General features: G+C 36.1%; 1 long non-coding RNA gene across 1 annotated transcript; it reads left to right on the forward strand.

Moving 5' to 3' along the window:
• Nucleotides 1-1,721: 1,721 nt before the first annotated feature.
• LOC141397852 (uncharacterized) lies at nucleotides 1,722-173,799 on the forward strand. Its single transcript, XR_012411528.1, has 3 exons — nucleotides 1,722-2,141; nucleotides 40,802-40,864; nucleotides 173,619-173,799. It is a non-coding gene; the product is annotated as an uncharacterized lncRNA (long non-coding RNA).
• Nucleotides 173,800-288,358: the final 114,559 nt, after the last annotated feature.

A 288,358-nucleotide genomic window follows, 5' to 3' on the forward strand; every position in this document is an offset into this window, starting at 1 on the left:
TCTGCTTCCGCAAGTACCCATGCTTCGGAACCATACATTAGCACGGGCAGTATCAGTGTTTGGTAAAGTATTACTTCTGTTTAACGAGATGTGGCTTTATTCCTAAAGTGCCTACTCAGCCCCTCTTCTTCGTATTTCACAACTGATGTTGCTTGTTGTGTTTATGGCGGTGCCGAGGTAGAGGTCCTTTACTACCTCAATTACGCGTCGATACCATCAACTTGGTTTTATCGCTGTTTACTGCCAGCGCTCGTAGAATATATCTTTGGCCTGTCTTCGGATGGAGCATGAGCGCAAATAAAGCTGATGTTGAAGAATTTTGCTTTTAATCGGATTGGGGCAAGTCTTTCATTCACTGGGGTGGAGCTGGAGACCAGATGTTTTAATCTCCGACCAAATACAACTCCGCAACCAAACTCATGTTTTGTGTGATGGCAGCTATAATACAGTGCGTCACGTGAGGTGTTGTTGTGACGCCTTTCCCAATCCATCGTATTTCCTGTATGGCAGTAACGTCGACCTTGTATTTTTCAAGTACATCTGCCAATGCGTGGACTGCACCTATTCTGTAAAGAGTGCGAACATTCCAGGTGCAGATTCGCAAATCATGGTCCTTAAAAAGTTTGGGGAGTTCGTCAACTTTAGAGGGGTTTGCTTTTTTTTCTTTCGTTTTTTCATATTAGGCTGCTTTTTCTAGGGGAGGGTTACTAACCCGGCGACCAAAACCCAAGTGTTTAAGGTTCTTATGGGTGAACGCTCGGCACATGTTAGCTCACTACCTTTAACGGGTGTAAAATATAGCTCCCCAGGTGACACCAAGGGGAGGTCAGTGTCCACTTGAGATGAAAGAGGGACCAAGAAAAATCCTGGGCTTTGCCATGTTAAAGCCGGTCACGACCGTTCCGTGGTGAAAAAATGTAGTTTTTTTATCGAAAATAAATTCCTTGTATTATGTTTTAAAATGGAAAGTTAAGAAAGGTCAGTAACCGGTCTGCAAGGTGGTTCACAAGAAAACAAAGACAAAGTCAAAACACTTAAAATCAAAAGTTTGCAGGAGTTTGAAGAATCTGTAACATTGCTCTTTGAAGACATGCAATGTAACTTGATAACGGAACAAATAGGAGCAGCACACAAATAACATGCAGCAGATGCAGCAGACTTACATGTTAATGGAAGTTAGTTGTGCCCAAGAAAGTGTTCCAATGGATATCAGATGTGGGGAATAACATAAAATTCACGAGAAAGTGAGTTTAACAGTGCACATATCAAGCTAAAATAAGTCTGCATAATAACAACTAACATAAATAAGGTTATTTTGTTACTTTTCTCTTTTCAATGTGAATGGGAAGCACAATCACAAATAAGAGCCTAATTATAAGATGCATCTCTGCTAAAGTACAGAAATAACTTAATAACATAATAACAAACACGTATTGGAAGGATTATATTTTGTCTGCAAGGCAGAGAGAGAGAGAGAGAGAGAGAATCAAATATATGCTTTACATTTCCCCCAGTAATGTTATATCCTATTTGGAGTCCCATTGTTAATACTGCGCCAATACTTAACAAAATATTGGAAGCTCAGTTTTTGCAATGTTGTTAACATTGCTTTGACTTCAAAGGGTTTAGTTGACAACTTACGCTCGAGACGCAAAGTTGTTTCCGTATTTGCGATTGAAAGATGTGTTTCGTATGTTTCGTTTTCTGGATTAGTTTTACGTATTACAGCTTGTGACTTGATGTTAAACTGTAAGTTCATCAAGAAATCAGACATGATGTGATCGAAAATAATTTTAAATTTACAATGGCGATAAATAAATTAAAATGGGAAAATATTGAAACATTACATTCGGTGTTACTAATCTTCGATTAGAAAAAATATATTTAGGTGATGAATTATTTATAAAAAGTGCCCAAAAAAGCCAACACCAATAAAAGTGCCACTCGTTTTAAAAATTCTATTTATATTTTATCTGTAAGAGGTGAAAAAAGTGGTAACATGAGCGTGTGACACTTTCAAGTGTGTGACATTTTCGGAACATTGCACCAAACTCTGTTTGAACTCCAATGGAGCCAACAGTCTTCCGTTGCTGCTGTTGTCGCCGCTGTTTCGGATTTGCAGCTTCACAGTAGTAGGTCAGGTCAGTACGTCTTTTTTACCAAAATTTTTGTTTGTGCTTTTTCATCTTTAGCTTTAGGTTATTGTAGTCCAGCTAAATCAGGTAGCATTGTTTTGCAATTTTCCCTCCAATTCCACTCATATAACTGTCTTGTATTTTTATTATTGTTATTACTATTCGTTCATTCTCTCTCATACTCTCCAGTATAACAAAACATTTAATTGTGTTGTTTGAAGAAGCTGTCATAATACACAATTCAGTGTTGACAACTTCTGCAGTTTAAATAATTATAGCAAATGTGTGTTAAGGTTAGAAAGAAAAACAACCAACAAGTTAAAAGTAGTTAAGTTTGTACTTTTTATACCCTCCACCATAAAATATTTTTAACTAAAATGAAATAATTATTTCCGTTCCTGTCCACAACTTAAGGTGCAAAAGTTTTTCAACCGCGGATACTCCAAATGAATAAATTATCTAATCTAAAAATTAGGACTATATCAATTTGTGGATATTCTGGATTTGGATTGTTAACAACATCGGGAGCAGCGTTCTATTGAGGCTGTATAAAACGTTAACCTGTACCGTTATATCTCTGGAGTAATACTGAGTACCAAATTTCAGTTATTCCTATCGAATAATGTGGCTAAAACTTTCAAAATACCGAAAATTGGGAGTGATCTTTCTATGGGGGTATATAAAAACATGGAACTATATCGGAAATTTTCAGGGGGAAGTTTTATTCCACCAAATATTAAATTTCATTCGTTTCTATGGGATATTGATTTCACAAACTTAAAATACCAAAAATCGGGAAGTACGCTTTTATGGGGGTTATGGAGAAAAGGGCTTATACTGAAAATTCTCTTCTGCAATATTTTATACACCCATGGCAGTTTAAATATTAAATTTCAGTCATATCGGTGGTATATTGAGGACACAACTTTCAAAATACCGCAAAACGGAAGGTACGGTGGGGGTATTTGAGGACGCCGACCTATATCAAAAACTTAGTACCAAATATCAGCTATTTTGGTGGGGAACGAGCTACATATATGTAGAAAATCGGGAGGTACCGTTCTATGGGGGCTACATGAAGACATGGACCAATACCGACAAATTTCAGGTGGAAAGTTTTATACCCTGAACGAAGACTAAGTACTATCTTGCAGCCATTTCGGTGTTATAATGAGGCTAAAACCTTAAATATACCGACAATTGGGATATACCGTTCTATGGGGGTAACCCCAAAACGTGCACGTATACCAACAAATTTCTGAGGGAAATTTTTGTAGCCCAGAAAAAGACTAAATACCAATTTACAGCACTTCGGTGAAATAATGAGGCTACAAAATTCAAAACACCGATAATCAGGAGGTACCGTTCTATGACCTCTACCGACAAATTTCTGAGAGAAATTTTTGTAGCGCGGAAAAAGACTAAATACCAAATTTCAGCCACTTCAACCGATTCTGTGGTCAAATGGGACTAATACAATTAAAATATCTTAAAGTGACGCGTACTATATATGGGACGTTATATGGGGGCTATACCAAAACGTGGACCTTTATAAACAAACTTTGGTAGAAATGTTTTTAGCCTCTGGAGACCCAAAATACCAAAAGTCCTACGTACATATAATAGATTTTACCAAAATTTCATCCACCTACTTCAATCCGTTCGGACGCTAGAGTGATTTACACAGACGGACAGACGAACGGACATGGCTATATCGATGAAGAATCGCACGCTGATTAAGAATATATGTATATAGTTTGTGGGGTCTACAATGATTATTTCGAGTAGTTAAAAACGGAATGGCAAACTAAATATGGGGGGGGGGGGTGGTCGTGGTATAAAAAGTGGTGGGGGGTATAAAAAGTGTTCAATCAGGTGGTACCTTTATATGGGGCTACATCAAAGTGTGACAGCTGTTGCAGTGATGTCCTGCTTACGGTACCACACTTCACCTTTGCTGACGGTATCAGTAGCGGGACCTCCCCGATCATTTTCGAGACTTTGTGTACGATGCACTATGTCGCGAGTTCATATTATCTGTTGCCAAAAATAGAAGGAGTTGTTGTAGGTGCATCAATTATGATACACGTACCTATTATTGACTTACAATCTCCAGGACAAAAAACTGGGATTGTCGGTCCATGTTTTGATAAAGCCCCCATAGAACCGTACCTCCATATTTTCAGTATTTTGAAAGTTTTAGTCATAATGACCAACCGAAATTACTGAAATTTGGTGGTTAGTTTTCAGCAGAGGTATGAAATATTCCTACTGAGAATTTTGGGTGAAGGTCCACATTTTGATATAGCCCCCATAGAAAGGTACTGCCGATAATCGGTATTCTGAAGATTTTAGCCTCATTATTAAACCAAAATTACTAAAATTTGGTATTTAGTCAAAAAACTTTCAAGTAGAAATTTTGTCTGCATTGATCCACGCCTTCATATAGCTCCCATAAAAAATTAATATTGTTAAAAGTCTCTCATTTTAAAGCAAGATTATTATGTACTTAGTAAGCCCACAAAAATGTATGATGATCGGTTCATTCGTTTTCGCGCTATAGCCAACACCGCAAAGCGCTTTGTTAAAATAGGGGGTAACCCCTGAGTGAGGTGGTCGCTGAAAAAGAGAAATAACATGTTCTTCTGCAAACCTCTGCAGCTAGAACCTTTATACGTTTGAAGTACTCACTTTTCACAACTCAAACAAGAAATAATATCGATATACACTTTTATACAATTTTCCCCACTCCGCTAATTTTAAAATTTGGTTCAGAAAATCGATGTACTAAGTACCACCGACTTGGGTAGCTGTAAACACCATATGATCACAATTTACTTCCAAACAAAATCAAATCCATGTTTATTACATCCGAAGCAACTTAAATAATTTAGTTTAGAACGATAAATTACTTTAAATACTAAAATTATGGAGCATAATACAAGTTATTAATTTTATTAAAATAAGGACAAAAATACATATTTCCAACAATTATCGGATTTGAACCTTCCCATGGACAAAATTACTTGACAAATCAATACCATAATTCAAATGCATTCAAATTGAAATGTTTACTATAAATTCTCATCAATAAATTTGTATTCCGAAGTACTTAATTTTGACCAAGGTCGTGACCAAGGTCGTGATAGATGAGGTACTCAACATCCGGTTTATCCAGATGTTTTAGTATTAATTTGCGCACCTCTTTGGATAAGTCAGCGTAACGTTGTCAAACATGAGTGGTCATTGAGCCAGGTATCACCTGGCCGGTCCGTGCCATATATAGTCTCTACTTACTAGTAAATGCAAAATATGTCGTTTTACATTTTCTTTAATTATTCGTCTTACGTTGCTCCCAGTTTTTTACCGGGGCATTGGAAGTCTCTCCCAATGAAATTAAGATATTACATTCTAATAAGAAGCAAACACCTAACTACAACAATTTAAAAACAATAGCATATAAGTCCACTAGACAAATGAATTGATTTTAATACTCTTTAAAGGAATTTAAACATTTAGTATTTCTTTGATGAATCAGCAAAGAAACCATGGAAGGGATAAAGTGGTTGCACTTATATTGTCTTCATGAAAGAAGAAAGGGAATTAAGAATGAACTGCAAATAGCATTAGTAGTACTACAACCACAAACTACAATGCCGTTCACCACCACGAGACTACAAACAAATGCTGCAGTTGAAAACTCAAAGCCTAAAGCTTACACAGTCAAAGACCTTGTTCAGTTGGTGCTACATCCCTTTGTTGCATCCATTTCTATCTGTATGATCTGTATTTAACCGTTTGTCTGTCTGCCTATTTCTTTGTCCCGTTTCGAGAAAATTGCAAATATTTATTTCCAGTTGTATTTTCTTAATTTATCCTTAACTGCATTATTGTCTTTATATGGCCGAGAGAAAAAAAGTGCCAACAAAGCTAAATGAAAACACAACAACAACATTAACTACAGACTAGAACATCGAGTTGGGAATTCTGACAAAACATAGCAAGGACCTTGAAATTTGTTAAACAACACAGCTAGTCATTGCACATGGCTGGACATTTAAGGCTGGTTGGCGACAATGCAATGTGTAGAGCAGTGACCTGCAACCGGTTTCATTTTTTTGAGTTGCGATATGCACAAAAGAATGGGATACTAATACACACCGCTACTCCTTTTTTTGCGTTAGAATGTAATCAACACTCTGTTGAGAGTCCACAATGACTCATATTGATTCAATATTAAACGGAGTGTTAGGTAATCAATTTACTGTTTCGTCAAAACAATCGCTTCATGATTCTATTGTTCGTGTCGACTTCGTTTCGAGTATGTAGAAATATACAATTAGTGAGAACAGCATAATCAAAAGGAACAGAAAAAAATAAACATGTCAAATGCAAAGATGCTCAAAATATTCAGTGTGTTGATAGTGATAAGCCACCATTTCTATTGTTAAACCTCGGCAGAAGAAATAAAGAAAGGAGAAGAGTGGTTTGTTTATACTTTTTCGTATGGCCTGAGCATCGTTGATCAAATGTAATGACATTTATGTCCAATCCTGTACAATGCCGCAACAAAAAAACGAAACGTGTTCTCTCTTTGCCTAGCACAGCCTTTGCATAACAAAGGAACACATCTCTCCCATAATAAATTTTGACTATGTTGTTACTGTTGCGTTATTGTTGTTTACTGTTCTCTCATACTCTATCCAATGTAGCGGAACTACTCTCTATTCAATCGGTGTTTTTTTTTTACATTCACCCACCACTGATTAGTAGTTTTTAATGCATACATATTTGTGAACGATCTAAACGATTGTTTGAGCAAAACAAATGTAATCATTGGTAGTCATTGGAGTATGTTGATTTTTGCATATTCGATTATGCTAACGGAATTTTTAACTCTGTGAAATGAATGATTTGTTTATGAAATGATTTTATGCACTGCCTTGTTGCGGTGATTCTACACTGTAGAGATAGGGCCGTAGAACAGTGGTAAGAGGAAAGACATAACAAAGTATTTACTACCAACAGAACCGAGGGGTAAGGGTAGACTTGTTATTCACCAAATATGACCGAGAGCATATCACTTCGATATAATCCAAAATGTGCCTCATCTATGTAATGTCTTGAGAACAGAAATATGTTAGGACGAACTCTCGGTACTAGTAATATTTTGTTCAATCTTAGATCAAGATCGAAGATGGACCAAATCTGTCCACTCCCTCCGGGACCTCCCCCACAGGAATATAAAACAATCGCAAAATGGTGCTCACGACAGTTTTTCGCTTTGGTTCAAATTTGTTTTCCTCGTAATCAAGTTCGTAGATCAGATTATAATGTGGACTATATCTGCCCAATTCTAGTCGTATCTCGGACACACAATTTCAAAAAATGTTGTTAACCCAAAAGTACCACAAATCTTGTCGACACCAGCTAAAATAATTGATGAACAAAATAACGGTAAGGCCGGTTCTATGAACCGGCTTAAACAGAAATAAGTATGTAATTAAAAAAAATTAAGTAACAGTGTTTTATTTATAAATGCACTTAAAAATAGAAAATAATTTTGATGATGGAATCTCTCAAATAAAACGCTTGCATTTAAATTAAAACTTGTGATAATATTGAACGGCAAGCGTTTTATTTGAGAGATTCCATCATCAAAATTATTTTCTATTTTTAAGTGCATTTATAAATAAAACACTGTTACTTAATTTTTTAATTACATACTTATTTTCTAGTTTTTAGTGCATTTAAAAATAGAACACTGAAACTTATTAATTTTATAATTATTTTTAATTTTTTTGTAAATACATTTTTTTAAGATTTTCAATTTTTTGTATATACTTGAGATTATAAATGATATTGAATGATGGTGCCCATATTGCGGTACCACCCGATTTAAGTTGTTTTGAGGATTTTGTCTTCGAGTTCCCAGTTGTACAGAAACGTCCCCACCAAAATTGTGTACATGGGTCAGATTTTGAAATAAGTATTTATTTTTTGACCGTTTGTGTGCTTGTGTGTGTGGATGTGTGTAGTAGTGAACAAGTTAGACTGAATGTGGAAAAGGCAAGTTGAGAAGGGGAAGTTCGGAGAAGGTTGTTTGGAATTTCGGAGGTGGTGGAAGTTCCTAACATCCACCTTCATTACACCACCCCTTCGAACAACCTCCACCGATCTTCCGAACAACCTCATCCAATCTTCCGAAAAATCTCCTCCGGACAACCTCATCCGAACTTTCAAACAAACTCCTCAGAACTTCCGAACAACATTCACTTTAACTCCTAACAACTTACACCGAAAAACCACCGCCGAACTACCTCCTCCGAACTATCCCCTCTCAACATGCTCTTTCAATTTTCAACGGAACCCCATAACCAATTTAGGCCGAAAATGTAGATACAAACTTTAAAATGCCTGAAATTGGGTGGTACCATTTATAGGGGCTATATCAAAACCTGGACCTATGTCCACAATTTTTGGTGGAGAAGTTGGGAACTCGAAATCAAAGTTACAGCCATTTCGGCCCAAAAATTAAGACAAAAACACTTGAAATCGGTCGGAGCCGTAATATAGGGGCTATACCAACACCTGGACCTATGTCACAATTTTTGGTGGAGAAATTTCTGTACCACTGGAATCTCCAAATGGCAATTTACACGCAATTCGGTATAAAAATGAAGATAAAATCCATAAAACACTTGAAATCGGGCGGTACCGCTATATGGGGGCTATACCAAAACCTGGATCTATGTCCATAATTTTTAATGGGTACGTTTCTGTACCTAGTTGTCAAAAAGAAGCCAATACGGGCTTAAAATGACGATAAAATACCTTAAATCGAGTGGTACCGCTGGATGGGAGCTACAGAAAAAAATGGACAGATATTGATTTTGGTTTCATATTCATGTATTGTCATCCAAATCTGAAAAGTGTACAAAGTTTTAGTTCGATTGGTCAACTACAACTGTGTGAAAAATGAGTTACCAGATTTGAAAAGCAAATTAGATAAAAAACTGTAAAACAGTGTAAATATGGACCAATATTGGGTTTGATTTCATATTCATGTATTGTCATTCATATCTGAAAAGTGTGCAAAGTTTTAATTCGCTTGGTCAATTCCAACTGTCTTAAAAATGAGTTACCCGATTTGAAAAGCATGTAAAATTGAACACTGTACAACACTGTAAAAATGGACCAATATTGGTTTTGATTTCATATTCATGTATTGTCATCCAAATCTAAAAAGTTTGCAAAGTTTTAGTTCGATTGGTCAACTGCAACTGTGTGGGAAATGAGTTACCAGATTTGAAAAGCAAAATACCGGAAATCGGGTGGTACCGTTATATGGGAGCTATAGGAAAAAATGGACCCATATTGATTTTGGTTTCATATTCACGTATTGTCATCTAAATCTGAAAAGTGTGCAAAGTTTTACTTCGATTGGTCAACTGCAACCGCTTTAAAAATCAGTTACCAGATTTGAAAAGGGGGTTAAGTTAGACACCGTAAAAACACTGTAAGAATGGTCCAATATTGGTTTTGATTTCATATTCATGTATTGTCATCCAATTCTGAAATGTGTGCAAATTTTAAGTTCGATTGCTCAACTGCAACTGTGTGAAAAATTAGTTACCAGATTTGAAAAGCAAATTAGATAAAACACTGTAAAACAGTGTAAAAATGGACCAATATTGGTTTTGATCTAATATTCGTGTATTGTCTTCCAAATCTGAGAAGTGTGCAAAATTTTAGTTCGATTGGTCAACTGCAACCATGTTAAAAATGAGTTACCAGATTTGAACTAAACACACACCAAGGCAAGTTAAATAAAACACTGTAAAAACGACATTTATACATATTAATGTGTATATCCCGCAGATTAACTGATATGTTCGCCTAGCATTAAGACACTGTGGGAAGGCGATACCGGCTGGTGTTTGAAGAAAATGACCCAAGAGGCATTGCGCTGGCTGAGCATATATCGAGCCCTTCCCGCGAAAAAGATGTAAGCGACAAAAAGCAAATTTTAGAGGAGACGGTTTTTATTGAATAACTTTCGATCTAAACAAATTTTTTTATTAAATTTTGGTATAGTTCCGTTAATAAATCTTATTTACTAAAAAAATAAATAATTTGTGGAATAAGTTCAATATAACGGTAACTTGAGTCGCTTACATCATTTTCGCTATATGATATGTTAATGTGCAATTTTGATGTAAGCAACAATTCGATGTCAACTACAAATGTAAACAAAACAAAAAGGGCGCTTACATCAAAATTTTTTTTTTTGCTCTAATTTCGTAACGGCGCATGGCAGAGTTCTAAAAATTTGGGAGATGATGTGTTGGAATATTCTTTATCGATTTCAGTAAAAAAAAATCGAAAAAATGGCGCTTACATCTTTTTCGCGGGAAGGGCTCGATATATTACCTCAAATTTTTAATCGCAAATAAGGGTGCTGCCACCAGGATTCGATGGACAGCTATAGTTAGCCTGACACATCCTTCGTGTCACTAGTGTGACGAATGTTGTGACTGTTAATCCGAAATTTCCTTGGGCAGATCATCTCCCTAACCTCATCTCCATCAAGAGACAACCCGACATCATAACCTTTTCTTAACCAATTGACAAGTATTCAGAACATTTAATAACAGATGCTTTAGATAACTACCCAATCTCTCCGATTTTCAGGTAGCTAAGAGGAATTTCCGAGGCATTATCCCTGCTGCCATATTCCTGCTAATCGGATACCTGAAATAAGACCTAATTTCCTAAAAAAAGTGCTAAGTGCCACAACATTGGATCGGACGATTGTTATGTTTAATTTCGTGGTTCTGGCAGATCCGAAGATGTGCGCTGCTTATTTTAGCCCACTATTCTTTGAGCACCTCGACAACGACAGGTCGAAATAGATCGTTTTATGTGGTTTGCGATCTATTACATCATAGCTAACGATGGGTGATGCTGCAGAAGTTATATCAAACGCAAAATCAACCAAAGCGCTTACAATGGTAAGACCAAAACAGCTAGATAAAATAAATGTCAGGAACGGTGAATCATACAGGTCGATCTCACTTTGTTACAAGTAGCAAAAATACTCGAGGTGTTACTCCATCCCCTGCGGATGCAGGATCTCAACAAAACTGCGAGCCTTTTCCACACATTTTGATCGAGGTCTCAACCAGAGCAGGCCGTGCCGTAGAACTGTTACCGTCAGTCATGCTTAGATGACCGAATATTTCGAAAATACCACCCTGCGGCGTTGTTCAAACGTTTGGTCACCAACTAGACACGTGGTCGAAAAAAAAGAAGCTCAAACCCCGTAGAATAAATCAGGCATTTTCCCAAAGAAGGGTTGATATATCCGGGTGACGTAGGGGATGGAAGATACCAAGGAACGGTCCTGACCGGTTTTAACATGGCAAAGCCCAGGATTTATCTTGGTCCCTCTTTCATCTCAAGTGGACACTGACCTCCCCGTGGTGTCACCTGGGGAACTGCCTTTAACACCCGTTAAAGGTAGTGAGCTAACATGTGCCGCGCGTTCACCCATAAGAACGTTAAAAACTTGGGTTTGGGCGTCGGGTTAGTAACCCTCCCCTAGAAAAAAACAGCCTACTATGAAAAAACGAAAGAAAATAAAAACAAACCCCTCTAAAGTTGACGAACCCCGCAAACGTTTTAAGGACCATGATCTGCGAATCTGCACCTGGAATGTTCGCACTCTTTATAGAGAAGGTGCAGTCTTCGCATTGGCAGACGTACTTGGAAAGTACAAAGCCGATATTACTGCCATACAGGAAATACGATGGACTGGGAAAGATGTCACAACAACACCTAAAGGTGACGCACTGTATTATAGCTGCCATGACACAAAGCATGAGTTTGGTTGCGGTTTTGTAGTTGGTCGGAGGTTAAAACATCTGGTCTCCAGCTTCACCCCAGTGAATGAAAGACTTGCTACAATTCGATTTAAAGCAAAATTCTTCAACATCAGCTTTATCTGCGCTCATGCCCCAACCGAAGACAAGGACGAACAGACCAAAGATATATTCTACGAGAGCTTAGAAGAAACATATGACCGTTGTCCTGCCCATGACATTAAAATTGTTCTAGGCGATTTTAATGCCAAAATTGGAAAGGAGAATATCTTTGGACAAACAGTTGGGAAATTCAGTCTACATAGTGAAACATCAGACAATGGAATGAGGCTGATAGACTTCGCAGCGGCAAAAAACATGGTAGTTAGCAGTACCAGATTTAAGCATCTCGATATTCATAAGGGCACTTGGCTGTCTCCAGACCAAAGAACAATAAATCAAATTGATCACGTTGTGATAGATGGAAGACATTCATCGAGCGTGTTGGATGTACGATCGTTCCGAGGAGCAAACATAGATTCGGACCATTACCTCGTTGCAGCAAAGGTACGTACCCGTCTAAACGTTGCAAATAAAGCACGGACAGAAACAACACGAAAGTTGGACATCGCCAAGCTGCAAACACAACAGATAGCCACAGCATATTCCACTCAACTGACCCAATTGCTTAATGATAGCGCTTCTCGTCCCGATAACATATCAGCACAATGGCAAAATATTGCCCACTCCATGCAAACAGCCGCAAAATCAGTACTTGGATACCAGAGACCTCCACCAAAGAATCCGTGGTATGACCAGGAGTGCCGTGCTGCTACCGAAGAAAAAAATGCGGCATATAGGGCTACTTTACAATCAGTAGCAACGCGTAGCGCACGAGAGAGGTATCGGGAGAAAAGGAGAGAGGAGAAACGTCTTTTCCGCAGGAAAAAGAGAGAAATGGAAAAGAGGGAGTGTGAACAAATGGAGATGTACAGGAGACAGAACGAAGTCCGAAAATTCTACCAAAGAGTGAAGCATCAAACTGATGGCTTTGGTACAGGAATATCCTCCTGTAGAGATCAACAAGGTAATTTGGTAACTGATACAGATAGTGTGCTCAGGATATGGAAAGAACATTTTTCCAAACTGTTGGTATCCGATAGCAGTGAAGACGGCGAAGATACCACAGATCCAATCCCAGATGATGGTATTGAATGTATACCGCCCAGCCAAGATGAGGTAATGACAGCAATAAACCGGCTGAAGAATAATAAGGCGGCAGGAGCAGATGGCCTACCAGCCGAGCTGTTCAAAACCGGAGGCGACACGCTGATAAGGTGTATGCATCAGCTAGTTAGCACCATCTGGCAGGAAGAACGCGTACCCGACGATTGGAACGTGAGCATCCTATGTCCAGTCCACAAGAAGGGTGATAAGACTGTGTGCTCCAATTATAGGGGCATAAGTCTGCTCCCTATTGCATATAAGATAGTATCTGGCATATTGTGTGAGAGACTAAAGCCTATGGTCAATGAAATTATTGGACCTTATCAGTGCGGCTTTAGACCTGGCAAATCCACCATTGACCAGATATTTACCTTGAGACAAATCCTGGAAAAGACCCAAGAAATGCAGATCGACACCTTCCATCTTTTCGTCGATTATAAAGCAGCATTCGACAGCCCTATACGTTCAAAGGTGTTCCAAGCCATGTCTGATTTTGGTATTCCTGCAAAGCTCATTCGACTTTGTAGAATGACATTAACTGAGACGAGATCCTCAGTTAAAATTGGAAAGAACCTCTCCGAAGAGTTTACTACCAAAAGAGGTTTCAGACAAGGAGACGGCCTGTCGTGTGATCTATTTAACATCCTACTGGAAAAGGTCATACGAGACGCGAAGGTCAAAAGAAATGGAACAATATACACGAACAGCCACATGTTACTGGCTTATGCCGACGACATTGACATCATGGGTCGATCGGTAAAGGAAGTAACTGACACCTTTGCAAAAGTCGAAAGAGAATCTGCTAAAGTTGGTCTGGCAGTAAACGGCGTAAAAACCAAGTTGATGGTATCGACGCGTAATATGTCCATAAACACCGCACCATCTGTGAATGTTGGTACCTATAATTTTGAGGTAGTAAAGGACTTCGTCTACCTCGGCACCGCCATAAACACAACAAATAACATCAGTTGTGAAATACGAAGAAGAATAGTGTTGGCTAACAGATGCTACTTTGGGCTGAGTAAGCAGTTTAGGAATAAAGCCACCTCTCGTCAAACAAAAATAACACTGTACAAAACACTGATACTACCCGTGCTAATGTATGGTTCCGAAGCATGGGTACTTGCTCAAGCAGATAAGGCAGTGCTTTGTGTGTTTGAGAGAAAAATTCTACGAAAGATCTATGGGCCAATCTGTGTTGACGGCGAATATCGGCGTCGTATGAACATCGAGCTGTATCAACTATACAATGACATCAATATAGTTGAACGAATCGAGATACAACGATTGCGATGGCTAGGCCATGTTATAAGAATGAGTGATGATGAACCCGCTAAAAAGGCGTATAAATACGGGCCGCATGGAGGTTCTCGCAGATCTGGAAGGCCAAAGCTTCGTTGGAGCGAACAAGTGAAACGAGATATCACAAAGCTACACATCCCAGATTGGGAAAATACAGCAGCAAACAGAGAGGATTGGAGATTTTTTCTTAGTTCGGCTTATGGAACAAATGTTCTGTAAAAGGCCAGCTAAGTAAGTAAGTAAGTAAGTAGGGTTGATATATCCGGGACTGTTTATCCTCTACCTTTCAGCAAATTCACGACTTCCCGATACCATTGAAATAATGATGGGTTTTTATAACAATTTCCATGCATGGACTGTGAAGATTAAATTTATACTGCATATGCAGATGCAGTGGTCAAAAATTCCGACCACTAATTACCTCAAAGTCCTATCTCCAATATGATGGCAAGTAAGAACAAGGTCTTCAAGTCCTTAGCGTCAGCACTTGCGGAGTAGATAAAGAAACCGTGTTAACCACGAACAACGCAATAGGTCAGTCCTTGTTAATCAATGCGTCGTCATTATGGTTTATCAAGACAATGGAAGAACTTACAAACTTGCCAGAACTGCAACAGGGTGCCTCCTTATGTTTTCGGTGGACCTACCAGTACGTCAACACAACAATGTGTTCTAGATACAGTATATGCATGGATGCTATAGGCAAAACCGTCTAGAAGAACATTTAGTGGGATTCCGCCAAGCCCTGGTATATCGAAAAGACCTTTATGATCCACAGAGGGAGATCCGATATAAACTTCTGCAGCAACAGGCATATCAGGCAGGCAGAGTTGAGCGGTATTTGTACTGATACTGCCGCGGAGGCTTTAAGCGTCTATTGTGTGAATGCCGTCCTAAATTTTATTTCAGCTTTGATCCAAATACCATACTCTTTAAGTTTGATATTTGAAATTCTTTGCTTAAGCTTATTCCTTTACTTTATCCCTCCGTACTACTGTTTCCTTGCATTTTTTGATAATGAACAATACAACAGTTGTCCTATGTTGCGTTCATTCTAATGTATACAAACATACAGAGATTGTTTTGGGACTAGAAGTAATATACAAACAATAGTAAACACCATGATAAAGGATCTCGGACAAATATACATGGCCATTGTAAACACACCCCAGTGCATCGGCCTGTTAAAAAAGAAGAAGAAGAAAACACACACAAGACATACATACAAATTTCTACAAAATGCCGACACACATACGAAGCTCATGCTTGTTTTGCAGCTTCAAATGAACTCATTTCAAACAATATTTTATTTTTCCACTAGAATTCTCTCCTTTGTGTTTTTTGTCCAAGTTCAAATATTTGCATAAATGACAAATATGTGAGAAAAGGCCATAGCCGGAACGGGGCAGACTATGTGATACCCTACACCACAACCACTGTGCATAAGCTTTTTACTCGTAAACATTTTTTATTGAGATAATAAGGTTTTCACCCATGGTACAATAATTTGGAAGGTAGGTCAGGTGAAGAAATGAACCACGCCGGCGTGTCGTCTTGGAAGTTACTCCAGCGACACTTCTAGAAGATCGTTTCGGCGATAGTTCTTAGAATTACAAAAAAAAAAAAATTTATTTCTTTTCTAGTTATTTTTATTTTAATTTTTTTAGTTTTATTTTTATTTAATTTTTTTTTATTCATTTTTTACTTTTATTTTTCTTAACGTACGCTCTTTTATAGAAATTATTCATTGGAATTTCCGCCTACATTAATTTTGTCATTTTAAAAATGTGATGTTTAGTTGCCTGACTTGGGAAGCGAACCCGGACCTTCAGAGTGCAAAGCGAGTATGCCTACCACTGCACCACCGTCTCATGTAATCAACAGATAGAAAAAATGTCCATATTAATTCAAATGTTTTGAATCATTAAATAAATGTAAACAATCGCCTTGGAAGTCACTCAGAAGTCACTCTGAAGTGTCGGCATACGCGATAAAAGGTAATCACAATAAGGCTATAGAAATTGTTTGTGTAATTCACCGACAATCTTCCTTGGGGTGTCTCCGGAGTGACTTCCTAGGCGAGGGAGTGAGAAACTCACTTCCATATGCTGGCAGGGTTTTGTCATATTTTTCAAAACCATACAAATACATACACAATTTGTGTATACTGATTTGAAAGAATAAGCAAACCAATAGAAAAAATTGTAATCAGCTGTTTGCTATGCCCTACCTTGTAATGATTCTACCATGGTTTTCACCTATCTGGCTTTCATTTGGTATAAAATTGAATTGAACCAACATAATTAATATTTAATTTTATATTTAACTACTGCCGACAAAAATTTAGACATAGATCATGTTGGAATGTGGACTATATCGGTCCACTCCTTCGGATACCTCCCACACAAAATTTCAGAAAAGTTCAGTTTAAAACCTGCTCTCGAATCACTTTGAGGACAGCAAGTTTTCAAGTTTTTTAGAGGCATGTTCATACTTCCTGCAAAAAAAAAATTGCCTGAAAGCTTTAAAAGAACCTATACGGCCACCATATGTAGTGATTGGTGTGCGCGACAATATTCGAACTGGATACTGGGTTGTTTAAAAAAATATTTCTGCAAATCTTAGACAAAGTTCAAAATGGTACTTATCGGTCCACCTCTTCCAGTACCTCCCCGATTAAAGTGAAAACATATTCGCTAACATTGTACGCGCGTTATCTCATAAACGTAGGAACTGAATTGGTCCAAATTTTGGACCTTGTCCAGAATTAATATAAGGTGGAGAAAGGGTCATATCTGTCCACTCCTTATGGGGTTATGGCCACTTATTGAGCACGAAAAATTACATTTTTCATGCTTTTTTTACAAGAAATCTACCAAATTTTTCAAGAAGATTTTGTTTTCATTTGATAGATCACAACTTGGACTACAATAGGATTTTTTTTTGAAAAATATTTCACAGTTTTCTGACAAATGGCCGCCTACGAAACACCGTTTTTACTAAATCAGTATGCTGTGCCCGCTGTAGCTCGAAAACAAATAAACCGATCAGCATATGCTTGATAAGCCAAGCGGAATTCAAAAATATCAATTTAAAAAAAATTGTGAATGTCAAATTCAAAATTTCGATTTTAACTAAAAAATTGATAGATTTTCGGTTATACATCCGCCAAATTTTTGTTTTAAGTCTCTCGCTTAAGTACAAGCTTTTTATGTTTATAACAATCCCACAAAAACATATATAGACAGTGGTCACCGCATTCCAAAATGCCATTTTGAGAATAGCGCGTTTCAAACTTCAATGTTATATACAAATCACAAAGAATATTCTCTTTCTAATGCTCATATCTCAGCAATGGAAAGGAATGACTCCCAAAATAAGACCCACTTCCAAAATGGAATGTATCGGTCCATTCCTTCATGTATCTTGTCCGCAATCCATATTTTTGTCGTCAAGTCCAGTATTCTGAAAACGCCTTTACAAACATGTTCTGAAAACCTTCAGAATTTTCAAAAAAGGGTTTCAATTCACACAGTCTGAGGGTATATCATCATGGTGCGCCTTAACTAAATTTAAATGAAAGGTGCTTACAGCTGGGAAGTTTTTGCGGTTTCTTAAACTAAAATGTTCACAGATGAAAAAAAAAAAAAAAAAAATACCGGAGGGATTTTCAGTTGCCCATTCGTCAACACTACCCACCCTAGCACACGTTTGGCACCAAAGGCAAACATACATACATACGCACACCATACATCACTTTACTCTTTTTGGCAACGCATTCTAATTTCGCACCACCATTCATACTGCAGCCACTATGTAAACAGTGTTTTCTGGTGCATTTCTTGACAACTCGCGCCACAAGTGCTTCGCATTCACTTTGCAAACGCATATATATAAGATGTTCAGAATTTCACCATTGGTGTTGTCGAGAACCAGAGTTAGTACAAATGAAGTGATGATTGGCTTGACCGCAGTCGCAGTAACCTGTAAGTAACGAGTGTACTTGACCGGCTCTTTGCCAGCTCACCCGCTCAACGCCCGTACGCCGCTACACGCTTGCAACCAACTCAGCGTCTGGACTACACGCTCGCAGACAGCAGCTCGCATTCCGCCCGCCGGTCCGAATCAGCGACAACTCGTAGCCCGCTGCTCACCCAATTCACCGCTCCTTACCGTCAACGCTTGCGTCCAGCTACTCGCTCACCCGTCAACGCTCGTAGCCCGCTGCTTGCCCAATTCACCGCTCTTCCCCGCTTGCGGCCAGCTGCTCGCTCACCAGTCAACGCACGTAGCCCGCTGCTGGCCCGTAACCAATTCACCGCTCAGCACCGTCAACGCTTGTATCTAGCTACTCGCTCATAGCCATCTCGGTGCTCGCATCCAGCTCATCGCTCAGAAGCGCTCAACGCTCGTAGCCATCACCCTGCTCTCACCCGTATACCGATCTTTCACCAGATTTGTACAACTACGTATAAATTTAATCATATACCAAGCAAAATAAATTGGAAGTAGTGCAATGTGGACTAGTTCTGTCACGGCATGTTTTGATGTAGTTCAAACAGAGTCGTGAAAAAGGCACTCCAGTCCTCAAGTCACGAGAAGAAAATTTCCGAATGGAGTGCTGTTGGAGTACATGTCGAAAACTTAACTGGTGATGGGAAGACAACCGATTTTGCAGATGAAACAAAAACAGTTGAGCTTGGATTAAATTGAGAGCGGAGGAAACACGCATGTTTGCGATTGAATTCAATGGAGAATTTTCATAATTTGTGTTAATGTAATAAAGTTCTTAATATTTTTGTTTTACACAAATAATAAATGCATTTTTTTTTTTTTTGTTCTGGGGTATTTTGTAATGGCTTGCACAATTTCCGCAGAATGCCTGTATCAAAACACGTGCTTTGGACTGCCTCCTATTCTACCCCAAAGGGTTAGTTAAAATGTTATCCCAGAGGGTTAGTTTAAATGCAGTGCCAAACGGTCAGTTAAAATGCAGTGTAACCGAGTGCCTCTTTCAGTAGTCACGCTCTTGTAAAAATCGTGAGTGAAAATGCATAATTTGATGCACTTCCAGATCACTTGTACATATCATTTAACTGCCTCTTTGGAGGCAAACTTTTTGCTGGGTAGTTATCCGAATTACATCTAAATATCCAACCAAATCTGAAATTCCGCTAACGTACTATTCATTACATTAACACCCAAGAGTTAAATAAAGAATTGAATTTATAAAACTCATGTTATCACTTAACGAACAAAACCCTATTTTAATTTAAATATAGTTAAAGGGCGCCGTGTACTATTTTACTTGTTTTTTATACCCTACACCACTATGTGGGGAGGGTATTATAAGTTGGTTTTGGCCAAAAAGTTTGTAACGCATCGAAATAATGGTCGTAGACCCATACTTATATATACCAAAATGAATGTCTCGACGAGCTGAGTCGATCTGGCTATGTGTGTCCGTCCGTCAGTCCGTCCGTCCGTCCGTCTGTCCGTCTGTCCATCTAAACCTTGTAATCACGCTACAGGTCGCAATTTTGTTCGGATCGTCACGAAATTTTGGATGTTGATGGGGGTCCCGGAGGGGAAGAAGCCTATTAATTTTGGTGATGGTCGGATAATATTTAGGGGTCGGAAAGGGCAAAAAACTTAGGTGAATAAAAAGACAACGTTTTTTCCAAAGCGAATATCTCAGCTTCTATATGGGGTATACCAAAAGCATAACGTGACAATGAAAGTATAAAATATGACCTTTCTAATGATGTAAAGTAGGTGCTCGTAGGTAATCAAACAACGAAGATATCACAATAGTAGCAAATAAAACCCCAAATTTCATTTTTGCGATTTTAATTATATTGACGAATATCACAGCTTTGGTTGAAAATTTTCCAAAAGCAAAGCCCGACTATGAAAGTAGAAGATCCCGTCTTTACAATGATTCAAACTAGGTCGGCGTAGGTAACCACATGACGGAGATATCGCAATAGTCGGTAATACATCATTTATCCATTTTTTTGGAAATCACGCTACAGGTCGCAATTTTGATCGGATCGTTACGAAAATTTGAGGGTTAATGAGGGTCTCACAGATGAAGAAGCCTATTGATTTTGGTGATGGTCGGATAATATTTACGGGTCGGAATGGGCAAACACTTATTTGGAGAAAAGTCACCATTTTATTTCAAAGCCAATATCTCTGTTTCTTTAAGAGGTATATCAAAAGCAAAACCTGACAAGGAAAGTAAAAAATATCACCTTTACAACGATGTAGAGTAGGTTGTCGCAGGTGGTCAAATAGCAGAGATATGGCAATAGTCGATAATGCATCCCATTTTCCAATTTTTTTGTAATCACGCCACAGGTCGCAATTTTGATCGGATCGTCACGAAATTTTAGGGGTAAATGGGGGTCCCATAGAGGAAGAAGCCTACTGATTTTAATGATGGACGGATAATATTCAGGGGTCGGAATGGGCAAAAACTTATTTGGAGAAAAGGTCTACGTTTTATTTCAAAGCCAATATCTCTGTTTCTTTAAGAGGTATATCAAAAGCAAAACCTGGCAAGGAAAGTAGAAATTATCACTTTTACAACGATGTAAAGTAAGTTGTCGTAGCTGCTCAAACAACAGAGATATTACAATAGTCGGTAATGCATCCCATTTTCCGATTTGTTTGTAATCACGCTACAGGTCGCAATTTTGATCGGATCGTTTCGAATTTTTTGGGAGTTGATGCGGGTCCCACAGAGGAAGAAGCCTATTTAGTTTGGTCGGATAATACTCAGGAGTCGGAATAAGTGAAAAGCTTATAAGGAGAAAAGTCAACGTTTTTTCTTCTGCGAATATCTCCGCTTCTGGTTGGAGTATTCCAAAAGGAATACCCGTCAATGGAAGAAGAAAAGATCTCGTTTATATTGATGCAAAGTATGTTGGCGTAAGTGAGCACACAGATATTTTGCAAAATTCAGTAATAAACCCAATTTTTCCATTTTTTGTAATCACGCTACAGGTTGGAATTTTGATCGGATAGTGACGAAATTTTGGGGGTAGATGGCGGCCCCACAAAGGAAGAAGCCTATTGATTTTGGTGATAGTCGGATAATATTTAGGGGTAGGAATGGGGAAAAACTCATTTGGAGACAAATTCAAAGTTTTATTCTTTGTGAATATATCGGCTTCTAGTAGGGGCATTCCAACGGCAAAGCCTGTCAATGGAAGAAGAAAATATTACCATTACATTGGTGTTAAGCAGGTTGGCGAAGGTGGTCAAACAAGGGAGATACCACAATAGACGGTAATGCATCCAATTCTTCCATATTTTGCAATCAAGTTACAGGTCGTAATTTTGATCGGATGGCCATGAAATTTTGGTTGCTTATGGGGGTCCCAGAGAGAAAGAGGCATATTATGTTTGGTGGTAGTCGGATTATATTCCCTAAAAGAAATATTTAACAGTGAATAGCTTATGTAAAGGGGTAGTGGTGTAGGGTATCACATAGTCGGCCCCGTCCCGACTATAGCCTTTGCTCACTTGTTTTGTTTTGTTTTATTTTCAATTTTGGCCTAAACGTTCAGTAATACTTGTAGTTGAAGTTTTTGCATCATCCTAAGGCCAGTATCAATAAATGTCGCTTAACTTTATTGCTTTGTAGTGTTTACTGCTACAATCTATTTGTTGTTGTAGGTACTGCACATGATCATTGTATGCAGATATATTTTATATATAACAAAATTCTATTAGACCCACATGCTGATTCACTTCTTTTAGATGAACCGAACAAACAAGGAATTTCCCTAAACGAAATTACACGAGTGTTTGTGTTAAACTACACATGTACCATGTCATTTGATGAGTTTCTAGTTTAATTTCTTGTTTTTGTTAGTTCATGTAAACCAATAAACTTTAGCGTTTGTTTTTGTTCACATACCTAGTGGCACAATCTGCGGGTATAACATTCTAACAATCTAATGCAGTATTTGCCATACATGCGGGTAATTGTGTGTGTTTACGTACAATTAAAAACATGAAGTGTGTGCAGTGAATGCGCACACAGCAGACTGAAAAAGACATGACGGATGCCTGCAATTTCATTTTCTCTTACACAGTAACAATAACCACACATACATATTTGTGGCTTACTGTTGCATTGACCTTATTAGAAAGTTAACTAACTGTATTGTGTTATAACAACAACGACATCATTTTTGGCAACAAAATTAAATATTCTTCCATTTCAAAGTACTTTGCAAAAACTTACTTTTGTCACTTTGTTTGTGCAATATGCATTAATCTTTTACCGTTTTTATCTACATTTGTTTGTCGTCATGCTGGATATAAGGTCATTAGCTAATTTGGCACCATTACTGATTTCATGGTCGAAAGTCAACATTTTGGTTGTTCTGCTAAGAGGACATTTTAAAAGATTTCTAAAGAACACTGATTCTGCTCAAGAAGGAAAACATCGTAAAGTCATCCTAAGATATAATTCCACTTAAAGGTCCGCTAAATAACACCTTCATCGTTTAATATGTATGTCGTATAACTCTACGTATTAAAACCACGTAAACGTATTTTATAGATGCAGTGTAGTCCACTATAGGCCTTCTGTGGGTTGAAAACCTACTACAGGTCTCCGATACACAGAACCCTCTTTTTGGACATTTTCTTTAAGGCATTTTACGGGTCTTTTGGCCTACAACCTGGAGTACAGTATATATCGGCGGGATATATACTTTAAACAATTTTTACCTCGGCAGTTCCACACTTGACTGCTACACCTACAAATTCCATGTACGGGACATTAGAGCCAGGCTCAATTGTTACATCCTGAAAACTGATTACCACACCAGTCTTTTCAATAAATTATTTTTACAAAACTGCTGAACCTAGTTTCATGCAATTTTCAGAAAATGTTCAGGAATATCCCGTGCTCCAAATTGCTATATATTTGTAGACGAATTTCGGCGACCTATCGTTTTATAATCGCTATATTTGCTAAACTTATGAGTGCATCGGCTTGCAAATTAAGTTTCGTAACAACGGTGGCTGCGTCTCTGATCAACAAAAACGATATATTTAAAAATTTTCTTAAATGGTGAGGTTCAACGGTCCATCAAACTGAAACGTATAAGTCTCAATATGCAGTAGAACTCGACTTAACACCTTTTTAAATGGTTTTATTTAGCTCACCCCGTTTGTTTTATTATTTATTCTTGGGTCAAATTTAGTAATTCAAATTTCACCCTCTTCCTGTCAACCGATTAATCTGAAATTTTGTATACACTTTGGATTTTGGTGACAATACAATTATGTTTATTCATTATCATTGTAAATTCAATATGGCCGCCGCTACAAAATGGCGGATAACGTAGGTTTTATCAATCCCATCAATATGGGTATCAAATAAAAGGGCTTGACAAGAAGAATACAGTGCTCTATACAACCTCAATATTTAAGATGGGCGCAGCCACTAAATGGCGTATAATTAAGATTTAAATTTCGAAATGGAATCTGTAATTTAGGTATCTGATTAATCCAGCCTGAATCCACCACCCAAGTCAAGATTTTTTATCGTGTTGAGGACTGTGTGGCGTTAGGGTGGCTAAAAATGATACGTCGTTAGCGGTACACTACCCAAGTTAAGGTGAAAGGTTAAAACGCGCCGAGAACTGTATGGCATTAGGGTGGATAAAAATGATATGTCGTTAGCGTTTTCCCCTCAAGACTCAGGCGCATCTTGTTTTACATAGCCTTGCCCCTTTATTGGACCTCTGGGGGGTCGACCGTTTAAATGTCCATTACTCGTGGGAACAAAATGGTAAAAAAATATATAAAAAATACAAACACAAATAAAACAGAATTTGCAACACAACGTTAATGAAGGCTTCAAAAAGCGAAAGAAAAGTATAAAGCAAAACGTGCTAAAGAAAGTGAAGGTGATAGAAATAGTCGATTACAGAAACGACGGGAACAATTAGCGTCAAAAACACCTGAGCAATATGAGGCCAGGTTAAAAAAGCAACGTCAGCCAGGTTAACAAAACAACGGGAGCGATACACACAGATGTTTGTTGCCTTTAATACTATCATGGGCTTCTACAATACATAAAATGCACGCCAGCACTGTTGATCACGCAGTCGTATACTTAGGAGCGAGACTGTTTGAAGAAGATCAAGCCTACGTGGCTCTTAGTAGAGTAAGATCTTTGCAGGGACTACGTATAGAGGAGTTGGACTGCAATAAACTAACGGACACGAAACCTTGCAATAATGAAGCACTAAATGAATTAAACAGAATGCGAAATAAAAACTAAAAACTAGAAAATAAAAATAGGTAAAAAAACTTTTTAAGTTAAACGGTTTTATGTTAAACATATATTGCAATGTTTAAGATAAATGTACTAAAAACCAAAAAATAATAAAATAGATACAGTCGTGGGAATTATAAACATATGCATAGACTAGACTAAAATAAAACCGTGGGGCACGTGGGAATTATAAACATATGCATAGACTAGACTAAAATAAAACCGTGGGGCACGTCAATTGTCTACAATCGTTGATTAAAATGTTTGTTTTGTAATGTTACACTATAATTAGGCAGTTGTTCAACCGACAACGATGGACGTGTGATAAGTAGGGCTAGAATGTGGAAACAAGCTAACAAGCTCAATTATAAGCGAGTTTTAGGGTTTCATAGTGGTGAGCGAGTAGTACTTTGTCGATTAAAGACAAACTACGAGCAGTGAAACGATTCCTCGCCAGCCAGCAGTGTGAATGTCCAACGATAAACTAGTTGAAAAATCTCTTTAATTTACATGGAGTGTATAACTACTGGAATTTCCATGAGCAAGAAAATAGTAAGTAATTTCCTCACCGTCTGCGGGCCAACTGATTAACGATGAATTAAACGACTCTTCTATCGCACATTAAGTCAATAATTTGTAGACAATTGACGTGCCCCACTGTTTTATTTTAGTCTAGTCTATGCATATGTTTATAATTCCCACGACTGTATCTATTTTATTATTTTTTGGTTTTTAGTACATTTATCTTAAACATTGCAATATATGTTTAACATAAAACTGTTTAACTTAAAAAGTTTTTTTACCTATTTTTATTTTTAATTTTATAATTAGATCGCTTTAGGTTAAAAACAGGGGACATGGACAATAATAAATCCTAAACAGCATCAATGGGCGAAAAAATTCGACATAGTCCGTAAGAGAAAAGAAATGTTATAGTCAAAATCTGTTGATAAACTTAAAATTCTTTTCGATTTGACAATGGACCGAAGAAGTGAGGTAGAAAATACTTATTTTTGAATTGTCAAGCATAAAGTCCATAAAAGGTTGTCATCTAAACTCATTACGACGGGCAAGCAACGCGGACCTTATAAATATATTATAAATATATCTTATAAATATATTTGTTCACCCATATTGCCACTCCCAACAATCTTCTTAACTTGCCCCTGGCTTTTGTAACCATTCTAAAAAATTGAATGATATATGGCATATCTATGAAAACTTTTTACAATGGTCAGGAGTAATGCACCGATGCTTTTGAAAAATGTTTATTTTTTTCGCCTCTATTCGTTCGTCATCTCGTTGCTGCAGTAGTTGTGTTTTATGTTAAACTGACTACATATCCGATAGATATACCATTAATGGATTCTCAAAAAAAGTCACTGTCCTTCGTCCATCATATTGTCTATCCTACTGTATGTACAGCAGTTCTTTTTCTGTTAGTTTAGTTTCGACAAGTGACTTTAACCGAATGATGACTGACTCCACAATGAGTTTTACGTAGATATTTTAGTTCGTCAAAGCCAAATTCTTGTTTCCTTGGTAACATACAAGAGTAGATTTTTACATAGTTTCGCAAGCGATTACCTTTCTTCCATGTATATTTCTTGTAGTATTTTCAAACGGGAGAATATATTTTAAGTCGTTAAAAATGCATAGCCGGTTGACTAACCAACCATGTGAGCGACATTCTATTTGTTTTTTTTTCTATTCTAAGTTCGTTATTGTCCATAGCAGCTTTGAGGCAACACCTTGCCAACCAGCTATCCAGTCAAACAAACCATTGTGTCTTTATAAGTCCTTTAGCGTTTAGATTCCCTTGCGCACTTTTATGTCAATTTGGTATGTGTAGTTAGCCATTGTGTTCTAAGAATAGTTCTCTTCTTCTCACTTCACTTCAAATACACTTTTCAAATCTAAAAAACTGTCATTATTTCCTGTCGCTTTACTTTCTATCCTATGTTCAATGTTTATGTCCTGCTATCTCATATGTATTCACCTATTCCTATATTCATCTCGACATTCCAATGTTCTTTTGCATGCTGCAAACGACTAGATTTCAGTTTTGTTTTATGAGAGGATTTCCATTTCTAAAAGATGTATGTTCTTTGCGTTGGACTTATTTTTAAAATTCTACAGCTCTTATTTTTCTTGTTACACCTTTATTAGTTTCCTTCTATGGATATACAAATGTTCAAAGAACTTATAGTACGTTTATATACAACAGGATTTAACAAACCCTCTGGGTTTCAAATGTCAATTCCATTGCTTATATTTCAAATAAATCCTCATAAAGAAGGTTAACCCTGCAAAATGCTATAATATAAACATGGCCTTATATGGTTTAAGCATTCAATCTGATTTAGAGACAATAAAATGTATGTAGAAAATTGTTTAGAATGTAATGGGTACTTTACACGATATGTATTTTACATATGGGTTGTCACTTTGCGTACACATTTTGTATATAAAAAGTGACAACCCATATGTAAAATACATATCGTGTAAAGTACCCATAAGGAAAGACTAGAAGAGGATTCTAATGTATATTTACAGGAAAATGTCAATATTATTGGTGTCGTACAATCACATTTTTAGTGGTCTATAAGATTTTCTTCTTTAAAAAGAAGAAGAAGTGGAATATATATAAAACAAGTAAGAAAGTATCAGTCAGCTGTGCTGACGGGGATATACCAGTATATAAAATATATTGATTTTGTATCACGAGTTTGCTTTAAAATCTGTATGTACCGTAATGTGGGGCTAAACCAAATCATTGACATATACCAGAGGTACAGAATCAAAACCATGCGAGAGGAGATCTTAAACTTCACTTTGTCCGCATTTTTATGTGGAAGGTACCCAAAGGAGTGGATCAATACAATCCATATTCCAAACCTGCGAGAATTATCTTGCGGATTTGCATTTTGAATGGTGCCGTCAGGGTTTTTTGGAGCTTTTAGGCCAATATCTCAGGATGTATGGACTTGCGCAAGAAAAAAATTTTACCTTCGCAAGGACAACTTACTGAAAAGAAATCAAAACGATCCGAGAGAGGCTCTTAAACTTCACATTATCAGAATTTTGTGTGGAAGGTACCCGAAGGAGTGGACCGATACAATCTATATTACCTGATACATGACTGGGTGAAATAACACGATGTGCAAAGACTGCAACAATCAGAAACTCCATGCGAGAATTATTATGCGGGTTTGCCAAATTGGTTGGTGCCGTCAGTTTTTCATAGAGATTTTATGCCAATATCTCAGGAAATATGGACTTGCGCAAGAAAAAAATTTTACGGTCGTAAAAATTAAAACGATCCGTGAGGAGCTCTTAAACTTCACTTTATCCGATTTTTGTGTGGGAGGTACCCGAAGGAGTGGACCGATACAATCTATATTCCAACCTGATACATGACTGGATAAAATAACACGATGTGCAAAGCCTGCACCAATCAGAAACTCCCTGCGAGAATTATATTGCGGGTTTGCCAAATTGGTTGATGCCGTCAGGTTTTCATGGAGATTTTAGGCCAATATATCAGGAAATATGGACTTGCGCAAGAAATAAAATTTTACCGTCGTAAAGAAAGCCGCAAGCACAACTTACTGAAAAAAATCAAAGCAAATAAAAAAAAAATCAATATTCCAACCTGATATATGACTGGATAAAATAACACGAAGTGCAAAGCCTACACCAATCAGAAACTCCCTGCGAAAATTATCTTGCAGGTTTACCAAACTGGTTGGTGCCGTCAAGTTTTCATGGAAGTTTTAGGCCAATATCTCAGGAAGGATGGACTTGCGCAAGAAAAAATTGCACCGTCGTAAAGAGAGCCGCAAGGACAACTCACTGAAAAAAATTCAAAACGATCCGAGAGGAGCTCTTAAACTTCACTTTATCCACATTTGTGTGACACGTTACCAGAAGGAGTGGCCGATACAATCCATATTCCAACCTGATACATGACTGGATAAAATAATACGATGTGCAAAGTCTGTCCTAATCAGAAACTCCCTGCGAAAATTATCTTGCGAGTTTGCCAAATTGGTTGGTGCCGTAAGGTTTTCATGGAGGTTTTAGACCAATATCTCAGGAAGTATAAACATGCGCAAGAACAAAATTGTACCGTCGTAAAGAGAGCCGCAAGGACACCTTACTGAAAAAAAATTCAAAACTATCCGATGGGAGCTCCTAAACTTCAATTTATCAGCATTTTGTGTGGAAGGTACCCAAAGGGGTGGACCGATACAATCCATATTCCAACCTGATACATGACTGTATGAAATAATACCATGTGTAAAGTTTGGACTAAATCGATTGCTCCCTTCGAGAGTTATCGTTCACACCATTTTACAGAAAAATTTTGAACTTTTGTGGGGGAGGTACCCGAAGGAGTTGACCGATATGGCACATCTTCGAACTTAAACTATGTTTGGAAAAAATATTACGATACCCGAGAGTTATCGTGCGCACCAGCCAGACAGACAGACGGGCGGACATTGCTAAATCGACTCCAAATTGTCTGCAACGAATTTCGTCCAAACATACTTGGAGTCTTAAACCGTATTTTCATGAGGCACATATTTGATCGTATCAAAGTGTATATAACTTATCTTGCCTAAAGGGTATAAAAATAGGAAGTCGAATTCTTTGTTTGGCTTGCAGGACAAATATTTTGTAGCTTCTTCTTTATTGCATATTCGATATTCGAATGTTAGCGACCATATGCATTTCATGTATAATATTTTATATATCATTGACAAAATAAGAAAATAATTCTCTATTTCTTGCGACACTTATTAAATTTTCTGCATTTCGGAATTCTGTCCACTGTTGAATATTTTGGAGCCAGGACATCTCTTCCTCTGCTACGTTTTCCTTCTATACTGGCTTGTAGAATTGATTGTAGAATGCGGTATTTTGAGTTTCGCATTATATGCCCAAGATATGCGATTTTTCTCCTTTTTATATGATTGAGGAGAAAAATTTCATATCTTGGGCATATAATGCGAAACTCAAAATACCGCATTCTACAATCAATTCTACAAGCCAGTATATAAGGAAAACGTAGCAGAGGAAGACAAGAGATGTCCTGGCTCCAAAATATTCTGTTTAATCTGCGTAGAACCTCGTCATTTGACACGTGAGCTATCCATAGGATTTTAAGAATTCTCCGATATATCCACATTTCGAATGCTTCTAATCGCTTGAAGTCTACTGCTTTTAGGGTCCATACTTCCGTTGCGTATAACAGTACTGGCCATATGTAGGCTTTTATGAACCTTGTCTTTGTTGTGATGTTAATATCATGACTTGTCAAAACTTTTCTATATTTGTGAAAGGCGTCTCTTGCCGTTTCAATCCGGCATTTAATTTCTTTGGTGTTATCCCACTGATCATTTATTGAGAACCCGAGATATTTGAAGCTCGACACTCTCTCGAGTGGAGTGTTGTGAATTATTATATTCATGTTTTCATAATTGTTTTTCCTGCTTATTATCATATATTTAGTTTTCTTGATGTCTAATCTTAATACATATCTTTAGCTACACGCAATTAGTCTGGTGACAAGATTTTGTAAACCTGATAGGCTGTCTGCTATTAGTGTAGTATCGTCAGCGTATCTGATATTGTTTACATAAGCATTATTTATGAGGATTCCTTCTTTAGCATTATTTATTGCTTCTTTGAATATTTTTCCTATGTATAATTTTCAGAAAAGACGTGGCTCATCAATCTAATAAGTCGGTAGTCGTTGCATCTTTTGGGGTGAGATTTCTTTGGAATGGTTATAAATGTGGATTTCAGCCAATCCTCAGGGTATTTTCCGGTGTCATAAATATAGTTAAATAGTTTCGTTAACAGATCAATATTGTTATCATTTATCAATTTTAGTATTTCGGCAGGTATTTCATCAGGACCCGTGGCTTTTTATTCTCGGAGGGATTTTATTGCATCTACAACTTCGTTGTTTGTTATTGCCTCGCCTGTCATTTGCTGTGATATCCGGTAGTCATAATCAGATCTAGTAGGATCTTTGAATAAGTTTTGAATATATTCTTTCCAGATGTTTTTCTTCTCAGCGGTTTCAAAAACGGGTTCATTATTGTTATTGTAAATGACTGATGAATTATTATTTCTGTGTATGCCCGCTGCTTCTTTCATTTTCTTGTGTAACTGAAAGTCGTCGTGCAGTGTCATCAGTCGTTCAATTTCTTGGCATTGACTGTTAAGATGGTTGTTTTTGGCTATACGCACTTCCCTTTGAATTTCCTTGTTGATTTCCCAATACATCTCGTAGTTACTATTTTTGTATTTTCTACGCTCATCCATCAGTTGAAGTATCTCTTCAGTCATCCAGCTTTTACTTTTTGGTTTAGTGTAGTCTCCAAGCTTGTTACGTGCAATTGAATTGATTGTGGTCTTCACACTGTTCCATATATTTTCCACGTCATTCCTGTCGATAAGTGTTGACTTGAGAAGAAACGCCAGACCTTATTGTAGGATTTTCGAGTTTTCCGATGCCAATTTTGCTATTTCGTGCTTTTTTTTTTTTTTTGATTTACGTGCTCGTTTTATGTGGATTTTTGCCATCAGAAGATTGTGATCAGATGTTACATCTGCGCTAGGGTATGTTGTGACCTTTCTTACAGATGAGCAATGTCGCCTGTTTATAAGTATGAAATGTATTTGATTCCTTACCACATTGCCGACTCTATCTTGGGGGGATTTCCAATATAAAAACCTCTTGGCGGTAGGGTGAACAGGGTATTGGTAATTTTCATTTTAAATTCCTGGCAAAATTCGATGAGTCTGTCACCTCTTCCATTTCTGTCTCCTAGACCATATCTTCCTTTTACTCCTGCAACTATATCGCTTCCTACCTTTGCATTGAAATCGCCTTGGATTATGGTTATTTCGTGCGGTTTTGTTATTTTAATTAGTTCTTCGACTTCAGTGTAGAAGGTTTCAATCTCGTCATTACTTTTGTCTGCTGTAGGTGCATAGACATGAATTATAGTAACGATGACTGGATTTGCTGATATTTTTATTATCATAGTTCTGTCAGATTTTGGAATGAATCCGATGACACGTTTGGCTATATGTTCTTTCACTATAATGCCAACTTCATACCGGTGATTTCTTTCCGAGTTACCTGAAAAGTATATTTTGGCATTTTGAGATACAAAATCTCCAGAGTTTGGCCACCAAGTTTCACACACTCCCAGTATGTCCACATATAAGTCTGTCCATTTCAGCTATTGTATTGTTTAGTTTACCTGCTTCATATAAACTTGGGATATTCCATGTCCCAATATTAAGTGTCTTTTTGGTTTTTGCACCGTCGAGTTACCGGAGATTGAGGGCCGTGTGTTTTGTTCTGCATTCATTGTTATATGATTTTCAAGGGATAAAGTGATTTCCCCTTATCTTCTGATGGGTTTAAAGTTTACCGTCTTCGTTTCAGCTGCTCTTCTTAGAGTACAGACGCTGTTTGCAGCCGCCCACTGTGGAAACAGACACCGCTACCTGTTGGTCCGCGAGAGGTATTTGATTTCCCCCTTACCACCCATATCTGGGAAACATTCCCCTATCCACCACATGGGGACGCGTCCTCTAGGGGTTACAGGCTCCCCCGAGGAATTTTGTAAATAACTAAATCTTAATATTGTTTCAAAGTTATGAAGATACAAAAAACCTCATAAAGAAATAATATTAATTTTTTTTTTTAAGACAAAAAATTGAATTTTGTTATCTTACTTACATAATTATATGGCTTTTATACAAAACAGAACGTCTTGTTCCATAAGCCGAACTCAGAATAGATTTCCAAACGCCCCAATCTACTGCTTTACTTCTCTAATCTTGGATGCAACGCTTTGAGATCTCATCATTAAGTAAGCCTTTCTATGGCCCAGCCAACGCAATCGTTGTAGTGCGATACGTTTTGTAGGTCGATTGGTACAGCTCGCGGTTCATACGACGTCGGTTTTCATCAACGTCCTGTAGAGTGAAAGTTTGGTCTGACGATAAGTGTTTTTGTTTTTAAACTGTTTGTTTACTTAGACCAAAATAGCATCTGTTGGCCAATATTATTCTACTGGACATCTTGCGTGTTGATACCATAAACTTCGTTTTGCAGCCGTTGACTGCCAGACCCACTTCCGAAAACTCTTTTTAAAATTTTGCAAAGTTGGCTGTTACTGATCGAGTTGATCGACCTATTATGTCAACATCGTTTGCGTATGCCAGTAACATTATATCTTTGTTAAATATAGTGCTATTTTTATCTCTATCCGTATATACATTCGCTCCTCGTATGACCTTTTCCTATAGAATGTTAAATAGGTCACACGATCGGCTGTTACCTGGCTTGAAACCTGGATTTGTTTCAAAAGGTTCGTAGAGGTTATTTTCTATTTTAACTGCTGATCCCGTGTTAGCAGACTTATGCCTCTGTAATTTGTACACACCGTCTTGTCTTCTTTCTTGTGTACGAGACATAGAAGGCTAAGGTTCCAATCGTTGGGTATGCTTCATTCGGTATATAACTAATAAATACTCTTTATCAGCATTTCGCCACCGGTCTTGAATATTTCGGCGGGCAGCCCTTCATCTCCTGCTGCTTTATTGTTTTTCACAGAGAATAATTGCTGTCCGATCTTGCTTTGGATAGGTGGAAGACATTCAACGTCGTTGTTTACGATTGGTTCTGGTGTATCTTTATCGCCGCCCATATTCGATACTAAGAGCTTCATGAAATGCTCCTTCCAGATCCTCAGTACGCTATCTGTATCAGTTACCACATTTCCTTCATCATCTTTGTAGGAGAATGTGCCTGCACCATACTCTTTAGTCTGGTAAAATTTTCGGACTTTATTCTGACTCCTGAACATCTCGAGCTTCTCACGCTCACGTTTTTCTTAGTCTTTCTTGTTTTCTTTTGAAAATACGCTCCTCTACTCCTGATATTTTTCTATCGCGCTTAGTGTTGCTACTGAATGCAGGATTGCTCTGTATGCCGCGTTCTTTTCTTCCTGATCGTATCAAAGATTTTTAGGTGGTGGTTTTTGGTATCTCAGCACAGAGTTTGCGGCAGTTTGAAGTGAGTGGAACATTCTTTGCCACTGCGCTTCCACATTATCGGGACAAGGAGTGCCGTATTCCAGCATGTGGTTCAGTTAAGTGGAAAAAGCTTGTGCTATCTGTTGCTCACCACCATGTTTTTTACCGCAGCAAATTCGATCAGCCTCATTCCGTTGTCGGATGTTATCTAATGAAGGCTGAACTTACCCTCCCAATTTTATCTTTAAAATCTTCTAGAACAATCTTAATATCTGGCCAGGGCTGCGGTCATATGCTTTCTCTAGAAACTTGTAGAATATATCCATTGTCTGTTGATCTTTATCTTCAGTGAGGGCATGGGCGCAGATGAGACTGATGTTAAAAAACTTTGCTTTAATACGGATTGTGGCAATTCTCTCATCAACCGGAGTGAAGATTTTTAAGCTATAATAGAGTTCGTAATCGTGTGTAATTTTTACGTCCTCCCGGTTCCATCGCACTTATTGTAGGGCGATAATATCAGCTTTGTACTTACCAAGTACATCCGTATATGAAAGAGGGGCCAAGATAAATCCAGGGCTTTGAAATGATAAAGCCGATCAGGACCGTTCCTTGGTATCATTCATCCCTTACCTCATGTTTATCTCACTATGTACAAATTTAGCATTTATTAAATTGTTTATTTATAATAATGTTAAATTATTGGAGTGATAACTGAAAGCAATATTTTCTCTCTTATGCTATGACCTCAATTATATTTTTTGTAGATTCGAAATACCATAAATAGTTTATTAAGCCATATACGAGTATGTTTGTACATCTTTGTTAAGGCGTGAATGTTAATTGTTGCATTTTATGAATCTATTTTTATACGATTGCTATATGTAATTGTGGCTTTATTACTGCATTTAAGTATTCAACAAATCACAGTTGCACAGTAAATATTGAATATTTGTCACACCCTCCCCAGAGGATTTGTCATCGCTATTGCGGAAAATCAAATAAATGAAAGTGTTTATGTATGGATTTTGATTGCAGCCATATTAAATAAAACTTATCAGATAAATATAAAAATTTCATTTAGGTTGTCTTAATGCTTTCCAACAACATCAAAATTTTATTAAAGATAAAACAAATTGTAATAATGAATTGCAATATTTTATTTTATTATTTTAATTTCTTTTTATATATTATACATATTTTTGTTATGAAAATCTCCCTGTCTCTTACCCATCCCAATGAATTATACAACTCATTTAAACGTTTTCACTTAGCGTTCTTGTCATTATTCGTGGAAATTGAGAAAGGTTTATCAACACAACAGTTGTTGCAACACCCCTATTTATACTCACTCAGTGAATTGTGACAGTTTTCAATTGAAAACGTCGTCTTTATCGCAACAAAAGGCTTTTTAATATATCTTAAATAACACTTTTAAGTTAATTGGATTGAGGTGGATGGCAGAGCAGAGAATTTCGTCGTGAACGTGGACATCTCTTAAAAGCAATGAGTTGATGATAATAACCTATGCTACTTATTGCCAAACGACAATAAGAAGTGTTTAGGGGTGAGAGGTAGCTTATTTCGTTTCAGATGAGAATGAAAACAGAAAGGAATTTCATACATCAATATTGGATAATAGAAAGCAGCAAATGCTATTGACAGCATTGAAGAAATCCAATGTTGGTATAACAAAACATCGAGAATCTGTGTCAAATTATAATTTATATCTAATTTTGCATTGCTTTATAATGTTTTTATATTAAGTTGAAGAGTACAAAAGAGTTTAACATTACATATGGGTTTGTGATGTTTGCGCTATTCCACATATGTGTTGATTTATTCCATCTTTTCATCTGCCTTACACCATATCATGGAGTGTATGTTAAGCGTGTCATTTCGTTTGCAACTTCTCGAAATAATAATTTCAGAACCCTTAAAGTATATATGGGGATATCTGAGTGAAATCCGACACTTTTTCAAAATGAAGATTTTGATTTCCTTTAATTTTTTGCTGTGGCGATGCTGTGAAAAATTCGAATTCTGTAAAAACTATATGCAATAAAAATCTGAAAATATACTTAAATGTTTTATTCATGAGGAGCTTTATTGCTTTTGTTTTTATTGTACTCTCTTTTACGTTTATTTTTATAGTTCAGTGACGTTATTGTAGCTCTTTCAATTCTCTCATATTTTTCAACCATTCGCTCATAAATGTATGTGTTATATTTCTTTTAATGCGAGTTGTGTGTTTGTTGCACTGTCGAATTTTTGGTATTTTAGATGTTAGCAGGTCCTCCGTCTAGAAACATCAGCAACGAGGAAGGACTGAACATAAATACTTGAGAATTATGAGGCAGTCAGTAAGTTGCCTTCATATAGCCTCCCGATTTTCGCTATTTTGCACGTTGTTGCCTCGATATTCCTCCGAAATGGCTGAAATTTGGTATTTAGTCTCCATTAGGTTCACGCCATCATATAGCCCCCAGAGAATGGTAACTCCAGATTTTCGGTATTTTTAAGATTGTGGCCCCAACTACCCACCAAAATGTCTGAAATTCGGTATTTAGTCTTTCCAACTGAAATTCGTAGTCACAGGCACAAGTTTCGATATAGCCACCATGTGACGTCAATATCCCAGCGAAATGACTCACATTTGTTATTTAGATTTAGTTTTACCGAAATTGCTGATATTTGGTATTTAGTCTTCTTTATAAACGGAAGGAAACTAATTGTTCCATTTTGCTTCAATACAACTCTGGTCGTACTGAAGTGGCTATATTTGGTATTTTGGATTATGGTATATACCCAATATGAAGGAATCGGCAGGTAACGTAATAGGGTATTTCGGATTTAAGATGGGTAGAAAACGTTGAGACATCGACGAAACCTTTTTCACAAGAAAGTATTATTCCTTAGTTAGCATATTCTCCTTCAAATGGTAGAAAACTATTTTTTTCATCTTAATTCAATACAATTCATTATTACTTGTTATTATTTACATGTATGCATAAAATATCCCTAAATTAGAGGTACTTATAACCCTTTTATATATCGTTATTCATTGAATAAGTGGACGTATTAACCCATGAAGTGTAAAAAATTAGGTGTATTCGTTTACTCAATCATTTTTACAAATTTGTAAAAGTCCAGTAACTTCTTGTAAACGACTAAGGTCTAACAATTTATACGAATTTTTAGTAAACGAACACACATATTATCTCTTTTGACTTTATATGAAAGTGGAGCATTCATTAACATCTGATAGCCTACGGTAACTTTTCATTCAAACTGGTAGATGCTGCTAATCGATATTTCCCCGTTTTCATGGTCCTTTTTGACATTTACCCGGTTTTTGTTCAGAAAACTATGTTTTGTTTTTATGTATATTCGTTATTGGTCTTTGGTGCTTCTGAAATACTTACCATAAATAGCTCTTGTAATGACGAACACGTTAATAACAAATTTTATTTGAGGATAAATCGGTTTTAATATCAGAATATCCGGTTCAAAAATTTAGATAACCGGATCTATCCTCAAATAAAATTTGTTATTAACGTGTTCGTCATTACAAGAGCTATTTATGGTAAGTATTTCAGAAGCACCAAAGACCAATAACGAATATACATAAAAACAAAACATAGTTTTCTGAACAAAAACCGGGTAAATGTCAAAAAGGACCATGAAAACGGGGAAATATCGATTGGTCATCAATGAGAACCGTACCTAAAATCTTCTGAACAACATTTTTGTAGAATATTTGGATGCTGTAAAATCTCGTCTTGTGTTACTTTTACTACGGTTCAAAAAATAAAGGACGAAAAGGACATGAAAGGAATTGAGTTAGAGGGATAAAATATTCTACAAAAAGATTCACCATTTGATTTGACCGAAAAAATGTAATGTCAAAATGAAGCTACAATAACGCTTTAGAGAGATATGAAGCTATTTTCTCACAAATTAAGGGGCCAAAATTAAACCGTTAATCACGCGATATCTCGGAAACTTGACCTATGATGAATATTTCCTTTTGGGTTCTTAGTACACTCACCAAGGGCTTTCATCTCCAAAAGGAATTTTCCACCCACTGACTTTGAGTCCCATTTTGTAGCACAGTGTCATTTATCGATATTTTCCGAAAAATGTGCACCTTCTCGAGGCCATAACTACCTGAAGGAGCGTTCCAATGCTTTTGCGATGTACTAGAGAGTTCTTTATTATTGTCTTGGCTACAATTGTTGTCTTTGTGTTGGATCGAAAATCTCAGTGGTTTGGTTGTTATATGCCAAAATATCCAAAAATCCTTGAAAAATAACTTCAAGCCAAAATCCAGGGGCTCGATTTTCAACGTAGACATATGGTCTAGTTGACTTTTTTGCTCAGTACAATCCCAAGAATCAGAAACTCCAGGCGCCCGATAACACTTTTTTCCTTCCATACAAATCGCCCCGGCCTAGTATATACACTTTCATACGAGCAAAATGTGCCTCATCGGAATAATGGTTTTAGACCCCAAGTATGTTTGGTCGAAATCCGTTTCAGACAATTTCGAGTCGATTTAGTAATGTCAGTCTGTCTGTTTGGCTGGCTGGTGCGCACGATATCTCACGAACGGATCAACCAATTCGAACCAAATTTTGGGCATCGTAATATTTTGCCTAAACTTAGTTTATGTTCGGAGATGGGCCATATCGCACCACTCCCCCACAAAAGTTCGAAAAGGTTCGGAAAAATTGTGCGCACGATAACTCTTGAAGGGAGTAACAAATTTGGTCTATATTTTGCACATCATGAATATTTTACCAGACTTAGATGGCTTTCCAATATGGGCTCAATTGGCTCCCACACAAAATGTCGGAAAAGTTCAGTTTAGGACAGGGATCAGGGGCAAGTTCATACTTCCTGAGAAAATAGCCTAAAGGTACAAAAAACCGCTTTGACAGCGTGTGTATTGGTTGGAGCGCAAGATAACTCTCGAACGGATCTGCTGATGCGGTCCAAAATTTGGCATTCGTAATATTTTCGTAGTATTTTGTCCGAGGATGAGCCATATCGGTCCACTCCTTCAGGTACCTCCCCCACAAAAGTTCCAAACTGTTCGAAAAAATTGTGCGCACGATAACTCTTGAAGGGAGTGACCATTTGGTCCCTACTTTACACATCCTAATATATTTACCATATATAGATCAGGTTCGAATATGGACTATAGTTGTTCACTCCTTCGGGTACCTCTCATAAAAAATTCGGATATGTTCACTTTAAGACTTGCTCTCGAATGATTTTGATCTTTGTTGAAGATCTTTCAACCGAGAAGAAGTGTTAAAAAGTTGCTCTGCAAAATTTCAAAATAGCTCGTGTCTAACACACTGAAACACTTTTTGAACTGTTTTACAATAATTCTCAGAGTTTTTTCGATCAGTAAACATTATCATACATCGCATACATCGCAACCATTGTCAATAAACTAAGTGTAAACATTTCTTAGTACAAATAAACGTCATCGTATCATCCTTTAGTTCTTTACGTTGTGTTATCAAAATATTTCATCCTGCATCTTCTTTTTACCAGGTTGTTGAACCCCCTAAACATCTTTTATCACAATACACTAAACACCCTATTTTTTATCTTCGGCCCGAAAGGTCTAAAAAATCCTATGGCACCATATGTTGTGGATGGAGAGCACGATAACTCTCGAACTGATCAACCGATTTGATCCAAAATTTGGCCTTCTCATATTTTGCCCGAACTTAGTTTTAGTTTTAAGATTGGCAATACCGGTCCATAACCTCCGGTACTTCCACCCAATATTTAAAAAAATTTCACTAAAATGGTATGCTCGATGGCCAATTTGGTCTAAATTTTGGATCTCCTAATATTTTGTACAAATTTAGTTTAACTTCTAAAATGATCACATCGTTCCTCTCCATAGGGTACCTCTCCACAAAAATTCAAAATTTGTGTCTAAGTGCAGTTTGGGGTTTTTTTTCAAAGATCCTTTGGAAATGTATGCCGATGCTTTTCGTTGTGGCCCTGTTTACAGCGATATTATGTTTTCCTGGTTATACGAAAAGATATGACTCCCAAAATAAGATCCACTTCCATAAAAGTTTCCTTCAAGTACCTACTCTCCAACACTTTTGAACTTTAATCCTAATCTGCATTTTTGTCGGCAAGTTCAAATGTCCAAAAAGGGCCACAAAATTCTGAAAAAAACGATAAATACATTCCATCTGGCTGTAGATGAATGTTTCAATTCACATAGGCTGATGTATACATCTCTGTCGGCAAAGCCGACTGATACTTTTTTACTTGTTTATTTTAATTAATGCTCAGAGAATATTAATAGCAAAATACAGAAGAAATTATTTATCTCATTTTTATTTGTTGACAAATAAATAATATATCAAATGGTCGAATGTAGAAATGTTGGGTCCATTACGGATTTTACAACCTCTCAAATTCAAATGTTAATTTTATTCACAATTGTATGACCAATCACACCCTTCAGTTATTCCATGTAATTAGGTAGTAAAATCTTTTCTCCTCCTTAAGAATGGTAAGACCTTTTAGTTATTTCATTTATTTTCATAACTTGTTTGTCTTCCTTTCTTATTCTTCGTGTACTTTTTGCGTTTTGTATACTTAAACATCTTTAAAGTGTTTCACATTATGCGATTGTGTTAACTAGGCAAAAGACACGTAGGACAAAAACCGTCCAATGGTGAAAGGGTCATGGGTATAAATAAGATTGTCTTTTAACTCATAAAGTGCTCTCAAATAATTGTCCACTTTAAGTGTGCTTACAAATTTTGAAGATTTATTCAAGTGTTTATTTTTAATTAATTTTTATTTTTCATAATCATCTTCTAAATATTCTTCTTTTCTATTTACAGAAATACTTCCACAAATCTGAATTCATCTGGAACACTTAAAAATTACAAGCATTTTACAGAAAGGTAAGCAAAATATTCGTTTGTTGACACTTTTAAGCTGGTATCCTTTCTCTTAGAAAATACGGAAGTAAGATATGAAAACAAAATATTAATTTTGTGAAAGATATACAAAATAATTTTGTATGTCCTGTGGTTTCAGAAAATAACAACAAAGTTGACTGGTCAGATAAGTTCCTAATTGTCCATTTAAAACTGACTTCTTGTGTTAAACTTGAATTTTTAGCAAAGTGGACTCAGAACTCAGATTAATATTAATATCCATTCAAAACCTTTAAGTTCTGGTGGTGTACCAAAACTAGCAAGAGTTCTAACCGTTTTCATACCCATCTATAGTGTAGGCGACTGCTTCACTCGGAAACCATTAGTCTATTGCGCCCAACCTGGATGGATTTGAATAAGATAAATTGAGTATTGAGCCATGATAACTGCTTGTTTTAATAAAATAAAGGATAAAGGTGTCTACGTTTGATAGGAAGGTGAGAGTATCTATCTCATATCTGCCCAGTATTCGGTGTCTTCTTGTTTGTAGCAAGAGGCATCTACAATGTAGATGTTCGATAGTCTCTATCTCTTTTACATTTTCACATAACCCACTGCAATTAGTTCCACAGTCATCCCATTTGAAATTAGAGATCTAACTCTACAGTGGCCCGTAATAAGTTTCACAGTGGTTTTCATCCTTGACTTATATAGTGATGGAGGGGTGGCTTTATTACTTTCGATTTCTCAAGGTAGATCTTACGAATTTTTTCCGAATTAGTAGCACATTGGTAGATTAATCAACAAGTAGATCGATATACTTACACCCAACTTGAGCTAGTTTATCTGCTAATTCGTTTCCCATTATATTAATATGACATGGAACAAGATCTGGCAAACTTTCGATTGTCTTACTATCGCCTTGATTTTGCTGCTTTACTGATAGCAAGAGCCTCTCCATGAAAAACGCTACTTAAGTAAGTGTTCGATTAATAGACCTATATGTATATTTAGCTATATCGTACAAATAAGAGTTAAGGCAGAGTTACATTAGGCAAATATTTGCTCCAGCGACCGGCAGTGTGCGCTTACTGAGAGCAAGTGAGCATAAATTCAATGTATTATTAACACTCACTAGATCTCAGTAAACGCACAATGCCGGTCGCTGGAGCAAATATTTGCCTAATGTGACCTTACCTTTACCTTCACCCTAAGAGTCACTACTTAGACAAATTACCGATAATGAGTCAAACCTGAAACCTGGGCATATAATCGCTAAGGCTACTCCTTTCATATAATTTTAGCTGACTGCCAACTAAGTTTAAGACCATCACATGTCCGAAATGTGGAGCTCTGAACAATCTTAACTCTCGGAGCTCTAAAATTGTACTCGCAGCCTGAAACTGGATCAGGAGTGCTTCTGATTAAACCGGTAATCAGAGTGTTTGCACACTTAACAATTTGAATAGTAGCTCATTGAATAGTAAAGGAAAGCTAAAAACACTTAAGGGGTTACGTCCACTCGCAAATTAAAAAAAAAAAAAAACAAGTAAAAAAGTATCAGTTGGCTTTACCGACAGAGATATACCCTCAGCCTATGTGAATTGCAACTTTCATCTACGGACAGATCGAATGTATTTAGGGTCTTTTCAGAATTTTGTGAACATTTGAACTTACAGACAAAAATGTGCATTAGGATTAAAGTTCAAAAGTGTTGCGGAGGAAGTACTTCAAGGATGGACCGACATAGTCCATTATGAAAGTGGAGCTTATTTTGGGAGTCATACCTTTTCGATAGATATCGCACCCACTATTCATTTCAGTGGGTCATGGTATAACATTTGGGCTAGAATGCCAGGAAGCATGAACTTGTCCACGGAAAACATAATATCGCTATAAACAGGACCACAACACAACAAAAATGTTTGACTTTTGCAGGGGTGTTACCTTAAGGAGAGGACCAATAAAGGTTAAACTAAATTTGGACAAATATTAGAAGATCCAAAGTTTGGACAAAATTGGTTACCTCGTTCAAGAAAGTGTATCGTGCATACAATTTTAGAGGAACTTTTAAATTTTGGGGGGAAGTACAGGAAGTTGTGGCCCGGTATTGCCCATCTTGGAACTGAAACTAAGTTTGGAAAAAAATATGACGAAGTGCAAATTTCGGACCAAATCAGTTGAGCAGTTCGATTGCTATAGTGCGCTCCAGCCACTACACATGGTACAACTTTCAGGCTATTTTCTCAGGAAGTAAAGACTTACGCCTGATAAAACTTGTACCACCGTATAGGGGGTCAGTGAATGCAAGTTGCTTCAAAAAAATCAAAGTGATTCGAGTGCTGGTCTTAAAGTGAACTTATCTGACATTTTGTGTGGGAGGTACCCGAAGGGATGGACAAATATAGTCCATATTCGAACCTGATCTATACCTGGTAGATACATATATTAGGATGTGTAAAGAATGGACCAAATCACTCCCATCAAGAGTTTTCGTGCGCACAAATTTTTCGAACATTTTTGAACTTTTGTGAGGGAGGTATCTGAAGGAGTGGACCGATATGCCTTATCTTCGAGCTTAAACTAAGTTTGGACAAAATACTAAGAAGGCCAAATGTTGGACTGAATCGGCAGATCCGTTCAGGAGTTATCTTGCGCTCCAACCACAACACATGGTGTCACAGATGTTCTTTTGCACCTTTCAGGCTATTTACTCAGGAAGTATGGACTTGCGCCTGATGAAATTTGTACCGTCGTATGGGGGGCAGTGAATACAAGTTCTTACAATAAAAATCAGAGTGATTCGAGGGCTGGTCCTAAACTGAACTTTTCCCAAATTTTGTGTGGGGGTACCAGAAGGAGTGGCCGATTGAGTCCATATTGGAACCTCATCTAAACCTAGTAGAAATTTCAGCATGTGCAAAGTATGGACTAAATCTGTTACTCCCTTCAAGAGTTATCGTGCTCAAAAATTTTCCGAACATTTTCGAACTTTTGTGGGGGAGGTACCCGAAGGAGTTGGCCGATATGGCCCATCATCGAACTTAAACTAAGTTTAGGCAAAATATTACGATACCCAAAATTTGGTTCGAATCGGCTGATCCGTTCAAGGGTTGTCGTGCGCACCAGCCAGCCAGACTGACAGACAGACGGACGGACATTGGTAAATCGACTCCAAATTGTCTGAAACGGATTTCGTCCAAACATACTTGGGTTCTAAAACCATTATTTCGATGAGGCACTTTTGTTTTGATTTCTTTCTTGTAAAAAAAATCATGAAAAATTGCTTTTTGGTGCTCAATAAGTGGCCACCAGTCCTTAAGTTTTGGTGTGGCCTTAGTGAATGTATTGTTGCAGTGATATGTGCGTGCCAAATGTCACATGTCGCCTTGTAACTACCAAGTTGCACTTAAGGGAATAATTTAGAATTTAGAACATATAATACCAGGTACAGAGTTTAGACCTAATCGGTTACTTCGACAGTTATTATGTCCACCAGTCAGTCCGACATAATTATGGACATGGTCAAAAAAGCATTTAGTTCGCCCAAGTCCAAAGCCTGCACATTATCGACTTAATGTGCGATAGAAGAATCGTTTAATTCGTCGTTAGGCAGTTGGCCCGCAGACGGTGAGGAAATTACTTACTATTTTCTTACTCATGGAAATTCCAATAGTTATACACTCCATGTAAATAAAAGAGATGTTTCAACTAGTTTATCGTTGGACATTCACACTGCTGGCTGGCGAGGAATCGTTTCACTGCTCGTAGTTTGTTTTTAATCGACAAAGTACTACTCGTTCACCACTATGAAACCCTAAAACTCGCTTATAATCGAGCTTGTTTCCACATTCTAGCCCTACTTATCACACGTTCATCGTTGTCGGTTGAACAACTGCCTAATTATAGTGTAACATTACAAAACAAACATTTTAATCAACGATTGTAGACAATTGACGTGCCCCACGGTTTTATTTTAGTCTAGTCTATGCATATGTTTATAATTCCAACGACTGTATCTATTTTATTATTTTTTGGTTTTTAGTACATTTATCTTAAACATTGCAATGTATGTTTAACATAAAACCGTTTAACTTAAAAAGTTTTTTACCTATTTTTATTAGTACATTTATCTTAAACATTGCAATGTATGTTTAACATAAAACCGTTTAACTTAAAAAGTTTTTTACCTATTTTTATTTTCTAGTTTTTATTTCGCATTCTGTTTAAATTATTTAGTGCTTCATTATTGCAAGGTTTCTTGCCCGTTAGTTTATTGCAGTCCAACTCCTCTATACGTAGTCCCTGCAAAGATCTTACTCTACTAACAGCCACGTAGGCTTGATCTTCTTCAAACAGTTTCGCACCTAAGTATACGACTGCGTGATCCACAGTGCTGCCCTGAATTTTATGTATTGTAGAAGCCCATGATAGTATTAAAGGCAACACACATCTGTGTGTATCGCTCCCGTTGTTTTGTTAACCTGGCTTCATATTCTTCAGGCGTTTCTGACGCTATCATCTGTGTGTATCGCTCACGTTGCTTTGTTAACCTGGCTTCATATTCTTCAGGCGTTTCTGACGCCGTCATTTGTGTATATCGCTGACGTTGCTTTTTTAACCTGGCCTCATATTGCTCAGGTGTTTTTGACGCTAATTGTTCCCGTCGTTTCTGTAATCGACTATTTCTATGACCTTCACTTTCTTTAGCTCGTTTTGCTTTATACTTTTCTTTCGCTTTTTGAAGCCTTCGTTTACGTTGTGTTGCAGCTTCTGTTTTATTTGTGTTTGTATTTTTTATATTTTTTACCATTTTGTTCCCACGAGTAATGGACATTTATACGATCGACCCCCCCAAGAGGTCCAATAAAGGGGCAAGGCTATGTACAACAAGATGCGCCTGAGTCTTGAGGGGAAAACGCTAACGACATATCATTCACCCTAATGCCATACAGTTCTCGGCGCGTTTTAAACTTTCACCTTAACTTGGGTGGTGTACCGCTAACGACGTATCATTTCTTGCCACCCTAACGCCACACAGTCCTCAACACGATAAAAAATCTTGACTTGGGTGGTGGATTCAGGCTGGATTAATCAGATACCTAAATTACAGATTCAATTTCTAAATTTAAATCTTAATTATACGCCATTTAGTGGCTGCGCCCATCTTAAATATTGAGGTTGTATAGTGCACTGTATTCTTCTTGTCAAGCCCTTTTATTTGGTACCCATATTGGTGGGATTGATAAAAAAATTGTTATCAGCCATTTGGTAGCGGCGGCCATCTTAGATTTCAATTTTGCATAGTAAATTGTATTCTACTTGTTGAGACCTTTCCCTTGATACCCATGTTGATGGGATTGATAAAACCTAAGTTATCCGCCATTTTGCAGCGGCCGCCATCTTGGATTTCAATTTTTTATAATATATTGTATTCTGCTTGTTGAGCCCTTTCATTTGATACCCATATTGATGGGATTGATAAAACCTACGTTATCCGCCATTTTGTAGCCGCGGCCATCTTGAATTTATAATGATAATGAATAAACATAATTGTATTGTCACCAAAATCCAAAGTGTATACAAAATTTCAGATTAATCGGTTGACAGGAAGAGGGTGAAATTTGAATTACTAAATTTGACCCAAGAATAAATAATAAAACAAACAGGGTGAGCTAAATAAAACCATTTAAAAAAAGACTGATTTGAAGTTTTTAAATGTTTATTGGAGGTAGGAACTCCTTGACCACTGACTCCTTTTAATGTTCAAACTTAACTAAACTAAAAAGCAAAATGTTAAAAATTTATTTGCTAATTCTAATTTTTAACTGGTACGTAAGTATGTTAAATTACACTGTACAACTCAAAAAATAAATTACAGGTAAAATCGGTCAGATTATGAGAGAGACCGAAAAATAGAAGACAAGTGTATCGGCGTTTTGAATCTTTACGTCGGGAAGTACTCTAAATGCGTCGGGGAAGTTCCCCCTATTTGTACATTTTTGGAAATATTCGAGTTAGGATTCCTCGGAATCCCTGCGTTTTAGCCATATAGTGTCTTTGGCAATATTACTACCAACAATGCGAGTAATTTTTTAAATGGTTTTATTTAGCTCACCCCGTTTGTTATACCCTCAGCCTTTAGGCTAAGGAGGGTATATACACTTTGATACGATGAAAATGTGCCTCATCGAAATAATGGTTTTAGACCCCAAGTATGTTTGGACGAAATGTGTTTCAGACAATTTGGAGTCGATCTAGCCATGTCCGTCCGTCTGTCTGTCTGTCTGTCTGTCCTGCTGGCTGGAGCGCACGATAACTCTCGAACGGATGAACCGATTCGGTTCAAATTTTGGCTTTCATAATATTTTGCCCAAACTTAGTTTAAGTTCGAAGATGGGCTACATCGGTCCACTCCTTCCGGTACCTCCCCCACAAAAGTTCGAGAATGTTCGGAAAGTTTGTGCGCACGATAACTCTTGAAGGGAGTGACCGATTTGGTCCATACTTTGTATAGTGTAAACTTTCTACCAGAGTAATATGAGGTTCCAATATGGTATCAATAGGTCCACTCCTTCGGGTACCTCCCACACAAAATTTCGGAAAAATTCAGTTTAGGGCCATCTCTCGAATCGCTTTGATTTTTGTTTTAGCAACTTGTATTCACTGCCCTCCATACGACGGTACAAGTTTCATCAGGGGCAAGTCCATACTTCCTGAGAAAATAGCATGAAAGTTGCAAAAAACCCCTATGACACCGTGTAAGGTGGTTGGAGCGCACGATAACTCTCGAACGGATCTGCCGATTCGGTCCAAAATATGGTCTTAGTAATATTTTGTTCAAAGTGTGAAGATAAGCCATATCGGTCCACTCCATCAGGTACCTCCCCCACAAAAGTTCCAAAATGTTCGGAAAAATTGTTCGTACGGTAACTCTTGAAGGGAGTGGCCGAATTGGTCGATACTTTACACATCCTAATATATCTACCAGATATAGATCAGGTTCAAATATGGACTATATTTGTTCACTCTATCCGGTACCTCCCACACAAAATGTTAGATAAGTTCACTTTAAGACCTGATATCGAATCACTTTGATTTTTGTTGAAGCAACTTGCATTCGCTGCCTCAATTACGATGGTAAAAGTTTTTTTAGGGGCAAGTCCATACTTCTTGAGCAAACTGCCCGAAGAGTGTAAACACTAGGGTTATAACTTTTTGCACTTTTTTGCAAATATCAAAAATACCACCACATAGCCGTGTAGAGCATGGACAACTATTATGAAATACGGTGTCAATTTTTCTCTATTGCGAAAAACGTTTCCGCACCAAATGCATTGAAGTTCTTAAATGCATTTTTTAATTTTAGCTGTTATGACAACATATTTGCTTTTAATTAATTTTTTTATTTTTTTGTAATCTAATTTAAAATCATTACCAAAGCGTTCTGGACCAATTTGTTCTCAAATCGCGCCATTTCGGAGCATTTTAGGAATTTTTGACACTATTGCAATTTTTGTTTTTTCTTTATAAACTCGTGACTTTTATGTTTATATTTATTGTACCTATCGGACAAGAGAATATGGTGTCATTTGCAACAAATTCGCCAAAGTTACAGACAGTTTTTAATGACTTTGCCTAGGAAAATTGTATTTTTTTCTATGAATATTTATTCAAACAAAGCAAATTTAAAATTATAAGTAGAAATAATATCAAAAGGGGTTTAGTAATTACAGTCGGCGCGGAAACTTTTTTCACCGAATCGATCTTAGAAACGCGTTTTCATTATTAGGACAAATTTCCCTACGTGGCACTGGTGTTGTATTTTTGTAAAAAACATATACGATTCTCACAGGTAAAGTCAACAAAAACAGCCTGTAATTTTGCGACTTCGTTGCAAATGACCCCATATTCTTTTGTCCGGTAGGTACAAAAAATATAAACATAAAATTCACGAGTTTATAAAGAAAAAGCAAAAATTGCAATAGTCTCAAAAGTTCCTAATATGCTCCGAAATGGCGCGATTTGAGAACAAATTGGTCCAGAACGCTTTGATAATGATTTTTAATTAGATTACAAAAAAATAAAAATTTTAATTAAAAGCAAATATGTATGTTGTCATAACAGCTAAAATTAAAAAATGCATTTGGTGCGGAAACTTTTTTCGCAATAGAGAAAAATTGACGCCGCATTTCATAACAGTTTCCCATGCTCTACACGACCAAAATTTTTAAAACCCCCTAAATACATAAGTATTTTGGGAAAAAATTGTTTCAATATATAGGCTGAGGGTATATCTCTGTCGGCAAAGCCGACTGATAATTTTTTACTTGTTTTATTTATTATTTATTCTTCGGTCAAATTTAGTAATTCAAATTTCACCCTCTTCCTGTCAACCGATTAATCTGAAATTTTGTATACACTTTGGATTTTGGTGACAATACAATTATGTTTATTCATTATCATTATAAATTCAAGATGGCGGCCGCTACAAAATGGCGGATAACGTAGGTTTTATCAATCCCATCAATATGGGTATCAAATGAAAGTGCTCAACCAGTAAAATACAATGTGCTATATAAAATTTAAATCCAAGATGGCGGCCTCTACAAAATGGTGGATAACTTAGGTTTTATCAATCCCATCAACATGGGTATCAAATGAAAGGTCTCAACAAGCAGAATACAATATACTATAAAAATTGAAATCCAAGATGGCCGCCGCTACCAAATGGCTGATAACAATTTTTTATCAATCCCACCAATATGGGTATCAAATAAAAGGGCTTGAAAAGAAGAATACAGTGCACTATACAACCTCAATATTTAAGATGGGAGCAGCCACTAAATGGCGTATAATAAAGATTTAAATTTAGAAATTGAATCTGTAATTTAGGTATCTGATTAATCCAGCCTGAATCCACCACCCAAGTCAAGATTTTTTATCGTGTTGAGGACTGTGTGGCGTTAGGGTGGCTAAAAATGATACGTCGTTAGCGTTTTCCCCTCAAGACTCAGGCGCATCTTGTTGTACATAGCCTTGCCCCTTTATTGGGCCTCTGGGGGGGTCGACCGTTTAAATGTCCATTACTCGTGGGAACAAAATGGTAAAAAAATATAAAATATACAAACACAAATAAAGCAGAAACTGCAACACAACGTAAACGAAGGCTTCAAAAATCGAAAGAAAAGTATAAAGCAAAACGAGCTAAAGAAAGTGAAGGTGATAGAAATAGTAGATTACAGAAACGACGGGAACAATTAGCGTCAAAAACACCTGAACAATATGAGGCCAGGTTAAAAAAAGCAACGTCGGCGATATACACAAATGACGGCGTCAGAAACGCCCGAAGAATATGAAGCCAGGTTAACAAAGCAACGTGAGCGATACACACAGATGATAGCGTCAGAAACGCCTGAGGAATATGAAGCCAGGTTAAGAAAACAACGGGAGCGATACACACAGATGTGTGTTGCCTTTAATACTATCATGGGCTTCTACAATACATAAAATGCAGGCCAGCACTGTGGATCACGCAGTCGTATACTTAGGTGCGAAACTGTTTGAAGAAGGTCAAGCCTACGTGGCTCTTAGTAGAGTAAGATCTTTGCAGGGACTACGTATAGAGGAGTTGGACTGCAATAAACTAAAGGGAAGCACTAAATGAATTAAACAGAATGCGAAATAAAAACTAACAACTAGAAAATAAAAATAGGAAAAAAAAACTTTTTAAGTTAAACGGTTTTATGTTAAACATACATTGCAATGTTTAAGATAAATGTACTAAAAACCAAAAAATAATAAAATAGATACAGTCGTGGGAATTATAAACATATGCATAGACTAGACTAAAATAAAACCGTGGGGCACGTCAATTGTCTGCAATCGTTGATTAAAATGTTTGTTTTGTAATGTTACACTATAATTAGGCAGTTGTTCAACCGACAACGATGGACGTGTGATAAGTAGGGCTAGAATGTGGAAACAAGCTAGCAAGCTCGATTATAAGCGAGTTTTAGGGTTTCATAGTGGTGAGCGAGTAGTACTTTGTCGATTAAAGACAAACTACGAGCAGTGAAACGATTCCCCAGCCAGCTGTGTGAATGTCCAACGATAAACTAGTTGAAACATCTCTTTTATTTACATGGAGTGTATAACTATTGGAATTTCCATGAGCAAGAAAATAGTAAGTAATTTCCTCACCGTCTGCGGGCCAACTGCCTAACGACGAATTAAACGATTCTTCGATCGCACATTAAGTCGATAATTTGTAGACAATTGACGTGCCCCACGGTTTTATTTTAGTCTAGTCTATGCATATGTTTATAATTCCCACGACTGTATCTATTTTATTATTTTTTGGTTTTTAGTACATTTATCTTAAACATTGCAATGTATGTTTAACATAAAACCGTTTAACTTAAAAAGTTTTTTTTACCTATTTTTATTTTAGTTACAAAATTTAACCTTAAAGCTTGGTCCCTTTTTCGAAGCCCCCTTTAAAATGTAGTCGAATCGGATCCGAATATTCTGCAATAATGTTCGCCATAAAATTTTACTATAGCGACTAGAATACATCATAACTCCAAATCATACCTGAAGGCCCACAATCTGCAAATATCAAAAACACGTTTTACTTTTAATGTTGTACTTAATGTATGTTTATGCCATGTTGTCCCACAAAATATCATTCAAGATGGATAACGCCAAAAAAATATTATCCGTTAATTTTTACTATAAGTCACCGAAGAAACGAAATATCTGTTTACATTATATAACTCCGAAATGTTTATATAAATTTTGCCAACAAAACACAAACATATTTTTAATGAAATTTATTTCGTTCATTTTTGGAAGTGATGCATGAAAGTTACATAAAACTCAGTTAAGGAAAAATAGTACCAAAAGAAGAAAAATTCTACATAAAATTTTACTGCAAGTCTCAGAATAAACTATTTATCTAGGTATAATACTTTTTATGCAAATAACACTAGAAATTTATTTACATAAAACACGTAATTTTGCAAAGTCCAATTAAAGTTTTCAATATTTTCCAAATATATATTCACATCAAAAATATAGTAAAACGGTTTAAATCGAGTGCACAACATCTTCTGGGCGAATTCATAACGAAAACTATCGATAAAATGTATTTAATGTCCAAGGAATGATTCTCTTGTGCTGTTTAACATCTAATAGAAAAAAGAGAAGGGACAATGTACGATATTGTTGAACTAGCTTTAAACATTATATATCTGACCACTAACCACACTCTACATGCGATATAACAGCTATTTCAGTCTCAAAATGTAGCTTAAGATGTCAAAATACCCGAAATCGAGTGGTATCTTTCTAAGGGGGCTTTTACAAAACGTAGACCTATGTACATATTATGTCCATAAGTTTTGATAGAGATGTTTCTTGATTACTGGCTGCCCTAAAAGCCAAATTATAGCTAATTTGACCAGAAAATGTAACTGAAAACGTCAAAATACCTGAAATCAGGCGGTACCGTTATATGGACCAAATCGTGGACCTACATATGTCCATAATTTTCGTTGGAGAAGTTTAGTAACCTTTGGGAAACTCATATCAAAAAACTGGTTGTTCGGTAAAAATGTAGAAAAATCCTTAAAATACCGAAATTCTGGTAGAGCTCTTACACGAAGCTATACCAGAACATTGATCTATATTGAAAATATGCGGTGGAGAAGTTTTTGACCACTGGGAAAGTGAAATCTCAAATAACAGGCAGTTTGAAAAAAAAGGTAGCTAAAATCCTCAAAATACATAACGTCGGGAGGTACCGTTCTATGGCTGCTATTCTAAAACTTGGGCCTATACTGACGTTTTTGGAGGAGAAGTTTCGTGACTGCAGGAAACCTTAAATGTAAAACTATGGGTAGTTCAGTCAAACGTGTAGCTAGAACCCTCGAAATATATATGGGGTCTAAACCAAAACATTGACCTATATTGATAATTTTCAGGAAATATTTAATTAGCAGGGTTGGCGTGATGAGGACTTCTATTTTGTTTTTCAAAATAGTCAGGCTTAATCCCATAGTCGTTGTTTTAATATTTTATTAAAACAACTTTAATTTATTAGTGGACAAAATTGGCGATGTTTACCAAGGGGTAAGGCAGGGAAGACTATAGTTTCAGATCTCGCCACATATCTTCATCAGTTCCCTAGTTTCTTCTTTTTCAACAAGAAACTTTTTATACACAAGTGTTTCTTTGCACACGTATCTATTTGAGCGAGCAATTGACACTTGGGTATAAAAAGTTTCTTGTTGAAAAACATGAAAACTGATGAAGATCTGTGGCCAATTTTTTCCACTCATAAATTAATGTTGTTTTAATAAAATACTAAAACAACGACTATGGGATTAAGCCTGACTATTTTGAAAAACAAAATAGGAAATATTTAATGTCTAACTACAAATAATTCGATCAATAAGTGTTACAAGAATCCTCAAAATACCTAAAATCAGGTGGTATCGTTATATGGGGGCTATACAAAAACATGGACCTGTGTTGACAATTATCGGTGAAGAAGTTTTGTGGCCACTGGGAACCTCGAATTTTAAATTACAAGCAATTCGGTCAAGGAATGCAACTAAAATCCTCAAACTCCCTAAAATCCAGACATATTGTTATATGGGGGCTATACAAAAACTTGGACCGGACATGGCTAGATCGAATTAGAATTCTATCCTGATCACGAATACATATACTATATATGATCGCAAATTAGTGCTTTAATGTGATACGAATGGAAGAACAAACTTAATATATCCTCCATACTTTGGTGGAGGGTATAAAAATCAGATAATAAATTTTAACGTGCATTTGACCTCTGCGACGTGATATCAATCTTATAGGATAAATATTTCAACTCAGATAATTAAATTCAATACATGTCTGCGAGGCAAGGATCGTCGCTTCCACTAGACCCCTTCTGCATACTCCGAAAAAATGCAAAATCCTTATCATTCTACACATTTGTTCGGCGTTTGCCTTCTTGTCACACACACTTTAGCACAAATGTTTCAAAGGTGGCAAGTAAACACACATGTTCTGAAACCGACTTTTACGCTCGGAGAGGTTATTTAGTATTTTAAGTGTCGTTATAAATGATTCAAGTAAATATATAACTAGAAATTTCTTCGTTCATTTTAGAATAAATTTTTAGAATGAATAAAATAGAAATGTTTATTTTATGGGCTCTACCTTTTTCGTGAGAGACCAGTTTATATGACGTGTTTATTATTTATTAATAAAATAGAATTTTCTCTTTAGTGGGTTAAAATCTGCTATGGTGGTGTCGGTTTTGATATGGTATGTCCTGACGAATATTGCCATTCCTTATTTATTGAACAGATTTACACACATATATGTATAGAGTAAAATTATGTACATTTACAATCAACAACACAATGGTTTACACATTTATTTACAGCAACAATGTCTCTTACACATGTCTTTACTTTCTTCTCTGTCGTAAATTTCGATATTTGCATTTTCACGTAGAATATTATATGTATCAACCTTTGAGCATTTGCATAAGACCGGTACTAACACTCTTTCACCTAAGACAATCAGAACATCCTTTGTATTTGGATTACGCTTGAGTCTGAGAATTCACATATGAGGAAGCACACACGATATTACAACAAGAAATCCATATATGTATGTACTAGCAAAATGCCCGCTACTTCGTATGCGGAAAGGATATAAAAAAACAAATAAACAATATATAATATGGAAATGACAAACACTGAAAATTTGGTCGCACTAATACCAATTTTAATCAATATTTATTTTTATCTTAGTACTGTACGTACCCCTTAAGTTCGATTTTCAAAAAGATCAGCCGTATCTCACCCTTACACACTAACAGCGAGATCAACGTTGCACACCAATACACACCCTAACTCCAAAAAATAAAAATTCCAGCACTGTCCCTACACCCAAAAACAAATTGAGTACCATTAAGTAATTTTCGTATACTTATGGTACGTATTTCGACAACATATCTCAGCCATACACGGACATTAATACAAAATAATTACAGTAAATTCCATAATAATTACAGTAATTCCAAATCTCAAGATTCCAGCTGTATCCGTTCGTCCAATTCCAAATTGTACCAAACTTAGTATCATGTCGAACTCTTCGTACCCATAAGTAAGATTTTCCAAAACTACCTCAATCCTTCACTTCAGGATTCAAACTCTATCCGTTAAACCAAATTAAAATTGTACTAAATTTAGAACAATTTAGAATTTTCGTACCAATTTTCAAAACTTCCTCAACGCAACAGGGCTACAATAATCATACTTTCAAATTGCAGGATTCCACCGCTATCCGTTCACCTACATACAAATTGTACTAAATTTAGTACCATTTAGTGCTTTTCGTAACCATAAGTTTGCTTTTTCAAAACAACCTGAATCCTAATCTTCGACTGTAATCGTAATTCCAAATTTCAGGATTCCAGCTCTATTAATTCACCCGAATCCAAATTGTATCAAATTTAGTACCATTTCTTTCCCAAACAAAAATTTTAGGATTCCAGCTCTACCCGTTCACCCAAATCCATATTGTACCATATTTAGTACCATTTAGTACTTCTCGTACCCATACGTACGACTTTTCAAAATTTCTTCAATACTACACTCCAACAGTAATCTTAATTCCCAATTCCAACACTATCCGTTTACTAAAATTCAAATTGTACCAAATTTAGTGCTTTCTGTATCCATAAGTACGAATTTCCAAAACTACCTCAATTCTACCCTACGGCAGTAATCTTAGTCTCATACAAATCCAAATTGTACCAAATTTAGTACCATTTAGTACTTTTCGTACCCAAAGGTACGAATTTCCAAAACTATCTCAATCCTACACTCCTACAGTAATCTTAATTCAAAACTTTAGGATTCCAGCTCTATCCGTTCACCCAAATCCAAATTTAGTACTACTCGTAATCATAAATACGAACTTCCAAAACCATTTCCTTATTTCAACGCCATTTCCCAACCTTGATTCCCATACCAAATTTGAAGATTCTAGCTTTATCCATTAAAAATATGCAATTGGTACCAAATTTAGAAACTTTTAGTACTTTTCGTACACTTATAGGTCGAGTTTCTAAATACCCTTTGGTACATCTTCCTAACTCTCCATCAATGACCACTCGTTCAAAATTTCAGATTTCTAGCTCTTCGCGTTTGCCTGATACAACGGAATCCATATTTAGTACACTTTAGGACTTTTCGTACCTTTCTACGACGAATTTCCAAAAACCCCTTTACACAAAAACAAATTGTACAAAATTCTGTACAATTCGATTTTCCAAAACAACCTTAATCCTTCACTTCAACAGTAATCATAATTCCAAATAACAGGATTCCAGCGCTATCCGTGCACTCAAATCCAAGTTGTACCATTAGGTACATTTCGTACCCATAAGTACGAATTTCAAAAACTACTTCCATCTCAATCCTATACTCCAACAGCAGTCTGACCAAATTTTCAGGATTCCAGCTCTATCCGTTCCCTCAAATCCAAATTGTACCACAGGTAGTACCACTTAGTACTTTTCGTAGCCTTACTACCTCAGTCCTACACTCCAATAGTAATCCTAATTTCAAATTTCAGGACTCAAACACTATCCGTCACCCGAATCCAAATTCTACCTCTATAGCCTACCGCGAACGGGTTGCAAATTCTAACTCTTTCCGTTTACTAAAATTCATACTTTAAATTAAAATAAATAAAATTAAAATACTTAAAATTCAGGATTCCAGTTCTATCCGTTCACCCAAATCCAAATTGTAATAAATTTAGTACCATTTAGTACTTTTCGTACACATAAATACGAATTTCCAAAATTTCCCCAATCCTATGCTCCAACAGTAATCTCAATTTCAAATTTCAGGATTCCAGCTCTGTCCGTTCACTCGAATCCCTATTGTACCAAATTTAGTACTTTTCGAACACATAAGTACGAATTTCCAAAACCACCCTCATATCTCAGTCCTACACTTCACAGTAATCTTAATTCCAAATGTCAGGTTTCCAGCTCTATCCGTTCATTCAAATCCAAATTGTACTAAATTTAGTACCATTTAGTACTTTTCGTACCCATAAGTACGAACTCAATTCATTCAATTTCAAAACTACCTCAATTCTACACCCCACCAATAATCTCAATTCCAAATTTCGAGATTCCAACTATATCCGTTCACCCAAATCCCCATTGTCCCAAATTTAGTACCATTTAGTACTTTTCATTCACATAAGTAAGAATTTCCAAAACTTCCCCAGTCCTACACTCCAACAGTAATATCAATTCCAAATTTCAGGAATCCAGCTCTATCCGTTCACCCAAATCCAAATTGTACTAAATTTAGTACCATTTAGTACTTTTCGTACACTCAAGTTTCCAAAAACCCTTTGGTGCATCTTTCTTACTCTTCATCAGTGATCCTCAGTCCAAATTTGAGGAATCAAGCTCTATCCGTTCACCCAAATCGAAACTGTACCAAACTTAGTGCTATTTAGTATTTTTCGTACCCTATGTACGAATTTCCAAAACTTCCACAATACTAAACTCCCCCAGTAATCTCAGTTCCAAATTTGGAGATTCCAGCGCTATCCGTTCACCCAAATCCCCATTATACAAAATTTAGTTCCATTTAGTACTTTCCGTACACATAAGTACTAATTTCCAAAACAACCCTCATATCTCAATCCTACACTTCAACAGTAATATTAATTCCAAATTTCAGGTTTCCAGCTCTATCCGTTCATTCAAATCCAAATTGTACTAAATTTAGTACCATTTAGTATTTTCGTACCCATTAGTACGAATTTTCAAAACTACCTCAATCCTACACCCCACCAGTAATCTTAATTCAAAATTTCGAGATTCCAGCTATTATCCGTTCACCCAAATCCCCATTGTATCAAATTTAGTACCATTTAGTACTTTTCATACACATAAGTACGAATTTCCAAAAGTTTTTCAATCCTACACTCCAACAGTAATCTCAATTCCCAATATCAGGATTTCAGCTCTATCCGTTCACCCAAATCCCTATTGTACCAAATTTAGTACTATTTAGTACTTTTCGTACACTACAACAGTAACCTTAATTCCAAATTCCAGGTTTCCAGCTCTTTACGTTCATCCAAATCTAAATTGTACTAAATTTAGTATCATTTAGTACTTTTCGTACACATGATTGGTAATTTTCCAAACCATTTCCTTTTAGATGCACCACTTCCCAACCTTGATTTCCATACCAAATTCCTATATTCCTATATTCCTGGGGCCTATTATTGATTTCATTAATTATTTAGCGATTTCTTCAAATTACAGATTTTGAAATTGAAAATTGAATAGTAATGACTGTACATCTCCATATAAATAAAATTCTTAATTGCAAATAAATCGTGGTAATATGCACAATTTTATTGCACTTTCATTGATTTGTTATTTAGTTATTACCAAAAAGTGAGGTCCATACAGTTTTTAGTTGTTGTTATTTCTGGCCGATTTCTGAATTTATTACCCTAATGTTGTCTTCAAAAGCAACTCATTTATTTGTTCAACAAACCCAACATTATTTATTGAAAGAATTTTTGTTTTAATTTTAAATTGAAAATCAAAATTTTTACAAATGCATCCTTTGTAATCATTTTTTCTAACTGGATTTTAACGAATGAAAATCTTCTGTGCGACACCTGTTATGTGAAAACAAAATCAATATCGGTTTGTATTTTTCGCGTAATTAATGTTTGTACCATTATCACCAACTGCGACATCTGTTGCAATGGAAGATAACAAATGTCTTGTCTTTCTATTATTTAGTGGTTTACGATAAAAATAAGTGCGCCTAGAAGTAAACTACAAAATTTGAAATTATGTGTGATCGTTTACGGTATCATGAAGTTATAGCATTGTTAATTTCACACATGTCTTGCAGAGGGCCAACTAAATGAATAAGTACGTAATAGTAATGAAAAATAAGGATTTTTGTTGTTGTTATTTTTTGTGGTTCCAGGACGAATTTTCTAAAACCCGGCCTTATCTCGCACATTTGCATCAACAGTGACCCACTGGTAAAATTTCAAGCTCCTAGCTTTAGCCGTTTTGGCTGGGCGTTGATGATGAGTCAGTCAGTCAGTCAGTCAATCACTTATCACCAAGCTCATCTATCTATATATATATAAATGAGCTTGGTGATAAGTGATTGACTGACTGACTGACTGACTGACTGACTCATCATCAACGCCCAGCCAAAACGGCTAAAGCTAGGAGCTTGAAATTTTACCAGTGGGTCACTGTTGATGCAAATGTGCGAGATAAGGCCGGGTTTTAGAAAATTCGTCCTGGAACCACAAAAAATAACAACAACAAAAATCCTTATTTTTCATTACTATTACGTACTTATTCATTTAGTTGGCCCTCTGCAAGACATGTGTGAAATTAACAATGCTATAACTTCATGATACCGTAAACGATCACACATAATTTCAAATTTTGTAGTTTACTTCTAGGCGCACTTATTTTTATCGTAAACCACTAAATAATAGAAAGACAAGACATTTGTTATCTTCCATTGCAACAGATGTCGCAGTTGGTGATAATGGTACAAACATTAATTACGCGAAAAATACAAACCGATATTGATTTTGTTTTCACATAACAGGTGTCGCACAGAAGATTTTCATTCGTTAAAATCCAGTTAGAAAAAATGATTACAAAGGATGCATTTGTAAAAATTTTGATTTTCAATTTAAAATTAAAACAAAAATTCTTTCAATAAATAATGTTGGGTTTGTTGAACAAATAAATGAGTTGCTTTTGAAGACAACATTAGGGTAATAAATTCAGAAATCGGCCAGAAATAACAACAACTAAAAACTGTATGGACCTCACTTTTTGGTAATAACTAAATAACAAATCAATGAAAGTGCAATAAAATTGTGCATATTACCACGATTTATTTGCAATTAAGAATTTTATTTATATGGAGATGTACAGTCATTACTATTCAATTTTCAATTTCAAAATCTGTAATTTGAAGAAATCGCTAAATAATTAATGAAATCAATAATAGGCCCCAGGAATATAGGAATATAGGAATTTGGTATGGAAATCAAGGTTGGGAAGTGGTGCATCTAAAAGGAAATGGTTTGGAAAATTACCAATCATGTGTACGAAAAGTACTAAATGATACTAAATTTAGTACAATTTAGATTTGGATGAACGTAAAGAGCTGGAAACCTGGAATTTGGAATTAAGGTTACTGTTGTAGTGTACGAAAAGTACTAAATAGTACTAAATTTGGTACAATAGGGATTTGGGTGAACGGATAGAGCTGAAATCCTGATATTGGGAATTGAGATTACTGTTGGAGTGTAGGATTGAAAAACTTTTGGAAATTCGTACTTATGTGTATGAAAAGTACTAAATGGTACTAAATTTGATACAATGGGGATTTGGGTGAACGGATAATAGCTGGAATCTCGAAATTTTGAATTAAGATTACTGGTGGGGTGTAGGATTGAGGTAGTTTTGAAAATTCGTACTAATGGGTACGAAAATACTAAATGGTACTAAATTTAGTACAATTTGGATTTGAATGAACGGATAGAGCTGGAAACCTGAAATTTGGAATTAATATTACTGTTGAAGTGTATGATTGAGATATGAGGGTTGTTTTGGAAATTAGTACTTATGTGTACGGAAAGTACTAAATGGAACTAAATTTTGTATAATGGGGATTTGGGTGAACGGATAGCGCTGGAATCTCCAAATTTGGAACTGAGATTACTGGGGGAGTTTAGTATTGTGGAAGTTTTGGAAATTCGTACATAGGGTACGAAAAATACTAAATAGCACTAAGTTTGGTACAGTTTCGATTTGGGTGAACGGATAGAGCTTGATTCCTCAAATTTGGACTGAGGATCACTGATGAAGAGTAAGAAAGATGCACCAAAGGGTTTTTAGAAACTTGAGTGTACGAAAAGTACTAAATGGTACTAAATTTAGTACAATTTGGATTTGGGTGAACGGATAGAGCTGGATTCCTGAAATTTGGAATTGATATTACTGTTGGAGTGTAGGACTGGGGAAGTTTTGGAAATTCTTACTTATGTGAATGAAAAGTACTAAATGGTACTAAATTTGGGACAATGGGGATTTGGGTGAACGGATATAGTTGGAATCTCGAAATTTGGAATTGAGATTATTGGTGGGGTGTAGAATTGAGGTAGTTTTGAAATTGAATGAATTGAGTTCGTACTTATGGGTACGAAAAGTACTAAATGGTACTAAATTTAGTACAATTTGGATTTGAATGAACGGATAGAGCTGGAAACCTGACATTTGGAATTAAGATTACTGTGAAGTGTAGGACTGAGATATGAGGGTGGTTTTGGAAATTCGTACTTATGTGTTCGAAAAGTACTAAATTTGGTACAATAGGGATTCGAGTGAACGGACAGAGCTGGAATCCTGAAATTTGAAATTGAGATTACTGTTGGAGCATAGGATTGGGGAAATTTTGGAAATTCGTATTTATGTGTACGAAAAGTACTAAATGGTACTAAATTTATTACAATTTGGATTTGGGTGAACGGATAGAACTGGAATCCTGAATTTTAAGTATTTTAATTTTATTTATTTTAATTTAAAGTATGAATTTTAGTAAACGGAAAGAGTTAGAATTTGCAACCCGTTCGCGGTAGGCTATAGAGGTAGAATTTGGATTCGGGTGACGGATAGTGTTTGAGTCCTGAAATTTGAAATTAGGATTACTATTGGAGTGTAGGACTGAGGTAGTAAGGCTACGAAAAGTACTAAGTGGTACTACCTGTGGTACAATTTGGATTTGAGGGAACGGATAGAGCTGGAATCCTGGAATTTGGTCAGACTGCTGTTGGAGTATAGGATTGAGATGGAAGTAGTTTTTGAAATTCGTACTTATGGGTACGAAATGTACCTAATGGTACAACTTGGATTTGAGTGCACGGATAGCGCTGGAATCCTGTTATTTGGAATTATGATTACTGTTGAAGTGAAGGATTAAGGTTGTTTTGGAAAATCGAATTGTACAGAATTTTGTACAATTTGTTTTTGTGTAAAGGGGTTTTTGGAAATTCGTCGTAGAAAGGTACGAAAAGTCCTAAAGTGTACTAAATATGGATTCCGTTGTATCAGGCAAACGCGAAGAGCTAGAAATCTGAAATTTTGAACGAGTGGTCATTGATGGAGAGTTAGGAAGATGTACCAAAGGGTATTTAGAAACTCGACCTATAAGTGTACGAAAAGTACTAAAAGTTTCTAAATTTGGTACCAATTGCATATTTTTAATGGATAAAGCTAGAATCTTCAAATTTGGTATGGGAATCAAGGTTGGGAAATGGCGTTGAAATAAGGAAATGGTTTTGGAAGTTCGTATTTATGATTACGAGTAGTACTAAATTTGGATTTGGGTGAACGGATAGAGCTGGAATCCTAAAGTTTTGAATTAAGATTACTGTAGGAGTGTAGGATTGAGATAGTTTTGGAAATTCGTACCTTTGGGTACGAAAAGTACTAAATGGTACTAAATTTGGTACAATTTGGATTTGTATGAGACTAAGATTACTGCCGTAGGGTAGAATTGAGGTAGTTTTGGAAATTCGTACTTATGGATACAGAAAGCACTAAATTTGGTACAATTTGAATTTTAGTAAACGGATAGTGTTGGAATTGGGAATTAAGATTACTGTTGGAGTGTAGTATTGAAGAAATTTTGAAAAGTCGTACGTATGGGTACGAGAAGTACTAAATGGTACTAAATATGGTACAATATGGATTTGGGTGAACGGGTAGAGCTGGAATCCTAAAATTTTTGTTTGGGAAAGAAATGGTACTAAATTTGATACAATTTGGATTCGGGTGAATTAATAGAGCTGGAATCCTGAAATTTGGAATTACGATTACAGTCGAAGATTAGGATTCAGGTTGTTTTGAAAAAGCAAACTTATGGTTACGAAAAGCACTAAATGGTACTAAATTTAGTACAATTTGTATGTAGGTGAACGGATAGCGGTGGAATCCTGCAATTTGAAAGTATGATTATTGTAGCCCTGTTGCGTTGAGGAAGTTTTGAAAATTGGTACGAAAATTCTAAATTGTTCTAAATTTAGTACAATTTTAATTTGGTTTAACGGATAGAGTTTGAATCCTGAAGTGAAGGATTGAGGTAGTTTTGGAAAATCTTACTTATGGGTACGAAGAGTTCGACATGATACTAAGTTTGGTACAATTTGGAATTGGACGAACGGATACAGCTGGAATCTTGAGATTTGGAATTACTGTAATTATTATGGAATTTACTGTAATTATTTTGTATTAATGTCCGTGTATGGCTGAGATATGTTGTCGAAATACGTACCATAAGTATACGAAAATTACTTAATGGTACTCAATTTGTTTTTGGGTGTAGGGACAGTGCTGGAATTTTTATTTTTTGGAGTTAGGGTGTGTATTGGTGTGCAACGTTGATCTCGCTGTTAGTGTGTAAGGGTGAGATACGGCTGATCTTTTTGAAAATCGAACTTAAGGGGTACGTACAGTACTAAGATAAAAATAAATATTGATTAAAATTGGTATTAGTGCGACCAAATTTTCAGTGTTTGTCATTTCCATATTATATATTGTTTATTTGTTTTTTTATATCCTTTCCGCATACGAAGTAGCGGGCATTTTGCTAGTTTATATATATATAGATAGATGTATCCTATACACATATGATTAGTGTAAAGTGTGGCAAATAATTATTTTCACACAACCCTTGGAAGGATTTTAGTAGATGTGCAGCAGTATACGTTTCTACATTTTCATTACCATATTCTGCTTTGGGCAAATAATTCTAATAGGGAAATATGCTGCATGTTAAATCATAAATATCGTAATATAATAATATAATAATTTTTAATGCTTTAATTAATCAGGTAACGAAGGACTAGATGTAGCATCGTTAAGATTCGGCAGACTCTCCTTATATTACTAATATGTATGCCTTCTTGTAATTTGTCCTACAAAATGTTTATATCTTTAGAGGGGGGCAGATATAACGAACAGGGTTATAAATTTTACAACTTTACATTTTTACTTAAGATTATATAAAATCCTATTTATAAGATGATTCGATGAAAATATGTTCACGCACAAAGTTACTTGAAAATTCTTCAATATGAGCTTTTTTGACAAACTTTTGAAGTTACTATAAACAGATATATAACTGAAAATAAGCTTTGGAGCCCCAAGGCATAACCAAAATGGCATAACCTTTTGTTTCTAATTAAATTTATCATTACATATACATATATCATTTCATATCATATATAATTTAATTTCATATATCATACCAATTAAAAATGGTTTGTGCGGGACCTTTTTCAATATTTAACTGGAATAAAAAGTATTATAGTCAAAAATAAGCAATGGGCCATTCACTCGTGCAACAGGAAATAATATTTTAAATTTTTTTTTTCATTTCATATATTTTTTAAACAAATTTTTTTTTCATAAAACTTTTTTCAAAGTGGCTTTTTTAATAATAAATGGAATAAACGTTATTTTAGTCATTAATAGGCAAAAGTTCATTCATTCTTGCTACAGAAAATCATTTTTAAGAAAAAAGTCATAATCCTAATAACCAAGCTTGCTTTATCAATTTTATCACGTATTTGTTATGTCAATGTCACCATACCTAATAATAATTTAGGCTTCATTTAATTTTATATCAAAAATGCTGTCCCCACTTCTTCACTTCATCCTAAAAATAAAATTTTATTAACCAAATTTTCTGGAATACTGACATTTATGATCTTACTTTACTTTATTGCAGAATAACCACTGGGCTTTGACAATTAAAGCCTATCCGCAATTAACGCCTCTGTATGTACTCGGTCATATATTTAAAAACTACTCTTTCATTAGACAATTGGGTATTGACCAATTTCTGTTTTTATTGCTTCGCATGTAATAAAAATTCCCTTGTTTATTTATTAGTTTTTTGATTGTTTAACATAAGTTTGCTATTACATACAAACACCCACATAATGTTATATATTTACATAAAAGAGCAGTATGTACATTGTACATATGTTTGTGCCTAAATTCTAAATACATACATATTTACATCATACTGTGGCTGTGTTGATTAAACGCACACACTCCTTTATCAAATTGGAGCACATTTATTGTAATTATGTCGGCTTCATCGTCATCATTGTCTGTTAAAATTGTCCTAGTTCGAGTCCTAAATTGTATTGATTTAACATAATTTGTGTGTGGGAGCACAATGTGTGTATATGTACAAATTTATGTGTGTGTGATATTTGGCGATAATATGCTTCCAATTCGATCTATTATACCATAATTGCGTTAATTTGTTAATCGTAAATTATTCGAGTGTGAATGAGTTCAATCATTCGCATTCTATCGCCGATAGAAGAAAGATATGTGTTTGAGATGAGTGGAAGGGAGATGTGAGAAAGGATAAGGGTACTGTTTGCAAAAAAGACTAAAATGTGAAAGCAAATCATCCTTCTGGAATTAATGATAAATGATATTTGATTTTGGGGTAGTCAGATTGGATTTTGATTAAAATACCATGTAAAATGGAATGTTAATGGTATAGAAATCATTTTTTAGACGGACAATATTTAAAAATATGTAGAGAAATCTATCATTTTATATACTTTTAACTTTTAATGTGAAACTTATATTTTGAATGTTACAAATTGGTTTATTTTGCGTTTTAAAATCTACCCCACTGTAATAGAAAGCTTATAATAATGACCCATAATAGTATTTAAAATTAAACATTTATGCACAAATATATAAAATGATAGATTTCTCTACATATTTTTTAATATTGTCCGTCTAAAAAATGATTTCTATACCATTAACATTCCATTTTACATGGTATTTTAATCAAAATCCAATCTGACTACCCCAAAATGATCACTTTTAACTTTAAATTAACCGGGACCGCTAAAATCTTTTCCTAAAATCCCAACTTTAAAAAAATTAAACTTATAATAATGGGGGTATGTACCATTTATTTATATTCTATACAAAAGCATTAACATGAGAAGAGAAAGACCGTTTTCAAAATAGAGCAAGATATGCTCTTCCTATAGAATTGCAAGACTTTCTCTTGTAGAAAGTCAAGACCTCTTCCTATAGGAGATCTTGTTGTCTGCTTATAGATGACGAAGAGCTCTTCCTATGCAATCTAATACGAATTTAACTTTTAGATAAATCCAGTTGCGCGTCCAAAATAGAGGCAAAATTTAAAACCCGTATTTTTCAGTCTTCAAAATGTCAACATCCCTTAGAGGCTGATGTAGTGGATATATTAAAGAATCATGCAATAGGAACTTTATCTCTGAAGTGTATTTTTGTTTTCTTTTTCTTTATGCATTAAACTCTACATTGTGTTGAAAAGCCACTAATTAAAAATTAATATAAAAACTCGTTTCTGTAAAGCATTTCTCAGTTTTTACAGTTAATACGGTTAAAGCTTCCGCTCAAACAGACAAAATAGCCCAAAGGCTGTAATTCTGGGGTGACCAATTTAAATTGCCGGTGGTCACGGTAACCGAAAGAGTTACAAAAATTCGTCCAAACTTTGCACATCTTTCTAATAAGGTCCATATCGGGCAACACCTTCGGATACCTCCAGCACAAAAGTTCAAAACTTTGTTTAAGTAGTATATTTATTTTTAATGATATATTTTTTCGTGGATAAATCGATTCTTTCTGATAGAAAGCATCCTACTGTGACCAACTAATATGGCTGGATGGCACAATAATATAGAAAGGAATGACCTAAAATTGCATCCACTTCCAAGATGGTCCGTCCATTCCTTCTTTAAATACATAATTTTTTGAGAAGATTTCTGTTGTGTAGTCGGTATTCGATCTGTCCAAACATAAAAATTGTAATACATACAGGCTACTCTGTCGTCAAGGCTGATGATACATTTTTATTTCTTTATTTTCACATCCACCATTCACGCGGAGCGTATGGAAATAAAAATCTAATACTGAATAAATAATCATACGCACCGCTGTATGTTAATCTTACTACAACACGAATGAACATTTAAACCAAATCTCAGTAAGTAATTCGAAACTAAAATTATTATATTATGTATTATGAAAATATCTCCTTTCCATTGCAATTAATTTCACAAACAAAATAGACCTAATGAAAAAATGATCTCATGCAGAACTAACGCTTCTTCATTTCTAAAGAAATCTTCAAGTCTTGATGATTGACTACTGTTATCCCTGCTGACTGACAGATTACAGTTTTTTTACAATAAAATCTAAGTTTTGACGCAAGTTGCTGATGAGTATGCAGCCTACTTAACTCCCGCTTGGATATCCTTTCTCCAACTCACTACGGACTATTTTGTTTGTAATTTTTTATGTGACCTAAAAAAAGTTTCCCTTATTTTCCCATATTGTTGCAACTACGTCAGCGACAAATTAACTTTTATTCCATTGTCAGCAAGAAGAGGAGAAAGAACATTGTTGCATTGTAGGCAATTCATAAATGAAGGAAAACAAGTAAAAAAGTATCAATCAGATATACCCTCAGCCTGTGTATATTGAAACAATTTTTTTCCAAAAAACGCATGTATTTAGGGAGTTTTAAGAATTTTGGGCGTTTGAACTGACAAAAATGTTGATTAGGATTTAATATCAAAAGTTTTGCGGAGGAGATACTAAAAAGAAAGGATCTCCAGCCACTACATATGGTACCATAGGGGTTTTTTAGAACTTTAGGGATGTTTGCTCAAGAAGTATTAACTTGCCCCTGAAACAACTTTTACTATCGCAATTGAGGCAGCAATGCAAGTTGCTTCAACAAAAGTCAAAGTGATTCGAAAGCAGGTCTTAAAGTGAACATGTATCCGAAATTTTGAGTGGGAGGTACCGGATGGAGTGGACAAATATAGTCCATATTTGAACCTGATCTATATCTGGTAGATGTGTAAAGTATGGACCAATTCGGCCACTCTCTTCAAGAGTTATCGTACGCACAATTTTTCCGAACATTTTTGAACTTTTGTGGGGGAGGTACCTGAAGGAGTGGACCGATATGGCTTATCTTCGAACTTAAACTATGTTTGGACAAAATATTACTAAGGCCAAACTTTATACCGAATCGGCAGACCTTTTCGAGAGTTATTTTGCCCTCCAACCTCCTCACACGGTGTCATAGGGGTTTTTTGCAACTTTCAGGCTATTTTCTCAGGAAGTATGGACTTGCCCCTGATGAAACTTATACCGTCGTATGGAGGGCAGTGAATACAAGTTGCTAAAGCAAAAATCAAAGCGATTCGAGAGATGTTCCTAAACTGAACTTTTCCAAAATTTTGTGTGGGAGGTACCGGACGGAGTGGACCGATTGAGTCCATATTAAAAATTGATCTATGTCTGGTACACGCTCCACGATGGGCAAAGTATGGACCAAATCGGTTACACCCTTCAAGAGTTATCGTGCGTACAAATTTTCCGAACATTTTCGAACTTTTGTGGGGGAGGTACCGGAAGGAGTGGACCGATATAGCTCATCTTCGAACTTAAACTAAGTTTGGACAAAATATTACGAAAGCCAAAATTTGAACCGAATCGGTTCATCCCTTCGAGAGTTATCGTGCGCTCCAGCCAGCCAGACAGACAGACAGACAGACAGACGGACGGACATTGCTCAATCGACTCCAAATTGTCTGAAACACATTTCGTCCAAACATACTTGGGGTCTAAAACCATTATTTCGATGAGGCACATTTTGCCCGTATGAAAGTGTATATACCCTTCATAGCCTAAAGGCTGAGGGTATAATGAATCGACTGCTTGTGACAGTCTTCACTTAAGGACCTTTTTCTGTTATTGTTTGTCGTCTGTGTTTACTTGTCTGGGTTTATTCACTTTTCTCTAGACTTTGTTTTGCATTCACATAACAATTAAAATACTGTTTATGCGGAAATTATGTGTGTCTGTATTTGTGTTTAAAAACTTTTGTGCTTACTTTTAATATGTTACACATTACAAAATTTCTGTGTTCAACATCCAACTTAAATAACTGAAATTTGATATTTAGTCTTCGTTGGAGGTATAAAACTTTCCACATGAAATTTTTCGTTATAGCTCTAGGACTTAATATAGCCACAAAGGAACGGTACCTCCCGATTTTCGGTATTTTGAAGATTGTGGCCTCAATGTGCAAGTAAAGGCTTGAGATTTGGCATTTAGTCTTCGTTTTAGTCAACTTACCACCTGAAATTGGTCGGTGTAGGTCCACGTTTCCACATATCACCTAAAGAACGGTACCTTCCGATTTTCGGTATTTTAAAGTTTGTGGGACTAAGTCTTCGTTGCGGGTTTTATACTTTCCTCCAGAAATTTGTCGGTACTGGTCCAAATTTCTAGATTTCTAATATTCGTTGGCGATTTTAGTCAAATTTTTCTACCGAATTGGTTGTCAAAAGAATAAATTTTATCTGCATGCTGCAGTGCGTATGAGTGCTTATGCTGTATTGCATTTTTTGTTTCCATACGCTCCACATGAATGTGAGATGCGATAATAAAGAAATAACTAGAGGGAGTATTTTTCAACCAATGGGAGTCACAAATACCAAATGACATACAATCTTGCCGAAAATTTAGATAAAACAAGTAAGCAAAGGCTATAGTCGGACGGGCCGACCATGTGTTACCCACTAGAGTTGGGTAATCTAGTTCCTAGTTCCTCGTACTAGTTCCAAAGCGTATGAGTAACATTATGAAATATAACGTGTGATAGTAAGTATACGCAGTTTGTTCAAAGAAAAAATGTGGGCCATTGGAACTGCGAAGTGAACTAGATAGTTCCATATAGTTCCTTTGGCACAACTCTATTACCCACACCACAACCTCTAGTAATCAGCTATATTCAACCGCCTTGGGCGCTGAATTTTCGCGTTCGATTCCCAGGCCTGGCCACATCAAATTTTCAACGGTGGCAAAATACTCCTTAGTAATGTTGGCGATATTTCCTGAGTATTTCAACCATGAAAAACTTCTCTACAAGTGGCAACTTAGGACACGCCGTTCGGACTCGGCGATAAAAACTAGGTTACATATCAATAACTTAATATGAATCCATTTATATAAGAGAAGCCTCCCTTGTCCCTCCCTTCGACCATTATTTCAGGAAGAATGGACTTACCCCGGAAAAATTGTACCCTTGCAATAGAGACCGCAAAAAGAACTTCCTTCAAAAAATTCAAATAGATCCGATACGAGTCCTCACACTGCACTTTTTCCCAAATTTTGTGTGGGAGGTACTTGAAGGACGGGACCGATATAGTCCATATTCCAACCTGATACATGACTAGATGAAAGAATACGATGTGCCAAGTTTGGACCAATCAGAAAATCCCCTTGAGAGTTATCTTGCGGATTTGCAATTTTATTTAGGTTTCTTGTTTGTTTTTCAGGGTTTCTTGGAGCTTTTCGGCCATAATTTCAGGAAGTATGGAATTGCTATTGCAAGGACCGCAAGGACAGTCTGCTAAAAAAAATTTAAAACGATTCGAGAGGACTCTTAAATTTCACTTTTCCGAAGTTTGTGCGGAACGAAGGTGTGGATCGATATAGTCTTACCCGATTTATCAATCGATTGCTCACTTCGCCAGTTAACGTTGACACAATTTTTCGTAAAAAAAATTGAACTTTTGTGGGGGAGATGTGGACCTATAAATCCTATATTTGAACTTTAAGTATGGGCAAAATATTATAATAATTGTTCCACAAACATCCCATACGGGACAACGGAGACTTCTCTCATCTCCCTTGGGCAAAATATTACGAAGTATAAAATTTGGTTCGAATCGGTAGATCCGTTCGAGAGTTATCGTGCGCACCAACCAGCTAGACAGTAAGGCAGACAGATGAAAGGACTGGGCTAAATCAATTCCAAATTGCTTGAACGAATTTCGTCCAAGCATATTTGGACCTACAACCATTATTTCGATGAGACACATCTTTGGTATATTTTGTATGTATCCCCTTTACTGTAAATCCTGAGGTATAAAATAGGTGGCGAGCGGACCCATCCTGCAATATTTGTATAAAAAATCCAATTGGACAACTGAACTGAAAATTCCTCTGTCATGATAGAGACAATTTGTAACATGGGAGGAAATTGTGGTTCTCTACACAAAACCCATCATATATTAGACAGTAGGCCCGTTACTTAGCAGATACATAATTGCAATTTGCATTAGGGGAAAGTCAGTAGTTATTCTCCCATATGTAGGCTACTTTGCAGGTATATGCCCTCCAGGAATTAAAATATGGACCAACAATAAAATTTTATATTTTTCATACAAATGTAATAGTCTATGTCACCCGCTAAATAATATCAGATCATCATGCAAAATTATAGGCATTTTATTCTACATAAACTCTTACCTCGTGCAAAATTTCATGACTATTGAGCTATAATTGCGACCTCTAGCGTGTTTATGATTACACTTCAAACAAAAAACTGGATATATTAGGCTGTAACTCTGTTATCTGATCACGTCAAGAGATCGTTTTCCAAATATAACTCACCAGGGAGGAATGTGTCTTTCAGGAACAAAGATATAAGCTGTATATTAAAAATTTTCACAATTTTCACACAAACGTTGTAGTCCATTTAACCCTCTAAATTGCAAGCATCTTCTTTGTCATATACTCTTACCTTATTTAAAGTTTCGCGTTGATCGGACTATTATTGCGACCTACAGAGCCGCTACAAAATTGGATAAATAATATGTTTTGGTCTATTTCACCCGCTAACTATTTCACGATCATCACCAATAAAAATAGTGATCTATTCTGGACTGAACCCGACCTCCATACAAAATTTCGTGACGACCGGTCCATAATTGCGGCCTGGAGTTTGATTACAATTTATAATAGACAGACGGACGGACCGACGGACACACTTCTCAAAATCGCTTGGGGGGTCTCCGACGAAAATTTCGCGGTGGTACAGGAATTTTATATATAATAACCTTTCCATATAGTGGTGTAGGGTATTAACGTAAAATCGTAGGTGATATGTCCAAATTGTTAGTTAATATGTTTTTTTGAGCACTTAGTCCCCAAAATGTCAAATTGTAGTTATTTCGGTCGGAAAATGTAGCAAAGATCAGTCTGAAAGTGTAGCTAAACGTCAAATTACCTGAAATCGGGCGACACCGTTATATGGGGACTATACCAAAACATAAATTTTTATCCACAATTTTCGTAGATAAATTGTGTGACTAACACGAACTATAAATACCAAATTATAGCAGATTCGGTATGCAAATGTAAATAAAAACGTCAATTTGCCTGAAATCGATTACGTTATATCGGGGCAATACCAAAACTAGGACGTGTGTCCACAATTTTGGGTAGATAAGTTTCGTGGTCATTAGAACCCTAAATACCAAATTATTATAAGTTCACTCTAAATATTGGGCTAAAAACGCCAAAATACCCCAAATCGGGTGGTGTCGATATATGGTGGCTATACCAAAACGAGGACCGGTATAGCCCATCATTGAACCTGACCTGACTGCAGAAAAAGAAGCATTTTCTCAAAATTTCAGCGCCCTAGGTGGATAAACAACGAAAATATCGCAATAGTCGCTAATCCAACTCATTTTTTAATTGTAATGACGAATATCACAGTTTTGGTTGGGGACCTTCGAAAAGTAATGCATGACATTGAATGTAGAAAATCTCACCATTACATGGATGCCATGTAGGCTGACGTAGGTGGTCAAACAATAGTGATGTGGTAATAGTCGGCAATACATCACATTTTTCCATTTTTATCACGCTACAGGTCGCAATATTGATCGGATCGTCACGAAGATTGTGAGGTTGATGGGGGTCCAGAGGGGAAGAAGTCTATTGATTTTGATGGCGGTCGGATAATATTCAGGGTACGGAAAATAAAAGCTTTTATTCTTATGTGCTTATAGTATGGGTATTCCAATAGCAAAGTCCGCCAATGGAAGAAGAAAAGATCACCTTTATATTAATCCAAAGTAGGTTGACGTAGGTGGTCAAACATCGGAAATATCGCAAAAGTCGGTAATGCATAACATTTTTTCCATATTTATACCCTACACCACAATGCAGAAATGGTATTATAAGTTTGTTTTCCGAAAAATATCCGCCAAGTATTCGTCGTAGACCATGTGGTATACCAAAATTCATATCTTGACGAGATAAAGCGATTTTGAAATGTGTGTCCGTCCGTCCGTCCATTAAAAATTGTACGCACGCTACAGGCCGCAATTATGGACCAATCTTCACGACATTTTTTAAGGAGGTCAGGTTCAGACCACAATAGACACCCCTATAATTTTTGGCAATGGTCGTGAAATGTTTAGCTGTTATGGACCAAAAATAAATAAAAAATCAACGAAGGGATTTTACGATTTCACGATTTTGCTCGGAAACCGCAAGTCTTATTGAAATGGTGTTAGAGCAAATGTTGAAGCTGCGAACATTTTCTACAAGACTCACAGCTATAATATTTTCGTAGGTTTTACCATTTTCGAGATATAGAAGTTCAAATTAGGGCAATGCACTGACTGTATCAACTCCTTATAAAACAATGTCATGTCGGTGCGCCCTAACTAAATTGAAATTACAGATTCCGAAACAACAATGTCCATAGATGAGAAAAATCCAAAAACTTTTAGTTTTAGTGCAAACCCTATTGAAATGGGACTTAAAATATGTGGTAGAGAATTTTCACAGCTACAATATTTTCTTTAGTTCCATTTCGATATGACTAGCGGTTTCCAAGGAAAATCCTGAAAACCTTAAAAATGTGACCTTTGATCACGATTTATATCAAAATAGCTTCATCGATTTTTTTGATGTTTCTCATCTGGAATCTGCAAAAACTTCTCAGGTGTAAGCACCTTCCACTTAAGGTTAGTTAAGGCGCACCTTGCATGACATTTGTTTTGTAAAGAGGCGATCCAGTCAGTTCATTGTCCCAATTTCAACTTCTATATCTCAAAAATAGTAAAAGTTTGGAAAAAGTCATGAAGGTGAATCTTGTAGAGAATTTTCACAGCTATAATATTTGCTCTAATTCCATTACAATGGAAGTTGCGGTTTGCAAGCAAAATCGCGAATACCTAAAAAAAACTATAAATGTGAACTTCGATCGCGATTAATTTAAAAAAGCTCCGGCGATTTATTTGCTTTTTTATTCATTCTTCTCATCTTTGAGCAGTCAGTAGTGTCAGAATCCGAAAAAAAACTTACTAGGTGTAAGCACTTTTCATTTAAAGTTGGTTAAGGCGCACCGCGATTTATAAGTGTGTTTTCCTTTATAGTTTTGGTTTGTTTATAAAGAACTATGTTTACCTTAAATGCTACAAAATTTCGCAACCATAATAGAAAGGTATACAAATCGCAGAGGAATTTCATTTTTTTTTTAATTTTTGCAATATACGCGTACGGGGTTTTGAAGTTGTTATGCTGTTGTAATTAGAAGTAATGCAAAACCTCGAAATATTGACTTTAGCCTCTTTAACTTGTTTTACGTTTTGATTGAATTAAATACATTTCATTCGTTGTCTACAAATATAACAATTGCTTCGCTTATAGTTTGCATAACTTCTTATATTTTATTTGAGACAATGGACAATAAATAGCAGTTGCTAATTGTTTCATCGTGTGACGTTAAGAACTCACGAGATTTTTATAACGCAAAAGAAATCAGTGACGCAAATCGGAAGAAATTCTATTTTTTGTTTGTTAACGCAAATCGAGGTAACGCAAATCGAATAAGGATTAAGCCTTTACGTAGAGGAAGAGCTTAGTAATGTGGAGGGTATAAAAATGTCGGCCCACGCTGTACTTACTTGTTACAAATATAATTCTCGATATATCTATATGACACATTATTCATTTGCTTAGCATCACATGATTTATGGTCTTAAAAGAGGATTACTTGCTGGAGGCGTCTACTAACTATATACGGAATTTGAGGTTGTCTCCATGGAGAAAGTAAAACTTAGCCACTGTACTTAATATTTTACAATGACGAAGAGTGCTTTCATTAAGCAAGTGGGAAAGTTGTATGGAATATACTCCGGTTGTCTGTTTGCTTAATCTTGGTATCCCCCTATTTCATGAAAGCAAACAAAACTTCTTTTCTTTTTTATTTTATGACAGAAATACACATTTAGGTGTAATTAAAAACGGGTTTTTGTATGTTAGCAGTTGACTCCTTAGACACGTTTTGGTTGTGTATGAATGACATGATGCAGTTTTTAGGAATTTCATCCACTTTAGTTATTGCAATTACATAATGCATTCTGTTTAAGATAACGAAAAGCACATAGAAGTTTATATTGTAAAACTTATCAGTATGTAAAATTTACATATGTTTTTAAATTTGTCGTATAAAGATATGTTCTGTTTTAATATTATGTGACACATATGCTTGTTCGTTTTCCAGTTTAGTCATTGTCATGGCTACGATTGTGCAGTTTTCTATTTGTCCCAGACTGAATTTAATTCTGTTCAACAAGACAACATTTGTCTCTTCTTCCCTCACACGTACACCCACAAATATGCGTCAGTGAAAGACAACTATTGTTATTATCATTTCCGGTAGCTGTTGTTACTGCAACATACATTAATTAGCAATGTTTCTGTATTCATATTGTCGTACTACTTCATTCATAGGGAATGTGAATAAAAATATTACTCACATATTTGCTCATAACTTGGTCATAATATTTGCTTTGACTTTGTAGAAGGAAGATGGGCGAATGTTGGAAAACATACAAGAAGATAATTACTCATAAAATGACGACATTTCAGTTCCTGTCTAATGCCTTAGGTCAGAGACGAGCTTCTTTGCAAAGACAGTATATTGAGGGCGCCCACTGAGTTGTTTTTGCATTTGCTTTTTTCTCTCACCTACAGTGTAAGTGAATGAAAACAAACAATAAACATCATGTGTTTGTTGTTTTCTTCACTTAAACAAACACACATATTAAAACATTGATGGAAATTCTTGGGCGACACTGCCTTTGGTACAAGTAAATGACAAGAGCGCAATGAGAGTTGCAACTTGAGAAAAAAAGATTTCAATATAATTGGAAAATAAAACATGCTACAAAAGTGTATTTCAGAGAAGTGCCTCAACAATTATTCAAAAGAAATGACAAAACAAAATAATAATCAAGCAGCATAGACACAGGTGTCACCGTGGCGCAACGGTATGCACACCTACAGAAGGTCGTGAGTTCGTTTCCCAGGCCAGGCAACATCAAATTTTCAATGATGGAAAAATACCCCTCAGTATTTTTGACGACATTTCCTGAGTATTTCAGTCATTTAAAACTTCTCTACAAGTGGTTTCTTAAGACACATTGTTCGGAATCGGCGATAAACAGTAGGTCCCATACCATTGAGCTAATATACATAAATCGGGGTGCACTCATTGGTAAGAGAGAAGTCTCCCTTGTCCCGTCTGGGATGTTTGTGGAACAATTATTATTATTATATTAAAGCAAGGACAATATATAAATACATGTATACACAAGTAAAAAAATATCAGACTGCTTTATCGACAGAGATATAGCCTCAGCCTATGTGAATTGAAAATTTCATATACGGACAGATCGAATGTATTTAAGGTCTTTTCAGAATTTCGTGGCCCTTTTTGAACTTACCGATAAAAATGTAGATTAGAATTAAAGTTCTAAAGTTGGTCATCGTATAACTTTAGACTTTTAGAACTAATTTTGGGCAAAATATGACAAAGGACAAATTTTGGAATAAATCCATTGATCAGTTCGACAGTTATCGTGCTCTCCAACTACTACAAATGGTATCATAGAGGGTTTTTACTTGCCCCTGAGAAAACTTTTATCGCTGTAATTGAGGTAGCGAATACCAGTTGCTTCAACAGAAATCAAAGTGATTAGAGGGCAGGTCTTAAAGTTAACTTAACTGAAATTTTGTGTGGGAGGTACCCGAAGGAGTGGACAAATATATTGCATATTCAAACCTTATATAAATCTGCTAGATATATTAGGTGTAAAGTATGGAACATATCGCTTCCTTCAAAAGTTGTCGTGCGCACCTTTTTTCCGAACATTTTTGAACTTTCGTGGGGGAGGTACCTGAATGAGTGAACCGATATGACTTATCTTCCAACTTAATTTTAGTTTGGACAAAATATTACGAAGGCCAAATTTTGGACCGAATCCGCAGATCGATTCGATAGGTATATTACGCTCCACCCACTACACACGGTGCCATAGGGGTTTTTTTGTAGCTTGCAGGCTATTTTCTCAGGAAGTATGGATTGCCCCAGATGAAACTCGCACCGTCGTATGGAGCGGTGAATACAAGTTGTTACAACAAAAATCGAAGCGATTCAAGAGCAAGTCCTAAACTGAACTTTTCCGAAATTTTGTTTGGGAGGTACCCGAAGATGTGGACCGATTGAGTCCATATTGGAACGTCATCTAAGTCTGGTAGAAATGTCACAATGTGCACATTTTCCGTGCGCCAAATTTTCCGAACATTTTCGAACTTTGTAATGGAGGTACCGGAAGAAGAAAACCTATATAACCCAACTTCGAACTTAAACTAAGTTTGGACTAAATATAACGAAATACAAATTTTAGGCCGAATCCGTTTATTCGTTCGAGAGTTATCGTGCGATCCAGACAGACAGACAGACAGACGAACGGACTTGGCTAAATCAACTCCAAATTGAAACGGAATTCTTTTTATTTATTATTGTCTTTTTAGGACGAGGGCCATTATTATGAAAGTGTTTAATTAATTAATTGAATTAATCGAGCTAACATGGCCTAAGGAGTTTGTATTGAAACATGAATTCAAGCGAAGTACCACACACCCAACCATTATGCTACGATCGTTTCGCTGGTGGTTTAAGCCAGCTCATCAGGCATATTGGAATGTAAATGGCCAGAAGACAAAGGCTGATTTAGATAACTTCTACTTATATAACTATTTTTACAAATTTGTAGATATGAAGTATTTTTTTGAAGTTTTTTCCTATATCAAGTCACCCTAGTGTCATGTCTAGGAATCATTTTCTCAATACATACACATGTTCAATCGAAGGGGGGTTTCCTTCATGCATTGTGATGCCTTCAATTTCGGAAGTTTTGTTGATTTCATATCAAGAAGTTTGTTGATATGATAGATTGGCAGTGGCTTGGAATGCTAAGACCTCGACAACATTGTCTGTTTGTTGGAGACCCAGGTTCAAACCTCAGCCAGGGCAGCCGGGCTCTGCTGTGAGTTTTTTGTTTAGTATTATCTTTTTAGGACGAAGGCCATTATTATGAAAGTTCTTAATTATTTAATTGAATTAATCGAGCTACCGAAGTACCACACACCCACCCATTATATTACTATCGTTTCGCTGGTGGTTTAAGCCAGCTCATCAGGCATATTTGAATGTAAATGCCTAGAAGACAAAGAATGATTTTAATAACTTCTATTTATACAAACATTTTTACAAATTTGTAGATATGAAGTATTTTTTGAAGACATTTTCTATATCAAGTCACCCTAGTGTCTTGTCTAGTGTCTAGAAAGATGTTAAAACAAGTAAAAAAGTGTCAGTCGGCTTTGCCGACATATATATACCCTCATCCAATGTGAAGCGAAACTTTAACCTGCGGACAGATCGAATGTATTTAAGGTCTCTTCCGAGATTTGTGGCCGTTTTTGGACATTTGTACTTGCCGACAAAAATGTGGATTAGGAAAAACCTGCACTAAGATACAAATGTTGAACTTCTGTAGGGCAGGTACCCTTACGGAGGACCAATATGGGCCATTTTAGAAGTTAAACTAAATTTTGATAAAACATTAGGAGATCGAAAGTTTGGACCAAATTGGTTGCCCCATTCAAGTGATATCGTCCTAGCATTTTAGTGACATTTTTTAAATGTTAGGGAGAAGTACCGAAAGTTGTGGACCGGTATTGCCCAAGAAACTAAGTTTGGATACAATATGACGAAGACCAAATATTGGACCAAATCGGTTGAACAGTTCGAGAGTTACGCGCTCTCCGACCGCCACATATGGTGACATAGGAGTTTTTTTTAAACCTTTCGGGCTGTTTTCCCAGGAAATATGGACTTGAACGTTTACCGTCGTAATGGAGGTAGCGAATGCAAATCGCTTCAACAAAAATCAAAGTGATTCGAGGTCAGGTCTTAAAGTGAACTTATCCGAAATTTTGTGTGAGAGGTACCTAGAGTTTGGGAATTCCCGACTTTTTTTCATTCCCGGGAAATCGGGAATTCCCGGGACTATGGGAAATCGAATCCGTGGGGCATAGACGTGACAAAGAATACGAAAACATGAAGTACTTACTCCCTTTATGCGTAGTTGTGACGTTAGTTATCTCTTTGGAACAATATTAAGGGTAAAATACAAAAGGGTCAAAAAGCAATAGCAAACATCTTAAAAGATGATGCGCCAAAATCTTGAAAAAACCAATAAATCATATACGATTTATGGCGGCTGTTCAAGAATATCTATATGTATGCGATCAAAATCCAATTATTCCTGACTAATTTGCGGAGGTTATATAAAATATATGTTTCGCACTACCATCCTAGCAAAGCTTCCTTGATATCAAAGAGTGATGTTCAATTATATTTTTAAAGTCAACGATGGTATGTTGTTCTTATGGTTCGAAGAGCGTGTTAATCAGAGAACAAATCCGTTTATAGCGAATTTTTATACGGCTGACGTTTTGAGTACGAGACAAATTTCTGGGGAAAGTCTTACACCACCAACAAATACCAAATTTCAGCCATTTCGGAGGAATATTGAGATCACAACCTTCAAAAATACCGAAAATCGGCAGGTACCGTTCTATGGGGGCTCTATTAAGGCGTGGACCTGTACCTACAAATTTCTAGGGGAAAGTTTTATACACCAACGAAGATTAAATATCAAATTTCAGCCATTTCGCAGAAATATTGAGGCCACAACCTTCAAAATATTGCTAGCTGTATCTTGATTTCAACAGACGGACGGATGGACGGACATGGTTATATCGACATAGAATGTTACCCTGATCAAGAAGATAAATTTCGGGAATTCCCGGGAAATCCCGCGCCGGGAATTCTCGACCAGAAACTCTAGAGGTACCTGAAGAAGTAGACAAATATAGTCCATATTCGAACCTGATCTATATCTGGTACACATATTAGGATGTGCAAAGTATAGATTACATCGGTCACTCCCTTCAAGAGTTATCGTGCGCAAAATTTTTCCGAACATTTTTGAAGGAGTGGACCGATATAGCCCATCTTCGAATTAAAACTATGTTTTGATCAAATATAACGAAGGCCAAATTTTGAACCGAATCGACAGATCAGTTCAAGAATTATCTTGCGCTCCAACCACTACACACGGTGTCATAGGGGCTTTTTGCAACTTTCTGGCCATTTTCTCAGGAAGTATGGACTTGCCCCTGATGAAACTTGTACCGTCGTATGGTGGGAAGTGAATACAAGTTGCTGCAACAAAAATCAAAGCGATTCGAGAGCAGGTCCTAAACTGAACTTATCCGAAATTTTGTGTGGGAGGTACCCGAAGGAGTGGGCCGATTGAGTCCATATTGGAACCTCATCTAAGTCTGGAAAGAAATTTCACGATGTGCATAGTATGGACCAAATCGTTTACTCCCTTCAAGAACTATCATGCCCACAAATTTTCCGAACATTTTAGAACCTTTGTGGGGGAGGTACCGGAAGGAGTGGACCGATATAACTCATCTTCGAACTTAAACTAAGTTTGGACAAAATATTACGAAAGCCAAAATTTTAACCGAATCGGTTCATCCGTTCGAGAGTTATCGTGCGCACCAGCCAGCCAGACAGACAGACGGACGGACATTGCTAAATCAACTCCAAATTGTCTGAAACACATTTCGTCCAAACATACTTGGCGTCTAAAACCATTATTTCGATGAGGCACATTTTGCCCGTATGAAAGTGTATATACCCTTTCTAGCCTAAAGGCTGAGGGTATAAAAATAACATTTTTTATACCCTCCACCATAGTATGGAGGGTATATTAAGTTTGTCATTCCGTTTGTAACACATCGAACTAATCATTTGCGACCCTATAAAGTATATACATATATTCTTGATCAGGATAAAATTCTAAGACGATCTAGCCATGTCCGTCTGTTGTTATCACTCTAGCGTCCGCAATAATTGAGATAGTGTGCTGAAATTTTGCACCCGAGTGTCCTTTTTCCATAGGCAGGTCAAGTTCGAAGATGGGCTATATCGGTCCACTCTTTGGTATAGCCCCCATATAACGGTACCTCCGGATTTGAGGTATTTTGACGTTATTCGCCACATTTGCAGACCGAATTAGCTATAATTTGGCACTTAGGATTCCTAGTGATCAACAAATCTATATCCCAAAGGATATGGGCATAGGTCCATGTTTTGGTATAGTCCCCATATAACGGTACCTCCCGATTTTCGTTATTTTGAGAATTTTAGCCACAATTTTTAACCGAACTATCCGCAATTTGACATTTGAGGTTCTCAGTGGTAATGAACATCTCCACCTAACATCGTCAACATAGGTCCATGTTTTGGTATAGCCCCCATATATCGGTACCTCCTGATTTTCGGTATTTTGAGAATTTTAGCTACAATTTTTAACCGAACTAGCCGTAATATGCCATTTGAGGTTCTCAGTAGTCATGAAATATCTCCACCACACATCGTCAACATAGGTCCATGTTTTGTTATAGCCCCCATATAACGGTACCTCCCGATTTTCGGTATTTTGAGAATTATAGCCACAATGTGTAACCGAACTATCTGCAATTTGACATTTGAGGTTCTCAGTGGTCATGAAACATCTCCACCAAACATCGTCCATGTTTTGTTATAGCCCCCATATAACGGTACCTCCCGATTTTCGGTATTTTGAGAATTATAGCCACAATTTGTAACCGAACTATCTGGAATTTGACATTTGAGGTTCTCAGTGGTCATGAAACATCTCCACCAAACATCGTCAACATAGGTACATGTTTTGGTATGGCCCCCTTATAACCGTACCTCCCGATTTTCGGTATTTTAAGAATTTTAGCTGCAATTTTTAACCGAAGTGGCTGTAATTTGACATGTGAAGTTCTAAGTGGTCATGAAACATCTCCACCAAACACCGTCAACATAGGTCCATGTTTTGGTATGGCCCCCTTATAACCGTACCTCCCGATTTTCGGTATCTTGAGAATTTTAGCTACAATTTTTAATCGAACTGGCTGTAATTTGTTATTTGAGGTTCTCAGTGGTCATGATACATCTCTACCAAACATCGTCAACATAGGTTCATGTTTTGGTATAGCCCCCATATAGCGGCATCTCCCGATTTTCGGTATGTTGAGAATTTTAGCTGCAACTAGCTGTAATGATCGGTATATTGAGAATTTTAGCTACAGTTTTGTCTATTCAAAAATAATCGTCAATATATGTCCATGTTTTGGTATATCCCCCCATATAACTGTACCTCCCGATTTTCGGGAATTTTCAGTGGTCACGAAATTTCTTCACTATAATTCGTCAACATGGGGCCATTTTTGAGGGTCTACATTGTTTTTAAGAAACTACCCCCAATTTGACTCTTGAAGTTCCCTGCAGCTATAAAACTTTTCCGCCAAAAACATTTAAAGATCGGTTGACTCTTTGATATAGCCCCACATTTTTTTAGATTAGATTAGATAACACTGTGCAACAAAATGGAGGTGAAAGTCTGGGGTACGGAAAATTCCTCTTGGGGAAGAAAGGCCTTGGTGAGTATATTATGAACCCCGAAGGACAGATGCGCCGTGAGTCGAACTTCCGCGTTATGGCGTGATGAAATTTTTGTTAGAGACCCTATGGGCCACCAGGAATTAGCGTTATATCTTTGTTCACTTTTGCTTAAGTGCTCTACAAAACCAACAAACAAAGATATAATGCTAATGTATGATGGCTTACCGGGTCTCTTGCAAAAACTTCATCACGCCATAACGCGGAAGTTCGACTCACCGCGCATCTGTCCTTCGGGGTTTTTAGTATACACACACCAAGGGCATTCATCTCCAAAAGGAATTATATCTGCCCCAACATTTGTGTTCACAGTGTAATTTAAGCAATTGTGGGAGGCAGTTGGAGTCTATCCATTGTCGAAAAGTTGTTACACCTAAAATTGTGAAAGGACCCTAATTATTCCATTTTAATAAGGACTATTTTATGGTGGAGGGTATAAAAAATTCGGCCCGGCCGAACTTAACGTTTTTTTACTTGTATATTGTTTTACTAAATATTAGGGGACCCGGCGAACTTCGTCTCGCAGTCTGTTAGGTATTGAAGTTGATGACTTTGGTTCAAACCTATAATATGTATAATTATTGCTATCATCTTGTCGAGTTCAATTGAACATGTTTCATTGTTTTGAACTATTTAGGACGATTTTTGAAGCAGATGCACAACAGGCAATTGTGCTTTTAATAATTGTCAGTTTCTCAAAGATATGGGGTACTGAGAGGCAAATTGTTTCTATTTTCCTCGAATCTCTGTCCCATAAACTGAAAATTTGTAAGCAAATAACACATTTTGTGATGAACAGTTGAAGCAAGTAGTATCATAACGCCCCTACTCGTTTCATCATCGATGGTTTTATTCTTATCATTTGATAATTTACTATTGTGATAGAAAATTGTAGCGCTTCATTACTAATGACTCTTTTATACGATATGCTTTTTACATATGTGTTGTCACTTTCTGTATATTATTTGTACGTGTTTTCATATGTAAAAAAACATATCATGTTAGTAGCAAAAAGTAATGAACGCATTTTTTGTTGGGGGGTTATTGGTTTATTATTTATTCTGCGTATAAGTGCTTTTATGTCACAAACCAATTTGCGATAATAGAGAAATTGCATGGTTCATTGTAATCCTCACTAAAGGTCATCATACATCACACTTTCGTGTTAATGGCGCTTTCATATCATACATTTTGCTTTTGTTTGTAGCTCTTAAACAACCAACAATATTTCATTTGTAATATTGTAAGAAAGCAAACCTCTCACATATGACCTTCTAAGATAATTCCTCTTAGATTTGATTTTCATTTCTACCGCAGATACATTGTTATACCCATATTCTCTTATGTAAATAGTTTGTATATTTAAATACAAGTAAGAACGGCGTTAAGTTCGGCCGGGCCGAACTTGTTATACCCTCCACCACAAGTTGTATTGAAGTAAAATGGAATAATTAGTTTCCTTTCGTGTATGAAGAAGACCTAATACTAAATTTCAGCAATTTCGGTAAAACAATGTGAGGCACCATTCTATGGGGGCTATTTCAAAACGTCGATCTATACCGACAAATTTCTGACGGAAAGTTTTTAGGCTCAAAGTAGACTAAATACCAAATTTCCTATATTTCGGTAAGAGAATGTGGCTAAAACTAAAAAAATACCGAAAATCAAGAAGTAAGCTTCTATGGGGATATAGGAAGACGTGGATCTATACTGATAATACTCTTCTGGAATCTTTTATAACTCTTGGAAGACTAAATAATGAATTTCAGCCATTTCGGTTGGATATTGACGTCACAATCTTCAGTATTACGAAAATCCGGAGGTACCGTTCTATGGGGGCTATATCGAAACGTGGACCTACACCGACGAATATTAGTCAGAAATGGGGCAATATGCAAGCGTGGACCTGTACAGACATATTTCTGGCGAACAGTTTTATATCGCATTGAAGAATAAATACCAAATTTCAGCCATTTTGGTGGAATATTGAAGACACAACCTTCAAAATACGAAAAATCGGGAGGTACTTTTCCATGGGGGCTATATGAAGGCGTGGACCTATACCGACAAATTTAAAGGGGAATTTTGAGTACCCCCGACGAAGTCTAAATACCAAATTTTAGCCATTTCGTTGGAATATTGAGGCCACAACGTTCAAAATACCGAAAATCGGGAGGTACCGTTCTATGGGGGCTATATGAAGGCATGGACCGATACCGACAAAGTTCTGGGGGAAAGTTTTATACCACCAACGTAGACTAAGTATCAAATTTCAGCCATTTCGGTGTGATAATGAAGCAAAAACCTTCAAAATACCGAAAATCGGGAGGTACCGTTCTATGGGGGCTATATGAAGGTGTGGACCGATACCGACAAAATTCTGGGGGAAAGTTTTATACCCCTAAAAAAGACTACGTACCAAAATTTCAGCCATTTTGGTAGGATAATGAAGCTAAAACCTTCAAAATACCGAAAATCGGGAGGTACCGTTCTATGGGGGCTATATGAAGGTGTGGACCGATACCGACAAAATTCTGGGGGAAAGTTTTATACCCCTAAAGAAGACTACGTACCAAATTTCAGCCATTTTGGTAGGATAATGAAGCTAAAACTTAAAAAATACCGAAAATCGGGAGGTACCGTTCTATGGGGGCTATATGAAGGTGTGGACCGATACCGACAAAATTCTGGGGGAAAGTTTTATACCCCTAAAGAAGACTCTGTACCAAATTTCAGCCATTTTGGTATGATAATGAAGCTAAAACCTTAAAAATACCGAAAATCGGGAGGTACCGTTCTATGGGGGCTATATCAAAACGTGGACCGATATATCCCATTTTCAATACCAACCATCCTGCAAGTAATAAAAACTTCTGTACCAAATTTTGACTCTCTATCTTTCAAATTGCGAGCTGTATCTTGATTTCAACAGACAGACAGACGGACGGACGGACGGACGGACGGACGGACAGACGGACATGGTCAAATCGACATAGAATTTTATGCTGATCAATAATATATATACTTTATAGGGTCTCCGACGAATATTTCGATGTGTTACAAACGGAATGACAAATTTAATTATACCCTCCATATGGTGGAGGGTATAATAAATAACATGCCTTCTAATCGGAACAAGGACATTTCGCATCACATTTGATCACGCGAAAAGTAACAGACATGGTAAAAAAAGTGAAGGCGCGCACTTCTTTCCACATAAAAGATTAGTTGGATTAACATTAGAGACAAGGATAAATATTCAGTTTCATTCTTTATTTGCATTTTACGTATACACATGCAGTTATTGTATGTTCTTGGAAGGCAGGCTAGCAGGCTGGCTGGATGCTTGACTACACGGTTGGCACAAAGTCTGTTGTATTGTTAAATTTGCCAAAGGGCATTTTATGTATGTGAGTGTGTGTTTGAAGAATGTTCATTTCATGGAGTGAGTTGGAATCGTCGTACATTTTCATTAGAGTCTTTCGAACAAACCTTGAAAGTCTCTAAAGTATTATATAAAATATTCCAACGCTTTCCCTCTTGTTTAAGGCAAAGTAAAATGGTATCTGATTGCTGGAAGTGAAAACACAAGACAAAGTAAAAGTTCGAAGCTCGCTTTAATTGAGTTTTGTTTAAAATATCATAACGAATTCATTACAAAACAATTGAGAAAGTATCAGTCAGCGGTGCTGACAGAGATATACCCTCAGCCTGTGTGGATTGAAATACTTTTTTCCCAAAAAAAACGTATGTATCCAAGGGGGTTTTCAAAATTTTGGGCGAATGAACCGACAAAAGTGTGGATAGTATTAAAGCTCAAAATTTTGCGGGGATAACGATAGATAGAGCTTTTTGTATCACACTAGCCTACGAAAAACATAATATCGCTGTAAAGAGGGCCACTAGGAAAATCTTCGGTAAAAATGTCCAAAGGATCCTCCAACAGACCCTTAACCACACAAAAATGTTGAACATTTGTGTGGGTGGTACTACATGGATTGGACAGATAGCGCTCAAATCCTCGAACAGACCCTTAACCACACAAAAATGTTGAACATTTGTGTGGGTGGCACCACAAGGACCGGACAGATAGGGCCCAAATTTGAACATAACCTAAGTTTCGACAATATTTAGCGATCCAAAGTTTGGACCAAATCGTTTGCTATGTCTATGAGAAATCGCGTGTACCATTTTAGCGAATATTTTCGAACTTTTGTGGGGGAATTCTGTCTAATATTCGAAGAAATTGTAAAATATCCAAAGTGTGCACGAACGCAGTATTCGGTTCAAGCTCTCCAGCCACTACATATGGTGCCATAGGGGTTTTTTACAACTTTCGGGCCGTTTTCTCAAGAAGTATGGACTTGCCCCTGAAAAACGTTTACAGCCGTAATTAAGGCAGCCGATGCAAGTTGCTTCAACAAAAATCAAAGTGATTCGAGAGCGGGTCTTACAGTGAATTTATCCAAAATTTTGTGTGGGAGGTACCCGAAGGAGTGGGCAAATATAGTCCATATTCGAACCTGATCTATATCTGGTATATATTAGGATGTGTAAAGTATGGACCAAATCGGTCACTCCCATCAAGAGTTATCGTGCCCACAATTTTTCCGAACATTTTTGAGCTTTTGTGGGGGAGGTACCTGAAGGAGTGGACCGATATGGCTTATCTTCGAACTTAAACTAAGTTTGCACAAAATATTACGAAGGCCACATTTTAGAACGAATCGGCTGATCCGTTCGAGAGTTATCTTGCGCTCCAACCACTACACGGTGTCATAGGGGTTTTTGTACCTTTCAGGCTATTTTCTCAGGAAGTATGGACTTGCCCCTGATGAAACTTACACCGTCGAATGAGGGACGGTGAATACAGCTTGCTACAAAAAAATCAAAGCGATTCGAGAGCAGGTCCCAAACTGAACTTTTCCGAAATTTTGTGTGGGAGGTACCCGAAGGAGCGGACCGATTGAGTCCATATTGGAACCTCATCTAAGTCTGGTAGGAATTTCGCGATGTGCAAAGTATGGACCAAATCGGTTACTTCCTTCAAGAGTTATCGTGTGCACAAATTTTTTGAACATTTTCGAACTTTTGTAGGGGAGGTACCGGAAGGAGTGTACCGATATAACCCATTTTCGAACTTAAACTAAGCTTGGCCAAAATATTACGAAAGCCAAACTTTGAACCGAATCGGTTGATCCGTTCAACAGTTATCGTGCGCTCCAGCCAGCTAGACATACAGACAGACGGACGGACATTGCTAAATCAATTCCAAATTGTCTGAAACACATTTCGTCCAAACATACTTGGGGTCTAAAACCATTATTTCGATGAGGCACAGTTTGCCCGTATAAAAGTGTGTATACCCTCGTTAGCATAAATGCTGAGTGTGTTGTTAAAGATATGATACATGATATGATATGAAGAATTGCTGAGAACATTATTTGGAAGATTTTTGCAAAAGGTTGCTTGGTTCAACTCCCAATAGTTTAGCTGATACCGACCAGAATTCCAGAAATTATGTACAATTTTCTATATTTTATCGATTTTGATACCCTAGATGAAGTTTTTCTGATGTGGCCTGTTCCACAGGTAAATTCTACTGGTTTAGGGCTACAGTATTGCTAAAGACAACAAGGCCAAATTCCTATTCGTTCCTATAAGGGCCCGATAAATGCAAAGAAGTGTAGTTTTAGCCCAGTTTAGATAAGGCCATAAAATCCGAACTGGATCTGACAGGACAAAACCCAACTAGGGTTTTTGCAGTCCCAATATGTACTTTCAAAAAAAAATGCATTCTAGAAGTTGTTTGCATTTTCAGTGTTGCATAGTGTAATCAAATGTATGTGTGGACAATGTTGTTTGCGTGATTATACAATAATAAACGTCATACCGCTAACTATTTTACTGCTATCAACCTGTCAATATATTGTCCTCCCCCCAAAACTATATAAAATCTGAAAGATGCAATAAAGTTGCAGATTTTTTGAGTAGCATTGTACATCTGTGTCATTCAATCTGTCGAAGGACTTAAAAGAGATTACTTATTTTACTTTCCGTTTGCATGTGTTGCGATCCGATGGATTATTTTTCATCACTCATATGCTTACATTACACGAGCTATTATTTTAAATATATGTGTTGAATCATTCACGTAGAAAATTAATATTCGTTATATTCTTATGGACCCATTCATTCAATCCTTTGTCAGTTTAATCCCGGAATGAATACCTGTTTAATAATAAATAAAAAACATGTCAATGAGAATAGTGTATATTCATTGCAAATAATGACTTATTTTTACCTGATCTTTTGGAAAAAGGTTATCTTTCCGCATGCATTGTAATTCAGGGACATAGTCAGAAATTCATCTCGACACCATTTTGAATGATGGAGAGGGGGTGGGGGTGGTGTTTGTCCCGGCGTTTTTCGAATAATGCAATTTTGAAATGAAATGTTTAGATATCAAATGATATCCATTATCCACTGTAACATATTTAAAAATCTCTATAAAAATGCCATAACAAATAAGGTTACCTTATACATACGTTTTCATGATTGTAATTCCCTTTCACAGTTTCGCTTTTGTGTTTTTTATGTGACTTTTCATTTGCACTAGGCCTGCTCATACAACTACAAACATATTTTGTTATTGTGTTGGTTTTGAAACACAAACATTTTGGTAGTTTCCCAAAATTTACGAAAAATAATTCGTATATATGCATTCTACAATTACACGGATAAGCTACTAATTAGCATAAACATTCATTATTTTCAAGAGAATCAAGGTCCGTTCATTCTCCAGTGGCTACAAAAGAATTTATAATTCAAATATGATGTTTTTTTCGAGTAATGTTGGTTTGTTGGGTTGTCTTGTGTAATGGAAAAAATGTGTGTGTATTGAAAATTTTCATTTCAAAAACAAAAACTCTCTTTTTCAATGAGTGAGCAAATTGACACACACCGACAGCAGAAGTGCGCCCTTTGAGCAGCCCTATTTTAAATCACATTTATTGAGATCCAACGAACATTTTACTGGTTTTTTGTTTGCTTCAATTTTGATCCGTTTTTATATCTGCAGACTAAAATCCGTAAAAAAATATAATGGAAATTTGGCATTGATGGTTTTGACCTTGAAGATGAAGTTGAATTGATTTTATGGGTTCACAATTATTATTCTGTAGGACGAGAACTATAACTTAGCCTCCGCGAGTAATCCCAAATTCCAAGCGGGTTAAAATATATGTGCCTGACAAAATAAATGACCCCTTTTGACATCAAAGCCTCAGGTCTCTATGGGCCCATAACCGCGAAAGTTGAAGTGAGAGGGAAAAACGCCGGGACAAGTGTCTTCTTATTTTTGGTCTTCTATCACGCTGCGGAGTCAAAATATGGTTACTAATTTTCGTGTAGCATAGTCTTACATATGTATACCCTCAGCATTTATGCTAACGATGGTATATACACTTTCATACGGGCAAAATGTGCCTCATCGAAATTCTTTTTTGAAATGTTCGTCATAACCCAACCTAGGTTTATATGCACTACAAAAACTACTGAACTAATTTTCCTGAAATTGTCATGGAATGTACAGGGATGGTCACCGGTGATAATAGGCACCCCTATACCCTATTTCTTTAAAACTTATTTACAATAATTACGAATGTATCGGTTTGGAAATTAATTTGGGAGACAATTGTGGTTGTGTCTCCGATCGTACCTACTAATTTGGGACCCAAAGATTTGACCATGCCCACTTTTTAAAAAAACGTTACATCAACAAATTTTACTGAAATTTTCAGGGAATGTACAGGGATGGCCCCCGGTAAAAGTGGGAAGCATATTTTCTTGACTTTCGAAGGGACGGGGTACTTTCCTTTGTAATATTAAAAAAAATAACGACATATTTTTATGAATAAAAATAAAATACCGTCAAAACCCAACCTAGGTTTTTATGAAAAAAAATTTACCACACCCACTTTCTTCAATTTTCAATTTAATTTTTTTTACAAAAACAACTGAACTTATTTTCCTGAAATTGTCAGGGAATGTACAGGAATGGCCTCCGAAAACAGGCTACATATTTTATTCAATTTTAGAGGCGGCGGGATTTCTCCTCTATGCGATATTTTTAAAAACGCTATATTTGTACAAACTACGAACGTATCGTATAAAAAATTTACAAATTAATCTACACGCCTGATTTTGCAGCAAAAAGCTCAAGGTTTGCCGTTGTTATGTATATTTTTGAATTTCGGAGGAGGTGAGTTACCTTCCCCTGGCCATTCTTTTAAGCGGTATATGTATAGGCCAAACTTATGATTATATTGGTTTCAGCATACATTTTGGGAGGCAATGGGGTTAGGTGTACACTAGGTTCATATTTGTAGCCAAAATACGGACCACGCCCACTTATATATGTCATGATATATATTGACTACTCCCACTCTTTCAATACATTATTTTTCCAAAACTACTGAACCTAATTTCATGCAATTTTCTGAAAATGTTCAGGAGTGTTCCGTGGTTTATAATCGCTTGTTTTATAATCGCTATATTTGCTAAGCTTATAAGTGCTGCGGCATGCAAATTAAATTTCGAGACAACGGTCGTTGCGCCAACGATCAAGAAAAGCGATACATTTAGAAATTTTCTTAAATGGTGAGGTTCAACCGTCTATCAGCCACGAAGGTCTCAATAAGCGGAAGAATTCGACGTAACCATTTTTTTTAAACTTTTATAATTAGATAGCTTTAGGATAAAGAGAGGATCATGGACGATCATAAATCCTAAACAGCGTCAATGGACGAAAAAGTCCGACAAAGTCCGTAAGAGTAAAGAAAGTTAACAGATAAATTTAAAATCCTTCTCGGTTTGACAATGGACCGAAGAAGTGAGGTAGAAAATAAATATATTTGAATTGTCAAGCATAAAGTCCATAAAAAGTTATTAAAAAACCCATTACGACGTGCCAGCAACGCGGGCCGGGTTCTGCTAATACTAAACTTAATAATTCTGAAAACATAATAGAAATATTTTAATAAATATATTTGAATCTTTAAAACATACATATTTTTTGAACTTCGAGATTTTGAGATGTGTGTCCGTCGGCGCTGATCGTGAAATATTTAGGGGGTGAAATGGGCCAAAAACAAAATTTATATCCCATTTTTTAGCGGCTGTGTGGGTCGTAATGGTAGTCTGATCGACGCGAAATTTTATGTAAGGTTTGTGTTTAAGACAAAGAAGTAGCCTGCAATTTAAAGTGATGATCAGATAATATTTAGCGGGTTAAATGTACCAGAACTTTTGTGTGAAAATTGGTAACGTTGTTAGTGAAATATATATCTTTATTCATGGAAACTATGTTAAACCCATGTAAGTTACATTTAGAAGAGGAACGCTTAAACTTGCCATTGATGCTAATTATGTTGATGTACGTGGTCAGATAAAAGAGTTACAGCCTAGTATTACAGGGATCCTTCAGTTTTAGTTGTGGGTAGTGTAACCTTAATCACGCTAGAGGTCGTAATTATAGTTTAATGCTGACAAATGATTTTTAATGCTGACATTTGACTTTTATTTATAAAGATATAGCGTTTTTAAAAAATAGCGTATAGGGGAAGTACCCCGAACCTTCCGAAATTCAAATAAATTTGTAGTCTATTCTTAACGGGGGCCATCCCTGTACATTCCTTGACAATTTCAGGAAAACCAGTTCAGTAGCTTTTGTAGAAAATATTAAAATTGAAATTTGAAAAAATGTGCCTAAAAGTGGGTGTGGTCAAATTTTCTTAGCATAAAAATCTAATTTGGGTTATGAAGAACATTTCAAAAAATGAATTATCCAAAACGGTCCAGCCGTTCTCAACTGATGCCACTACCATCGAACGACATTTGATTTTTGATAGAGAAGATATAGCATTTTTAAAGATATAGGGTATAGGAGAAGTACCCCGCCCCCTCCGAAATTCAACAACATTTGTAGCCCATTTTAACCGGGGGACATCCATGTACATTCCCTGACAATTGCAGAAAAATCGGTTCAGTAGTTTTTGTAGAAAATATAAAAATTGAAAAAGTGTGGGTAAAAGTGGGTGTGGTCAAATTTTCTTTGCATTAAAAACCTAAGTCGGGTTGTGGCAAACATTTCACAAATCGTTCTAGCTGTTCTCAACTGATGCCATTACCAAAGAACGACATTTGATTTTTATTTATAAAGATTTAAATTCTGGGGGCATATTCGTACAACTTACGAAAACTAAACTTGAAAACCAACTCATGACATTTTACTTGATGCAAATTATATCAATGTAGCAGTTAAGGAACTACTGTCTAACATCACGGTGCACCAGAACAAACTTTAAATGGAATTTTTTTGTGGATTTTGAAACTACAATGTTTATTGATGAGAAAAATCAAAAAACAAAATAATCGCAGGAGCGCTTTTTAAATTAATCCCGATCAAAGTTCAAATTTTTAAGCTTTTTTAGGATTTTACAATTTTCACTTGGAAACCGCAAGTCTTATCAAAATGGGATTAGAGCACCTGTTGTAGCTTTGAAAATTCTCTACAAAATTGCCCTTCATGATATTTTCTTAGGTTTTACCATTTTTGAGATATAGAAGTTCAAATTGTATCACCTTTTTATAAAAAAAAAATCATGTACGGTGCGCCCTAACTAACTTTAAATGAAAACCGCTTACACCTGGGAAGTTTTTGCAGATTTTGAAACAGCAATGTTCACAGATGAGAAAAATCTAAAAACAAGAAAAAAATCGCTGGAAGTCAAAGTTCACATTTTTAGGGTTTTTAGGTTTTCAGAATTTTGACCTATCGAAATGGGACTAAAGATAATATTGTAGAGAATTTTCACTGCTACAACATAGTCCAATTTCGGTAGGACTTGCGGTTTCCAAGCAAAATCCTAAAAACCTAAAAAATCATCTATGAACATTGTAGATTCAGAATCTGCAAAAACTTCCCAGGTGTAAGCATCTTCCATTCAATGTTGTAGAGAATTTTCATAGCTACAACATTTGCTCAAATACTATTTGAATTGGACTAAAAATGTGAACATTGATCGCGATTTATTTAAAAAGATTTTTTTTGTTTTTTTCTCATCTATTAACATTGTAGTTTCAAAATACGCAAAAACTTATATATATGCATATTCCATTTAAAGTTGGTTCAGGCGTACCGTGGCGTGAGTGTGTTTTCCTTTATAGTTGTGGTTTGTTTATAAAGAACTACGTTTATCAACCATGTTACAAAATTTCGCAACCATGATAGAGAAATTCCAAGTTTTTTTTTTTAATTTATGCAAACTATGATGCTGTACTGGGTTTTGAAGTTTTTATGCTACCTTTGATTAGAAGTAATGTAATACCCCGAAATATTGATCTCTTTAATTGATCGAATTTTTCTTAACAACAATGTTTAATTTTTTGAATAAATACGTATGTATATGTAACCAAAATGGACCATTTGTCCATTACGAAATAATGAAAATAATATTTAACGTGTCCCAATCATACATCCCTACATATATTCACACAACATCCCGAAGTAACAAGCGAGACTTCGGCATTATATAAATAAATTTCACAGAAAACTAGTGCCCATGGGAAGTGGTGTAGGGTATCAAATGGTCGGCTCCGTTCGACTGAATCCCTCTTTTAACTGTTTATGATAAATATGAGAAAATGAAGCATAAGAAAATGTTTCAACGTTGACAGCTCAATACGTCGTTATGAGGAGTTACAGATTGATTAAGTTTTTATTTTTTAGTGTTTCAGAGTGTTTAAAATTGAATTCCGTTATTGTTTTTGTCAAATTGTTCACTTGAAAAATTTACTTTTTGCCTCGAAAAACTGTCGTTGGCCCCATCGTGCCTTGTATGAGTTTTATATTCCTCCAAAATAGTATGCAAATTAACCAGCAGTTAAAATATGAATGAAGCTCTCCAAGACTTTCAATACAAAACGAGGTTTCAGATAAAGTGACAATCTATAGTGTGACCCATTTAACATCTTGCCTGAAACAACCATATGAGATGCTAGCGTATATACAAAATACAGTCGAAATCGCTTATAACGTCGGTCAAGGGATCGACCAAATTCGGACGCTATAAGCGACAGTCGTTATAAACGATATTAAGAGAAGAGGTCAAATTATATTATCTATAGTGACTTTTGGGTATGAATACGTTGTTTTATTAAGTAAATAAAAAAATTCAATTCAATTTTGGAACGGCGTGTCCTAAGACACCACTTTGCACAGAAATTTTACATGGCTAAAATACTCAGGAAATGTCGCCAACATTACTGAGGGGTATTTTGCCACCGTTGAAAATTTTGATGTTAACTGGCCAGGGAATCGAACCCACGACCTTCAGCGTGCTAGTCGGGTGTGCATACCATAGCACCACGGTGGAAGCAAGTACGTAATTAAAGTACTTGCTTCCTTTTTATTAATTTTCTCGTTTAGAGTTAAGCTTGATTATCTTCCTTTTCTGTTCTTGCCAGAACAGTGGTTATTTGTCGATCCCGGTAATGCGATTTTATTGATTTTATTTCTCCTTGGCCTATGGGTTGTAAAACAGATGTGCCATTGGGGGGAAAAAGCTATATGACAGTAGTAATTCAGTTGTCTAACATGTTGTGCATATGTTTGGTGGTTTGTTGTTTGAGTTCAAAAAATATATACAATAAAATATTGAGAAAAATTGTTCTTCCTTGTATGATTCGACGTTATAGCCGATAGTAAAATTCAAATATTTTCCAAAAATCCGACGTAACAACCGATATTACGCTATAAGCGATGACGTTATAAGCAGTATTTATTTGTGTGGAATATAAAGGGCAGAAATTTGGGACTTTTGGATTTCGACGTTATAAGCGATGTGACGTTATAAACGACGACTTTATAAGCGATTTCGACTGTATAATAAAACAAGTAAGAAAATATCAGTCAGCTGTGATGACGGAGATATAACCTCAGCTACTGACAAAAAACAACAACAAAACCAAACCAAACACAATAATTATGCCGTAAATAAAAATACTGATTTTGTATCACGAGTTTGCTTTAAAATACGTAGGTATGTACCGTAATGTGGGGCTATACCAAATCACTGACAAGCATGTTAAGTGACCAAACTTCTTCAGAAAGGACTCGAAACATTAAATTAGGTTAAACTTAGTTTGAAAGAAATTTTTGAAAAAGTTTTAGAGTTATCTTGCACAATAGCCATTTTAGTATGTGCAGACAGGGGTTTGGAGCTTTTGGTCAATTATCTCAGGAAGTATTGACTTACTCAGGAAAAAATGTTTCGTTGTAAATGAGGACACCGAACAAACTGCTAAAAAAGAATCAAAACGATCCCTTAGAAGCTCTTAAACTTCACTTTATCCGAACTTTGTGTGGGAGGTTCCCGTAAGAGTGGACCGATATAGTCTATATTCCAACCTGATACATGACTGGTGATGTACAAAGTCTGCACCAATCAGAAACTCCCTGCGAGAATTATTTTGCGAATTTGCCTTTTGGTTGGTGCCGTCAGTGTTTTTTGGAGCTTTAAGGCCAATATCTCAGGAAGTATGGACGTCGTAAAGAGAGCCGCATGGAAAACTTACTGAATACAAGTAATGTGGGAATTGAAACACTTTTTGGACACTTGAACTTGCCGACAAAAATATGGATTAGGATTAAAGTTCAAAAGTGCTGCGGAGGAGGTACTTAAAGGAATGGACCAACATAGTCCATTACACTGTGCAACATTTTAATGGTAATCTTGTGCAAACAATTCGAACTGGAAAGTACCTACCAAAACGACAAGAAACCCTTGTTACGTTTTGTTGTGTCAGATCCAGCTCGGATTTTATGGCCCCATTTAAACATTGTTAAATATTGACTATTTAAAGAAATTCGGGGCTATACCTCTGAAACCAACGCGAATCTTCTTCTGGCACCTGAGGTAAATTTGTAGATAAGGACAAGAATAAAATATTTGGAGAAATAATGAAGTCGAAAAACTACATTTATTGCCTCAAATTTCAAAATATATGCAAAAATGCCATAATTTTTATACATTTCGCACCGTATCTCCAAAACCGTTAATTTTTTCTGAATATTTTCTTTTGGAAAAATATTCCCTGGAATATAAAACACAACACAACACACAAATGTCATTGTTGTAAAATGCCTCTATCCCGTTGTTTTCCGTACATTTTTTATCGGCGATTTAATAAAAATGTCAATAACGTAGTAAAATCCGAAATGCGAGAACAAACTGTTGGTGTGAACTGTGTTTGAAATACGTGTTGTAAAAGATATGATGGTAGATACCGCAGAAACAACATGATGTAAGCATTTTAGGGTTTCATAATATTCTGAAGAATTGTTGGGAACTTTATTTGAAAAATTTTTTCAAAAGGTTACTTGCTTCAACTTCCAATAGTTTAGCTGATACTGACCAGAACTTCAGGAATTATGTAAAATATTCTATATTTGATCGATTTTGATAGGGCATATGGAGTTTTTCTTATGTGCTGTGTTCAAAAGATAAGTTCTACTAGTTTAGGGCTACAATATTGCTGAAGACAGCGAGGCCAAATTCCTATTCGTTTCTGCGATAAAGGCCTGATAAATGCAAAAAAGTGTAACTAACTGGATCTGACAGGGCAAAACCCTACTAGGGTTTTTGTAGTTTTACTATGTACTTTAAAAAAATGCATACTATAAGTTGTTTGCATTTTCAGTGTTGCATAGTGTTATTTGTGGAATTTTAGCGAAATAGTTGGAGAAATCTCAAATATTTTTCCCATTTTTTATAATCAAACCAAAATATACACGGTGCGCCTTAACTAAATTTAAATGAAAGGTGCTTACACCTGCGAAGTTTTTGCCGATTCTGAAACTACAATGTTCATAGATGACAAAAATAAAAAAAAAAATCGCCAGAAAGATTTTCAAATAAATCGCGGTCAAAGTTCACATTTTTGGTTTTTTTAGGTTTTTGTTTGGAAACCGCGAATCGTAGCAGTGAAAATTCTCTACAAGATTGACCTTTATGACTTTTTCGTAGGGTTTACCATGGACTGACTGTATCGCTTCTAGATTCTGTGGATCTTTTTAATTTATTTTTTAGATATGTTTTTGTATTTTTTGTTGCTTTTCCGCGAAAATAAAAATTAAGTTATTAAATATTTAAATAGATATGGAATGCTGTTAGCGATTTATCCATAAATTTTCTCATAAAAATAAATAAGAAATTTTTTAATATTTTTTTTAATGAAAATAAAAACCGCTATAACACTTTCCCGAATCGGCCAATATTGTGAACGCGAACGAATATGAAACCAAAATTGTTTTCTTAACCTCTATACCAAAAATCGTAGATGTGCTCTCAAAATACTTTAAATTTTTTCAAATGGAATTGCAAAAGAAATTTTGTTTTTAGCCTATACAGATGTGTGATCTGCACTACAAAGATTAAAATGAAACGATATATACTTGCCCTTCCTGGCAGAAAGACATTCATTAACGTATTCATCATTGCCATCTTTCAACGAATTGAGTGAAGTAGTTTCCTCGAACTCTTTGGAAAAGTGAAAAATGAAAGACAAGGAAGAACAAATTCTATGTCAACAATAGGTTGAACCTAATCAAAACTTTGCTGACTCAGTCATAGGTTCACTGCTTGGTTGGTTGGCATACGTTTTTAGGTTAGCAAACAATGCACGAATGGGGTGCTAACGAGATCTTTGTAGAAACATATACCAACCCCCGGAAACGTGCATATTTCCACATTTTTTGCCTATTCTTCATTTTCAACTGATTTCGTTAAAAAGAAAAAAACGACATCACATCCTGAGTGCATATTTTTTAGGGTTAAGATGTGTTAAGTAGTAGATGGGAAAACACTTTCGATTAAAATAAGTCAAGCCTTTGGGATGGGTGGCTTGGCAAGATATGGATGGATGTGTGTGTGTGGGTCGGTAAAGAATTATAAAAGCAAAATATGACAGCGCTTCAAAAAAATATGCTGAATTGACATTTCAAAAAGTACTGTGTTTTATAACAATGTTCTAAGAGATTGTGATGAGAACACGTAATGGACGTTACCACCATAGTATGGAGATTATATTAAAAAATATTTGTTCGTCTGTAACACATTGAAATAATATTCTACCATGTAAAGTATATGGGTAATTCTGAGTGAAATCGCACACTTTTTCAAAAAGTTGTTTTTGATTTTTCTTATTTTTTGTTGTATTGGTGCTGCTCCTCAGAAAAATACTTTAGTTTATTTTCCGTTTATTTAGACCTACAAAATTCTAGGGGAAAGTTTTATACTCCCAGCGAAGACTAAATACCAAATTTTAGCCATTTCGGAGGAATATTGAGGCTACAACCTTCAAAATACCGAAAATCGGGAGGTACCGTTCTATGGGGGATATATGAAGGCGTAGACCTATACCGGCAAAATTCTAAGGGAAAGTTTTATAACACCAACGCAGACTAAGTACCAAATTTCAGTCATTTTGGTGTGATAATGAAGCTAAAGGGCGGTTCGGTTTTTTACTGTTGCACTTTTACTGGAGCAATTTCACCTAAGACATTCACTATATTATTATGAATTTCTTGTCCCGATAAACCTTTTTTATGTAAATATTTAATAACAGCACGCATTTCTAATTTTTCCAGTGTAAAAAAATTGCGGATAGGTCTTTTTTGAACACCTGTTTCTATATGAAGGAGTTGCCAGATCGAAACAAAATTTAACATGTGTTCATAACAGAGATGGAAGTTTCCAAAACCCTTAACTTTTTTCGGTTTATACCGCGCTTTTCGTGCTAGGCTAAGAAGTTTCCGAACTGCCCTCGTAAACTACTATACCAAATCACAAAGCTCTATTTTTAAAATTGCGAGCTGTATCTTGACTTCAACAGACGGCGGATGGACGGACAGACGGACATGGTTATATCGACTAAGAATTTTACCCTGATCAAGTATATATATACCTTATATACTCCATATTATGGTGGAGGGTATAATCAGGTCTTGTTATTGAAGGCCAGTAGGTTTTCTAGATTTTCCTATTAATTAGGTTTTAGGTTTTCGTAATAATTGCCAGATGGTCTTCATTTACATGACCAAATAGGGGTTTCCTTTACAACAATAGAAACATAAGTTCTCCATGCCAACTGAATATATAAGTACGCTTTTATTTTATACCCTTCACCATAATATGGAGGGTTTTATTAAAATTCCATTCCGTGTGTAACACATCGAGATATTCATCGGATACCGTATAAAGTATATATATGTATATATTCTTGATCAGGCAAAATTCTAAGCCGATATAACCATGTCCGTCTGTCCGTTCGACAGATAGAGCTCTTTAATTTGGTAAAGAAGTTTATATTACGCCTAGGATGTTTGGTATTGCAAATGGGATATATCGGTTCACGTTTTGCTATAGCCCCCATAGAACGGTACCACCCGATTTTCGGGATTTTGAAGGTTTTAGCCTCATTATCACACCGAAATGGCTGAAATACCTAGTCTTCGTTGGGGGTGCAAAACTTTCCCCCAGAAATTTGTCGGTATAGGTCCACGCTTTCATATAGCCCACATAGAACGGTACCTCCCGATTTTAGGTATTTTGAAGATTGCGGCCACAATATTCCATCGAAATGGCTGAATTTTGGTATTTAGTCTTTGTTGGTGGTATAAAACAAACTTCCAGAAATTTGTTGGTATAGATCCACGCCTTCATATAGTCCCATAGAATGATACTTCCTGTTTTCAGTATTTTGAAGGCTTTGGCCACAACAACCCACCGAAATGGCTGAAATTTGTTATTTAGTGTGCGTTGGAGGTAAAAACTTTTCGAACAGAAAGTCGTCGGTATAGGTCCACGTTTCGATATAGCCCCCATAGAACGGTATCTCCACACCTTCGTAGTTCTGAAGGTTGTAACGTCAATATCCCACCGAAAGTCTGAAGTTTGTTTTTTAGTCTTCCATATGGTTATAAAATATTCCAGAACAAAATTAATCAGCATAGAAGCGTACCTCTTGATTTTTAGTTTTTTTTAAGGTTTTAGCCACATTGTCTTACCGAAATATCGGAAATTTGGTATTATTCATTTGTATATAACTAGTGGTGGAGGGTATAGCAAGTTCAGTCCGGCCGAACTTAAAGCCGTTCTTACTTGTTTTTTGTTTTTAAATATTTATTAAATAAATATTTTAACATGAGCCCTAAATAATAATACATTTTACTAATATTTTTAAAACATGAATAGTTTAAAAATATCCTTTGAGTGCACCTAAATCTAAAAAAAATAAATAAATTATTTTCCATGTGTAATTTTACTCTACTCGTCTGCTTCCATATTTTCTCCATAAGTAAACATTATGTTTGCTTATGATGTGCCATTACAGCGTATTTTTCCTTGTCCCTCAATGAGCTTTTTCCACACATTCATGTTCAAGTGATTGAGGAAGCCCGTAAAATTTCACCTGATGATATACTGCGGTTGCAGGCAAAAAATATATGTGCCAACAATTCTTAGGAGGCATAATTTAATATAATCGATATGACATGCGTTTCACTTTCTTTCTACGTATGTTTGCAGTCTAAACACAAGACTTTTTGAAAAATGCTGAAACTAAAGTGTAAAAGAGAAAGTGAAGAAAACTAGCAAATATTGACGATAGAAAAGAAGCAAATGTGTGATAATATGCATTAATAATGTTGAAGCGACGGATTTGCTACATTATTTTCGAAATCCTGAGAAAAAAACATTCAATTAAACATTCCAATTATATAGACTATTTCATGTTGTCGTTTCGACTGTAATTTTGGCGAATACTTGACGACAACAATAATACCCAATACATTTTACGGAACATCATTTGCCCTGTTCCTTTACTTTTTAAAATGGTAAAAAGGGCAAAAGTAGTAAATGTTGTGAACTGTTCTCGTATTAATTGTACGCTTTTCTATAGTTTTGGTTTCATTTGAATCTTCGCGATGTTTAGATTACGTACATATTTTATTTATATATTTTTCAAATGCATCAACAGCTTGAATTTTATTAAAACGAGTTGCAAACTAGGTACCAATTGTTTTGAATTCTTTCCTTATTTCCGCGAAAATTTACAACTTTTTCACTAAAGTTATGGGACCTCAGTAAGCATATAGTTTGTAGGAAGCCATAAATTAAAAATGTTTCTCGATATAATCAAAAGCGTTTTTATAAGATTTTTTCTAATTATCAGAATTATTGAAACCGCCATAACTTTTGCGTACAATATCCAAAATTAGTATCTCGAACAGATTTGAGTGAGATTGATGGAGACCTTTAGGACATAGCTTCTAATGACAAATGCTAGCTCTCCAGCAAAATTCAACTATGTGGGAATTTTTGATATATCAATGTCTATTTTGACGGGACTATAAGACTTCGGCTATAGTTGTCTTCGGTTTGTAGTATGCGTGTTTTCTAGAAGTTTGGGAGATGATTGCTTGACTTGCCATATTCTGCGAGTGCGGTTTTTGTGTGAAGTTTTGGTTTCTTAATTTTATGTTGCACGTATGGGCCTATAATCGTGTTTTTAATTTGTTTTCTGTGGTGCCGACATAGAATATATCGTCACCATAAATGCCAAAATTTACAGGAGAAGGAAAAAACTTTATAAAATGAAAAATAGTTTTATAGAATATTTATCTTATGAAGGCGAATATATGGGATATTATCAATCATATACAAATTGGAGTAAGTAATGAAACCAAAACCGCGGAAATGCTTGGTTTTGAGATCCGTCATTACAACAAAATCTGCAATTTCCGAAATCCCTTTTTAATTGGATCGTTATTTTTTAACGTAGAAGCTTGAAATGTTGCAAGAGCATGCATTTCAGTCTTATGTAGTAGATTCAATCAAAAAACTAATTTTGATTTATTTGGAGATACGAATTTGGGCATTTGCGGTGACGATATATACTTTATAGGGTCTCCGATGAATATTTCGATGTGTTACAAACGGAAAGACAAATTTAGTTATACCCTCCATATTATGGTGGATGGTATAATAAAAGTGCAGAGCGCAATTATGCACCAATTTTAATAAAAATTTGCATGAAGCTTATCTATATACATATATAAAAGAGCAGTGAGGTGAGGTATTCACTGACTGACTGACTGACTGACTGACTGATTCATCACCGCCCAGACGAAACCGCTGAAGCTAGAAAGTTGAAATTTTGGATGTAGGTTGCTGTTGGTGTGTAGGGGTGAGATAAGGCTGGGTTTTTGGAAATTCGACCCAGAAGTGTACTAAAAGTACTAAAAGCTACTAAATATGGTACCCTTTGTATTAAGCAAACGGTAAGAGCTAGAATTCTGAAATTTGGAACGAGTGTAACTGATGGAGATCTAGAAAGATGTACCAAAGGGTTTTTGGAAATTCGACCTCTAAGTGTACGAAAAGTACTAAAATTTACAAAATTTAGTACCAATTGTATATTTTGAACGGATATAGCTAGAATCATGGAATTTGGTACGGAAATCAAGGTTGGGAAGTGGAGTTGATGTAATAAAATGGTTTTGGAAAATCGTACTAATGTGTACGAAAAGTACTAAATGATACTAAATTTAGTACAAATTATATTTGGGTGAACGGATAGAGCTGGAATTCTGAAATTTGGAATTAAGATTACTGTTGAAGTGTAGGAGTTAGACATGAGGGTGATTTTGGAAATTCGTACTTATGTGTACGAAAATTACTAAATGGTACTAAATTTAGTACAATTTGGATTTGGGTGAACGGATAGAGCTGGAATCCTGAAATTTGGAATTAAGATTACTTTTAAAGTGTAGGATTGAGAAATGAGGGTGGTTTTGGAAAATCGTACTTTTGTGTACGACAATTACTAAATGGTACTAAATTTAGTACAATTTGGATTTTGGGTGAACGGATAGAGCTGGAATTCTGAAATTTGGAATTAAGATTACTGTTGAAGTGTAGGATTGAGACATGAGGGTGATTTTGAAAATTCGTACTTATGTGTACGAAAAGTACTAAATTTAGTACAATTTGGATTTGTGTGAACGGATAGAGCTGGAATCCTGAATCCAATTGTGGAGAGTAACAAAGAAAGGTTTTTGGAGATTCGAACTATAAGTGCACGAATTGTACTAAATGGTACAAAATTTAGTACAATTTGGATTTGGGTGAACGGATAGAGCTGGAATACAAACATTTGGAATAAGGGTCACTGATGAAGAGTAACAATGAAAGGTTTTTGGAAATTCGAACTATAAGGGTACGAAAAGTACTAAATGGTACTAAATTTAGTACAATTTTGATTTGGGTGAACGGATTGAGCTGGAATACAGACATTTGGAATGAGGATCACTGATGAAGAGTAACAATGAAAGGTTTTTGGAAATTCGAACTATAAGTGCACGAAAAGTTCTAAATGGTACTAAATTTAGTACAATTTAAATTTGGATGAACGGATTTAGCTGGAATCGTGAAATTTGTAATGAGGGTCACTAATGAAGAGTAAAAATGAAAGTTTTTGAAATTCGAACTATAAGTGTACGAAAAGTTATAAATGGTACTAAGTTTAGTACAATTTGGGTTTGGGTAAATGAATAGAGCTGGAATCCTGAAATTTGGAATTAAGGTCACTGATGGAGAGTAACAAAGAAAGGTTTTTGGAAATTCGAACTATAAGTGCACGAATAGTACTAAATGGTACAAAATTTAGTACAATTTGGATTTGGGTAAACGGATAGAACTGGAATACAAACATTTGCAATGAGGGTCACTGATGAAGAGTAACAATGAAAGGTTTTTGGAAATTCGAACTACAAGGGTACCAAAAGTACCAAATTGTACTAAATTTTGTACAATTTTGATTTGGGTGAACGGATTGAGCTGGAATACAGACATTTGGAATGAGGGTCACGGGTTAAAATATCTCTTCTAATAAACTTTTATATCCTCTGAGTATTCAAGGTCCAAATTTAAAGAAAATTGGACAATACAGATTTGTTCTTCTTTTAAAATACACTAAGTCGAGAGGTACCGTTATATGGGGATATACGAAAACGTGGATTTTCATGACCATTTTGAATGCCGAAAGTTTAACGGACCTATTCGGGTTCTGGGCGAAACCGCTAAAGCTAGAACCTTGCATTGGAAATGTGCGGGATTGTTGTTGTGAAGGGGTGAAATAAAGTTTAGTGTTTGGAAATTCGTACTGGAAGGGAATGCTGTGTTAGTGAAGGGTTAAAACCAGGAGTCAAATCTAAAATTTGCAATATGATACGTAGTTTTGGAAATTGGATATAAAAAATATGGTAGTTGTGTAGGGATGCGATACGTCAATTTTTTTTTTTTTTTGTAAATTCTGACTACAATCGAAAAAATATTGGTAATAAAATAGGTCTTAGTACAACAGAATCTCCAGTATTCACCATTCCCGTATTAAATATTGTTTATATATATATTTTTTCCTTTCCGCATACGAAGTAGCGGGCATTTGCTAGTAGTGTAATATTTGTAACTAGCAAAGTACCCGCAACTTCGTATGCGGAGAGGATATACAAAACAAATAAAAAATATATAATATAGAACATTGAACATAGTACAATTTTTGTACTAATACCTATTTTAATTGATATTTATTTTCATGTAAGTACTATTCGTACCACGTAAGTCCGATTTTCCTCACGCCTACACATCAACAGCCAGCCATAATTGTTGAGATATTTTAATTGGGGTGCTCAGCGCCAAGACTGCTTAACCCACCAACCGCGATCCTCATTTCCAGCTCTATCTGTTCCCCCAAAACCAATATTACAATATTTCAAAATTCTCTTTACACAATAACAAATTGTACCAAATCCTGTACCATATAGTACAATTCGTATATTTATGGTACATATTTCCTAAATCTGGCGTTATTACCAAATAACAACAGTAATCTTAATTCTAAATCTCACGAATCCAGGTCTATTCGTTAGTCCAATACAAAATTGTACCATGCATTGAACCATCTTCGTACCCCTAAGACTTCAAGTCCTAATTGTACCAAATTTAGTACTTTTTGTAAACATAAGTACGAGTTTCCAAAACAAACTCCAACAGTAATTTCAATTTCAAATTTCAAGATTAAAGCTCTAGCCGTTCGCTCAAATCCAAATTGTACCAAATTTGGTACCATTTAGTACTATTCGCACCCATAACCAAAAATTTCCAAAACTACCTCAATCCTACACTTCAACAGGTATTTTAATTCCAAATTTGAGGATTGCAGCTGCATCAAATCACCGAAATCCAAATTGTACCAAATTTAGTACTTTTCGTACCCATAAGTACAAATTTTCAAAACTACCTCAGTGCTAAGTTCAAACAATAAGCTTAATTCTAAACTTACCTCTATCAGCACTCCAACATCAATTTTAATTCCGAATTTCACGATTCAAAATGTATCCTATCACTGAAATCCAAATTGTACCAAATTTAGTACCCTTTAGTACTTTTCCTACCCATAACTAAAAATTTCCAAAACTTTATCAATCCTACACTCCAACAGTACTCCATATTCCAAATCTCGGGATTCCAGCTATATCCGTTCACCCAAATCCAAATTGTACCAAATTTGGTACTATTTACCCATAAGTACGTATTTCCACAACTACCTCAACCCTTCACCCCAACAGTAATCTTAATTTAAAATTTCAGGATTACAACTGCATCCGATCACCGTAATCCAAATTGTACCAAATTTTGTAGCATTTAGTACTTTTTGTTCCCATAGGTCCGAATTTCCAAACCTACATCTATCCAACACTGCAACAGTAATCTTAATTTCGAATTTCGGGATTCCAAATGTATCCGATCACCATTTTGGTACCATTTAGTACTTTTCGCAGCCATAAGTACGAATTTCCAAAAGTATCCCAATCCCACACTCCAATAGTAATCTTAATTCCAAATTTCACTATTCCAGCTCTATTCGATCACTTAAATCCATATTGTACCAAATTTGGTACCATTTAGTACTTTTCGTACCCAAAAGTACGAATTTCCAAAATACCTCTATCCTACACTCCGACAGTAATCCTAATTCTAAATTTCAGGATTCCAGCTCCATCCGTTCCCCCAAATCCAAATTGTACCTTGTTTGGTACTATTTAGTACCTTTCGTATCCATATGTACGAATTTCGAAAAATACCTCTATATCTCAAACCTACATTCCAACAGTAATAGTAATTCCAAATTTCAGAATTCCAACATTATCGGTTCACCCAAATTCAAATTGTACCAAATTTAGTACCATTTAGTACTATTCGTACACATGAGTACACATTTTCAAAACCACCTCCTTAGGAGTATATCAACTCATCTTCTAAACCTTGATTTTCATTCCAAATTTCAAGATTTTAGCTCTATCCGTTCACGTAATACCAAATGGTACTAAATTTAGTAACTTTTAGTACTTTCCTTATAGTTATAGTTCGAATTTCCAAAAACCCTTTGATACACCTTTCTAACTCTCCATCAGTGAACCTCATTCCAAATTTCAGAATTCTAGCTCTTCGCGTTTGCCTAATACAAAGGGTACCATATTTAGTACCTTTTAGTACTTTTCGTACCGTTCTAGTTCGAATTTCCAAAAATCCAGCCTTATCTGACACCTTCGGGTCAAGAGTGACCCTCACCCAAAACGGCTCAAGATTCTAGCTTTATTTAGCCGTTTAGTCTGGGCGTTGATTATGAATCAGTCAGTCGGTGATTCAGCGAGTCATCATTACTGTACTCTTTTATAAGTATAGATGATATTCAATTGCATGCTGAGCCTACTGAACTTTTGAAACCTAATTCTTCCCTCATTTCAAGATCCAAAAACTTGTCATTGTCTTCAACAAAAAAAAAAAGACAAAACGTTACGTCTTACTGGCTTTATTATAACATTTTCTGACTGCCTAATGAAGAGTACCTTATTCATTGTTACCGTGGTGCAATGGTAAGATCAACCGCCTTGACACTGTATGCCCAGGTTCGAATTTCTGACCAGAAACATTATATTTTAACCGTGGCCAAAAACTACCAATCACTGTTATGTTGGCGACATTTCCAACCAATTCAAGTTCGGACTCGGCTATTAATAGTAGGTCAACTATCATTGAAGATTCGGGGTGCACTCATTGAAATGAGAGAAGTCTTCCTTGTGCTTTCAGAGATGTATGTGGGAAGATATGTAGCTAAATCTTTGTTTCACCAAACCATTTAAGGTTTTTTCACAGGATAGGTGATTATACAGAAGTTCTCATAGCAAATCAATATAGTTTCCGTTAAAGCATCAACAGCTCCCTCGGCTTCACTGTGTCCATTGACAATTGTTTTCTTTTGCATATTCTTAAATTATACTTTGGAATAAAAATGAATATGGACTCACCTCTGATGTTTGTGTCACTTCTTCCACATCGGAAGTGTCGAGCATACGAGTTGCATCCAACGATTAACTGGGCTATGCTTACCAGCTCCTCCAAAAGCACTTGAGTAACATTGCCTGGTGGGTCGGGGTCTTCATACATCATGTAAATCCATGACCATCCCTGATCCTTCATCCGCATTGTGATCTCTAGCGGAACTTATATACCAATTTCAAAGTGCTTATAAATTATATATGTAAGAGGAATTTTTGAACTGTATATCTCTATTACGTTATGTACATATGTATGTATGTGAATTATGTGGTCGAAAATGGCCATAATATTTCCATATTGATTACAATTGTTATACATGTCTACCTTGTGCCTTCGGGGATGTTATAGAAACATGTGTATGTTTATATGTACACATTGATTAAAGAGTAATGAACGTCTGTTTATACGTTAATCATTCTTCTTTAAACTGTCATCATCTATATAACATTTTAAAGAGAAGGGATGTAAGAATGTGCATTTATATCGATGTACATACATATGTTTTTTATTTCGCAGACATGTTCAAATTTTGTATATAACACGTATCATAAATAAACAATGAAGTGTTGTTTTTATTGTGCGTTTACCATAATATTATGTAAAAACAAAGGAAATATGGGCGACGGTGCGTGCCACTGGTGTCAATTATGACAGCGAACAACAACAGCGGCATTAAGTTAAACATTCTGAAACAGGGAAAACAGTGTGAAACATTCTGGCGCAGCTATTTATGCTGATGATGGTGACGATGTTGATTTTGTTGTTTGAAATGCTACCGACAGTGGTTGTTAATACCTGCTGGTGATTTTATAAGCCGATATCCAACATCATTATGGGGAAACACTTTTTTAATAAGGAGAATTTGATAAAAGCTTTTCAGAGATTTAAAAATCTCTGAAAAATACAAAAAAGCAATATTTAATATTGTATTTTTGACTACAGATTCGGCCTTTTGTTTGTTAGTACAAGAGAGCATTGTAAAATAACTTTTTTCGATGGAAGTAAACCTATATGAAAGTAATACGTCCCAATATCACGTATAATTTTTTGGCATAAATTATTACACTGGGATCCTACTAATTAATATCCTATTACTTGATCTGGTTTAAATACCTTTATAATTTACTCCACAATGCTGGAAGGGTATTTTAAGTTTATTTTGCTAAAAATGCATGTAACACCGCGAAATATTCGTCTTAGACCCCTAATAACATTTTTCATATCTCGACGAGATACAGCGATATAGAGATGTGTGTCCGTCGGTCCATTGTAAATTGTAATCAAACTCCAGGCCGCAATTATGGACCGGTCGTCACGAAATTTGGTATGGAGGCCGGCTTCACATCAGAATAGATCGCTATTGTTATTGGTGATGACCGTGAAATGTTTAGGGGGTAAAATTGATGAAAAACAACATTTTTATCCGAATTTGTATGTGCTCTGTAAGTCGCAATCACAGTCCGATCAGCGTGAAATTTTAAATAAGGTGTGAACTTATGACAGAAAATAAACTTGCAATTTTACATGATGATCAGATAGTTTTTAGCGGGTGAAATGGACCGAACTTTTCAGTGAAAATTGGAAAAAAATTAATATCTTTATTCCTGGTAGAAACATTGTGCCTACGGGAGTTATTTTCGAAAGACGATCTCTCGACCTTTCCATAGGTGCCAATTATGTTGATGTACGTGTATAGTAACCATAACCATGCAAGAATTCGCAGTTGTAGTTTAATACTGATAAAGAATTTTGGCCAAGGGAGATGCCAACAATTTTGCATAATGAGCGGATTGTTCTTAGCGGGTGAACTTTTGTGGGATAAATATCCAAAGTCAATTTTTGGTCTATATTTTATTTCTAGGAGGCACATTTCAGCAATCTACGAAAATAAACTTAAAAACCAACAGACAACTGGTATTTTTATTGTTGTGATTTTCTTGCATAGAACTACATTTACATTCAATGTTACAACATGTCGTAATAATGATAGATAAGTTTTCAAATTATTAAAGACGGATTCCCAGATTTTTATAACCTCAGCCTTTAGGCTAAGGAGGGTATATACACTTTGATATGATGAAAATGTGCCTCATCGAAATAATGGTTTTAGACCCCAAGTATGTTTGGACGAAATGTGTTTGAGACAATTTGGAGTCGATCTAGCCATGTCCGTCCGTCTGTCTGTCTGGCTGTCCTGCTGGCTGGAGCGCACGTTAACTCTCGAACGGATGAACCGATTCGGTTGAAATTTTGGCTTTCGTAATATTTTGCCCAAATTTAGTTTAAGTTCGAAGATGAGCTACATCGGTCCAGTTCTTCCGGTACCTCCCCCTCAAAAGTTCGAAAATGTTTGGAAAGTTTGTGCGCACGATAACTCTAGAAGGGAGTTACCGATTTGGTCCATACTTTGTATAGCGAAAACTTTCTACCAGAGTAATATGAGGTTCCAATATGGTCTCAAGAGGTCCACTCCTTCGGGTATCTCCTACACAAAATTTCGGAAAAGTTCAGTTTAGGGCCATCTCTCGAATCGCTTTGATTTTTGTTTTAGCAACTTGTATTCACTTCCCTCCATACGACGGTACAAGTTTCATCAGGGGCAAGTCCATACTTCCTGAGAAAATAGAATGAAAGTTGCAAATAAACTTTTATGACACCGTGTGAGGTGGTTGGAGCGCAAGATAACTCTCAAACAGATCTGCCGATTCGGTCCAAAATAAGGCCTTCGTAATATTTTGTCCAAACATAGTTTAAGTTTGAAGATAAGCCATATCGGTCTACTCCTTCAGGTACCTCCCCCACAAAACTTCAAAAATGTTCGGAAAAATTGTTCGTACGGTAACTCTAGAAGGGAGTGACCGATGAAATCTATACTTTGCTCATCCTAATATATTTACCAGATATAGATCAGGTTCGAATATGGACTATATTTGTCTACTCCTTCTGATGTTATTTGCATTCGCTACATCCATTACGACGGTAAAGGTTTTTTCAGGGGCAAGTCCATATTTCTTGGGAAAACCGCCCGAAAGGTGTAAAAACCCCTATGTCACCATATGTGACGGTCGGAGAGCACGATAACTCTAGAACTGTTCAACCGATTTGGTCCAACATTTGGTCTTCGTCATATTATATCCAAACTTAGTTTCATGGGCCATTCCGGTCCACAACTTTCGGTACTTCTCCCCAATATTTAAAAAATGTCACTAAAATGCTAGGACCATATCACTTGAATGAGGCAACCAATTTGGTCCAAACTTTGGATCTCCTAATATTTTAGTTTAACTTCAAAAATGGCCCATATCGGTCCTCCCTAAAGGTACCTGCCCTACAAAAGTTCAAAATTTGTGTATTAGTGCAGTTAATTCCTAATACACATTTTTGTCGGCAAGTTCAAATGTCCAAAAAGGTCCACACAATTTTAAAGAGACTTTAAATACATTAGATCTGTCCGGAGGTGAAAGTTTCGCTTCACATTGGCTGAGGGTATCTATCTGTCTGCAAAGCCGACTGACACTTTTTTACTTGTTAAATTGTTACTAATTACAATTCTGTACGGGTCTAGAAGTTTTTGTGATAACTTGGTAAAAAGTAATGTAATAATACCTCGAAATATTGGTCTTTTTTCATTGATCGATTCTATAAAAAAATCACCGAAAACTATTTCTAAAATTCTTTTAATATTATTCTTTAATATTTTTTGAAATAATGATTTAAGACCCCAAGTATGTTTGGATGAAATCCATTTCAGACAATTTGAAATCGATTTACCCCATGCACGTCCGTCTCTTTGGCTAGCTGGTGCGCTCGATAACTCTCTTCGTCCAAACTTAGTTTAAGTTCGAAGATGGATCTACCCCTTCAGTTAATTACCCCCACAAAAGTTCAAGATTATCCGCACGATAGTTCCATAACCGAATTGTTCCAAGCTAGGCATGGGGGAAATATTACTTTGATGCAAATATAACGTTCGAATATGGACCATATCGGCCGACTCCTTTGGTAAAAGTATAGTTTAACAACTCTTACCGAACCGTTTTAACTTTTTTTACCTTTTACGACGGTGTATTTTTTTTCTGAGACGACGCCAACTAAACTGACTAGTGCCTATGATAACTCTCGAAGGGAGAAACTAGTTTTTTTTCTTAATTTTGTACATCGTATTATTTCTTAGAGACTTGGATTACGTCCGAATATGGACAACATCGGAACACCCCTTCGGGTACCACCAACACAAATTTTGGAAAGAGTGCCGTTTAAGGACTCGTCTCGGATTGTTTAAATTTTTTGCTTTTTTGTCTTTGTGGCCTTTTTACGACGGTACAATTTTTTGGGCGTCAAAGTCCATTCTTCTTGGGAAAGTGGCCCGGCCGGACGGCTAAAATAAGTCGCAATGATATAACACATATTCAAAAGGTCGGCCCTGTCCGACTATAACCCTCTCTTACTTGTTTCTATTTAAAATACTCTTCAGGTAGGCCAATAAAATAGAGAACTGTATAGCCACAGCATCAACCTTCACAAAACGGAAAATCGGGAGGTATCGTTTAATGTCGACTATATGAAGGCCTTGACTTATACCGACCAACGAAGACTTAATACCAAATTCCAGTCATTTCGAAGGGATATTGAGGCCACAACCTTCAAAATACCGAAAATCGGTAGGTACCGTTCTATGGCGGCTATATGAAGACATGTACCTATACCGACAAGTTAATGTAGAATGTTGTATAACCTTAACGAAAATCAAATACCAAATATCGACAACAAACTTCAAAATACCAAAAATCGGGAGGTACTTTCTATGGGGGCTATATGAAGACACGGACCTATAGCCAAATTTCAAGTGGAAAGGTTTATACCCCAACGAAGACTTAATAGCGAATTTCAGTCATTTCGGTGGGATATTGAGGCCTCAACCTTCAAAATACCGCAAATCGGGAGGTAGCTATACCGACAAATTTTAGGTGTAAAGTTTTATAGCCCAAACGAAGACTTAATACCAAATTTCAGCCATTTCGAACCGATATTGGGCCCCAAAACCTTGTAAAAACCGGAAATCGGGAACTACTGTTCTATGGGAGCTATATGAGTAAGTGTACTTATATTGACAAATTTCAGGTGGAAAGTTTTATAACCCCAACGAAGACTTAATACAAAATTTAAGCAATTTCGGTGAAATATTGGGGCCACAACCTTCAAAATAACGAAAATCGTGAGGTACCGTTCAATGGGGGCTATAAGGAGACGTGGACATTACTGGCAAATTTCAGGTGGAAAGTTGTATACCCCGATCGGAGACTCAATAACAAATTTCAGCCATGCAAATCCTTGCATATGCTCATTTTATGCATATATACATATGTCAAAATATGCAAAAATTTCGAGGCCTAATTAGTTTTATTTTGTGATAAAACGAATTTCTGTCTAATCAGATTTTCCCTACGACTGGCCATATATGCATTTGCATTTGTTTTATACTAAAAATTGAATCATTATTTTATCATAAATTTTACCATTCATCACCATGTCACAAATGTTCACATAGGTTCACTAACCTCTTAACAAAAGGATTTTCACCCTATTCCTTATTAACCTGAAGATTCCAATACAAAGGCAACAAATCTTTCCTGTTGCTCTTGTGGATTACCGGAATAAGTTTATAAACACAGAGCACGTACTGCCATCGTGTTATCGAAAGACAACGCACGACGCCTTACGGTTTTGTCTTTTGTGTCATGCCGCGAGGAAGATTTTATTGTTTCGTTTATCATTGCTATGTCAAGACGAGTTTACATTATGGTACTCTAGCCACTGGCATGGAATATGTATAATGTTTGTGAACATATTACTTACACACATTATATCATAGTTATAACCTCCTTCGAAATGCACAAAAGCCATATGTTATTAGATTATATAGCTTCAAAGGTCAAAGAACCACTAAGCACTTAGGGTTTAGTGTGTATCAAGTAAGTTAACCATCAAATTAATAAATTAGGTATTGAGTGAGTTAAAGAACATAGCACAGAATTAAGTGCAGTCGTTGGTTTCAAAATTGTTAATACGTACGCAAACACCGGTGCCATTTGTGACACTGTAGATTACTATTATGATACATTTTGTAAAATTTTAATGCTTTAAATCAATAATGAATGATATACTTACAATTTTATAATTTTAGATGTAAGTAAAATAGCACCAAATCCGCTAAGAAATGGAATAAGGTAGCCCATGTTGCTTTTAGAAGATGTAGTGCCTAATCAGTGGCTCCGTACTTTCATACGGGCAAAATGTGCCTCATCGAAATAATGGTTTTAGACCCCAAGTATGTTTGGACGAAATGTGTTTCAGACAATTTGGAGTCGATTGAGCAATGTCCGTCTGTCTGTCTGGCTGGCTGGAGCGCACGATAACTCTCGAACGGATTAACCGATTTGGTCTAAAATTTGGCTTTCGTAATATTTTGTCCGAACTTAGTTTAAGTTCGAAAATGGGTTATATCGGTCCACTCCTTCCGGTACCTCCCCCACAAAAGTTAGAAAATTTTTACGTACGATAACTCTTGAAGGGAATAACCGATTTGGTCCATACTTTGCAAATCGTGAAATGTCTACCAGACTTAGATGTGGTTCCACTCGTTCTGGTACCTCCCACACAAAATTTGGGATAAGTTCAGTTTAGGACCTCTCGAATCGCTTTGAATAGCCTGAACATTGCAAAAAAAACCCTATCACACCGTGTGAGGTGGTTGGAGCGCAAGATAACTCTCGAACGGATCTGCCGATTCGGTCAAAAATTTGGCCTTAGTAATATTGGGATTGAGGTCAATGTTTATATTTTACTTATTGCATATTATTTCCAATATTTCGGAATTACATTGAGTTTAATCTTCAGGGATTTTTCTGTCGATTACTCTTTGAATTGTATTTTGGTTTCTAGAAAAGTTCCTTTTTATACCCTACACCACTATGTGGGGAGGGTATTATAAGTTGGTTTTGCCCAAAAAGTTTGTAACGCATCGAAATAATGGTCGTAGACCCATACTTATATATACCAAAATTAATGTCTCGATGAGCTGAGTCGATCTGGCTATGTGTGTCCGTCAGTCCGTCCGTCCGTCCGTCTGTCCGTCTGTCCATCTAAACCTTGTAATCACGCTACAGGTCGCAATTTTGATCGGATCGTCAGGAAATTTTGCATGTTGATGGGGGTCCTGGAGGGGAAGAAGCCTATTGATTTTGGTGATGGTCGGATAATATTTAGGGGTGAAAAAAAGGGCGGAAAGGGCGAAAAACTTAGGTGGATAAAAAGACAACATTTTTTTCCAAAGCGAATATCTCAGCTTCTATATAGGGTATACCAAAAGCAAAACCTGACAATTAAAGTAGAAAAAATCACCTTTCTAATGATGTAAAGTAGGTGCCCGTAGGTGATAAAACAACGAAGATATCACAATAGTAGCAAATAAAACGCCAATTTTCATTTTTGCTATTTTAATTATACTGACGAATATGACAGCTTTAGTTGTAAACTTTCCAAAAGTAAAGCCTGACTATGAAAGTAGAAGATCCCGTCTTTACAATGATGCAAACTAGGTCGGCGTAGGTAACCAAATGACGGAAATATCGCAACAGTCGGTAACACATCCCATTTTTCTATTTTTTTGGAAATCACGCTATAGGTCGCAATTTTGATCGGATCGTCACGAAATTTTGAGGGTTAATGGGGGTCTCACAGATGAAGAAGCCTATTGATTTTGGTGATGGTCCGATAATATTTAGGGGTCGGAATGGACAAACACTTATTTGGAGAAAAGTCAACATTTTATTTCAAAGCCAATATCTCTGTTTCTTTAAGAGGTATATCAAAAGCAAAACTAGGCAAGGAAAGTAGAAAATATCACCTTTACAACGATATAAAGTAGGTTGTCGTAGGTGGTCAAATAGCAGTGATATGACAATAGTCGATAATGCATCCCATTTTCCGATTTTTTTGTAATCACGCTACAGGTCGCAATTTTGATCGGATCGTCACGAAATTTTGGGGGTTAATGGGGGTCCCAAGGAGAAAGAAGCCTATTGATTTTGATGATGGTCGGATAATATTCAGGGGTCGGAATGGGCAAACACTTATTTGGAGAAAGGTCAACGTTTTATTTCAAAGCCAATTTCTCTGTTTCTTTAAGAGGTATATCTAAAGCAAAACCTGGCAAGAAAAGTAGAAAATATCACCATTACAACGATGTAAAGTTGGTTGTCGTAGGTGGTCAAACAGCAGAGATATGGCAATAGCCAATAATGCATCCCATTTTCGGATTTTTTTGTAATCACGCTACAGGTCGCAATTTTGATCGGATGGTCATGAAATTTTGGGGGTTAATGGGGTCCCAAAAAGAAAGAAGCCTATTGATTTTGATGATGGTCGGATAATATTCAGGGGTCGGAATGGGCAAACACTTATTTGGAGAAAGGTCAACGTTTTATTTCAAAGCCAATATCTCTGTTTCTTTAAGAGGTATATCAAGAGCAAAACCTGGCAAGGAAAGTAGAAAATATCACCTTTACAACGATGTAAAGTAGGTTGTCGTAGCTGCTCAAACAACAGAGATATCGCAATAGTCGGTAATGCATCCCATTTTCTGATTTGTTTGTAATCACGCTACAGGTAGCAATTTTGATCGGATCGTCACGAATTTTTTGGGAGTGGATGCGGGTCCCACAGAGGAAGAAGCCTATTTAGTTTGGTGATGGTCGGATAATATTCAGGAGTCGGAATAAGCGAAAAGCTTATGTGGAGGAAAGTCAACGTTTTTTTTCTTATGCGAATATCTCCGCTTCTGGTTGGAGTATTCCAAAAGGAATACCCGTCAATGGAAGAAGAAAAGATCTCGTTTATATTGATGAAAAGTATGTTGGCGTAAGTGAGCAAACCGAGATACTGCAAAATTCAGTACTATACTCAATTTTTCCATTTTTTGTAATTCACAAGTTGGAATTTTGATCGGATAGTGACAAAATTTTGGGGGTAGATGGGGGCCCCACAGAGGAAGAAGCCTATTGATTTTGGTGATAGTCGGATAATATTTAGGGGTCGGAATGGGGAAAAACTCATTTGGAGACAAATTCAAAGTTTTATTCTTTGTCAATATATCGGCTTCTAGTAGTGGCAAAACCTGTCAATGGAAGAAGAAAATACTACCTTTACATTGGTGTAAAGCAGGTTGGCGAAGGTGGTCAAACAAGGGAGATACCACAATAGTGGGTAATGCATCCAATTCTTCCATTTTTTGCAATCAAGCTACAGGTCGTAATTTTGATCGGATGGTCACGAAATTTTGGTTGCTTATGGGGGTCCCAGAGAGAAAGAGGCATATTATTTTTGGTGGTAGTCGGATTATATTCCCTAAAAGAAATGTTTACCAGTGAAAAGCTTACGCACAGGGGTAGTGGTGTAGGGTATCACATGGTCGGTCCCATCCCGACTATAGCCTTTGCTCACTTGTTCCTTCTTAGGAAAAGGGCTTTGTGACAATAAACGAAATAAAAAAGAAACTGATCGGAAACAGATTCTTATTCGTCAAAATCTCAAGAAATATCAGTCGGCTTTGCGGACAGGAATATACCTTGAGCCTGTGTGAACTGAAACTTTTATCTATGGACAGATCGAATAGCGCCTACACAACCAAAATCCTTAGGAGATTTTCAGAATTGTGTAGCCATTTTCGGACGGACGTATGAACTTGCCCACAAACTATGGATTTTATCATTGATCACAAGTGTTGCGGAGGATGTACCTGAAGAAATGGGCCGAAACGACATAGTTCATTTTGGAAGTAGATCTTATTTTGGGAGTCATTTCTTTCAAAAGATATTGCGTCCACCAGTCATTTCAGTTCGTCATTTTTTTTTTCATGAAATATGGACTTGTCCACCAACGCAGTATCCTGTTCGAATGTTGTCGTGCGCACCAGCCACTACACATGATGGTCGCATGTGGTGTTCTTTACAGGTTCCGGGCCACTTTCTATGGAAGTATAAACTTGCCCATGAAAAAAACTTGTACTGTAGTAATAGGGGCTCCGATAACAATTGTTGAAAAAAATCAAAGCGTTTCCAGAGAGGTCTTTTTATTTATTAATTTATTTCTTTCTTTTTTATATGTGTAATATTGTATATGATTGTTATATGATGTAATATTGAAAAATTAATTTCTAGAATAGAAGGGGGACAATGACTCGTCTTTGGAAATAAAAAGCTTCAATTTGAAATTCACAAATGCAAATTTGCAATCTTGGATGTATAAATAGGGACTTCAAATGGCGAAAATTGTCTAGCAACAACAACATCTAATATGCCTGAGGGGGTTAAGCTAACCAGTTAACGAAACGATCGTCGAATAACGGTTGATGTGTCTGTAGGACTTCTCTAGATATCAATTTTCAATATAATTCGTGTGTTCAACTCGCACAGCGAGCGAAATAAAATAAAGTAAAATAAAAGTTAGAAGTCAGATGAAATTAAAAAAAATCTCTACATCAACTGTTCTAAAAATATAATTTTTTTCAACTTCTCCTTGCCACAGAATAACTAGTTAGCGAGCGAAATAAAATAAAGTAAAATAAAAGTAAGAAGTGTGATGAAATTAAAAAAAATCTCTGCATTAACTGTTCTAAAAATAGAATTTTTTTCAACTTACTTTTCAACTTCTTGTGGCCACAGAATAACTAGTTATTCTAGTGGTCATAAAATAACTACAAATTGAGTGCGACATGCCCTTGTAAAAATAATGGGGAAGAAAGGGGGTTTGCGAATAGTTACGTCTGCCAAAAATCCCTTACAAAATCCATGATTTTGGGAGGACTTTTTTTGCTGGGATAATAATGTTGTTATTTTACTCCTGTTTTATTAACACTTTCACAAATATTAAAAAATATGAGTTAATTGTTATTATATGTTGAAAATAATAAATATGCTTTTTTTATTTTCAGGTAGGTTCAAAATATAAACCACTTGAAATATTATGTTATATAATCGGTGAGTAATTTTACCTTAATTTATGTTTATTTAACAGGAAACCGTATAATTGATTGATGGAAGAAGATACCACTGTTTACTCATTACTAACAATAAGTATTGGGGGCACAGAGTGTTATAAACATTAACGCCACGAGGTCCTATGCATACCCTGTTATTTCCATTTGACCCTACAGAACACATCTTTATATTTCGGGAAGTCGATCAGAATTATGCCGTTTTTCTCTATGGAGACAGAATTGATAGATATTAAATTTCTCATTAACCAATAGGTCAAGGTAGCAGTAAAATGCTTCTTTAGCAGTCATCCATGAAAGTGACAGACATTTGTATAATCTCCTACACCATGATTACTCACTATTGACGTTTTAGTGATTCCAATAACACAGTACAATAAAATTGAATTAACATTACAAGAAACCCCGCACAGATTATGAAAGTGGACCGAAAAAAAGGAGACACGCGAATCGGCGTTTTGAAAGTTTACGTCGGGAAGTAACCTAAATAAAGTAACCTAAATAAAGTTCCGTCCATTTCTACAGGTTTTGAAATATTCGACATCAGATTCCTTGGAATCCTTCCATTTTAGGTATAAAGTGTCTTTGGCATGAAAAGAAGAAAAAAGAAAAGAATATCCTGTTTTCAAAAACGTTTGAAACTTTAAAAACTCCTTTAAAATGTGATTGTATCAGATCAAGATATTCTACAAAATTATTTGCCATACAATTTTCCTACCCAGTTGTAGCGATGTAGAGTATCAAATGGTCGGCTCCTTTCTTACTTGTTTTGATTTCAGTTTCTGCTGCCCAGAAAGTAAATGCCAAATCTGATATTATGCAGTATCCCATGGCAACTTTAGAGAAAGCTTTTGTGTCATTGTTTGCTTTCGCATAACACGGCAACCTTTTGTGGTAGACAAACGGATTAAAGGCTTTAAGATTTTGTTGTTGGCATTGTGTGCGACTGACATTAATAGCCACGATACCAATGGGATACAATGGGACTTGTATTGAAGTGCAATACAATGACATCGCTGCAGACGCTAAGAAATAATTTCCACCTGGTTTAAATTGAATTGCAATGTTGGTTTTGCTTCATTGTAGGTAACCTGCAGATGATCGTCATTGTACTATCGTTGTTGGCTTGACTTGGGAACTATTTGAAAACTCCTTCGGGAGGAAATGGATTACCGCACAGGATTTAAGTTGAGTATTTCATAATTAGGGATACCATACATTCAAAACACTTAAAAGGGTATTCAAATGCCTAACATTTGAACTCACATAAAAATGAGCATAATGACTGCCTAATCGATATTAACATATGTATATATAAAACAGATAAATGTTTGTTGGTTTATTTGTTTCTCGAAAACTGCCAAACTGATCTCTCAGTAATTTTCGGCATATTTTATGAATCTTAATAAAAAACCGACTATATTTATTTTCGAAATACCAGGAGAATTTTAAACTTCCCAAATTGGAAATAAGAAGTTACGATGGAGGGGATAATTCTTCCCCTGTATGTGTTATTCTATTAGCAATTTCAGTGTTAACAAGCAAAACAGTATCAGTCGGCTTTTCCGACAGAGATGTACCCTCAGCCTATGTCAATTGAAACTTTCATCTACGGACAGATCAATTCAGAATATTGTGGCCTTTTTTGGTCATTTAAACTTGCCAAAAAAATGTGGATTAGGACTAAAGTTCAAAAGTGTTGCGGAGAAGGTACTTAAAAGTACCGACATAGTCCATTAAGGAAGTGGATCTTATTGTGAGAGTCATATCTTTCTGATGGATATCGCGTCCACGGAAAACATAATATGGCTGTAAACAGGAGCACAACAAACAGCATCGGTATACATTTCCAAAGGATCTTCGAACAGACCTTAAATTCCACTTAGAAACAAATATTGAACTTTTGTGGTTGAGGTACTCTAAGGAGAAGATCGATATCGGCCCATTTTGCCCATTTTCGAACTGAAACTAAGTTTGGACAAATATGACGAACGCCAAATTTTGGACCAAATCGGTTGATCAGTTCGAAAGTTATCGTGCTCTCCAGCGACTATATATGGTGCCATTGAGGTTTTTTACACCTTTTGGGCTGTTTTCTCTTTTGTTACTTTTACCGTTGTAATTGAGGCAGCGAATGCAAGTTGCTTTAACAGAAATCAAAGTGATTCGAAAGCAGGTCTTAAAGTGAACTTATCGGAAATATTGTGTGGGAGGTACCCGAAGGAGTGGACAAATATAGTCCATATTCAAACCTGTTCTATATCTGGTAGATATATTAGGATGTGCAAAGTATGGACCAAATCGGTCACTCCCTTCAAGAGTTATCGTGCGCACAATTTAGCCGAACATTTTTGAACTTTTGTGGGGGAGGTACCCGAAGAAGTGGACCGATATGGCTTATCTTTGAATTTAACTAAGTTTGGACAAAATATTACGAAGGCCACATTTTGGACCGAACCGGTTTATTCGTTCGAGAGTTGTCTTGCGCCCCAACCACAACACATGGTGCTATAGAGGTTTTCTTGCACCTTTCAGGCTATTTTCTCAGGAAATATGGACTTGACCCAGATGAAACGTGTACCATCGTATGGGGGCGGTGAATGCAATTTGTTACAACAAAAATCAGGGTGATTCGAGAGCAGGTCCTAAACTGAACTTTTCCAAAATTTTGTGTGGGAGGTACCCGAAGTAATAGACCGATTGAGTCTATACTGGAACCTCATCTAAGTCTGGCAGATTTTTCACGATGTGTACAGTATGGGCCAAATCGGTTACTCCCTTCAAGAGTTATCGTGCGGAAGGGGTGGACCGATATAACCCATCTTCAAACTTAAACTAAGTTTAGACAAAGTATTACGATAGCCAAATCGGTTGACCCGTTCGAGAGTTATCTTGCGCTCCAGCCAGCCAGACAGACGAACATGGCTAAATCAAATCCAAATTGTCTGAAATGGATTTCGATTGGGGTCTTAAAGCATTATTTCGATGAGGCACATTTTGCCCGTATGAAAGTGTATATATTCTCGTTAGCATAAATACTGAGAATATAAAAACACATACAGTGCGTATAGGCCCGCGAGTAGGCACTTATATAGTTGACTTATTCACTCATTATATTAGTGAGTGCCTTAGTGCTTAGGAAGCCAAATTAGGACATTAAAATTACATAAAATCGGCCAAAAAACACTTAATGTGTTTGGTCAAAAATTATCAAACATAGACTATTGTCGTTATGCGGTTGCTGATGTTGGCGACTTAGTTGTGATTTCGAAAATGTGGAGGAATGTGTGTGCGAAATTTTGCGGAAAATATAAAGCAAATAACTCCAAAGAGCGTGACAATTAAAAGAAAGCACACTAAGCCACACGACTGCACCTTAGGAAACTCTGGCAAAGTGTAGCACTAGCTGGATAATTCTCTGCCAGAAAGAAGGAAGGATACACAAAACGAAAAAAGGAAACAAAAGCGCGTTGTTTTAACGGAAATAAATACTTGAATATAGTGCAAATATATTTTTGTAGCTCCAGTAGATGCTTCACTTCGCAAGGGTACTTGTTGTAGAAAAATAATAAAAACCCCAAATGGCTAGATAATTGTCTCACGGATGCTAAGGTTGTTGTGGGAAATTAAACTTTAAACGGAAATGAAAATAATTTCCAAAAAGAAAATTTTGCTTTCCATGGTATCTATTTTGTTAGTAGACGATTTTCTTCAAAGTATCTCGTATTAAGATAAATCTTTGAACTAATGTTATTCTTGCTACAAATGTTGTGTTGCTGTGGTTTCTCTTTTCTACAATCCAAGTCCTGCTGATGTTTTCTTTATTCCTTGTTTTTTTGGTTAACCCTGACACCATAGATAACATGTGGAGTTATTTATGCTTGAATTTGCAACTGCCCAACAATTTGTCCATCAAAAGGAGACGCACTGTTTGTTAATGTGTTCAACCCTTTCGAAAAACTCTTAAAAAATTCAAATACAAAGCAAAACCTAAAATAAAAAAAGAGATTTAGGCAAATACATGCAAGATTTCAAAACTTAACATGGCATTTCGTTGGAATAGAAAATCCTAAAATCTGTTATTTAAAATGCTCCTTTCTCTTATGGCAATGAAAATTGAAGCACATTAAAAGGGCATGCCTGCTTGGGGTTCGTCGTATGTAGATAGCAGCACGATACTCATGGTGGTACCGTAAGTTTATCTGAGGATATTTTATGAAATAAAATTTTCGAAGAAAATGGAAAGGTCGTTTAATGTGCTTCAATTTTCACTATGGAAATCACATAAGGGTTCTGTAGCACACGAGAGACGAATCCGTAGGAAGAAGAACGGAAAACGTCTTTTCAGCAGATAATTGAGATAATTTGGAAAATGATAATGTGAAAACATCAAGGAGTCAGAATCCGTCTGCAGGGACGAGCAAGACAACTGTCTCATTTGTCTCGACATTGCCGTACTCTGGTACCCAACAATACTTAAATGCATGTCTTTGAAATAGGTTTACAGCTTTGAATAGTCTTATATTTAATACTGAAGGATCCTAACGCCTTTAGAGCAGCCTGACTACCCTATCTGCAAGGTCCGCCGTTCCTAATACTAGTAGTTCTAAGGCTTTCAGCACTGCAAAGACTTTTGCCTGGAAAACTCTGCAGTTGGCGTTAAGATTGTACTAGTGTATGATGTTCAGTTCTTCACAATACTTACCAGATCCCGTGTCTCCTTCCATCCTTGATCCATCAGTGAAAATGGATAGACTATCGGGAAGTGGCCTGCCATGCTTGCACACATTCCTATAAGGGATTAATACCTCCGCTATGTCAAAGTCCAGGGATGACAAAATGTAGTTTCTAGCCATTCGTAAAGTACTCGACTTAGTCGATCCGAGCAACATGATAACCCGAAGAACGAAATTCATAACATAGTGCTGACAACTGATGAACTTGCGTGTGGGGTGACATTTCTGAGCCCACGTTATTGCCGACATTAACGATTGTCGTAACGGTATAAATAATTACAATTGTTCCGGACAGGTTGAGATCTTAATTACTATCTGGCCCATTACAGAGCATTTGTTCCATAGGCCGAACTAAGAGAATATCTCCAATTCTCTCTATTTGTTCCTTCGCACTCTGGAATACCGCGCCCTTTCATCTCTTCATCCACTTGCTTGTGCCATCTATTCCTTGGCCTGCCAATTCTGCGTGCACTGCCAAGCGGTCCGTATTTATACGCCTTTTTAGCGGGTTCATTTTGGCCCATTCTTATGATATGGCCTAGTCAACGCAATTGCTGCATCTCGATACGTTTAACTATATTGATGTCATTGTATAGCAGATACAGCTCGTGGTTCATACGACGTCGATATTCACCGTCAACGCATATTGGTCCGTAGATTTTTCGAAGAATTTTTCTATCAAACACACCAAGCACTGCCTTGTCTGCTTGCACAAGTACCCAGGCTTCGGAGCCATACATCAGCACGGGTAGTATCAGTGTTTTGTAGAGTGTTATTTTTTTTGTTTACTTACTTAAACCAAAGTAGCATATGTTGGCCAATACAATTCTTTTTATTTCACAACTGATGTCGTTTGTTGTGTTTACGGAGGTGCCGAGGTAGCCGAAGTCTTTTACTACCTCAAAATTATAGGAACCAACTTCCACAGTTGGTCCGAGCTCAATGCATGCATTGGGCGTCGACACCATCAAATTGGTCTTTTCACCGTTTACCGCCAGACCCACTTTAGCAGACTCTCCTTCGACCTTCATAAAGGTATCAGTTACTTCTGATCGTCCCTGGATGTCTATATCATCAGCATAAGCAAGTAACATGTGGCTATTGGTGTAGATTGTGCCACTTCCTTTGACGTTTGCCTCTCGTATAACCTTTTCCAGCATGATGTTGAAGAGATCACACGTCTCCTTGTCTGAAACATCTTTCGGTACAAAACTCTTCGGAGAGGTTCTTTCCTATTTTAACTGAGGAGCTTGTGTCAGATCATTTTACAAAGCCGGATGAGCTTTGCGGGGATACCAAATTCAGGCATGGATTGGAATACCTTTGAATGCAGCGGGCTGTCGAAGGCTGTTTTATAATCGACAAAAAGGTGATATGTGTCGATCTGCATCTCTTGGGTCTCCTCAAGGATTTGCCGCAGGGTAAATATCTGGTCAATGGTCGACTTGCCAGGTCTAAAGCCGCATTGGTATGGTCCAATTATATCGTTGACCATTGGTATTAGTCGTTCGCACAATATCCCTGACACGATCTTGTAGGCAATAGGGAGTAGACTTATGCCCCTGTAAATAGAGCATACAGTCTTATCTCCTTTCTTGTGGATGGGGCACAGGATACTCAGGTTCCAATCGTCGGGTACTCGTTCTTCCTGTCAGATGGTGCTAACCAGCTGATGAATACACCTTGTCAGCGTGTCGCCTGCGGTTTTGAACGGCTCGGCTGGTAAGCCATCGGCTCCTGCTGCCTTATTATTCTTCAGCCGATTTATTGCTGTCTTTACCTCATCTTGGCTGGGCGGTACACATTCAATACCATCTTCTGGGATTGGGTCTGTGGTATATTCGTCGTCTTCGCTGCTATTGGATACCAACAGTTTTGTAAAATGTTCTTTCCATATCCTGAGCACACTATCTGTATCAGTTACCAAATTACATTGCTGGTTTCTATAGGAGGATGTGCCTGTGCGAAAGCCTTCAGTTTGATGCTTGACTCTTTGGACGAATTTTCGGACTTCATTCTGGTTCCAGTACATCTCGATTTTTCACACTCCCGCTTTTCCGTCTCCCTCTTTTTCCTGCGGAAAAGACGTTTCTCCTATCTCCTTTTCTCCCGATATCTCTCTGGTGCGCTACGCGTTGCTACTTATTGTAAAGTAGCTCTATATGCCGCATTTTACTGATTTTGCGGCTGTTTGCAACATTTTGCCATTGTGCTGATATGTCATCTGGACGAGAAGTGCCTTGATTAAGCAATTGGGCCAGTTGAGTGGAATATGCTGTGGCTATTTGTTGTGATTGTAGCTTACCGATGTCCAACTTCCGTGTTGTGTCTGTTCGTATTTTATGTGCTACGTTTAATCTGGTACGTATCGTTGCTGCAACAAGGTAGTGGTCCGAGTATATATTTGCACCTCGGAACAATCGTACATCCAACACGCTCGGTGAATGTCTTCCATCTATCACAACATGATCAATTTGATTTCTTGTTCTTTGATGTGGCGCAGGCAGGTGCCCTTATGTATATCGAGAAGCTTAAATCTGGTACTGGTAACAACCATGTGTTTTGCCGCTGCGAAGTCTATCAACCTCATTCCATTGTTAGATGTTTCACTATGGAGATTGAATTTCCCTACAGGTGAGCTAAAGATATTCTCCTTTTTAATTTGCTAAGCGCTCGTTGAATATATCTTTGGTCTGTTCGTCCTTGTCTTCGTTTTGGGCATGAGCGCAGATAACGTTGAAAAATTTTGCTTTTATTCGAATTGTAGCAAATCTTTCATTCACTGGTGTGAAGCTATAATACAGTGCATCACCTTTAGGTGTTGTTGTGACGCCTTTCCCATTCCATCGTATTTCCTGTACGGCAGTGTTGTCGTCCTTGTACTTTTCAAGTACATCTGCCAATGCGTAAACTGCACCTTCTCTATAATGAGTGCAAACATTCCAGGTGCAGATTCGCAGATCATGGTCCTTAAAATGTTTGCGGGGGTCGTCAACTTTTCAGTGATTTGTTTTTTCATAGTAGGCTGCTTTTTACAAACCCAAGCTTTTAACGTTCTTATGGGTGAACGCGCGGCACATTTTAGCTCACTACCTTTAACGGGTGTTAAAGGCAGACACCCCAGGTGACACAACGGGGAAGTCAGTGCCCACTTGAGATGAAAGAGGGACCAAGATAAATCCTGAACTTTGCCATGTTAAAGCCGGTCAGGACCGTTCCTAGGTATCTTCATCCCCTACGTCACAGGTTGAGATCATCAAACATATTTTTGAATTTGCGGCAGTTAACTTAATTTCATTAGATTAATTTTTGAGAACCACAGCCTGATGCATGCAGATAAAGGTGTACTCCTTCACCCCAGAACCATCCTTGTGGATTTCTGACTGAATAATGACAATCGGGTTGTTGATTACGGCTCGATGATTTTTACTCGATGACAATATGTAAGAGATAACTGGATGTGTTGCTCGACCCTGAGATGTTTAATGGTAGTCGAAAGTGTTACTCGAATCGGGTGTGGGGCTCAGCTCTGTGCTACTCGGTGGCTGTCGACTCGGCAGTTGTCGGGTGTGGAGCTGGTTTAGTGGCATTCTGGAGGTTGTCGTCTCGGTGTGTATCTGAGCTCTGTGCTATTCGGGTTGCTGTCGGGGAAGAGATTAGTTATTGGGAGCTGGCTAAAAGCATTGTGCTGGCTATGAATGTCTATCCGACTTGGTACGGCCTAACCGCAAGTAACTTGCTAGAGCATGGAGCTTGCTAACAGTAGGGATCTTGTTAAGCGCAGGGAGCTTGCAAAGGTCTAGGAGCTTGATAAATGGTGGGAGCCTACTGGGAGCTTATAAAGTTTTTGGAGCGTGCTAAGCACAGGGAGATTACTAAGCGCAATATTTAATAGAGACTGTGGACCAGACTCAAGTCTACTCGTACTCTATCGGCAGATGTTCGACCTCTTCGTTGAGGAAACCATTGCGTTCGACCAGTAATGCGACAGGAATGAGGTATATAGTGGACAAGTCATTGCTGTTGATTACATCGAAGTTCAATTTGTCCACTATGTTGACCGACCGGTGTTAAGTACAGTGGGAGTTGACGGTAATGACAGGATATATGAAACCGTTACGGTACATGCGCTCAGCTGAAAGCTGATGGCACACCGCAGCTACTTTGTGGGACGATTGCTTTAAACTTATAACAAAGCGTATTGTAGTGCCTCTTGGATTATGCTTCCTTTGGCTCCTTTAAGCTGCATTACCGTCCTACTAAGAACAATCTATCCAGCTGTCGAATGAATGTGGACACAGACGCTTAGACAAACATTTTTGATACTGTGGTGACCATCACGGCCTTTGCTTTGAATTTGAAGCTTGTAGAGGTTATTATACTCATTGCACATCCATTCTTTTTTTTTACTAAGGACATAGTTTTTCAGGAGTATGGGGCTATATTTACTCAATAGTTCTAAAACAGATTTCACATTTTCTCGTCTTAATGGCGTTTGAAGCTAGACTAGGTTCATATGCAGCTTTGATTGTTCTTCTCCGTGTTTTTATCATTCTGATGAGTTGAGAAGATCCCGCGGAACCCATATTTTAACCAAACGTGCTATCTCAGAACCAATAATGACAGTTTTTCAATATTTATATTCACGATTAAATCCAAATCAAGAAAAAATTGGATATCTACGGTTATAGGTCTACTAGTCTCTTTTTCCTCGTAATTTTGTCAAAAAATATAGAATTATTAAATTGACAATTTAAAGGCGCAGATTTAAATATTAAATAAGCAGGTTAAGCTTTGTCCGAAATTTAGTGAGTTTATTTTTCTTTATTTATTTACAACATTATATTAGAATTGCTTAATGAAAGTAACAAAACCTAAAGTAACAAAACACTAAAGTTTTATCCTTTAGGGCTGTTTTAAAATACACAAACAATAAAATCACTTTATATAGGGACATATCAATACAAAATACATACATATGTATGTTGAAGTGAGTATCCTCTTTATCCATTTTCTAACACCTTTATTTAATATTAAGGAATTTTGGTTTGAGTGAGAAAATAAATGCAGATTATTTGCATACATATTTATATCCTGGGAAAATACATGTGTTCAATTTTCACAAGGGACGTGATGTGGACGTAGTTTTAATGCTTTAACCCTTTAGGCTACATTCCGTTACAACACATGTCAAAGTTTTTAGATGTTCTTCTGTGAAATTGAATAAAAAGATTTAGGCACAGTATTATGCGAATTAGGTAGAATAAGAAAATAAAATCAAAATTACTACAAATGAAAACCAAAGAGGGGTGAAAAAGAGAGGGATGTATTTTTAAGTAAAAGAAAAGGGACGAGAGTAAAGTGATATCCAAAAATTCCAGCAGAGAGTATAACCATAACACCCACACTTTCTATTCTCCAGAAAATATGATAAAGGAAGTTCGTTAAACATTATTTTACTAGATTTTTCTTAGAGTTATTGGTCTATGGGGTTAAGATACGGATGTGGCTTTGGAAATGCATACTATGAAAAGTAATGAATGGTATAGAATTTGGAACAATTTGTTATTGTGTAAAGGTGTTTGCAGGAATTTTTAAATATTAGTAAAGTACTATAATTGGTTTTGAGGGAACTGAAATGAGAAATGAGAAACGCGGTTGGTATACATGAATGATATAAGACGGTAATTTTTTAAAGTTACAGCCAGGTGTACCAAGTGTACTAAATTTTTTAGCATTTTTGTATTGCATGAACGATAATAAAATGCGTTTAAATTCTGAAATTTGGTATGAAGGTCGCTGAGAGATGAAATGGTATTTGAAATATCTACGATAATGCTACGAAAATTTCTAAATGATAATAAAATTGTTCTTGAGTTATTTTTTTTTACAAGAATGTTTTACCTTCTGAGGACAGAAAGCACTAAACTAAAACACCTGAAAAATGTGGCTCGGTGATCGAGTGGTAGGACAGTACTCTTTAACTGTCGAATCACTTGAAAATGGAGTCCTTGGGTCCATGTTTTGATATAGCCCCCATATAGCCGTACCTCCCGATTTAAGATATTTTTTATCTATTATCTATTATCATATTGCCCCATTTCTGACGTTTCGATATAGCCCCCATAGAAGGGTACCTCCGGATTTTCGTAATACTGAAGATTGTGACGTCAATATCCAACCGATATGGCTGAAATTCGTTATTTCGTCTTCCAAGAGTTATAAAATATTCCACAAGAGTATTATCAGTATAGGTCCACGTCTTCCTATATCCCCATAGAAGCTTACTTCTTGATGTTCGGTATTTTTTAGTTTAAGCCACATTCTCTTACCGAAATATAGGAAAATTGGTATTTAGTCTTCTTTGAGTTTAAAAACTTTCCGTCAGAAATTTGTCGGTATAGACCGACGTTTTGAAATAGCCCCCCATAGAATGGTGCCTCACATTGTTTTACCGAAATTGCTGAAATTTAGTATTAAGTCTTCTTCATACACGAAAGGAAACTAATTATTCCATTTTACTTCAATACAACTTGTGGTGGAGGGTACAACAAGTTCGGCCCGGCCCAACTTAACGCCGTTCTCACTTGTTTTTTTATATTTCCTTTCCGCATACGAAGTAGCGGGTACTTTGCTAGTACTAGATATATGGAGAAAGACGCTCAGATATCCCAATTTCCAATTTGTGGAATTTTTTTCAATGTGAATATATCTGCTTCTGTTGGACGTATTTCATGGGGAGAGCCTAATGTGTTGGCATTGCTGGAAAAACATAGAGTTAATGGAAAATGCGCTAAGCTATTCCAATTTTAATATTCTAAAGTATTTATTTTGATGACAAATACATTCGCTTCTCTTTTGTAAAGTTATTCATCAGTAGATTGTCGACAATGGTCAAATATAAAATTAATGTTTTGATTTGGTATAAAAGTCAAGGTGTTTGAAAAGCTTGGTATCTACTTGAAAGAAATGTTTACCAGTGAAAAGCTTAGGCACAGGTGTAGGGTATCACATAATCGGCCCGTCCTGACTTAGCCTTTCCTCACTTGTTTTTATTTTAATTGTATTGATAAATATTCCAGCTTTGGTTAGGTGAATTTCAACAAACATGACCTATATTAATGAAGACATTCTGAGCTTTAAATTGATCCCAGTTGGGTTGCCAAAAGTGGTCAAATATTAGAGATATAGAAAAAGACACTCAGCTATCTCAATTTCCCAATTTTATTATTTTACTAAAACAACAGTTTTTGTTTTAGGCAACATAGTTATTTATTTTCCTTTCATCCACTCTAATGTTGACACATTTACATATGTGGACATAAATACGTTAGTTCCAATTACACTTCGGAGTGAACACTAACATGACAGAATATTTATTTTATGTCTACCACTTAGACTCACTTTGCAGTAGTGACCAAGAGCTTGTGTGTGCCATTTCATCGGTACGTGTTAATGTTCCCTTAATATTTTATGAGATTTTTTATTGCCCAGGTAGTTAGTTTAAAAGTTAGCTTAAAAGAAGAACGATTTAAAATCTGTTCAGGAACGAAGGAAGTCATTCGGTAGGTGAAATGAATTTTACGTCTTCTTCTATAGCTTATTAAATTATAACTCACATGTTTTGCTTGATTCTGTATATAAATTCAACCTATGAAGTCAAATTCGTCTACGCAATCATTTCACAAATCCATCTCCAACAGGATGTTAACCATCACACGAAAAGCTGAATTCTTGTGTGATGCTAATTTGGGTTCAGAACTGCTAGGTGAGTTTTTTTCAATTTCGGCATTTGTGATTTTGATAAAATAGTATGTGCTCTGCGGTACAAAGTTATGATGCTATGAATGTCCTCATTATAGATATTAACAAAAAGTTACATATGTAGTTGCCAGCATCTTGGTTGCAGAATTCTCCATTGTATGTCCCACTAGAAGGAATTACACAATAGTTTGAAAAGAAGTGAATGATCTTGTTAAATACTACTTTAAAGATGATTAACAGTGGAAACACGACTGTCATTGTTCTATAGTCTCAAAAGTCTCACTTTGCTAAAGTACACTAGCCAGAAGTTATTTCAGACCATGCCTCGCAAAAAATTTGCGATTAATTTCAACAAACATGACCTATATTATTAATTGGGTTGCCATTGTTTTTTCATTGGAGTAGGAACTCTTCTTATGAATATTGTAAAACTAATTACATAGTTTCTTGAATTTTGAACGGTTTAGTATCTATGGAGCGGAAACCGAGAAAAGGGGATAAAAATCGCAATTGGTTTGCTATGTTGGCCATTAAGAACCGTTTCTACAGGGTTCGTATGTTCTAGAAAGTTGTTTATTGAGATCAAAGGAACATTTTTTTAGTTGGTTGTTTGCTTCAATTTGGATCGGTTTGATATCTGTAGACTAAAATCGGAGAAGAAATTATAATGGACACTTTGACCTTTACAATTTTGATCATGAAAATGAGGTTGAATTGATTTATATGTACAGTTCACAAACACACCAAGTTCTGCCTCGTATACTTTCGCGAGTGCTTTGGATCCATTCATAGGTGCGGGTAGTATCAGTGTCTAGTAGAGTGTAATTTTTGTTTGCCCTGAAGTAATTTTGATTTTAAATTGTTTACTTAGACGAACGTAGCATCTATTGGTCGATATTATTCATCTTTTTATTTCACAGCTGCTGTAGTTGGTTTCATTTATGGCGGTGCCGAGGTAAAAGATATAAAGTCATTTACTATTTCAAAATTGTAGTTTTCAAAGTCCACAGTTGGTCCGAGTCTACTGGACGTCTTGCGTGTTGATACCACCAAGTTGGTCTTATCGCCGTTTACAGCCAGACCCACTTTGGCAGAATCTTTTTCAATTTTCCCAAAAGTTCCACCGTGGTGCACACGCCGTTCGGAATCGACGATATACAGTAGGACCCATATCATTGAGCTTATATGAATTGAAGTGCACTCATTGTGTGACGACGAAAGTCGCTACGCTTGTTTTTGTCCCCACTTTTCTTGTTGTTATTGTTGTTTGAAGTATAAATATTGAATTATATATGTTGAATTATATTGAATTACATAATGAATTCCTCGATGGAATCTGTTAAGAACACGTGGTTTTTCTATAATGTGATGGGTACCACAAATTATTTTTTGGGTAATAGGTACCAACTGGTTTTCCCTATAAAAGAACGGGAGGAAATTGAATGGGGATCAGTCAGTGTTCAAAGGAAGTGAAGTCAACAAGTGCGCGAATTCAATCGAGTGGAAGGAAAAAATCGCAGATAACCAGGTGAGTCAGAGTGGTGATATTGAATAGCTTGCCCAGATTCCTTGAAGTGTTCGTAACTCTTGGGATTCCCTCGCGTACTCTTGCCCAGATTCCTTGAAGTGTTCGTAACTCTTGGAACTCCTTCGCGCACTCTTGCCCATATTCCTTAAAGTGTTCGTAACTCTTGGAATTCCCTCGCGTACTCTTGCCCAGATTCCTTGAAGTGTTCGCAACTCTTGGAACTCCTTCGCGTCCTCTTGCCCAGATTCCTTGAAGTGTTCGCAACTCTTGGAAGTCGTGTACTCTTGCCCAGATTCCTTGAAGTCTTCGCAACTCTTGGAACTCGCGTACTCCTGCCCAGATTCCTTGAAATGTTCGCAACTCTTGGAACTCCCTCGCGTATTCTTACTCAGATTCCTTGAAGTGTTCGCAACTCTTGGAACTCGTGCACTGTTGTCCAGATACCTTGAAGTGTTCGCAGCTCTTGGAACTCCCTCGCGTATCCTTGCTCAGACTCCTTGGAGTGTCCTCATCTCTTAGGTCCCCGCGTAACCTTTGCAGGTTCCATGAAGTGTATTTAACTCTTGGAACCCCCCTTCGCGTGAGTCCTCTTCCCCGCTCGTCCAGTTAGTCAAGTAGTTCGGAGAACTTATCCAGGTCTCCTGCGAAGCCTACAGAAACCTTGCCCACATCTATCGTTTAGCCCATACTTCCACGGCAACCTGTCTGGAGGAGGACCCGACCGGTGGGCGAACTTATCCAGGTCACCCAATAGGCCGGTATAGACGGAGAACTTATCCAGGTCTCCCACACAACCAATATTCGGAATCTTCTCGGGTCTCCCATCGAGGCTGGATCACCAGCGGCGGGCGGATAGGTGAACTTAGCCAGGTCACCTCGAACGAGCGGTCGGAATTTCAAACCTTTGTATACACTTAAAATTTTACCTTTGTGCACTCCTTAAAAGAAAACGAAATAATAAAACAGTGTTGATTAAAACCCAACAAGAAACCCGTGTTATCACTCTCTCGGTCTTTCCACTTATAAATTTCTGTGACGGACTCTAGACCCCCGCGAGCTATCCCAGCAACCGGAGGGAACTTGTCGTTACAATTGATATGAGAGAAATCTCCCTTGACCCTTCTGGGATGTTTGTAGAACAATTATAAAAGACTTCGTCTACCTCGGCACCTCTATAAACTCAAAAAATAACACCGGTTGTGAAATAAGAAGAAGAATTGTATTGGGCAACATATGCTACTCTGGCTTAGAAAACACCTTAAAAACAAAGCAACATCTCGTCAAACAAAAACAACGCTTTACAAAACACTATCCGTGCTAATTTATGGTGTGTTTTAAAGAAAATTTCTTCGAAAAATCTACGGGCAAATCAGCGTTGACTGTGAATATCGACATCGTATGAACCACGAGCTGTATCTGCTACACAACGACATCAGTATAGTTAAACATGTCTTGAGAATGAGTGATGACGAACCCGCTAAAAATGCGTACAAATATTGCCCACATGGCGGTACACGCATAGATGGCAGGCCAAGGCTTCGATGGAGCAAACAAGTGGAGGAAGAGGTGGAAAGACACGGTATTCCAAAAGCAAAGCAACAGACAGAGAGGAATATAAATCTTTTCTTAGTTCGGCTCATACCAAAAAATTTTCTGTAACAGGCCAACTAACTAAGTACGATGTTATGACTCCTTTCGATCGAACACACGCCTTGCACGCAGAAGTTCGTGGGTTCGATTCACGGCTTGGCAACATCAAAATTTCCAAGGTGGCTAAATACGCCTCAGTAATGTTGGCGACATTTCCTGAGTATTTCAGCCAAGTAAAACTTCTCTACAAGTGGTGTCTTAGGACGAGATAAACTGTAGATCCCATATCTTTGAGCTAATATGAATCGGTGTGCACTCATTCATATGAGAGAAGTATCCCTTGTCCCGCCAGGGATGTTTGTGGAACAATTATTATTATATTATATGGTTCTATTTTTATACTCTCCACCATATAATTAAATTTATCATTTCCATATGACATTTGTCGGTGTAGGTCCATGCCATCATATTGCCCCCATAGAACGGTACCTCCCGATTTTCGGTATTTTAAATGTGGTGGCCTCAATATTTCTCCAAAATGGCTGAACTTTGGTATTTAGTATTCGTTTGGAGTATAAAACTTTACATATGAAATTTACCTGTATAGGTCCACGCATTCATATAGCCCCTGTAGGACGGTACCTCCCGATTTTCGGTATTTTGAATGTTGTGGCCTAAATATTCCACCGAAATAGTTCAAATTTGGTATTTAGTCTTGATTTGAGGTATTAAACTTTCCTTATGAAATTTGTCATTATTAAATACAGGTATGCATTACTGTAGCCAAATTTCAGCTAATTAATTGTTGTCTTGGCCTCACTGGCACTGACAGGTCGCAAACATGTAATGACGTCGTACTAGGGTATCTTCATCGCCGCCTATATTCCACACAAAAAATTTGATGAAATGCTCCTACGCCATTTGTATCTTTGCAGGAGAATGTGCCTGCACCATACCCTTCGTTCAGGTATGTTACACTCTGGTAAAGTTTTCGGATTCCATTCTGACGACAGAACATTTGGAGTTTCTCATGCCCACGTTTTTCTTGCTCTTTCTTCATTCTCCTGAAAATACTCTTCTCCTCTTTCTTTAAGTGGCTTTTGGTACCCAATTATAGATTTTGCGGCAGTTTGAATATAGTGGGCTATTCTTTGCCATTGCACTTCCACAATATCGCCTTCTAAGTAAAAAAATGTCAGTCGGCTTGAGTTACAAGTTGAGTTACATCTTTGGACGTTTCATGTGACGATATACAACAACCTATACGCGACTAATTATATCACAAAATCTCGGCTGACCAAGGAACTACGTGATTAGGTTCAAAAATAGAGGCACCCGTTATCGAACAGAGACACTCCAAATAGTTACAAAGTTCTTTATGTCTGCACAATTAACTCCGAACCTATTTGCCCGTGACAGCCTGTGACATATTGAAAAGAAGCAACTACTTTTTGGGTTATTTCCCCGCGAGAACTATGCCTACTAACGTTTAAAATTTATTCGCGAACATGAACCTCCTCTTAAGCGTAGATTTTTGAACTTCTGTGAGGGAGGTACCGGAAGAAGTTCACCCATATAGTCCATATTAAAATTGGACGTAAGTTTGAAAGAACGATTACGATCAATGATTGCATATCAAGGACTCAATAAACATATCGCTCATTTACTCAAAGAGTGGTGTAACTCAAAAAATGAGGTTTCTGGGTTAGAAATTTCTATTTTTTAACAGTTCTATTTTACCTTTTGTCAAAAGTTCGTGTTGATTTGAACTGAAACGATTTTTTGAGATGTAAAGGAGCAATATGTATATTAGAATGATTTCGCAATTGATATAAATTTTGAAATTTTACTGTAAAATGTGTGTATGTTATTTTCTTTATTATGTAATTATATACTTCAAGCATATATCAACATCTGTTTAAGATATTTCAAAAATCACGCTTATTTACAACTTTTGAATTAAGTCCAAGGCAAACACAAACTTATAGTTCCTGTGAAAAACTTTTAAAAAAGTTTGTCCTAATGATGGTTGCTCGGTGACAAAAACACATTCCATAACAAGAATTATTTGAATTTTGTTAAGTCTAACTTCTACGGATGGTGATGATGTAGACTTGCATGCCTTGCACAGCCTTGAAGACTTCTGTTGGCAGTTTGTATTTACGAAAACTATTTTGCAAAAAAAATATTGTTTTGGGTTGGAGAAAAAACACGAAACTGGGAAAAATTTTGGAAATTCTTCAGGGAGGCGTTGCAACTTATAGTTGTGTTGTCAGTGGCAACTCAATTATTTTTTGGCGTACAAGTGATTATTAAATTTTTATCAAGGGTATTTATTTAATTTATTTATATACTTTTTGGATAATTTTTATGTAAAGGTAACAGTTGGTTGTCGTATAAGTCATATGTTGCGTATACGCATTAGATTAGATACTCGACGGCGGTCGATAATGCGTTTTATATCGGATTTTTATGAAACATAGAGAAGATAACATTATTGTGTACATTTTACCCTAACCCAAAACACAAATATACATATGTATATGTATGTATAGAGGTCATTATCCTTGCCTCACACTCAATTTAGGAAAATGTTCTTAATTTATAGATGTCCATGGCAAATACAATTTGACATTGAGGCATAGACAAGTTGTCGGCTTGCTAACGTCAGGTATGGCAAAGTTCTTGCCAAATATTGATTTTGTTGTCGACCAACATTAAACTGAGAGACTTTTGAGGGCGCTGTAATTTTAAACTAATGCTGGGTGAGAATCTACGTGTAAAACAGACCAAAGGTGAATGAACAAGACAAAACTTATTTTTGTTCATATTAGGGTTGGTTGTTTGGTGTGAACTTTTAAAGAATAAACATTTAAAGGATTTAATAGGAATTTAAATAGATTTTTTTATTTAAATATATTCCAAATCATTTCATAGTTCCATATACATACCAGTATACATATGGTAAAATTCATCGAGAAAAAAATTAAAACAAGTAAGAAAAGCGTTAAGTTCGGTCGGGCCGAACTTTTTATACCCTCCACCACAAATTTCAGCCATTTCGGTGGATTAATGTGGCCACAACCTTCAAAATACCGAAATTTGGAAGGTACCGTTCTATGGGGGCTATATGATGGCGTGGACCTATACCTACAAATTTCTGGGGGAAAGTTTTATACGCCTAAAGAAGACTAAATACCAAATTTCAGCCATATCGGTGTGATAATGAGGCTAAAACGTTCAAAATATCGAAAATCGGGAGATATTGTATTATGGGGGCTATATCAACACGTGGACCTATATAAACATTTTATGGTAGAAATGTTTCTTAGCCTCTGGAAACACAAAATACAAAGTTACAACCGATTCTTTGGTCAAATGGGTCTAATACATTCAAAATCTATTAAAATGACGCGTACTTTATAAGGGGTCTTATATGGGGGCTATACCAAAACGTGGACCTATATAACGCAACTTTGGTAGGAATGTTTTCTGGCCTCTGGAGACACAAAATACCAAATTACAACCAATTCTGTTGTCAAATGAGTCTAATACATTCAAAATATATTAAAATGACGCGTACTTTATATGGGGCCTTATATGGGGGCTATACCAAAACGTGGATCTATATAACCCAACTTTGGTAGGAATATTTTTTGGCCTCTGGAAACACAAAATACCAAATTACAACCAATTCGGTGGTAAAATGGGCCAAATATCTTAAAAATTCCTTAAAACGACGACGCGTCACGCGTCATTTTGTATGGGGGCTATACGAAAGCGTGGACCTACATAGCCCGCTTTCAATACCAAAAGTTCTACGTAAATATAACATATTTTCCCAAAATTTCATCAACCTACGTCAATCCGTTCGGACGCTAGAGTGATTTCCACAGACGGACAGACGGACAGACGGACAGACGGACAGACAGACAGACGGACGGACATGGCTATATCGATGTAGAATTGCACGCTGATCAAGAATATATATACTTTGTGGGGTCTACAATGATTATTTCGAGTAGTTACAAACGTAGTGACAAACTTAATATACCCCCATCCTATGGTGGAGGGTATAAAAATGTTGACAAGCACATTCACGATTTTTGTTACATGGGTTAAGAAAAAAATCGTGGTTTCAAATATGTTCGCGTTCACAAAATTGGATGCTGCGCCCAAAAGTTATGGGGGGTTTTATTCCCTTATAAAGAAAAAATATTTAAAAATTCCCTTTGTGTTGCAATACCAAAATTTATATATAAATCGGTAACAACATTTAATATCTATCCGTAGACGCCTAAATATTAGCTAAATTTATTTTCATTTTCGCGGAAAATCAAAAAATAATGAAGGAATCTTGGAGTAAATTTTATTTATTCTTTCTCAGAGTCCATAAAAATCTCTAAAAAATAAATTAAAAATACGTACAGAATCTTGACAATGTCCAGAAAAATGTGAGACCAAAATTTTATTGATTAGGATTTTAAATTGCATATTGCAGCTACAACAAAAGACAAAAGTTTATTTTTGGAACATTATTTCAAGAATATATTTTTTGGTTTAATACGAAAAATTTGAGAACATTTTTTGGAGTTATTCTACTATTTCGCTAAATTTCCTAACAAAACCTGAATTATTTTGCTAAAACCTCTTCAAGGAAAATAGTTTATCATCGTGAAAGTATATTTGCATAGTGTGATAAGCAATAGAATTAGGAAATAAAGAGTGATATTGATATTACAATCAAAGAAAAAACATAAAAGTTAAAAACCGTATAACGCGCGAAATAGTTAAAATCAGTTGAGGCGCATGTGCTTTTCGCATAGAGCGAGTGCATCTCTGTCAATATGTTTGCATTTTTCCATGTTTCATTTAACCGCAAAAGTGTGCCATCAGTTGCATCTTACTACACCAAAATGCTTCATGTGGGTAAAAATAACGCGATGTTCATATGATTATAAGGCGCATCCGATTTCAGTGACCGCCTGTTAAAAATACGTCAATAAGACATATTTTATACAGATTCGTCAAGAACCGCGGATGTGCTACCTGATTCTATTTTTGCTAAATACGAATACTACTCCCGAATCTCTGAAATTCATGACACCCTTTTTTGACAAATATTATAATCGTGCATAAAGGATTCCATTTATGTAAAAAAATTTAAGGGCAATCGCGGTTAAGTATGCGGATTAGTCAAAATAAAATTTTGCTTATTTTCCTATTTTCAGGGTATCTATATCAGCGGTTTTAGTGGATGGATTCGATCGCGGTAGGGCTCATTGAATCCGGCGCGGAAAAAAACTAAAATCACGCGGGGTTCAAGGGTACCTGAGTCATAGTTGTAAATTTTGAAGCCAAAAAATAGGTTTTTAAAGAAAAATTACGCACCAAAAATTCGACTTTGGACTCCTATTACTAGGGAGCTGTGGGGAGCACACTCATGAGATATACATCAAACGACGTGGAATCACGGGTTCTACAATCCAATAAATAGATTAGGTCATTATCTGGTTGCGCCCTCCAATTATAAGAATAATTCAAAAAACCCAGATTTCAAAACTTCAAAATGTCAGCATCGATTTAAGAGGGATGCACTGTATATATCGAGAAGTCACACATTAGCATCATGTTGCCCAAGGGGTATTCTTCAATCCTTTCTTTGAGCTCAGGTCTGAATTTTCCCTCGTTTGACCAGAAATCAAGAAAAAACACAAAAAAGCTCGCTAACTTCAACACATTTTTACCCATTTTTTTATATTACCACCAACGCAGCTTCCACGGCAATTATTTGTTATGGTCCATATTATAAGATCGTGGCTAAAACACTTCAGTTCATGTAAACATATTCATATTTTATAAAATATATTAACAGTTCGCGACATATTAAATGGTGAACCTCAACTTCAACGATTGTAAAACATTTTTGAATATTACCATATAGAGAGCTTCATTCTCAAAAAGGTTTAATTAATGTTTCAATTGACTCTCTGTGTACTCTTTGCGTGTGTAATATTATATCATCCCCTCCCAAAATCCTATTGATTTTTTATGCCTTTGTAATTTGGAATATGTAATTAGCTTCTCTATTTCTCTTCTTCGTGACAAATTTACAGTTTATTACAGTAGTTTGATTATATTTACCATAGGAAATAGTTCCATTACTATTTATCTTAATTGATTTTCTGTGAATTCGTGTTGGATGTGTCGCAATTTTGGGTTCTTACAGTTAAAAATTTTAGTATTTTAATTAAAGCTTCATCATCTGGTTTGCTGTGTATCAAATTTGAATACTCATCTTCGTTTATTATACCCCACACGACAATGTAGAATGAGTATTATAAGTTTGTTTCGTTCAAAAATTATGTCAAACCATGAAATAGTAGCGCTATACCCACAACTTTTTTACATATTTATTTAGTCTGTGGACTTAGATTCTTTTTTTTACTGAGCATCAACTATATCAAGAAACATACTTATAATGGAAGACAAGGAGCAAAGACTATAATTGGGTCGGGGCCGACTATGTGATACCCTACACAACCACCCATATGCTTTACACGAACACAAACACATAATTGTTGAGGTGACGTCCCCTGGTCGAAGATCCCTCCGATTGACTCGGTGCATAGAACCGGCCGTCGCGGGATTATTTTTTTCAGCATGGGAGTGGCAATTTATCCCGAAATGCCTGCTCCGAGCTCTTCTGGTCCGTTTGCCAGATCCGCATCCACCACATGTCAGCAATGGTGAGATGTAATGGATGTATGGAATGGGTGCATTTTCGTGGCTGCTCTGGCCTTAGTACCGCGATTACAGCGACAGGTATATTGCTGCTTGCTGCGTCAGCACATCACCCAGTGCGTCTTCTACGTCGTCGTCTGACTCTTCGTCGTCGTCGGAATATGCGACGCCTCTGCAGTCTCCCCAACAACAACAACAAATGCAGCATCTAACACCACATGTTGTTGTTCAACGGCCCGGAAATACATCATTCCTGCAATTCAATTGCAACGGTCTCCGCAATAAGGTCAGTGAAATTGTGGACTTCATGGGTTGGAAAAACTTCATGGTCGCCGCGATCCAGGAAACAAAGCTCACCGCCACCTGTAGCTTACGTTGTGATGGTTACAACGTTTTGCGGAAGGATCGCACAAGAAGCGGAGGAGGAGGACTTTCCTTCCTAATACACCAGTCTGTCCAGTACAGACCTATCTCGCTTAAGCTTGAAGTCAACAGGCTATTAGGCGAACATAAGCGAAAAAAGTGGCTAGACCATCTGAAGCAATACAACATTGGTTCAGGAATAAGTAAATTGTGGACAACGGTTAAATCACTCTCTAGTCCGGAAAAAAAGGATGACAGAACGGCTGTTAATTTCAACGGCGTGACAATAACTGACCCAAAAATGTGCGCATGTTATTTTAACCGGCAGTTCATAGAGCACCCCGAGAGTGATAGGGCGAAGAGTAGTGTGCTACGCCGTATAAGAAGAGCTCCTCCAGCCGAGCAGGTACCATCACAATTTACGATGAGCGATGTTGCAGATGCCATCCGAAACGCTAAATCATCCAAAGCTTTGGGTCCGCACTGAATATCGATGGTAATGCTTAAGCAGCTGGATGAACCTGGAGTTGAGTATTTAACAAGTGTTCTCAAGTTATCGTTAGCCACCTATGTTGTACCAGATGCCTGGAAAGTTGGCAGGGTGGTCCCGCTACTGAAGCCTGGCAAGGATGCCAGCAGAGGTGAATCGTATAGGCCGATTTCACTCCTGTCGCCAGTAGCACAGATCCTAGAGGCGCTACTTCTCCCCACGATGAAAAGATGTGTTTCAGTTGCCCAACATCAATATGAAAATGCATAGTACTACAACAGCATTAGACGCCATATCCACACATATCAGTAGAGGACTGAACCAGAAAAGGCCGTGCGACCGAACGGTCATGGTGGCTCTTGACCTATCGAAGGCTTTCGATACCGTCAACCATGCCAAGCTGTTCGATGATATAGAGAAAACTAATCTCCAGCCATGTTTGAAACCTTGGGTAATCAACTATATGTGTGGACGCCAGTCGTTTGTAGAATTCAGAAACAAGAAGTCCAAAACCCGTAGAGTGAAACAGGGAGTTCCCCACGGAGGGGTGATATCTTCGGAACTGTTTAACCTCTACCTTTCTGAAATTCCATACCCTCCATACGGCATAGAGATCGTGATTTATGCGGATGATTGTACGATCTTGGCGTCGGGTCCTATCGTTGATGACATATGTGATAGGTTAAATGTCTACATAGCTGACCTAGTGCAGTTCTTCCATCTGAGGAATATGAAAACATCCGCCGCTAAATCCACAGCCACGCTGTTCACCTCATGGACGGCTGAGATGAGGCTCCCACTGAACATATTGGTCAATGATGCACTGATTCCGACCACTAACTACCCCAAAACAATGGGTGTAACTTTCGATAGCATGTTCAAGTCGTCCGCGCATGCCACAGCTATTTGCAATAAGATCAGAAGTAGGAACAAGGTTCTCAAGTCGCTAGCCGGCAGCACTTGGGGTGCTGATAAAGAAACTTTGTTGACCTCCTAGAATGCAATAGGCCGGTCTGTGGTAAGCTATGCGGCGCCAACGTGGTTTGCAAAGGTTAGAGCATCTCAGTGGAAGAAGATTCAAACCTGCCAGAATGCCGCCCCGAGGACTGCAACAGGGTGCCTCCTCATGACACCAGTGGACCATCTTCATGAGGAGGCGAGGGTTTTACCGGTGCGTCAGCACAATAAGATGTTGTCGATGCAGTACCTGCTTGGGTGTTACCGCAGTGAGTATACCTGTCACGATTTAATGGACAGGCTCCCCCCAGCCAGGCACGTCAGGAAAGAGAGAGGTCCAAAGGTATAAGGCCTATCAGGCAGGCTTGAATCGCATTCACACTAACATGGTTGCGCAAGCAGTACGAAGATACAGTGGGAATGCCGTACTTGGAGACCATCCCCCATCCATCGCAGCAGAAGAACGCCAGCTGCCAAGGCAAACACGAGTGGTTTTAGCTCAGTTAAGATCCGGACGATGCAGCCGCCTCAATTCGTATTGGGCCAGAATTGACGCCACGATACCCAACACATTTATTTTTGGGAAATAAAAGTTATCATCCATCCTGAATCAAATACCAACCAAAACCAAACCAAATTAATTTAATAATTATTTTTATATTTGACGACAATCTACTTGGTACTAATTGAAGGTCTTGCATGCTTACATGTCTTTAATACACCGAGTAGAAGCTGAGGTATTTGTCATTAAAATAAAAACTTCAAAATATTAACACTGGATAGCTTATCGCCTTTTGTAATAACTCTGATATTTTATCATCAATGCCACATTTAGTATTGATTTAAAGCTCAGATGGTGTAGTTTCATTATCAAGCTCTCCGCTTGGAATATATCCAACAGAAGCATAAATAAAAATAAATCATGGAAATAAAATTTGACAAATTGGAATTTGAGATATCAAAGCGTCTCTTTCTACAGTATTTGACCAATGTTGGTAACGCAATTGGAACTAATTTAAAGATTAGAATGTCTTCATTGATAAAGACCACTTTTGTTGAAACCTATCCAAACAAAGCTGGGATATTCGTCAGTACAATTCAAATAAATAAATGGAAACCTATTTTTTCATAATTATTAACCAATTTTTGCCTTCTGGCCTACCCCTACTAGAAGCGCAGATATTCGCATTAGAATAATACCTTGTATTTTTCTCCACATACGATTTTTGCCCATTCCGACCCCTGAATACCATTACCAAAATCAAACAACTTCTTTCCCACCCCAAAAAATTATTCGGTCAAAATTGTGACCTGTAAGCACGATTACGAAAAAAAAATTAAAAATGGGATACATTACCGAATTTTGCGATATCTCCGCTGTTGACCACCTACGGCAACCTGCTTGGGATCAATGTAAAAAACATCTTATCTTCTTCCATTTACGAGCTTTTTTTTTGGAATAAAAAAAGTTCGCTTTGAAATAAAACCTTGACTTTTTCTCAAAACAAGTTTTTTACCCATTCCAACCCCCCGAATATTACCGACCACTACCAACACCGACCGCATCAACTCGTAGAATTTTGTGACGATCCGATCAAAATTGCGACCTGTAGCGTGATTACAAAAAAAATGGAAAAATGTGATGCATTAACGAGTATTGCGGTATCTCCGTTGTTTGACCCCTACGCCAACCTACTTTGCAGCATTGTAAATGCGGGATTGTCTACTTTCATAGTCAGGCGTTGGTTTTGGAAGGTACCCAGCCAAAGCATTGATATTCGTCATTACAACTAAAAAATATAAAAAGTCGTACGACCATTGCAATATCTCCGTTTTTCATCACCTACGACAACCTGCTTTACTTCGTTGCAAAGGTGATATTTTCTACTTTCATTAGCAGGTTTTGCTTTTGGTATACCCCTTATGGAAGCTGAGATATTTGCTTTGGAAGAAAACGTTGACTTTTTCTCCAAATAAGTTTTTTGCCCATTCCGACCCCTGAATATTATCCGACCATCACCAAAATCAGTGGGATTCTTCTCCTACGGGACCCCAATCAACACCCAAAATTTGGTGACGATCTGAACAAAATTGCGACCTGTAGAGTGATTACAACGTTTAGAAGGACAGACGGACGGAGGAACAGAGAGACACACATAGCCAGGTCGACTCAGCTCGTCGAGACATTCATTTTGGTAAGTATAAGTCTACGACAATTATCTCGATGCGTTACAAACTTTTGGGCCAAAACCAACTTATAGTAATATCCCCACATGCAATCTATTTCGTGACTTCATTACATATTTTTCAAGGGTGTATGGAAGTGAGTAAAGAAGCATTAATTAATTTCCTATCATTTCATTATACCCTACTCCACAATGTTGGAAAGGTAGTTTTTGTGATACCTTTGGTAAAAAATAATGTAATAGTACCTCGAAATATTGGTCTTTTTTCATTGATCGATTCGATAAAAATAACCGAAAACTGTTTCTAAAATTCGTTTAATATTAAGCCCACGAGATTGTCGAAACAATTTTAGACCCCAAGTATATTTGGACGAAATCCATTTCAGAAAATTTGGAGGCAATTTACCTAACGTCTGGCTGGCTGGCTAGTGCGCGCGATATCTCTGGAAGATTCAACCTATTTGGTTTAAATTTTAGGTCTCGTAAATTTTGTACAAACTTAGTTTTTTTCGAAGATGGACCATATCGGTCTACCCCACAAAAGTCCAGAAGGGACTAACCGAATTGTTCCAAACTAGGGATGTGGAAATATTACTTCCATGCATATATCAGGTTCGAATATGGTCTACATCAGCTCTTCTCGAACCGTTTTGAATTTCTTTGAAACATGTTCGCCTTGCGGCCTCTTTTACGATGATGCAATTTTTTTTGGAACAAGTCCATACTTCCTGAGACGATGCCAACTAAACTGACTTCTGCCTATGATAACCTTTGATAGCCCTCGAAGTGAGAAACCGGTGGTCTTAATTTTGTACATCGTATTATTTCTTAGAGACTTGGATTGCGTCCGAACATGGACGCATACTTCCTGAGACGATGCCAACTAAACTGACTTCTGCCTATGATAACCTTTGATAGCCCTCGAAGTGAGAAACCGGTGGTCTTAATTTTGTACATCGTATTATTTCTTAGAGACTTGGATTGCGTCCGAACATGGACTACATCGGAACACTCCTTCGGGTGCCTCCCACACAAATTTTTGGAAAGAGTGACGTTTAAGGACTGGTCGCGAAGTGGCAGTATTACGAATTAAAAAAAAAAAACAAGTAAAAAAGCATTAAGTTCGGCCGGGCCAAACTTTTCATACCCTCCACCATAAAATATTCATTCCTGTCCCCAACTTTAAGTGAGTACGTTAAAATGTCAGATAATGTACATAAAATGCTTCATTCGGGAGGCCCTTTTTTATGGTGCCTATATCTAACTGTTGACAATTTTTGGTGGGCTAGAAATTGGGAGGTACTGTTATATAGGGGTTATAATAAAACATGGGCCTATGTTGACAGTTTTTGATGGGAGCCTTTAATGTCAAATAACTCCTAATTCGGTTAAAAAATTTAGCTAGAATCCTCAAAATATCGAAAATCGGTACATAACGTGGGAACTTCAAATGTCATTAACAGCTAGTTCGGAGGTATCTGGGCTATACGAAAATATGAACTTAAATGAACAATTTTTGTTGCAGAATTTTTGTTGACTTTTAAATTTCAAATTACAGAAAGTTCGTCCAAAAAATAAAGCTAAGGTGCGGAAAATCGGGTGGTTTGTTTTGGGGCTATACAAAAACATGGACCTACGTTCGGTTAAACATTTTAAGTAAAATCCTCAAAGTGCCGAAAATCGGGAAGTATCGTTATATTCGGGCTATGTTGAAAATTGTTGATGCAGATGTGTGGTGACCACTACAACCTTCAAATGTCAAATTACAGTTTGTTCTGTTAAAAATTGTAGCTAAAATTGCCAAATTACTGAAAATTGGGAGGTACCGTTACATGGGAGCTATATCCGAACATGGACCTATGTTGACAATTTTTGATGGAGAGGTGTTGACCACTAAGAACTTCAAATGTCAAATTACTGCTAGTTCGGTTTAATATTGTAGCTAAATCATCAAATTACTGAAAATCGGGAGGTACCGTTATATGGGAGGCTTTCTTGACAATTTTTGGTGGAGAGGTGTGGTGACCACTAAGAATTTCAAATGTCAAATGTTCAAATTGCAGATAATTCGGTTAAAACTTGTTGGTAAAATTCTCAAAATATCTGAAATCGGGCGGTAACGTTATATGGGGGCTATTCCAAAACATGGACCTATGTCCACTAGTTATATAAGTTTATTGACATTTAAGAACCCTAAATGTCAATTGATAGATAAATCGGTCTGAAAATGTAGATAAAAACGTCAAAATACCGTAAATCGGGGGTACCGTTATATGGAGGCTATACCAAAACGTGGACCTAGGTCCACAACTTTTGTTATATAAGTTTAGTTACACTTAAGAACCCTAAATGTCAAATTATAGCTATATCGGTCTGAAAATGTAGCTAAAAACGTCAAAATACCGTAAATCGGGGTGTACCTTTATATGGGGGCTATACCAAAACGTGGACCCATGTCCACAACTTTTGTTATATAAGTTTATTGATACTTAAGAACCCTAAATGTCAAATTATAGATAAATCGGTCTGAAAATGTAGCTAAAACCGTCAAAATACCGTAAATCGGGGGTACCGTTATATGGGGGCTATACCAAAACGTGGACCTATGTCCACAACTTTTGTTATATAAGTTTATTGACATTTAAGAACCCTAAATGTCAAATTATAGCTACATCGGTCTGAAAATGTAGCTAAAAACGTCAAAATACCGCAAATCGGGGGGTACCGTTATATGGGGGCTATACCAAAACGTGGACCTATGTCCACAACTTCTAATATATAAGTTTATTAACACTTAAGAACCCTAAATGTCAAATTATAGCTACATCGGTCTGATAATGTAGCTAAAAACGTCAAAATACCGTATATCGGGGGTACCCTTATATGGGGGCTATACCAAAACGTGGACCTATGTCCACAACTTTTGTTATATAAGTTTATTGATACTTAAGAACCCTAAATGTCAAATTATAGCTAAATCTGTCTAAAAATGTAACTAAAAACGTCAAAATACCGCAAATCGGGGGGTACCGTTATATGGGGGCTATACCAAAACGTGGACCTATGTCCACAAGTTTTGTTATATATGTTTATTGACACTTAAGAACCCTAAATGTCAAATTATAGCCAAATCGGTCTGAAAATTTAGCTAAAAACGTCAAAATACCGTAAATCGGGGGGTACCGTTATATGGGGGCTATACCAAAACGTGGACCGATATAGCCCATCATCGAACTTGACCTGCCTGCAAACAAAAGACGCATTTTCCCAAAATTTCAGCGTCCTATCTCCATTTTTGTGGATGCTAGAGTGATTACCACAGACGGACGGACGGACGGACGGACGGACGTGCTCAGATCGACTTAGAATTTTACCCTGATCAAGAATATATATACTTTATAGGGTCGCAAATGAGTATTTCAATGCGTTACAAACGGAAAAACAAACTTAATATACCCTCCATACTATGGTGGAGGGTATAAAAAAAACACCATAGAAATGTTATCTATATATATAAAAGAGCTTAGTGAGTGAGTGAGTGAGTGACTGAGTGAGTGACTGACATATCATCGCCCAGACGAAACCGCTGAAGCTAGAAAGCTGAAATTTTGACTGTGGGTTGCTGTCGGTGTGTAGGGGTGAGATAAGGCTGGGTTTTTGGAAATTCGACCTAGAAGGGTACGAAAAGTACTAAAAGGTACTAAATATGGTACCCTTTGTATTTGGCAAACGGGAAGAGCTAGAATTCTGAAATTTGGTATGAGGGTAACTAATGGAGAGTTAGAAAGATGTACCAAAGGGTTTTTGGAAATTCGACCTATAAGTGTACGAAAAGTTACTAAATTTGGTACCAATTATGTATTTTGAGCGGATATAGCTACAATCTTCATATTTGGTATGGAAATTAAGGTTGGGAAGTGGTGTTGATATAAGGAAATGATTTTGGAAGTTCGCACTAATGTGTACGAGTAGTACTAAATGGTACTAAATTTGGTACAATTTGGATTTGGGTGAACGGATAGAGCTGAAAACCTGAAACTTGGAATTTAGATTACCGTTGAAGCGTACGATTCAGATATGGGTGTACTTTTGGAAATTCATACTTATGTGTACGAAAAGTACTAAATGGTACCAAATTTGGTACAATTTGGATTTAGATAGACATGGAAACCTGAAATTTGGAATTAAGATTACTGATGGAGTAAAGGATTGAGGTAGTTTTGGAAATTCTTACTTATGGGTACGAAAAGTAGTAAACGGTACTAAATTTGGTACAAATTGTATTTGGGTGAACGGATAGAGCTGGAATTCTGAAATTTGGAATTTAATTACTTTTGGAGTGTAGGATTAAGTTAGTCTTGGAAATTTATACTTATGGGTACGGAAAATACTAAATGGTACTAAATTTGGTACAATTTAAATTTAGTTGAACGGATAGAGTTGGAATTCTGAAATTTCGAATTAAGTTTTCTGATGGAGTGTAGGATTGAGGTAGTTTTGGAAATTCATACTTATGGGAACGGAAAGTACTAAATGTACTAAATTTGATACAATTTATATTTGGGTGAACGGATAGAGTTGGAATACTGAAATTTGGAATTAAGGTTACTGATGGAGTGTAGGATTAAGATAGTTTTGGAAATTCATACTTATGGGTACGGAAAGTACTAAATGTACTAAATTTGGTACAATTTATATTTGGGTGAACGGATAGAGTTGGAATCCTGAAATTTCGAATTATGGTTACTGTTGGAGTGTACGATTGAGGAAGTTTTGGAAATTCGTACTTATGGGTACGAAAAGTACTAAATTTGGTACAATTTGGATGTGAGTGAACGCATAGAGATGGAATGCTGAAATTTGGAATTAAAACCACTTTTGAAGTGTAGGATTGAGGTAATTCTGAAATTCGTACTTTTAAGTACGGAAAATACTAAATTTGGTATAAATTGCATTTGGATGGAGAGATGGCGCTGGAATAAGGAAATTATAATAAATAGTAAATAATAAATCATAAATAATAAATAATAAATCATAAATCATAAATAATAAATAATAAATAATAAATAATATATAATAAATAATAAATAATAAATAATAAATAATAAATAATAAATAATAAATAATAAATAATAAATAATAAATAATAAATAATAAATAATAAATAATAAATAATAAATAATAAATAATAAATAATAAATAATAAATAATAAATAATAAATAATAAATAATAAATAATAAATAATAAATAATAAATAATAAATAATAAATAATAAATAATAAATAATAAATAATAAATAATAAATAATAAATAATAAATAATAAATAATAAATAATAAATAATAAATAATAAATAATAAATAATAAATAATAAATAATAAATAATAAATAATAAATAATAAATAATAAATAATAAATAATAAATAATAAATAATAAATAATAAATAATAAATAATAAATAATAAATAATAAATAATAAATAATAAATAATAAATAATAAATAATAAATAATAAATAATAAATAATAAATAATAAATAATAAATAATAAATAATAAATAATAAATAATAAATAATAAATAATAAATAATAAATAATAAATAATAAATAATAAATAATAAATAATAAATAATAAATAATAAATAATAAATAATAAATAATAAATAATAAATAATAAATAATAAATAATAAATAATAAATAATAAATAATAAATAATAAATAATAAATAATAAATAATCTATATATATAAAAGAGCTTAGTGAGTGAGTGAGTGAGTGACTGAGTGAGTGACTGACATATCATCGCCCAGACGAAACCGCTGAAGCTAGAAAGCTGAAATTTTGACTGTGGGTTGCTGTCGGTGTGTAGGGGTGAGATAAGGCTGGGTTTTTTGGAAATTCGACCTAGAAGGGTACGAAAAGTACTAAAAGGTACTAAATATGGTACCCTTTGTATTTGGCAAACGGGAAGAGCTAGAATTCTGAAATTTGGTATGAGGGTAACTAATGGAGAGTTAGAAAGATGTACCAAAGGGTTTTTGGAAATTCGACCTATAAGTGTACGAAAAGTTACTAAATTTGGTACCAATTATATATTTTGAGCGGATATAGCTACAATCTTCATATTTGGTATGGAAATTAAGGTTGGGAAGTGGTGTTGATATAAGGAAATGATTTTGGAAGTTCGCACTAATGTGTACGAGTAGTACTAAATGGTACTAAATTTGGTACAATTTGGATTTGGGTGAACGGATAGAGCTGAAAACCTGAAACTTGGAATTTAGATTACCGTTGAAGCGTACGATTCAGATATGGGTGTACTTTTGGAAATTCATACTTATGTGTACGAAAAGTACTAAATGGTACCAAATTTGGTACAATTTGGATTTAGATAGACATGGAAACCTGAAATTTGGAATTAAGATTACTGATGGAGTAAAGGATTGAGGTAGTTTTGGAAATTCTTACTTATGGGTACGAAAAGTAGTAAACGGTACTAAATTTGGTACAAATTGGATTTATGTGAACGGATAGAGCTGGAATCCTGAAATTTGGAATTTAATTACTTTCGGAGTGTCGGATTGAGTTAATGTTGGAAATTCGTACTTTTGGGTACGGAAAGTACTAAATGGTACTAAATTTGGTACAATATAAATTTTGTTGAACGGATAGAGCTGAAATCCTGAAATTTTGATTTAACATTACTATTGGGGTGTAGGATTGAGCGAGTTTTGGAAATTCGTACTTAGGGGGAACGAAAAGTACTAAATGGTACGCAATTTGGATTTGATTGAACGGATAGAGCTGGAGTGCTGAAATTTGGAATTAAGATAACAGATGGAGTGTATGATTGAGGAAGTTTTGGAAGTTCGTACTTATGGGTACGAAAAGTACTAAATTTGGTACAATTTGGAATTGGGGGAACGAATAGAGCTGGGATCCCGAAATTTGGAATTAAGATTACTTATTGATTGTAGGATTGAGGTAGTTATGGAAATTCGTACTTATAGGTACGGAAAGTACTAAATGGTACTAATTTTGGTACATTTTGGATTTGGGTGAACAGATAGAGCTGGAATCCTGAAATCTGTAATTAAGATTACCTATGGAGTGTAGCATTGAGGTAGTTTTTGAAATTCGTACTTATGGGTACGGAAAATACTAAATGGTACTAAATTTGGTACAATTTATATTTGGGTGAACGAAAAGAGCTGGAATCCTGTAATTTCGAGTTAAGGTTAGTGTTGGAGTGTGGGTTTGAGGAAGTTTTGGAAATTCGTACTTATGGGTACGAATAGTACTAAATGCTACTAAATTTGGTACAATTTAGATTTGGATGGACGGATAGAGGTGGAATCCTGAAATTCGCAATTACTGTTGGAGATAGTTATTGAAATTCGTACTTTCATACGAAAAGTATTAATGGTATTATGAATAGAGGTGGAATTCGGAAATTTGGTATTATAGCCGCTGTTGGTGTGTACGGTTGAGATATGGATGTGGTTGTGGATATACGTACAATAAGTGTACGAAAATTACTAAGTGGCACAGAATTTGTTCCAAATTGTTATTGTGTAAAGGCGTAGAGCTAAAATTGTGAAATCCGGTATTAGCATAGCAGTTGACGTTTAGAGTGGAGATAGAGAGGAAGTTTTGGAAATTCGTACTAATGTATACGAAAAATACTAAATCGCGGTTGGGATATAGTTTTGGATAAAAGGAAGTAATTTTTGAAACTTATACATACTATAAGTATTAAATTTGGTACCAGTTTGGTGTTACATGAAGGGATATACATAGGTGGAATTGTTGTATGAGGGACTGTGTTGGTGTTTAGATACGGATTTTTTGAAATGCATACAAATTCTAAAATTAGGCTGAGGGCTGGATGATTTATTGAGAAATACGAAATGTACTAAATGGTATTAAATTTGACGTTGGGTTGGAAGATGGAAAAATGGCCTAAAAATTTCTCAAGAATTAACTGCTATATATAGGGTAACATCCTCTGAATAATAATTTTTTTCATCATTTATATATTGTTTATTTGTATATTATTCCTTTTCCGCATACGAAGTAGCGGGTATTTTGCTAGTAATAAATATTCAGTTTACGTTTTTTCTTTGTGTCCGAGACTGAGGGTATATATCCGACGGCACAGCTGATTGGTACTTTCCAACTTGTTTTAATAACATGTAGCGAAAAAGCCCCGATTGGTCATTATAAAATACGGAAAATGATACCTTACGTTTCCAGTAATGACGGCGTATATATGTATGTATGTTCTATATCTATGTATGTATGTTACCATGTATATCAAATTATGTATGTATGACCGGACGGCTAAAATATGTCGCAATCATATAAAATAAATTTCTTGAAAAATAGTGCCCAGGTGTGGTGGAGTAGGGTATCACATGGTCGGCCCTGTACGACTATAACCCTCCCTTACATGTTTTTTCGATATTGAAAGTAAAAAGTATTCCTTATCATATTTGTTTGGTGTATGTATAAAAACATCAATACATGTTGTATATACAAATCGGTCGAATGTTGTTAAAAGATGAAGAACGGGGTGTATCTATCATTACACTCGGTGGACTGCTTCTAAAACAAGTAGTTGAAGTACTACTTCATCCTGAGCAACTTTAAATTTATTTTGCTGTGTATTTATACCATACTCCAATATATCATTTAATAGTAAGCATGCACTTATATTGTATTGAGAGAAGACATTACGGATTACGTTGCTTAGAGATGTGCATTGCTTTTTTTCTTTTAGCCAACTCTATGAATAATTTATATAAAACATAAATGTTGTATTCGGTTCTTTTACAAAATTCGTAAAACAAAACATCCTAGTACACACGCTTTTTAGCGCTGTAAGCATATATGTACATAGCTTTGTATGTATGTATGTATATGTGTGTGTGCTGTTATACTGCATCCTTTTCTTATTATTGAGCACAGCTGTTCATCAATATATGCAATTTTTTGGTTATGTTTGTTGTTTGTTTTGATTTTCTATAATGTCAGAGAAAAAAAGGAATCAGTTCATAGAAAATAAGTTATGTACTTTAAGCTTGTATGACACACCGGAGTTCTTCAACCTAAAGTAATTACTACGACTATGGGAACCATTTCCAGCTTCCCGCATATAAATACTGTTGGTATATTCAATAGAATATTTTAATAAAATAGATTAATATAATAAATTTATGCTAAAACAAGTAAGAGAGGGTTATAGTCGGACAGGGCCGACCATGTGATACCCCACTCCACTACACCTGAGCACTATTTTTCAAGGAATTTCTTTTATTTAGAGGTACTATTACTTTTTTAGCATAGGTATCATAACAACTTCAAGACCCCATACAGTATTGTTATTTGTAACAATTTAAAAACCTGGTAATCCTAATTTCGTGGTTTGAAAACTTTTCTGTCATGATTGCGACATTTTGTAACGTGGAATGTAAATGTAGTTCTTATATGTAATAAACTTGAAACCCAACATGAGTATAGCGGTTAGAATACTGAACTAACCGCTATATTCATGTTGGGTTTTAAGTTTATTTTCTTAGATTGCCGAAATATGTCTCCTAAATATAAAATATAAACCAAAAATTTAATTTGGATATTTTTCCCACAAAAGTTCACCCGCTAAGAAATATCCGCTTATTAACCAAAATTGTTGGCATCTTTCTTGACCAAAATTCTTACCACGTGTAAAAATTTTTCAGTATTAAACTATAGCTGCGAACTCTAGCGTGGCTATGGTTACTATACACACAATTAAAACTGTGGAATTTCTTTATGTACTAGGCTATAACTTTGTTATCTGAGCACGTACATCAACATAATTGGAATCTATGGAAAGGTCGAGAGATCGTCTTTCAAAAAAAAAAAAAAAAACTCACGTGGGCGGAATGTGTCTACCAGGAATAAAGATATAAGATATATATTAATTTTTTTCCAATTTTCACACAAAATTTTCGGCTAATTTCACCCGCGAGAAACTATCTGATCATCATGTAATATGGCAAGCATTTTTTCTGTCATAAGCTCACACGTTATTTAAAATTTCGATCTAATCGGACTATGATTGCGACCTACAGAGCAGATACAAATTCGGATATAAACATTTTGTTTTTGTTCCATTTCACCCCATAAATATTTCACGATCATCACCAATACAAATAGCGATCTATTCTGATGTAAAACCGACCTCCATACCAAATTTCGTTACGATCGCTCCATAATTGCGGCCTGGAGTTTCATTACAATTTATAATGGCCAGACGGACACACGGACAGACGACGGATACACATCGCTATATCGTTTTATCTAGTCGAGATATGAAAAATGGTATATAAAATTGGGGGTCTACGACGAGTATTTCGCGGTGTTACATACATTTTTAGCAAAACAAACTTATAATACCCTTCCCACATTGTGGAGTATTCGGATAAAGTGAATTTAAGAGCTCCTCTCGGATCGTTTTGAATTTTTCCGCAGGTTGTGGCTCCCTTTACGGTACAAGTCCATACTTCTGGCGGAAGTCCTTACTTCCTGAAATAATGTCCTAAAAGCTCCATGAAACCTTGACGACACCAACTAAAATGACAAATACGCAATTTTACTCTCGCTGGGAGATTCTGATTGGTCCAAAGTATGCACATCCTATTATTTCTTCTAGTCATATAGCAGGTCGGAATATGGACAATATTGTTTCAGTCCAGTCCCTTTGGGAGGTCTTCGGGTACCTCCCACACAAAATTTGGGAAAAGTTCACTTTAATAGCTCGTCTCCGCCGGCACCAGCTAAATTGGGTAGTACGTAAGATAACCCTCGAAGGGAGAAACCGACATCGTTGCACATCGTATTATTTCCAGCAGCCTCGAATTATGCCCGAGTATTAACTACCTACTCTTTCGTGTAACTCCCACACAATTTTTGGAAAGGCTCGTCTGGACCTTTTTAAATTTTTTGTAACATATTCTGCGGCCCTAGTTAAGATGGCACACATTTAACTATCACTTTGGAATTGCATTTTAACTAACCCTTTAGGGTAAAATAGGATGCAATCCAATATGCACCCAAAGCACGTGTTTTAAAGCAGTGCTTTGGATGGAGTTAAAAGGCACTCTTCGGAATGTATTTTTAGCAGTTCAAAGATGCAATAAAAATGCAAGCCATTGCAAAATAAAAAGAATTTATTATTTGTGTAAAACAAAAATATTACAAACTTTATTACATTAACACAAATTATTAAATTTCTTCATTAAATTCAATCGCAACTGAGTCTGTTTTGTCCGCTCTCCATTAAATCCAAGCTGAAATATTTTTGCTTCATCTGCTAAAGAGGTTCTTATACTGTCTTCCCATCACCAGTTGAGATTTCGACAAGTACTCCAACAGCACTACATTAGGAAATTTATTTATAGTGTGTTACCGTAAAAATGTTCCCAACTATTGGTTGTATTTTTTATTTTATATAAAAATATTAGAAATTAATGCACTCTTTGGAAAAATTCTGTAGTTGTTTGTAGGAATATACAAATTGGCTTGCTTGTAAAATTTCTCGAACGGAGAGACTTTTTCACGACCCCCTTGAACTGCATCCGGATGCAATTTAAATGTGAGAAATGGGTGTCAATCGTTGAATCGCATCCAAATGCTGTTAAAATGTGAGGAAAGGATGTAATTCGTTGGATCGCATCCAAATGCCCTAAAATTCATTTTCCAGAAAAATAGCCCTTTTGGAGGTGCAATCGGAGAGTGGAAAAGTGATGTGTATTTTTTACACAATTGTCTCAACATCAACAAAATCTTAATTTTTTTCAAAAATTGTGCTCCTAACATGTCAAAGTTCATTGCCCAAATATAATTATGAAAAATTGCCACAATGCTTGTCTTAAATAGTTAATAGGTTGTTTCAGACTCAGTTCTTAGGATATTAATGCACTATAATTAGTTTTATACAAAACGTTTTTTCTCTACATCTGCACACACAATAATAATGGAAGAATGAAATAAAAATCTGTTTTCTTTTCGCTATTTTTTCTCTCTTGTTAGATTTTTCTCCTTTCATGCCACCAATTAATTAAGTCTGTAATCAGACAATGAGTAACACATCTGCCGTCCTGCCCTCAAATAAATCTTTGGCTAGAATAGTTAAAATATATTACTTCAAGAAGATTGTGTGAATCAGTTAAAGAAAAAGAGACCACCAATTTTCTGAAACGAAAGTAGAGCAGAAATGAAAACTAATCATGGTTGCATGAGTGTGCGTCTGTGCCGAAAGTATAAAATGTTTTACAAGAAAAGCTAACAAGTGCTAGGGAAAAACATTTCAGTTTTTAAATTATTTTTGCCAAATTAAAGCAAAGTCAATATCAAACAAGTAAAAAGTATCAGTCGTCTTTGCCTGTGTGAATGAAAACTATCGTCTACGGTCGGATCGAATACCGCCTATGCACCCAAAATGCTTTGTCCCAAAAATGTATGTATTTGTGGGGTTTTCCGAAATTTGTGGCCTTTTTATGACGTCTGTACTTGCCGACAAAAATATAGAAACTTTTCTGGTATTTCTCTTAGCGATTGTGGACACTTCGAATAAAGGCTTATGTTTTGCTAATACATTTTATTTTGATTAATGCTCAAAAACGTTATATCGCTGTAAGCTGGTCCGCAAGGAGTAGTACAGTAAAAAATGCCAAGGGATCCTAGAACAGGCTTTGAATTGTATTTAAACAAAAATGTTGAATGTTTAGAAGAAATTTTACGGTGTGTAAAGTTTCGGCCAGGGTGACGTAGGGGATGGAAGATACCAAGCAACGGTCCTGACCGGTTTTAACATGCAAAGCCCAGGATTTATCTTGGTCCCTCTTTCATCTCAAGTGGACACTGACCTCCCCGTGGTGTCACCTGGGGAACTGCCTTTAACACCCGTTAAATGTAGTGAGCTAACATGTGCCGCGCGTTCTCCCATAAGAACGTTAAAAACTTGGGTTTGGGCGTCGGGTTAGTAACCCTCCCCTAGAAGAAACAGCATACTATGAAAAAACGAAAGAAAAGAAAAACAACCCCCTCTAAAGTTGACGAACCCCGCAAACGTTTTAAGGACCATGATCTGCGAATCTGCACCTGGAATGTTCGCACTCTTTATAGAGAAGGTGCAGTCTTCGCATTGGCAGACGTACTTGAAAAGTACAAGGCCGATATTACTGCCATACAGGAAATACGATGGATTGGGAAAGGCGTCACAACAACACCTAAAGGAGACGCACTGTATTATAGCTGCCATGACGTAAAGCATGAGTTTGGTTGCGGATTTGTAGTTAGTCGGAGACTAAAACCTCTGGTATCCAGCTTCACTCCAGTGAATGAAAGACTTGCTGCAATTCGAATAAAAGCTAAATTCTTCAACATCAGCTTTATTTGCGCTCATGCTCCCACTGAAGAAAAGGACGAACAGACCGAAGATATATTTTACGAGCGCTTAGAAGAAACATATGACAGTTGCCCTGCCCATGACATTAAAATCATTCTTGGCGATTTTAATGCCAAAATTGGAAAGGAGAATATCTTTGGCCCAACAGTCGGGAAATTCAGCCTCCACAGTGAAACATCTGACGATGGTATGAGGCTGATAGACTTTGCAGCTGAAAAAAACATGGTAGTTAGCAGTACCAGATTTAATCATCTCGATATTCATAAGGGCACCTGGCTGTCTCCAGATCAGAAAACAAGAAATCAAATTGATCATGTTGTGATAGATGGAAGACATTCATCGAGCGTGTTGGATGTACGATCGTTCCGAGGCGCAAACATTGATTCGGACCACTACTTTTTGCAGCAAAGGTACGCACCCGCTTAAACGTAGCAAACAAAGTACGAACAGACACAACACGAAAGTTAGACATCGGTAAGCTGCAAGCACAACAGATAGCCACAGCATATTCCACTCAACTAGCCCAATTGCTTAATCAAAGCACTACTCATCCCGATAACATATCAGCGCAATGGCAAAGCATTGCCCACTCCATGCAAACAGCCGCAAAATCCATACTTGGATACCAGAGGCCTCCACCAAGGAATCCATGGTATGATCAGGAGTGTCGTGCTGCCACCGAAGAGAAAAATGCGGCATATAGGGCTACTTTACAATCCGTAGCAACGCGTGACGCACGAGAGAGATACAGGGAGAAAAGGAGAGAGGAGAAACGTCTTTTCCGCAGGAAAAATAGAGAGATGGAAATGCGGGAGGGTGAAAAAATCGAGATGTATAGGAGCCAGAATGAAGTCCGAAAATTCTACCAAAGAGTCAAGCATCAAACTGATGGCTTTGGTACAAGCACATCCTCCTGTAGAGACCAGCAAGGTAATTTGGTAACTGATACAGATAGTGTATTCAGGATATGGAAAGAACATTTTTCAAAACTGTTGGTATCCAATATCAGCGAAGACGACGAAGATACCACAGTCCCAATCCCAGAAGATGGTATTGACAGCAAGATGAGGTAAAGACAGCAATAAATCGGCTGAAAAATAATAAGGCAGCAGGAGCCAATGGCTTACCAGCCGAGCTGTTCAAAACCGGAGGCGACACGCTGATAAGGTGCATTCATCAGCTAGTTAGCACCATCTGGCAGGAAGAACGAGTACCCGACGATTGGAACCTGAGTATCCTGTGCCCCGTCCACAAGAAGGGAGATAAGACTGTATGCTCTAACTATAGGGGCATAAGTCTACTCCCTATTGCCTACAAGATCGTGTCAGGGATATTGTGCGAACGACTAAAGCCTATGGTCAGCGAGATAATTGGACCATACCAATGCGGCTTTAGACCTGGCAAGTCCACCATTGACCAGATATTTACCCTGTGGCAAATCCTGGAGAAGACCCAAGAGATGCAGATCGACACCTACCACCTTTTTGTCGATTATAAAGCAGCCTTCGACAGCCCGCTGCTTTCAAAGGTATTCCAAGCCATGTCTGAATTTGGTATCCCCGCAAAGCTCATCCGTCTTTGCAAAATGACTTTAACTGACACGAGGTCCTCAGTTAAAATAGGAAAGAACCTCTCCGAAGAGTTTGGTACTGGGTACTTGCGCAAGCAGACATGGCAGTGCTTGGTGTGTTTGAGAGAAAAATTCTTCGAAAGATGTACGGACCAATCTGCGTTGACGGTGAATATCGACGTCGCATGAACCACGAGCTATATCTGCGGTACAACCACATCAATATTGTTAAACGTATCGAGATGCAGCGATTGCGTTGGCTAGGCCATATCATAAGAATGAGCGATGATGACCCCGCTAAAAAGGTGTATAAACACGGACCGCTTGGCGGTGCACGCAGAATTGGCAGGCCAAGGAATAGATGGCGCAAACAAGTGGATGATGAGATGAAAAGGCGCGGTATTCCAGAAAGCAAAGCAACAAATAGAGAGAATTGGAGATCTTTTCTTAGTTCGGCCTATAGAACAAATGTTCTGTAATGGGCCAACTAAGTAAGTAAAGTTTCGGCCATCTATAATTTCAGATGATGTCGGGAAGTTTTTTAGATCTTTTGAACCACTATATCAGGAAGTATGGACTTGCCCCGAAATAATTATACCATTGCAATTCCCAATTGCGAAAAAGTTTTAACTTTTGTGTGGAAGATACCAGAACGAGTGGACCGATTTACTACATATTCTAAACTTATCTATGCCTGGATGAAATATTTCCAGAAACAAATTTTGGACCAAATCGGTTGATCCATTAGTAGACAGCGGAATTTTATGCAACCCCTATTTTTGGTCCGATTCATGTCAAATTTTGGGACTGGGTATATGTTTGGCTTCTGATTTAATTGCAATCAAAACATATGACATATGCAAAATTATGCAACAAATATTTCAATAATAATACAAAAATGTTTGTATGTAAAATTTTTCTGTTTTAAATTCTTTTCAGACAAGTTAATAAAATAGAGAAATGTATAATCACAGCCTCAAACTTCAAAATATCGAAAATCGGTAGGTATCGTTCTCGTGGGGGCTATATGAAGGGCTGAACCTAAACCGACAAATTTTAGGCGGAAAGTTTTTTACCCCCAAGGAACACTTAATAACAAATGTCAGCCATTTTGGCGGGATATTGAGGCCACAACCTTCAAAATACCGGAAATCGGGAGGTACCGTACTGTGAAGTCTATATGAAGACGTGGATCTATACCGTCAAATTTCAGGTGAAAATTGTATACCTCCAAAGAAAACATAATACCAAATTTCGGGGGGATATTGAGACAACAACCTTCAAAATACCAGAAATCCGAAGGTCCCGTCCTATTGCGGGCTATATAAAGACGGGCTATATATCGAGAAATTTCAGGTGGAAAGTTTTATACCCCCAAGGAAGACTTAATACCAAATTTCAGCCATTTCGGAGGGATATTGAGGCTACAACTTTCAAAATACCAAAAATCGGGAGGTACCTTTCTATGGGGGCTATATGAACACCTGGACCCATGCGGACAAATTTAAAGTTTCATACCCCTAACGAAGACCTAACGAAGACTTAATAACAAATTTAAGCATATGGTTTTGCATATGCTCATTTTATGCCAGTATGTAAAAATATGTCAAAATATGCACGATATGCAAAAATTTCTGGGCCTAATTCGTTTTATTTGGTGATAAAACGATCGCGATAAACCGCGATTTATTTTAATATCCCTCCCGCGATTTTGTTTCATGATATTTCCCATCTATGAGCATTCTAGTTTCAGAATCTGCAAAAACTTCCAAAGTGTAAGCACCTTCCATTTAAAATTAATTAGGACGCACCGTGACGAGTTTCTGTCTAATCAGATTTTCTCTACGACCATCCTAACCACATATACATTTGCATAGGATTCCGCTGTCTATCCATTATTAATGGAAGTACTGGAACAACATGGCCCATCTTCGAACCTGATTTTGACAAATAGCATATAAGTGTTCCCATAAACATACCCAAAGGCACACACAAGACTTCTCTCATATCATTGAACGCACTCCGATTCATAATAGCTTAAAATATCGGACCTGCTTTTGATTCTTGAGTCCGAATGTCATGCCTTAAGACACGACATGTAGAGAAGTTTACATTAGAAAATGTCGGCAACATTATGGCGAGGGGTATTTTTGCACAGTTGAAATGTTGCCTGGCCGGGGAATCGAACCCACGACCTTATGTGTGCAAGGCGGATGTGCTTACCATTGCATTACGGAGGACAAAATATTACGAGGACCAAATTGTGAACCAAATCGGCGAATCGGTTTGATAGTTATCGAGCGCTCTCTCCAACTAGACAAATTGTCTTGTATTCGGGCAAAAATTAAGGATGGTCCTTTTCTAAAAATTTTATTTGGATATAGCTTCCACAAATATATTCGACCAATTTCATTTATTTGATACACCAGACATCACATGTCTGTCCAAGTTTGATGAAATTTGGAAAATGTGATATAATTTACTCTAAACATATTTGCGCCAAATTAAATTAAAATCTTGGTGGTGTAGGATATCAAATAGTCGGCCCCGCCCGAGTTTGATCCTTTCCTTACTGGTTGGTATCATTTTTATTATATACTAGCAGAACCGGGTCCGCGTTTCTGACCCGTCGTATTGAGTTTTAATGACAATTTTTTATGGACTTTATGCATTAAAATTATTGGGTGCCACCGTGATGCAATGGAATGCACACCCGCCTTGCACACATAAGGTCGTGGGTTCGATTCCCCGGCCAGGCAACTTCAAAACACTTTGCGACAGTGGCAAACTTCCCCTCAGTAATGTTGGTGACATTTCCTGAGTATTTCAGCCATGTAAAACTTCTCTACAAAAGTGGTGTCTTAGACACGCCGTTCGGACTCGGCGATAAACTGTAGGTCCCATATCATTGAGCTAATGCGAATCAGGGTACACTCATGGATATGAGAGAAGTGGAACAATTATATTATTATTATTACTATCACCCATGTCCCCTATTTTGATCCCAAAAGCGATCTATTTATAAAAGTTTAAAATATGGTAAAGTCGATTTATTCCCCTTATTGAGACTTTATGTATGTTTTTAGTTTTTCAAGACTGATGGACCGTTGAATCTCACCATTTAAGGAAATTTGTAAATATATCGTTTTTCTTAATAGGGCAGATACCGTGAACCCTCCTAAATTCATGCCTACATGCGCCTTGGCACATTCCACAAAAATCGGTTCGTTACTTCTCGAGATATAACATACTTAAAAAGTGGCCGTGGTCGGAACTTCGAGCAACAAGAAAGACAACTTGCCTCGAAAATTAATTTGCAAGACGATACATTCATAAGTTTAGCACATATAGCGACTATGGAACAATATGCCCCCGAAATTCATCAACAAATATATAGCATTTTGGACCACGGACATTCCTGAACATTTTCTGAAAATTTCAAAAAATTATGTTCAGTAGTGTTGAAAAATAACGTATTGAAAAGTATTTTGCCTTCAACTATGTACTTAGGATCGGAGACACAACCCCACTGTCTCCTAAGCTTAATGCTGTAACCGATGTAATCATAAGGTTGGAATATCCATATAGCTTTTAAAAGAATGACGTGGGGAAGGTACATATACATTATCACGGCAACTCTTGAGCATTTTATGCAGATTTCATGGAAATCGGTCGTTTTGGAGATATAACATATATAAAAAAGTAGGCGTGATCTGATCTTTATGCCCCAAGGTACCTACATACTAGATTATTTCGTAGCTTTTCAAACCGATTCAAATTGTTATTATTGCAAATTTACCGTTTTTTATATTCAACAAAAATGGAGCCTTTTTTCACAGGTGCCAAACACACAAACACATATTGATTTGACGATCTTGGAGTCGGGTCCTATCGTCAATGACATAGTTGATAGGTTAAGTGTCTTCATAGCTGACCTAGGGCAGTTCTTCCACCTAAGGAATATCAAATTATCCGCCTTCAAATCCCTCGCTACACTGTTCACCATTTGGACCATTTGAAATGAGGCTCCCGCTGAATATATTGGTCGATGGTGTACTGATTCGGACCACTAACTACCCCTAAATATTCGGTGTAACGTTCGTTGTTTAAGCCGTCCACCAGAGCTAATTGCGATAAGATCAGAAGTAGGGACAAGGTCCTCAAGTCGCTGACCGGCAGCACTTCGGGTGCTGACAAAGAAACCTTGTTGACCTCTTACAAAGCAATAGGATGGTCTGTGGCAAGCTATGCGGCGCCAGCGTGGTATGCAAATGTTAGGCCTACGCAGTGAAATAATATTCAAACTTGCCAGAATGTCGGCCTGAGGACTGCAACAGGGTGCCTCCTCATGACACCAGTGAACCATCTTCATGAGGATAAAGTTTTACCGGTGCGTCAGCACAACAAGATGTTGTCGATGCTGTACGCAATGAACTTCCCTGTCACTATTTAACGGCCATGCTTCCCCACACATCTCTGTGAGGAGAGATCTTCATGATCTAGAGAGATAGGTCCAAAGGTATAAAAGAGAACCTCTAGACCAACAAGCCTATGAGGCAGGCTTGGATAGGATTCACACTGACACGTTTGCGCAGGCAGTACAAAGATAAAGTGTGCATGTCGTACTTGGGGACCACCCCCCATTCCATCTCAGCAGAAGGACGCCAACTGCCAATGTAAACACGAGTGATATGTGGTTGGGACCACACGACGCACTGCATTTGTTTTTGCAGAATTTTTGAGTCTGGATACAGATGAGCCAGAAACTGATGACTGAAATAATACACGAACGAACATACATATATACATGGTTACAGCAACAACGTGTTCGTAAAAGAGGTGTTTAGTTGGGCAACAACAAATTCTCCAGTTCGATAGGATAAAATGTTGAGGTGAGGGAGGGGTGATCCGTAGGTATGTTTCTCAGTTACCGCATATGATGAGCAGTGGAGGGAGAAAAGAACAAGTGAAATAAAAACAACCAGTATTAATTCTTTATATAAATATGATTGCTGTTTATTGTGTTTCTTTTCTTACTACAACAAAGATTACCTTTTGTAATCTGGGGTTGGCGCAGAGGCCTTGGTGCTTTCGCTTCTAAAGATAAAACAAAAGTGAACGCAGAGGTTCACGTGGATCGCAGAGGATCTTAGTGATCGCAGAGGATCGTGTTGATCGCAGAGGATCTTCGTTTATTACTAATTCAACTACAATTATTCCAGTGAGAGAACAGTCTCTCCTATGTATCAAAATGAGCAAACCAACAACAACCGTCGCCCGTTGGTATCTACACTCTCCGGTCTCCGCAGAGGGAACTTGTAGAGGTGATACCCGAGCTGTCAATCAGCATCCGTGATCGACTGGGCTCGAGAAGTTGAAGGCCAACGTATCTAACTTATACATTGCCGCCCACCTTGATACACATAAGCGTGTATCAACAATAAAAGCTAGAATTAATTGCAAAAAGAATGAACGTAAATTCAGATTTCAAGTGAGATATAATTCAAATTAGCGATTTCTATATAAGAGTAATTAAGAAATGATCGACTCCGATATTACCTCGATTCAAAAATATGGAGACGAGTCACAGAACAATTCCATTTAAGCTTTCAAGATATAATATTACTAGTGATTTGTTTCTATTATTTGTTAGCATTACTCAGTGGTCGATTTCAATTTAAAATGCGAGATTAGGAACAAAAGGTGGCAGGAACCGAACCAGTAAGAAGGTACCCGAAATAGATTTTTGGGCACGCAACGAATTCAAAACTATGTTTGGCGGTTCCCAAAAGCACACTATTATCTGAGGAGGAGTTTGGTGTTGTCCGAAGACCGATCCAACAAACGCGGTTCTCGACTTTTGGCATCAGTAAAAGCCGGAGAGGAGGTTGAACGCGACAAAGAAGGACTAAATACTCGACTTTTGACCTTGGAAAAAGCCGGAGAGGTATTTGAGCGCGACAAAGAAGGGCTAAATACTTGGCTTTTGATCTTCGTAAAAGCCGGAGATGCGTGTGATCTTTGCAATGAAGAAGTGAATGCTCGACTTTTGACTTTCGTAAAAGCCGGAGTGGGTTTCAACAAAGATGGCGCAGCAAGAACTTTACTATTGCGCAAGGTATTAGTGTCTGTATGATTGCTTTGGCGTTTGGAAGAAGAGCAAGTCGACACAGTACACTTAGACTCTCGACTTTTGACATTTGTAAAAGCCGGAGATGTGCATGGCAAAGTAGAAATGCCTAGGGGGTGTCTGGGCTGCGACAGAACATAACTGGTATCTCGACTTTTGACATCAGTAAAAGACAGAGTCAGTTTTAATGTGGCCGGAGCAATAACTCTTCTAACTTGTGGCCGATGGAGAAGGCTATGATGCCGTTGTTTACACCAGTTGCAATTATGTTTGCTCTGGCAAGATTTAACTGCATGACCACGAGATAAGCAATTAAGGCAGCACTTATACTTTTATCGAGAATTTGTCCTCAAACGAAAGTTCTTTGAACCGGGGGCAGAGACGCAAAACATGACTCTGCTTAGGACAAATTGGGCAACAAGATTTCTGGGCTGAACTATTGGATGAAGTTTTCGATTTGGACAACGATTGTTTGGAGGATTTAGGAACAACATTAGATAACAACGAGTTATTGGTGCGATTAGATGACAAATTTGTGACTTGATGTCCATACATGTTCTGGAGACACATCAATGTTTGTATCCTCTCTGTGAGGAAAGCATCTAAGTCTTTCCATGAACGCAAAGAAGACTTATTTTTCAGGCTTTGTTCCCACAGAGTCAAAGTTAATTTTGGCAAACGCTGCAAACAAATACAAACTACTATTGGATCCCAATGATCCGTGATGACGTCATAGACGGTCATAGCAGCAAGACAACTACTAATCCCTCGCTGAATGGTTTTCAAACCAGACCAAGTTTCTTTATCAAAAGAAGGGAGACTGAGCAATTGTTGGATGTGACTATTCACCACGATACGTTTATTGTCATACGTATCCGACAATGCTTTCCACGCTAAGGGGAAACTAGAATTGGTGAGTGGAAATGACGAGACGATTTCGCGAGCCTCACCGGTGGTTTTCTGCAACAAATAGCAGAACCGTTCAATGTCTGAAAGGCGTGAGTTTTCAATATATAGAGTGGTGAACAGATCCCTAAAGGTGCGCCAAGATATAAAGTCACCAGCAAAAACATCAATGTCGATAGGGGGCAAAGGCAGATAATGGGTATCGACAGTTGACTTGCAGTGGTTTGCAATAGGGGCAGCAGAACAATTTGTGGTGGTGGTGATTTGAGGAGGTGAAGGACAGACATGTGAAGCATCAACCTGCAAAGGGATAGACTCCCTCAATAGCAAACCCGATGAAGACTGTTCAGAATAAAAGGTGATGTCGTCAGTCTGGGTACTACACGTTGTGGTGGAGGAAGTTTCTGTTGGGACAATTACACCAAGAGGAGTAGACTGCACAGAAACAGGGGCCAAAGACTCGCTAGAAAGCAAACTGGGAGATGGTGTTTCCTTTGAAACGAACAACAATTCATTTGGTGGAGGTGGTGAGATTGCAGAAGCTATAGCAGGTGAAGGATATTTGAGGCGATCATTTTCCAGACAGCCACTACGACAAGTTGTGGTGGAGGAAGTTTCAGGTGGAGCAGGTACGGAGGGAGAAGTAGACTGCACAGGAACCGACGAGACGGATTCGTCCAATGATTTATTGGATGGAGTTGCTACTTCAGGAGGATTCAACGAATGTTTAGGAGGTGGTGAGATTTCTAAAGCTTTACCCGAAAGCAAACCTGAAGATTGCGTTTCTTTTGAAACGTTCGACAGTTCAGTTGGTGGAGATGGTGAGATTGCAGAAGCTATAGCAGATGATGGAGTTTCAGTCCCAGAAGATTTAAGGCGTTCAAGATGCCTGTCAATGATAGACAAACACCGGATATAGGACATGTAGGATGTACCATATTTTTCCTCAACGACATCAATACCATCAGTCTGTGCAGTCTCGGATGTCGTGAGGTAGTTTCTGCACTCATCATAAGTGCTTTTGACTTTAGACCACAATTTTTGAAACTCAGAACTGTGGATTTCGAAATAATATACATTATTGTTGGATTCACTTCTCTGATCAAACGATGCTACACGTTTCAAAAAGATGTCAGAAGCTCTAACAAAACGAGTGTGTGGGGTGACTGACATCTCGATGTTTAAATTCAGAAAAATAAGTGAAAATCTACAATCGAATTTGCAACAAACTATGAGGAATGGTGAAAAGAGGAAACTCAGTTGAAGCACAAATTGCTATAGCTCAAAGGAAATAAGAAATTTCCACAAAAACCTCCAGAATCTTTCTCAGGCGAACAAAAACTACTTTAATTTGGCCAAAAAATTATAAAAATTCGCACATATACGAAACTGTGTATGGTGCTACCAAGTGTAGGGTGTATGGTGAGATGAGGTGTGTTACTGGTAGGGTGTATTTGTCCAAAATCCAACGATAAATAATCTATTAATATGAAAATTTTATTGTTTGCACCAGAAAATCAACGCAAAGCAACTAATTGGTCCGAAATATATATTGTTCGGTTGACAAGTTGGTGCAAAATATGCCAAAAGTAGGGTGTATTTGTCCAAAAATACCGAAACCCCTACGGAGACTCAACGAATTTTCCAAAATATATAATAAATATTGCCAAAAACAATATTAAAATGTCGAAAAACGATTATTTTTCACGAATGTTCTCTGCTAGATATATGTGCAAAAATGCCGAGTGTAGGGTGAATTTGTCCAAAAATTCCAAAAACCCTACTGCTAATTAATTAGATTTCAAAAAATTATCGAAAAATAATTTTCAAAATTAATTATTAAAAAAAAAACTATTTGTGCTATTTTACCCCACTGTGCTAACCACACAAGCGACGCTAGCAGAGAAATGGGTATGTGTAAGCAGCGAAGCTCCCACTGAAGAACAGACGTTGCAAACGACCAAGCAAGTGAGTGCTGAGGATCAGCAGAGGTTTTTAAGGGACGTTTAAAAGGGCGGGAAAGTTGTTGGTATAATTACCATGTAATTTCTCAACTTAGAATAAATATCTGACCGACAAAGGTAGGAGAATAGAAAAACGGATGTGTTTGGTTGGTGATGGACTATCTATACAACAACGAAATCAAATGCAGAGAGAATTTGGATGATGCGTTGTTATTGGAAATTTGGCTGTGCAAATTTTCAAAGGGTTTTTATGTGAACGAGGGAATAACAACGCCAAATATTTTGTGGTTGGCGAGGATTGTACCAACAAAATAAACCAAACGACAATATGTATATGAAGTGTAACAATGTATGTTATGTTGTTAGTGTAAATTTGCCAATGCAAATTCTCAACAGAATGGCTTCGTTAGAAAAAGCCCTGGGGAATAACAACAACAATCGGTGCAATGAGGGTTATTATTTACCAAAGGGAGAGTGCAATAACCGATGCAAATCCGATTGGAAATTTGATGGGTTTTGTTTTTGTAAATATCACAGCGAATTCTCACTAAAGGTGGCGGCCTTTCAAATGAGATTAACAACTAAAGAAGTTGTGTGATACTATGAATAAAAACGACGTTTTGTACGATCAACGCGACGTAGGGTGATCAGTACAACAAAATAAAACTAGCAACAACTAAGGTTTCAATAGGAGAAACGAAATAATTAACACACGTAGTGATATTAATAGTCGACCAGAGTGATTTTTAGCTACAATTAAGAATTGCAATGAGAAAAGGCAATTGGTTTTATGTGTGTGTTGTTATCGTGAGACCAAATGATTTGGAGCAAATCTAACAAGAATAACAACAACACGGATAATGATTTGTATGATCACCGCGACATTGGATAATCAGTACAACAACGATTTCAATAACTCGCGTAGGGCAATTGAAATTCGACCAATGATTTATTTATTTACTGCTCAAACGAAAAATATTAACACTCGCGGTAGCTCACTTTTTATAGAAATCTGAGTTTACGTACCTGGTGTTAGTATGATGATTTGTTGTTGTTAGATATGATGGAATTTTATCCAATATTTGTCCGTCCTAAGACAACAACAAAGGCTTCAAATCTCGTTGTATCACAATAGAAGAGAGGGAGAATAGGCAATTGGAGCAGCGACAACAAAAAGGCTGGCTTCGATCCGGCTCGATGCGACCAAATGTTTAGTTGGGCAACAACAAATTCTCCAGTTCGATAGGATAAAATGTTGAGGTGAGGGAGGGGTGATCCGTAGGTATGTTTCTCAGTTACCGCATATGATGAGCAGTGGAGGGAGAAAAGAACAAGTGAAATAAAAACAACCAGTATTAATTCTTTATATAAATATGATTGCTGTTTATTGTGTTTCTTTTCTTACTACAACAAAGATTACCTTTTGTAATCTGGGGTTGGCGCAGAGGCCTTGGTGCTTTCGCTTCTAAAGATAAAACAAAAGTGAACGCAGAGGTTCACGTGGATCGCGGAGGATCTTAGTGATCGCAGAGGATCTTCGTTTATTACTAATACAACTACAATTATTCCAGTGAGAGAACAGTCTCTCCTATGTATCAAAATGAGCAAACCAACAACAACCGACGCCCGTTGGTATCTACACTCTCCGGTCTCCGCAGAGGGAACTTGTAGAGGTGATACCCGAGCTGTCAATCAGCATCCGTGATCGACTGGGCTCGAGAAGTTGAAGGCCAACGTATCTAACTTATACAAGAGGGCTTAGTCAAATTTTCTTTCCAGCCGTTGTCAACTGGTGGAATTACCAACGAACGAAATTTGACTTTTATTTATAAAGACACAACATTAAAAAAATAGGATATAGGGGTGGTGCCACCCTGCATATATAAATAAATATATACAGTGGCACAGGAAAGTATACATACACCCTGCAAAAATGCAGTTTAGGCTAAATCGTTGGGTTTTTTACAGCAACAACTGCACTATGTGGCTCCTTGGTGACAAAATAACCATAATTACACAAATTTATTTTAATCTAATACGTACATTTAATACAATTAAAGAAATTCAAATTTCACAACACAGAAAAGTATACATACACCCCAAGGAAATACGAGTATTATCGTAAAATTTATGAAATTAGTAGCAAAATTTATACATTTTTTAGTTTTGGCGAATGTCTCTGGGTGTGTGAGATATATTTTAGAGAAAAGACAATCATTTTTGGGGGTCAAATGCCGTTACTTAGGGTCAAATTTCATATATGCCTCGTTAAAGCTGACCCTTGCTAATTTTTTGCGTTTTTAGGTATTGTACTTTATAAAAAGCACAAAATTCGTATCAGATGGCAAATCTTGAGACCCTAGAAAGCTTTGAAGTTGTTTTTGTGCATAATATACCTTCCTGAACGTCGATAAATGCACGTTTTCCCTCAGATTTCTCAGGAAGTGAATAGATTCCGCGGAATTCTTGGTGCAAATTACATATAGATGGCCTTGAATTGCCTTGTAATATTGTCGGATACAATGCCTGGGCATTAATTGAATCAGAAATGTGACATATTTTGTTACAAACCTGTTCCCAAAGCTTCTAAAGCAACAAAATATAATCACTACCAAAAAACCATGAAATTTGTACTGTGAACAACGTCGTTTTCGTATTATGATCATTACCGTTACTATAGGCGCGAAACGTTTGGTATAATTGTATATTTCTGAGTCAATTGATGCCCAAGCATTGTATCCGACAATATTACAAGGCAATTCAAGGTCATCTATATGTAATTTGAACCAAGATATCCGCGGAATCTATTCACTTCCTGAGAAATCTGAGGGAAAACGTGCATTTATCGACGTTCAGGAAGGTATATTATGCACAAAAACAACTTCAAAGCTTTCTAGGGTCTCAAGATTTGCCATCTGATACGAATCTTATGCTTTTTATAAAGTACAATACCTAAAAACGCAAAAAATTATGCAAGGGTCAGCTTTAACGAGGCATATATGAAATTCGACCCTAAGTAAAGGCATTTGACCCCCAAAAATTATTGTTTTTTCTCTAAAATATATCTCACACACCCAGAGACATTCGCCAAAACTAAAAAATGTATAAATTTTGCTACTAATTCCATAAATTTTACGATAATACTCGTATTTCCTTGGGGTGTATGTATACTTTTCTGTGTTGTGAAAATTGAATTTCTTTAATTGTATTAAATGTGCGTATTAGATTAAAATAAATTTGTGTAATTATGGTTATTTTGTCACCAAGGAGCCACACAGTGCAGTTGTTGCTGTAAAAAACCCAACGACTTAGCCTAAACTGCATTTTTGCAGGGTGTATGTATACTTTCCTGTGCCACTGTATATATATATATATATATATATATATATATATATATATATATTAAACAATAATAAAACCTGAGTGACGAACATTTCAAAAATAAAAAAAATCCAAATCGTTGCAGCCGTTCTCAACTGATGCAATTAATTACCAACGAACGGCATTTGATTTTTATTTATAAAGATACAGAATTTAAAAAAATAGGATATAGGGGATGTACCACCCTGTATATTCCCTGACAATTTCAAGAAAATCGGTTCTGTATTTTTTATAGAAAAAATTAAAAAAAAATAAATAAAACCTGAGTTTGGTTATTACGAAAGTTTCAAAAAAATTATCCAAATCGATCCAGCCGTTCTCAACTGATGCAATTAATTATCCATGAACGACATTAGATTTTTATTTGTAAAGATATTTTTCTTTCAAATTACATAAAAATAGCAACTAATTTTCTTTTTTTCTTTTATTTATAGCGTTCAAATATCTGGCAGAACGTTAAACCATATGCTCCAATAAAGTACACAGCAATAGTCCGCAAAGAAGTCGCATATATTCCTCAAGTAGAAGGAGCTGAGGCCAATATTAAAGATAAGAATGACGATGAGGTGACAGAAGAGGATACGAATACGAAAAATAAAGCTACAACAAAGATATTTACATATTTTTTAAGTTTTTAATAAATAAAACATTTTAAATGCATTGTGTTTTCCTTGTTAGTCTATTGCGCGGTACAGAACAAATAAAAACTAAGACAACATTTCCCAACAAAAGGAAAATCAAGGCTTATACATTTGTTGGCAAGTAGAATTTTTTAATTTCCAGGTAAAAACTGAAGCGTAGTGAACAATTTGCTATGAGGTTTTATTAAACCCATTTTAATTCTTAAATTTGTTCCAAGGATGATTTTTCTCCTCATTAGAGTCTGTCCACTACCTTAAAATACGACTATGTACTTCGTACATAAAAGGAAAGGTAATGACATATTCTAATGAGTGACGTTTCTATATAGCCCGCCTTTCAGTATCTACGCTAGAGTTTTTAAAACTAACACCAACGATAGGATCACGTCCTACTCGTCAAACCCTTTGTACAAAGGTAATACCGTTCCACGAACGTTAAATCAATAAAAATACAGTCCACTGCGATTAGAAAAAATACTTTCACATCGTGTTTTATTTTTCTCTAATTTTCTTTCCATATTGCTACGCAAACATTGGTCCAATCGAGCCGGATTTTACGATCGGTCTCTTTGCCTTTACAAGGAAAACCCAAAAAGCAACGACTACGTCGCAGCAACAACAACAAAGGATCTACGATCAACCACATCAAATTATTTTCCAATAAATTGCGATTTTTACCATCACAACAAAGGTATGTACACATTTCATTACGTGAAAAAGTGACATACCAAAATTTACAAGTGTTGTGCATAATTAAAAGTAAAAAAAACAAAACCGTTTGTCGTTTTACAATAAATATTTAATGTCCGTCCGCCACCTACGATATTGCCGTCGGTAAAATTCATTTAAAAAATACCAACAAAAATAAGTGTCCATTTCCTCACATAAAAACAAAAACAATCACATTGATTTTTCTTATTTTTATTTATTTCCAAATTTATCAGTGTTTTTGCACATTTCTTTTATATTTTAATACATAATCAATTGTTATTGTGGTGTTTTTCTTTTATTGTGCTTCTTTTTGTTCGCCAATGCACCAAAATCATCACAACAATAACAATTCCAATATAAAAGAATAAATGTCATTCACTTGTCATTACTGCTGATTGTTTCCACCTTTAATTAATACGGGTGGCAGATTTGGCACTTATATACCATTTACACTACGATCGATTGCATTAGGCGTATTCCCGTATACTAAAAATTAAAATTATTTTCGTAAAGATATTTTAGTGCTGTTTTCTCGTATTTTTTGAGTTGAATCCTTCGGATATTAACTAAAAATAAATTTAATTCGTGTTTTTGACACCGTGCCCCCTACCGTCGGTATTAGTGAAGTGGTTTTGCGAATTTTCAATTTTTTTAATATTTTTGGATATTTGTTTTCGGCAAGTGCTATCTTCGATACATTGCCATAGTTTACGTGTATTACACGATACACTCTAAATATTTTGCGAAATTTAGAATACACTGAGAGAAAATTGGATTTAGTTTTACATTTTTCTTAAAATTTAAAGAATTTTTTGGGGTTTAATCACGTTAAACCTCAAACATATTGCCGTATCCACGATACATTATTGAAATAGTCTACGACTACTAATAAACTCAGTGTATTTTACCAATAAAATAATTTTATTTTGAAGCATCACGTGTTTTAAAATTATTTTTTCTAATACTTTAGTGAAAATTTACCTTTATTGGATTTTCGCATACAATTTTTGACATCACGTGTCATTTCCAAAGTAATAAAATAATTTTTGTGCAATTTTGTTGAATTTGTACAACTACGTGCATTATTTAGGAAATTTATTTAGTCTTCGACTACATTTAATTTCTCAATAGGACATTTCGTGTCACAAATTGTCTTTGTTTTTGACTTTAATCCTGAATTTTATTCAAAATGCCCCTCACTCCTTTAGATTTATTCAACAGAGCTGCTGATGCTTTAGTCAAATTTGATGCATACTTCAGTTCCCAACGGGACGATGAGCTCGATGTTTATACCATTATGGGAAAAAGTTAAACTACAATCTGATATATGCCTCAATTATCTATATGAAGATAAAAATTCCAATAAGGACAACCTTGTAGCTGTCGACATCAAATTCGATGTCGCATACAAGTGTTTTATGAATGTTTTATCGTCCATTAATAGAAAGTTAGGTGTACTCCGGACCTCGTCTCAGTCGCCTACTTTCACTTCTCCAAAATCTCATATAGATAAACCTACAGTACCACGTACTGAAGATACAGCGACCATTTCTGATGTTTCACATCGATTGACACCTTCAAATAACTCATCCCTCACATCCTGTGGAGATGTTAATGCTGGTCACAGACTTAATTTACCCCCCTGTGACATCGAAGTGTTTAATGGCGATTTTCTCTCCTGGCCTACGTTCAGGGATTTATTTTCTGCCCTCTATATTAACAACAGCGGCATAAGTGATATAGAACGCTTATGTCATTTAAAGAAAAAGACCAGTGGTGATGCCCATGAAATAGTGGCTAAGTTTTCGCTTACCCACACAAATTTTAGTCTGGCGTGGAATGCTTTGCAACAAACTTACGACAATCCACGTATTTTGGTGAACCACCAACTAAAACGCCTCTTTGACCTACCAGTTTTAGAAGAGGAAACTAGTTTAGGGTTGAAGACTTTGCAAAGAGGCATAAACGGGTGTATTTCGTCCATGTCTAATTATGACGTGCCGACAGAAGACTGGGATCCAATTCTAGTTTTCCTTTGTCTTCAGAGATTACCTAAACACTGCGTTGTGCTATGGGAACAATGCATTAAAAACAAGTCTGCATTGTCCTTGTGGGCAGATTTGGATCAATTTCTCACGGAAAGAATCCAAACTCTGACCTGCTTACGTGATATTAGGGGCATAGACTACGTCGAACCTCTAAATCACAATAAAAGACTTTCCCATTCCACGAATGGTGGAAGCATTAAAACATCTGTGGCCACGCCACAAAGCACACCTCGTTCTTCACGGTATTCTCGCGCACCCTCGCCTAAATCATGTGCTCTTTGCTCACGACAAAGACATCATCTTAGGGTTTGTCAAAAATTCCTTAGATTTTCAGTTCCTGAAAGGATAAGTGCAGTTAAGAAACATTACTGTTGTCTTAACTGTTTGTCTCACGGACACAAGGCTTCACACTGTAATAGTGTACATAATTGTGCTATATGCAACAAAAGGCATCACACCCTGTTACATAGGGAGGTCTCAACACTTCACACGTCTCCGACGTCACCTGTTTCCAGGAGTTTAGTTGCAGTATGTTCCTCTTCTACCTCTACAGTTCTTTCATCTGGGTCTACTACGAGACAGGTATTCCATACCACTCAGAATAGGAAAGTATTGTTAGGCACGGCTATGGTCCATATTGTGCACCAAGGTACTACGTACCCAGCCAGAGCTTTAATTGATCCTGCTTCTGAATCATCTTTCATTTCTAAAAATATGCAGAGTAGAATAGGTATAGCAACAAATGTAGCTAGGGCCACAATTTTGGGTGTAAGTGGGTCAGTTTCTGCCACTTCTGGCAATGAATGTTCCATTCACATTGTGTCTCCGTTGGACGCTACGCATTCAATGGACACAACTGCTCTTATCGTCCCGACCATTGCAGATAATCTGCTCTCCTTTTCCATTCCAATCAACGATTGGCCAAATCTACGATTCGCCGATTCCAACACATTCTCTTCCCGTCCTGTTGACATTCTTCTTGGGGCAGATCTTTATCCGAAGATTCTGCTACAATGTGCCCCTACCAAAGTCGTAGGTTCACTGATAGCGCAGAGTACAGTCTTCGGCTGGATCCTTACAGGTCCAATGCCATTCACCCATACTGGGCCTTCTATTTAGGGATTCTCCTTGAAATAGTTAGGATAGAAGACTGGGGACATTGAGTCTTTGGGCTCCAATTTATCCATACGGACGCTATTAAGAGTCATGCACTTAACCTTCGGTGGTGTATGTGTTGACGGGTTAGTAAGCCATGCTAGGTTAGTTTTCCCACGGAAAACAGAGATTACATCGCCTACGCTTCACCATCACTTGCTACGCAAGTACTGGTTCTACGACCATCTACTTAAACCTTGGCTCTACGGCCGTCTATCTTATTAGTTTTAATGGGCACATCTTAAAATGTTCATTAGGCATTTGATTGAAATTTTAACTAATAAAAAGTCCTAAAAATTTCCGTCACTGGATATTTCATCCAAGCTCCTCCGGGGCAAAAATATTTATCTATTTTCGAAAGAGGGTATCAATACTGATGCTGAGAACGAAATTTAATCCCGACGGCACTCAAACCTCCATATTCCCACTCCCACGGAGTTCATTAATAATAGACCATGTTTCGAGGCGTCTACGCGACCTCACTACTTTTTCGTGTTATTGAAAAAATATAGCTTTGATGGCAGTGTTAGATCCGCGAAACATCGGGCTATATATATGTAAAACGACCAACGGTTAAGAGGTCCTTCTGACCTAAAAGTTTGTTCTTTGTTTAATTCTCGCTTCCTCTCCATTTTTCTTATGACTTGGAAAATTTCGAATGATGGTTGCGACGATGGTGTGAGGATGACGTCCCCATGCACGACAAGGAACAACAAGCTGACTGCAAAGCCGCCAACCAATGAAGCCTACGGCAAACATGGCAGACGATGCGGCCCTCCTTCGGAGAAAAAAAATACTAACCAATTTCGCCCTCGGCGACTCCTCGGAGTTCCTCCAGGAGAAACTTGTGGTCTCGCCACGTATATCTGTAAAAGGTGGTCTTCAATCACCTTTTGCAATCTTTACAAGATGATCAAGTCCTTCACGAGGCATTGCACGATCGTGCCCCACGGGCACACGAATGTAAAGTACTTTTTTAAATAACTAACATTTAATTTTGCAACATAGCTGGATATTGCAAGGCCGGCGGAATGAACAATTTGCTATGAGGTTTTATTAAACCCATTTTAATTCTTAAATTTGTTCCAAGGATGATTTTTCTCCTCATTAGAGTCTGTCCACTACCTTAAAATACGACTATGTACTTCGTACATAAAAGGAAAGGTAATGACATATTCTAATGAGTGACGTTTCTATATAGCCCGCCTTTCAGTATCTACGCTAGAGTTTTTAAAACTAACACCAACGATAGGATCACGTCCTACTCGTCAAACCCTTTGTACAAAGGTAATACCGTTCCACGAACGTTAAATCAATAAAAATACAGTCCACTGCGATTAGAAAAAATACTTTCACATCGTGTTTTATTTTTCTCTAATTTTCTTTCCATATTGCTACGCAAACAGTAGTATCAAGGTTCCACTGTAAAAGAATTTGTCATTTTCTACGATACCCTACACCACTACCTCTGTGCATAATCTTTTCACCCGAAAGTTTTCACCTATCTGGCTTTTATACAAAATTACTTAAGGCGAACTGAACCAAAATAATTATTATTTTTTAATTTTATATTTGACTACTATCGACATCACCAACATCAATATGCTTCTATCTCTGTGAGAAAATTTCGTGATGATCCGATCAAAATTCCGACCTGTAGTGTGATTGCAGAAAAAGTGGAAAAAGGGATGGATTACCGACTATTGCGATATATCTATTATTTGAAAACCTACGCCAAGAAAGATTAAAGATGGGAAAGATTAAAGATGGGATTTTCTAGTCAGGCTTTGCTTTTAGATGGTCCCCAACCAAAGTTTTGATATCCGTCATTGTTACTAAAATCGCAAAAATGAGAAGTTGGGTTTTTAGCGACTACGAGTATTGCGATATCTTCGTTGTGTGACCACCTACGACAACCTACGTTACATCGTTTCAAAGGTGATATTTTCTACTTTCATTATCAAAATTTTGAAAGTTCATGTTAGCGAAAATTTCTTATTTATCAAAGACGTAAACCTTATTTTAGACTTATATTACTGATAAAATAATGTTCATTACTATATTTTAAATAAAATGACGTAAGACTTCTTGGCCAATGTCCCTTGTCTTTTTGACAATATATCAGAGTTAATATATGTTCAAAACAATGGATATATTAATAATCGCATATATTGTTGGGTGTATCATTTATCAAATAACTCACAACTACAGTGAATGTTATGTAATTCAGTGATATCACTTCGGTAAGACCAAAATAAGGAGTATACAATCGGAAACCCTTAGAAATATCTTAAGATTTAACTTTTTTGTTTACATGGAATATTGAGGACCTTTCCTTTCCTACTTCACAAAAGTTCAAAATCAAGGCTTTAATTTTCCACTCCAATTTTATTGAGTAATTTATGGAAAGAAAATGAGATTAGTAGAGAATTGATTTATGCAGAGGGAACGTTCGGATATCATAAGGCTATCCAGTAATATTTTTTATGTTTACAGGTATACTTAGCAGTTATATAAATAAAGGAAAAAAACGCCGAGACATGTGTCTTCTTTTTTGTCTTTTATCACGCTGCCGTGTCAGAATGTGGTCAATTTCGGAAATTCAATCGTTGCTATTGTCATAAAGAAACCAATTGTAGTTATTTCCCTAAATATATTTTGGTGTCCAATCGTAGATCTTATCGCAAAGAATTTCTGAAGGCTGATAGTGGTTTTCTTCATAGAGAACTAATGCTGAGCAATAGTGAGTCTATCCATGATGAAATACTAGCACCCAATCGCGGGACAATCGTCGGGCTTCTCTTATAGAAATTCTGGTTTCCTATCGTGGATCTTCTCATAAGTTGATCAGGAACTAGGAAAACTCTGGCAACCAGTCTTGAATACTTTTAAAATCCAAGGTCTATACATGTATACAAATCCATAAACACAATTTTCTCCAATCTACATTTTTTATACTCTTAGCAGTTACTCCAAATGTGCCTCTTAGAAATAATGGTTTTAAGGACAAAGAGTGTTTGGAAGAAATGTGTTTCAGAAAAGTTGGAGTCCACTTATATATGTTCGTCCAACTGGGTTGCTGCATTGAGAACACGATAATTCTCGAACAGATCAACCGATTCTGTCCAAAATTTGGCCTTCGTGATATTTTGTCCAAATTTCGATCAAATTCGAATATGGACAATATCGATCGATGCTTTTGGTATACCCCAAATAGCAGCTGAGATATTCGCTTTGGAAAAAAAGTTGTCCTTTCTATATAAATAGGTTTTTTGCCCATTAGGACCCCAAATATTATCCGACCATCTCCAAACTCAATAGGCTTCTTCATCTGTGAGACCCCCATTAACCCTCAAAATTTCTTGACGATCGATGAAAACTGCGACCTGTAGCGTGATTTCCAAAAAAAATTAAAAATGGGATGTATTGCCGATTATTGCGATATCTCCGTTATTTTGTCCCCTACGCCGACCTAGTTTGCATCATTGTAAAGATGTGATCTTCTACTTTCATAGTCAGGCTTTGCTTTTGGATAGTCCTCAACCAAAGCTGTGATTTTCGTCATTATAATTAAAATCGCAAAAATGAAAAGTTGTGTTTTATTTGCGACTATTGTGATATCTTCGTTCCTTGATCACCTACGAGAACCTACTTTACATCATTACAAAGGTGATATCTTCTACTTTCATTGTCAGGTTGTACTTTTGGTATACCCCTTACAGAAGCTGAGATATTGGCTTTGGAAAAAAACGTTGTCTTTTTATCCAAATAAGTTTTTTGCCCATTCCGGCCCTAAATATTAACCGACCATCACCAAAATCAATAGGCTTCTTCTCCTCCGGGACCCTCATCAACCTCCAAAATTTCGTGACGATCCGATTAAAATTGCGACCTGTAGTGTGATAACAAGGTTTAGATGGACGGACGGACAAACATAGCCCGATCGACTCAGCTCGTCGAGACATTCATTTTGGTATATGTAAGTATGGGTCTACGACCATTATTTCGATGCGTTACAAACTTTTGGGCCAAAACCAACTTATAATACCCTCCCTACATAATGGTGTAGGGTATAAAAATTTGGAATATTTATTTTGAAATTATTATGAAATAGTTGGCGGCACTGACAAATGTATGAAAATAGCGCCATCTATTGATTCATATGATCTCTGCGAGCAAACACGAAATTACCAGCGAGGTTCCACTGTACAGAAATACCAATTCATTTACAGTGGAACCCGGATAAACGATTAATTGCTTTTAATTCATATTCAAAACAAGACTGCTAGCTAGTTTTTTTAACGCGTCTTTTGTATCATCCGCTTTCGAAATTAACTATGTAACAGAACCTGTACACTAGGGCTATAACCAAAAAAATACCACCACATAGCCGTGTAGAGCATGGAAAACTATTATGAAATACGGTGTAAATTTTTCTCTATCGCGAAAAAAGTTTCCGCACCAAATGCATTGAAGTTCAGTAATGCATTTTTTAATTTTATCTGTTATAACAACATATTTGCTTTTCATTAAAATTTTTATTTTTTTTTGTAATCTAATTTAAAATCATTATCAAACCGTTCTGGACCAATTTGTTCTCAAATCGCGCCATTTCGGAGCATATAAAGAACTTTTAACACTATCGCAATTTTTGGTTTTTCTTTATAAACTCGTGAATTTTATGTTTATATTTATTGTACCTATCGGACAAGAGAATATGGGGTCATTTGCAACAAATTCGCGAAAATTACAGGTTGTTTTTGTTGACTTTGGCTGTGAGAATCGTATTTGTTTTCTACAAAAATACAACACCAGTACCATGTTGGGAATTTTGTCCTAATAATGAAAACGCGTTTCTAAGATCGATTCCGTGAAAAAAGTTTCCGCACTGACCGTGATTACTAAAACCCTTTTGATATTTTTTCTACTTAAAATTTTATATTTGCTTTGTTTGAATAAAAATTTATAGAAAATAAATACAATTCTCACAGGCAAAGTCATGAAAACGGTCTGTAACTTTCACGAATTTGTTGCAAATGACGCCATATTCTCTTGTCCGATAGGTACAATAAATATAAACATAAAATTCACGAGTTTATAAAGAAAAACCAAAAATTGCAATAGTGTCAAAAGTTCCTAATATGCTCCGAAATGGCGCGATTTGAGAACAAATTGGTTCAGAACGGTTTGATAATGATTTTAAATTAGATTACAAAAAAATAAAAATTTTAAAAATAAAAATATTTGCAAAAATTGCGAAAAGTTATATCCCTACTGTACACTAACACTAAAGATATTTTAACCTTCACACTTATTGTCATCTTACATCGCCGGATTATCTTTGGGAGAATACCAAATTCAAGCATGACTTTTGAACGTATGGTACTGTCGATGCCTGCTTTATTATCGACAATGGATAGTTTTAAGGATGCGCAGACATCGTTATTGGTTTGGATAGGTTTGAAGATGATGATGAGAGAGTTTTTATGGTTAATGCTTGTTGAATTGAACATCATGAAGAATAATTTTCCGGAATACTGCTGCGTTGTTAATCGATGGTTTGCGCTGGAAATAGAAAGAAGCAAATTGAGTAGTTATGTGTTTTGCTTGGTAAGCGTATTATAAGTTTGTTTTGGTAAAAATCTGTAACACCGCGAAATATTCGTCGGAGACCCCCAATGTGGAATACCACTCTTCATATTTCGACGAGATAAAGCGATTGTGAGATCTGTGTCCGTCCGTCCGTCTGTCCATTATAAATTGTAATAAAACTCCAGGCCGCAATTATGGACCGATCGTCACGAAATTTTCAGACCAGAATATATCCATATTTTTATTGGTGATGATCGTGAAATATTTAACGGGTGAAATGGACCAAAAACATAATATTTATCCAATTTTGTAACGGCTCTGTAGGTCGCAATAATAGTCCGATCAAAAATAAGGTAAGAGTATATGACAGAAAAAAAGCTTAGAATTTGAGATGGCGATCAAAAAACATTTAGAGGGTTAAATGGACCACAACTTTTGTGTGAAAATTGTGAAAATTTTTAATATACAGCTCATATCTTTATTCCTATATGAGACATTCCGGGCAAGTAAGCTATACTTGGAAGAGGAACGCTTGACCTTTCTATTGATTTCAATTGTTTTGGTGTACATGATTAAGATAACTGAATTACAGCCTAATAATATACCCAGTTATTTGTTTATAGTGTTGTCGTAAACACACTAGAGTTCGCAATTATAGCTCAATAATCACGAAATTTTGCACGAGGGAAGATTTAAGGTAGAAGAAGATGTCTACAATTTGGATATTGATCTGATATTATTTAGCGGGTGAAATAGACCATTACTTTTGTATGAAAAATAAAAATATATATTTTTTGTCTATATTTTATTTCCTGGAAGGCATATACCGGCAAAGTAGCCTACGTATGGCAAAAATACTGACCTTTCCCCCTGATGCAAATTGCAATAACGTGTCTGCTAGATAACGGGCCTACTGCCTAATATATCAAGGTTATCCCATTCCCAGTTTTTGCATTATTGCAAATACGTGCTCTACCGTATGAATTGTCCAATTGGATTTTTATACATACATTGCAGCATGGGTTGCTTTGCCACCTTTGTTTTGAAACGATTCCCCAGCCAGGCAACATCAAATTTTCAATGGTAGCAAAATACCCTTCAGTAATGTTGGCGAAATTTTCTGAGTTTTTAAGTCATGTAAAAGTTCTCTACAAATGGTGTCTTAGGACACGCCGTTCGGATTTCGAGATAAGCTGTGGGTCCCATCTCATTGAGCGAATATGAATCGGGTTACACTCACTCATTGATATTAGAGAAGTCTCCATTGTCCTTTATGGAATGTTTTTGAAACAATTATTATATTATTTTAGCTTGGATCCACAAAGTTATTTCTTACACACGGTGTGTCTTAACTAACTTTAAATGAAAGGTACTTACAACTGGGAAGTTTTTGCGGATTCTGAAACTACAATGTTCATAGATGAGAAAAATCAAAAAACAAAAAAATCGCTGGAGGGATTTTTAAATAAATCGCGGTCAAAGTTAACATTTTTAGTTTTATTTTAGGTTTTCAAGATATTTCAGATTCCGCAATAAACTTTTCAGGTGTAAGCGGTTTTCATTTGAAGTTAGTTAAGGGTACCGTACACGACATTGTTTTATAAGGAGGCGATGCAGTCAGTGCATTGTCCCAATTTGAACTTCTATTTTCAAAAATGGTAAAAACTCCGAAAATATCATAAAGGTCAATCTTTAGATAGGACTTGCGGTTTCCAAGCCAAAACGTGAAAATCTTAAAAAACCCTAGAAATGTGAACTTTGAGTGCGATTTATTTGAAAATTCCTCCGGCGATTTTTTTATTTTCCTCATCTATGAACATTGTGGTCTAAAAATCCGCAAAACTTCCCAGGTGTAAGCACCTTTCATTTAAAGTTAGTTAAGGTGCACCGTGTACAATAAGTTTATTTGTTCCATAAAAAAATTTTGATTTATGGAAAGCCAATTCCCAGGGGTAGTGGTGCAGGGTATCACATGGTCGGCCCCGTCCGACTATAGCATTGGCTTATTTGTTTTAAAAAGGATAATGTGATCTACACTTGTCTGATAGGAAGGTGAGAGTATCTATCACTAGAGATGGACAGTGGGTAAATACCCAATGGGTAAATACCCGGTAAATTGGGTAAATTGGGTAAATACCGGGTAAATACCCATTTGTGGGTATTTATTTGGGTATTTACTATATTGAATCGCTAATACAACATCTTAGACCCTATTTCTGGGTTTAGGCTATGAAATCGATTCAAAATGGATAGTTTTACAATACTTTAAACAAATGGGTAAATACTTGGGTAAATACCCGAGTATTTACCCAAGTGTTGGGTAAAAACTCATTAACTGCCGAACCACTTGACGTAGGCTGACAAAATTTGGTTCAAATCTTACTTATGTCAAGAGAATATATAGCATTTAAAATGGGGTTTCTGGGTCCATGTTTTGATATAGCCCCCATATAACCGTACCTCCCGATTTAAGGTATTTTTTGTCTATTTGCCTCATTGTACAATCATAGTGGCTGAAATTTGGCATAGTGAGTTCTCAATATGTAGCAAATACCCTTGCAAAAACTTGTCAACATAGGTCCACGTTTTCTAATAGCCCCCATATAAGTGTACCCCGATTTCGAGTATTTACCCAAATTTTGGGTAAAAACTCTTTAACTGGCGAGCCACTTGACGTAGGCTGACAAAACTTGGCATAAATCTTTCTTATGTCAAAAGAACTTCTGGTACTGAACATGGGGTCTCTAGGTCCATGTTTTAATATAGCCCCCATATAGCCGTAACTCCCGATTTAAGGTATTTTTCATCTATTAGCCACATTTTACAACCAAATTGGCTGTAAATTAGCACAGTGAGTCCTCAAGGAGTAGAAAATATCCTTGCAAAAATTTGTCAATATAGGTCCACGTTTTCTAATAGCCCCCATATAAGTGTACCCAGATTTCGAGTATTTACCCAAATTTTGGGTAAAAACTCTTTAACTGCCGAACCACTTGACGTACGCTGAAGAAATTTGGCTCAAATCTTACTTATATCAAGAGAATATCTAGCATTGAAAATGGGGTCTCTAGGTCCATGTTTTAATATGGCCTCCATATAGCCGTACCTCCCGATTTAAGGTATTTTTCATCTATTAGCCACATTTTACAACCAAATTGGCTGTAATTTGGCACAGTGAGTCCTCAATGAGCATTAAATATCCTTGCTAATATTTGTCAACGTAGGTCCACGCTGTCTTATAGCCCCCATATATGGGTACCCCGATTTCAAGTATTTACCCAAATGTTGGGTAAAAACTCTTTATCTGCCGAACCATTGGCGTAGGCTCATAAAATTTGGCTAGAAACTTTCTTATATCAATAGTATTAAAAGCATTGAAAATGGAGTCCCTGGGTCCACTTTTTGATATAGCCGTACCTCCCGATTTCAGAAACCCATATTGGGGCCACAAGAAAACGTGGACCTACGTCGACAATTTTTTGCAAGGATATTTTAAACATATTGGGAACCCACTGTACCAAATTACAGTCAGTATGATTGTAAAATGTGGCTAATAGTTAAAAATACCTTAAATCGGGAGGTACGGCTATATGGGGCCTATATCAAAACATGGACCCAGGGACTCCATTTTCAATACCCTTATTACTATTGATATAAGAAAGTTTTGAGCTAAATTTTGTCAGCCAACGTCAACTGGTTCGACAGTTAATGAGTTTTTACCCAATTTTGGGTAAATACTCGAAATCGGGGTACCCTTATATGGGGGCTACAGGAAAACGTGGACCTACGTTGACAAATATGTGCAAGGATATATTATACTCTTTGAGGACTCACTGTGCCAAATTACAGCCGATTTGGTTGTAAAATGTGGCTAATAGATGAAAAATACCTTAAATCGCGAGGTACGGCTATATGGGGGCTATATTAAAACATGGACCTAGAGACCCCATTTTCAATATTAAATATTCTCTTGATATAAGTAAGATTTGAGCCAAATTTCGTCACCGTACGTCAAGTGGTTCGACAGTTAATGAGTTTTTACCCAATTTTGGGTAAATACTCGAAATCGGGGTACCCTTATAAGGGGGCTATTAGAAACCGTGGACCTATATTGACAAATTTTTGCAAGGATATTTTCTGCTCCTTGAGGACTCACTGTGCCAAATTACAGCCAATTTGGTTGTAAAATGTGGCTAATAGATGAAAAATACCTTAAATCGGGAGGTACGGCTATATGGGGGCTATATTAAAACATGGACCTAGAGACCCCATGTTCAGTACCAGAAGTTCTTTTGACATAAGAAAGATTTATGCCACGTTTTGTTAGCCTATGTCAAGTGGTTCGGCAGTTAAAGAGTTTTTACCCAAAATTTGGGTAAATACTCGAAATCGGGGTACCCTTATAAGGGGGCTATTAGAAAACGTGGACCTATGTTGACAAGTTTTTGCAAGGGTATTTTCTACATATTGAGAACTCACTATGCCAAATTTCAACCACTATGATTGTACAATGAGGCAAATAGACAAAAAATACCTTAAATCGGGAGGTACGGTTATATGGGGGCTATATCAAAACATGGACCCAGAGACCCCATTTTCAATGCTAGATATTCTCTTGACATAAGTAAGATTTAAGCTAAATTTCGTCAGCCTACGCCAAGTGGTTCGGCAGATAAGGAGTTTTTACCCAAAATTTGGGTAAATACTCGAAATCGGGGTACCCTTATATGGGGGCTATTAGCTGCTGCTCCTTGGGGGCTCACTGTGCCAAATTACAGCCAATTTGGTTGTAAAATGTGGCTAATAGATGAAAAATACCTTAAATCGGGAGGTACGGTTATATGGGGGCTATATCAAAACATGGACCCAGAGACCCCATTTTCAATGCTAGATATTCTCTTGACATAAGTAAGATTTAAGCTAAATTTCGTCAGCCTACGCCAAGTGGTTCGGCAGATAAGGAGTTTTTACCCAAAATTTGGGTAAATACTCGAAATCGGGGTACCCTTATATGGGGGCTATTAGAAAACGTGGACCTATATTGCCAAATTTTTGCAAGGATATTTGCTGCTCCTTGGGGGCTCACTGTGCCAAATTACAGCCAATTTGGTTGTAAAATGTGGCTAATAGATGAAAAATACCTTAAATCGGGAGGTACGGCTATATGGGGGCTATATCAAAACATGGACCCAGAGACCCCATGTTCAGTACCAGAAGTTCTGTTGACATAAGAAAGACGTAAGCCAAATTTTGTCAGCCTACGTCAAGTGGTTCGGCAGTTAATGAGTTTTTACCCAACACTTGGGTAAATACTCGGGTATTTACCCAAGTATTTACCCACTAGTCTAAAGTATTGTAAAACTATCCATTTGAAACGAATTTACAACCTAAACCCAGGAATAGGGTGTAAAATGTTGTATTTGCCATTCAATATAGTAAATACCCAAATAAATACCCGGTAAAAACCATCTCTATCTATCACATATCTACCCAGCAAACTAAATGTCAGATGTCCCACACATCTGAACAATTTCGGAAGCAAAATCTTTCCGATTCTTCATGAGGTTTTCGTTTACATTTCTTTCTGAATTCGGAGCAAAATGTTGGAAATACATGACCCATCGAATATACATACATACCAATCTTTTTACACAACAACCACCACCGTCACATTATCTATTTATCTAACACGATTTGCCTACACAACACCCCTTGGTGCCGAAGTTTTTCGGCAATATACACACACGACACGATTGCTAAGAAAGAGCGTAACAGACAGAAAGTCTGCAAACATTCCAGTTGCAGATTCACAGATCATGGTCCTACAACGTTTGTTTTTCTTTTTGTATGTTTTTTCATAGCGGGATCTTTTTTGTTGGGGTGGGTTACTAAACCGACGCCCAGCCAAAGTTTTTACCGATCTTATGGGTAAACTTTATTATACATCCGTCGCCTTACTGAATAAGTTCTACCCATCAAAAGCGTTGTTTGCTGATAAATACACTGAAAGAAAATTACGTTGTATCAATAAAATTTGTCATTGATTTTAAACCAACGTAAGACTTTCTTTGTATTAATGAAGAAGTTTCAAAATAGTTATCTCAGTAAGTATGGACATACTCCCTATAGAAAATTATGCGGTCGTCATAAGACCCCACCAGGACAATCTGCTAAAAAAAAGCAAAACGATCCTATGTAGGTCCCAGAACTGCACATTTACGAACATTTTTTTTTATTTTTGTACGTATTCAAAGGAGTGGACCATATTATATATGGACTATATTGGTCCACATTGTTAAACTTTGAATAAAATATTGCGATGCATGAAGGTTGGACCAATGTCAATCACTCCTTTCGATAGCCAAAGAAGTAGTTGAATCACGAGTACAAGTGATTTCGGACTACATCTTTTTACGTGAAAAAAGTCATGATTTTTACAAGGGCATGGTGCAGTGAGGCTACTTTCCAATTTGCTTCTTAAGCACACATTTTGCATTAGTTCTTTGTAGTGAATAAATATACATTCCATGGAAAGTATTTAAAATGAACAAATAAAAATTCTTCGCGGTTTAGAAGATATGCACCTGCCAAAATGCTCAGTTTTGACTTAATTTTTCAAGGATATTTTTGATGTCCTTTTTAACGTGGAATGCAATAATTTATAATTATTATATGAAGCATATGGTAATATTCAAAAAAGTTTTACAATCGTTGAAGTTGAGGTTCACCATTTAATAAGTCGCGAACTGTTAATATATTTTATAAAATATGAATATATTTATATTAATTGAAGTGTTTTAGCCACGATCTCATAATATGGACCATAACAAATAATTTTCGTGGAAGCTGCGTTGGTGGTAATATAAAAAAATGGAAAAAAATGTGCTGAAGTTTACAAGTTTTTTTGTGTTCTTTCTTGATTTCTGGCCAAACCACACAAAACTCAAACCTGTGCTCAAAGAGAGAACTAAAGACTACCCCTTGGGCAACATGGTTTTAGTGTATGACTTTTCGATATATACTCTGCATCCCCCTAAAATCGATGCTGACATTTCGAAGTTTTGATTTCAGTGTTTTTCGAATTTTTCTTATAATTAGAGGATGCAACTAGATAATAATCGAAAGTAGTTTATAGGATTGTAGAACTCGCGATTCCACGTCCTTCAATGTATATCTCATATCTCCGTACAGCTTCCTAGTAATAGGAGTCCAAAGGCGAAAATTTGGTGCGTAAATTTTCTGAAAAAACATATTTTTTGGCTTTAAAATTTACAACTGTCGTACAGGTACCCCTGAACCCCGAGTGATTTTAGTTTTTTTACGTGCCAGATTCAATGAGCCCTACCGCGATGGAATCCATCCACTAAAACCGCTGATATAGATACCCTGAAAATAGGAAAATAAGCAAAATTTTATTTTGACTTATCCGCATACTTAACCGCGATTTCCCTTAATTTTTTTTACATAAATGGAATCCTTTATGCACGATTATAATATTTGTCAAAAAGGTGTGTCATGAATTTCAGAGATTCGGGAGTAGTATTCGTATTTAACCAAAAATAGAATCAGGTAGCACATCCGCGGTTCTTGACGAATCTGTATAAAATTTGTCTTATTGACGTATTTTTAACAGGGGGTCACTGAAATCGGATGCGCCTTATAATCATATGAACATCGCGTTATTTTTACCCACATGAAGCATTTTGGTGTAGTAAGATGCAACTGATGGCACACTTTTGCGGTTAAATGAAACATGGAAAAATGCAAACATATTGGCAGAGATGCACTCGCTCTATGCGAAAAGCACATGCGCCTCAACTGATTTTAACTACTTCGCGCGTTATACGGTTTTTAACTTTTATGTTTTTTCTTTGATTGTTATATCAATATCACTCTTTATTTCCTAATTCTATTGCTTATCACACTATGCAAATATATTTTCACGATGATAAACTATTTTCCTTGAAGAGGTTTTAGCAAAATAATTCAGGTTTTGTTAGGAAATTTAGCGAAATAGTAGAATAACTCCAAAAAATTTTCTCAAATTTTTCGTATTAAACCAAACAAGTAAAAAAGAGTTAAGTTCGGCCGGGCCGAACTTTTCATACCCTCCACCATAAAATATTCTGAACTAAAATGAAATAATTAGTTTTCATTCCTGTCCCCAACTTTAAGTGGGTACGTTAAAATGTCAGATAATGTACATACAATGTTTCATTCGGTAGGCCCCTTTTTATGGTGCTTACATCTACGAGTAACAGTGTGTGTCGACAATTTTTGGTGGGCTAGAAATTGGGAGGTACCGTTATATAGGGGTTATAATAAAACATGGACCTATATTGACAGTTTTTGATGGGAGCCTTTAATGTCAAATAACTCCGAATTCGGTTAAAAATCCTCAAAATACCGAAAATTGGTACATAACGTGGGAACTTCAAATGTCATTAACAGCTAGTTCGGAGGTATGTGGGCTATACGAAAATATGAACTTAATTGAACAATTTTCGTTGGCTTTTAAATTTCAAATTACAGAAAGTTCGTCCAAAAAATAAAGCTAAGGTACGGAAAATCGGGAGGTTTGTTTTGGGGCTATATCAACACATGGACCTACGTTCGGTTAAACATTTTAAGTAAAATCCTCAAAGTACCGAAAATCGGGAAGTATCGTTATATATTAGCTAAAATTGCCAATTACTTAAAATTGGGAGGTACCGTTATATGGGAGCTATATCCGAACATGGACCTATGTTGACAATTTTTTATGGAGAGGTGTTGTGACCACTAAGAACTTCAACTGTCAAATTACTGCTATTTCGGTTTAATATTGTAGTTAAAATCATCAAATTACTGAAAATCGGGAGGTTTTTTTTATATGGGAGCTTTATCAATACATCGACCTTTCTTGACAATTGTTGGTGGAGAGGTGAGGTGACCACTAAGAATTTCAAAAGTCAGATGTTCAAATTACAGATAAATCGATTAAAACTTGTAGGTAAAATTATCAAAATACCGAAAATCTGTTATATGGGGATACCGAAATCCGTTATACCGAGGTACCGTTATATGGGGCTATACCAAAACATGGAACTACGTTCATAATTATTTCGAATATAAGTTTTTTGGTCACTAAGAACCCTAAATATCGAATTATAGCTAATTCGGTCTAGAAATGTGAATTTAAACGTCAAAATACCTGAAATCGGTCGGTAACGTTATATGGGAGCTATTCCAAAACATGGACCTTTATCCACTAGTTATATAAGTTTATTGACATTTAAGAACCCTAAATGTCAATTTATAGCTAAATCGGTCTGCAAATGTAACTTAAAACGTGGGGCTATACCAAAACGTGGACCTATGCCCCCAACTTTTGTTATATAAGTTTATTGACACTTAATAACCCTAAATGTCACATTATAGATAAATCGGTCTGAAAATGTAGCTAAAAACGTCAAAATACCGTAAATCGGGGGGCACCGTTATATGGGGGCTATACCAAAACGTGGACCTATGTCCACAACTTTTGTTATATAATTTTATTCACACTTAAGAACCCTAAATGTCAAATTATAGCTACATCGGTCTGAAAATGTAGCTAAAAGCGTCAAAATACCGTAAATCGGGGGGTACCGTTATATGGGGGCTATCCCAAAACGTGGACCTATGTCCACAACTTTTTTTATATAAGTTTAGTAACGCTTAAGAGCCCTAAATGTCAAATTAGAGCTAAATCGGTCTGAAAATGTAGCTAAAAACGTAAAAATACCGTAAATCGGGGGGTACCGCTATATGGAGGCTATACCAAAACGTGGACCTATGTCCACAACTTTTGTTATATAAGTTTATTGACACTAAAGAACCCTAAATGTCAAATTATAGCTACATCGGTCTGAAAATGTAGCTAAAAACGTCAAAATACCGTAAATCGGGGGGTACCGTTATATGGGGGCTATACCAAAACGTGGACCGATATAGCCCATCATCGAACTTGACCTGCCTGCAAACAAAAGACGCATTTTCCCAAAATTTCAGCGTCCTATCTTTATTTTTGTGGATGCTAGAGTGATTACCACAGACGGACGGACGGACGGACGGACGGACGTGCACAGATCGACTCAGAATTTTACCCTGATCAAGAAAATATATCCTTTATAGGGTCGCAAATGAGTATTTCAATGCGTTACAAACGGAAAAACAAACTTAATATACCCTCCATACTATGGTGGAGGGTATAAAAATATATTCTTGAAATAATGTTCCAACAATAAACTTTTGTCTTTTGTTGTAGCTGCAATATGCAATTTAAAATCCTAATCAATAAAATTTTGGTCTCACATTTTTCTGGACATTGTCAAGATTCTGTACGTATTTTTAATTTATTTTTTAGAGATTTTTATGGACTCTGAGTAAGAATAAATAAAATTTACTCCAAGATTCCTTCATTATTTTTTGATTTTCCGCGAAAATGAAAATAAATTTAGCTAATATTTAGGCGTCTACGGATAGATATTAAATGTTGTTACCGATTTATATATACATTTTGGTATTGCAACACAAAGGGAATTTTTAAATATTTTTTCTTTATAAGGGAATAAAACCCCCCATAACTTTTGGGCGCAGCATCCAATTTTGTGAACGCGAACATATTTGAAACCACGATTTTTTTCTTAACCCATGTAACAAAAATCGTGAATGTGCTTGTCAAATTTTTTTTAATTTTTTTCTCGATGGAATTGTAAAGGAAATTTGAATTTTACCATATGTTCTGTAGGGTCTCCGATGAATATTTCGATGTGATACAAACGGAATGACAAATTTTATTATACCCTCCATATGGTGGAGGGTATAAAAATGCCATTTTACTCAAATTTGCCTATATTTTCAAACGTATATAGTCCGGTTCAAGTGTAATTTTAGCTGTCGGACAGTGTAATATAATCTTTAATAATGTTATAAAACAACTAAAAATAGTATTGACAAATTCAACTTTGCGTACTATTTTATTGACTGTCCATTACGAAATTATTTTTGAACTTTACTATTCTCCGGGTAAAATCAATATTGACAAAAACCGTCAATGGAACGCAATTACACATATTTTCTAAACTTCGCATAAACAAAAAACATTTCAACTTTCGAATGTTCACTTTAACATCAACCCGACAATTTCAAAACAAAAACTTTGTATCTTCTTTTTCATTAACACATCCCCAGACAATGTCAATGGCCTGTTTTATTCTTAACTAGCAAACAAGTCTAAGCAATATTATGACATCATCATGTCCTGCCACCGAATACCCTTAAACTGGAACAGTCGCCCAAATATTATAGTTTGTAAACACAACAGAAGAGGAGAAAGTGTTTGTTTTTATAAGCTAATTGAAAAACACAATTTCAAACAAACAGTAAAAAATAGCAAGCTAGCTATCTCTTCAATGATTAACATACAATCTGGCCATGAACACCAATGCTGCCCGCCGGAACCGTACATTGTTATGATATGACCGCCCGCCATCAGGGCCAATCTAAATGAGGCCATTGTACATACTGTTAGAATTGAGTGGTGTAGGCAAACATGATTGTTTACTTTAAGATATGATAGTGTTAGCTGTTGTAACTAACCAATTAATTTGTTATGTCTTTACTTATTGCCAAGAAAAAACAGTAAATGAATAGAGTCAATTGACAACAACAATTGACTGTTTAGGTTTATGACGTTACACGACAGAAGTGTGGAGAAAAAAGAAAAACAAAGAAATGAAAAAAGCGAGTGTGGCAAAGTCAATATTTTTCGAATGATGTAGCATCAAACTCAGCTGTTTAAGCGAGGAAGTTTGTTGACAGAACCCTATTCAAAGCTATACCAACTTCATAGGGATGTCTTCTCCCTACCGAAAGCCAACTAGGATCCTGTGTAAAAGATTATAAGCAATTATATAATTTGGACAAATTTATGCGACTTTAAACATAGCAAATCTTCAAAAGATTCAAGCGAAGCATACCAATACATACAATGCTACATAAGAAGTGATCCTTATAATCGTGAACGAGGTTATGACTAATTATATACGCTTATACCGACGACACCTTGTAACAAATACATTTTGAAGTCTTTTTTTAGGAAGAATGTTGTTTTTAAGATCACCTATGAGTAGAAAGTCGTCTAAAGGTTTTTGTGGAAAGAAGACATCTATGGGAATATGACATTTTGAAGGTCCGATTTGAAATGGGAAACCATGGTTAATTACCAAAAGATCACAGACTATAATGTGACCTTTCTACATTCTGCTGCAGAAGATTATCGGAGAGCATGTCGAAGTAGCACACTATATACATATGCACCAAATAATATATGACACTTTCTTATAAAGATGAAGCTCAGTGGTCTGTAATCCTTTTTTGAGTTTTTATACCCTACACCACTATGTGGAAAAGGTATTATAGGTTTGTTTTGGGAAAAATTCATGTAACACCGCGAAATATTCATTGGAGACCCCCAATGTGGTATACCAATCTTCATATCTCGACGAGACGTCCAGGCTCCAATTATGGACCGATCGTCACGAAATTTTGTGTAGAGAGCGGGTTCAGACCAGAATAGATCCCTATTTTTATTGGAGATGATCGTGAAATATTTAGCAGGTGAAATGAACCAAAAACATATTATTTATCCAATTTTGTAGCGGCTCTGTAGGTCGCACTAATAGCCCGATTGCCTTGAAATTTTAAATAACACTGTGCAACATTTTTAAGGTGATCTTCTGCAAACACTTCAAACTGAGGATTTTTTGAAAGCAGAGACCCAAACGACAAGAAACCCTAGTTGGGTTTTGTTGTGTCAGATCCAGCTCGGATTTTATGGCCCCATCTAAACATGGCTAAATATTGAGTTTTTAAAGAAATTCGGGGCTATATCTCTGAAACCAATGCGTATCTTCTTCTGACCTCTAAAGCAAATTTGTAGATAAGGACAAGAATAAAATATTTGGAGAAATAATGAACTCGAAAAACTACATTTATTGCCTCAAATTTCAAAATATATGCAAAACGTCCACAATTTTTTTACATTTCGCACCGTATCTCCAAAACCGTTAATTTTTTCTGAATATTTTCTTTTGGAAAAATATTCCCTGGAATGTAATACACAACTCTTCAGAACATATCATTGTTGTAAAATGCCTCTACGCCGTTGTTTTCAGTACATTTTTCAACGACGATTTAATAAAAATGTCAATAATGCAGTGAAATCCGAAATGCGAGAATAAACTGTTGGTGTGAACTGTGTTTGAAATACGTGTTGTGAAAAATATGATGCAAAATACCGCTGAAACAACATGAAGTAAGCATTTTAGAGTTTCAGAATGTTCTAAAGAATTGTTGAGAACTTTATTTGGAAGGTTTTTGCAAAAGGTTACTTGGTTCAACTCCCAATAGTTTAGCCGATACTGACCAGAATTTCAGCAATTATTTAAAATTTTCTATATTTTATAGATTTTGATGCCCTAGATGGAGATTTTCTTATGTGGTTTCTTCAAAAGATAAGTTCTACTGGTTTAGGGCTACAATATTGCTAAAGACAGCAAGGCCAAATTCTTATTCGTTTCTGAGATAAAGGCCTGATAAATGCAAAAAAGTGAAGATTTAGCCCGGTTTAGGTGAGGCCATAAAATCCGAACTGGATCTGACAGGACAAAACCCAACTAGGGTTTTTGTAGTCTAAATATGTACTTTCAAAAAATCCATGCTAGAAGTTGTTTGCATTTTCAGTGTTGCATAGTGTAATGTAAGAGTATATGAAAAAGAAGAAGCTTGCAATATTTAGAGACTTAAAAGGACCACATTTTTTGTGTGAAAATTGTGAAAATTTTTAATATACAGCTTCAATCTTTATTTCTGGAAGAGACATTCCAGACAAGTAAGCTATAATTGGAAGAGGAGCTCTTGACCTTTCTATTGATGTCAATTGTGTTGCTGAACATGATAAGATAACAGAGTTACAGCTTAATATATCCAGTTATTTGTTTGTAGTTTAATCATAAACAACGCTAGAGGTCGCAATTATAGCTCAATAATCACGAAATTTTGCAAGAGTTTAGGTAGAAGAAGATGTCTACAATTTTGGATGGTGATCTGATATTATATATTGGGTGAATGGACCATTACTTTTATATGAACAATGAAATAAATATTTTTGGTCTATATTTTATTTCCTGTAGGGCATATACCGGCAAAGTAGCTTACATATGGAAAAATAACTACTGACCTTTCCCCTGATGCAAATTGCAATAACGTGTCTGCTAGATAATGGGCTTACTGCCTAATATTTAATGGGTTTTGTGTAGAGAACCACATTTTCCCATTCCCAGTTTTTGCATTATTGTAAAGTATGTACATGGTGACCTAGCGTATAAATTGTCCAATTGGATTTTTATACATACATTGCAGCTTGGTTCGGTTTGCCACCTTTTTTCAAAACTATTCCCCAGCCAGGCAACATCAAATTTTCAACAATGGCAAAATACCCTTTAGTATATTGGTGACATTTTCTGAGTATTTCAGCCATGTACAACTTCTCTTCAAGTGGTCTCTTAGGACACGCCGTTCGGACTCGGAGATAAGCTGTGGGTCCCATATCATTGAATATGAATCGGTGTACACTCACTCATTGATATGAGAGAAGTCTCCCTTGTCCATTCTGGGATGTTTGTGAAACAATTATTATATTATTGTTGGCGTTTTTTATTGTTGGACTGCAGAATTTTACATCCTTGTGTTTATTTCAGCTTGAGTCCATATTTTGTTGTAATTCAATTGTTTGAATAACAACAAAATATTTTAAAGTGGATATGAAATTGATTAGTTGCGGGCGAAGGGTAGGGAATACTATAGTTTCAGTTGTCACCAAACAACTTCATCAGTTCCCTTTTTCCGCCGACTCTGTATCGATAAACAGGTCAATAAAGCCATCTAGCAAATTAAACAAAATGAGAAATTTGCCGTATGGCCCAAAAGCTGTTTACCCTACAATTTGGTAAACAGCTTCAGCTCCCTACCCTTCGCCCGCAACTAATCAATTTCATATCCACTTTAAAATATTTTGTTGTTATTCAAACAATTGAATTACAACAAAATATGGACTCAAGCTGAAATAAACACAAAGATGTAAAATTCTGCAGTCCAACAATAAAAAACGCCAACAACAATAATAGGCATCAGCACGGCCTTGTTGACCAATGCGTAATGCAAAAACAACTTTCTTGTTGTTTTTACCCCCGCTTATTGAAGCAACATTCGTATGTTCGTATTCTTTGCGAAGCAAAGACGACATAAAAAAAGTGGTGGGTATGAAATTCCTTAGTTCGACTCAAATTGTAGGGTAAACAGCTTTAGGGCCATACGGCAAATTACTCATTTTGCTTAATTTGCTAGATGGCTTTATTGACCTGTTTATCGATACAGAGTCGGCGAAAAAGGGAACTGATGAAGTTGTTTGGTGACAACTGAAACTATAGTATTCCCTACCCTTCGCCCGCAAATAATCAATTTCATATCCACTTTAAAATATTTTGTTGTTATTCAAACAATTGAATTACAACAAAATATGGACTCAAGCTGAAATAAACACAAAGATGTAATTATTATATTATTATTTAAGTTTGGTGTGATGCGGTGCCAGAATCCACAAAGTTATTTCTTACAATAAGTTTGTTTGTTTCATAAAAAATTTTGATTTGTGGAAAGCTAATTCCCAGGTGTAGTGGTGTAGGGTATCACATGGTCGGCCCCGTTCGACTATAGCCTTGGCTTACTTGCTTTTTCTTTCGATTGAAACTCAGATTAACAATTTGTCTTCCACGATAGTCCGTACTTGTCGATTTCATATGTCTATCGTTGACTATCGTAAAACATTTAAATATATATAAATTACATTTTGTTTTAGTCATTTTGTCGTCAGCATTTTTTCCTTTCTTTATCCTATGGCTACTTCAACAATTGTTGTTTATGACTTTTTTTATTGATGTTGCAATTTATAAAATAGTGGTTTTTGTTTCCCTCCGCATTGCTCTGTATCCGTTCGCCCTTTTTCACTTTAACCCTGGAAAATTGCTATCGCCACGAATGTCTCATTTTGTAACAAAGGATTGATTCACTCTGAAGAAAAAAATCTATTTTTTGGAAATTGTTACTGAAGATTGATTGTGACAAATTGTTTTGGCTAAAAATTATATGAATCGAATTGTCAATTTTTTGTAATAGATTCTAGTAACAGAGTAATAGGTAATAGATTCAAATTGCACAAGGCTAATAATTTAGCAAATAACAATAAAAAACTTTTAATTTATTATGCAAATACACAATTTCATTTTATATATTCTGATCAAATTAACCGAAAAACGCAATAAGTTTGAAACCCACCAAAAATTAATTTTCCCAGTGCTCTCATAACTGTAAACTCAGCCCAAACTATTAGTTTGTAACATCCTCACAAATTGCACAACTTTCAAAATACGTAAACTCTGGAGGAACCTTCATAATAGGAATTTACCAAAATATCAACCTACATGTATGGATAATTTTCTGAGGGGAAGTTTTCTTAAATTTTGTTTTTATTTCATTTTACCACCTAAATATTTCCAGGCATCACCAAAAACAAAATATGTCTATTCTGGTCGGAACCGGAGCATCATACAAAATTTCGTGACGATCGGTCCATAATTACGGCCTATAGTTGGATTACAAATTTTAATGGACGGACATAGCTAAATCTCTTTATCTCGTCGAGATATTAATTTTGGTATACCACATGGGGGTCATGGCGGAGTTATATGAATTTTCCGAAAAACAAACCTTCCACATTGTTGTGTAAGTTATAAAAATACCCAAATTCCACAATACAGCCACAGGCATAAGTATTTCGACAATATTGGTTTTTGTTGAAAATGGCTTGACATTACGCTTTGTTTATTTTTTTTTTTTTTTTTGAGTCATGAAAAATTAGCTAGATCTTGAAACCGCAGCGTGATAAAAGACCGACAAAAGAAGACCCCAAAAATGTTTAACCCTTGTTGTCAGAGGGGATCATGTTGACCTGGTTCATATCTTTTAAGCTGTTAAGGATTTTGATTCACTCTCGATGCCAAAATTATAGCCCTTCAACTCCGTCAAGTTCATATTTCATTTATAATTTTTTCTCGGGCTTTTTGTCTATAAATATCAAACTTTTGAAACTTCGAGAAAGCAACCAAGCAAAAAAATGTTCTTAGGATTTCAATAAACAATTTTCAAGGATATGTTCCATGGATTAAAGTTTATAAAGAGTTCGAGCATTACTGGCTCAGACTCTCCGGATACGAACCTTGAAACATACGACGGTGTATCTACAGCACTGCCGACCAAAAAGAAGGCACACAAAATTCTGTATATTGACACATTTGACATTGTGTTAGTAAGGTTGTATGCACCATTGGTGATCACTACCTTACGGTAGCGTAAAAACAAACCACACGTATTCTCTCTTTATTTCTCATTTACCATTGGTTTGTAATGGTGAGAGGGTCTTACCACTACTAATACACGAACTATTCTGAGCACCCTGCAAAACAAAAACAAATCAAAACATTTGCTCTCTTTTATGTGCTCTTTCGTTGCGTTCGGGTCGTGTGTGTGAATTACCGAAAAACTTCGTAACTTCAACAATACCAAAGAACGGCATTGATCTACAGTCGTTGGCATAATTATTTTGACAAGTTAGAAAAAGAGATATTTTTGTTTTATCGGATTAGTAGTCTACAAAAATATGAAAAATATTCTGGATAATTCCTTACTAGAGTACTTTAAATTACTTATAATTTTTAGCAATTCAAATGTACTCATGTTCTTTTGTAACGGACATAAAATTTCACTGTGTGGCATAAGTATTTTAGCAAAAATTTTCTATTGGTTTTTTAGATCTCAACAATTAAAAATGTCTTATTTATGTTACTTTTGATTATTACACTGTGCAACAAAATGGAGCTCAAAGTCTGGGGGTGGAAAATTCCTATTGGAGATGAAAGCCCTTGGTGAGTATATACAGAACCCCGAAGGACAGATTCGCCGTGAGTCGAACTTTCGCGATATGGCGTGATGAATATTTCGCTGGAGACACTAAAAACCATCTGGAATCAGCGTTATATCATTGTTCGCTGTTCTTTAAGCTTATATTTAAGATAACATGTGTTCAGTCAAATCGAATGAGGATTATTTTCGTAGAGCACTTCGACCTTCTAACTCGCTTCCTTCAATGTCCGCTTCGTCCTTTATTTTAAGAGTCGCTATAAAAATACCACAAGATGACGTTTTTCAGCTTCGAAATGTTCTGCAAAAATGTCGGCCAGAAAATTTTAGGTACGGCCCTCATTGACAACAAATCGATTTTGTAGCGTTTTCGTGGTCGTTTTGTGCATTTACCCCTGTTTGCTCAGAAAAAAACTGTGTTTTGTGTTTTTGTATGTTTTGTATCGAATATACAAAAAACAAAATATAGTCTTTTTCTGAACAAAAACAGGGTAAATGTGCAAAACGGCCACGAAAACGCTACAAAATCGATTTGTTGTCAATGAGAGCCGTACCTAAAATTTTCTGGCCGACATTTGTGCAGAACATTTCGAAGCTGAAAAACGTCATCTTGTGGTATTTTTATAGCGGCTCTTAAAATAAAGGACGAAAAGGACATTGAAGGAAGCGAGTTAGAAGGTCGAAGTGCTCTACGAAAATAATCCTCATTCGATTTGACTGAAGACATGTCATCTTAAATATAAGCTAAAGCAACAGTGAACAAAGATATAACGCTAATTCCTGATGGCTTACAGGGTCTCTAGCAAAAACTTCATCACGCCATATCGCGAAAGTTCGACTCACGGCGAATCTGTCCTTCGGGGTTCTGTATATACTCACCAAGGGCTTTCATCTCCAATAGGAATTTTCCACCCCCCAAAATTTCGGTTCACAGTGTTATCAATTAGGGTAAAAGGAATATATTTCATACATATGTTACTATTAACTCATAGATATATCAAGGTCATAGCAGAATTCAAGAGATTTTGCATTAAAGATCATTTTCGATGGTTTTCTGCATAATTTCGTAATATTTTGCAGATTTCAACGTTTTCATGTGACTAAGAACATTTGTAAATAACAAATAAAATATTTAAAGGAAATAATTTAAAGTTTGAATCCGAAATTCGCTCCAAACCTGCTCTACAAACTTCAGTCTTATAATAGGAGGAATATTCTGCCAACGAATATATAACACTTCGATAAGTTTACCATAATTTTGTTATGAAAGATGGTTCAATGTGTCCAAATATTAATTACAGTTCAGAGCATTAACTATAAAAAACAAATATCCCAGTATTTTAAAGGGTTGATAATATAATTCTGATGTGTGGGAGCAAAAAGATACTCAACTTTTTGGCGATATTTTGGATTAAGCTTCACGAAAGGTGCACTTTGAGATGAATTATGTCCAAATATACGTTTACCTGTCCACAGTATGCTCTGCCATAATGATTGCGAATGGTAAATGATTTTAATTGAAAATCTCATAGTATTTTTTGTGGATATGCGTTAAGAACCGAGTGGAAACGCAAAATATGACTTCAAATTAATTGTTTTCTAATATGTGGATGTTATACTTTTAACATAGAGCTTCTTTTGAAATCGAACTTGCTCAGAAATAGGGCATTTTTATGCAAAATAGGGTTAGATGGGGATCAGCATCAGAAAATTCACATTTTCTGCCTACATAGTACATATTTACAGCGTTTTCAATACTTTGATCTTCAATCCTCAATAAATAACAGATAACTGCTGTAATATCTGATCTTTAGTTATCTTTATTGCCTGAACTGCAATTTTATATTTCGTTACAAAGTTTGACATAAACATTCCCTATTCTAATTTAAAATCCATAGCTTTCAAGTGTATTTTTACTTAAATGTAAATAATTTAGCTAAAACAATTCATTTTGATACCAAAAAGTACGATTAGGCACAAGGGTAATATAATTATGGCGTGTCAAAATACTTATGCCGTTTTGCTTTTGCCCTCCTATTTAAACATCCGGCTACCTAAACAGAAACGAAGCTAGAATTTCGGTGGTCCATAAATTTTTTTTATACCCGAGAGGTCAAAGAAAAAGCTTAAGCGGGTAATATCACGTTCTATGAATATTGATAATAATTATATGTCTTCTACGACAAATGTATATGTTGTCAAAATAATTATGCCTATGACTGTACATTAAAATGACATGGACATTTAGATGAAGTGCGCAATTTTTCATTTAACTTGAAAACATATTTTACTGAAGCAATCGTTATTCTCTACAATATGTATTATATTTACTAGCAGAGCGTTGCTGGCCCGTCGTTTTATTTTTAATGGAAAATTAAATACCTTTTGCATTTTATAATTTATAATTTAAAAAAAAAATTCTACCTCATTTCTTCAGGTCAATTGTTAAATCAAGTTATTCATTGCAGTCTATAATCTTTCCTTTCCTAACGAATTGTCGGATTTTTCCGTTACGGATTGAAAATCGTCCTATTTATAACAGTTTTAAAAAAATTTGAATCGAATTCTTCCTATTATATATATTGTTAGTTTTTCATTGCAGATGAACACATCTACGCTTTTCGTAACTTGATCCTCCCTATTTGTAAATTTATCGTTTTTCTTAATATGGCAGGTACGAATCCACTTTTAAAATCATACCTGCGTGTACCACGGCACATTTCAGAAAATTTCTTGAAAATAGGTTCGTAAGTTTTCGAGATATAACATATTAAAAAAGCGGATGTGGTCGTGACTTCGGTCACCTACTAAGAAAATATGTCCGGATACACAACCATCGTTGTCTGGCAAATTAATTTGCAAGGAGATACGTTCATAAGTTTAGCAAATATAGCTGTTTTAAAAATAAAAATAAATAAATAATTTGCAAGGAGATACGTTCATAAGTTTAGCAAATATAGCTGTTTTAAAACAATAGGGCCCTCCGAAATTCCTTCAATAGAGCCTTCCGAACTAGCTGCACATGGGTGCCACCGTGGTGCAATGGTATGCACACCCGCCTTGCAAGCTGAAGGTCGTGGGTTCGATTCCCCGGCCAGTCAACATCAAAAATTTTCAATGGTGGCAAAATACCCCTCAGTAATGTTGGCGACATTTCCTGAGTATTTGAGCCCACTATAGGTAATTTGCCCAGTTTTTGAGGCAAAAAGTCGATTTAGCAACTTTTAAAAATAATAATTTTTTAGTTGGCATTAAAAAAAGAACATGTTAAAATTTATTAATATGAATGATATATTTCAAAATAGCGTCATTATCGCGGATTAAATTGCAGTCAAAGTGAGAACTTCGAAGAAGAACTAAAAAATATATATATTGTAAGACATATTTCAATGTATTTAAAACCGCGGAAAAATAAACCAAATGTAAATTTATGAAAAATGGAATAGATTGGTAATTGCGAGAGGAATTTATTTAATATATAACATAGCTTAAACATTATGGGTAGCCACCAAAAAACACAAAAAGTCAAAAATAAATATTTTATTTTTCTTAAACTCACTTCATATAGACTTATACTAAATTGGCCGTGTTTGGCCGTGATTCTGCTATTGGGAATATCTTCAGCAAAGGGTTCTGAATCAACTACATAATTACCAAGGTGCGATTTTTTGCGTTTTTTGAGTTATATCACTTTTTTGAAGGTGCCCTCCTTGCAGAAAAATATATATTTTTTTAATTTTTTGTTTGGTGAAGGAAATATTAAATACGAAAAAGAATCCGATTTGACCTAAAAAGACATTTTCTTTAAAGAAATATTCACCATGTGTTCTAAAAATGCACATACGTGTTGTGGTCAACATTTTTGTTAATTATATCTGTAATAAGTTCTAACTAGGGATCATGATTGCGTGATTTATTTGGTCCTTTAAAAATATAATATTTATGCAGATCTTTTCGCGAATAAATATTTTAAACATATCAATGTTTATAAAAATCTTTTGGCGGATCAGTAAGTTGTTCGTTATATCCTGCGTTCGTTATAGACGTATTCGTCTGTAAAATTTTTATTAAAGCATACTTTTAAATATCATATATTTAAATATTTGAAACAGTGCTTAAATTCGTCGCTATCCGCTTCTGCTTTAAAGCGGGCCTGAAAATCGTAACAAATTGTAAAAAATCCTATTCGCGGGGTAACAGCTTTTGTTTGTTATAGTCGTGGTCGTTTTAAGAAGTTGAATGTGTGTACAAATATTAAGAAAAATTCTTTGGAAACACAAAACTTTGTTCGCTATAAACGCAGTTTCTTATAACCGATGTTCGCTATATCCGAATTTTACGTTGTAATTCTTTGTTTTATCTTACTTTTGCATATAAAGCAATAAAAATGTATAAAAAGCCCACATATCCACCGCTATTAATTTTTGCCTCAAAAACAGGCCAAATTACCTATAGTGTGGTGGAGGGTATAAAAATTTAAATTGAAACTTCAAACAAGTGGGTGTAGTAAAAACCTAAATTGGGTTATGACGAACAAAAAAGAATTATTCAAATCCAGCCGTTCTCAACTGATGCAATCACCAACGAACGACATTTGACTTTTATTTATAAAGATTACAAAATATAACATGGTGTTCAAAATGTTTCCAAATTAGCTCAAATAAGCACTTCGATACGAAATTTACACTTAGAAGTGAAACATAACGACATAATCAGCAAAAATACTTCAAGACTCCACTTTTTTATACTAACATACGGGCAAAATGTGCCTCATCGAAATAATGGTGATCCCAAGTATGTTTGGACGAAATCCGTTTCGAACAATTTAGCAATGTCCGTCCGTCTGTCTGTCTGGTTGTTGTGCAAATTTTGGGTATTTTAATGGTTTGCCTTAACTTAGTTTAAGTTAGAAGATGGACCATATCGGTCCACTCCTTCCTGTACCTCCCCCACAAAAGCTCTAAAAATGTCGGAAAATTTGTGCGCACGATAACTCTTGAAGGTAGTAACCGATTTAGTCCATGCTTTATACGTCCTGAAATTTCTACCATACTTAGATGAGGTTCCAATATGGACTCAACCGGTCCACACCTTCGTGTACCTCCCACACAAAATTTCATAAAGTTCAGTTTAGAACCAACTCTCGAATCGCTATTTGTCCACTCTTTGGGGTACCTCCCACACAAAATTTCGGAAAGTTCAGTTTAAGACCTTTGACTTTTGTTGAAGCAACTTGCATTCACTGGCCTCCTTTACGGTAGTACAAGTTTTTGCAGGGGCTAGTAAATATTTCCTCAGAAAATAACCCAAAATTTTTAAAAATTCCTATGGCGCCATATGTAGTGGTTGGAGAGCAAGATAATTCTCGAACTGTTCAACCGATTCGGTCCAAAATCTAGCCTTCGTAATATTTGTCCAAACATAGTTTCATTTCGAATATGGGCAAAACCGGTCCACAGCATCAGTACTTACGACCCCCCAAAATTTAAAAATATCACTAAAATGGTATGCACGATACACTTTCTAGAACGGGGTAACCAATCTGATCCAAATTGTCGATCTTTTATTATTTCGTCCAAATTTAGTTTAACTTCCAAAAATGATATGATATGACTCCCAAAATAAGATCCACTTTCATAATGGACTAAGTCGGTCCATTGCTTCAAGTACCTCCTCCGAAACACTTTTGAACTTTAATCCTAATCCACATTTTTGTCTTTAAAGTTTCAATTCACATAGGCTGAGGGTATATCTCTGTCGGCAAAGCCGACTGATACTTTTTTACTTGTTATAACTCACTTTTCTCATAAAAATGTTGAGGTTTATATTACATTTCAGCAATTTTATATTTACCAAATAGTTCTAGAGTCAGTCACAAAGAATCATTTATCCCTCTTTTACTGTTTTTGCTATGATTAATTACCTCAAACAGTTTATATTACAGCATCCCTTTAAATGATGCTTATCTCTCTTTTTACTTATATAAATGATGATGAAACATATTAAAGCCATTTGTCTGTGTCATTAACATTATGTTCGGAACTATCTATGAAAACATAAAAAATAACAAAAAAAAAAAAAAAAAAAAATACATGGAAGGCTTGTGCAGTTGAAACTAGGCCTACCACAGATTAATTAGTAAAATTTCCATTAAAAAATCTTGGTTTTGAAGTCGAAAGAAGTAAAACAGAAAAATGGATTACTGAAAGGATAACAACTTCTCTCAACCCATTTACAGAGTTCATACACAAAAATCAACAAAAAAAACGTACATAATTGTCGCTCTTTAATTATGTAGTAGAATCCGCGAAAATACGCGCATATACATAAATAGTTAAAGTACGTTTTAACAAATTGCATTGTTTCTTTCTAAAAAAAACAGCGAACGTACCTTTTGATTTGCTATTCCAAAATAAGATTCGTTTTCATTTAAGAAATTAAATCAAAATATAGACTTTACTTATTTTACGTGCTACTATTTTCAAGTCTTTTTATTCATTGTTATTTTTTAGTCAATCATTCTTAATATATATTGCAATAAAAAACAATTGTTTATTTGTATTAATGAACTTAAATTCCATCGCCAATGTTCATAACAATTCTATTCACCCATTGTAATTTACAATACGATTGTAATATTCCTGACATTTTCTCTTCGTCTTCTCTGTCCGCTTTATTGTTATAAAAAATAGAACATTTAACGCATCGGTTGCATTAAATGAAATCTTTTCAATTGAGTTTTTATCATACCATTCACCTATTCAACTACTTCGAAGATGATATTGACAATTGACCATTGTCTGGCCCCAATTGAATTCTCAAACACGTTTGTCGTCTGTTCGATGCAGATAGTCCTGGAAGTAATAAAATCGAAATAAAGGCAACAGCAGGTCAGAGTTTCCAGCATCATCTTCTTGGTTTATTTTACTTACATACTTTATAGATTTCATTGCATGATTTGCATTAATTGTCTTCTTCTTGCTATTACTGTTGAAAATCAACTATTAGTTTTCATGGGGGCGAATTGTATGGAAGGAAAAAACCTTAATGGGCCCTTCGCGTTTCTGATTCATGGGATTGAACTGAGCAAAAAAGTCCACTAGACCATAGGTCTACGGTGAAAATCGAGCCTTCCGATTTTGAAATTGTGAGAAATTCAGTAATAGTTTTTTTGTGGGTGTTTTCAGACCTATACCACTATAATTTAGCCATTCGTTAACCGATTTAAAAAAAAAATAATAACTTTTTCGAAATATATAACTCACCCCTTTAAAAGGATCAAGAGAAATCCGTTGTAAAAAAAGAAGATATGCACGTTTAAATTGGAAAATGTAAGAAACCCAGATTTTCACTACTTTTACCGTTATAGAAAAATAAAACGAAGTGACCCAAACGAACTAAAGGCATTTTTCGTTCTCCATGGATCTCAGCACGATAGAATTTTGCATCAGATCGCTTGAAGTTTTTCTGGTCAACTTTTGTAGCACAGTGCCATTTATCGACACTTTCCGAAAAGTTTGCACGTTCTCAATGCCAAAACCGCCTGAAGGTGCATTCCAATGCTTTTGCGATGTATTACAGAGTTCTTAATTGCTGTCTTGGCTACAATTTTTGTCTTAGTGCTGGATCGAAAATATGCCAAAATGTCAAAAAACAAGTAAAAAGTATCAGTCAGCTTCGCTGACAGAGATATACCCTCAGCCTGTGTATATTAAATTTTTTTTCTGTGGCTCTCCAGCCACTACATATGGTGCCATAGGGCGTTTTTACACCCTTCGGACTGTTTGCTCAAGAAGTATGGACTTACCCATGAAAAAAATTGACCATCGTAATTGAGGCAGCGAATGCAAGTTACTTCAACAAAAACCAAAGTGATTCGAGAGCAGGTCTTAAAGTGAACTTATCCGAAATTTGTGTGGGAGGTACCGGATGGAGTGGACAAATATAGTCCATATTTGAACATGATCTATATCTGGTAGATATATCAGGATGTGTAAAGTATGGACCAAGTCGGCCACTCCCTTCAAGAGTTACTTTACGAACAATTTTTTCGAACATTTTTGAACTTTTGTGGGGGAGGTACCTGAAGGAGTTGACCGATATGGTTATCTTCGAACTTAAACTATGTTTGGACAAAACATTACTAAGGCCAAATTTTGGACCGAATAGGCAGATCCGTTCGAGAGTTATCTTGCGCTCCATCCACCTCACACGGTGTCATAGGGTTTTTTTTCAACTTTGGGGCTATTTTCTCAGGAAGTGTGGACTTGCTCCTGATGAAACTTGTACCGTCGTATGGAGGGCAGTGAATACAAGTTTCTAAAACAAAAATCAAAGCGATTCGAGAGCAGATCCTAAAGTGAACTTATCCCAAATTTTGTGTGGGAGGTACTCGAAGGAGTTTACCGATTGAGTCCATATTGGAACCTCATCTAAGTGTGGTAGACGTTTCATAATGTTCAAAGTATGGATCAAATCGGTTACTCCCTTCAAGAGTTATCGTGCGCAAAAGTTTTGCGACAATTTTTGAACATTTGTGGGGGAGGTACCTGAAGGAGTGGACTTATATGGCCCATCTTTGAACTTGAACTAAGTTTGGACAAAATATTACGAAAGCCAAATTTTGGACCGAATCGGCAGATCCGTTCGAGAGTTATCTTGCGATTCAACCACTACACACGGTGTCATAGGGTTTTTTGTAACTTTCAGGCTATTTTCTCAGGAAGTATGGACTTGCCCCTAATGAAACTTACAGCGTCGTATAGAGGACATCGAATACAACTTGCGTAAACAAAAATCAGAGCGATTCGAGACCAGCTCCTAACCGAACTTTTCCGAAATTTTGTGTGGGAGGTACCCGAAGTAGTGGACCGATTGGAACCTCATCTAAGTTTGGTAGAAATTACTCGATGTGCAAAGTATGGACCAAATCGGTTATTCCCTACAAGAGTTATCGTGCGCAAAAGTTTTGCGACAATTTTTGAACATTTGTGGGGGAGGTACCTGAAGGAGTGGACTTATATGGCCCATCTTCGAACTTAAATCGAATCTGGACAAAATATTTCGATAACAGACAGATAGACAGACGGACGAACATTGCTAGATCTACTCAAAATTGTCTGAAACGGATATCGTACAAATATACTTGGGGTCTAAAACGATAATTTCGATGACGCACATTTTTGGTCGTATCAAAGTGTAAATACCCTCTTTAGCCTAAAGGCTGACGGTATAAAAACGTGGATAAAAAACTGAAAGTCAAAATCGGATTGCTCGATTTTCACTGTAGACCTATGGTCTAGTGGACTTTTTTGCTCAGTTTAATCCCAGGAATCAGAAACACGAATGGCCCATTAAGGTTTTCAAATCGTCCCAGCCTAGTATACACTGTTATTGTTGATAATGGTAATACTACAATTATCATAGCTAGATAATCAAAATGATAATGTTTCCAGTTCATTGACAGATTCGTTCACTTGATTTATTTCATTTCAACTCTTCTTCCTATTTAATTGCAAAATGCAGAGCAGGATTTGGTTCATTATTCACTGCTGGTATTAGGTTTGGTTTTTATTCAGTTACAATTTTAGAAACACGTAAACTTAACGACTTAGATATCCGAAAGGGATGTGAAAACATTATAAGGGGAAAAGGATTTTCCTGTTTTTAATTTTAAGACTTAAACAACTATAACATATGTAGCTATTTGTCAGCCGATTTTAAACCATAATGGCTTTTTCGAATGATATGGTTCTCCCCTTTTAAGGAAAGAAAAAATTATAGAAATCCGATGTGAAAACAAAAGTTATGCCTGTTTAAAATTGAAAATCCAAAAAGTCAATTTTTTCTACATTTACCGTGATAAAATCAAAAAAACGAAGGTACCCAAAGAAACAAAAGGTATTTCGTCTTCCTCGGACTCCCACAAAACAGAAATTATGATTTAGAAACCCTGCCAAAAATGTTTGTCAACTTTTGTATCCCAGTGTAATTAAGTATTAGGGGGTTTCCGGATATTGTAGCCCACTTTTGCTCGTATGAACTTCCGACAAAAATGTATATTTGGTACTTCCCCTATACCCCATTTCGACCTATACCCCATGTCGACCTCTAGCGTGACTAAGGTTACACTATCCACAATTAAAGCTGTGGGATTCCTGTATATACTCTGTTATCTGACCACGTACATCAACATAATTACCAACAATGGAAAGGTCAAAAGTTCCTCTTCTAAATATTACTTACAGGGGGTTTAACTTAGTTTCCAGGAATAAGCATATAGTCATCTCACTAAAAACTTTAGCAATTTTCACACAAAAAGTGAAAGTTATTTCTTTGTCGTAAACCCAAACCTTACATCAAATTTCCCGTCGATCAGACTATCATTGCGACTTAGGGGTCTATTCTTGTCTTAACCCGAACTCCATGTAAAATTTCATGAGGATTGGTGCATGTGGACGGACACACATCTATGAATTTTGGTATACCACATGGGGATCTACGACGAATATTTCGCGGTGTCACATGCATTTTTCGAAAACAAACTTATAATACCCTTTCCACATTGTGGTGTGGGGTTTTATCAACCAGTTGATAAAATGATTGATTATAAACCGACTATTTTTAAACTGACTATAAATTGTTCGAAAAGTTATCTAGAGATCAACCACTTTGAATAGAGAAACAAGTCGTCAATTGTCGATTACTGCCCTTCTTTATACCTTCACAATTTCTGCTAACGATTGTACATACACATTAATACGGGCAAAATGTGCCTCATCGAAATAATGGTTTTAGATCCCAAATATGTTTGGACGAAATGTGTTTCAGACAATTTAAAGTCGATTTTGCAATGTCCGTCTGTCCGTCCGTCTGTCTGGCTGGTGCGCTCGATAACTCTCGAACGGATGAACCGATTCGGTCCAAAATTTACCTTCGTAATATTTTGTCCAAACTTAGTTTAAGTTCGACGATGGGTTATATCGGTACACTCCTTCCGGTACCTCCCCCACAAAAGTTCGAAAATGTTCGGAAAATTTGTGCGCACGATAACTCTTGAAGGGAGTAACCAAATGTCGGTAAAATTAAAACGCAAAATTGTGAATGAAAACTTCAAATAAAAGTTGACAACACTTTCACACTAGTTCTCCTAATATTTTCTCCAAATTTAGTTTATCTTCCAAAATGGCCATATAGGTCCTCTTCTTAGTTTACCTCTCTCACAAAAGTTCAACGTTTGTGCCAATGTTCAGTTAAGGTTTGAAAACAAGAACATGTACCTTCAACAATGTATTTGTGCTTGTCGAAAAAATAAAACAAAAAATATAAACAAATCACATTTGCATTTTCTAAATAACTTTCGTATAAATGCGATATCCAATAATGAGAATTTTGAATGTTGATGGACTGAAGGTTTAAAAAAGGAACACAAGGCAAATTTACAAAATATCCTCTCCCATTTAACAAAGCATAACATAACGAACCAATATGAAAAGTCAAAGTCATAATAAAAATAGGTAAAAAAACTTTTTAACTTAAACGGTTTTATGTTAAACATACATTGCAATGTTTAAGATAAATGTACTAAAAACCAAAAAATAATAAAATACACGCAGAGAAAAAATATTTTTCGCTTTTGTTGGAACAAAAATATATGTTTTGGTTCCAAAAATGTATTTGTTTTGTTCAAACATTGTAATCCAAATCCAAAAATACCATCTTTTGTTCCAAACATAGAAAACAAAAACAACTTTCGAATTTCCGCAATATTGTTAAAATCGTTAACAATACCGATTGTAGGAACTATCATAATCTAATTTTGTTTACAAAAAGTATTGTCAATACAGAAAACCAGCCCAGAAATTTTTGATTTGAGTGCATATACTTCTCATATACACTTTTCGCATAACTTGGATATAAATGTCGCGTATAATATTGCAATCATTGATGAACACAATACATAGTTTACTGCATTGGCTGACAACAAAGCCAAACAAAAAGCCACAAGAACCCACCACAACATAAGGAATAATTAAACACCATAACAAACATGAAAAGGAAAGGAGAATGAAATACAGAAGAAGAATGAAACAAAACAGAAACAAAATACATACACACAAAAACAAAGGTAAAGGCAGCATGTCATACAAACACACCACAACTCACCAAAATTGTTTTTTCAACACGGCATCGAATAGCGAGAGAAGAGAAACAAATTTTCGAAGAAAAGAGAGAAATATTGTTCAGTTGACACAAACTATTTTTGGATTTACAATACTACATGAGGAATCCAACAATATGTTAACAATACATATTTTGCTCTTGGAATATTGTTGGATCAAACATATTTTTTTCTCTGCGTGTAGATACAGTCGTGGGAATTATAAACATATGCATAGACTACACTAAAATAAAACCGTGGGACACGTCAATTGTCTACAAATTATCGACTTAATGTGCGATAGAAGAATCGTTTAATTCGTCGTTAGGCAGTTGGCCCGCAGACGGTGAGGAAATTACTTACTATTTTCTTGCTCATGGAAATTCCAATAGTTATACACTCCATGTAAATAAAAGAGATGTTTCAACTAGTTTATCGTTGGACATTCACACTGCTGGCTGGCGAGGAATCGTTTCACTGCTCGTAGTTTGTCTTTAATCGACAAAGTACTACTCGCTCACCACTATAAAACGCTAAAACTCGCTTATAATCGAGCTTCTAGCTTGTTTCCACATTCTAGCCCTACTTATCACACGTCCATCGTTGTCGGTTGAACAACTGCCTAATTATAGTGTAACATTACAAAAGAAACATTTTAATCAACGATTGTAGACAATTGACGTACCCCACGGTTTTATTTTAGTCTAGTCTATGCATATGTTTATAATTCCCACGACTGTATCTATTTTATTATTTTTTGGTTTTTAGTACATTTATCTTAAACAGTGCAATGTATGTTTAACATAAAACCGTTTAACTTAAAAAGTTTTTTTACCTATTTTTATTTTCTAGTTTTTAGTTTTTATTCCGCATTCTGTTTAAATTATTTAGTGCTTCATTATTGCAAGGTTTCTTGCCCGTTAGTTTATTGCAGTCCAACTCCTCTATACGTAGTCCCTGCAAAGATCTTACTCTACTAAGAGCCACGTAGGCTTGACCTTCTTGATCCACAGTGCTGGCCTGCATTTTATGTATTGTAGAAGCCCATGGTAGTATTAAAGGCAACACACATCTGTGTGCATCGCTCCCGTTGTTTTGTTAACCTGGCTTCATATTCTTCAGGCGTTTCTGACGCTATCATCTGTGTGTATCGCTCACGTTGCTTTGTTAACCTGGCTTCATATTCTTCAGGCGTTTCTGACGCCGTCATTTGTGTATATCGCTGACGTTGCTTTTTTAACCTGGCCTCATATTGCTCAGGTGTTTTTGACGCTAATTGTTCCCGTCGTTTCTGTAATCGACTATTTCTATCACCTTCACTTTCTTTAGCTCGTTTTGCTTTATACTTTTCTTTCGCTTTTTGAAGCCTTCGTTTACGTTGTGTTGCAGTTTCTGTTTTATTTGTGTTTGTATTTTTTATATATTTTTTTTACCATTTTGTTCCCACGAGTAATGGACATTAAACGGTCGACCCCCCCCAGATGTCCAATAAAGGGGCAAGGCTATGTACAACAAGATGCGCCTGAGTCTTGAGGGGAAAACGCTAACGACATATAATTTTTATCCACCCTAATGCCATACAGTTCTCGGCGCGTTTAAACCTTTCACCTTAACTTGGGTGGTGTACCTCTAACGATGTATCATTTTTGGCCACCCTAACGCCACACAGTCCTCAACACGATAAAAAAAATCTTGATTTGGGTGGTGGATTCAGGCTGGATTAATCAGATACCTAAACTACAGATTCAATTTCTAAATTCAATCTTAATTATACGCCATTTAGTGGCTGCGCCCATCTTAAATATTGAGGTTGTATAGTGCAATGTATTCTTCTTGTCAAGCCCTTTTATTTGATACCCATATTGGTGGGATTGATAAACAACTTTTATCAGCCATTTGGTAGCGGCGGCCATCTTAAATTTCAATTTTGCATAGTAAATTGTATTCTACTTGTAGAGACATTTCATTTGATACCCATGTTGATGGGATTAATAAAACCTAAGTTATCCGCCATTTTGTAGAGGCCGCCATCTTGGATTTTAATTTTATGTATTACATTGTATTCTACTGGTTGAGCACTTTCATTTGATACCCATATTGATGGGATTGATAAAACCTACGTTATCCGTCATTTTGTAGCGGCCGCCATCTTGGATTTCACTTTTTTATAGTATATTGTATTCTGCTTGTTAAGCACTTTCATTTGATACCCATATTGATGGGATTGATAAAACCTACGTTATCCGCCATTTTGTAGCGGTTGCCATCTTGAATTTATAATGATAATGAATAAACATAATTATATTGTAACCAAAATCCAAAGTGTATACAAAATTTCAGATTAATCGGTTGACAGGAAGAGGGTGAAATTTGAATTACTAAATTTGACCCAAGAATAAATAATAAAACAAACGGAGTGAGCTAAATAAAACCATTTAAAAACAAAAGAAGTGTTCAGTCCATACAGGGAAATCGCTCAGAATACCGTCTTCGAAAAGAAGAGTAACCCTGCTTTAGACCCATAAGCCATATACATATCCGCATTACAACTTCATGAATAGTCAAAATCGAGGGAAACTTATAGAGAGTCAACCGGTCACTGGAATATTGGTAAACATACATAGATTTTATAGGTAGGGCAATCATTACACGAGTTGTTTTTCTAACAGTGTATTAAACATACTAATGTAGGATATAAAGATTATAGCAACCATGTAGACTAAGAAACGAAACCTACTCTGTCGAACTAATTCTATTATGGACAGGACTTATATCATTTGCACTTCTACTATTCTATATTCTGAAGATTGACTTGACTAAAATAAATGTTCATCTAATAATAAAATATATTGCAATGCAGTCTTTTAATTATATGTATCACTTACAAGAAATCGGAATTAAAGCGATTTATTATCTATTATTATGAGTAATTATTCATTAAAGATTTGTAATTAAATAAAATAATCATTTTTTTAGCAAATACTCAAATGTTATTCTTGGCAAATTAGCTAGACATTTCATAACCACATAACAATATGTATCAAATATTATAAAATTATTAATTTCATTAGTAGTGGCTTTGTTTATTAATATATCAATAGATGATAACATATCTATATTGTGAAAAGCGTTATAGAAGCAAACACTGTGTGGGTGTGATTTAAATGCTCCATTAAATGTAAATAAACAAAGACATAGAGAATGTTATTCTTTTATTTATTGCCCTTAATGACTAGAAACTGTAATAATCGTAAGAAAGATAGCCAATACAGTATATTTTTGTAATCAATTACCAAAAGGAAAGCAAAATGTGCTAACTTACAGAATTTTATTGTCAATCTGCAATTTACGTTTTATTTGCCTTTCGTGTAGAATTTATTATGATTCCATTTCTATTTATTTAAGGTAAGGTTTGATCTCTAGATTTAGAGATTTAAACTTTGATGGTAAGTCACAATATCCAATTTAATTTTTCTGTCCTGAGTTACGCCCAACATCTAATTAGAAATTTATATAACTAAAACACCCATAACTTGAAAAAGACCTGATCCGGAGACTGTAAGAACAATTTGTTGATTCACACCTATTGTTAGTGATGTTTTCTGGCACAAATGCGAAAAAGTCAATGTTTGTATTTTATATAGGAAATTGCTTGCCACTTGTCGTAAATACAGCAGAGCAGCCACAGTTGCAATTACAACAGCTTTCACATCAGAAGATTTGTCGGTAAACATCAAGGGATAAATTACTGATGTGCCGTTATAACGGAAGTATATCTGTGCGAACATTTGAGTTATAACTTTCTTACGATTATTACAGTTATTAAAAATCTCCGGAGCAGCCGTTTTTATGTTACGTTTTTTTAATAATATTCCGACACTACAGCATCACCAAAAGAAACACCAGTCTCACCGTTTTGTTTTTCCTAAATTCTGCAGATTTGTAAGGCTCATGGTTTGCCAGATATATACAATTTTAAGGCAATTTGTAGTTCTAGAAAAATAATAATGTCAATGAAATAGTAGCCTCAATGTCTTTTACCATGTTCATACCTGTGCTTTAATTACGATGTTCGCTCACACAATTACGTACACGAATTAACCCGTTAATACGACACGACAATTAGCTGGTATGGACAGAAAAAAAAACAAAGTACAACAAAATTGAACTTTTTTAAAATTACAAGAAATCCCGCACAGATTATGAAAATGGACCGAAAAGAAAGAAGACACCTGTATCAACGTTTTGAAACTTTACGTCGTAAAGTAACCTAAATAGGCGTGGCAAGTTCCGCCCATTTCAACAGGTTTTGAAATATTCGACATCAGATTCCTTGGAATTCTTGTATTTTAGGTATAAAGTGTCAATGAAAATATTAATGACAACAATGCGGGGTATCTTTTTATGAAAAAAATTAACCCTCATGCGAGTCACTAAACGGGTCTTTTTGGTCCTTTTTTTCAAAAATGTTTAAAAACTCCTTTAACATGTGATCGTATCAGATCAAAATATTCAGTCAATTTTGTCAGAGCAGGAGTAGCTGCCGTCATTATAGTATTTAGGACCATGCCAAAATCATGGATATTAGGACCTGTATCTTAGATATATTTACTGGACAATAGCCGTAGACTATCCCCGCTTTTTCACATACAATATCAGGAACCTATGACTTATCCTGATGACGTTATTTTAGTTTATAGTACTAAAATACGTAATTTTTCAAAGTCCGATCTGGGTTATAAATATTTTCCCTATATGTATTCACCATAGATATTCCAAAAAAGTTTGGACATATATTTTGTGACCGCATATAACGAAAATGTGAATGAAAACTTAAAATATGGTCCTAAATCATATAAAAAAGCGAAAGCTTCTGGAGGTGTTAAATATTATAGCTACACATTTCTTTTGTTCAGAGAATCGTAATGAAATTGGATTTGGAACATTTCTTCTTTTGACACAATCCCCAAAAGTGAAGTATTTTAGTAGATTTTGAATCAGTATGGAATAAATGGTAATTAAGAGTCTAAAAGTTTAACAAATAATTTCTACCTATAATATCTAATTCTGTAGCGCCATTTTCTTAACAAAGTACTTCACTTAGATATCTAGTTTGTTCCGGGACTTATGTATAGTGAAATTTTGTGTAGAATATTTCCTTCTTCTTGACACCTTTCGTCTAAAACTAAATTTCATGTTACTTTCATGCATCAACTCGAAAAAAGAACAAAAGAAATTTATTCAAAAAATATTTGGGTGTTTTTTTGGAAAATTGATGTATCACCAATATTTTTGAAAATTTAAGATAGTTGAAGCCAAGGTTTACCCTTTTAGAACACGCGACTTGTGATTGTATATTATACAAATTAAATGTTTTTGGCTAAAATGAGATGTTTTTGGACGTGGAACAAATATTGACATCAAAAGTTAATTTGCGTGGAAGCTGTGGTTATATTTATGTTAAAAAATAGGTAAAAATTGGTTGAAGCCAACGTGTCTATTTTTGTTTTCTCTTGATTTGTGAATAAACCAAAATTTTCCCGATTTTCCTGTCAAAGTAAAAGTAGAAGCAAACTACGTAAGGACCATCTCACTAATGTATTACTTTTCAAAATTTGATCTGCTTCTACCATTAAAAGATGCTCACATTTTGAAGACAGATTTACAGTGTTTTTTGACATTTTCTTCTTATTTCATTCCGCAAACAGGTTTTTCAAAAAATCGTATATAGGATTGTAGAACTCGCGATTCTGAGTTATTTGATATATGTGTCGTGAATGTAGTCTACACAGCTTCAAGGAAATCTGCATCCAACTACGGAAATGTTGTGCGAACATTTTTCTAAAAATCATATTTTTCGGGCCTAATTTTTACAATTGTCATTCGAATTCCTTGTGCTTGATTGCACATTTTAGTTTTTACGTTCCGGATCCAATAAATCATTCCCCTTGAAAATCCATCCACGCGAGTTACGAGAAATTCCAAAGTAGAAAAATCACCTAAAAATGTTTTTGAAAATATCGCGTATTTCATAACTGCGGTTCGCTTCCACTGTAATGAAACAACTAGTACAGCATCTTCGTTTTAGCGGAAACAGAGAGATGAAAACTTCAATGATAAAGAAGCTACCTTCATTTTATCTCAAAAAATAGTGTGGGATGCTACATCCACGGTTCTTGATTGATCGCCTTGAAATAGATATATATCGATGTAGATTTTCATGGTGGATATTGAAATCGGATGCGGACAAAAATTGTATTCAATTTGCGCAAGTTTGCGATATTTTATAGGGTTTTTAATGCTAAGATGAAGCCGATGCTACATCTTAGCCTCCAAATTAAATTTCGAAAAATATATACAAATTAAAAGATATGGTCTTGCTGAAAATCACATGCGGACAAAATGATTTTGATAATTACGCGATTTACACCTATTTTAAAATGCATATAAAATAAAATGGGTAATGTGGCCTCTATTTTCATTTCAGAAGCCTTGAGGTATATCCTCAGCAACCCAATTATCTTCCTCACTAGGAAAGCTTTTATATTAATGTCGATAAAGCAAAATCCGTATATTTTAGTAGGAGATTTAAGCAAAATGAAGGAAGTATTCCTATAGATTTTTCACAAAATTTTATACTACATAATGAATGTAAAAAAAATATTGTTTCAAACAAAAAATTATTTTTAAACCAAAATATGTGTTTGTTTTGGCTGTGACGTCGAAACTATAATACCAATCTGTATGATTTTAGTCTCATTTGATTCGCCGTAAAGTTTTGCTTCCATACCAATTTTTTCTTAATTTTACAGCGGGTAAACGGAACTTTATTTTGAAAAAAGTTGACTTACATTCAATAATTTATCAATTTATTATACATTTCGCGAGTACTGAGTAACATTAAACAAATATTATGCAATCTACTAAGTCAAGCCACTTCCAGATAACTTTTTAGTAGCAATTGCTCGCGGTAAAATAATTAGCGTTTTTATAATAATTTTTTCTTTAAAACGAAAATAAAACCGCCATAACTTTTGTCCGCATCAACAAAAAACTGGCTCGCGAGCGGATTCATGCAGGGAATTTGTTTCTTAACCTATGTACCAAAAATCTTTGACGCAGCGCGAAAAAATTTAACATTTTTTTTGAAATGGAATATGAAATATTTGGCAACATTTGTGGTATATATTTATACCCTACACCACTATGTGGGGAGGGGTATTATAAGTTTGTTTTGGGAAAAATTCATGTAACACCGCGAAATATTCGTCGGAGACCCCCAATGTAGTATACCAATCTTCATATCTCGACGAGATAAAGCTATTTTGAGATGTGTGTCCGTCCGTCCGCCTGTCCATTATAAATTGTAAACACGCTCCGGGCCGCAATTATGGACCGATCGTCACGAAATTTTGCAAGGAGGTCGGGTTCAGACCAGAATAGATCCCTATTCTTATTGGTGATGATCGTGAAATATTTAGCGGGTGAAATGGACCAAAAACATAATTTTTATCCGATTTTGTAGCTGCTCTGTTGGTCGAAATAATAGCCCGATCGCCGCAAAAATTCGAACAAGGTAACAGTATATGACAAAGAATTTGAGATGGTGATCGGATCATGTTTAGAGGGTCAAATGGACCAATACTTTTGTGTGAAAATTTTTAATATACCGGTTATATCTTTATTCCTACAAAACACATTCTGCCCACGTAAAGATATATTTGGAAAGTCACCTCTTGCCCTTTCCATTGATACCAATTATGTTGTTTAACGTGTTCAGATAACAGAGTTACAGTGTAATATATCCAATTTTTTCCTTGTAGTGTAATCATAAGCACACTAGCGGTCGCAATTATAGTCCAATAGTCACGAAAATTTAGCATGAGGTAGGGGTTTAGGTCGAAGAAGATATCTACAAATTTGGATGATGATCTGCTATTATTTAGCGGGTGTAATGGACCATTACTTTTGTATGCAAAATAAAAACATTTTTTTCTTGGTCCATATTTGAATTCCTGAAGGGCATATACCGGCAAAGTCGCCTACATGTCGAAAAATAACTATTAACCTTTCCTCTGGTGAGAATTGCAATAATATGTGTGCTTAATAACGGGCCTACCTAATGAGTTTTGTGAAAAGAAGCACATCTTCCTCCACTGCTACAAATTGTCCCTCTCATGACTGAGAAATTCCCAGTTTTTGCAAATTTCGTGGAGCCCTAGCGTATTACTTGTCCATTTGTCCAAAATTTAAACATGTAGCTGAAAGGGCCAAACAACGCCAATATTCCAAATTAAGAATATTTATTAAAAATGTATAACATATAATTGGTCCACAAACATTCCAGTAGGGACAAGGGACCCTTCTCTCATATCAATGTGTGCACCCCGTTTATATTAGCTCAATGATATGTAGACATCGGAATTTTATGCAACACCTATTTTTTGTCAAATTTTGGGACTGGGCCTATTTTTGGCTTCTGAATAAATTCCAATCGAAATATATCACATATGTTAAAATAAGCAAAATGTATGAATTATGCATATGCAAATATTTTTTTTGCATATGGAAAATTTATGTATTTTACATATGTTCGTAAGCAACATATATTTCAATAATATCTTCGAAAATTTTTATGTGTACATTTTTTCTGTTTGAAATTCACTTCAGACAAGTCAATAAAATAGAGAAATCTGTAACCAGAGCCATAATTTTCAAAATGTCGAAAATGGGGAGCTATCGTTCTATGGGAGCTATATGAACGCCTAGACTTATACCGACAAATTTCAGGTGGAAAGTTTAATACCCCCAACGTAGACTTAATACCAAATGTTAGCCATTTCGGAGGGATATTGAGATCATAACCTTCAAAGTACAGAAAATCGGTAGGTACTGGATTTGGGAGCTATATGAAGACGTGGACCTATACCGACAAATTTCAGGTGGAAAGTTTTTTTTACCTCCAACGAAGACTTAATACAAAGGCCACAACTTTCAAAATACCGGATATCGGGAGGTACGGTTCTATGGGAGCTATTTGAAGACATAGACCTATACCGATAAATTTCAGGTCGAAAATTATATACCCCAACAAAGACTTAATACAAAATTTCAGTCAATTCGGTGGGATATGGTTTTGCATATGTTCATTTTATGCAAATATGTCAAAATATGAAAAACATTAGGTCCAAACTGAATGTCCTTGGTAAAATTATTTATTGAAAATTTGTCTATAATGAACTTTAATTTGTTATAAGGTGGATAAGATGGTATGAGGGAATATTTCAACTTTATTTCCACGTTTCTCCAAGGATTATCTTTTTTAAGATTAATTTGTATGCCCCGCAAGTTAATGCCTAAGTAAATAGCGGGGTAGGGTATAACATGGTCGATTCCATTCGTTTTACTTGTTTTACATTATAAAATATTATTCTTTACAATCTATTTTAAAACCATATATTGATCAATATTGTCACACAGCTCCAAAAATGGTCCATTGTAAAGTAAATTTGTTTATCATTCTTTATGAGGCATCGATGGCAAAGAACAATAACATTGAGACTGAATGCATTCGTGATAATCCTTTTGTGTACATTGTTGAATATGTATGCACATATATTCGCACACATAAATGAATGGGTACATATATAAATTGTGTTGTTGCTCTTATTGATCTGGTGTTGTCATTTACAAATGAAAAATACCTTTTTGTTCATATAATGACCTTTTGTTTCAGGAGCAGCGATAAATCACAAGGACAAACCAAATAACAAAAAGAACAATACATTTACTATAAAACTGCTCATTTATTCTAGGTTCGTTGTAAGTATGGCTTTAATTGTTATAAAATTTCAATTTGTTTTTGCTTTATCTTTTCTTCTGAACAAACAAACATATAATATCCTTTCCACATTGCGGTGCAGGGTAGAAATAATTAACCTGCACCACAATGTCGAAAGGATATTATATGTTTGTTTGCATTCGCACTAGACTCCTATTGTGGTACATATAAAATTTTTTAATCTCTACGAGATATCTGCGTCCGTCCGTATATTGTGAATTGTAATCAAAGTGCAGGCCGCAATTATGGATAAATCGTCACGAATTGTTTAATAGGGGTCGAGTTACAATCGGAATAAATCGGTTCGGTCCAGAAAATGCTTACTGTTTTCGATTTAAACACTGAATGAACTACACCTAAATTATGATGAATTAAGCACCATATACAACTAAACTTAAAATTTACAAATGTAAAAATTTCTAGCTCATGACTTTCTTTCTGTTATGATCTCAGAACAAGTGTTCCATGCACATTAATTGGAGTAGAGAGAGATATCCTATACCAATAAATATACGGTACATGCCATCTGATTTAAATTATAATAAATCTGATCAGATGATGAAATATTATTACTCAATGTTTTTATGAATTTTGTATGAATTCATCTTTCGAAGTTGTTTTACTTCTTGTTCCTTCTTATATAGAAAGGGACACAAGTCTTTCCTTACCTTTTAGATTAATAAATAAACTGAATGTATTAATATTTTTTCTGGGTGTGCGTGACTCTCAAAAGCGTTTGTTATTTTGTCTTTGCTTAGACACTTTAACGTCTCGTTGTAGTTCAACAAACTGGCCCCTGATATTGATTGGCATACAACATTTTTTTTTTCAAGTGAAAACAGAACGACAATAATAATAAATTTTGCTCCTTTTTACTTGGTCAACCTTTTCCATTTTTTCGTTTGTGGGATAGAATTTAACGATTCAAAATTTAATGGCGAGCTTAATTGAGAGTTAATAAAGTCATTTAAAAAGGAATGGTTTAGGTCCTTAAAATGTTTTTTTGAAGTGGAATGACACACAAATTTGACCGTTTTTAACGAAAGAGTCCACTTGTTTATAAATTATATATAGGTCACTAGAGAAAGGAATATTTTAAGCATTTTAATTTACAGCACTTAAAAGATTTTAGTTAGTTTTCGCAATTAGAGTTCTGCCAATTGAACGGCTTAGTTCACTATCTAGTTCAATGGACACCGGCCATTTCTATGAACAAACTGCATATATCTAATATTACTCCTTTGTTGTATGACATTACTCGTACTTTTTTGAACTTGGACAGTGAATTAGGTCGTTCAACTGCCTAACTCTTAGAGTTGTTAAAATCTAGTTCGTTTGAACGACCTAGTACACTATATAGTTCAGTGAATACCGGTCGTTTGTATGAAATAACTCAGACGCAAACGAACTATGGTATTGAACTAGTTTACTAGTTTAACAACTCTGCTAACTCTATTTGCAATGGCATTCGCTGCGTATAAATTCTTACATGAAGTATACGCAACCCTGGAATTATAGACAAGAATTATTGACTCTCTTTTTTGCGATTAATAAACCTTTAGAAACAGAAAAGCCGTGGAAATGTGCCTCATCGAAATAATGGGTTGAGACCCTACGTATTTTTTGACCAAATCCGTTTCAGGTAATTTTAAGTCGATTGTCAGACTGGCTGAAGTGCACGATAAGTCTCGAATGGATCTACCAATTTTGTCAATAATTTGGTTTTCGTAATTTTTTGTTCGAACTAAGCTCAAGTTCTTCTGATACCCTCCACAAAAGTTAAAAAATTTAATCAAAAATTTACACTAAAATTGTGCTCCCGGTAACTCTGAGAGAGAAAGAGAGAGTAACCGATGGGCTCCAAACTTTGTACCTCGTAATATTTCCTCTAGATCATTGGTGATCGCTTCCTTACGTTAGCGTAAAAACAAACGACATGTATTCTTTCTATATTATACCTTTATTATGCTAAAGAGGGTATATCAGCAAAAATGTCTAAAATCGTCTTTTCCATTTCAAAAAAATCAAAAAAAAAATTTGGATACTACATCTATGATTTTTGGTACATAGATTAAGAAAAAAATCGTCATTCCAAATCTGTTTTCGTAACCAACTTTGATTGTTGCGCGCAACAGATATGACCGTTTTAATTATGCTAATTAGAAAAAATTCTAAACAAATCGCGGCTTAATATAGTAAGCTGTTATATCCAATTGTCGTTAACTGAATTCGCAACCTTTGAGAATATGCAAAAAAAAATTCAAAAAGTTTCAATGGATTCGCGAAAAATTTAATTTGTTAAATAATTTCACGTATTTGCAAACATATTTTTGAAACAATAGCGCTTATACTTACAAAAAAAATATATAAAAAAATTATAGCAACATCCATACATTGTGAGGAATAAAATGAAACCTAAGTCGTGAAGTTTGGAGCTATAGTATTCGTGTTATTTGCAAAAATACAATGAAAATGTGACGAAAAAAAATAAAAATTGTGTTATTCTAATTTTATTTTTTATGGTTTTATAGGAAATGTTGAAGAAAAAATGATTGAGTTCTTCGTCATTTTCGTCCAAATTTCACGCAATAATGAACATATTCCGTTGCAACAACTTTTTCACTTATAGTTTTCCTATTGGCGAATATTTTTAGAACATTATATTAAATCACATGGAATTCCAATTGTGGCATAACATTAAAATAATGTTATATTGAATATTACAACATTTGAAACGCATAGAAACCGCGTAATAGTGGAAATCACAAGATGCGCATCCGATTTTCCAAAACAGCGAATCAATCCCTCTTATTTGATATACACTTTGTAAAATTCCATTTGACGACCACGATGTAGCATCAGTTGAATATTAGGGTGCAAAAAACAGTAAAATGCCCATAATTTCCATGAAGTACATTTGCATTTTATGCGCATCCGATTTCAATGATCACCATTAAAAAATACATCATCCTATGTCATTTCAATGCGATCCATCAAGAACCGTGGATGTAGCATCGCACTCAGTTTTTAGAAAAAATCTATTATATCTCCGGATTCGCGAACGTTTTTCAATATCTGTTTTCGCACATTTTAAATATGCGTTTCGCTCTATTTATCTAAGTAGGAATAACACATCTAAAACGCGTCTAAATACGCGATATTTTCAAAAATATTTTTTGCATATTTTCGAAATTTGAGGGGTATCATATCCGCCGATCTTGTGGATGGATTTAGACGCACAAAGGCTTGTTAGATTCAGAACGTAAAAAAACTAACTTCCACTGAAATCGAAAGGCATTTGTAAGTTTTGAATCCACAAAACTGTTTTTTTTTTTTTAAAAATACGCACAAAAATTTCGATTTTAAGCTGAGATTGTTTTGAACCTTCGAAGGCTACACGCCCGAGTTATACATCAAAAAATGCGTAATCGCGAGTAATACAATCTCATAATCATTTTTTAAACGACTACAGTTGCGCGTTCCGATTAGAGCAAAAATTCAAAAAACTCAATTTTTCAGTCTTCAAAATGTCAGCATCCTTTTGAGATTGATGCGGTGGTTATATTAAAAAATCATACATTAGAAACTTCATCTCTGAAGTGTATTCTTTAACTTCTTCTTTGAACATTATACTCTACATTGTATTGTAAAGCCACTAATTGAAAATTGACTTAAAAAAACTAGTTTCCTTCAACGATTTTTTTCTATTTTTTTACATAAATATGACCACAGCTTCCGCTCAAATTATAATTTTAAGAAATCCATCGGTGAATCGTGCTAAAACAGTTTATTTTACCTAAATGCGTTCAAAAGTTATGGTATATTACAACAACTCGCGAGATACAATACCCCATACCCCAGTTTCAACAGAAGTAAATTTTCTACAAAAAGGCCGATATACTCTTTCAACGGGCAAAATGTGTCTCATCGAAATAATGGTTTTAGACCCCAAGTATGTTTGGACGAAATGTGTTTCAGACAATTAATTTAGCCATGTCCGTCCGTCTGTCTGTCTGGCTGGCTGGTGCGCACGATAACTCTTGAACGGGTGAACCGATTTGGTCCAAAATTTGGCTTTCGTAATATATTTTCCAAACTTAGTTTAAGTTCAGTTCACTGCCCCTCATACAACGCTATAAGTTTCATCAGGAGCAAGTCCATACTTCTTGAGAAAACAGCCCGAATGTTGTAAAAAATCCCTATGGCACCATATGTAGTGGCTGGTGGGCTCGAACCGAATACTTCGTTCGTCCACACTTTGGATATTGTAATATTTCTTCGAATATTAGATGAAATTCGAAGGTGGTGCTTATAGGTGCACTCCTTCCGATACCTCCCCCACAAAAGTTCGAAAATATTCGCTAAAGTGGTATGGGCGATTTCTAATAGACGTAGCAACCGATTTGGTCCAAACTTCGGATCTCTAAATATTGTCAAAACTTAGTTTATGTTCAAATTTGGGCCCTATCTGTCCAACCCTTGTGGTTCCACCCACACAAATGTTCGACATTTTTGTGTGGTTCGAGAATCCGTTGGACATTTTTACAGAAGGTTTTCCTTTTGGCCCTGTTTCCAGCGATATTATGTTTTTGGTAGGCTTGTGTGGTAAAAAATCCCTATCTATCGTTAACCCCGCAAATTTTTGAGCTTTAATCCTATATATACTTTTGTCGGTTCATACGCCCAACTTTTGAAAACCCCCGTGAATACATAAGTTTATTCTTGGGAAAAAGTATTTCAATCCACACAAGCTGAGGGTATATCTCTGTCGGCAAAGCCGACTGATATTTTTTACTTGTTTCTGATTTGCCATTGCTTAGCAATTGGGAGAGTGTCTTACCACTACTAATATACCAGCAATATTCTGAGCACCCCTGCTCTAGATATAGAAGATGAGCTTCTTCATTCCATCGAGTACGTTCCACACTAATTTTCAAAAATTTTGCACATGTTCAGTTTAGGAACTCTTGTCGGATCGACATGACTTTTTTGCTGCAGGTTGGGCTCACTACCCGTTTTACAACGGTACGATTTTGTTCGGGTACAAGTCTATAATTCTTGAGATAATGTCCGAAAAGCTTTAAAAAACGCTGTCGAAAATTAATTGACCAGATTGGGTTAACATTTTGTAAACCCTAATATTTTAACCAAACATAGTTTAAGGTCTAAGATGGATCCGCCCTGTTCAAAATTTTTCTCTAAAATAGAGCGAACGATTACTCTGGAGGACAGTAACTATTTGGTCCATAATTTGCACATTGTAATATTTTTATCAGACTTGGATTAGGGTTAAAGATGGACTATATCGTCCCACTCCCTCGGGTACCTCCTACATAATAATTACCAAATGTATTAAAATACATTTTAATACTGTTGTCTTCGCTGCTCCTACTACGAAGATAACATTTTTTTCGGAGGTTAGTCCATACTTCCTGAGGTATATGTCCAAAGTTCTAAAATGGATGTCGGACCCATTTAAAATAACCATGACAGCGGATTCCTTCTTACCGGATTGACGCGAAACCACAAGATCGGCCCGGTCGAACTTAACGCAGTTTTTACTTATTTGTTTTGATTTTTTTACAAGCTGGTACAATGGTATATATATTTCTGACAGTAAGGTGTCGCTTAAGACGGAAAGGGATGCTTTCTACGTTTATTTTTTTATCTACAGCTGCGATGTCATGAAAGCTGAATGGAAGTCTTTGGGTTGGCTCATTGCTTCATATAGCTGGACAAAACAAGCGACTTAGCCCATAACAGATCAAAGCCAGCTTCACAATTAAAATCCTCGATAACACATAGGGTTATTCAGATGTCGTGTTTTACATAATGAACATGCAAATGTTATCACACATATTGGGCATGGTTGCACATCACGATGTACAGTTCCTGACTTTGATGTTGGCTGCTGAATTAGGATTCTTAAAAACTCCCAAATATTTTTTTTATTTCAATTTTATCAGAGCAGGAGTAGCTGCCATCATTATAGTATTTAGGACCATGCCAAAATCATGGATGTTAGGACTCGTATGTCAGATATGTATATATTCACTGGGCAATAGCCGTAGACTATCCACCCATTTTTACATACAATATCAGGAACGTAAGACTTATCCTGATGACGTTATTTTAGTGTATAGTACTAAAATACGTAATCTATATATATAAAAGAGCAGTGAGGTGAGGTATTCACTGACTGACTGACTGACTGATTCATCACCGCCCAGACGAAACCGCTGAAGCTAGAAAGTTGAAATTTTGGGTGTAGGTTGCTGTTGGTGTGTAGGGGTGAGATAAGGCTGGGTTTTTGGAAATCCGAAGTGGAGTTGATGTAATAAAATGGTTTTGGAAAATCGTACTAATGTGTACGAAAAGTACTAAATGATACTAAATTTAGTACAAATTATATTTGGGTGAACGGATAGAGCTGGAATTCTGAAATTTGGAATTAAGATTACTGTTGAAGTGTAGGAGTTAGACATGAGGGTGATTTTGGAAATTCGTACTTATGTGTACGAAAATTACTAAATGGTACTACATTTAGTACAATTTGGATTTTGGGTGAACGGATAGAGCTGGAGTCCTGAAATTTGGAATTAAGATTACTGTTGAAGTGTAGGATTGAGACATGAGGGTGATTTTGAAAATTCGTACTTATGTGTACGAAAAGTACTAAATTTAGTACAATTTGGATTTGTGTGAACGGATAGAGCAGGAATTCTGAAATTTGAAATTAGGGTCAATTGTGGAGAGTAACAAAGAAAGGTTTTTGGAAACTCGAACTATAAGTGCACGAATTGTACTAAATGGAACCAAATTTAGTACAATTTGGATTTGGGTGAACGGATAGAGCTGGAATACAAACATTTGGAATGAGGGTCACTGATGAAGAGTAACAATAAAAGGTTTTTGGAAATTCGAACTATAAGGGTACGAAAAGTACTAAATGGTACTAAATTTAGTACAATTTTGATTTGGGTGAACGGATTGAGCTGGAATACAGACATTTGGAATGAGTATCACTGATGAAGAGTAACAATGAAAGGTTTTTGGAAATTCGAACTATAAGTACACGAAAAGTTCTAAATGGTACTAAATTTAGTACAATTTAAATTTGGGTGAACGGATTTAGCTGGAATCGTGAAATTTGTAATGAGGGTCACTAATGAAGAGTAAAAATGAAAGTTTTTGGAATTCGAACTATAAGTGTACGAAAAGTAATAAATGGTACTACATTTAGTTCAATTTGGGTTTGGGTAAACGAATAGAGCTGGAATCCTGAAATTTGGAATTAAGGTCACTGATGATGAGTAACAAAGAAAGGTTTTTGGAAATTCGAACTATAAGTGCACGAATAGTACTAAATGGTACAAAATTTAGTACAATTTGGATTTGGGTAAACGGATAGAACTGGAATACAAACATTTGCAATGAGGGTCACTGATGAAGAGTAACAATGAAAGGTTTTTGGAAATTCGAACTACAAGGGTACCAAAAGTACTAAATTGTACTAAATTTTGTACAGTTTTAATTTGGGTGAACGGATTGAGCTGGAATACAGACATTTGGAATAAGGGTCACTGATGAAGAGTAACAATGAAAGGTTTTTGTAAAGGTTTTATAAGGGTACGAAAAGAACTAAATGGTACTAAATTTAGTAGAATTTGGATTTGGGTGAACGGATAGAGTTAGAATCCTGAAATTTGAAATTAGGGTCACTGATGGAGAGTAGCAAAGAAAGGTTTTTGGAAATTCGAACTACAAGTGCACGAAAAGTTCTTAGTGGTACTAAATTTAGTACAATTTGGATTTGGGTGAACGGATTGAGCTGGAATCCTGAAATTTGTAATGAGGGTCACTGATGGAGAGTAACAAAGAAAGGTTTTTAGAAATTCGAACTATAAATGCACGAAAAGTACTAAATGGTACTAAATTTAGTACAATTTGGATTTGGGTGAATGGATAGAGCTGGAATCCTGAAATTTGGAATGAGGATCACTGATGAAGAGTAAAAATTAAAGTTTTTGGAATTCGAACTATAAGTGTACGAAAAGTAATAAATGGTACTAAATTTAGTACAATTTGGGTTTGGGTGAACGAATAGAGGTGGAATCCTGAAATTTGGAATGAAGGTCACTGATGGAGAGTAAAAAAAAAGGTTTTTGGAAATTCAAATTAAAAGTATACGAAAAGTACTAAATAGTACTAAATATAGTACAATTTGGATATGGGTTAACGAATAGGGCCGGAATCCTGAAATTTGGAATGGGGGTCACTGATGAAGAGTAAGAAAGAAGTACCAAAGGTCGAAAAGTCCTAAATGGTAGTGAGTTTAGTATGATTTGGATTTGGATTTGAAGAGCTGGAATCCTGAAATTTGGAATTAAGATTGTTGTTGGAATATAGAATTGAGATATGGAGGTAGCTTTAGAAAATCGTACTAATGTGCACGAAGCACAATTTGTATTTGCGTAAACAGATTACTGTTGGACTGCAGGATTGAGGTAGTTTTGGAAATTCGTACTTATAGAAAAGTGCTAAATGGAACTACATTGGCTATAAATTGGGTTTAGGTGAACGGATAGAGCTGAGATTTGAAAGTACATTTTGGAAATTCGTGTACGAATAGTGCTAAATGGTACAAAATTTGGTACCTTTTGGTATTTGCTATATGGTATAGAATTTTGCACAATTTGTGATTATGTAGAGGGTAGAACTAATTTTGAAATTCGGTATTAGATTAGCAATTGGTGTTTAGAGTGGAGGTAGGGAGGAGGTTTTGAAAATTCGTACTTATTTATACAAAAAGTACTAAATAGTACTATAATGGGTTTCAGATTAACGGATAAAGCTGGAAAAATGAATTGGGGTTAGGATATAAGTTGAATATAAGGAAGTAATTTTTGAAACGTTTACCTATGTGTTCGAAAAGTTGGGTAACATGTTGGTACCAAAACCATTTTGGCATTGTGTAAACAGTTAAGGTACTAAATTTGGTGTTGGGTGTAGGAACAAAGCTGGGATTACATAATTTGGAAATATGCTATTTGTACAAAAAATACGAAATGGAAAAATATCACTCTAAAATTAGAGACAAAGTTCTGAGTTTTAAAAATTGTACTGAATATTGTTCCATTGATTTGATGTTAACGCCAAGGCGTTTCTAAATAGTGTACTGAAATTAAGTAGTCAAACGTGAAGTATCTTTTTAAAAATGTTTTTGTTCTGACCGCTTTGGTATGTTAATTTGAAAACGTGAGCCAATGTGACAATTTTGTTAACTAGAAGTTATTTACCCCCTGATAATAAAAAAACCTAAATTGAAATGCCTCCAAAAAATGTCCGTTATATACGGTGGACATACCCGTGCACATTAAGTAAAATTTTTTGTAAAAAAGTTTTTCTAACCTTTCATGCCACAAATTCCGAATTTCAGTTGGAAAAATGTGCCGAAGATCTTCAAAATACTCTAAATCTTCAAAATATCTCTTCTAATAAACTTTTATATCCTCTGAGTATTCAAGGTCCAAATTTAAAGAAAATTGGACAATACAGATTTGTTCTTCTTTTAAAATAGTCGAGAGGTACCGTTATATGGGGATATACGAAAACGTGGATTTTCATGAACATTTTGAATGCCGAAAGTTTAACGGACCTATTCGGGTTCTGGGCGAAACCGCTAAAGCTAGAACCTTGCATTGGAAATGTGCGGGATTGTTGTTGTGAAGGGGTGAAATAAAGTTTAGTGTTTGGAAATTCGTACTGGAAGGGAATGCTGTGTTAGTGAAGGGTTAAAACCAGGAGTCAAATCTAAAATTTGCAATATGATACGTAGTTTTGGAAATTCGATATAAAAAATATGGTAGTTGTGTAGGGATGCGATACGGCAATTTTTTTTTTGTAAATTCTGACTAAATCGAAAAAATATTGGTAATAAAATAGGTCTTAGTACAACAGAATCTCCAGTATTCACCATTCCCGTATTAAATATTGTTTATATACATATATATTTTTTCCTTTCCGCATACGAAGTAGCGGGCATTTGCTAGTTTAGTAATAAAATGCGTAATTTTACAAAGTCCGATCTGGGTTATCAATATTTTCCCAATATTTATTGACCATAAATATTCCAAAAACAGTTTGGATCGAGCACACATAACCTTTGAAAGAATTTGTTATGAAAAACATATATAAAAAGCGAAAGCTTCTGGAGATGTTAAATATTATAGCTACAAATTACTTCTGTTCAGAGACTCATAATGAAATTTGAGTTGGAACATTTCTTCTTTTGACACAATCCTCAAAAAGTGAAGTATTTAGGAAATTTTGACTCAGTATGGAATACATTTTAATTAAGAGTCTAAAAGTTTAACAAATAATTTCTACCCATAATATCTAATTTTGTAAGGTCAATTTCTTAACAAAGTATTTTACTTAGATATGTAGTTGGTTTTGAGACTTACAGTGAAATTTCGTGTTGAATATTTCTTCTTTTAGCACCTTTCGTCTAAAACTAAATTTCATGTTACTTTCATACATTAACTCGAAAAAAAAAAAACAAAACAAACTTATTAAAAAAAATATTTGGGTGTTTTGCTGGCAAATTTGATGTATATATTTTCTTCATATATGTATATTGTAAATACTTATTTCAGTTATTCGGCGACTTATATTAAAATTTGATGGAAAATATTTCTGTCTTTGGCGCTTTCTATCTAGAATGAAGTTTTGTGGGACAAAACTTAATAAAGTCAGATAAAGTACAACATTAACCTAAAACTTGATTTTACTTTTGGCAGATTCCTGGAGTTTAGGTGTGATTTAGAGTTTTGGTGTATTCGGGGACCTATAGTAAAATATTATGACAAATAATTTTGTAGAATATTTTGATCTGATAGGATCATATTTTAAATGAGTTTTTAAACGTTTTTGAAAAAAGAAATGGACCAAAAAGACCCCCTTTGGTGACTCACATAAGGGTTAATTATCTCTTTTTTTCGACCCTCTTTCATAATCTGGCCGAATTATCGTGTAAATATTTTTTTGTGTTGTACAGTGTAATATAACATGCCTTTATATATTAAAAGTAAACTATATAATCAAGTATCTCTTAAAAAAATATAAAAATATTATACAAATATGTTGACTTACTTTTTGCTCTTTTGTTATATTGTAACTTTCACATCAACTCAACATTAAAAGGAATGCAATGAGTTGGCCGGTAAGCCCTCAGGTGTAATGCTGCGTTGGCGTTTTATGTTATGTCACTCATCTTTACCCCTAATAGAAGCAACAAAATCTCTATGTAACAAAATTCTGACAGCAGAGTTTTTCCCAACTTAACACACATTGCTCATGCACTAAGTTATGCAGGATATGTTGCATGCCACTTAGCTCTCACTCAAGTATGTATTATATTTAGTTTATTATCCGCAAATAGCAGTGGTTATATAATTTTTATATTTTGCTTTCAAGTTTTTGTTTTCTTTTTTCATTTCTAAAGCTGACACAAGGGACCAACTCATGCTACACTTCACTTTAGTCAGTTCTTTACGTCGTTTTCTCTAGCACTACTCACTTGAAAAGAATAACTTTTCGCTCTAATGTGAAGTATATGTGGCACACGATTTGTGTTTTTGCAGCACCCTATACGAGAAGGTAAACTTTTGTATGGGTTTGTTTAAAAGAAAGAAAAAATGTTAACAATCCTATCGGCACAAGCTAATAAAAACATAAAACCATACGTTGTTTATATCCAAGTGAGTAATATTACAATTGTATTATATTCTTCGATCCAAATCCCTATTGTGGTCAGCCGCCAAATATGTCCGTCCACATTTAATATTTTCCATTATTGTGAAAGTTTACAGTCAATAGTGTGGTTTCTATGAGGAGCACCGTATGAACTCATGGTCGACCCGGCCGACTACATCCTAACTGTACTGTATTTTTATAATTATTCTGATTGTATGTATGTAATGTATGTTTGTTGAAAAAAATATACGCCTTTTTTGTTATTTAAAAAACATGCAACTCCAAGATTTTAGTGCACTTTCGTGCCGACAGACTGTTAGTAAGGTAGTATGGTTTACTCGCAAACTGCTTCTTCCCAGGCTCCCGTTGGAACATTCTTCCTCGTGTTTATTAGCCTTTGCATTAAAGTTGATTAAATTTTCAACAACACCAACGTCGTAGAGTATAGCATCATCCTCACAGCCATTCCACCGACAACTACAACAAAATATTTCATCATCATATGCACCAAACTAGAATGTTCTTTGTTTATTCACTTACTTCATTTTTTTTTTATTGGCTTACTACCAGAAGCGAAGTCAAACAGTATGTGTCAGAACTATCTCGCTCTTCTTACAACCATATTGTAAATAATATACAAGTATAATGGTAGAACTAAGTAAAAGTAGCGGTAGAATTACCGGAAAATGTGTATTATGTAGAAGGAAACTTAACATCTTTTGTTCTTAAATAAAGCTAGCGGGAATGAAAAGGAAAAGAGTCAGGTGTTGCGTATACAAAATTTGTTGAAAATTTACCAACATGCGGTCAAACAAGAGTTGCATTTATTTCCTTCCAAGAAATATCCCCGACAGTGATGAAGATGGATATGTTTTTGGGGGTGGAGAAACTAAAAGAATACATTCACAATATTTCTATTAGACGTGAATTTAATTCACAAACTATTTTAATAAGAAAAAGTTTTGGAAAAGAAATAAAAAAGCATTAAGTTCGGCCTATGTTGACAGTTTTTGATGGGAGCCTTTAATGTCAAATAACTAGTAATTCGGTTAAAAAATTTAGCTAGAATCTTCAAAATATCGAAAATCGGTACATTACGTGGGAACTTCAAATGTCATTAACAGCTAGTTCGGAGGTATCTGGGCTATACGAAAATATGAACTTTAATGAACCGTTATATGGAGGCTATACCAAAACGTGGACCTATGTCCACAAGTTTTGTCATATAAGTTTATTGACATTTAAGAACTTTAAATGTCAAATTATAGCTAAATCGGTCTAAAAATGTAGCTACAAACGTCAAAACACCGCAAATCGGGGGTATCGTTTTATGGGGGCTATACCAAAACGTGGACCTATGTCCACAAGTTTTGTTATATAAGTTTATTGACACTTAAGAACCCTAAGTGTCAAAATATAGCTAAATCGGTCTGAAAATGTAGCTAAAAACGTCAAAATACCGTAAATCGAGGGGGGGGGGGTACCGTTATATGGGGGCTATACCGAAACGTGGACCTATGTCCACAACTTTTGTTATATAAGTTTATTGACACTTAAGAACCATAAATGTCAAATTATAGCTATATCGGTCTGAAAATGTAGCTAAAAACATCAAAACACCGTAAATCGGGGGGCACCGTTATATGGGGGCTATACCAAAACGGGGACCTATGTCCACAACTTTTGTTACATAAGTTTATTGACACTTAAGAACCCTAAATGTTAAATTATAGCTACATCGGTCTGAAAATGTAGCTAAAAACGTCAAAATACCGCAAATCGGAGTGTACCGTTATATGGGGGCTATACCAAAACGTGGACCTATGTCCACAACTTTTGTTATATAAGTTTATTGACACTTAGGAACCCTAAATGTCAAATTATAGCTATATCGGTCTGAAAATGTAGCTAAAAAACATCAAAACACCGTAAATCGGGGGGCACAGTTATATGGGGGCTATACCAAAACGGGGACCTATGTCCACAACTTTTGTTATATAAGTTTATTGACACTTAAGAACCCTAAATGTTAAATTATAGCTACATCGGTCTGAAAATGTAGCTAAAAACGTCAAAATACCGTAAATGGGGGGTACCGTTATATGGGGGCTATACCAAAACGTGGACCTATGTCCACAACTTTTGTTATATAAGTTTATTGATACTTAAGAACCCTAAATGTCAAGTTATAGCTAAATCGGTCTGAAAATGTAGCTAAAAACGTCAAAATACCGCAAATCGGGGGGTACCGTTATATGGGGGCTATACCAAAACGTGGACCTATGTCCACAAGTTTTGTTATATATGTTTATTTACATTTAAGAACCCTAAATGTCAAATTATAGCTACATCGGTCTGAAAATGCAGCTAAAAACGTCAAAATACCGCAAATCGGGGGGTACCGTTATATGGGGGCTATACCAAAACGTGGACCGATATATCCCATCTTCGAACTTGATCTTCCGACGGCTAAAAAAATGGTATTCTCCAATTTTCAGCGAAATCGGTCACCAAATGCGACCTGTATGTTGCGAACGGACGGACGGACATGCATAAATCGACTCAGAAAGTGATTCTATGTATATCCCTAGAAGGAACTATGGGTCTATCTCGCTTCCTTTTGTATGTTACATACAAATGCACTAACACATAATACCCCTTACCACATAGTGGTGTAGGGTATAAAAAGGGAATCTTCGACCATTCACTTCAACATCAATTATGTGTATTTATTTTTCGTGTATTTTATTCGGTGCGTTAAAACTACCAAACTACTCGAAATAATAATTTTAGGCCCTACAAAATATATATATTCTTGATCAGCGTGCAATTCTATATCGACATAGCCATGTCCGTCCGTCTGTGGAAATCACTCCAGCGTGCGAGCGGATTGAAGTAGGTGGACGAAATATTGATAAAGTCTATTGTATATACGTAGGACTTTTGGTATTGAAAACGGGCTATATAGGTAGACGTTTTCATATAGCCAAAGTTACGATACCCATACAAAGTAACGTGTCGTCGTTTTAAGGCATTTTTAAGATATGTGTCCCATTTGATAACCGAATTGGTTGTAATTTCGTAGTTTGTGTCTCCAGAGGTTAGAAAACATTTCTGCCAAAATAGATATAAGCCCACGTTTTGGTATAGCCCCCATATAACGCCCCACATATAGTACGCATCACTTTAAGATATTTTAAACGTATTAGTCCCATTTCACCACAGAATCGGTTGCAATTTGGTATTTTGTGTATCCAGAGGCTAAGAAACATTTCTACCAAAATATATTTATATAGGTCCACGGTTTAATATAGCCACCATAGGACAATATGTCCCGATTTTCGGTATTTTGGTTTTAATTATATTATCCTACGAAAATGGCTGAAAATTAGTAATTAGTCCTCCTTTGGGATACAAAACTTTCTCCCGTAAATTTATCGGTATCGGTCCACGTTTTGATGTACCCCCATAGAACGGTACATACCAATTTTCGGTATTTTGAAGGTTTTAGCCTAATTATAACACCAAAATGGCTGAAATTTGGTACTTAGTCTTCGTTGAGGTTATAAAACTTTCCACCTGAAATTGGTCGGTATAGGTCAACGTCTTCATATTGCCCTAATAGAGCGATACCTCCCGATTTTCGGTGCTTTGATGGTCGCATCCTCAATATCCCACCAACATTTGAGAAATTTGTTATTTAGGGTTAGCTGAGGGTGCAAAACTTTCCACCTTAAATTTGACGGTATAGGTCCATGTCTACAGATAGCCCCCATAGAACGATACCTCCCGATTTTCGGTATATTGAATGTTGTGTGTTCAATATCCTCACTGACATTTGGTAGTTAGTCTTCGTTGGGGGTAAAAAACTTTCCACTCCCAAGATTTGGTACTTGGTCTGTAACGCCCAAAAGTCGTGATTACTCGTTTTTGATTACATTGAACTAGCGAAATGTAGTTGTTTCAAACGTAACGGTCAGAATGTCCCCTAGTGGCCAGTCATGAAACTGATATTCAGTGATGGCAATGCCTGGCGCCAAACAACCAAACTAGTACGCCGATGAAAATGGAATCGATCGACGGCCATCCACCAGAAGGTATAAAAGGAGATGCTGTGGAGACAATCGAGGCAGTCGTCTGTTGGCGGTTGTTGAGTCAAGTGGTGTGAAAACAAAACCTTGGCTTTTGTGGGAGTAGACTAGATGGTAGTTTCTGTGTAGTCAAGTGGTGTTGCAAAACAAAACCTTGACTCTGTGGAAAATAGAGTAGATGTAGTTTCTACGTAGTCGAGTGGTGTGAAAACGAACCTCGACACGTAGAAGAAATTAGTGTTTGTCCCGTCGAGTGGGGTTGTAAAACGAATCTCGACGCATTATAGAAATAGTGTCTGTCTCGTCGAGTGGGGTTGTAAAACGAACCTCGACGCACTGTAGAATTAGTGTCTGTCTCGTCGAGTGGGGTGCAAACGAACCTCGACGCGCAGAAGAATTAGTGTTTGTCTCGTCGAGTGGGGTTGTAAAACGAACCTCGACGCACCGTAGAAATAGTGTCTGTCTCGTCGAGTGGGGTGCAAACGAACCTCGAGGCGCAGAAGAATTAGTGTTTGTGTCGTCGAGTGGGGTTGTAAAACGAACCTAGACGCACCGTAGAAATAGTGTCTGTCTCGTCGAGTGGGATGCAAACGAACCTCGACGCGCAGAAGAATTAGTGTTTGTCTCGTCGAGTGGGGTTGTAAAAACGAACCTCGACATTTCGACAATACCTCAGCGCGTACCCGATCGCCACTGCTACATCCGGACGCCGTTGCTGTGCTTACGTCGCTGCAAATCGTCGTTCCTCCAGCATTTGTCGGACCACGGCTGTGCCAAACCATATGCCAATTACACAGTCGTCATTCAACGAGTCAACGTCATATTCATCGCGCCGCTGCTGCGCTAAAGCCTGTGCCTACCGCCTTGTCCCGCTGTCCCGAGTCCAAGCCACATCAAACCTGACTCATTCAGCATATCATCTCGTGCCAAAATTTCTTCGCGTAAACTTGCCACAGTCGTCATTCAACGAGTCAACGTCATATTCATCGCGCCGCTGCTGCGCTAAAGCCTGTGCCTACCGCCTTGTCCCGCTGTCCCGAGTCCAAGCCACATCAAACCTGACTCATTCAGCATATCATCTCGTGCCAAAATTTCTTCGCGTAAACTTGCCCGGCCACCTATGTACCAGTATATTTAGGTTCAGAACAACGATGCAGTGTTAAATATGTGTAGTCTTATTGTGATAAAAATAGTTAATAAAGTGTGTTTATAACGTATTATGAAAAAAGGAAATCAACTGATGTGTTTCTCTCTCTAATGTCTCTAAATCAAAATAAATTTTTGTGACGACCCTGGCCCCGCTGAACCTACCCCAGCTTCAAAGTAGAAAATACGGCGTCACAGGTCTTCGTTAAATGTATACAACTTTCCACCTGAAATTTGTTGGTATAGGTGTACGCCTTTATACGAAACCTCCCGATTTTCGGAATTTGAAGGTTGTAGCCTTAATTCCTCACCGAAATGGCCAATATTTGTTATTAGGTCTTTGATAGGGGTATTAAACATTCCACCCGAAATTTGTCGGTACAGGTCGACGTCCTCAGAAAGCCCCCATAGACCGGTACCTCCCGGTATTTTTAAAGTTGTGGCATCAATATGCCACCGATAAGACTGAAATTTAGTATTTCAACTGCCATGGGTGTATAAAATATTGCAGAAGAGGATTATCAGTTTCACCCCATGTCTTCAAATAGCCCCCATAGAAGCGTACTTAACGATTTTCTGTATTTTGAAGGTTGTGCCTCAATATGCCTCAATATCCCATCGAAACGGCTGAAATTTAATATTTAGTCTCCGTTGGTTCTATTAAACTTTCCACCTGAAATTTTCGGTTATTGTTACATGTTGTTATATAGCCCCCTTTAGAAAGGTCCCTCCCAATTTTAGGTACTTTGAAAGTTGTAGCTACATTATTCAACGGGATTAACTGAAATTTGATATTTAGTCTTTGCTGGAGTTACGAAATTTTCCTTCAGAAATTTATAGTTACAGGTCAACGTTTTATACAGTCTCCATAGAATGGTGCTCCCAATCCATTAACTATCCAAAATCCAGAATATCCCGGTTTGGGATTAGGAGGATTTGCCCAATTTTATATATTTCGCTCAATTCAGAAAATTGTAAATTTTGGTCCGCGTTTTGTAAATAACAACGATGAGCTGTTTTGAAGTGAGTATCATCAGTTGGGATATATGTACTACTCCTCCAATAAAAGCAAGAGTCCAGTTCTTTATAATCGAAATTAAACTAATTGTTCCTGTTCATTTCAATAACATAACGCCCTTCTTACTTGTTGGGACTTTAATTTAATTTGGATTAAGGACTTGAACCCATGGACACCTACAAATTACAACTACGTTGGTACTCGTATAAACTACTTCACCAGTAAACATTTTAAGATGAAGTAAACGACCAAGAGTTTTGAGACTTCGAGGTGTGAAAATACTGGCAAAGCGTGAAAAGTTTTCTTCGGAATGTTTTTGGTGTTACATCTTGAGTTATGCCTGAGTACTTTGACGGACATACATAAGTCCAAAAACATTTTGGGTGTTATGTTCGGCCACCACTTTTTTAATCATGGTAGGGCAATATATCACGGATTGCATACTCCGAGCTCTTTGGTCTCCGCCAGGATAGAGAAGAACCCCGTGGCATGCATGTGGTCCGTTTGCCAGATTCGCATCTACCTCATGCCACCTTCGGTCAGATGTAAAGGATGTAGAGAATGAATGCACTTTCGATGCTGTTCGGCCTTAGCCACCTGCTAGACTATTGTGATAGGAGTTATGTTGCTTCTTGATGTGTTAGAACATCTCCCAGCATGCCTTTAACATAGCCGTCGTCGAAATACGAGTCTCCGCAATAACAAATGCTACATCTTCCCCATTAAGACTTTATGATTCGGAGAAAAATTATGGTCGCGCGATCCAAAGCTCACCGTCACATGTAGCTTGCAACATTGTGATGATTACAATTTTTTCGGAAGGATTGTATATAAAGCCGAAGAGGAGGACTTTCCTTCTGTACACACAAGCCTATCTCGCATGAGCTTGGATCTCTATGGACGTAGCTATAAACTGTGGGATTGTCGAGGTCGAGATGCTAGTTATGTACATTCATACCGCCTATAAATAATTGTGCACTGTGTTAGGCGCCTAATATCGCTTTTGGAGGGCAATAAGCTTCTGGTGCTAGCGCAATTCAGTGCTCACCATGAGCTTTGATAATCCATCTTAGAAAATGACCGGTGGGGTACAGGTATGTGAACGAATACGCTCTCGCAAGGACAATATGATAAATGACGTGTCCTGGCAAACCCTTACCTACCTATCATCGTCTCCATTAATATACCACCCGATTTCAAAATCTCTTAAAATCCTCGGGTATTTGCGAGAATTTTCCGGTACATCATAGCTGCAGCTTTCAAAAAAATATTGTTGCAAATATATTGGCCACCACTGTATATTCTTGATCAGGGTAAAATTCTAAGTCGATATAACAATATCCGTCCGTCTGTTGAAATCAAGATATAGCACAACATTTTTAAGATAGAGCTTTGTAATTTTGTATAGAAGTATTTATTACTCCTAGGATGTTTGATATTGCAAATGGGCTATATCGACCCACGTTTTGATATAACCTCCATAGAACGATACCACCCAATTTTCGGTATTTTGAAGGTTTTAGCTTCATTATCACCTTGAATTGACTGACATTTGGCACATAATCTTCGTTTGGGATATGAAACTTTCCCTCAGAATTTTGCGGTATAGGTCCACGCCTTCATATACCCCCCATAGAACGGTACCTGCCGATTTTCGGTATTTTGAAGGTTGTTGCCTCAATATTCCTCGGAAGTGGCTGAAATTTGGTATTTAATCTTCGTTAGTGGTACAAAATGTTCAGCCAAAAATTTTTTGCTACAGGTCCAAGCCTTGATATAGCTTAAATTTGCCGGTATATGTCGATACAGGTCCACGCCTTTATATAGACCTCATAGAACGGCACCTTCCGATTTTCGGGTTTTTGAAGGTTATGGCCACAATTATAAATCCGTCGAAGTATTCAACTTTCCCTTCTAATTTTGTCAGTATAGGTCCACGCCTTCATATAGCCCCCATAGAACGGTACCTCCCGATTTTTGTAATTCTGTAGGTTGTGACGTCAATATCCCACCGAAATGACTGAAATTTGTTATTTAGTCTTTCATGGGGTTATAAAATATTCCAGAAAAGAATACTAGGTCCACGTCTTCCTATAGCCCCCACAGAAGCATACCTCTTGATTTTTGTATTTTTAGGTTTAAGCCACATTGTCCTACAGAAATTTTGTTATTTGTCTTCTTCATAAACGAAAGCAAATTAACTTATCCAGCACATGGCGCTAGTAACTGATGAATTTGGATGTGGAGTGACCTGCAGTCGAACTGCAGTGCCAGTTGTTCATCGGCAACAATCGTAATAATTGATATCCACAGGGTGAACTTATCTAACACATTCTGGAGCCATTCTGTGATTGTTTGATCTTTCCACATCTGAATTTGAGCGCAGCCAACTTAATTTCTTTTAATTCACTTAGAGGCCTGATATACGAAACTGATTCTATCAAACAGTTCATTGAATAACGTTTTGTTTTTTTTTTCACCGCTTACCAGAAGTTTTGGCATTTTTTTTTACAAATGGTTTGACCAGATATAAGTTCTATAGCAATTCAACCGATCCTCTCTTCTCGTCCATTGGCAAAGGACGAACGAAATGTGAAGCGTTCAATGACGTGGTTTTTCATGTACATGTGACTCCGTTCACTCAATACGGCTTGACCAATTGCCTCATTTCCTCTTCTTTGGCTCTTGAAAATGAACTAGGCCCTTGTCCAGATTTCCTCGGTTTTGGAAGATCTCTTCTTGAATGAAATTTCGTAATCTACTCTCCAATTAAAATTGAAAATGTTTTGGCCTTATACTCATAAAGATATTCATTATAGTTGTTGGCGTTTTTTATTGTTGGACTGCAGAATTTTACATCTTTGTGTTTATTTCAGCTTTAGTCCATATTTTGTTGTATTCAAGTATTTGAATAACAACAAAATGTTTTACAGTGGATATGAAATTGATTAGTTGCGGGCGGAGGGTAGGGAATACTATAGTTTCAGTTGTCACCAAACAACTTCATCAGTTCCCTTTTCCGCCGACTCTGTATCGATAAACAGGTCAATAAGCCCATCCAGCAAATTAAACAAAATGAGAAATTTGCTATATGGACCTAAAGCTGATTACCCTACAATTTGAGTCGAACTAAAGAATTTTATATCCACCACTGTTTTTATGTCGTCTTTGCTTTGCAAAGAATACGAACATAGAAAAGGGAACTGATGAAGTTGTTTGGTGACAACTGAAACTATAGTATTCCCTACCCTCCGCCCGCAACTAATCAATTTCATATCCACTGCAGTCCAACAATAAAAAACGCCAACAACAATAATAGGCATCAGCACGGCCTTGTTGATCAATGCGTAATGCAAAAACAACAACTTTCTCGTTGTTTTACCCCCGCTTATTGAAGCAACAATCCTATGTTCGTATTCTTTGCAAAGCAAAGACGACATAAAAACAGTGGTGGATATAAAATTCTTTAGTTCGACTCAAATTGTAGGGTAATCAGCTTTAGGGCCATATAGCAAATTTCTCATTTTGTTTAATTTGCTGGATGGGCTTATTGACCTGTTTATCGATACAGAGTCGGCGGAAAAGGGAACTGATGAAGTTGTTTGGTGACAACTGAAACTATAGTATTCCCTACCCTCCGCCCGCAACTAATCAATTTCATATCCACTGTAAAACATTTTGTTGTTATTCAAATACTTGAATACAACAAAATATGGACTAAAGCTGAAATAAACACAAAGATGTGATATTCATTATAATTCACTTTTAACAAAACTATGATAAATGACACAAATTACTCAATTCATTAATTTTAAGAATCATAAAAAAGCGGTAAATTTGTTTGTGAAGATATACACTCCGTTTCGTCTGATTAGAACCAACCAGATTGAATTTACAAATACCGTTATATCCATGGCACAATTACCCAAGCAATGGTATCGTAAAATTGTGAATATGTTATGTCAAAAAGTTTTTTCTGTTGTTGGGGATATTGCAACAAAAATATTTTTTAAGTGGTTTTATTTAGCTCACCCCGTTTGTTTTATTATTTATTCTTGGGTCAAATTTAGTAATTCAAATTTCACCCTCTTCCTGTCAACCGATTAATCTGAAATTTTGTATACACTTTATATTTTGGTGACAATACAATTATGTTTATTCATCTATATATATAAAAGAGTAGTGAGGTGAGTGACTGACTGACTGATTGACTGACTGATTCATCAGCGCCCAGACGAAACCGCTGAAGCTAGAAAGTTGAAATTTTAGGTGTAGGTTGCTGTTGGTGTGTAGGGGTGAGATAAGGCTGGGTTTTTGGAAATTCGACCTAGAAGTGTACGAAAAGTACTAAAAGGTACTAAATATGGTACCCTTTGTATTAGGCAAACGGTAAGAGCTACTATTCTGAAATTTGGAATGAGGGTAACTGATGGAGAGCTAGAAAGATGTACCAAAGGGTTTTTGGAAATTCGAACTACAAGGGTACGAAAAGTACTAAATGGTACAAAATTTAGTACAATTTTGATTTGGGTGAACGGATTGAGCTGGAATAATGACATTTGGAACGAGGGTCACTGATGAAGAGTAACAATGAAAGGTTTTTGTAAATTCGAACTATAAGGGTACGAAAAGTACTAAATGGTACTAAATTTAGTACAACTCAGATTTGGGTGAACGGATGGAGCTAGAATCCTGAAATTTGAAATTAGGGTCACTGGTGGAGAGTAACAAAGAAAGGTTTTTGGAAATTCGAACCGTAAGTGCACGAAAAGTACTAAATGGTACTAAATTTAGTACAATTTGGGTTTGGGTGAACGAAAAGAGCTGGAATCCTGAAATTTGGACTGAAGGTCACTGATGGAGAGTAAAAAAGAAAGGTTTTTGGAAATTCGAAATACAAGGGTACGAAAAGTACTAAATGGTACTAAATTTAGTATAATTTGGATTTGGGTGAACGGATTGAGCTGGAATCCTGAAATTTGTAATGAGGGTCACTGATGGAGAGTAGCAAAGAAAGGTTTTTAGAAATTCGAACCACAAGTGCACGAAAAGTACTAAATGGTACTAAATTTAGTACAATTCGGACTTGGGTGAACGGATAGAGCTGGAATACAGGCATTTGGAATGAGGGTCACTGAGAAGAGTAACAATGAAAGGTTTTTGGAAATTCGAACTGTAAGGGTACGAAAAGTACTAAATGGTACTAAATTTAGTACAATTTGGATTTGGGTGAACGGATTGAGCTGGAATTCTAAAATTTGTAATGAGGGTCACTGATGGAGAGTAGCAAAGAAAGGTTTTTAGAAATTCGAACCATAAGTGCACGAAAAGTACTAAATAGTACTAAATTTAGTACAATTCGGATTTGGGTGAATGGATAGAACTGGAATCCTGAAATTTGGAATGAGGATCACTGATGAAGAGTAAAATTGAAAGGTTTTTGAAATTCGAACTATAATATACGAAAAGTAATATATGGTACAATTTGGGTTTGGGTGAACGAATAGAGCTGGAATCCTGAAATTTGGAATGAAGGTCACTGATGGAGAGTAAAAAAGAAAGGATTTTGGAAATTCGAATTACAAGGGTACGAAAAGTACTAAATGGTACTAAATTTAGTACAATTTTGATTTGGGAGAACGGATTGAGCTGGAATACAGACATTTGGAATGAGGGTCACTGATGAAGAGAAACAATGAAAGGTTTTTGTAAATACGAAAAGTACTAAATGGTACTAAATTTAGTACAATTTGGATTTGGGTGAACGAATAGAGCTGTAATCCTGAAATTTGGAGAGAAGGTCACTGATGGAGATTAAAAAAGAAAGTTTTTTGGAAATTCGAATTAAAAGTGTACGAAAAATACTAAATGGTACTAAACATAGTACAATTTGGATATTGGTTAACGAATAGGGCCGGAATCCTGAAATTTGGAATGGGGGTCACTGATGAAGAGTAAGAAAGATGTACCAAAGGTCGAAAAGTCCTAAATGGTACTGAGTTTAGTATGATTTGGGTTTGAAGAGCTGGAATCCTGAAAATTTGAATTAAGATTACTGTTGGAATATAGAATTGAGATATGGAGGTAGCTTTGGAAAATCGAACTAATGTGCACGAAGTAGTACTAAATGGTACGAAATTCGCTATAATTTGTATTTGCGTGAACATATTATTGTTGGAGTGTAGGATTGAGGTACTTATGGAATAGTGCTTAATGGAACTATATTGGAACTCGTGTACGAAACGTGCTGAATAGTACCTTTTGGTATTTGCTATATGGTATAGAATTTTGTATAATTTGTGATTTTGTAAAGGGTAGAACTGGAATTTTGAAATTCGGTGTTAGATTAGCAATTGGTGTTTAGAGTGGAGGTAGGAGGAGGTTTTGAAAATTCGTACTTATTTATACAAAAACTACTAAACTGGTGAAACTGGAAACGTGGATATATATGTTGAATATAAGGAAGTAATTTTTAAAACGTTTACCTATGTGCACGATAAGTTGGGTAACATGTTGGTACCAAAACCATTTTAAATAGTTACGGTACTAAATGTGGTGTTGGGTGTAGGGACAAAACTGGGATTATATAATTTGGAAATACGCTATTTGTACAAAAAAATATTTGTTATGAAGATCGCTCTAAAATTTGAGACAAAGTTCTGAGTTTGAAAAATTTGCTTTTGTATGTAAATTTGAGAACGTCCAATGCGACAATTTTGTTAACTAGAAGGTATTTACCCCCTGATATTAAAAAATCCTAAATTGAAATGCCTTCAAAAAATTTTTCGTTATATACGGTTGACATACCCGTGCACATTAAGTACAATTTTTTGTAAAGAAGTTTTCTAACCTTTCATGCCACAAATTCCGAATTTCGGTTGGAAAATGTGCAGAAGATTTTCAAAATACTCTAAATCTTTAAAATATCTCTTCTAATAAACGTGGATTGAAGTGGAGATTTTTTAAATTAAACTTGTATATCCTCTGAGTATTCAAGGTCCAAATTTAAAGAAAATTGGACAATATACATTTGTTCTTCTTTTAAAATACACTTAGTCGAGGGGTGCCGTTATATGGGGATATCCGAAAACGTGGATTTTTATGGCCATTTTGAATGCCGAAAATTTAACGGACCTATTCGGGTTCTGGGCGAAACCGCTAAAGCTAGAACCATGAATTGTGAATGTGCGTGATTGTTGTTGTGAAGGGGTGAGATAAAGTTAAGTGTTTGGAAATTCATACAGGAAGGGAATGCTGTGTTAGTGAAGGGGTAAAACCAGGAGTCAAATTTGAAATTTGCAATATGATACGTAGTTTTGGAAATTTGCAATAACGGCAGATTTTTTTTTAAATTCTGACTACAATCGAAAAATATTGGTAATAAAAATAGGTGTTGGTACAACAGAATCTCCAGTATTCACAATTCCCGTATTAAATATTCAAGATGGCCGCCGCTACAAAATAGCGGAAAACGTAGGTTTTATCAATCCCATCAATATGGGTATCAAATGAAAGGGCTCAACAAGCAGAATACAATATACTATAAAAAAATGAAATCCAAGATGGCGGCCGCTACAAAATGGCGGATAACGTAGGTTTTATCAATATGGGTATCAAATGAAAGGGCTCAACAAGCAGAATACAATACACTATAAAAAATTGAAATCCAAGATGGCGGCCGCTACAAAATGGCGGATAACGTAGGTTTTATCAATCCCAGCAGTATGGGTATCAATGAAAGGGCTCAACAAGCAGAATACAATATACTATAAAAAACTTAAATCCAAGATGGCGCCCGCTACAAAATGGCGGATAACGCAGGTTTTATCAATCCTATGTGCCCCACGGTTTTATTTTAGTCTAGTCTATGCATATGTTTATAATTCCCACGACTGTATCTATTTTATTATTTTTTGGTTTTTAGTACATTTATCTTAAACATTGCAATGTATATTTAACGTAAAACCGTTTAACTTAAAAAGTTTTTTTACCTATTTTTATTTATAAAGGGATTTGACTTTTCATATTCGAACAGCTGGTGTAATACCACTACCTTGGTAGTTGTGTCATGGTTATATCTAACGGTAGGAGTTTGAATAAAATTTTAGCATTTTTATACCCTCCACCATAATATGTCCGTCTGTCCGTCCGTCCGTCTGTTGAAATCAAGATACAGCTCGCAATGTTTAAGATAGAGCTTTGATAGTATATAAGTTACCATTACTCCTAGGATGTATGATATTGCAAATGTGCTACATCGGTCCACGTTTTGATATAGCCCCCATAGAACGGTACCACCCGATTTTCGGTATTTTGAAGGTTTTAGCTTCATTATCACATCGAAATGGCTGAAATTTGGTATTAAGTGTTCGTTGAGGGTATAAAACTTTCACCAAGAATTTTGTTGGTATGGGTCCACTCCTTCATATAGCCCCTATAGAACGGTACCTCCCGATTTTCGGTATTTTGAAGGTTGTGGTCTCAATATTACTCCGAAATGGCTGTTTGGTATTTATTCTTCGTTGGGGCTACGAAACTTTCCCAAAGAAATTTGTCGGTACAGGTCCACGACTTCATATATCCCACATATAACGGTAACTCCCGCTTTTCGGTGTTTTGAAGGTTAAGGCCATAACAATCCATTGAAATGGCTGAAATTTGGTGTTTAGTCTTCGTTAGGGGTATTCAACTTTCCACTATACATTTTTCGGTATAGGTCCACGCCTTCACATACCTCCCAATTTTCGGTAATTTGAAGGTTGTGACCTCAATATTTATCAAAAGTGGCTGAAATTTGGCATTTAGTCTTCGTTCGGGTAATAAAACTTTCCCACAGACATTTTTAGTACAGGCCCACGCCTTAAAAGAGCCCCCATAGAACGGTACCACCCGATTTTCGGTATTTTGAAGGTTTTAGCTTCGTTATCGCACCGAAATGGCTGAAATTTGGTACTTAGCCTTCGTTGGGAATATAAAATGTTTCCCCTGAATTTTGTTGGTATGGGTCCACGCCTTCATATAGCCCCAAAGAACGATACCTCCCGATTTTGGCTATTTTGAAGGCTGTGGCCTTAATATTTCTCCGATATTGCTGAAATTTTGTATTTGGTCCTCATTTGAATTATAAAACTTTCCATATGAAATTTGTTGGTATAGGTCCACGCCTTCATATAGCCCCCATAATACAGTACCTCCCGATTTTCCTTTTTTTGAGGATTGTGGTCACAACAACAAACAGAAATGGCTGAGATTTGGTATTTACTCTACGTTGGAAGTAAAACCCTTTCCGACTGAATTTCGTCGGTATAGGTCCACATTTCTTCCTATACCCCCCATAGAAGCGTACCTCGTGATTTACGTAATTTTTAGGTTTAGGATAATGTGGTTAATCCCACTGAGTTTATGAGTTTAAAAACTCTACGCCGGAATGTTGTTGGTACAGTTCAACGTTTTGATATAGCCCCATAGAACGGTACCTCCCGAATTTCGGTATTTTGAAGGTTAGCGATATTGTTTTACCGAGATTGCTGAAATTTGGTATTAAGTCTTTTTCAAAAACGAAACGAAACTAATTGTTCTATTTGACTTTAATACAACTTCTGGTGGAGGGTATAACAAGTTCGGCCCAGCCGAACTTAAAGCCGTTCTTACTTGTTAGATGGTAAAATATGCACATCTTCTTATTAAGCGAGTAAAAAATACCATTATAACGCATATGTGAAACATGTTAGGTATTGAAAATTTCTGCTACTATATAATCTACATGTCTACAAAAATATGAATAACAGTTCCTCTCCTCCCGTTAGATATAACGGTCATTGTCATTGTAAATCAGGTTGGTTCTAATCAGATGAACCGGAGTGTATATTCGACGTACCAGTAAATGGTACTGTATGAATACAAATAATAAGTCAAACATATATTCCACCCCATAACCATTGCAAATATAATCCTATTAATTAATATCATAGTGGTGTAGGGTATCAAACAGTCGGCCTCGTCCTACTGTAGCCCTTTCTTACTTGTTTGAAATTCGCAAGTGGGAGTAACAGGCCCCGGACCCCATGTCAGTGATACCACATTTCTCGACACATATGAAGCATGGAATTCTTGCTCATATCTGGTAAATGACTAAAGACCAAGTTCGACCTAATTCAAATGTGATTCTGAAATCTTTTTATTAGGTCGAACTTGGTCTTTAGTCTTTTATCAGATATGACTTTAGCAAGAATGTCATGCTTCTTATGTGTCGAGGCCTTTAAGCTTCACCACTGCACTAAGCACCTTAATGATACATCAATATAGAACTTTCGCTACTTGTCGCACCCTTCCAGTATGAACATTCAATAAACCTGCCTTATCTCACCCCAACACACCAGCTGTAACCCACAGTCCAGAGTCGGGGTTGTAGTCAGTCATTTACTGGTTACTAAGACCTTTAACACATTCAGATTGTATACTATATTAAATAGCTCAATATTAATTGAAAAAATTGTCTGTGTATTTCACTGAGATTATTTTGTCATATACAAACCCAAATCAAAATTAACTTGCTTATTTTTCTTCTTACTAACTTACTTCTTACTTCAATAGTAAATAAGGAATTTACATAATTCTCAACAGGGAAGTTTCCCAAACAGATTAAAACTTTTACCATAGCAAACTGTCAATATAACTAATATAACTTTCTTAACAATAGATTTTTAATACATACACCTACATATAGCTATGTAGTTATAGCTATCGTATAAACCGTAAAGTTCAAGTGAATGTTTAAAGCAATTTTGGTGGTGTTTAATGCAGAAACCCGTAAAAATTACTCCAACAAAAGGTAACAAAAGAAAACTGTCAAATACAACAAGTAAAAAATAATCAATCGAATTTGTCGATAGGTAAATACCTTCAGTTTATGACCGTACAAAATAAGTAAAAAAATGTATCAATCTGTTTTATCCAACATAGATCTTTTTGGAACTTGATGTACATTTGAGAGCTTTTCTATAAATCCAGTTGCGTGTCCAAAATATACACAAAATTCAAAAACACCCATTTTTCAATCTTCAAAATATCAGCATCCCTTAGAGGCTGATGTAGTGGATATATTAGAAAATCATACATTAGAAACTTCATCTCCGAAGTGTATTTTTAACTTCTTCTAGGAGCATTTAGCTCTACATTGTGTTTAAAACCCACTAATTGGAAAATAATATAAAAAACTCGTTTCTTTCAAAGCATTTTTCCTATTTTTTTTACATTAATACGACCACAGCTTTCACTCAAATTATTATTCTAAAAAATCCATCGATGAATCGCGCCTTTTTGGGACGATAAAACACTTCATTTTTCTATGCGGTTGTAATATTCTGAAGCTCCAATGTGTAAAAGCATTAATAAATCCAAGAAGAAAAAGCGTTCTCTTTCTTATAAAACATCATTGTAAACAATTAAATTCAAAAACTTGAATGTTACACTGGCTCTATTTTGATAAGAAATATAGAGATGTTTGCTTGCTTAGGTGAGAATTAGAAATACCAAATTACAGACATTTCTGTTTAAAATCTTCGAAATAATGTACAAAACATGGACCAGCTTTGATCGTTTTCTGCGTTGCTGGTTTCTATACATTTCTATCCATTTTTTAAACAAAATTTTCCGAATTCGACTTGTGTACCCACTGAGATCCTCAGCTTGGGCGTAGCATTCTATTCTGGGCAATTAAATTCTGACAAGAGGTTTCATTGAGATTCCTAAGCTAGGATCAGCCTCAGGCTGATATTGTCCGAAATATCGCTAAGCTTAACTATGTTTTTACCAGGTACTCTTTGAGAACTCGTTTATTCATTTGATGACCCTGTAACAACGATGCTCCTCACTAAAGGCGAATGGAACACAAGATAACACTAAGCAACACTGAAAATGCAAACAACTTCTAGTATGCATTTTTTGACAGTACATGTTTAGACTATAAAAACTCTAGTAGGGTTTTGTCCTGTCAGATCCAGTTCGGATTTTATGGCCTAATCTAAACCGGGCTAAATCTACACTTTTTTGCATTCATCAGGCCTTTATATCAGAAACGAATAGGAATTTGGTCTTGCTGTCTGTATCTTTTGAAAAACCCACATAAGAAAAACTCCATCTAGGGCGTCAAAATCTATAAAATATAGAAAATTTTACATAATTGCAGAAATTCTGGTCAGTATCGGCGAAACTATTGGGAGTTGAACCAAGTAACCTTTTGCAAAAATCTTCCAAATAAAGTTCTCAACAAATCTTTAGAACATTCTGAAATTCTAAAATGCTTACTTCATGTTGTTTCAGCGGTATTTTGCATAATATCTTTTACAATACGTATTTCAAACACAGTGCACACCAACAGTTTATTCTCGCATTTCGGATTTCACTAAATCGTCGTTGAAAAATGTACTGAAAACAACAGGATAGAGTCATTTTACAACAATGACATGTTCTGAAGAGTTGTGTATTACATTCCAGGGAATATTTTTCCAACAGAAAATATTCAGAAAAATTTAACGGTTTTGGAGATACGGGGCGAAATGTATAAAAATTGTGGCATTTTTGCATATATTTTGAAATGTAGTTTTTCGAGCTCAATAAATGTAGTTTTTCGAGTTCATTATTTCTCCAAATGTATTATTCTTGTCCTTACCTACAAATTTCCTTCAGAGGTCAGAAGAAGATTCGCATTGGTTTCAGAGATATAGCCCCGAATTTCTTAAAAAACTCAATATTTAACCATGTTTAGATGGGGCCATAAAATCCGAGCTGGATCTGACAAAACAATACCCAACTAGGGTTTTTAACGTTTGGGTCTGTACTTTCAAAAAATCCTCAGTTCGAATTGTTTGCACATTATCACCTTAAAAATGTTGCACAGTGTAATCTTCGTTTGTAATAACTTGTTCCATATCTTAAAGATGGTGACCTACCTATGTATATATACATACATACCTATATGTTAAAGGTGGTCAAAAACCAATAAATAAACTATAAAAATACCAAAAAACAAAATAAAAAATTGTGTCAAAAAAATGTTTTCAAAAATTAAAAAAAATACAAAAAATTTAAGTTTTTTTTTCAAAAATTAAAGAAAATTCTCTTTGGGTTTTCCTAAAACTTATAAAACTCATATCTTCCAAAAAATGTTAATTCGTGTAAAAAAAGCTGTAATTCGTATGGAAAACACACATATTTACCCATGTAATTTTAATAAATTTAAAAAAGTGTTAAACGGATGGAACGGGGCGTGTACAAAAGTTTATATGGACTGAAAGAAGAGACTCTTGGGCATCTTTTTGTGAAAACAGAACATTGTTCTTAAGAAGTTTGCAAAAATTATGTATTTCTCAAACATGGCAAAATTTATCGTGTTTAGGGGCACCCCACTCCCGCACCTTCTAATTTTTTTGTTTCCTTAGTTTCAGTATGTTTAATATCGAATCCCATATAGAAGTTAATTATCTGTGACAAAACAAAATTTCGATTTTTGTCCAGGAAACCAGTTTCTTGAACCATTGTGCGGTGGAGATTTGCCTTTTGGTACAGGGCTTTCCGAACGCCGGACAAGCTTTTCCTTTTTGTTGAAATATCTTTGGTGGTCAAGAACTGTTTCCAGTGCTGTCTACATTTAATTGGCTCGCTACGAGCTCCTGTACTATACATCAACTAAGGGGTTATGTAATTGGGTTTGATTATTTAATTTGTATTTTTCTCCATATGTTGTTCCCACGAGTTTGCTTTAAAGGGATGCTTTAAAGGTATGGCATCTAATAAGTACCCTTGATTAGTGTCCTGGTTTTGAGGTTTTATTCAGAATATTTTGATGTGAAAAACAATTGCTTGTGGTATTTATTATACGGGTTCAAGAAGAAAAAAAGGAAAAGGTCACCTACAAACAGATTGCTCATTGGATTTGACTGGAGCTGCGAAACGATATAAAAAGATCAACGTTCTAGGATCATATGCAAAAATGCATTATGCCATAACTTAAGAATTCAACTAACGTCGAATAATAAGTCGATATAACAACGTTCTTTTGTCCGTCTGTTCGTCCGTCCGCCCGTGATAGAGCTATTTTGAAGGTTGTGGCCACAGCAACCCACCGAAATGGGTGAAATTTGGTATTTGGTCTTCATTTGATGTTTTAAACGTTTCCTAGGAAATTTGTCGATATTAGTCCACGTCTTAGTATAGCCCCTATAGAAGGGTACGGTATTTCCGGTATTTTGAAGGTTGTACCCTTAATAATCATTTGGTGTATTACAGGTTCCGTATGAAATTTGTCGATATAATTTGAAGTTGTGGCCTCAATATTCCTCAGAAATGGCTGAAATTTGGTAATTAGTCTCCGTTGGGTGTATACGACTTACCTCCCGAAACTTGTCGGTACAGGTTCACGCCTTCATATAGCCCCCATAGGACGGTACCTCCCGATTTTTGGTATTTTGAGGTTAGCCACATTGTTTTACTGAACTTGCTGAAATTTGGTATTTAGTCTTCTTCATAAACAAAAGGAAACTAATTGTTCCATTTTACTTCAATATAACTCGTGGTGGAGGGTATAACATGTTCGGCCTGGTCGAAATTAACGCTGTTTTTACTTATTTCTTAAATCTCGTTCTTTGGGTCAATGTTTTGCACAATGCAGTTAATCAGTATACAATTAATTTAAAAGGTACTGGAAATTGTCATAATCTATAATATAGGAAGGCATAGAAATGTGGATCTTTAAAAAGTCTGTTTAGATATAATACAAACAATTTTAATATGAACACTACTCCCTTGGAACGTGTCATATGTCATGACCGCTTACCCTTAAGGTTATATGTCACATTATTAAATATACAACACATAACCTACCGTTCTTATCTGAATATATTTTCTAACCTTTTTCCATTTCATTACTTTTTATTACCAACAATTCAATTTCAATATACGTCCCATTTATTTCCATTATAGATGATTCAGATTTCATAACGGATTGTTCCCATGTTGCAAGCGAGGTCATACATAAATTATATTAGTTTAGCAAACTTGTTTGCATAAAAGATTGACACAAGTCTTGATAAACATATATTATGATAATTTGGGAGAAACAAAATGATAAAGAAAATGTTTTTGTTATAAAGCAGTTAGAAGAAGCATTCAAAAAAATGTGGACACATCTAGCCATCTATGCAGTTACCACAGCAATTTAAGTTTGTGACGTAAAGGTTTTTCGCCCCTTTTATGTGTATCAAGATCATAAATACAACAAATCAAGTCATGTTTTTCACTTTTTCTCCCTTCTGGACAAAACTGTAATCCCAAAAAAAGTTAAAGATGCAAAATTGAATGCTTTTACGTTGACTGTCATATGCGAATATAAAGCTGACATTCAAAGTGTGCAGAGCGTAACGAAATACTTTTTGGATAAATGTCATTCTAAAGACTATAAATAGGGTAAAAGCAAAAAAAGCAACAACGTGGTTGTGATGTGGGTTGATTTTTTTAGAGGGAAATATGATTGATTTTATACTACAATAATGGTCACCAAATATGGTCTTTGTTTATATCTCAGATATTGGTCGTTGTTTATATTTCTGTTATTGCTGGCAAGGCACAGTAATAACTTGAAATTACGTGGGCAGTTCGGAAACTTCTTAGCCTAGTACAAAAAGGGCGGTATAAAAAAAAAAAAAGTTAAGTGTTTTGGAAACGTTCTGTTATGAACACATGTTAAATTTTGTTTCGATCTGGCAACTTTTTTTTATAATGGAAAAATTAGAAAGGCGTGCTGTCATTAAATATTTACATAAATTTATTTTATAATGATATGGTGAATGTGCTAGGTGAAAGTGCTCCTTCATATGCAACAGTAAAAAATTGGGTTGCTAAATTTAAACGTGGTCGTACAAGCATTGAAGATGAACCCCGTAGTGGACGTCCAAAAACAGCAACAACAACAGAAATTGTAGCCAAAGTGCATGATATGGTATTAAATGATCGACGAATAAAAGTGCGTGAAATTGCTAATATCATGGGCATCTCAAATGATCGAGTCCATTTAATTTTGCATGAAGAACTACAGATGAAAAAGCTTTCTGCAAGATGGGTGCCGCATTTGTTAACAGTCGATCAAAAACGCATAAGAATGAACATTTCTCAAGCTTATTTGGATCGTTTTAAGCGAAATTAAATGCGTTTCATAACTGTTGATGAGACATGGATCCACCACTATACTTCAGAGACAAAAGAACAATCCAATCAATGGACTGAAGCTGGAGGAAGTGGCCCAAAGAAGGCAAAAACAATTCAATCGGCTGGTAAGGTTATGGCAACGGTATTTTTGCGACTTCAAAGGTATTTTATTGATTGACTATCTGCAAAAGGGTAAAACAATAAATTCCGAGTACTATTGCAACCTTTTGGATCAATTAAATGTACAAATTCGAGAAAAACGTCCTGGCTTACAACACAAAAAAATAAATGTTCATCAAGACAACGCACAATGGCTAAAATCAACGAATTAAAGTACGAGTTATTCTCCTGACGTTTACTTGTTCCCAAATCTAAAAAAAATTCCTTGCTGGCAAGCGTTTTACCTCAAATGAAGATGCAATTACAGTTGTAAACCACTATTTTGAAGACCTTGAGGAAAACCATTTTAATCAAGGGATAGAATTGCTAGAAAATCGTTGCACTAAGTGTATTGAAGTTTCAGGAGATTATATTGAAAAATAAAAATATTTTTGAAAAACTAACTATTCTCTTTCATTGATAGGCTAAGAAGTTTCCGACCCGCCCTCGTACAGACACTTATTCATGTTTCAAAAAAGGCCTGCTACAAATTCTTAATACTTAATTTTATTTGAAAAAACTCATGCAAATGTATGATTGCAATTTTCAAAATTTAGAATGAATTTACATCCATGTATTTGTACGTACAAATTGTATCAAAAATAATATATTTATATATTTTTGAGAACAGTACCATCACGGCAATTCTATCGCCGATAAATCAAAAACCCCATTAACTCGTAATAAATTGTTGGCTCCTAGAAGTTGTTTCCTTGTAGTGGATTTCTGTAATTGTCAACCGATAAAAATCGCAGAATTATGCATTTTAAGGCACCAATAAAAGTTAACAACATTGATGCTATTGGTAGGATTTTGCGGCAACTTTATTTTGGTCAGTGACTTATCGACAAACGTCGCTAATGAATGAAATTATAAGTATTTTTTATTTAACCGATTTTAGTCGGAATCCAAAAAATAGATGAATTTAAAAAGAAATGCGAATCCCACATCTGAGGAATAGAAATACCGATGAGAAGTTCTAACGTCAGACAACACTACATTGTTAACTATGGTAAAAATACCACTCAAAGTAATGTTGGCGAAATTTCCTGAGTATTTCTCGGCTATAAATAGTAGGTCCAAAATCATTGATCAAATATGCCTATAATCCTAGTGTGTATCTGCAAATTAACCAAGAATTATCCACATCAAAATTGAGTTATTTGTTGTCAACGTTAAAAAAACTCGCAATTTTACTTGTTTCAAAAATATATAAATATTGTATTTTTGCCACAAAAAGTACGTAAAAATAAAAAGCTAATACTAAGTTTACATGTACGAAATCCTCTCGATTTCAGGAGTCAATGCCATTTTTAAACGGCAAATGAAATCGAATGGATTTCAGATGAGTTTTAATTTCATCATCATTTTCATTTCATCATCAAATGAATTGACAGTTGAAATCGAGTGGATTTCGTAAACCAAGCATTACATTTCATTTTATATTGTCAAAGTAGAGTGTTATCAAATAAAGTCATTGGCTTCCAAGTCAGGGTTGTAGAGCGGATGACCCATCAATTCCACGCCCAAAAGCACTGGTTTGAGTCGCATTGTTATGATGCAGAATGGTTCGTCTCCTCTTGTTCGTTATTCGGGTTTCTCAGTAGACTTCAGGCAAACAAATTGTAGTTTACCACTCAGAATTAACTGTCCTAAGGTGATCAAGCCGCCTCATGGTCAGTTTTGCCGAAGACACAGCGACCATTTGGACCGCCTTCGAAGACCCACACCGTCGATTGCAGATCAAAGATTCGTTTTCTGTGCTGATCTTATAAACGTTGTTTGAAGTGCCGCGTTCTTATATATCCACTATTTCTTTGCACCAATCGACCAGAGCTTTTTTTTGAGCGCTGTATGATGCTCCTTTATGGACATGCAAAGATTTAATTAGATCGATGCACTCTTACCGTAATTATTCACTTCGAAAGTTGTGAAAAATAAATGGACGAAAATGTTCACAAGTAAATTCCATTGTTTGCAAAGTGATTTTTTCTAGTCACTGTAAACAGCACAACACATGGTCGTATGTCAAACTGTCTTGAGTATGTTTAGCCTAAAAACTATCAAAATTTCCAAAAAAAAAAAATCAAATGGCGCCTCGAAATAGGCAGTGTTGCCTAGGCCTATCGTTAAGTTTAAGTTGTTTATTTCAAAGGAAACAGACAGTCTGTGTATGGAATAAAAAGTTTGGTCCATTCGAAATTTACAGGGATTTGACTTCTATGTTTAAATACTTCAACTTAATTCCACATGTTTATCCTTATAATTCCATGTCACATTACGTACCCCTAAACAGACAACGTACATCATCACTTAGTCCAACCTTATTGCGTTTAGGGCACTGCTGTACCATTTAAACTTCTGCGGCATTATTGATTTTGAAGCTCGGGGTTGATTCTTATGGCTTTGAATTGATTTGGGAGCATGGGATACGACAAGATTGGACTCCTTTTTGATTTTCTAAACAGTCAGAAAATTGCATGTTACCTGCTTTTTTTCTAAAATATAACAAAACACAAATAGACAGATAGAACAACGGACTGACAGACAAACAACAACTGTCGTTGTTAGCAAACCTCTCCACCTGCGGGCATGTGTGGTTTGCTGTTAGATTGTCTAACCATTGAAGTAGCATTTATCATTGTGCGGAACTCAGCTAAACTTGTTGGCTGACATGATGTATGAATTCGTTGTGGTGCCGCAATACCCATATTCCTTTTCAAGAAAACAACAACAAAAGTAGGAGACACTGTTGTTTTCAACGAATTGGCTGTTTCAAACAATTCTCAAATGTAATGTAAACTGAATTTTACACAAATTCAGCTGTTTTTGCTTTTTTATCTTTTCTAAGACCAGTGTGTTCAGCACAGTGGTGGTGGCAGTTTATGGCAGACTAAAACAACAAGCACGCATCGTATTAAACATGTTAAATTTTATGCATTGTAGCAACAATTGTATTTAACTCCAAGCATTATTATTTCGAAATTGTATGTACAGTTAGGATAATAATTGGATAATTCGTTTTCAAGGGTGAACGTGGTATTTGCTTTTATAGATGCGCCAATGATGCATCTCTGTAATCTAGTAATCCCAGATGCTAATAAATTTGTCAGAGATTCCTCCCAAATCCGCTAAACTACCCGCCACTGCTTATTCTATTCGCAGCTAACCAATAAATCCACTGGATGTCATCGTTTACTCTTAACTTAACTCTGAACTTATTTTCGAAATAGCATATTTTTTTAAGAAAACAAAAATGATTACTTATTGTTCAAGACAGAAATATCATAAAGGAGGAAGTGTTTGGAATACACTCCACGTCAGTAGAATAGAACACCTACATTTTTGTTAATGTTAGCTTATTTATCCCAAAACGAATGAATCTGCGTTTTCAATCTTGTGGGGATGTAAAGTCGATAATGTTCCATATCAAACACAGAAAAAATTATGTTTCTAGTTCTTCGCGAAATGATTTTCTGATAATTTTTCCGATAGTACTATGAAAAATAGGCATTTATTTTTGGTCATCAGGATAGAACAGTCACTTTATTTTCGCGAATTTTTGAGATATTAAAGCCAAATTTTCTTTCAGTCGATAAAGCAAGGCTTTCTAATCATTTTTCACCAAAGAAAACCTATAAATTATTCCGCGGACACCGAAATAACAGCGTTAAAGGGTTTAAATAGACAGATATTGGAAACATCTCGGAATATCAATAGGAGTCGCGCAATTATGTCATATTTCTTCACAATAAGATAGAATATGACACAAACAACCTCGACGGATACAATCGAGTGCTTCGGATGCTGATAAGATGGAATATTTTCAAAATATTTATGAAAAAGGTAAAAATTTCTTAAAAAGCCATGATGATTTGTTCAATAAAATGATTTTTCCGCGAACATGTCTGCCATTTAATGGTTTGGAAATATGCCCCAGATTTAGAGGAAAATAATCTGATATGAAAATAACCGCTATTTAATACACTGAGGGAAATTTTAGCACATTTTTCAAATTGAACACACCCTTTGGATTTTGAATTTTATATGTGTTCTTATTTCTGTGTCCGCGACTGTTCTTAACAGTGTTATGCTCCAATATAAATGGACTAGTGTATGCTCTCCATACCGGATTTTACGAATAAGTAGTTTTTTAACTGAAATCGCAAATGTAAAAGCTCCGTTTTCGCGGGAAAACACAGTCATGGACATTGAGCTTTTAGGTTTCGTATGTTGTTTTATAAGGTACTAAAATTTCCCTCAGTGTATTAAAATCACGGTTGTTTTCGTATCAGATTATCTTCCTTCAAATCTGGAGCATATTTCCAAACCTTTGAACGGCAGACTTGTTCGCGGAAAATCCATTTTAGTGAACAAATCATCATGTTTTTTTAAGAAATTTTGACCTTTTTCATAAATATTTTGAAAATATTCCATCTTATCATCATCCGAAGCACTCGATTGTATCCGTCGAGGCTGTCTGTGTCATATTCTATCTTATTGTGAAGAAATATGACATAATTGTGCGACTCCTATTGATATTCCGAGATGTTTCCAATATCTGTCAATTTAAACCCTTTAACGCTGTTATTTCCGTGTGCGCGGAATAATTTATAGGTTTTCTTTGGTGAAAAATGATTAGAAAGCCTTGCTTTATCGACTGAAAGAAAATTCGGCTTTAATATCTCAAAAATTCGCGAAAATAAAGTGACTGTTCTATCCTGATGACCAAAAATAAATGCCTATTTTTCATAGTACTATCGGAAAAATGATCAGAAAATCATTTCGCGAAGAACTAGAAATATAATTTTTCCTGTGTTTGATATGGAACATTATCGACTTTACATCCCCACAAGATTGAAAACGCAGATTCATTCGTTTTGGGATAAATAAGCTAACATTAACAAAAATGTAGGTGTTCTATTCTACTGACGTGGAGTGTATGTTTTTGATCCAATAAAATACATCGACGAAATTTATCCTCGAAGACTAAACGCAATTTCCTTTTTACGTTTTCCAGGTCGTGTTTGACATGTTTGTTTGTGTATAGGTGTACGTAACAAGAGACAAAAATAACGCAATAAAATGAAATCATATAGCTCAAAGGAGCAATATGAAGTTAAAGCAACCAATGAGGTTTACATTCTTCAGAATCCTGGCAAGCGAGAAATCGATCATAGATTGTTTATGGATGTTTCTTTTAAAACATCCAAGCGTGTTAGAAATAAATAAACATTGTTAACAAAATCCAGATTTGAAAATCTTTAAAGAAGTAATCTACTCGAATGTCTACACCCGATAGTCCCTGAAGAATTAAACAAATAACTTGTTAGAAAAAAGGTGTCCAAACTTAGTTTCGGTTAGAAGATTGGCAACAACTTCCTGTACTTCCCTCCAATATTTAAAAAATGCCACTAAAATGGTATGCACAATATCCCTTGAACGGGGCAATCAAAATTATCCGAACGTTGGATCTCCTAATATTTTGTCCAAATTTAGTTTTACTTCTAAAATGGCCGATCTTCTCTTTAGGTTACCTCCCCCCCAAAAGTTAATTGCGAATTTAACACATATTAACTAAAACGTAGGGGATAGAAGATACCAAGGAACGGTCCTGACCGGTTTTAACATGGCAAAGCCCAGGATTTATCTTGGTCCCTCTTTCATCTCAAGTGGACACTGACCTCCCCGTTGTGTCACCTGGGGAACTGCCTTTAACACCCGTTAAAGGTAGTGAGCTAACACGTGCCGCGCGTTCACCCATAAGAACGTTAAAAACTTGGGTTTGGGCGTCGGGTTAGTAACCCTCCCCCAGAAAAAACAGCCCACTATGAAAAAACGAAAGAAAAGAAAAACAAACCCCTCTAAAGTTGTCGAACCCCGCAAACGTTTTAAGGACCATGATCTGCGAATCTGCACCTAGAATGTTCGCACTCTTTATAGAGAAGGTGTAGTCTTCGAATTGGCAGACTTACTTGAAAAGTACAAAGCCGATATTACTGCCATACAGGAAATACGATGGATTGGGAAAGGCGTCACCACAACACCTAAAGGTGACGCACTGTATTATAGCTGCCATGACGTAAAGCATGAGTTTGGTTGCGGATTCGTAGTTAGTCGGAGACTAAAACATCTGGTATCCAGCTTTACCCCAGTGAATGAAACACTTGCTGCAATTCGAATAAAAGCTAAATTCTTCAACATCAGCTTTATTTGCGCTCATGCTCCCACTAAAGAAAAGGACGAACAGACCAAAGATATATTTTACGAGCGCTAAGAAGAAACATATGACCGTTGCCCTGCCCATGACATTAATATCATTCTAGGTGATTTTAATGCCAAAATTGGAAAGGAGAATATCTTTGGTCCAACAGTCGGGAAATTCAGTCTCCACAGTGAAACATCTGACAATGGTATGAGGCTCATAGACTTTGCAGCTGCAAAAAACATGGTAGTTAGCAGTACCAGATTTAATCATCTCGATATTCATAAGGGCACCTGGCTGTCTCCAAATCAAAGAACAAGTAATCAAATTGATCATGTTGTGACAGATGGTAGACATTCATCCATCGTCTTGGATGCATGATCGTTCCGAGGCGCAAACATTGATTCGGACCACTACCTTGTTGCAGCAAAGGTACGTACCCGTCTAAACGTTGCAAATAAAGCACGAACAGACACAACGCGGAAGTTGGACATCGATAGGCTGCAAACACAACAGATAGCCACAGCATATTCCACTCAACTAGCCCAATTGCTTAACGCGAACACTCCTTGTCCCGATAACATAACAACACAATGGCAAAATATTGCCCATTCCATGCAAACAGCCGCAAAATCCATACTTGGATTCTAGAGACCTCCACAAAGGAATTCATGGTATGACCAGGAGTTTCGTTCTGCTACCGAAGAGAAAAATACGGCATATAGAGCTACTTTACAATCAGTATCAACGCGTAGCGCACGAGAGAGATATCGGGTGAAAAGGAGAGAAGAGAAACGTCTTTTCCACAAGAAAAAGAGAGAAATGGAAAAGCGGGAGTGTGAAAAAATCGAGATGTACAGGAGCCAGAACGAAGTCCAAAATTTCTACCAAAGAGTGAAACATCAAACAGATGGCTTTGGTACAAGCACATCCTCCTGTAGAGACCAGCAAGGTAATCTGGTAACAGATACAGATAGCGTGCTCAGGATATGGAAGGAACATTTATCCAATCTGCTGGTATCCAATAGTAGCGAAGACGATTATACCACAGATCCAATCCCAGAAGATGGTATAGAATGTATACCGCCCGGCCACGATGAGGTAAAAACAGCAATCAACCGGCTGAAGAATAATAAAGCAGAAGGAGCCGATGGCTACCAGCCGAGCTGTTTAAAACCGGAGGCGACGCGCTGATAAGGTGTATGCATCAGCTAGTTAGCACCATCTGGCAGGAAGAACTCGTACCCGACGATTGGAACCTGAGCATCCTATGTCCCGTCCACAAGAAAGGAGATAAGACTGTATGCTCCAACTATAGGGGCATAAGTCTTCTCCCTATTGCCTATAAGATAGTGTCAGGGATATTGTGCGAACGACTAAAGCTAATGGTCAACGAAATAATTGGACCATACCAATGTGGCTTTAGACCTGGCAAGTCCACCATTGCCCAGATACTTACCCTGCGGCAAATCCTAGAGAAGACCCAAGAGATGCAGATCGACACTTATCACCTTTTGTCGATTCGTCGATTTGACAGTCCCCTCCGATCAAAGGTATTCCATGCAATGTCTGAATTTGGTATCCCCGCAAAGCTCATCCGGCTTTGTAAGATGACTTTAACTGATACTAGGTCCTCAGTTATAATTGGAAAGAACCTCTCCGCAGAATTTTGTACCAAGAGAGGTTTCAGACAAGGAGACAGCCTTTCGTGTGACCTATTCAACATTTTGCTGGAAAAGGTAATACGAGATGCAAATGTGAAAAGAAATGGCACAATTTACACCAATAGCCATATGTTACTTGCTTATGCTGATGACATAGGCATCATGGGACGATCAGTAAAGGAAGTAACTGATACCTTTAGGAAGGTCGAAGCAGAATCTGCGAAAGTTGGTCTGGCGGTAAACGGCGAAAAGACCAAATTGATAGTGTCGACGCGCAAAGCGTCCATAGAGATCGGACCAACTGTGGAAGTTGGTACCTAAAATTTTGAGGTAGCTAAAGACTTCGTCTACCTCGGCACTGCCATAAACAGTACAAACAACATCAGTTGTGAAATAAGAAGAATAATTGTATTGGCCAGCAGATGCTACTATGGTTTAAGTAAGCAATTTAAAAACAAAGCCACATCTCGTCAAACAAAAAGAACACTATTCAAAACGCTGATACTACCTGTGCTAATGTATGGCTCCGAAGCATGGGTACTTGCCCAAGCAGATAAGGCAGTGCTTGGTGTGTTTGAGAGGAAAATTCTTCGAAAGATCTACGAGCCGATTTGCGTTGACGGTGAATATCGACGTCGACGAGCTATATCAGCTATACAAAGACATGAATATATGTAGTTAAACGTATCGAGATGGAACGATTGCGTTGGCTGGGCCATATCATAAGAATGAGCGATGGTGAACCCGCATGTATGAATACATGCCACATGGCGGTGCACGCAGAATCGGCAGGTCTAAGCTTGTAACGTGACCGTTTCATACAATTCTTACATCTCATTCGACCCGCATTGATATCCATCCCACCTTAATATTTCCATTATACCGTCAGCGCCAAACTTACAAACATATCCCATACTCAATAGTGGCCTACCATCCATCATATAGCATATGTTGGATTCAATGCAGTCAACGACAACACTGTTTTATAATAATTTTCATTCACATCGTGTAACTACCCGAATATGTATTCTGGGTTTATTCACCGAAGTCGTCGATCACCAGCCGACAAAATACGACAAGACGTGTGGCTCATCCGCAGTCTCGTTACTCGTTAGCTACGATTCGAACACGCTCCTAGTAAGCTCCGAGTCTCTTAGCCAGCTCCAGTCTCTTAGCAAGCTCCAAGCTCTTAGTATGCTCCAAGTCTCTTAGCAAGCTCCAGACTCTTAGCAAGCTCCAAACTCTTAGCAAGCTCCAAGTCTCTTAGCAAGCTCCAAGCTCTTAGCCAGCTCGACGCTCATAGCCAGCACAACGCTCATAAGCAGCTCAATGCTCATAGCCAGCTCCTAAATAATTACCGACCTCTTTTCCCCACAGCAACCCGAATGCCATCGAGTCGAGTCATATACCCGAGGACCGCTGTGCCGACAACCACCCGAAAGCATTACCGAACCACAATCGACAACTGGCGAGCCGAAAGCTACCGATTGCCCCGAGCCGATAGCAACCCGAGTCTTGTAGAGCCGAGCCACATCCGACAACTGCCGAGCCTAAAGCTACCCGATTGTCAACGAGCAACAATCCGAACATCACAGAGCCGAGCCATACACCCGACGACTGCCGACTTGACAGTCGACGCAAACATAGACGATTGCCATCGAGTCGACAACAACAACCCGGCTACCATCGAGCTTATTACAACAACGCGATTGGCACCGGTTGTCAACACACACATATCTTCCATATTCCTCACACATATTGTTCGTATATTCAGCACCAAGAGTTTTATAATAAATATTGAAATTGTTAACACTCGTGTTTTTACTTAAGGTTTGTGGGTCCTTAGGTCAACCCTGGCAACGGCTGAGATTACCTCAGCCCTAGATAAAACCACTCTTTATAAGCTTCGATGGAGCATACAAGTGGATGAAGAAATGATAAGGCGCGGTATTCCAAAAAGTCAAGCGAAAAACAGAGAGGAATGGAGATCTTTTCTTAGTTCGGTCTATGGAACGAATGTTCTGTAATGGGCCAACTAAGTAAGTAAACAAGTAACTAAAGCTTTATTATGTTTAGAGGGAACAGAAAAACTCAGAGATCCAGTCGAAAACTAAGCGGTAAATTTGTACTCTGTTCCTGGAATAACGTATACAGTGGCGGCCACCTAATTAGGGACAATAAATTCAGTTTAATAGATTAGTCGATTTCATTTAAAAATGTAAAGATTTCGATTAAATAAATTTTCTATATAAGGTATTGCTAGAAGCACTAACGAGTGATGCCAAAACGTACTGAGATTTCTCCATATGTGGGGAAAGTACAACCCACTTTTCTAAAAATGGTCTATATCAGCCTGGCCAGCTAATTAGGGACATTAGTAGTAAAATCAACTTTAATGTTAACTGTTGCACATTTTTGTACAAAAATTACATGTATTTGTTAGTTTATAGTGTATTGAACTGATTTTATGCTTTACACCCACCGCAAGTCCTTTAAGGGGCCGAATTATTACTGTAATCCCTAATAATGTGCTTTACACAGAAAAAAAATTCATTCAATATATGAATAGTGTTCAAAAAATTTTTCCAATGTTCAGATTTTTGTATTTTATGAACCTAGTTCATAAAACAATAAATACCGGTTTCTTTTTTGAATGAATTATAAACATGTAATATATGTATTGTATTTTGCACAATATGAACAAATTCATTCATTTCAAAATAATCTTCTTTAAAGCAAAAAAAGTTGCTTATATTCCAAATTTCTTTTTATATTTTTCATAAATTTATTTTTTCTATACAAATTTTTGTTTTTTTTATTTCATTTAGAAACTATTATTTATTTTCAAATTAGTTGTTTTTATTTAATTTTGTAATTTCTGTTCTTTAAAGGGTTCTCTTCTAATTGATTTTCCTAATTAATTATGTATCTTGTAAATCAGACCAATGTGAACCTTACGTACATACATATTGAGTCCATCAGCACTAGCTTGAATTTTTAGATGTTGCATTTATATTAAAGTAATTCAAAAATTGTATTTGCGAATTAATGCTATTGATATGGTGAGTGTCTTCCGACAACAAACAAAATCTATGGCGGTTAGTTAGTGTGGTAGTGGTGGTTGTTTAGGCTGTTGTGCTTTTTTCACACGAAGTCAATATGCGTATAGATACGATGGAGGGGAGGAAAGACAAAAACAATAGAAGCAAAACCACCACATCTTTGTAGGCAAAGCACAAAAACCGGTTTTGCCAGAAAATAGTGGTTAACGTAGGAGAAACTATGATTTTTATTTTAGAAAAGCATTCATACTTTTGCAAAAATAGTATTGTGTGCATGAGTAAAAAAATTTGTCCATTCATTTTAAAAGAGGTACGTTCAAATTATGGACAACAAAAATTATGAACGGAATTAGTAAAAAAATCATACTTTTGTTTTTTTCTGTGTAGGCAAGCAAAAATGATATTTATTTGGCTCTTAATAAAAAAATATATTTTTAGTAATCCCAAACATTCCGAGGCATACACTGCAATTACCGCTCCATACTGGGTGTACATTTATCCTTAAATTACTTATTAACCAGTTTGGATGAGTTACTAGGGTGAAAATCCTATTTTAAGGATGAGATATGAGGTTTTTATTAGATTTTGTGTCCTTTTTTAGATTCTGTTATACAGTGTGGGCCAAAACTAAAGCACCCACTCAGTACATTTTTTTTAAAATGGTAATTTTTTTGAGAAAACAAAGTTGTAAAATTGTTTTGTATTTTTCTTTTTATTTATATTTTTATTATTAGAAAATAAAAAAAACAAGGAATTCAGAATTTAATAAACAAAAGTTAAAATTAAAAAAAAAAACGTTTTAAGTCGGAAATATAAGCGGACATAACTAAAGCAACCCCCAATTCGAGGTACAACAAAAGCTATTGAAATCAACATTTCGTTGCTTATCCTTTATGTCTAAATTTTCTTTGGTTTTTGAATTTTTTTCGGAGTTGACGATCTCCCACAAGCCCCAATTGAGAGCTAAAATCATGGGATTGGGTGGGCCAATGGAGAACTTCTGTCTAATGGTTTTGGAATCACTCCTTAACCACTTTCGATACATGTTTGGCTCGATATCTTTCTGGAGTATCCATCTAAGTGGCATCTCTTCTTCACCCCACTTCAGATGGGTCTTGGCGGATTCCAGTCCGGCTCCTTCATTTTTTGTTGATATGAAATTTTTTTTTTGCTGGTCGTCGACCGAATAAGCCATCGTCACCTGTTCTTCTGAAAATTGTTCTTTAGCTAATTTTTCAATATAAGCGATGTTGTATTTGACCAGAAGAAAATAAAAAAACAAGGAATTCAGAATTTAATAAACAAAAGTTAAAATTCAAAAAAAAAAACGTTTTAAGTCGGAAATATAAGCGGACATAACTAAAGCAACCCCCAATTCGAGGTACAACAAAAGCTATTGAAATCAACATTTCGTTGCTTATCCTTTATGTCTAAATTTTCTTTGGTTTTTGAATTTTTTTCGGAGTTGACGATCTCCCACAAGCCCCAATTGAGAGCTAAAATCATGGGATTGGGTGGGCCAATGGAGAACTTCTGTCTAATGGTTTTGGAATCACTCCTTAACCACTTTCGATACATGTTTGGCTCGATATCTTCCTGGAGTATCCATCTAAGTGGCATCTCTTCTTCACCCCACTTCATATGGGTCTTGGCGGATTCCAGTCCGGCTCCTTCATTTTTTGTTGATATGAAATTTTTTTTTTGCTGGTCGTCGACCGAATAGGCCATCGTCACCTGTTCTTCTGAAAATTGTTCTTTAGCTAATTTTTCAATATAAGCGATGTTGTATTTGACCAGAAGGGGCTGTATCATAATTTTTGGATGAATATGAACAATATTGGCTAATGTTTTGGTATAGCCCCCATATAGAGGTACTTTCCGATCTTCGGTATTTTGAGTATTTAAGCCACATTTTCCTACTAAATTAGGTGTAATTTGGTACTTAGGGTGCCTAGTGGTCACAAAATATTTCCACCACAAATTTTCGATCTGGGTCCACGTTTGGGTATAACCCCCATATAACGGTACCTCCCGATTTTCAGTATTTTTAGGATTTAAGCTAAATTTTCGGAAAAGCAATTATTTCTCCTGCAATAATTAATAATTTATTATCCTCTATGCCTAAAAGATGTGCTTGTGTCATCCATAATAGAAGATACGCAACGAAATATTGATTTCAATACTGTTTTTTGTACCTCAAATGGGGGGTGCTTTAGTTTTGTCCGCTTATATTTGCGAACTAAAATGTTTTTTTTTTTGAATTTTAACTTTTGTTTATTGAATTCTGAATTCTTTATTTTTGTGTTTCCAACAATAAAGATATAAATAAATAAAAAGAAAATTAAAAAAAAAAACAAATTTATAAAATTCTTTTCTTACAAAAATTATCACTTTAAAAAATTGTACAGAGGGGGTGCTTTACATTATGTGGACTCATTACATTATGTGGACTAAATAATATATATATATATATATATATATATTGTTTCTTCATAGAATATCCTAGGACATATGTAGAGAACATGTTGTCCAGGATTTCTCATTAAAGACCACAAGGTCTTTCATAGTAGTTCAATGGGTCCACTCATAAAAGATAAGATGGGAAGACCAGTGGAATTTTAGCAGAAGACTTGCAAGACTTTTATAAAGAACATATAAGTCAAAACAAGTGAAGTAAAGTGGAAGATCATGTGATATCCTATATATATATATATATATATATATATAAAGCATTTAAAATATACTCTTTTTAATGTAATTCAACATTTCGTGGAAAGTTAGTGTCCAGGAGAAGTGGTGTAGGATATCACATGATCTTCCACTTTACTTCACTTGTTTTGACTGGTCTTCCCATATTATCTTTTATGAGTGGTCCCATTGGACTACTATGAAAGACCTTGTGGTCTTTAATGAGAAATCCTGGACAACATGTTCTCTACATATGTCCTAAGATATTCTATGAGGAAACATACTAGACTTCAGGAAGAGAATAGAACAACTTCTTCGAAAAGATAAATGAGGAATATTTTGATAACATTTTTGATTCCAAATTTTTAAAATGTGTGGGCTTATTCTAGTTGCTACAAACGTTTGGATTGGATCCAGTTTAAGACCTGGTCTTGGATTGCTTACCCCATGTAGTACTTACGATCTAGATTACACTTGCATAAATTCACAAAATTTGTCATTTGCATTAAACTATCCGAGGAAGATGTTTTTGTCATATTTCACAGTCTTGAACAGAGTTTTTCTACTTCAGAACCTCTTATACAAGCGTTAAAATTTTGATGAAATATGTATGTAGAGAAATGCTATTACTTCGTGGTGATCTCTCCTTGCATTTTAAAATATCGGCTTTGCCTTTATTCGCCGTCCAGCATCAATCTGTGAAATCAATATTGATTTAATGTTAACACAGAAGTTTTTACAACCGAATTCTAAAATGGCAATCTGCGCGAATTTACCCTTACATATATTTCGGCAAAACCGACTAAAACTTTCTAACTTGTTTCTGCTGCTACTTTTCGAATATAGCAGAATATATAGCAGAATCAATATGGAACATGCATTACAAAATAACAAAAAAAACATTGTTCCACAACATCCCATACAGGACAAGGGAGAGAGACTTCTCTCATATCAATGAGTGCACCCCGATTCATATTTAGCTCAATGATATGTGACCTACTGTTTATCGCCGAGTCCGAACGGCGTGTCTTAAGACACCACTTGTGCAGAAGTTTTTCAAGGCTGAAATACTCAGGAAATGTCGCCAACATTACTGAGGGGTATTTTGCCACCGTTGAAAAATGTTTGATGTTGCTTGTCCGGGGAATCGAACCCCCGACCTTCTGCGTGCAAGGCGGGCGTGCATACCATTGCACCACGGTGGCACCCATTACAAAATACCTTATGGAAAACAAAATATAAGTGTATATGGTCCAAGTATAGGAAAAAAAAGTTAAAAATGGTGCATGTTTAATTCATTTTCATTGGTATATGAAATTACACTCGGAGTCGACTCCGGAGTTGGAGTCGGATCTTGAAAAAAACTGGCCTGGAGTCGGAGTCGGAGGAAAAATTGCTCGACTCCGCAACCCTGATCAAAACATCGTCCAAAATTGTAGGCATCTTCTTTGACCTAAACTCTTACCTCGTCCAAAATTTCGTGACTACTGAGTTATAATTGCGACCTCTAGTGTCTTTATGATTCCACTACAAACAAATAATTGTATAAATTAGGCTGTAGCCTGTAATCTGACCTCGTACATCGAGGAATAAAGATATAAGGTGTATATTACAAATATTCACAACTTTCACGCATAAGTTGTGGTCCTTTTAACACTATAAATATTGTCTGATTACCATCTCAAATTGCAAGCTTCTTCTTTGCCATATATTTTTAACTTATTTAAAATTATGAGACGAGCGGGCTATTATTGCGACCTACAGAGTAATTACAAAATTGGATAAAGATTATGTTTTGGATCCATTTCACCCGCTAAATATTTCAATACGAATATGGGTCTATTCTGGTATGAGTCTGATCTTCATGCTAAATTTCGTGACGATCTGTCCATCATTGTGGCCTGAAGCTTGATTACAATTTATGAAGATTGGTATACCACATTGGGGTATAATCAGATATTCTCCTAAGAAAAAATAACACAAAAAAGATTTTCTCTGCATTTTCGGACCATAAATATAACCCACATTGGTTTAATTTGAAAAATGATAACCATGATAAACTTCCTAAACCAAAGGCGAAACATGCATGTCACACAGTGGTGATTGTGTGGGTTCGTATCGTCGGCTTTCCTTTTTCAAAAAGCATCTTGGTCAGTAAGCTCGTCTCTAACGAGAAATTAATTAAAAAAATTAATAAAAAATGACCTTCGCCTAATAGGCAAAATTTTCAAATAAAAATAAAAATCAGCTTGAGCCAGGCTGGGGTTCGAACCCACGTCCTTGAAAAACACATGGAAAAAAGTGTTGTCACGGCGTGTTAGTGTTCAGAACCAAACTCATAACTTTCAAAGGCTACGCTAAGCGTTTGTCATGAAAGCCATACAAAGATTTGAACAAAAAATTCAACTTTGTAAAAAAACAACTTGCATTTGAAAGAGGAAATAAGTTAGAGGATAGCGAAGCCGCCCCACAGTCGATGTGTCTGAGGAGCCTTCCTAAACCAAAGGCGAAACATGCATGTCACACAGTGGTGATTGTGGGGGTTCGTATCGTCGGCTTTCCTTTTTCAAAAAGCATCTTGGTCAGTAAGCTCGTCTCTAACGAGAAATTAATTAAAAAAATTAATAAAAAATGACCTTCGCCTAATAGGCAAAATTTTCAAATAAAGATAACAAAACAAATTTGTGACAGTTTTCTATTAACCGTTAAGTTTGCTTTGATAGTTTCAAATTGCTTTTTGATTCGATTTTTATTTGTTGTTACATTGTTTAGCATTTGTCAAGTCATCAAATTTACCATTTAATGTTGGCAATTTTTTTAGTTGCTATTTTCTTATCATCATTTATTTTGTTTTTTTTTTTTTTGTTCTTTGAAATGTGATTTCATTTGCAATTCGATATGGTGACATGACAATATTGAATTAAACTGAATCAAATCAACTACAGTATAATTAGTTGTAAGTTATTTTGAGCGTGACATGTCAAAACTAAACGCCAAAAACAATACTATATTATTGGACGGAGTTCAATCTAACTTTTAATGGAAAATAAAATTGCGGTTATGCCAATAAATAAAGGGACACTAAATGAGAGTCGTGGAGTGATTTTGTTAGCGATGGGATAATATTTAGCGGTTAGGTTTCGTCACAATTATTACGGACATTTTCAACAAAAACAATATTTTAAATAATGTAGAAAATCTCACCTTTACATTGATTGGTGTAAGTGGTAAATCGTCAGCGATATAGCGAAATACACTAACCTACCCCACTCATGGCTACGGTGCTCAGTGTTGGTTCTTTTTCGTAACCAAATTTTTGCACAGAAAGTTATTTTGGTACGTAGCGAAAAAACCCTAATAAGTTTGATATGTGATGCTGTAAAAGTATATATCTCAGTTTGCTTCTGCCAAGAAGACACCCCGACAGCATGCTATTTTCCACTGTGGCATTAATGAATATACTCTGCGCCATGGTACAGATACAGTTGGATACAGTTTTTCTATATCTGCCGTAGTGTCATCTGTGTGTGGAATACTGGGAAGTTCATCTTTCAAAACGTATCCCAGATCGTTCTTTTGTGTTTTGCGGAAACACGGTGCTACTATCTGGTGCTTCTAATAACTACATTTGTGTCGCAGTGAGCCCGAAGCCGTTTTCAGTTGTTTTATTGTGGAGACTGAATTTCCCTACTGTTGGATGTTTAAATATTTTTGAGTACCGCTTGTCCTTTTCTTGGATGGAGAAATGAACTCAAATAACACTGTGCAACATTTTTAAGGTGATCTTGTGCAAACAATTCCAACTGAGGATTTTTTGAAAATACAGTCCCAAACGACAAGAAACCCTAGTTGGGTTTTGTTGTGTCAGATCCAGCTCGGAATTTATGGCCCCATCTAAACATGGTTAAATATTGAGTTTTTAAAGAAATTCGGGGCTATATCTCTAAAACCAATGCAAATCTTCTTCTGACGTCTGAAGCAAATTTGTAGATAAGGACAAGAACAAAATATTTGGAGAAATAATGAACTCGAAAAACTTCATTTATTGCCTCAAATTTTAAAATATATGCAAACATTTCACAATTTTTATACATTTCGCACCGTATCTCCAAAACCGTTATTTTTTTCTAAATATTTTCCTTCGGAAAAATATTCCCTGGAATGTAATACACAACTCTTCAGAACATGTCATTGTTGTAAAATGCCTCTATCCCGTTGTTTTCAGTACATTTTTTAAACGATGATTTAATAAAAATGTCTATAATGTAGTGAAATCCGAAATGCGAGAACAAACTGTTGGTGTAAACTGTGTAAAAAAATTGATTCAAAATACCGCTGAAACAACATGAAGTAAGCAGTTTAGAGTTTCAGAATGTTCTATAGAATTGTTGAGAACTTAGGAAAATTTTTGCAAAAGGTTACTTGGTTCAACTCCCAATAGTTTAGCCGATACTGACCAGAATTTCAGCAATTATGTAAAATTTTCTATATTTTATAGATTTTGATGCCCTAGATGGATTTTTTCTTATGTGTTTTTTTTTTAAGATAAGTTCTACTAGTTTAGGGCTACATTATTGCTAAAGACAGCAAGGCCAAATTCCTTTTCGTTTCTGAGATAAATGCCTGATAAATGCAAAAAAGTGTAGATTTAGCCCGGTTTAGATAAGGCCATAAAATCCGAACTGGATCTGACAGCTATGCAAAAAACCCCTATGACACCGTGTGAGGAGGTTGGAGGGCAAAATAACTCTCGAACAGGTCTGCCGATTCGATCCAAAGTTTGGTCTTAGTAATATTTTTTCCAAACATAGTTTAAGTTCGAAGATAAGCCATATCGGTCCACTCCTTCAGGTACCTCCCCCACAAAAGTTTAAAAATGCTCGGTAAAATTGTGCGTACGATAACTCTTGAAGAGAGTGGCCGAATTGGACCATACTTTACACATCTTAATATATCTACCAGATATAGATCAGGTTGAAATATGGACTATATTTGTCCACTCCATCCGGTACCTCCCACACAAAATTTCGGATACATGTTCACTTTAAGACCTGCTTTCGAATCACTTTGATTTTTGTTGAAGCAACTTGCATTCGCTGCCTCAATTGCGATGGTAAAAGTTGTTTCAGGGGCAAGTCCATACTTCTTAAGCAAACATCCCTGAAGTTGTAAAAAACCCCTATGGTACCATATGTAGTGGCTGGAGATCCATTCTTTTTAGTATCTCCTCCGCAAAACTTTTGATCTCTAATCCTAATCAACATTTTTGTCAGTTCAAACGCCCAAAATTCCCTAAATACATGCGTTTTTTTTTTGGAAAAAAATTGTTTCAATATACACAGGCTGAGGGTATATCTCTGTCGGCCAAGCCGACTGATACTTTTTTACTTGTTTATTATTTTTTTTAATCGATTTTGAGTGTTAATTGGGCCCCATAGAAGAATAATATTCAGGGGTTGGAATGGGCAAAAAGCTTATGTGGAGAGCATTCAACGTTTTATTCGTATGTTGCAAAGTAGGTTGGCGTAGGTGGTCTAACTACTGAGATATCGCAAAAATCGGTAATGTATCCCATTTTTCCATTTTTTGTAATCACTCTACAGGTTGCAATTTTGAAAGGATCGCCACGAAATTTTGGTTGTTAATAAGGCTCACAGAGAGGAAAAGGTATATTGAGTTTAGTGATGATCGGATACTATTCAAGAGGCGGAAAGGGAAAAAACTTATGTGGACAAAAATTCAAAGAAAGTCCGTCAATGGAAGAGGAAAATAGGTTGGAGCACATCCCACTTTCCCATTTTTTTATATGACAAGTATCTCAGCTTTGGTTGGATGCGATTCAATAATGAAGTCATTCTGAACTTTAAAATGTTACCAAAATTAGTTAAATGCTTGTGAGGTTGAAAAAGACACTGGGATATCCCAATGTCGAATTTATGGAATTTTATTTTCATGTCAGATAGTTCTTCTTCTGTTGAACATATTCCAAAGAGAGAGCTTCATAATGAAACTAAGCCGTGTGAGTTTTAAATTAATACAAAATGTGTCATTTCTGGTAAAGTATTATAGTTATTGCACAATGCGCTAAGCTATCACAATTTAAATTTTGAAGTTTTTACTTTAATGACAAATATATCTGCTTCCATTTGGTGTATTAAAGACATGTAAAATGCTAATCAAAAAGACCAGCAAAACTTTAAATCAGTACCAAGTAGATGTCGGCGGTAGTCAAATATAAAATGAAATAATTATTTTCTTTATTTGAAACTTTTGCCTATTAGGGCGAAAATTATTTTTAATATTAATTTCTTAATGATTTATCGTTGGAGTTCAGTTCGGCTTAAGTCATTTCGTATTTCCCTAAAAGAAATGTTTACCAATGAAAAGCTTATGCACAGGGGTAGTGGTGTAGGGTATCACATAGTCGGCCGCGTCGCGACTGTAGCCTTTGTTTACTTGTTTATTGTTCTTATTGGTGTAAACGCGGCACATGTAATATGACTACCTTTAACGGGCGTTTAAAGTTGTACGTTACTTGGAGGCCAGTGTCCACTTGAGTTAAAACAGGGGTCAAGAAAAGTCCTGGTTAAAGCCAGGGCAGGATCGTTCCTTGGTATCTTTCATCCCCTTCGTTACCTCATCCGCTTCAGCAACTTTTTTTTCGGAATTTTAAAAGTTGCTGTTAAAGTGCAACCCATCATCCCAATATCACTATTAAATATCCTACGCTAAGGAGACTTTAACTAATCGAGGAATACAGGTTATCAGCTTTCGTAAAAACTTCGGTTAGTTGCTATTCATTTCCGTACTTACCATTTAATGAATGTAAACACAAATTCCAAAATAGCCACCATTACAATATTGTCTTGGAAAATGTTAACACAAAGACTATATTGGACTTACTGTATTTATAGTTGTTTAACATTTTCTCCATTACATTTTTTTTCATTTTCAAGCATTGTCCAATCAATTGATTTGTGTTCCATTCTTATTTATTGTTATTGGTTTTTATTACGACTGTAGTAGTAAATATTGGTAATTTCAAGCAACATGAATGAGTTTTCTTTCGTTATTTTCTAATGGACACAATTTGCTGTATTCATGTACTTACAACCATTATATACGGATCATTAAACATTTTACAATCCATGAAGATTTTACAATCAATACTGACGTTATTGTCGACAATTTTATTTTTTTGTTGTTGTTGGAGAAATGGTAATGCATTAATTTTCTTAATAATTTATAATCTTGTCGCCGTACTCATAAGAAGACATTTCCGCAACGGAAAGAAGCGGTATATTTTCACATGGTTTGTCCATTATCTATGTTAGATGTTGGAAGGTTTTTTTTCGCTAAAAATCGGTCAAGATACCTAAAATGAGGGAGCGAGCACAATTGTCACCTAGACAAACGGACAGACAAATACGATATTAATATTCTCATAATTCTCCATCGGTCCTAATTAGCAACATTATACCAATTCCATATTTAGTATAATTTTGAAAAATGAAATGAGAATTGGATAGATTTTGCTCTAATTCTTCTTTTCATAGCAGAAGTGGCGATGATACACTGCATATTGTGCTAGATGCACGTATTTTATTTTCCAATATTGTTAAAGTTTCATACGAATATACTCACTCTCAAATGCCCTGGCGTATTTATATAGACCTAAGAATTTTTCCTCTTTTCTGTCTCTAAAATTCTCCCCTACACCTTTAAACACAAAGATTTACACATGTATATATCCTTGTTAAAAAAAAGGAACAATGGAAATAACACAAAACATTACATATTCTGAACTTTAAACAATTTCTGTATTAAGTTTAAGATTGAAGTTCATTCGAGGATACATTTACGACGATATTTATTTTTGTGGCATTTTCAAGCATAGTTATGCTGCTACGTATTCACGTGTGGGAGAGGTAGCTGTAAAGCAGTCACTGCCATTGGTCGTTTGGTTTGGTGCTTTAAATGTGTATCCATGGACAATGAAGAAGGAACAACAATGGTAGCAACATTTCTAAGTTTTCCCAAGCAGTTATACACTCCTACTAATCGTAAAGCTGTAGTCATTGAGTAGAGGAAGCACCATAAATTTATATTGTGCTCGTATTGTTGCAATTTTAAGGGCTACTGGTCTTTAGTGACTTTACAATAAAATGTTGAGCACATTTTTGTAAGGAAATAATAATGTCTGCAGGGAAAAGAGGGTTAAATGCTTATGGAAATTCGTTGGAGTTGGAATTTAAAGTCGTGCCAGGATTTTTAAATAAAAACTAAGTTGGTTGTGGACTATATGCTGACTGAGTGCTAAATGAATATCGACAACCAACAATCTCTAGTTTAGTTTAAAAATAAGTAAATCGGAGTTAGAGTACTCGGTGGCACAACCACACAAGAAAACTCAGCAGAGCGTAAGGTTAATTGTCGTTATCCTTAAAAAATGGATCAGATTTCGATATATGTAGCTATATGGAGCTCAAAATACTTGAAATCGGGCTGTCCTGGATCAATAATAAACGTGGAAAAGGAATGTCAAAGAACGTCTAATAGCCCTATACTCATACAAAGATTCCAGTGGTAATAGTTGGGGACTGAAACCCCAGGTTATTAATAAGATCTTCAGGACCACAGTAGGCCCAATTCTCGCTTACAGTTCTCTTTAATGGGGGGATGCTTTGAACGAGACATGGTATCTTCATAAAAGAACCATTGGTCAAATGGCGGCATCGTGACTAATCACGGGTGCCATGAAAAGCACTCCACAGGTGACTATCAATGTGCTACTTGACCTTCACACACACACGATTGGAAAAAAAAATATGGCCTGAAGAGCGATTTCCTGAAAATTTGCCTTTGTCCCCATACAAAGTACTATAGAAATAAAGATCGGTTGCAAGAGACCCTGAAAGCCATCATGAATTAGCATTATATCTTTGTTTGTTGTTTTTGTAGATCATTTAAGCAACAGTGAACAAAGATATAACGCTAATTCCTGATGGCCCACAGGGTCTCTAACAAAAAGTTCATCACGCCATAACGCGGAAGTTCGACTCACGGCAGACCTGTCCTTCAGGGTTCATAATATACTCACCAAGGCCTTTCTTCCCCGAGAGGAATTTTTCGTGCCCCAGACTTTCCCCTCCATTTTGTTGCACAATGTTATCTAATCTAATCTAACAAAATGTTTTCAGCTGGGTGAAAGGTACCACCAACGGGGCTATATCAAAGAGTCAACCTATCTTTAAATTTTTTTGGCGGAAAAGTTTTATAGCTGCAGGAAACTTCAAGAGTCAAATTGAGGGTAGTTTCATCAAAACAATGTAGACCCTCAAAAATGGACCCATATTGACGAATTTTAGTGAAGAAATTTCGTGACCACTGCAAAATTCCCGAAAATCGGGAGGTACAGTATTATGGGGGGATATACCAAAACATGGACCTATATTGACGATTATTTTTGAATAGACAAAATTGTAGCTAAAATTCTCAAACTACCGATCATTACAGCTAGTTCGGTTAGAAATTGCAGCTAAAATTCTCAAAATACCGAAAATCGGGAGGTACCGATATATGGGGGCTATACCAAAACATGGACCTATGTTGACGATGTTTGGTGGAGATATTTCATGACCACTGAGAACCTCAAATGTCAAATTACAGCTAGTTCGGTTAAAAATTGCAGCTAAAATTTTCAAAATACCGAAAATCGGGAGATACCAATATATGGGGGCTGTACCAAAACATGGACCTATGTTGACGATGTTTCGTGGAGATATTTCATGACCACTGAGAACCTCTAATGTCAAATTGCAGATAGTTCGGTTAAAATTTTGGCTAAAATTCTCAAAATACCGAACATCGGGAGGTACCGTTATATGATGAATATACCAAAACATGGGCCTATGCACATATCCTATGGGATATAAGTTTGTTGATCACTAGGAACCCTAAGTGCCAAATTATAGCTAATTCGGTCTGCAAATGTGGCGAAGAACGTCAAAATACCTCAAATCCGGAGGTACCGTTATAAAGGGGCTATACCAAAGAGTGGACCGATATAGCCCATCTGCGAACTTGACCTGCCTATGGAAAAAATACCCTCGCGTGCAAAATTTCAGCACTCTATCTTCATTATTGCGGAAGCTAGAGTTATTACAAAAGACGGACAGACGGACATGGCTAGAATTGGAATCTTGGAATTTTATCCTGATCAAGAATATATATACTATATAGGGTCGCAAATGATTAGTTCGATGTGTTACAAACGGAATGACAAACTTAATATACTCTCCATACTATGGTGGAGGGTATAAAAAGCATTTTTTTGGGTCGCTCTATTGGTTACGCTGCAATTTTTACGACGTTCGGGGCTATCACTGGGTTCCGAGGTAATCAGTAATCGATGATTCTATATGACCACAACTATACTTCGTACAGATTAATGTACAAATACATCATACGGATGTCTGGACCCACAACTATCGAACTCTAGTCAAGCGCTCCTTAAATCACTTACGTCTGCAGCTGTTTTGGACTGCAAAAACACCTTGGAGGCAATCAAATCAATCGTTACTTTGTGTTGGGTCTCGGGTCATTTCATGCGGCAGTTGGAATAAAGGTATCAGAACAAGGCTAACAGGCTATCCGGTCTCTGATAACCTTCTGCAAACCGACCAAACAAGCCGGATTCTTCTTGCCGAGGGTCAGAAGTGGCTTCAGCGGGAATGAAATATGCACCAAAGGTTCTCCAAAACATTATGAAAACGGTTCGGATTTCGATATAGCTCCCATATATATTCATCCGATTTCATGTATTTAACGCACCAAACACAAAATTGGACTGACATTTTAAAGATGTGCGGAAAATGTAACGGAATTTAGTCGAGAAAATATTTCACCATATTATAATAAAAATAAATAAGAAATATTTCTATTCTGACAAAAATATATTCGCAAAACGTTTAACTTTTAAGATTTGTGAAATACTTTTTTTTTTTTTTTGATTCCTAAAATTCTGATAACAAGGGAAAATTAAGGCCTGAATGCGTTTCATTTGTCCTCTTACTAAATTCGCCCCTTATCGTACTATAAAAAAGAAGAAACTAATTATTAATTAAAGCCACAGTTTGGGTATCATATGGTCGGTTTATATTCTTACTGACTGCATTACAGGCTATTAGATTTTCCTGTTTAGTACGTTCTCTAGGTCGAAATTCTGATTAAAATGAAGATAATATCCTCAAAATATTTAAAATCTGGTTGTTCCTCTATATGAAGTTAAATTCCTCAAAATACCTGAAATCGGCTGGTACAGCTGTACATATTCATGTACTGTAATCCAAATCAACTGCAACTGTGTGGAAAATGAGTTACTAGATTTGAACTCAACATATACCAAAGCAAGGTAAAAAAAAAAAACATTGTAAACCCAGTAAGGAAAGGATTAAAGTCGGGCGGGCCGACTTTATGACACCCTACACCACCGTGAATAGGTAAAATATATATGTGAGCTATATCCTAATCTGAACCGATTTCGATATAAATTGGCATATTTATTTCTAGACCAAATGTATTAACACATTCGAAATCTCATCGAAATCGAACATATATAAGTTGTGTATTGCAGCAAATACTTGAAATCGGGCGAAAATATATATGGGAGCTGTATCTAAATCTGGACCGCTTTTGATATAATTTGAGACATTTATTCCTAGACTGAATTCAGTCACATATTCCAAATTTTATCGAAATCGGACATATACAGCGTGTTTGGTGCAGCAAATCTGAACCAATTTTCATCAAAATCAATAGCGTTCTGCCTATGGCCATGAAATTTATATTCCCCAATTTTCAGCTGAATCGGACAATAAATGTGACTTGTACGTTGCGAACGAACGGACGGTCATGCATAAATCGACTCAGAAAGTGATTCTATGTATATCCCCAAAAGGAACTATGGGTCTATCTCGTTTCCTTATGCATGTAACATACAAATACACAAGGACATTGTACCCCTTACCACAGTGTGGTTTAGGGTATAAATATATGAAATCATGTAGTAGTTATGTGGGAGCTATTCCAAAACGTGAACCGATACCGGTATATGGGGACTATACCAACATGTGGACCTATATAGCCCATCTTCGAACTTGACACAATTTCCGCGACCTATCGAGGGACATGCGTATATCGACCCAGAATTTTACACTGATCAAAAATATATACACTTTATAAGTTCGAAAATGATTATTATACCCTACACGACTATGTGGAAAGGGTATTATAAGTTTGTTTTGGTAAAAATTCATGTAACACCTCCAAATATTTGTCGGAGACCCCCAATGTGGTATACCAATCTTCATATCTCGACGAGATAAAGCGATTTTGAGATGTGCGTCCGTCCGTCTCTCCGTCCGTCTGACCATTATAAATTGTAATCAAACTCCAGGCCGCAATTATGGACCGATCGTCACGAAGTTTTGCATGGAGGTCGGGTTCATACCAGAATAGATCCCTATTTTTGTTGGAGATGATCGTGAAATATTTAGCGAGTGAAATGGACAAAAAACATAATTTTTATCCGATTTTGTAGCTGCTCTGTAGGTCGCAATAATAGACAGATCGCCTCGAAATTTTAAATAAGGTAAGAGGATATGATAAAGAAGTAGCTTGCAATTTGAGATGCCGATCAGATAATATTTCGAGGGTTAAATGGACCAGAACTTTTGTGTGAAAATTGTAAAAAAGTTTAATATACAGCTTATATCTTTGTTCCTGAAAGACACATTCTTCCCTCGTGAGTTATATTTGGAAGACGATCTCTTGGCATTTGCACTGATGTCAATTGATTGTTGATGTACGTGATCAGATAACAGAGCTACAACCTAATAAATGCAGTTTTTTGTTTGTAGTGTAGTAATTATACTCTAGAGGTCGCAATTATAGCTCAATAATCACGAAATTTTGCACGGGGTAAGAGTTTAGGTAGAAGAAAATACCTTTAATTTTGCATGATGATCTGATATTATTTAGCCGGTGACATAAACCATTGCTTTTGTATGGAAAATATACAAATTTTATGTTTGGTCCTGGTGGGCATATACCAGCAATGAAGCTTACATATGGAATAATAACCTCATACCTCAGGATTTAGGGTAAAGGCGATACAAAGAAAATACGACCAAAGATGTGTCTCATCGAAATATTGGTTTTAGACCCCAAGTATGTTTGGGCGAAATTAGTTTCAGACAATTTGGAGTCCATTTAGCCCTGTCCGTTTATCTGTATGTCTTAACGAACGGATCTACCGATTAGAACCAAATTTTATACTTCATAATACATTACCCAAGCTTTTTAAGTTCGAATGTAGGCTATCTCCGTCCACACCTACCCCAAAAAAGTTCATAATTGTTTTCGAAAAATTGTGTGAACGATAACGATTTGCTGCAAACTTTCCATATATTATTATTCCTTCCAGATATAGATCGGATAAGACTAGATTGGTCCACACAATAGGGTACTTCCCACACAAAATTTGGAAAAGAGAAATTTAAGAGTCCTATCGAATCGTTTTGATTTTTTTTTTTCGGCAGATTTTACTTGCGCCGCAAATCCGCAAGATAACTCTCTAGGGTATTTTCTGATTGGTCGAAGCTTTACACATCGTATTATTTTATCCAGTCATGTATCAGGTTGGAATATGGACTATATCGGTCCGTCCTTCGAGTACCTCCCACACAAAATTTGGGAAATTGCAGTTTGAGGACCCGTATCGGATCTATTTTATTATTTCACGGTCCCTATTCTGGTCCCTTTTGAGGGGTAAATTATACTTTCTGAGATAATAGTCCAGAAGTTCCAGAAACCCTTGCCGGCTCCAACTAAAATTACAAATCTGAAAAAATATTTCTCAAACTTTTCCAAAACTCAGAAGTTAGCTTAATAATATTGATTTGGTATAGACACATATTACGATACCTACAGATACCTACCTACGTATTTTGAAGCAAACTCGTGTTACAAAATAAATATATTTTTATATGGCAGAGGCTGAGGGTATATCACCGTTAGCGCAGCTGACTTATACTATCTTCTTTGGTGTGTACTTGAACATGAGAGCCTAATCAATGTGAATTTTCCAATTTTGGAATATTTTTAAGAAATGTATAATTTATATTTTATTTTCCACAAACATCCCAGTAAGGACAAGGGACGCTTTTCTTATATCAATGGATTCACATTAAGTTATTGATATGTGACCTAGTTTTTATCGCCGAGTCTGGATGGCGTGTCCTAAGGTGCCATTTGTAGAGATGTTTTTCATGGCTGAAATACTCAGGAAATATCGCCAACATTACTAAGGGGTATTTTGCCACCGAAGACAATTTGATGGGAATCGAACCCGGACATTCCTACAGGTTGTGGTGTAGGGTATCACATGTTTCAATGCGTTACAATGGTAATTCTTGTTGTGCACTTTAATGTCATCTGTAAACTATATTTACTCTTTAAAGTCCACATATTTGAATTTCCACTCTAATATGTAAAATAAAACACTTGACACACACCACAAAAATAAAAAATTAACCAAATATACAAAATTTTCCAGCCAAACGTAAAAAGTCAATTTAAATACAGAATGATTTATGCAATTTATGACTTTTTCGTTTATATAGCAACAACGTTAACCAACAACAGCAGAAGCAACAATAACAATTACTCTTTGTGCAGGGTTGGTGGATGAAGTAACACGGATACATTCTTCGTTTTTCATATGTGACCCAATTAAATGTCATAACTAAAGGCTGAACAAGTCAAAAGGAAACATGAGATGAAACTACGACCAAACCAATGAAACTTCATGGGATAGAACGTCGTTTTTGTAACAATTTGTAGGTACTTAATCATTAAGAGTTTTTTCGTAAATCATTTCCATCGATTCATACGTTATTTTCATGTATTGTTTTTTTTTTTTTTTTTTTTTTTAAGTTTACAAAGTAGTTCAAAGATTTCGACACAACGAAAATTATTAACCATATTCTGACACCGCAGCATAATAGAACACTAACAAAGAGAGGACACGTTTCTCGCCGTTTTTTCGTATCTCATCAACTTTCGTCGTTATAGGCCTCCAAAGGTTTGAGGCTTTGATGTAAAAAGGGTCAATTAGTCAGGACTATATCTTCCAAACCATTATGAAATTTGAATTTTTCTCAGAGGCAAAGTTGTAGCTCTTCTCTTATAGAACACAAAATGTGAACACATATAATCCATCAAAATTCATCTGCAAGGTCAAAATCGCCATGGTCAAATTTCTTTTAAAATGTTTACTAAAGTTTTGTTATACAGCTATCAAACCGATCAAATTTGAAGCAAACCACCAACTACAAAAATGTATCTCAGATTTCAATAACCATCTCTCTAGAACATACGAACTATGTATAGACGCTTCTTAAAGGTCAAAATAGCAAATCAAATGGGATTTTAATCCTGTTTCCTCTGGTTCTGGTCCACAGATACTAAACCGTTTAATATTCAAGAAAACAACCAACTACAATAATATAGCAAAGGCATCAATAAACAACTTTGAAGGGTTCTTAATGGTAAAAATAGTAAAACACTTTTGAAAATACTCCATTTTTACACCTTTTGCTCCGATTCTGGTCCACCGATTTCGAATCGTAAAGATTCTAGGTATGATTCTTAAGGCTGAAATTCACGAACAATTAAATTATTTTAACATTCCCCCAGCTCAGGTTTGGAAATACGGATCTGAACAGGACAGAATGATCCAAAATAATCAAATTTTGAGCTTGAAGAATCGTTCCTAGAATCTTCATTTGTTCTAGAAACTTGTTTGTTGAAATCTAAGGTAAATTTTTGTAGTTGAATGTATCCTTAATTTTTGGACCAGAGTCGGAGAAAAAAGTGTAAAAATAGGAAATGTTCAAAAGATTTTTGCTATTTGTACCATTAAGAACCGTTCATAGACATTTCACATGTTCCAGAAAGTTGTTGACTGATGCCTTTGCTACGTTATTGTAGTTGGTTGTTTTCTTGAATATTGAACGGTTTAGTAAATGTGGAGAAAAGACCAGACCAGAGAAAAGAGGATACAAATCACATTTGCTTTGGTATTTTGACCTTTAAGAACCGTCTATACAGAGTTCTTATATTCTAGAAAGATGTTTATTGAGATCTGCGGTACATTTTTGTACTTGGTTGTTTGCTTCAAATTTGATCGGTTTGACAGCTGTATAACAAAATTTGAGAAAATTTTTTAAAAGAAGTTTGACCATGGCGATTTTGACCTTGCAGATGAAGTTTGATGGATTATTTATTGTTCTTTAAGACAAGAGCTACAACTTTGCCTCTGAGATGAATTCAAAATTCCTAACGGTTGAGAAGATATAACCCTGACTAAATGACCCTTTTACATCAAAGCCTCAAACCTTTGGAGGCCTATAACCGCGAAAGTTGATGAGATAGGGAAAAACGGCGAGACACGTGTCTTATCATTTTTGGTGTTCTATCAAACTGTGGAGTCAGAATGTGGTTAATAAAACATGACTCAAAAAATTACACACAGTATTATAATAAAATTAAAAATTAGCAAATTCAAATTTTTCGTAAATTGGTTGTACTGGAATTTGCAATGTGTTCTTGGTGTTCATATAAAGAAGTATTGCATAAATTTTAACATACATATCACTCATTTACTCAAAGAGTGGCATAACTCAAAAAATGTTTTTTCTGAGTTAGCAATTTCTATTTTTACGACCTCTATATTATCTTGTGTCAACGAGTTACAGCTCATTTGGCATAATTCAACAATAATATTTGTTGTCTCTTTAAAGCACTAAAGGTAGAATTAAACGTGACATAACCATAAAGCCGTACGGCCATATCAATCAGCTGATTTAACCAATCCTATGGAAATCAATGTACTCGATTAATTATACCCTACACCA

The sequence above is a fragment of the Musca autumnalis genome, unplaced genomic scaffold (assembly GCF_047663935.1).
Source record: "Musca autumnalis isolate F117 unplaced genomic scaffold, ASM4766393v1 scaffold_3, whole genome shotgun sequence".
NCBI classification, from domain to species: domain Eukaryota; kingdom Metazoa; phylum Arthropoda; class Insecta; order Diptera; family Muscidae; genus Musca; species Musca autumnalis.